Source organism: Dendrobates tinctorius, unplaced genomic scaffold (genome assembly GCF_039654945.1).
Source record: "Dendrobates tinctorius isolate UK_male_01 unplaced genomic scaffold, ASM3965494v1 ptg000025l, whole genome shotgun sequence".
In the NCBI taxonomy this organism is placed as follows: Eukaryota; Metazoa; Chordata; class Amphibia; order Anura; family Dendrobatidae; genus Dendrobates; species Dendrobates tinctorius.
The window spans coordinates 1888284-2176641 of NW_027361693.1; the positions used below are offsets into that span (position 1 = coordinate 1888284).

Consider the following 288358-nt stretch of genomic DNA (forward strand, 5'->3'; position numbering starts at 1 on the left):
TAGTCGGTCAAACCACGGCCTTATAGTGACCGGCTATTGCCGGATGTAGTCGTGTTCTACACATTGGTGTTTGCTTGTCTAGAGCCCCTGCGAGGGCAACACGTGTTACCCCTTTTTGTGTTCAAGCCATGACTGGGGAAAGTTCCCCCAGTCTTATAAAAGTTATTTTAGAAAACACCAGGCTGTCTCGCGACTCGTCACTGCATCCTGTCTACCTGCAAATACCACATCCGTCAGGGAGAAGAAATGTCAGGTCGACAAACACGAGGTCTCCTGGACATCACCAAGGAAACCTGGGAAGCCGAGGTCATGCTACACCGGATCTTCATAGAGCATGTCGCCTTGCTGCAGGAGAGGATAGCAACAGAAATGCCTATCGTGAAGGAGCATCTTCTCCAGGCACTGGAGGCACATGCAAGGTTGTATAACCGATCAGCGAGGCTGAGGCAGTTGTAGCCTAAGGATCACGTGCAAGTGCTTATCTCCACAGTGGAGAGCAGTTTCCTAGCCAAGTGGCAAGGCCCATTTGAGGTGGTGGAAAAACTGGGCAAGGTGAATTACAAAGTTCACCAGTGAGGTCGAAGGAAGCCGCACCAAGTCTATCATGTGAACTTGTTCAAGTCCTGGTAAGAACAGGATTCGCTGGATACCCCTTGATGGGAGCCAGTCCCAAAGCTACATTGCAGATGACATTTGAGAGCAGTCCAATTTCCACAGACTCACACAATGGAGAAGATAGAGAAATTTTGTTCTCTGTCATCTCCTCACCTGTACTACCATTCTCTCATCCAAGATAATAGGACCACATTAAGCGGTCACTCGAATCAAACTCAGATCAGAGATTGATCCAAGTGTCGCATACATAATCAATCCGATTCTCTTGCATTGGAGAATATACTCTCGTGTGACCCCAGCCAAAAATTGAGACTATCACTCAAATTTTTACTGTGCTTCAGTAAACTGCTATCACATTTAGGCCCTATTCTATCCTTATTTGTAGTGAGCTATGCGCTCTGACGTCCTATCTGTAGGCTGTAAACTCCTAAAATGGACATTGCTTTCAATAATATGATGAATATCACCACCCAACTCACCAGAATAAAGGATAAACATTTGATAACTCATTGGGATTGTTGAACATGTCTCATGATGAGTCAATGGGGTATGAGATCTGCAAATGCAAGTATTTGCTTTTTGTCATTTTGATTTTATGTTGAATGTTCCTCCTGCTTCACATTCTGGAAACAAACAATCCCCTGATGGCAGCCACTTCTAGGGGGATTACCAGTGAGTCATGCCATGTGATGTGATAACACTGCATAAATTCTTTGAAATTGCACATAAACACTAAAGGTCTACATGGACAAAGTGTGACATTAACTCTTTAGCCATGACCAAGAATGCAAAAACAGTTTTGCTTTTTAGGTTGCACTTCTATTGTATTTACATTGGTGGCTAAATGTAATATAATAATACAAAATGAAAAGTAAAAATACAAGTAAAGCCAGCAATCTCTTTGCTGTCAGTTATAGAAATATATTTTTATGTTATGTGAATTTCTATAACTATTATGATTAAAATAATAAAGATATCAGGGACCTTAAAACTAATGAAGCCAGTTAGGGCAGAACAACCAACACATTTGGGGGCATTTATCAAAAGTTGCGCGAAATTAAATATCAGATTGTAGCTCTTATTTTTATGCAATCCTTTGGAAAATGCTCTATGATATTCAGTTATGTTGCTTTCCTTAAAGGGAATCTGTCACCTCATTTTTGGCCTATGAGATGTGGCCACCGCCATCAGGGGATTATCTACAGCATTCTGTAATGCTGTAGATAAGCCCAGATGCATTCTGAAAAATAAGAAAAACTAGTTAGATTATACTCACCCGGGGGTCCGGTCCGATGGGTATCGCGGTCCGGTCCAGCGCCTCCCATCTTCTAGCGATGACGTCCTCCTTCTTACTTTTATATAAGGCAAAATAAGTAATCCAAAACAAAAATGTTCCTCCACCACTTGGGCTATGTTCACTTGTAGCATTTTTGAGGTGTTTTTGAACTTTACCATTGCTTTCAACCAAGGCAAATGCATTCACTGGGAAATGTCATTTTAACAGTTTACAACCTTATTTGGCCATGTGGTGTGAGACACATCATCAGACACATCCTGTTTCATTTATGAAGGATGGACTCTGAAAGTTATAAAGTCTATTTTTATAGGGCCAGCAGTCGGCCCTCACTATACTTAGAGAGCCATCAGCCAGCTATGCTTAGTTGTTCCCATTATTAAACATCGGGTCCCTTATACTGTCATTGCATATGCAGTGAGTGGCAGGGCTGCCCAAAATTTGGACGCACACAAACAACCCATTGAACAGACGTCATGGATGACCACATGCAACCAAAGTTCCAAGTAGTTATTTGGTATTCCCATACTGTTTGCTTATGCATTGAATACAAGGCCTGCCATCCACCAAAGTTACATGCACCCCATCAGCCTTTGAACAAATGTCCTGGATGGCCACAGGAAAACCCACTTCACATTACTCATTTGGTACTCCCATGCTGTTTGCTTATGCATTGAATGCAAGGCCTGCCCTGCACCAAAGCTACACGCACCCCAAAAAGCCTTTGAACACATATGTACTGGATGGCCACAGGAAAACCAAGTTCACATTATTCATTTGGTACTCCCATACTGTTTACTTATGCATTGAAGGCAAGGCCTGCCCTGCACCTAAGTTACACGCACCCCAATAAGCCTTTGAACTGAGCTACTGGATGGCCAAAGGAAAACCAAGTTCACGTTATTCATTTGGTACCCCCATGCTGTTTGCTTATGCATTAAATGCAAGGCCTGCCATGCACCAAAGTTACATGCACCCCAATAAGCCTTTGAACACATATACTGGATGGCCACAGGAAAACCAAGTTCATGTTATTCTTTTGGTGCTCCCATACTGTTTGCTTATGCATTGAAGGCAAGGCCTGCCCTACACTAAAGTTACACGCACCCAAATAAGCCTTTGAATGCACGTACTGGATGGCCACAGGAAAACCAAGTTCACATTATTCTGATTTTTTAAGGTCGCCTAAAGTTTGCCAATGAAATGAATACATGGTCTGCCCAAAATTTGCACACACTCCAATCCCCCAAGAAAGAAATGTGGAGGATGGTCTACGAAAAATGTTTTCCCAGTTTAAAGGAGCAGGTCTCCTATACTTGCAATGTCCATACACTAAGTGTATGGGCTGAAAAACATTTTCCCCTGGGGGGTACACATCAACCTACTGTGTAAATATTTTTTCTACGGCCATCATAAATACCTTTGCAAAAAATTGTTGTGGCTGTTGCATCATGGACCACGATTACCCTGGTGATCTAGTGGTGGTGTCGGAAGAGATGTGGAGGATGGCCTCCAAAAAATGTCTTCCCAGTTTAAAGGAGCGGGTCACCTATACTTGGAATGCCAATACACTAAGTGTATGGGCTGACAAACATTTCCCCTTGGGGGTACACATCAGCATACTGTGTCTAATTTTTTTTTACAGGCATCATAAACAGCGCACATCAGGAAAAAATTCCCAAGTATTAAAAAAAAAAAAAAAAAACACATTTGAAAGGTTGACTCACCAAACCCTGACTAATGCACTAGCAGAATGCAGCAGACCTCCACTGATAAAGGCTGGTGCAGTACAGGTGCAAACCACTGATGAAAACAGCCAGTAACCCAAGAGGGTCTGGCTGTCTAGTGGAAAAAAAGCACACAAATAGGGCTTGCATAGGACATCAGTCACACAGATAAGTGTGGTGCAAAGTGTCTGAACAGCCTATTAATGACGCCCATAGTATTAGCAGGCGGGCTGCTCAGCACTATAAATATGCATCACACAGAAAAAAACAAGCCAACATAATGAGGTCTAGCTGCATCCTGCAAAAATGGTAAAAAGTACAAAAAGATAAAAAAATTTGGGGTATTAGTTACTATTTTGAACAAAGCAGATTAGCTCTCAACCCAACGTCAAGGGTCCCCAAATTTTGCGAGTACCTAACACTAAATCTGAGCAGCGCACATAAGGAAAAAATTCCCAAAAATTTAAAAAAAAAAACACATTTGAAAGGTTAACTCACCAAACCCTGACTAATGCACTATCAGGATGCAGCAAACCTCAATTGATAAAGGCTGGGGCAGCACAGAGTTACTATTTTGGCCAAAGCAAATTAGCTCGCAACCCAACGTCAAGGGTCCCCAAATTTTGCTAGTGCATTAGTCAGGGTTTGGTGAGTCAACCTTTAAAATGTGAAAACAATAACGTGGTTTCTTACACAGTTATGCTGGAAAGGTGCAGGTTTTTAGCAGAAATATGGCAGACGAGTTGTTGGATGAAGTAATCAGGAAAAGGGGCATGGTTACCCCAGGAATGGTAATGTACAGGATTAATAACAGCGGGGGCTATGGGAGGCATGAGATCCAGGATCCATCCTACAATGCCTGTTCGTTTACCCACTCCCAATTACCACAATGTGTTTGATGCGCATCAGAAGATCGATGTAACAGATGAGCGTCTGAAGCTTGGCATAAAAGACGCCCGTGAGAAATAGGTTGCCAAAGACGCACATGTCAGTATAAAGGGTAAAGTGCAAGATGCTGGTGAGATGCTTAATTCTAGAAAGCAGCAGATCAGTGTTGGAGGAAAACCAAACAAACTGATGGATGCTCATGAAAAATTAAGGTTCTTCATCTTCACTCATACATATTACCAAGAATATCCAAATGTCACAGCCAAAAACTATTTTGTCCGGTGTAACGAACACTGTTAAAGGAATGGCAATAAACATAGTTAACCATGACCCTGGGAAACAACAGATTTCCTCTTGACAAGATATGCGATGATGGTATTGATGACGACTTGGAACTTTCCAAGATCCCCACCAAGAAGATAAAGATCACAGCTGCCAACAATGTGCAAAAAAGGCTGTGAAAGTCTGGAAATTAATTTTCTCTTGGGCAAACTTTAGTTCTTACTAAAGTGGTACAGAATGATGCATAAGCAAGCTCTCATGTCTACTCAGCATTAGACTTCGACACCTTTATCGCACACAAAGGCTCTAACCAACGTGTCACGGACACTTGCCAAAAAGGAGGCCAGTTCATCAGTAGGTCCCACTCCAAAATAGTCTGTCTTTAGCCCTTTAGAAGGCCAAAAAATGACCATTAATAATTGGCATCCAAGAGTCACAGAGGAAGATCTCGTGGAGCTTTTCTGTGTATGTGTTGACTGAAGCGCACCTGCTTGTTGAGTTCTGGAGTTGCCGAGGTTGTGTACAATGCAATTGGTGTCTACAAAAAATACAACAAAAGATACCTAGATGGACAACCAATGAAAAGCAATCTTCCTTTGAATAGTAGTGTGATAACATCAGACCAGCCGGTACTCCTAAGATTAAGTGACACTCCATCAAAGAAGGAAGGTTAATCTAGAAGAAGCACAACCTCCTCCTCCAATGTTGCTTAAAATCCTCCAGTTGAAGTTTATCCTGATACCATCTTAAAAGCACTCTTTAAATCCTCAGGGTCATCATCAGTCATCCAACCACCTGCATCTAAGATTAAGCTCTGATGATATCAACACAACTTGGAGACTGTAATAAGAGAGATTACCAATTCACATCTGGGCCAGAGACAACTTTTAAAAAAAACATTCATTTTTCTTTTTGGTTTTTGTTTAGCGCTGATGATCAACAGCAGCAGGTAATTGATGTTTGAAGGAGTCTGGCAATCAGACATTGGATAATTGATCCTCTTCCCAGCATTATAGTACAGTTCCCTTTCATTGTGGGGCATTTCTCACGAGGGCTCACAGTCTAGAGGGGATGGGTGATGATAGACTAGTGGAGGGTAGAGCCGGTTGTGCAGCGGTTCAGTAGACTGAGGATTACTGCAGGTTGTAGTTTTGTCGAAAGAGGTGGTTCTTCAGGCTTGTTATGAATGTTTCTGTGGTAGGCAAAAGTCTGATATGTTGGGGTAGAGAGTTACAGAGTATGGGTGAAACATGGGAGAAATCTTGCATGCGGTTGTGGGAAGAAGAGATAAGAGGGTAGTAGAGAAGGAGATTTTGAAAGGATCCAAGGTTGGGTGTAGGTAAGTACCGGGAGACCATATCACAGATGTATGCAGGAAACAGGTTGTGGATGGCTTTGTGTGTCATAGTTTTAGGGTTTAGAGAGGAGAGGCTGGGCAATAATGGGGAGACAGGTGGATTATTCGTGCAGCAAAGTTAAGGATAGATTGGAGTGGTGCAAGAGTGCTAGAGGGAAGGCCAGAGAGTAGAAGGCTGCAATAGTCGAGGCGGGAGGTGATGAGGGCGTGCACAAACGTTTTTGCAGTTTCTTGGTCAAGGAATGTACGGATCCGTAAAATATTTTTTAGTTGTCGACAGGAGGAGGCAAGGGCTTGGATATGTGGCTTGAAAGAGAGGGCAGAGTCGAGGATCACCCCGAGGCACCGAGCATGCGGGACAGATGTAAGTGAGCAGCCATTGACATTGATGGATAGGTCTGATGGAGGGGTAGAGGGAGATGGGTGGAAGATGATGAATACTGTTTTGTCCATGTTCAGCTTTAGAAAGCGAGCAGAAGGATAGAATAGTGGACAGACATTGTGGCATTTTGGTCAGGAAGTAGGTGATGTCAGGTCCAGATAGGTAGATCTGCGTGTTATCAGCGTAGAGCTGATATTGCAAACTGTGGGATTCTATGAGCTGTCCCAGGCCAAAGGTGTAGATGGAGAAGAGTAGGGGTCCTAGAACTGAATGGAAGAAATTCTCCAGCTCCACGATGTTGTGAAAAACAGATTATTCATTAATCATTTTACCAGTGTGCCGACCGGACATAGCTTAAAAAATGCTGTGCTTAGTGATGCTTGGAATCATGACTAAGGGTGCCTAGACACTAGAAACGTGTTGAGAACGTAAGTATCTGCATTTTCTATGCTGGCATTTTACTCCCACTTTGTTATCGTCTGATGTGAATAAAGAAATCTGTTTTTCACAACATCGTGGAGCTGGAGAATTTCTTCCATTCATCTTCTAAGTGCCCCGACACGGCGTCTCCGTGCTCCGATAATCAAGATGCCTTCGCTGGTGAGCGGTTTTCTTTTTGATTTATTAGTCTTAGAACTGAGCCTTTGTGAACACCGACAGACAGGGGGCGAGGTGAGGAGGTGGTGTGGGAGAGGGAGACACTGAATGACCCCGTAACACCAACACAACAGAAGTTGGAAATACAACTATTAGGTGTTTGTGAGTCTGGTTGTTTTTCTAAAGACTCTGCCGATAACTCCAAACAGTCCATTTGCACCCCCTGCCATTCCCACCTCTGCATGGCTAGCAAAAATACCAGCCTCACCACCACCAGCATGATCAGGCACATAGCAGCAAAGCACCCAACTTTTTGGCCGAACCCCAGGATCCAGGAATAATGTATGCCTGCAGGTGATACCACTGCTTCTTCTGCTGTTGTGCATGCAAGCCAATCCCCTGTCCATGATGCCTCCTGCCTTGCATCTGTCATTGCACACACATCAACAAATGTCCATGTCCTTGTCCCAGCGCAGCGTTCATTTGTCCCTACCACAATCCTTGGAGCGCAAGTGAAAATACGCAGCCAATGCTCCACAAGCCACACTACTAAATTCCTACATTTCTCCACTGCTTGTGCTCGAAATGTTGCCTTTTAGGCTCGTGGAAATGGAAATTTTCCGCAACATTATTGCAATGAGGAAGACGAGGAGGAGGAAGAACAGGAGCTAGTTTCATGCGCTACAGATGGTACTACAAGCACAACTGTCATACTGTCTGTTCAGCGTGGCTAGCCTGAGGACAGGGAGGAGGAGAAGAAGGCGTAGAAGGAGAGCATGGTCAGTCATCCTCTTGGTGAGGACACGGAAGTCTTTTCTGTTAGCAGGCTTGCACACATGGCTGAGTTTATGTTACGCTGCCTTTTGCATGACCCTCGCATTCTCCAAATTTTGGGTGACAGCCAATACTGATAGGTGACACTTCTAGACCCAAGCTACAAGGAGAACTTTATATCTCTTATTCAAGAGGCAGACAGGTGTACTGAAATGTTGTAGTACCAGAGGGCCCTTATTAAAAAATTCCCATCCAAAAACGCTGGCTGGCGGCAGAGGTCACAGTTCGTTGGACAACCAAGAAGTACAGGTGAGAGAGACACAATTCCAATCATTCAGAGGCTGTGGAACACTGGCAAAGTTCTGTGCCACGTGGACCCGTCCTGTGTGACGCGACCAGCAGGCTGGTAACAAGACGTGGCACATGATACTGTCCTGTGTGACACGGCTCGCAGGCCGGTAACTAAAACGACAAGACAAGGGGTAGGGAAACAGTTACAACGGTGGGCCCTGCGATAGGGAAAGGGGACGTGGAGACCTCCTGCACTCCCCTGAGTCAGTGTCCCTAAAGCTCCTTACGTTCCCTATGCCGGTTCCGCACCAGGCGCTGATCAGGAACCTGTCGCCCTAGCACACCCTACACCTATCCCTTGCTAGGGAGCTGGGTGGTGCAGGCACTGGCCCCACCGCTGTACTAATACACACTTCGGAAAAACACAAATGGGGAAACACAACTTAGGTTTACTCTGTTGCACTTGCTCCTGGCAACAGAGTCCACCATCAGAATGCAGCTCTCCTCCTGAATCGCTGCCACCAAGCTCTGTCAGAGCTACAAGGAAATCCCCTATGACTCCTTCCACACCAGGGCTAAGACAGTGCTGCAAGGAACGCTCTCCAGCTCCTTCCTCCACCAAGGATGGCTGAAATGAACACTATCACCCACACTGATTGCAACACCTGTGACTCTTTTATAGCAGAGCCAGCAATCACACCTGCATTATAATCATGTGCACTTAACTATAGAAACTAGAGTGAAATGACGCTCACCACCACCGGGGCAAACTTAGAACAAACGACACCACAGTGCAATAATCCTTATGGCCACCGGGGTCAAAAACCAAACTTAAGCACAGCTTTTTATCAGTCCTGATCCAGCATGGATCATGACATTCTGGGAGAGTTTTCTCAGACCCTCCTATTGCCCCTTGCCCTGAGGTGTGGGGTACTCTCATAAGAAGTGCAAAGTTTTGTAAGATGCTGAGGTAGTACTTTGCTGACCATAACAATGTCCTCCGTGATTCCTCTGTGCCTTATGATTATTTTTTATCCAAGCTGGACACGTGGCATGAACTGGCTTTCTCTACTGCGCACGTGCGCTATACTTATGGTCATGGACAGTACGGCTCCTTGCTATCTAGCAGTCACTGGGCACATGGTGCCCACTTTCTGACAGTACCGCTGTTAGCGGCAGTAGCCAACGAGAACAGTCCTTCGTGGCGCCAGTGCTCTCAGGACAGAGCACGCTGCTAAGCCTCTTATGTGCTGCTTGTCCCCGCAAAAACTCTCTGCTGTTGTCGGTGCTTTCTCTTAGCCTTGCCCCTGCCTATAGACCACCAGATCTGTCTGCTTCAGTCTGTCGTAGCGCTGGTGCTTCGGGTGCGTAGTGTGCTGCCCCCTTGCTGCTGGCACGCTGACAGCGGGGGACTCAATCCTGCTTCATACGTTTTTTCCCTTAGCTTCTGGCCTGGTTCCCTGTCTAAACACACCACCTCTTCCTTGGTCAGGGGGCCTGTCCGGTCTCCTATTCCTTACCCCGGGAAACAGCCTCGACAGTTCCAGACCCTGCGCAGCACACATATCCGCAGCCAGGTCTTCCTCTTTACATTTCTGTCGAATCAGTTCTTTCATGCAAGCATCATAGAAGGCATGTGATCCAAATTTCAAGTGCAAATTGTAGATTACATCCAGAACAATTTCACTTTGAAGGACTTTGTGGCTCATAACAATCCACAAGATGATACTAGTCTCATACTTTAAAATTTTGGTAGTAAATCATTGCCACATGTGTTGGTTGTTTTGACTTCTGTAATATCATTTGGGTGATAATAATTCATACCTATTAGCTTCATATTCATCATCTTCATCAGCCTTCGGAATATAATGTTGTAAAAGTGAAAGCAAGCTGGTGAAGTTGGTGATAAGTCATTTGTTAAAGCAATTGTAATCTTTACTATTTCTCAATTGTGTGTGCGGCTAGCCACCTCATTGACCTTATTTAGTTCCTTTGGCAAGAAAAGAACAGCTCCATCAAAAACACTTCCTTTTCCTCTTAATTCATCATGCTGGTAAAGTAGAGGTGACATTAGGGATCTAGATAACATCTGTGGACAGTAGTCAACATGGTACTGTGTCAGGACCCACTGTGGTCTAGCTATCAATTTGACATAGTTTGTGCAGAGCTGAATAGAGTTGCGAGAAAAAAACAGAATTTAATTCAATGACATGTTGGATGGATTGTCTAGTGGAAACACCCATATCATGGAAGTCACATCTACGACCACCAGGATCTCCAATTGACACATCTTTAAATCAAGCCAAAATGTCAAAATCTCGAGCTTCTTTTCTAGAAACTGCAGGGGTTCCTTTTTGACGTCCTCGCTCAACAAGTTCAGCATTAGCAGATGATGGATTGTCAGAATACGGCCCAGGAATACCAGGCTTGGGTAGTTGCGAGTCCTGGCCCCGTGCTCTTCCACGTGCTCTTGCTCTGGTTCTTCCAGTCATGATTTCATCTAGAAGCTTTCACCTTCATAATGCGATGACAGAGTACAACAACGCCCATGCGCTTACCTTCTGCTTCTCAGACTTTCTATCTGCACAGTAACTGCCTCTAGGCAGAAGATGATGATGGTGGTAGTAGCTGGTGCATTTGAGACCCAGTCAGGAAGCAGCCATAATAATTTGAAACAGAAGTAATTTTCCAGATATGCCACACTGTTCAATATGTGGTCTGTATTTTTGTTTTTTTACCGCAAAATAGTCTATATAACTGGGGTAAGACACAGCAAAAAATCGTAAAAATGTAGGCCTGAACTGCCACAATTTTCAGCCGACAGATAGATGAGGCGTCTGACAGAGATACTACACTGTTAAATATGTGGCCTGTATTTTTTTGTTTTTACCACAAAATAGTCTATAGAACTAGGCTAAGACACAGAAAAAAAAGGTGAATGGAGCCCTCAAATGCCACAATTCTTACCACACTGTTAAATATGTGGCCTGTATTTTTGTTTTTTTTACTGCAAAATAGTCTATAGAACTAGGGTAAGGCACAGCAAAAAATGGTGAATGTAGGCCTGAAATGCCACAATTTTTAGCCCACAGATAGATGAGGCATCTGACTGAGATACTACACTGTTAAAAATGTGGCTTGCATTTTTTTTGTTTTTACCACAAAATAGTCTATGGAACTAAGGTAAGACACAGCAATAAAAAGGTGAATGTATGCCTGAAATGCCACAATTTGTAGTCCACAGATAGATGAGGCGTCTGATGGAGATACCACACTGTTCAATATGTGGCCTGCATGTTTGTTTTTAAACGCAAAATAGTCTATAGAACTAGGGTAAGACACAGCAAAAAAAACATGAATGTAGGTCTGAAATGCCACAATTTGTAGCCCACAGATAGATGAGGCATCTGATGGATATACCACACTGTTCAATACATGGCCTGTATTTTTTATATATTTTACCCCAAATTTGTCTATAGAATGAGAGTACGAAACAGCAAAAAAAAGTGAATGCAGGCCTGAAATGCCACAGTTTGTGGCCCACAGATAGATCAGGCATCTGAAGGAGATACCACACTGTTCAATATGTGGCATGTATTTCTTTTATTTTTTACCCCAAAATAGTCTATAGAACTAGGGTAAGACACAGCAAAGAATGGTTAATATAGGCCAGAAATGCCACAATTTGAGGCCCACAGATAGATGAGGCGTCTGATGGAGATACCACACTGTTCAATATGTGGCCTGTATTTCTTTTATTTTTTTACCCCAAAATAGTCTATAGAACTAGGGTAAGACACAGCAAAAAAAACTTGATTGTAGGTCTGAAATGCCACAATTTGTAGCCCACAGATAGATGAGGCATCTGATGGATATACCACACTGTTCAATACATGGCCTATATTTTTTTATGTTTTACCCCAAATTTGTCTATAGAATGAGAGTAAGAAACAGCAAAAAAAAGTGAATGTAGGCCTGAAATGCCACAATTTGTGGCCCACAGATAGATCAGGCGTCTGACGGAGATACCACACTGTTCAATATGTGGCCTGTATTTCTTTTATTTTTTACCCCAAAATAGTCTATAGAGCTAGGGTAAGACACAGCAAAAAATGTGAATGTAGGCCTGAAATGCCACAATTTGTAGCCCACAGATAGATGAGGCATCTGATGGAAATACCACACTGTTCAATATATGGCCTTGATTTTTTTATTTTTTACCACAAAATTGTCTATAGAACTACAGTAAGACACAGAAAAAAAGGTGAATGTAGGCCTGAAATGCCACAATTTGTAGCCCACAGATAGATGAGGCATCTGATGGAGATACCACACTGTTCAATATGTGGTCTGTATTTTTATATTTTTTACCCCAGAATAGTGTATAGAACTAGGGTAACAGACAGCAAATACAATGGAAAGTAGGCCTGAAATGCCACAATATTTAGCCCACAGATAGATGAGGCGCCTGACTGAGATACTACACTGTTAAAAATGTGGCCTGTATTTTTTTTTTTACCACAAAATAGTCTATAGAACTAAGGTAAGACACGGCAAAAAAGGTGAAAGTAGGCCTGAAATGCCACAATTTGTGGCCCACAGATAGATCAGGCGTCTGACGGAGATACCACACTGTTCAATATGTGGCCTGTATTTCTTTTATTTTTTACCCCAAAATAGTCTATAAAACTAGGGTAAGGCACAGCAAAAAAAAGGTGAATGTAGGCCTGAAATTTCACAATTTGTAGCCCACAGATAGATCAGGCGTCTGACAGAGATACCACCCTGTTCAATATGTGGCCTGTATTTTTTATTTTTTACCCTAAAATAGTCCATAGAACTAGGGTAAGACACAGCAAAAAATGGTGAATGTAGGCCTGAAATGCCATAATTTGTAGCCCACAGATAGATCAGGCGTCTGACAGAGACACCACACTGTTCAATATGTGGCCTGTATTTTTTAATTTTTTTACCCCAAAATAGCGTATAGAAATAGGGTAAGACACAGCAAAACAGTTGAATGTAGGTCTGAAATGCCACAATTTATAGCCCACAGATAGATCAGGCATCTGATGGAGATACCACACTGTTCAATATGTTGCCTCTATTTTTTTATTTTTTACCCTAAAATAGTTTATAGAACTAGGGTAAGACACAGCAAAAAAGGTGAATGTAGACCTAAAATGCCACAATTTGTAGCCCACACATAGATCAGGCGTCTGACGGAGAGAGCCCACTTTCAAATATCTGCCATGTATTTTTTTTTATTTGGCCAGCAAAATTGTGTCATTAAGTACGGTATGACACAACGAAAATAATTCTCTGGAGGCTTGAAATGGCAAAATTTTGAGCGCAATGATATGCGATCCATGTGGCAGGCAAAACCTAGTGTAAAATATCTGCCCTGTAGCTAAATATTTTTTGGCAGCAAAATGGTGTCAAAAAATTATATGAAACACTCCAAAACTCAAAAAAAATTCTACAGTAGCACAAAAAATGGCAGATTTTTCTGCGCACTCAGATGTGATGCCTGGGGCGTGCAAACCCGTTTAAAATTGCTTGATTTTCACACTGTGCTATGAAAGATCTGGCAGTAGTCTGCAGTGTCAAGAAGCAAATGGAGTGAAAAAGGGGTACTGGATTGCTTTGGAATAAAATAATCAGGATTAAGATGCAAAAAAATTATTCCTAGCCACTGATACCCGGGGCTAGGTATAAACGGTCAATATATGTACTAGGTAGCAGCAGCAGACAGTAATGGAATGGACCTTCTTGATGTATGCAATGATATCTATATACCCACAGTGTCTGCATGTATTGCACTGATATGTATATAGCCACTTAAACTCCCTTGCCTACCTAGCACTGCAATCTATATACCCAGTAATTAGTCCATAGAAGGACTGTTAGTTTAGCTGGATTTGTGGATTCTATGATGGTATACCCACACTAACTTATAAACTTCCAAATCTGACCCTATCTCAGCAGCCTCCCTCCCTACACTGTCTGATTCTGGATGTGACTGTGACAAGCAGGGCAGTGGCAGGTCTCTTATAGACCTGATGACGCTGTGCAGCCAGCCAATCACTGTAATACCACAACAAAGTTGGCTGCGGCATTACTGTGCATGGCAGACAATCCCTGCAAGGCGGAGATCCGAGTTCCCTCCCAATAATCCCGGAAATGCTCTGCGCTCACCAAGTACCATGAGTACAGCGATGCTCGGGCGAGTAACAAGCATTACCGAGCCTGCTCACTCATCACTAATTAAGATCTTTCAGATCGAGATGCGTCACTATAAGTGCTATGTCTGCATATTTTTATTCAAGTTTTACAAACCACTGATAAGGATTATATATCCTTTCAAACTTTTCTGAATGAAATGGACTTTTTTGGGGATCTTTTGGATGCTGGACCTTGTTTTTTTGTTCTAATTTCACTGCTGCATCTTTTGAGTCTTTGCAATAGAACCAATCTCCAAGGACGGTGAGCTGATATCATTATTTTTTCTCAAAATAAAAAATGCTCTTTTTTTATTGCCTTGACCAGTTCTTTGTGACTTTTGCCATTTTTACTCCAATCCATGCTAGCTTCATAGAAAAGGGTGGAACATGGTACAGGGAAATTATTCAAACGTGTAACATGCATAAAAAATGTTATCTAGTTTTTAAGCTGCAATAACATTTCTTGTGAGACACACACTAGTTGTAAGCTATGCCTAATTCATTAAGTGCATTAGGCATACAATACTCCTGTGGAAGAGGTCATGAAGACTAGCATGTACAACACAAGTCTGAGTGAATTAGGCACTTAAAAAAGAAAGAAAACTTCAATGTAGACAATAGAAATGTTTAAACATATTCAGAATAAGGCGCAAATACTAAAACCACTAGCAAGGAGCAAATTGCTCCAAAACAGTGAAGAAACAGCAATGATGAATCAGGGACCAAATATTTAGTGAAAGTTAGTGGTGAGAGATTCAATGCTTGCTGCAAATAAGAGATGGTAATGACGACAAGTTCCTACTTACAGTACTTCCCTTAGGTATAAAGTCTAGGTTCCAACAATAAGCATTTCAGAGCTTCCAATGACCAATACCTTTATGCTGTGGTGAAGTACACTCACTGGCCACTTTATTAGGTACACCATGCTAGTAAGGGGTTGGACCCCCTTTTGCCTTCAGAACTGCCTCAATTCTTCGTGGCAGAGATTCAACAAGGTGCTGGAAGCATTCCTCAGAGATTTTGGACCATATTGACATGATGGCATCACACAGTTGGCGCAGATTTGTCGGCTGCACATCCCTGATGCGAATCTCCCGTTCCACCACATCCCAAAGATGCTCTATTGGATTGAGATCTGGTGACTGAGGAGGCCATTTGAGTACAGTAAACTCATTGTCATGTTCAAGAAACCAATCTGAGATGATTCGAGCTTTATGACATGGCGCATTATCCTGCTGAAAGTAGCCATCAGATGTTGGGTACATTGTGGTCATAAAGGGATGGACATGGTCAGCAACAATACTCAGGTAGGCTGTGGCGTTGCAACGATGCTCAATTGGTACCAAGGGGCCCAAAGAGTGCCCAGAAAAAATTCCCCACACCATGACACCACCACCACCAGCCTGAACCGTTGATACAAGGCAGGATGGATCCATGCTTTCATGTTGTTTACGCCAAATTCTGACCCTACCATCCGAATGTCGCAGCAGAAATCGAGACTCATCAGACCAGGCAACGTTTTTCCAATCTTCTACTGTCCAATTTCGATGAGCTTGTGCAAATTGTAGCCTCAGTTTCCTGTTCTTAGCTGAGAGGAGTGGTACCCAGTGTGGTCTTCTGCTGCTGTAGCCCATCTGCCTCAAAGTTCGACGCACTGTGCGTTCAGAGATGCTCTTCTGCCTACCTTGGTTGTAACGGGTGGCAATTTGAGTCTCTGTTGCCTTTCTATCAGCTCGAACCAGTCTGCCCATTCTCCTCTGACCTCTGGCATCAACATGGCATTTCCGGCCACAGAACTGCCGCTCACTGGATTTTTTTTCTTTTTCGGACCATTCTCTGTAAACCCTAGAGATGGTTGTGCGTGAAAATCCCAGTAGATCAGCAGTTTCTGAAATTCTCAGACCAGCCCTTCTGGCACCAACAATCATGCCACGTTCAAAGGCACTCAAATCACCTTTCTTCCCCATACTGATGCTCGGTTTGAACTGCAGGAGATTGTCTTGACCATGTCTACATGCCTAAATGCACTGAGTTGCCGCCATGTGATTGGCTGATTAGAAATTAAGTCTTAACACACAGTTGGACAGGTGTACCTAATAAAGTGGCCAGTGAGTGTATATAGTGTTGTAAGGTCATCCAATGAGATTTTTGTTAATTTCAGTACGCTAAGGTTTGCAGGGCAGTAATTAAGGTCACATAAATGGTGTAGCTTAGAGGCATTTTTGTTGACTTTAATATTTGAGATGTAAAGGTGGTTGTCACGAGGGTGTCATGTCCCCCCTGGAAGACCTGGAATTAGAAATGATGTAGCTTTGAGGCACTTTTGTCGCCTTTAGTGTTTGACATGTAAAGGTGGTTGTCACAAGGGTGTCATGTTCCTATGGAAGACCTGGAATGATACGGTCACATCATTTATTGAATTGCAGGTCTTCTTTAGAGATGGTGTGATTTGTGTCCCATGTTAAATGGATGTAGTTTCTTCTGATGCTGAAGATTAATAATAGTGAGGAGCGAGCATGCTCGTGATGCTCTTTACCTGGCAAGAATTGTATAAAGGTTTAAGCGGAAGCTTGAGTCCCCTCCATGCATGTTTGATGCTTTTTAGACAGCCATAAACTTGCAAGGATAGCCTGCTAGTCACTGTAATGCCATAGCCATCTTGGTTGTTGCATTACTATGATTGGGTGGCCGCATTTCGTCATCGGGTCTATTCATGACCCATGATGGTATGTTCGGCACACTGTAACCCAGAAACAGGCAGAGCAGAGAGAGGTGCTGCTGAAAGAGGGACGTGTAGGCAGGGATTAAATCACATTTATATTTCTTTTAACTAAAACAACAGCCCTTCTTAGGGCTAATGATAATCAATAGTAATAATGCTGTTAACAGCACTTAGGGAGAGATTGTGCTGAAGGGATCGTGTAGGACAGGATAGGGTGAATTGCACATCTTTTATGCTGCTGCTCATACCAGAAGCCCTTCTCAGAGCTAATAATATTATTTTTGCTCTTAATCCTGCAAATTGTTTTAAGCAGGGAAATACTATACACCATTTTTACTGCTGCAGTTGTGCGTCAAAAGCATACAGCCAGACTTGGATGGATCTCAATAGCATCGCTATATTGATACTGCAGTGTGAAGTGGGCAAAATTGTAGTATTACTGCCACTTTTATTCAGCAGACATATATTATATGCCATTTATACTGCACCAGTTCTGCACCAAAATAAAAAAGCCAGAGTTGTTTCATTAGAATTAGCATCGCTATATTGCTCAGGCACTGTGACAAGTCCATTTGAGGTGGGAAAATTTGTGTGTTCTAGTATTGCTGCCAATTTTTATCAGCAAACAAATTTTATATGTAGTGCTGAGTGAGCGTACTCATCACTACTCATTCAAGCATCAGTGTGCTCGGGATGCTGGCTACTCGATGAGTAATTTTTAATGCTCAACTCCTTGCCCCACATGTTTGGTGCTTTTTAGACAGCCAATAAACATGTGGGGATTGCCTGCCAGTCATTGTAATGCCATAACTATGTGGCCAGTCAATCACAGTAATGTGCCATTACTATGATTGGCTGGCCGCATAGATAGATAGATAGATAGATAGATAGCTATGGGATAGATAGATAGATAGATAGATAGATAGATAGATAGATAGAAGGATAGATAGATAGATAGATAGATAGATATAGATGAAGGATAGATAAATAGAAGGATAGATAGATAGATGTGGGATAGATAAATCTATCCATATACAGTTGTGGCCAAAAGTATTGACACCCCTGCAGTTCTGCCAGATAATACTCAGTTTCTTCCTGAAAATGATTGCAAACACAAATTCTTTGGTATTATTATCTTCATTTAATTTGTCTTAAATGAAAAAACACAAAAAGAATTGTCCTAAAGCCAAATTGGATATAATTCCACACCAAACATAAAAAAGAGGGTTGACAAAAGTATTGGCACTGTTCGAAAAATCATGTGATGCTTCTCTAATTTGTGTAATTAACAGCACCTGTAACTTACCTGTGGCACCTAACAGGTGTTGGCAATAACTAAATCACACTTGCAGCCAGTTGACATGGATTAAAGTTGACTCAACCTCTGTCTTGTGTCCTTGTGTGTACCACATTGAGCATGGAGAAAAGAAAGAAGACCAAAGAACTGTCTGATGACTTGAGAAACCAAATTGTGAGGAAGCATGAGCAATCTCAAGGCTACAAGTCCATCTCCAAAGACCTGAATGTTCCTGTGTCTACCATGCGCAGTGTCATCAAGAAGTTTAAAGCCCATGGCACTGTGGCTAACTTCCCTAGATGTGGACGGAAAAGAAAAACTGACAAGAGATTTCAACGTAAGATTGTGCGGATGTTGGATAAAGAACCTCGACTAACATCCAAACAAGTTCAAGCTGCCCTGCAGTCTGAGGGTACATCAGTGTCAACCCATACTATTGTGGCACCCCTGAGGCTCAGTCACCACAGATGTACTGCACCTTCTCCTAAGGTGTGGTGCCCCACCATCCAGGTAAGTTGGAGGCTCCTGACCACGCTCCAACACTCGCACCCCACACAATAGAGTAGTTCAGCAAAACCACATTGTGGCTCTTTGCCTAGAGAGAGGCAGAGCACCTTTGGTGGTTCCCTGCTTGGAACACTAAACATGCTGGGAGGTGGGTGGAGTTTAGAACACATAAAAGAGCAGAATGTTTTAGGATTAGAGGTCAGTCGTTGAGTCAGAAGGAGAGAGGAAGCCACTCGGAGAGGAGTGGGGATCCCTAGAAGAGGGATGGAGGAAGGATTGCTGCAGCTGCCTCAGTGATCTAAGCCAGCTGGCATGGGAAAGGAAAGAAGGAGAAAGACCTTGAACTGAAGCCTGAGCTTCCATAGGAGAGAAAGACAAGTACGGAACGTAGGAGTGAAAGGGAACACAGAGGACGTGGGTTAGAGGAAGAACCCTGCCTAGAAGTTCTAAGCGCAAGGCCGGGGCCCGGTCCCCGAGGTTGTATGGACACTAATGGTACTGCAGCAGACACCGGTGGAGTAGTGGGCTGTAAATGCACTACTCCCATCTAAGACTTGAGGGCACAACACCAACACGGAGAGAGAGCCGGGACTCAGGAGTAGAGAGTCCCCGAAGCAGGCTACAGCTGTCTGCCGTACAAGTAGAGTTCTTGGGAACATCTGTCAGGAGGAACTCCAGTGTAACTCAGTACTAGGAGATCTTTACACTTAAAGGTGCTATAGAGGAGACGTTCAGAAAAGGCATATAAGTTGGTGGAGCGTGGAAGGGATCATTCCATCTTGCCTGGAGGTTGACTGAGTCCCTGACCCAGAGGACACGGCACAGAAGCGGGCATTACAGACTGTGAGTAAAGCTTTGGAACTACATGCCCTGGTGTCCTCCATTCCTTCCTGCGTCCGTCCCCTGCGCCGGACACTACACCATCTAAGTGTCTCTTCACCTATCCTGCCCTGGGACAACAGCCCTGCCTGTGGAGGGCTATAACATCATTGCTGCACCACACCATCTGTCCCAGAGGATCTGTCTGCAGCGTCGGCTTAACACCTCCCTTGCCGAACACCACAGGTGGCGCCACGAACTATTCATTTAACTACATTCCATCATTCACAACATCTTCCTATTACTTGGGCGCCCAAGGCCACGGTCCGGGTCACCGCTGCTGTGACACATCCCGCTGATACCGGCCCGGCACCGAGTACTCCACAGCCCTGGGAGGGCGACCCACTATCCGTCAGCATCTGAATGAAAAGGGACTGTATGGTAGGAGACCCAGGAAGACCCCACTTCTTACCCTGAGACATAAAAAAGCCAGGCTGGAGTTTGCCAAAACTTACCTGAAAAAGCCTAAAACATTTTGGAAGAATGTTCTCTGGTCAGATGAGACAAAAGTAGAGCTTTTTGGGCAAAGGCATCAACATAGAGCTTACAGGATAAAAAAAGAGGCATTCAAAGAAAAGAACACGGGCCCTACAGTCAAACATGGCGGAGGTTCCCTGATGTTTTGGGGTTGCTTTGCTGCCTCTGGCACTGGACTGCTTGACCGTGTGCATGGCTTATGAAGTCTGAAGACTACCAACAAATTTTGCAGCATAATGCCCAGTGTGAGAAAGCTGGGTCTCCCTCAGAGGTCATGGGTCTTCCAGCAGGACAATGACCCAAAACACACTTCAAAAAGCACTAGAAAATGGTTTGAGAAAAAGCACTGGAGACTTCTAAGGTGGCCAGCAATGAGTCCAGACCTGAGTCCCATAGAACACCTGTGGAGAGATCTAAAAATGGCAGTTTGGAGAAGGCACCCTTCAAATATCAGGGACCTGGAGCAGTTTGCCAAAGAAGAATGGTCTAAAATTCCAGCAGAGCATTCTAAGAAACTCATTCATGGTTACCGGAAGCGGTTGGTCGCAGTTATTTTGGCTAAAGGTTGTACAACCAAGTATTAGGCTGAGGGTGCCAATACTTTTGTCTGGCCCATTTTTGGAGTATTGTGTGAAATGATCAATGCTTTGCTTTTTGCTTCATTCTCTTTTGTGTTTTTTCATTTAAGACAAATTAAATGAAGATAATAATACCAAAGAATTTGTGTTTTCAATCATTTTCAGGAAGAAACTGAGTATTATCTGACAGAATTGCAGGGGTGTCAATACTTTTGGCCACAACTGTATCTGTCTATATCTATCTATAGATATATAGCCATATATATTAAAAAAAAATTGCATCTACAATATTTGTAGACTGGGAAGGGAGTAATACCCATGGTCCCTTCCCAGGCCATGAATATCAGCCCGCAGCTGTCTGCATAGCCTTTACTGGCTATTAAAATAGGGGGACCCCCAAAAAAATGATGTAAAAAACAAATACATTTAGCAAAAGTGGAAACTGAGAGACTCATGGCTAAGGAAAATAAAACAAACCCCAAACTATTCTTTTAATTATATAAACAGTAAAATGATTAAAATTGTTGGTGTCGGCCCTTTAAAGAGCAATGAGGGTGAAATCATATAGAGCGATGTGGGAAAAGCAAATGTTTTAAATACTTTTTCTCAACAGTGTTCACACAGGAAAAGGATTTGCCAGGGGAAATGCAGAGTGATAATGTAAACTCTCCATTAAGTATTACCTGCCTAACTCAGGAAGAAGTGCAGAACCGCCTTAGTAAGATTAAAATTGACAAATCACCAGGCCCTGATGGCATTCACCCTCGGGCATTAAGGGAGTTAAGTAATGTGATAGACAGGCCTCTATTCCTTATATTTAAAGACTCTATAGAAACAGGGTCTGTTCCTTTTGATTGGCGGGAAGCAAATGTGGTACCAATATTCAAAAAGGGGTGTAAAAGGGAACCAGGAAACTATAGGCCGGTAAGCTTAACATCTGTTGTAGGTAAATTTTTGAAGGGTTTCTAAGGGATACCATTATGGAATATCTCAATGTTAATAAATGTTTAACTCCATATCAACATGGATTTATGAAGGATCGCTCCTGTCAAACTAACCTGATCAGCTTCTATGAGGATGTAAGCTCTCAAATGGACCAAGGAGAATCATTGGATGTCATTTATCTCGACTTCTCTAAAGCATTTGACACTGTCCCACATAGAAGATTGGTAAGTAAGATGAGAAAGCTTGGGCTAGGGGAAAATGTGTGTAGATGGGTAGGTAGCTGGCTTAGTGATAGAAAACAAAGAGTGGTTATTAATGGGGCATACTCAGATTAGGCCAGGGTTACTAGTGGGGTACCACAGGGTTCTGTATTGGGCCCCCTACTATTTAATATATTTATTAATGATCTAGTGGATGGCTTACACAGTAAAATATCAGTATTTGCAGATGATAAAAAACTATGTAAGGTAGTTAACACAAAGGAGGACAGTTTGCAACTACAGACAGATTTGCGTAAATTGGAGAATTGGGCTTAAAAATGGCAAATGAGGTTTAACACAGATAAGTGTAAGGTTATGCACATGGGAAGGAGAAACAGATGCTACAATTACTTATTAAATGGGAAACTGCTGGGGAAATCAGACATGGAAAAAGACTTAGGCATCTTAGTCAATAAGAAGCTAAATTGGAGTGCCCAGTGTCAGGCAGCTGCCACCAAAGCAAATAGGGTCATGGGATGCATTAGAAGAGGTCTGGGGACACGAGATGAAAACATAATTCTCCCTCTATACAAATCACTCGTCAGACCACACTTGGAGTATTGTGTGCAATTTTGGACGCCGGTGCTCAAGAAAGACATTACTGAACTTGAAAGGGTTCAAAGGCGGGCTACTAAAATGATAAATGGAGTTGGTTCACTACAATACCCAGAAAGGTTATCAAAATTAGGTCTATTTACTCTAGAAAAGAGAAGACTTAGGAGAGACCTAATATATACAGCATGTACAAGTATATCAGAGGGCAATACAGAGATGTCTCCAATGAACTGTTTGCACCAAGGACTGTGACAAGAACAAGGGGCATTCTCTTTGTTTTGGAGGCAAGACAATTTCTGCACCAGCATAGAAAAGGGTTCTTCATGGTAAGAGCAGTGAGGCTCTGGAATTCTCTTCCTGAGGAAGTGGTGATGGCCAACTCACTGAATGAATTTAAGAAAGGAATGGAAGCTTTTCTTGTGAGTAACAGTATAGAAGGTTACGAATAACATAATTTATGGGTAGATGGTTGACCCAGCTTAGGGGAAGGAATTTTTTTCCCTATGGAGAAAATTGGCTTCTACTTTTTTGCCTTCCCCAGGATCAACAATGCAGAAAAGCTGCACTAAAAATAGGCTGAACTAGATGGACATAAGGTCTTCCTTCAGCCTTCAAAACTATGTTACTATGTTACTATGTTACCTGAGTTCAGGATCTCACTTTACAGATGTGTGAGAATTAGGGTTAGGGCTAGCGTTAGGGTTAGGGCTAGGGTTAGGGTTACAGGACCTCTTTCCCGGTGGCGGAGGAATCCTCCGCCTGTCATTTCATCGTGAAGTCCCTGGAGAGTTGTCACATCTGCTGATGCAGCTGCTCTCCACAGGAGATCGTCATGGGACCCTTGTTATTAACTGGGCTACGGTGAAAATGTAAGTATAGGTTAGTTTGTTATTTTATTTTTATTACAGGAGATCGAGGACTTCGAGGAATTAGGTGATTGGTAAGTATGTACTCTATGCTATGTGCTGTATGTTTTATGTATGTTCTGTATGTTATATGTTGTATGTTCTGTATGTGTTTTTTTTTTACATTCCACACGTTATCCAGATGATGGGAATACTACTGTCCCATCATTAACTAATGTGTCACTCACAGTCAGTGTAGCAGGCATAGCCCGATGGTGTAGTCCCATCGGACGATGCCTGCATACAGACCCCCCCGGCAAGCCCCGAACAGCCCCCGGCAACCCCCGCACAGCCCCCAGCAACCCCGCACAGCCCCGGCAAGCCCCGCACAGCCCCGGCAACCCTGCACAGCCCCTGCACAGCCCCAGCAAACCCCGCAAAGCCCCCGGCAACTCCTGCAGACCCCCATGCACACAGACACACAAACACCATTCACGCACATAGTCACCGCCCACACACTACACATGCACACAGTCGCCACCCACACTCTGCCCACACTCTTCCCCCTCATGATATGCAGCATTTCATCCACTGCAAAACCACAGAGCTTTTTTAGACCTGCAGTTTTGCTGCGGATATGCCAGACTCAACACAAGCCAATGGGTGCAGAAACACTGCAGATCCGCACAAAGAATTGACATGCTGCAGAAATGAACCTGCAGCATTTATGCTGCAGATATTTCCACAGCATGTGCAGAGTGTTTTTCATTTTACGTAGAATATAATGGTACTGTACAACACAGGAGAGTCTGCTGCAGATCCACAGGGCCAAATCCACTGTGGAGCCGCAGTAGAATTCGCAACGTGTGCACATAAAAAACAAAAAGCAAAAAACACAAATATCCAAAAATAAAAAAGTAAAAAATAAACTGCAAATAATGCATTAAGGTAATAATAATAAGGGTATTTAGTAAACATAATTTTGATCAAAATAATGTACAAGCCATCCCGCCACGTCAAGGCAACCCTTGTGGGACAGTCCCTACTCTAGTATTTAAAACCTTTTCACTTGCCAAGTGACATGAATGTGAACAAGGATCGAGGGACTGAACCACTAGTAAAAGCATAGGCTAGACAGGATGGTTTTCCCAGCTCAGAAAGAGGGCAGTCACACCCATATATGCACAGAATGCACAATGAAATGAATAAAAAACTGGAGTCTGAACTGAGAAAGTAAGTTAATGTGTATGCACAATGTAAGTGCATATTAACACATGACCATTAACCAGAGAAAACAAAAAGCATAAAACACAAATATCCTAAAATAAAAAATAAACTGCAAATAATGCATAAAGGTAATAATAATAATAATGAGGGTATTTAGTAAACGTGTGCACATACCATAGTTACTGTGTTCTTTCATTTGTAGACCTCATTCCATTTACAATAAACAGTAGAATGATGTGCTTTACCAAAAACCTCTCTCTTAGCCTAATCTGTCCATAAGACACCTGCTGGCCTTCTATAAATTGTGAGAGCCAACTGCTGGCCCTCCAAGTTTCAAACTTTACAATATTAATATGAAAAATAAAATTTGCCCTCCCCAGATGGATAAATTATATAAAGTATATTGCTGCAGCAATTTACGGTCTTGCAATGCATACCCCGTCTTCTGGCACTCCAAAAATGCTTAGTGAGGTCTGGCTGCTGGCCCTCTAAAATTAGATTGAGGGCCGCCTGGTGGCCCTCTGACAATAGTGGGGGCCGATTGCTGGCTCTCTAACAATAGTAAGGGCTGCCTGATGGCTGGCTACAAATAGTGAGAGCTGCCTGATGGCCGTAACAAAAGAAGTTTGTGACTTTTAGAGTCCCTCCTTCATAAGTTAAAAATGATGTATCTGATCATCTCTCACCCACCAAATAGCTAGATAAGAAAATAAAATGATAAAATTACATTTCTTGGTGAATGATTTTTTCACTATTGAAAGCAATGAAAAAGTTAAAAAAAGCAGCAAAAACACCGCATATGATCAAAGCCCAAGGTGTGAAGGAGCGTTTGTTTTCTCTTATTTATTTTGCTTTATTTACAAGTTATTATCCTGAAAAGAATGTATTTTAAAAAATTTCTAGTAAAGTCCATTTTATCTTCAGTTTTCTATGTTCTATTGTCAGTCCATAAAAGTGGCATAATACTCTGACATTGTTCCCAGCTACAATCTCGGATTCAGACATGATTCCAGGGGTCTTCCTCATGCCATTTCAGTGCTATCTCCATAGATTTCAGTAAGTTATAGACCACCTTCAGACCTTCAAGGTGGCGCCGGAAAAATGATCGAGATTCTCATTGACTTCCATTATACTCATTATTCGGGTTGAGAACCCGAGCATTACGATTTGCTCTACTCGAGTAATGAGTACCCGAGCATTTTAGTGCTCACTTATCACTAGTTAAGGACCCTTTCTATGCTGGTCAGAAACATGCAGCTCCATTTTAGCTGCTTCTGATCTGGTCATTACCTCTTCTTATATAAACTGATCAGACATTTTTATCCCTGCCGATGAAAGATTCATCTTCCTGTGCTGTGGGCCAAAGCTAAGTGGTTGAAATACAGTTGCTATATAGGATTTCTGTGGTTTTCTGTAGTATGTGTGTGTTTATCTCCTGGTCACTGTTCCCATTTAGTTTATTCCTCCCTGTCCCTATCTTCCTCCTTATTGTTGGTTAGTGCCTTTGTATGATAGAGGTTTTCTGTCTTTGGGTATTTTGTTTACATTATATTTCTGTCCCATGTCTCATTGGGTGGGATATGGGACAGATCAGGGTTTAACAAGAGAATAGTAAGGTTGGAGACTCGGGCTTCTCTATCTTGAAGAGTACCCCCGGGATAGAGATAGTTAGGGTTCCAGTTCCTGGGACAGTTACCGAAGACCTTTGCAGCATCACACCATGACAGTGGTGGCTAGAGGTGAGCAAAAAAAATCAGGTGAAAGTCGAATTTGTGTTGAAATTTATGAAATTTATGAATTTTGTGAAATTTTCAAGTCTCAGCAAATTTGAATAATTTGCAATTTGATTTGGATGAGCTAACAAAAAAATGGCAAATTAATTTTTACTCATTGAAGAAGATTGTTTCTGCCACAGAAAGCTCACCTTACCACAACATGGCCGCTTTGGCTTCCCCATAATGCTCGTCCTAATGTGACCCTTAGTGGATCTGGATTCAGAAGATTACAATGCCTAATTGATAGAAGTTCTTGGAGCACATTTGACTATTACCTTGAATTGTAGTGAATTCAATGTCATGCGGTGATGAAGGGGTTAAGGATCCTTTCCTTTATGGCTGTGGACTTGTAGTTTTAGAACTCAGCTGCACCACCTTGTGACCACTCACTTCCACTATATAAATCCAATGCTAGATCCATCCCTTGCCAGTTACAGTTTTTCTATACAGACCTATTTCATTGGGCTTGTCTCTGTGGTGTTTGTTCCTGTTGCAGCAGTGAAGTTTCCTGTTGGAGAAGCTGAGGAGTGCTATTTGTTGTCCTGTCTTTCCCCACATGTTTGTGTTGTAATGTGTTTGGTGCAACAACTCCATTCCTGTCTATGAGTGTTTAGTTGCTAGATTTGTATGATATTTATAAAACACCCAGAGGCTCACTCAGGGATAGCATGTGACTGTATTTCCTGTTTTTCCTGAGTCTGTGTATGAGACAAGCAGCCTGCTGCAGATGCTGCACAGATAGAGACACACAAATGATTTATTCCTGATCTACTAAGCATATTGTTCCTGATTGTTCCTGAATAAAGAAGCTCTGTTGTCACACGCTTGGATAGTATCCTGAATAATCTACTGCCAGCAGTTTGGATTACCTTCTTCGTGTTGTCTTATTGTAGTAATGGGACCAGTGTCACGCTACAATATGCACTAGACAGGGTAAGTTCAGGGCCAGTGAGGGCTTAGACTCAGGTTTATGTTATGGAGAAGGGAGAGGGGTCACCACCTATCGCCAAGGCCTTCCTTGTAACTCTTCCCTGGAGTTTCCCTTATGTTGTCACCAGTGTGACATAACATTATCACATTGTATGGTATAGCACAGCCATTCAGGAGTGATTATCATAGCCAGTATACAAGGGAAGGCAGGGAATGGATCACCCATTTTATGGTGATTTAGGATAGTGAAAGGATGTTGAAGCTTACATCATAGCAACAGAACTAGGAAAAGAAAGATCTAAATAAAAATGTTTTTAGACAGAAATGTATTGTACAATGGTAGCACTGAAGATGAGAATAGAAGTCTGTAACGAATACAGAGATTCAATTTATAGGGAGAGATAGGAGAGGTGCCAGCAACTGACAACTTAAGCCCCCTTTACATTTAGCGATGCACCAGCGATCCCGACAGCGATACGACCCGGTCAGGATCGCTGGTGCATCGCTAAATGGTCGCTAGTGAGCTGCCAAACAGGCAGATCTCACAGCGACGTAGCGACGCAACAGCGGTCGTTACTTACCTTTCAGACGCGGCGATAATGATGTCCTCCCACCCGCGTCCACACGTCGCTCGTAGGCGCCAGCAGGAAGCCCAGCAGGAAGCCACCGACGAGAAATGGACGTGGACGATCTCTCGCGATCAGCGATAGCCAGCGGGGGAGCCGGTCGGAGGTAAGTATCACACATAGCGATATCGCTAGCAAAATCGCTGCTGCATCACAAAATCGGTGACGCTTTACCGATATTGCTAGCGATATCGCTATGTGTAAAGCCGCCTTTAGTGTGATTTATCTTTGTTACAGTATATTTGGCATTTGTCCTGCTGCATTTGAATTATATTGTCACATTTTTTTCTTTATTGAAAAAAGGAACAAAAAAGCAACACAGTGGAATAATATTTTTTTACAGAAAAAAAATCTTAAATCAGTGTAATTTATAGACTGTGTGCTTACTTGTCACAAGCGACTGCACCAAGTTTTTTGCATTTCTTGGGCTATCCTTTTTATAATGGGGGTAGTCATTGTTTGTTTTAAAATGCAAAATAAAATTTATGCAAAATCCATACATTTAAATGTGATGGTTTATTTTACAAATTGCCTATCATAAACAATTTTGTTTTTGGACATTTGTTTTACCCGTCAAATTTTCATTTCTATACTCTACTTCCCTGCAGTGCCCTGTTGCAGGTGCTGGCTTTCTGGAACTGTACCCAAGTATCATTTCTTATTACATCATTTTGAAAAAGGGGTTAAATTTTGTTAAAACAATAGGAAAATAGATGTAGATGTAGACAATTTACTGTGTATGTTTTTGCACATCTGTTTTACTAGTAAAATCTACAACAGTCCTTGCCATACATATACTTGCTGCAACATTTTTTCTTTCTGCACCTATCATTTCTTGTTACTTCCATTTTGACTTGACTAGAATAATATGAGTTGAGAAGATTGTCAAAAGATAATATTATTATTGTAGAAAATGTATGTTAAAAGAATAAAGGGCCATGCTTAATGGCAATGGATGTGGTAGAGTAAATACTTTATACCATAGCTTGCAATGTGAGAGCAGCGTGCAGCAGCAGAAGCACACCTGCCACTGGCACAAGCTGTTTGGGCAGTAGTACTACCAAATGCAGGACATACCGTAATTTGCCTTCTTTGCCTATGACAAGCATATTAGTGGGGCGGAAAAAGAGGGAATTATAGAATACATGACACATCACTCATGTGAATCAAATTAGCATGATGTCACCACGGACAGTGACACTGTCAGTTTGAATTATTGTTTTGTCCACAAAGGTCTGTCTAATCACAAATAACCAAAATGAATAACTTTTGGATCATTTGTAGTTTTCAAAAACATGAAAACTATGTCACGTCACTGTGTTAATAAATGGGCTGTTTGCTGCTACTGGGTTATTATTCATTTCTATGGCGAGGTCACTTTGACATTACTAAGGCTATGTTCATGTCAAATGGCTGGGATGTAGTCCTGGGAGACTTCATGGTGTTATACATGTCTTTTCAGAGCAATTGTAATCTTTGCAGTACTGTGATTCATGGTGAATCTGTAGTAATCGCAGGTACACAGAATGCAGTGGTGAGACGGGACGAACTTTAAGATGTAACTTTTATATATACAGTATGTAGATGCCTATAGGGGCTATCTCAAGCAACCAAACAAGCTAACAGCAGTTATCCTCGCAGGGATCAAAAAAAAAAGAATACACTGGTAACACAAACTCGACTAACCCGGCAAAGACCGGTCACTATAGAGCCGTGGTACGGCCGACTACGGTTCCTGAATGCTAACTACAACATGTCACTTATCCTCTCTGACGTCCGGCAGAGTGCTGATCGGTGATGCTTTGGCGTTTCAGCCGCTGGGCCCAGCCGACGAGGATCTGTCGGAGACTTCGGACGTTCCTACGCCAAAGCGAAGTGGGGGCACAGCAGGCCCCTGAAGATTTCCTCTGCATTGCGCCTCCCGGCGGAGGCGGTACGGCGTTGCCGGGGACCGGACAATGGAGGCACTAGCCACAAGATGGGGTTGGGCAGCTGTGGCCGTGGGTGGCAGCAAACGGGCCGCAGCCGCAGGCCAGAGCCGAGCTGCGGGGGCCGTGGGCGGCAGCGGACAGGCCGCAGCCGCGGGCTGGAGTGAGGCGGCCGTGGGCTGGAGTGAGGCGGCAGCGGGTGGCAGCGGAGAGGCAGCAGCTGCAGGCTGGAGTCGGGTGGTGGTGGCCGCGGGCAGCAGCGGACAGGCCGCAACCGCGGGCTAAAGTTGGGCGGTGGCAGCTGCTAGGAGCGCAGACGGATGGTCGGTGTTTCCCTGCTGGACGGCTCGGTGCCATCTCCCTTCTGTCCATGGTGAGTCTCCCTTCAGTTACTCCAGTCGCTGCTCTCCTCTCTTGTCTCTCGCTCTGGCTCTCGCTCTAGCTCTCTGGCGCCCCCTAGCTTCCTTGCTCCTTCTCTCCTGCTCCGTCGACTGCCCTCTGCTGGCATCCTCAGCCCCTTTTATACTAGCTCCTCCCCCAACCTTTCTAGAACTCTCTGTGGTCTGTCCCCTAATTATGTCCCCCGGAAACAGTCCCCCTAGGAACCTTGGTGACAGTCCCCTTGGTTCTTGCCCTGGCACACAGTGGGGACTCCTCCTCCTACACTCCCCCATCCTGTATGCTCGCCAGTCCTCGGGCGAGGGCTTGGGAAGGCCTGGGCCAGTTTCTTGAGACAAAAGTTTCTTCTGGCACATGAACTGATCCTGCTCGTAGCGTTCGGGGGGTTTGCCAGCTGTTGACCGCTCGGAGCGCCGTGGTTCGACTGTGGTGGAGTCCTTTGGGGTGGTGGAAGGTGGTGGGTCGACCGGGCCTGGTGGGTTGACTGAGTCCGCTGGAATATTATCTCTCGAAGTGTCCGCTTGTACTGTAGGGAGGTCTTCCTCACCATCCTCATCCCATACTGCTGGCGGAGGTTCTGAGACCTGAGGAGGGGCCTCGGGTCACGCGGGGTCGGTGGAGGTACAGGGTCATAACATATTACGGTGTACGGTACGGGTAGGATGGTCCCTGCCTTTTTCAGATTGTATTTCGTACAAGGGCCCATCAGGATTTACTCGGCACAACACCCGATAGGGATTTTCTTCCCAGCGGGGTTCCAACTTTTTCTGAGGGCCCTGATCTCGTACGAGTACCCGATCTCTGGCCTGGAGGTCAATGGATTGAGGTAGAGTCCCTCCTGGATGTTCCAGGTCCTGAAGTTTCGTGTGGACGATTCGGTGCAGGGTTTGCAGCCGATGTCGGTGGTTCTGGACCCACGAGGAGACCCCTGTCCATGGTTGTTTCTCTTCCGGATTTAACTCCACCTCCATGATTCCCTTGCCTTCTCAGCCAAATAGCAGCGAGTAAGGGGTGCAACCGGTGACTTGGTGTACCCAGTTGTTATAAACCCACACCAATTCAGGGATGTATTCAGGCCAGCGGGTCTTTCGGTCGCTGTCCAGGGTGCGTAACATTTGGATTAATGTCCAATTAAATCGTTCGCAGGCTCCGTTCCCTTGGGGGTGGTACGGAGTGATCCAGGATTTATCAATACCATATAGACGTGTAGCTCTTCCATGACTTTTCCCAGGAAGCACGCACCCTGATCTGAATGGATCCTTTGGGGGCAGCCGTATACTTGGATAAAGTTTTTACAAATCTTGTAGGCGGCTGACTCCGCAGTTTGATCTCGAGTAGGGGTTACCACGGCGAATTTGGTGAAATGGTCCACCATGATGAGACAGTGTTCATACTCCTGGTGCGTGGGGCCAATGGTCAAATAGTCTATCATCAAGAGTTCGAGGGGTGCTGACGTTACTATTGTCTGTACTGGGGCCCGTTGTGCGGGCGATTTAGTTAGCTCACACAGACGACATGCACGGCAAGCTTCTTCCATAGCAGTCTGCAAGAGAGGATGGTAGGCTAGCTGTTGCAACCACTGAAAAGTCTTTTGAGCCCCAAAATGAGCCCCTTTTTCGTGGGCCTCTCGAGCTAGTTCACTAAGTTGGGCTCCCGGTACTACTACCTGCCAAGCTATCGCTGATGTCGTCCGTGACACTGTTTTTCGGTACAATAGTCCTCTGAAAACCAATTTCTCCCATTGACGGAGCATCAACAACGTGTCCTGAGTCAAAGTCTGCCTCTGAGTGTCATTAGGTATCTTGCCGGTGGCCACCCATTGACACAGGGGCCCAATCTCTCCGTCTTCCTGTTGCTGCTGGATCCATTTGTCCCGGGATTGTTCTAACAGGCCCCTAGTGAGTCCTATGTGGGATTGTTCTCGGGTCATAGCTGCAAGTCCTGCATGGGCCAGAGCGAACGTAGTCCCTCTCCTTCTAGTTCGTCGTCTCAGTTTTGCCCCGGGGTTGTACGTCAAATCCTGGAGAGGGCGTCCGCATGCACACTCTCCGCTCCCCATTTATAGATGATCTTGCACTTGAACTTGGCCATTCGGGCCATCCATCGTTGCTCCAGGGCCCCTAATTTGGCATTATCGAGGTGGGCCAGCGGGTTGTTGTCTGTTTGTACCACCACCTCAGAGCCCACCAGGTACTCTGCGAACCGCTCCATCATGGCCCACACTACTGCGAGGAGCTTGAGCTCAAAAGAGCTGTAATTGCCGGGATTACGTTCGGAGTCGTGGAGTGATCGACTACCGTAAGCGATTACTCTTTCCCGGCTGTCTTGGACCTGTGACAACACAGCTCCTAGCCCGCGTAGACTCCCGTCGGTGTGCAGTATGAATGGCTGTGAGAAATCCGCATAGGCTAACACCAGGGCGTCAGAGAGTGCGGCTTTGAGATCTCGGAAGGCCTCCTCCTGCGGTTCTCGCCATTGAATCTTCCATCCATTTGCTCCGGCAGGGGCCCCCTTCAGCAAGTCTTGCAAGGCTCGAGCTCAACGGGCGAAGTTTTTTACGAAGCGATGGTAATATCCGGCCAACCCCAGAAAGGCTTGAACGTCTTTTACCGTCTCGGGACTAGGCCACCCTTGGATCGCGGTGACCTTCTCCATGGATGGTCTAACACCTTTGGCGGAGATGGTATGTCCCAGGTATTCGATCTGTGTACGGAACAGGTGGCATTTCTGGGGTTTCACCTTCAACCCGTACTTCTGCAGCCGCCCGATCACCTGCCCCAACCACCGCAGGTGGTCCTCAAATGTGGCGACATAGATAATGATGTCGTCCAGGTATATCAATGTGGCCTCAAAGTTAAGAACGCCAAAACACCGCTCCATCAGCCGTTGGAAGGTCCCAGGGGCGTTGGCCAGCCCAAACGGCATGCGGTTAAAATCAAACAGACCCATGGATAAGATGAACGCGGTCTTGGCGCGGTCTTCCTCTGACATTGGCACCTGCCAGTACCCGCTGGCCGGATCTAGGGTCGAGAAGTATGTTGCCTTCTGCAGGGTGGATAGGGATTCCTCTATTCGAGGCAGCGGGTACGAGTCTTTGATGGTACAGGCGTTCAATTTTTTATAATCCACACTGAACCGCAAGGTGCCATCCTTCTTGCGGACCAACACGATGGGGGCAGCCCAAGGACTCTGGCTTTCTTGGATAACTCCTTTCCGCAGCATTTGGTCCAGTAATGTTTTTACCTCTTGGTACAGTTGTGGGGGAATCTGTCAATATCATTCTCTGATAGAAGCCGTTCCTGCAGTGGGAATGCCATGCGTGATGGCCGCGGTACATCCAAAGTCATCCTCATGGTTGGCGAATACCTCCTGGTACTGGCCCAGAAGCATTTTACCTGGAGTATTTGGGCCAGGGTAAGGCCAGAAAGTTCTGCTCGCATTTTCTCCAGGATGGCTCGGCCCTTTTGTTCTGCCGAGGACCCGGTGGTCTGAAGAGATCGGATAGATACTGCCCAAGGGTTCCCTGCCTGCACTTTTAATTGGAACACAGGGGTCGGGAGCACCTCTTCCAGAGGTCTCACCAGTTTCACCATTTCGACTTGTGGTTTCAGGGCGATGTCTTGGTCTTCGAGGTTGACGCAGCGCACCAGGACGTTCCCTTGCCGCACAGTGGCCAAGGTGCCGTCCATAAGGACTCCAGGGGGTAGGCGCTCCAAGAAGCACAGCTCCACCTGTATCTCCACTCCCTCCAGGGGCGCAGGGGCCCGGATAGGCAAGGCCACTACTGTCTGCTCGGGCGGCAGCACGAGTGGAGGAGCCGCCGGCACGATCACCTTCCCCAGTACCTCGCCCTCCTGGCAGTTGTGGAGGACTCCCGCTCCCCGCACCAACTGCTGGAAGACCCGCCCTTGGGGCATGTGGGAACCCCACTGGCTTAGAGTCTCTTGCGTGGGCTCATTGAGGAGTAGGCTGCTGAACTCTCACAGTATGTTCATACCCAGGGTAACTGGATGTTTGTCGTTTGCGTCTCCCTGGGTCTGGATCACTCCTCGGCAGCCAAGTGGCTTGCCGCATAAAGAAATCTGCATCCAGACTACTCCGACGACAGGAACCGGTAACTGGTTGGCAGCTACCAACTTTATCACGGACCCCCACTGAGGTCTCACTGCTTCAGGAAAATGCTGCCAAAAATAGGTCTCTAGCATGGTCGTTACTTGCGACCCTGTATCTACTAGGCCTCATACGGCACGGCCTTTGACCTCTGCCCATATCACTGGACATTTCGAGGTCAGATCTTCGGGACTTCCACCACTCCATGTTGTGGTTTCTGGCTCCGAGCAGTGTCCCCCCAGCTCAGAGCCCTCTAGTTTAATGGCCGTCGGGGTGGGTATCTCCCACGCCGTGGGCACTCTTGGGCGAGGTGGCCAGGTTCTCCACATTCATAACATTCCTGAAGTCGCGGGGAACAACCACCCCTGGTACTGCGAGGCCACTCACTGGTGGCCTCGGCCCTTCTCTTCACCTCGGCTAGCTCGCCACTGATATTCTTCAGCTCCCGTTTCATTTTTCCACCCATTGGGGCTCTCCAATGGCATTCACGAAGAACGCTGTGCTCCGGACCATCCCCACAGGGACTGTCAGCCCCTGTTCTTGCTCCCGAATGCGTGCCTGACTCCCCACGTCAGAGAAAGCCATGCACGGGTTTACCCGGACTTGCTCCCGTAATGACTGCTTAGTCAGAGGGTCTCGGAGTCTGGTCACTAATAGGTCACGTAGGGTGATATCGATGGGTCCCTCGACTACGCCGTCTTTCCACTCGATGGCTGTGTACAATCCCTGAAGGACGTTCATATACTGGGTGACCGTCTCCCCTTCCCCCTGCATACGACTGAACAACCGGGTTCTCAGCTCCCCCACATTTGTCGGATCCCCATGAGTCTCCTCCAATATCTGTAAGACCCTAGCAAAGGTGTTGCGGTTTCCTGGGAGTCTCAACATTACCCAGGTCTCTCCGTCACAGGCCATAAGGGCCACCTTTGCCTATAAGTCGGGGGTCATCGAATGCATTCTCAATAGCCCCCAAAGATATACTGGACCACTGCCCCTCCATGGTCTGGGGCATCTCCGCTCGAGCTCAGAGACGGCATCCTGCCGACGCCAAATGTAGTTATCACAGGTACGTGGGATGCAGTGATGAGACGGGCGACGGGATGAACTTTAAGATGTAACTTTTATATATATTTAGATGCCTATAGGGGCTATCTCGAGCAACTAAATAAGCTAACAGCAGTTATTCTCTCAGGGTTCAAAAACAAGAATACACTGGTAACACAAACACGACTAACCAGGCGAAGACCGGTCACTATAGGGCCGCGGTATGGCTGACTACGGGTCCTGAATGCTTACTACAATGCGTCACTTATACTCTCTGACGTCCAGCAGAGTGCTGATCGGCGATGCTTCGGCGTTTCAGCCGCTGGGCCCAGCCAACGAGGATCTGTCAGAGACTTCGCATGTTCCTACGCCCAGGCAAAGTGGGGGCACAGCAGGCCCCTGGAGAGTTCCTCTGCATTGCGCCTCCCGGCGGAGGCGGTACGGCATTGCCCAGGGACCAGACAATGGAGGCCGCAGCCACAAGATGCGGATGGGCAGTGGCGGCCGTGGGTGGCGGCGAACGGGCCGCAGGCGCAGGCCGGAGTCGAGCTGTGGGGGCCATGGGCGGCAGCTGACAGGCCACAGCCGCGGGCTGGAGTGAGGCAGCGGCCGCCGGTGACAGCGGACAGGACGCAGCTGCGGGCTGGAGTGAGGCGGCTGCAGCCGCAGATGGCAGCGGATGGGCCGCACAACGGGCTGGAGTGAGGCAGCGGTGGCCGTGGGCGGCAGCGGATAGGCCGCAGCGATGGGCTCGAGTCAGGCGGTGACGCCCGCGAGGAGCGTGGATGGACGGTCGGTGTTTCCCTGCTGGATGACTCGGTGCCATCTCCCTTCAGTCCACGGTGAGTCTCCCTTCAGTCTCTCCAGTCGCTGCTCTCCTCTCTTGTCTCTGGCTCTCACTCTCTGGTGGCCTCTAGCTTCCTTGCTCCTTCTCTACTGCAACGTCGACTGCCCTCTGCTGGCATCCACAGCCCCTTTTATACTAGCTCCTCCCCCAACCTTTCTAAAACTCTCTGTGGTACGTCCCCTAGTTAGGTCCCCCGGAAACAGTGCCCCTTTGAACCTTGGTGACAGTCCCCTTGGTTCCGGCCCGGGCACACAGTGGGGACTCCTCCTCCTAAAAATCAATTAGCTGCTAATCAAATTTTTGGGAAATATTTAACAAACAAGGCAATTTCAAAAGATTTGATAATCTCTAGAGGTGGCTTATAGAGAAATAGTCTAATTATTAGTGTTGAGTAGAGTTGAGCGAAATGGGTCGGTCAAATTCAAAAGTCGTCGACTTTCGCAAAAGTCAGGTTTCATGAAACGAAACCCGACCATACCATGAGGTCGGCCACGAGGTCGGCGACCAGAGCGCCAAAGTCGCGTTTCAAAAGGTGCTTCCAGCGCCCTTTTTCAGCCAATGATGGAGGACGCACACTGTGGGCAACGCGATGACATAGGCAGCAGTCACCACCATCTTTGAGAAGGGCATGCAAGTGATTGGCTTGCTTTGTGTGGCATCACATTGGCTATAAAAGGGCGTGCACGCCAACCGCCATCTTACTTCTGCTGATCTCAGAATAGGGAGAGCTGCTGCTGCTGCTGATTCTGTAGGGAGAGCGTTAGGCAGGGAAGAAGATACAAAAAACTGCTTCTGTTGCTAGCGAATTTGGCTGTACAACACACCAGTTAGTGTGCAGTGCAAGGGGAGGCTATATTTTGTGCATCAGCTCTGTTGGTTATTAGGCTGCCTTATAAGGCACCCTGATAGCTGCATTTCTGTTTTCACACTGCTGTGCAAACTGCTTTTTTAAAAGCAAAAATACTTTTCATCCTCTTTTTTGCCCAGTTACCAAGCGTTCATTTTTCCACACTTTTGTGTGCAGCAGTCCTGCTTATTAGGCTGCCTGCTGCCATACTTGGGACTGAGAGCATCACTGTCAGCTTGCTAAAATCTCTAGGGAGATTCAAATTCTCCCCAGTCCTATATAGACATTTTATACACCATCCAATTTCAGCCTGTTATATTGAGGTGTAATCTACACTGGGCCTGAGATAATAGTTCAGTGTACTCAAGTCTGTAGGGAGATTCAAATTCTCCCCAGTCCTATATAGACATTTTATACACCATCCAATTTCAGCCTGTTATATTGTGGTGTAATCTACACTGGGCCTGAGATAATAGTTCAGTGTACTCAAGTCTGTAGGGAGATTCAAATTCGCCCCAGTCCTATATAGACATTTTACACACCATCCAATTTCATCCTGTTATATTGAGGTGTAATCTACACTGGGCCTGAGATAATAGTTCAGTGTACTCAAGTCTGTAGGGAGATTCAAATTCGCCCCAGTCCTATATAGACATTTTACACACCATCCAATTTCATCCTGTTATATTGAGGTGTAATCTACACTGGGCCTGAGATAATAGTTCAGTGTCCTCAAGTCTGTAGGGAGATTCACATTCTCCACAGTCCTATATAGACATTTTATACACCATCCAATTTCAGCCTGTTATATTGAAGTGTAATCTACACTGGGCCTGAGATATTAGTTCAGTGTCATCAAGTCTGTAGGGAGATTCAAATTCTCCCCAATACTATATACACCTTGTACCTTGTTTTACAGTACCATATTGCTGGTGGTATTTTGGGTACATTTTCCCAAAAATGAGGAAGTGTGTTGGAAGAGGCCGTGGAAGTGGGCGGGGGTTGCCAGCTGGTAATGATGATGTTGGTGGTGGTGGTGGATCTGCTGGTAGTGGCAAAAGCACAATAGCACCTAATGCAGGAGGTGTTGAGCCTGCGTCATTGTGTGACTCCACAAAGCCTCGAAGGCTCCCTTTTCTTGGAGTAGGTAAACCGCTTTTAAAGCCGGAGCTTCAGGAACAAGTTTTGGCTTACATTGCTGACACAGCCTCCAGCTCTATCGCCTCCTCTTCTGAACTTTCAAAAAATAAAAGCACTGAGTCTTCATTGGAGGCTCATGGTCAGGAATCACACCTTTCCTTGTGACAGGAGGCAGCAGTTGTCAACTATGGTTACAAACTACTTCTCGTCCCATATCGATGTTCTCCCTCACAGGTCATTCCCCTTTGACTAATGGGCCTCTAAACTAGACGCCTGGCCTGAATTGGCACAATATGCCTTACAGGAGCTCGCTTGCCCTGCTGCTAGTGTGCTATCGGAAAGAGTCTTCAGTGCTGCTGGCTCAATCCTGACAGAAAAAAGGACCCGTCTGTCGACCCAAAATGTTGATGATCTAACCTTCATTAAAATGAACCATGGATGGGTTTCAAAGGATTTTGTCCCACCTTCCCCTGATGAAATATAGGTTGCCAGAAAAATGGCTCGCGTTTGTCCTCCTCTTCCTCGGACTTCTCCAATTCCTTCATTTGCAGCTGCTGAATGTCCAACATCAACATATGCCATTTTTTAAACCTCCCTAACTGGGCTGCCTCCCCCCCATGGACGGGGTCACCACCTAGCACACGCAACCGTGCGAGTGCCTTTGCCCTGGACAGGTGGGTGGGCCGACTCTTGGGCGCCGGCACTGGCACAGGGTCCCTCATGGTGCAATCAAGTGTCTCTGACGGTGAGGGTGCACACCCGCCGTCAGACACACTGGCGTACTATGAGAGGCCCAGTGCCAGTACCGACGCCCATGAGTGGGCCCCCCTTGCTTGGGCAGGGCCCCAGCATTTGCAATATTTACCTCTCCCTGCTCCTCCGCTGTGTAGTCTGGGCTGTCAAATCCTTCCCTGGGACTGCCACTACAAATTTGGTGAACTGATAGATGATGGTTAAGACGTAGCTATGCCCTGTCCTGCTGGCCGGGCTCTAGCTTCAGATGATCAATAGTTTCCATTTCTTATGGACGTCAACTCACAATGAGATGCAGTGGTGGTTTATCATCAGCTTTCACAGTTTTCCTACTCACAGACGTGTGACATTCCTGCCCACATTTTTAAATGTGCCCTCTCATGCCAATCCAATATAATCACCTTCTGTCTTTTGCACTCCAAAGTTACCTGACAGATCATGATAGGCAGTGAGGACCATGTCTACATCTCTCCCTGTGATCAAAATTTGATGGAGATGAGTAATGGTGATGGGATCAACGGTACTGCGATACAGCAACCCTTTCTTCACAAAGAACTGTTTTCGCTCTCTCCACACACAAAGTAATTGAGGGTCAGCATCGTCTCTGAGAATTCTCCTGGGAGTTTTTCCCCTGATTAGTAATTCCTAAATTTCTGCAATCACTCGACTTTATGTCTGTACTTTTATCCATCTCGTTTCCTCTTGCGGAGCGTCTGGACTGTCTTACTGAGACAGAAATATATATGAAGATTTAAAAATACCCCAACAGTGTATACTGGTGTACGCTTCAAAAACATTTCCTTTTTTCTACTTTTTAGATTGTTGTCTAATCCATACTGAGGCTGTGAGTGTCTTTGTCGGACTCCGGAAATAAACACGGAGATTTTAAATGTTAAACTATGCTATATATACCTGTTATCCGGTGATACTGTACCCTTTCTCAACTTTCTGCAATCTTGTTGAATCCATACTGTGCCTGAGACCGTCTGAGTCTGCCTCCTGATTACAGATGTGTGGTGTTTGAGTGGAACTGTTGGCCAAGTTCAAATTCTAGCTGTTTTGGGCGGTGTTAGATCTGTTCGTCGAACTACAACACTTTGAATAAAATTCGGCTGTGCGAGTTTCCGTTCGAGAACGTTTTGTTAAACAAAAGCGTGTTTTTTTTCACATTAATAATGGTTTTCAATTATAATAGACAGTTTTAGGGCATAGTAGCGGTGTCTGGTAGCCAGCGGTGTAGTACACCTGTGAAGGAGCTACACCGTATGTGTTTCTAATAATTTTTTACCGCATATTGTCCTGAAAATCCTTTTGGGCCTAGTAACTGTGTCTGCTACTCAGAAGAGGAGCCCACCCGTGAACCGAGTTATGCCACCTGTTTATGAAAGAACCAGTTTTTGATTGCATTTACACCACTTAATACTTTGGGCCTAGTAACTGTGTATGCTACTCAGCAGAGTTGGCCACCCGTGAACCAAGCTATGCAGCCTGTTTTTGTAAGAACTGTGTGCTACTCAGCAGAGGAGCCCAGCTGTTAAGCAAGCTACAGCACCTGTGCTTGGGACACTTAATTTTTTCACATTCTTTCTGGAATGCCGTTTAGGCCTAATTCCGGAATTACGGTTGACCTGCACTTACTGAGAAATGCTTATTTGCGGGGAAGAATTGTAATCCCAGATCCCCATCACTAACGGGGTTCAGCGTGTTATCTGCACCTGTAAGCGATACACGCTGGTCCTTTCATTGTAGCATGTGTGCAGCCCCGGACATGTAAGGGCATGACAGACCTGTTATTGGCCGATCTCGCGTGCCAGAGCCTCGCGTGTCCCTCTAGAAAGCTGGACGCGGACAGCGGGGACATGCCTGAGTCTCGTTCATTAATGGAATTAAGCTTTCAATCTGTGCAGCTTTTTTGTGGATGGCATGGTTGAGGTTGTCCGTGTTAAGTCCAATTAAGCCGCAGGCTCCACTCCTGGTGGTGCCCTTCTGGACATTCCTTTAAGGTTCAGCTTTGCAACCATACTGCCCCCGGAAACCAAACACTTTTCCTGACAGTGACATTCTGGTCAAAGAGCGCGATGACATCATGTCTGTACGCCCTCTGCCTAAACAGTCCAAGTGCAGAGAGATGGAAGATGGGGATCAGGAGGAGTCCAGAGTACAGGGATTCCCTAGTGAGGAGACTTATTTAATTGTTTTAACTGTTGGGAGCAATTTTTGGGGAGCAAGATACTCTGGAGAATGATATCTGGAGCATTCCAAAGGTGGACATCAGTCACTGGAGCAGCATTTACAGGGCCCATTATACACTGAAGCATTAGAAATGGGACCCGTTATACAGTGGGGAAAAAAAGTATTTAGTCAGTCAGCAATAGTGCAAGTTCCACCACTTAACCCCTTACCTACAATTGACGTAATATTCCGTCCATGTGACCATGGACCTAATTACCATGGACGGAATATTACGTCACCATGATCAGCGGCGCCCACGTGGTGAGCGCCGCTGATCGCGGCCGGGTGTCAGCTAATTATCATAGCTGACACCCGGCACAATGTGTCAGGGGCGGTCACGGACCGCCCCCGACACGTTAACCCCTTGCACACCGCGATCAAACGCGATCGCGGTGTACCGGGGGTTAAAGGGAAGCATCGGCAGGGAGGGGGCTCCCTCCGTGCTTCCCTGAGCCCCCCACAGCAGCGCAATGTGCAGCGCTGCTGCGGGGGGCTCCTTTCCTCCAGGCCCCCGAATCCAAGATGGCGACGGGGGCCTTCGGGGGCCTGAGGAAGCTGGCTTCCTCAGTGCCTGCAAAGTGCAGGCATGAGGAAGTCTGCAGCAGTGCCTGTGACAGATCGCTGATATGTCACAGTGATCTGTGATGTGACAGATCAGCGATCTGTCACAGGACAGTGATGTCCCACCTGGGACAAGGTAATAAAGTAAAAAAAAAAAGAAAAAAAAGTGTTAAAAATAATTTAAAAAAAAAAATCGCTAAATAAATTAGTAAAGAAAAAAAAAAATATTCCCCAATAAATCCATTTTTTCAAAATAAAAAAAAACAAAAACAATAAAAGTACACATATTTTGTATCGCCGCGTCCGTAATGACCTGCCCTATTAAACTGTCCCATTAGTTAACCCCTTTAGTGAACCCCTTAAAAAATAAAAATAAAAAACGAAGCAAAAAATAATGATTTATCATACCACCGAACAAAAAGTGCAATAACGCGCGATCAAAAAGACACATATAAATATCCATGGTACCACTGAAAACGTCATCTTGTCCCGCAAAAAACGAGCCACCATACAGCATCATCTGCAAAAAAATAAAAAAGTTATAGCTCGCAGAATAAAGCGATACAAAAATAATTATTTTTTATATAAAATTGTTTTCATTGCAAAAAACCGACAAAACATAAAAAACGACCTAAATGAGGTATCGCTGTAACCATACTGACCCGAAGAATAAAAACGCTTTATCAATTTTACCGCACGCGGAACGGTGTAAACGCACCCCCCCAAAAGAAATTCATGAAATGCTGGTTTTTGTTCATTCTGCGTCCCAAAAATCGGAATAAAAAGCGATCAAAAAATGTCACGTGCCCGAAAATGGTACCAATAAAAATGGCAACTCGTCCCGCAAAAAATAAGACCTCACATGACTCGGTGGGTCAAAATACGGAAAAATTATAGCTCTCAATATGTGGTGATGCAAAAACTACTTTTACAATAAAAAGCGTCTTTTAGCGTGTGACAGCCGCCAAACATAAAAACCGCCATAAATAGTAAATCAAACCCCCCGTTATCACCCCCTTAGTTAGGGAAAAGTAATAAAACTAAAAGAAAATGTATTTATTTCAATTTTCCCGCTAGGGTTAGGGTAGGGTTAGGGTTAGGGTTAGGGCTAGGGCTAGGGTTAGGGTTAGGATTAGGGCTAGGGTTAGGGCTAGGGCTCAGATTAGGGTTAGGGGTGTGTTGAGGTTAGGGTTGGAGTTATAATTGGGGGGTTTCCACTGTTTGGGCACATCAGGTGCTCTCCAAAGGCAACATGGCGTCTGATCTCAATTCCAGCCAATTCTGCGTTGAAAAAGTCAAATGGTGCTCCTTCCCTTCCAAGCTCTGCCATGCGCCCAAACAGTGTTTTACCCCCACATGTAGGGTATCAGCCTACTCAGGACAAATTACAAAACAACTTTTGGGGTCCAATTTCTCCTGTTACCCTTAGAAAAATAAAAAATTGGGGGCAAAAATATAATTTTGCGGAAAAAAATGTTTTTTTTATTTTCACGCCCAGGCGTTATAAACTTCTGTGAAGCACTTGGGGGTTCAAAGTGCTCTCCACACATCTAGATAAGCTCCGTGGGGGGGTCTAGTTTCCAAAATGGGGTCACTTGTGGGGAGTTTCAATAGTTTAGGTACATCAGGGGCTCTCCAAACGCACATGACACCCGCAGACCAATCCATCAAAGTCTGCATTCCAAAACGTCACTACTTCCCTTCCGAGCCCCGACGTGTGCCCATACAGTAGTTTTCTCCCACATATGGGGTGTCAGCGTACTCAGGACAAATTGGACAACAACTTTTGGGGTCCAATTTCTCCTGTTACCCTTGGGAAAATAAAAAAATGGGGACTAAAAGATGATGTTTGTGGAAAAAATACGATTTTTTTATTTTCACGCCCGGACGTTATAAACTTCAGTGAAGCACTGGGGGGTTCAAAGTGCTCACCACACATCTAGATAAGTTCCTTGGGGGGTCTAGTTTGCAAAATGGTGTCAATTGTGGGGGGTTTCTACTGTATTGGTACATCAGGGGCTTTCCTAACGCGACATGGTGTCCGATCTCAATTCCAGCCAAAAATGTCAAATGGCGCTGCTTCCCTTCCGAGCTCTGCCATGCGCCCAAATAGTGGTTTACACCCACATGTGGGGTATCAGCGTACTCAGGATAAATTGCACAATATCTTTTATGGTCCTGTTACTTTTGGAAAAATAAGAATTGAGGGTGAAAAGATCATTTTTGTGGAAAAAATATGATTTTTTAATTGTACTGCTGTACGTTATAAACTTCAGTGAAGCACTGGGGGGTTCAAAGTGCTCACCACACATCTAGATAAGTTCCTTGGGGGGTCTAGTTTCCAAAATGGTGTCATTTGTGGGGTTTTCTAGTGTTTTGGTACATCAGGGGTTTTCCAATCGCGACATGGTGTCCGATCTCAATTCTAGCCAAAAACGTCAAATGGTGCTGCTTCCCTTCCGAGCTCTGCTATGCGCCCAAATAGTCATTTACACCCACATATGGGGTATCAGCGTACTCAGGACAAATTGCACAATAACTTTTAGGGTCCTGTTACCCTTGGAAAAATAAAAATTGGGGGTGAAAAGATCATTTTTGTGGAAAAAATATGATTTTTTAATTGTACCGCTGTACGTTATAAACTTCTGTGAAGCCCTTGTGGGTTCAAAGTTCTCACCACATATCTAGATAAGTTCCTTGGGGGGTCTAGTTTCCAAAATGGGGTCACTTGGGGGGTTTCCACTGTTTAGGTACATCAGGGGCTCTCCAAACGCGGCATGGCGTCCGATCTGAATTCCAGCCAATTTTGCATTGAAAAAGTCAAACGGCGCTCCTTCCCTACTGAGGTCTGCCATGCGCCGAAACAGTGGTTCCCCCCCCACATATCAGGTATCAGCGTACTCAGGACAAATTGCACAATAACTTTTGCAGTCCAATTTCTCCTGTTACCCTTGGTAAAATAAAGAAAATTGAACCTGAAGTATTTTTTTTGTGAAAAAAAGTTAAATGTTCATTTTTTTTTTAATATTCAAAAAATTCCTGTGACGCACCTAAAGGGTTAATAAACTTCTTGAATGTGGTTTTAAGCACCTTAAGGGGTGCATTTTTTAGAATGGTGTCACTTTTGGGTATTTTCTATCATATAGACCCCTCAAAGTGGCTTCAAATGTGAAGTGGTCCCTAAAAATAAAATGGTGTTGCAAAAATGAGAAATCGCTGGTCAATTTTTAACCCTTATAACTTCCTAACAAAAAAAAATTTTGGTTCCAAAATTGTGCTCATGTAAAGTAAACATGTGGGAAATGTTATATATTAAGTTTTTTGTGTGCCGTATCGCTGTGATTTAAGGGCATAAAAATTCAAAGTTGGAAAATTGCGAAATTTTCATAATTTTCGCCAAATTTCCCTTTTTTTCACAAATAAACGCAAGTTATTTGAATGCAATTTTACCACTAACATGAAGTACAATATGTCACGAGAAAACAATGTCAGAATCACCGGGATCCATGGAAGCGTTCCAGAGTTATGACCTCATAAAGGGACAGTGGTCAGAATTGTAAAAATTGGCCCGGTAGTTAACGTGCAAACCACCCTTGGTAGTGAAGGGGTTAAAAAGATGAGAGGCATCTGTAATTTACATCATAGGTAGACCTCAACTATGGGAGACAAACTGAGAAAAAAAAATCCAGAAAATCACATTGTCTGTTTTTTTTTTCATTTTATTTGCATATTATGGTGGAAAATAAGTATTTGGTCAGAAACAAAATTTCATCTCAATACTTTGTGATATATCCTTTGTTGGCAATGACAGAGGTCAAACGTTTTCTGTAAGTCTTCACAAGGTTGCCACACACTGTTGTTGGTATGTTGGCCCATTCCTCCATGCAGATCTCCTCTAGAGCAGTGATGTTTTTGGCTTTTCACTTGGCAACACGGACTTTCAACTCCCTCCAAAGGTTTTCTATAGCGTTGAGATCTGGAGACTGGCTAGGCCACTCCAGGACCTTGAAATGCTTCTTACGAAGCCACTCCTTCGTTGCCCTGGCGGTGTGCTTTGGATCATTGTCATGTTGAAAGACCCAGCCACGTTTCATCTTCAATGCCCTTGCTGATGGAAGGAGGTTTGCACTCAAAATCTCACGATACATGGCCCCATTCATTCTTTCATGTACCCGGATCAGTCGTCCTGGCCCCTTTGCAGAGAAACAGCCCCAAAGCATGATGTTTCCACCACCATGCTTTACAGTAGGTATGGTGTTTACTACAGGTGTCATTACTACAGGTAATGAGTGGAGGAAAGAGGAGACTCTTAAAGAAGAAGTTACAGGTCTGTGAGAGCCAGAAATCTTGATTGCTTATTTCTGACCAAATACTTATTTTCCACCATAATATGTAAATAAAATGAAAAAAAAACAGACAATGTGATTTTCTGGATTTTTTTTTCTCAGTTTGTCTCCCATAGTTGAGGTCTACCTATGATGTAAATTACAGATGCCTCTCATCTTTTTAAGTGGTGGAACTTGCACTATTGCTGACTGACTAAATACTTTTTTTCCCCACTGTATATGGAGCATTATTTGGGCCCATAAGACACTGGAGCTTCATCCATGTGAACAACATATACTGTAGCATTATGTGGAGCTCGTCATATACTGTATCGAACATTATATGGGACCAATGATTCTGTATGGAGAAATATATGGGCCTCATTACTCTGTATGGCGCACTATGTGGTGGCCATAATACTGTATGGAGGAATATACTGTCTGTTTTTGGAGCTATTGGAGAATTTAAAATGGATATCAGTCATGTGATGTAAGAATTGAAGTATTTTTCATTGTACTGTACCGCTATTTCTCTGCCGTACCAAAGGATCGTGAATTGTGTCATGTGTTAAAGGAGCCCAGTGACACTCTTTGGCCCTGGGCCCACGAAAATCTGGAGCCAGCACTACCCCCCCACAACTTTAGCCAAATAACCCCCAGTTTTCAATGACTAGCTATTATTATAAAGTAAATTAAGGTTGACAAGCTTAAGGAATAAGAATTGATGTTTTTGGCATTAAAATGGGCACTCTAGTTGTGTTTCCTGTCCTACACTCATTGCCGACTTTTCTTCCCAATTGACTTACATTGGGTTTCGTGTTTCAGTTGGCCTTCGACTTCTCACGATATCAGCCGATGTCGTTCGACCCGACTATTGCGAAAGTCGGGTTTCATGAAACCCGACTCGACCCGAAAAAAGGCAAAGTCGCTCATCTCTAATGGCTATAGCTTAGCCAGTATGCAATGGAGGTGCTGGCTTGCCCTGCTGCTAGTGTATTATCGGAACGCGTCTTTAGTGCCGCAGGTGGTGTACTAACAGACCGTCGCATGCGACTATCCTCCGATAACGTTGACCGGCTTACTTTTCTAAAAATGAACAAGGCCTGGATCTCGCCGGAATTTGACAGTCCTCTTCCAGATTAAATAATTGGTTGGCAACAGTATCCAGGTCTCCTGTTGTGTTCATGTTTCTACCACCTGAACTGTAATCCCTGGGCTCCAACACCGCCAATTGCTGCTCAGAAGTGCCGTCTGCACAGAGAAAAACACTAGCTCCTGTGTTAGTGGGGTTCAGTACCGCCAGCTGCTCCCCTGCTATGTGTCCGGCAATATCTCCTGCTCCCTCCACATTCACACTAAAACTGATTTTAAACTTGCTCCAATTAGGCCTCAGCCTACTCCATGATTGACCCTGTGCTCCAACACCGCCAGTTGTTGCTCAGAAGTGCCGCCTGCACAGAGAAAAACACTAGCTCCTGTGTTAGTGGGCTTCAGTAACGCCAGCTGCTCCCCTGCTGTGTGTCCGGCAATATCTCCTGCTCCCTCCACATTCACACTACATCTGATTTTAAACTTGCTCCAATTAGGCCTCAGCCTACTCCATGATTGACCCGGTGCTCCAACACCGCCAGTTGCTGCTCAGAAGTGCCACCTGCACAGAGAAAAACACTAGCTCCTGTGTTAGTGGGGTTCAGTAATGTCAGCTGATCCCCTGCTGTGTGTCCGGCAATTTTGCCTGCTATGTCCACATTCACACTCCTCCAGATTTTAAACTTGCTCCAATTAGGCCTCTGGCTACACTCTGCTTCTACTGTAATCCCTGGGCTCCAACACCACCAGTTGCTGCTCAGAAGTGTCTTTGGCACAGGTACTCCCTCCTGCCAAGCCTGGTTCCAGCACGCCAGCTGTTTCCAGGTAGTGTCAGCGTCACTTTGGCACCAATACGTTGTCCTGTCGTGTTGCGGTCGGGTTAGCCGACTCTATGGTGCCTGCAGTTTAGGTGCTTCCTATGTGGGCTGCGGGATCTGGCAATAAAGGCTGGTTCCCTAGTGCCAATAGGACAAGCACCCCCTGTAGGACTGTGGGTTTCGGTAACTGCGGCCGGCTCGCGGCCTTGCAACTTTGTTTTTCATGGGTACCTTCTGCTACCCATCCGGGTTCCAGTACCGTAAGCTGGTTTTCGGCAGTGCCTTTGGCTTAGGTGCCTCCTTCTCGGTATCCGAGTTCCAGCAACGTCTGCTGGTCCTTGGTAGTGCTTTCTAGCACAGGTACCTCCTGCTTAGTAACTGGGTTCCAGCACCGTCAGCTGGCCCTCGGTAGCGCCATTGGCTCTTGTAGCTTCTGCTACCCCTCCGGTTTCCCGCACCGTCAGCTGGTTCTCGGCAGTGTCTTTGGCACGGGTACTCCCTCCTGCCCAGCCTGGTTCCAGCACGCCAGCTGTTTCGGGTAGTGTCAATGTCACTTTGGCACCAATACGTTGTCCTGTCGTGTAGCAGTCGGGTTAGCTGACTCTATGGTGCCTGCAGTTTAGGGGCTTCCTATGTGGGCTTCAGGATCTGGCAATAAAGGCTGGCTCCATAGTACCAATAGGACAAGCACCCCCTGTAGGACTGTGGGTTTCGGTAACTGCGGCCGGCTCGCGGCCTTGCAACGTCGTTTTTTAGGGGTACCTTCTGCTACCCATCCGGGTTCCAGTACTGTCAGCTGGTTCTCGGCAGTGCCTTTGGCTTAGGTGCCTCCTTCTCGGTATCCGAGATCCAGCAACGTCTGCTGGTCCTTGGTAGTGCTTTCTAGCACAGGTACCTCCTGCTTAGTAACCGGGTTCCAGTACCGTCAGCTGGTCCTCGTTAGTGCCATTGGCTCTTGTTCCTTCTGCTGCCCCTCTGGGTTCCAGCACCGTCAGTTGGTTCTCGGCAGTGCCTTTGGCTTAGGTGCCTCCATCTCGGTATCCGAGTTCCAGCAACATCTGCTGGTCCTTGGTAGTGCTTTCTAGCACAGGTACCTCCTGCTTAGTAACCGGGTTCCAGTACCGTCAGCTGGTCCTCGATAGTGCCATTGGCTCTTGTTCCTTCTGCTGCCCCTCCGGGTTCCAGCACTGTCAGCTGGTCCTCAGTAGTTCCATTGGCTCTTGTTCCTTCTGCTGCCCCTCCGGGTTCCAGCACCATCAGCTGGTTCTCGGCAGTGCCTTTGGCTTAGGTGCCTCCATCTCGGTATCCGAGTTCCAGCAACGTCTGCTGGTCCTTGGTAGTGCTTTCTAGCACAGGTACCTCCTGCTTAGTAACCGGGTTCCAGTACCGTCAGCTGGTCTTCGGTAGTGCCATTGGCTCTTGTTCCTTCTGCTGCCCCTCCAGGTTCCAGCACCGTCAGCTGGTCCTCAGTAGTTCCATTGGCTCTTGTTCCTTCTGCTGCCCCTCTGGGTTCCAGCACCGTCAGCTGGTTCTCGGCAGTGCCTTTGGCTTAGGTGCCTCCATCTCAGTATCCGAGTTCCAGTAACGTCTGCTGGTCCTTGGTAGTGCTTTCTAGCACAGGTACCTCCTGCTTAGTAACCAGGTTCCAGTACCGTCAGCTGGTCCTCGGTAGTGCCATTGGCTCTTGTTCCTTCTGCTGCCCCTCCGGGTTCCAGCACCGTCTGCTGGTTCTCGGCAGTGCCTTTGGCTTAGGTGCCTCCATCTCGGTATCCGAGTTCCAGCAATGTCTGCTGGTCCTTGGTAGTGCTTTGTAGCACAGGTACCTCTTGCTTAGTAACCGGGTTCCAGTACCGTCAGCTGGTCCTCGTTAGTGCCATTGGCTCTTGTTCCTTCTGCTGCCCCTCTGGGTTCCAGCACCGTCAGTTGGTTCTCGGCAGTGCTTTTGGCTTAGGTGCCTCCTTCTCGGTATCCGAGTTCCAGCAATGTCTGCTGGTCCTTGGTAGTGCTTTCTAGCACAGGTACCTCCTGCTTAGTAACCGGGTTCCAGTACTGTCAGCTGGTCCTCGGTAGTGCCATTGGCTCTTGTTCCTTCTCCTGCCCCTCCGGGTTCCAGCACCGTCAGCTGGTCCTCGGTAGTTCCATTGGCTCTTGTTCCTTCTGCTGCCCATCCGGGTTCCAGCACCGTCAGCTGGTTCTCGGCAGTGCCTTTGGCTTAGGTGCCTCCATCTCGGTATCTGAGTTCCAGCAACGTCTGCTGGTTCTTGGTAGTGCTTTCTAGCACAGGTACCTCCTGCTTAGTAACCGGGTTCCTGTACCGTCAGCTGGTCCTCGTTAGTGCCATTGGCTCTTGTTCCTTCTGCTGCCCCTCCGGGTTCCAGCACCATCAGCTGGTCCTTGGTAGTTCCATTGGCTCTTGTTCCTTCTGCTGCCCCTCCGGCTTCCAGCACCGTCAGCTGGTTCTCGGCAGTTCCTTCTTGTACCTTCTGCTAAATTTCCACGTTCAAGCTTTTTGAAATGGTTTTTGGTAATCACTCTGCATCTCCCTGACGGCGACCCTGAAGACCACCCCAAAGAAGACCAAAAAGATGACCCTGAAAAAGATGACCAAGAGGACAAAGAACGTGAAGACAACTACCAAGATACAGAACATCAAGAGACAGAAGACCAAGAAGCAGAAGACCAAAAAGCAGAAGAACATTAAGCATAAGGCCGGGGTCACACTGGCGAGGAATACGGCCGAGTGAGAGGCGCTAAAAGCATGCATTACACACGGACCAATGATTCTCTATGGGGTCCCTCACACCAGCCGTATATTTCTCATCCGTACTCTACGCTCCGTGCCAATCGCAGCATGCTGCTATTGTCAGCGTACTACGCCAATGCAAGTCTATGGGTGCGCAAAAAATACGGATTACACACGGACCAGACGTGTGACCTGCGAGCAATACTCAGGTCTTTTGGCTGGTGACAGGAAATGGGCCAATCCATCATCAGGAAGCCTAGACATGCAAATGAGCTCAAAAAGCGCTCCAGACATCCAGGAAGTATGCCTCCACAGAGTACAGCAGCATCATGGCGTCCACTTACATAAATGTGGAGATGTTAATAGTCCTGGTGCAGGAGCATCCCGAAATCTGGGACCAACATGATGCCAATTATTCCAACCGGGCAAGAAAGGAGGCGTCATGGAGGCGCCAGATGTACCATGACTTTGGTGATCGACCACAAGAGGAGCAGCATAAAATTCGTAAGTACAAGCCAAAACATGAGTAACCTTAGCACACAACAAAAAAGGAATATAGAATAAGCACCCCCCTTCCTGTGCATGTACTTTTTTCCTCATGAGGCCGTTAGATTTGGATGTGACACGTGGATTCACACAGCCATAATTTGGGTTTAGGCTACAAGCTCCTCATCCTCCTAGACAAACCAATTATTAAGTATAGCTAAAGAGACCCTGTGTATCTGCCCAATTAGATATGCCACCATGGGTAGAAAGCACACCCCAGAAGGCCACATGCCTAGACTACTGGTAGCAAATGTGACCTATCAAATATGTGATTTTGACAATATTTCCTGTCACATTGCAGTGGAAGATGTGATGAGACGCTGGCGAAGCATCCGGGACCAATACCGCCAGGAATGCCAGCAGCGGTCCAGGAGTGGGGATGCGGGATACGTAAAAAGAAAATATATCTATAACGACTGCCTCTCCTTCCTCGCCCCAATTCTGGATCTGAGACCGTAAGTAGATACCTCACACCACATTACACAGATACTTTACAGGGCCAAAAATATTGATGTATTTTTGCCTCTGTTCTATTTCATAACAGAACTCAATCCAACCTTACGGATCGAGGAACGGGCTCAGAGACAGAGCCCATAATTGATCCTGTAGGGGATGAGGTGGCTGGCCCATCTTCTCCCCCTACAAGAAGCATGGGTGAAGATGAGTCATCACAAGTAAACCCATTGGCTGCCCAACAAACCACACCACCAGGACGGTCTGCTGCTGCCCCATCACCCATCCTGGAAGAGCCGGGCAACTTGAGCAGCAGCCCAACTGGCCAGATCAGGGGATCCCCACAGGCTGCTGTTACATCCCGGCGAGGCCGAAGAAGGTGCCAGGTCGCTGCTAAAGGGAGCAGGACCAATGTGGACACAGGGGTGCTAAATTATTTATCTAGAGTCACTACAGATGATGGGGAGGAGGCCTACTCACGTAGCCTGACCCTTTATCTCCATGTCCTTTCCCGTGAGGTCAGGCTCCGTATTAGGGGATGTTTTCAGATCCTGCTTGATGCAAGCACCCCCCCCCCCCCAATACCCCATATGAGCTTTTCGAATATCTGGAGAGGTGGCAGCTTTCCCCCCGAAATCTAATGCGCATGAGACCACCCACACAGATGCTTGCTCAAGCAGGGTCTGAACATCCACTAATACGTGGGCCTACACCTCACCCCCTTCCTCCACCTACCCAACCTTCACAACAGCAGCAACAGATTTCTGGCTCTAGCCAACCCCACCAATATGGCCACTTATTCCCACCCAGTGTTGGAGGCTGGTCCTAACCTGGTTGGGGACGACATGGCTATATTGGTGGGTATGAGACACGGGCCTACCCGCCCCAACAAGATGCCCCTCAGCAGTATTACTATGGCCACTACCCCCAACAATCACAGGAGGAAGGTCAATACCAACAGCATGGGCAACAGTATGCACCCACACAGGGCGATGTTGCTCAAAGTAGTCAGCAGCAACCACAGACTGCTCCTCCGCCTTCTCCTTCCCCAACATTCCACAATTTATAAGTGGCTTAAAATATGGAATTAGTAAACCCATACTGTACATGACTGTTCTTAATCGGTCTGATGGGAGGAGATGTCCAGTGTGTTTGAACTGGTGGTTAAAATCCCAAGGAAAAGTAAAAAAGAGGTTTTCTCCATCATCAAAATGAGCTAAAACAGATAATACTAACTTTTGTTATGACGGTTTTCAAATCATATGATTAAGACACCATGACAGGCAAGGCTACCTTATGCGTTTCTGAGACATATTACATGTCTGTAAAAAATACAATATTTCACGGGGCTATACTGGCAAAGTCAAAGGATCAAAATAGAGTACTCACTTGATAATGCATAGAAAAGGCGTGCTGTCCATATTCTCTTAGTCCAATTTAGGCCAGCTAACTATATTCCAAATTCAAGGCAAACAGCCTCAAGACCATCACGCTCTCTCTATGTATTATCAAGTCAGTCTTCTAATTTGATCCTTTGACTTTACCAGTATAGTGCGGTGAAATATTGTGTTTATTACAGACATGTAATGTGTCAGAAACACATAAGGTAGCCTTGCCTGTCATGGTGGCTTATTAATATGATTTGAAAACCTTCAGAATAAATGTTAGTATTATCTTGTGTAGCTCATTTTGATGATGGATAACTCATCTTTTTTACTTTGGATTCCAAATGTGTACAGTTGCAATGTTGTTATTGCACTATGTATGTTGTAGGATATGTTTGTAATTTTGTTTGAACAACAATGTTGAAATATTCCAAAAGCCCAATTTGGGCCATTGCCCAAGTTTTTCATAGGGAAAGAATATGTTTGCCTTACAAACTAAAAAAAAAAACACAAAAAAGCCAAAAGTAAAAATTTGGCAACTACACTTTACGTCTCTGTCTTAATTGTCCAAACCCATATCAAAATACGCTTACCAAATCAAATCAACAGTCATAGATTCAGAAGGGGTAGAAATATATATATTTTGACACACATCAAACCAACACTGCCAACATAGATCCAGCATGCTCTTGCCAAGAAGGTTCCCCCTGAGGTGCCATAAAGTAATTAGTGAAAAGATCATGCACTTTGAGGCCAGAGATCGGTCTACGTTGATGGTTGATAGGTGGGCTCACCCTACACACATTGTCCGTCCTACGCACAACACCAGTAGAGGAGGAACAATCATGTATCCTGGTGAAGTTATGAAGTACCACACAGGCTTTCACTACTTCATTAACATTTTGTTCACTCAGCTGAATGGCAGACTAGAGTACCCGCCATTTGGCACAAAGAATGCCAAAGGAACACTCCACCAGTCGCTGAGCACGTGATAGGCGCAAGTTAAATATCCTGTGCCTGTGGTGAAGGTTGCGCCGGGGATATGGCCTCATGACATTGCGTGTTAACTGAAAGGCCTCATCTTCCACAAGAACATAAGGGACAGATTCTTGAGTGGAGCCTGGTAGCTGGCGTGGTGGTGGTAGATCCAACTGGTTGGTGCGTAGCCGCCGAGCCATAATGGAAGTATTGAAGACTCTAGAGTCTCCCGTCCTTCCATAGGCCCCAATGTCAACAATTATAAACTTGTATTGAGGGTCGGCCAGACAATACAACAGAAAAGTATTGTTTATAATTGAAGAATTGGGAGCCAGAGTTCGGCGGCTTACGCACCCGGATATGTTTGCCATCAAGGGCCCCAATACAATTTGGAAACTAGCATTCTTCCTCAAAGTCCCTTGATATCCTCAACCAGTCTTCCATCCTGGCCTCGGGCATGACGACTTGATATAGTCTTGTCCATATTTCAATACATGTTGACCTGACTATGCCAGATATGGTTGATCTTCCAATCAGAAACTCATGGTGGAGGGCAGCATAAGACTGGCCCGTGGCCAAGAAGCTGAAGAACAACAGAAAAGGATGATTGTCGAATGCACATATTTACAAAACAAACAGGTCCATACATACCAAACTTGGTAAGATTTCAGAGCAAATAACACACACATCTTGCTTTGCACAATGAGTAAGTGATATTCAGTACATATTCCACACAACATTCAGGTCTGTAAGTTGAAACATATGTGGACTAAGATGAGGGCCTAAAACTTACTCCAAGAAGGCAAAAATTCAAACTTTGCCCAACACATCATGAACATAGAGAATGTGGTTGTGTAGTACATACCGTATTGTGAGTAGAAGTCGCTCCTCTGCAGATATAGCTTTGCGCATCCTTGTATCCTGAAAGGTTATCCCAGGGCGCACTGTCTCCAAGAGTCTAGCAAATGTTGCAAGGCTCATGCGACAGTATTGGTAGAATTTGACAGGATGCTCCCACAGAGAAGAATAGAGGCGGTGAAAATGACCTCTTGTGAGTCAATGCCTCAAAAGTAGATGGACCCACATGCGTCTCCTCCTCCGCGGATCCACTATCACTGGGTATGGTTGGCCAAAGCACCGTGACAAAAGCCAGTTGAAGAGAACCTGCTCAGTTGTGTTGAAAGTCAGACTGTCTGCCATGTTGCATATACCACAGCAACACACCTAGTGAAGGCAAGGTGACAAATGGACAGAATGGAGGCTGCCACCTGTTCCTGAGCCAATAAATACAGTGCAGGCTAATGATTTAAATAGTTAGTAGGCCTCAAAACCATTAAATGTCCATTTTGCAAGGCTGCGAGAAAATCTCGCCATACGGATTGCTTACGGATGCCATACGGATTACATACGGATGCTCACATGCGCAAAACACACGACCGCACCTTGCTTACGGATGACCTATGGAGCACCATTTAGGGGTCATTCATCCGTATTACGCCTGTAAACTACGGACCGTATTTTGCGCAGGTTAGTGTGACCCCGGCCTAAGACTAAAAATCAGAGCAAAGGATATTATCTAAATTATAAGCAGAAGAAGACTAAGCAGTGTATGGGGGTGAGTCCATTCCTCCTCGTGGTGCCCCTGGAAAAGGCCTGCTGCTGCAGGCCAATCTGAACGCTGACAAATCCTGTTGTAAATCTTTTGTGACAGGCAGAACGGAAGGTGTAATCTTCAAACTTTTATAGATAACAACTACAGGAATGCCTGTCACAAATAAGAAGAAGAATAGGAAGAAGATGAAGGAGTAGAATATGAAGAAGAATAATAGTTGAATAAGAAGAATATGAAGAATGTAAAAAAAAAAGAATAATAGGAAGAAGGTGAAGAAGAAGAAGATGAATAAGGTGAAGAAGAAGTTGATGAAAAAGATGCTGCTGAGGATCATGAAGGAGAAAGTGTGGGAGAGTAAAAAAGAAGGTGAAGAGCATGGAAGTAGTGAAACATACATATCTGACAAAATATAACAAAGGTTAACAAAGTCAATATCTTTGTAACTCCGAACGTCTTAAAAAAAAAAAATTAATTCCTGCTATTCCATTTGATTGGGTTAAACCTCTATGCCTTTAATGTCTCCTCCACCTCCATCAATACATTCTACATTATTCTTAGTTGTTTTTCTTCATGTAGAATTAACCTACAAGGAAAGAATGGGTTTATTTTAATTCCGATATTTCTGTCCCATTGACTTGCATTGGTTTCCTGTATAAGAATCGGCGATATCCGATACTTTTTGGGTATCAGTCCGATCCAATCCGATCCAATATTTCACGATATAGGAAGGTATCGCTCATCACTACTAATTATTAAACGCTCTTTGCAAAGTTCTGAATTTTTGCAATATACTTTATTACCGTATTATACCTCCATCGCTCACAATCACCCTGCTGAAGGGCCTGCAATTCCTGCACGGAAAGAATCTGTACTCCATAATTAGAATACTGGTCTTTCCTGTCTAAGCCTTTCTGTTCCCCACCTCTTACTCAGACAGGGGTAATCTATAGTACAGATTGATTCCACATGTAGCATGGTTTCCTGCTGAGCATCAGTTGAAAGCAGATTTTTAGGGAACGCTTGCGCAATATATTATTTGGGGAAAAAAGAAACTAAATAAGTTATGAAGTATCTTGCAAAAAAAAGTCATGACTTTGCAAAGACTGACCAATAATTATATAAAAAAAAATAGTTTGGTTACTCTTAAAAAGCAGTGTTTAGTCTAACATCCTAGTAAGTGCTCTGTTGCTGGTTTCCATGTGTCAATCCATACACATTAGATTAATGTTGGCTGTGTCATGGTCACGTGTGTCTGGACGCAGATGATACTGCAAGGCGGACCCATAACACACGTGACCCTGGATACACCGCCTCCAGTGGGGCGCATTTAAATAATAAAAACGTGCAGGTGGATACGCCGCCTCCACCTGGCGAATTTAGGTATTACACATTATACATACAATAATCAAATAATAAAGGGGGAACCTGGGAAACTTTAACAATGGTGGGCCCTGCAATAGGGAAAAGGGAATTGGAGACCTCCTGAGCTCCACTGAGCCAGTGTTCCTGCACTCCTAACGTTCCCTATGCCGGTTTCGCACCGGGCGCCGCACGCGTACCTCAACGCCCTTGCTCACCCTGAACCTAAACCCTCACTAGGGAATGGGTCGGTGCGGAGACTAATCCCACCACTGCACTAATAACACACATGAGGAAAGAGACAATACAGGGGAAACACCACTTAGCTTTGCTCTGTTGCGTGCGCTCCTAGCAACAGAGCCCTCCACCTGAGTGCATCTTCTCCTCCACCCGGATCCATCACCATAACAGGATCCTTCACCTTAGTGCAACCTTGGAGCAGAGTCCAACACCAGTTGCAGCTGCTTAGTACCAGGGTCCCAAGGAAGTGTTCAGTTTCTGCCACGAAGTCAAGCATGCTTGAGTCCAGCTCAGCGGCCAAGTCCCACATGGTGAGTGCCACTCTCCATAGTCGCCACTCCACCAGCCCATGCAGACACTTCCCGCTGACACCATCACTGCGACTCCACCACACCATGCCAGCCCTTCGTCCAGACACCATAGCTGAAACACATCCCCCCTGGCTAAGCTGCGCAGGACTCCTCACCAGCTCCATCCTTCATCCAGGCTCTCCCAAAACAGAGTGAACACAAACTCACAATATCACAGCCAGTGAGTGAACCCACTGAGCACACCTTTATAGGGTGTCACTCCTGATCCATAATTAAGTGCAAAAAACCCTAAAGTGCAATACCACTCACCACCACCGGGGACAGTCAAGACACCTTGGAACTTTCCAAAGTAAAAAAAGTTCACTTTGTGCTTTTAATACCGCCAGATCCAACACTGGATCATGACAGGCTGAATCTGATCATTTGGCAGACAGGCATGTGAAATTTCAGTGCCTGATACTTTTGTTCCTGGGGAAGATAAAGATGTGTTTTTCTTTACCTTTGCTCTTGGCTCAACAAAGTGCAACATATGTGCCAAAAGATAAAAAAAAAAGTAATAAAAGAATAAAACCACATGATTTTACAATACTGTGTAATGAGATATATGACAGAACAAGTACATAGTCTAAGAAAAACAAATCATTGGTATTTTTTTTATTTTGGAGCAGACTGAAGGATTATACTGTGCAGAACTGGATATACAGTGAGAAGAAAAGTATTTTGCTATCTGAACTTGATTCTATGGCAAGTGAAATATGTTCTACAGAATGCTGTGTGGGTGACTGGTCATATGACATTATAAATGAGATTACTTTTGTGAAAAGTAGGTGCACGGACGTAGGTGAGTAAGGGTCCCATTACACTAAACGACACACCAGCGATCCCGACAAAGATACGACCTGGTCAGGATCGCTGGTGAGTCGCTACATGATCGCTGGTGAGCTCTCAAACAGGCAGACTCACCAGCGATCAGGACCAGCGAGGACACTGGTAACCAGGGTAAATAGCAGGTAACTAAGCACGCTTGTCGCTTAGTTACCAACTGTTTACCCTGGATACCAGCGTGCTCGCGCTGGGAGCTGGTATCCAAGGTAAACAGCGGGTAACTAAGCACGTGCGGCTCTTAGTTACCCGCTGTTTACCTTGGATACCAGCTCCCAGCCCGAGCACGCTGGTATCCAGGGTACACAGCGGGTAACTAAAGGACGCGCGTGCTTAGTTTCCCGCTATTTACCTTGGATACCAGCTCCCAGCATTTGCCTACAGCACTGGGAGCTCGCTGATCGTTGGTCTCCCGCTGCCACACGCAGCGGTGCATGCTGACCAGCAGGAGACCAATGATCAAAAAATAGCCCAGGACATTCCTGCTTGATCAGTGATACCTGGCGGGGGGGCCGGTCGCTGATACGTGCTACACACAGGGAGATCGCTGGCGAGATCGCTGATGCGTCACAAAATCGGTGACGTATCAGCGATCTCGCTAGCAATCTCGCTTAGTGTGAAGTAACCCTAAGAGACTATGTACTATGTGATAATACCAATCCTACACCAATCTTTGAGACATCAACCACCACAACAAAAAATGAGATAATGGAAACGGTCTTAGGAGCGCAGGAAAGAGACTCAGACAAGAGATGGGGTTAAACCACAACGCATTTCGACGGAGGATCCATCTTCATCAGGTGGAAGTTTATTAACGACTTAGGGGATGGGGTATTTAAATGGGAGGCAGCCAATCACAACAGTCAAAACAGTCACATGTTATGATAGTCACATGTTACGACTAGAGTTGAGCGACTTTTGGTTTTTTAGGGTCGAGTTTCGTTTCGTGAAACCCGACTTTTCCAAAAGTCGGGTCGAGCAAGATCGTCCGATTATAGGGAAAAGTCGGGGTCGTCCCGAAACACGAAACCCAATGTAAGTCAATGGGGAATAAAAGTCGGCAGTGAGAGGAGGACAGGAAACACACCTACAGTGCCCATTTGAATGCCAAAAGCATCAATTCTTCTTACTTAAGCTTGTCAACCTTAATTAACTTCATAATACAAGTTACGCACTGAAAAATGGGGGTTATTTGGCTAAAGTTGTGGGGGGGGAGGGCTGGCTCCAGGTTTTCATGTGCCCTGAGCGAAAGAGCGCCCCTTTAACACATACCACAACTCATCATGCTCCGATACGGCAGAGAAATAGCGGTATAGTACAATGAAAAATACCTCACTTTTTACATCTCATGACGAGGCCCATCTATTTCTCCATACAGAATCATTGGTCCCATATAATGTTTGAAACAGTATATGATGAGCTCCACATAATGCTACAGTATATGTTGGTCCCCATGGATGAAGCTCCACTGTCTTATGGGCCCAAATAATGCTCCAAACATAATGGGCCCCATTTCTAATGCTCTAGTGTATAATGGGCCCTGTAAATGCTGCTCCAGTGTCTGATGTCCACCTTTGGAATGTTCCAGTGTATGGTGGGCCCCATCTATCATTCTCCAGAGTATAGTGCTCCCCAAAAATTGCTGTCCCAACATTGAAAACAATCAAATAAGTCTCCTCGCTAGGGAATCCCTGTACTAGTCTAGACTCCTTGTCGTCCCCATCTTCCATCTCACTGCACAGTATTTCAACTTTGCAAGTGCTGTGATCCTGGGCAAGCAGGGGAGGCCCACTCGTTGGCGACGGCACTGGCACAGGGCCCCTGATAGTACGGTGGTGTATCTGATGGTGGGTGGGCCGAACCTGCACTTTCATCTGCAGCTTCCTCTTTGTCACCGTGTAAGATGGAACTGTATATGGGAAGGGTAACCTGAATTTCATCAGGGTCAGATTCAGGCCGGGTAGCGTGCGAGGGGAATGTAGTGGTCTGGGTCAATGTACCAGCAGATTCATCGAGCAGTGGCTGGGCATCAGTGCACTTGTGTCGCCCCCAGGAGTACGGTCGCCACAGTGGCATTACCTTCTTCCTAGGGAGTGTGATGTCATGCTTGGGAGCAACGAAGGATCTCTCTAGCAGGTTAACTAATTGGGCGGCGTTATTCCCACGAGTCATGACCCTCCAAACAGCGTTCATGAAGGCAAAGTGTTTGTTTTACGTGGGCAGTATGGTTGCAAAGCTGAACCTTAAAGGAATGTCCAGAAGGGCACCACCAGGAGTGGAGCCTACGGTTAAATTCGACTCCACCTGGGAAACCTCAACCATGCCAGCTACAGAACAGATGCACACATTGCAAGCTTAATTCCGTTAACGAACCAGACTCCGTCATGCCCCGCGGTCCGAGTCCGGCTTACTAGAGGGACACGTGATGCTCTGGCACATGAGATTGGCCAATAACTGGTGTGTCATGCCCTTACATGTCCGTGGCTGCATGTGCGCTACACTGAAAAGGCCAGCGTTTGTCGCTTACAGGTGCAGATAACCCGCTGAACAACGTTAGTGATGGGGATCACTGATTACAATTATTACCCGCGAACAATGATTTCCCAGTAAGTGCAGGTCAACCGCAGTTCCGGAATTAGGCCTAACCGTCATTCCTGAAAAAATGAAAAACTTATGTGTGCAAACCACAGGTGCTGTAGCTTGCTTAACAGCTCGCCAGCCGTTCTCACGCCCAGTATGGATTACACGTGATTGCACAAAGGTGAGAAAGGGTACCGTATCCCCAGATAACATGTATGGATAGCGTACACATTCAAAATATATGTCTATACATCAGGAGGCAGGCTCAGACGGTGTTAGGCCCAGTATGGATTGCACGTGATTGCACAAAGGTTAGAAAGGGTACCGTTTCCCCGGATAACATGTATGGATAGCGTACACATTCAAAATATATGTCTATACATCAGGAGGCAGGCTCAGACGGTGTCAGGCACAGTATGGATTTGACGGCCCAGACTACACAGCGGAGGAGCAGGGAGAGGTAAAGATTGCAAATGCTGGGGCCCTGCCCAAGCAAGGGGGGCCCACTCGTGGGCGTCGGTACTGGCACTGGGCCCCTCATAGTACAGCGGTGTGTCTGACGGCGGGTGTGCACCACCACCATCAGAGACACTTGATTGCACTATGAGGGACCCTGTGCCAGTGCCCGCGCCCAAGAGTCGGCCTACCCACCTGTCCAGGGCAACGGCACTCGCACGGTGTCGTGCGGTAGGTGGTGACCCCGGCCATGGGGGGGGAGGCAGCACAGTTAGGGAGTTTTAGAAAGTGGCATATGTTGATGTTGGACATTCAGCTGATGCAAAAGGCGAAATAGGTGAAGTCCCAGGAAGAGGTGGACCAAAGCAAGCCATTTTTCTGTCACCCTATGTGTCATCAGGGGAAGGTGGGACAAAATCCTTGGAAACCCATGCATGGTTCATTTTAATGAAGGTTAGATCATCCACATTTTGGGTTGACAGACGGGTCCTTTTTTCTGTCAGGATTGATCCAGCTGCACTGAAGACTCTTTCCGATAGCACACTTGCAGCTGGGCAAGCGAGCTCCTGTAAGGCATATTGGGCCAATTCAGGCCAGGTGTCCAGTTTAGCGGCCCAATAGTCAAAGGGGAATGACCTGTGTGGGAGAACATCGATATGGGAGGAAAAGTAGTTTGTAACCATAGTTGACAACTGCTGTCTCCTGTCACTTTCCATCGATGCAGTATTACCAGTTGTGTGAGCGGTATTTGAAAAATCAGTCCACAACATTGTCATGAAACCCCTGTCTCCAACGCCACTTCTGCTGTGTGCACCACGAACACCTCTGCCAAGCTGCCCCCGGCCCGTACGGCTCGTGTGAGAACCATCACCGCTGCTGTGTGCTGGGAATGCCTCAAGCAACCGATTTACCAGAGTTGCTTGTTTATTAGCCAATATTAGGTCAAGGTTCTCCTGTGGCATGATGTTTTGTAATTTGCCTTTATAGCGTGGATCCAGGATGCTGGCCAACCAGTAGTCGTCATCGTTCATCATTTTGGCAATGCGGGGGTCCCTTTTTAGGATCTGCAAGGCATAATCTGACATGTGGGCCAATGTTCCCGGTGTCAATGATGCACTGCGAGTGCTGGGTGGAGGAGCACTTTCTGGCAAATCCACATCCCTCCAGTCACGCACAAACCCTGTACCAGACCTTGCCACGCCAACATTTTCACTTGCCCCACGAGATGCATCCTCCTCCCCTAAGTAATCATCCCCATCATCATCCTCCTCCTCCTCTTCTTCCTCCACCTCGTCCAGGAGAGGTCCCTGAGCAGACAATGGCTGAATGTCATCAAGGATTCCCTCCTCCTCTTCCTCCTCATCAACATTGGCTGCAGACGCCTGCTCCTTAAGGTGCGTCAAAGTTTGCAAGAGCAGACGCATAAGTGGGATGCTCATGCTTAGGATGGCATCGTCTGCGCTTACAAGTCATGTGCATTCCTCAAAACACTGAAGGACTTTACAGAGGTCTTTCAGCTTCGACCACTGCACACCTGTCAACTCCATGTCTGCTCTCAAAGTGCCTGGCCGTGTATCCTCCCACAAATGCATTATGGCCTGCCTCTGCTCGCACAGCCGCTCCACCATGTGCAGGGTGGAGTTCCACCTTGTTGCAATGTCGATAATGAGGCGGTGGTTGGGAAGGTGGAGCAATCGCTGCAGCTTCTGCATACGAACGGAGTGTACAGGCGACCGGCGGATGTGTGCGCACAGTCTTCGCACCTTCTGGAGCAGGGCTGTTAACTCCGGATAATTTTTGAGGAAGCACTGCACCACCAGGTTCAAGGTGTGAGCCAAGCAAGGTATGTGGCTGAGTTTTGAAAGGGCTATGGCTGCCACAAAATTACGGCCGTTATCACTAACTACCTTGCCTGCCTCAAGATGTACACTGCCCAGCCATGACTCAGTTTGTCGCTTCAAGTACTCGGCCAGCACCTCGGCGGTGTGTCTGTCGCCCAAACACATCATCTGCAACACAGCCTGCTGACGCTTTCCACTAGCTGCTCGATAGGGGGACACCTCGTGTGCAACAGTGGCAGCTGCAGATGGAGTGCTCGTACGACTGCGCTCTGTGGACGAGCTTTCGCTTCTGGAGGAGGAGGAGGAGGGTCGAACGCCTACAGCCAACTGTTTCCTATACCGTGGGCTAGGCAGCACTGTCCCACCACCGCTGTCCCCTGTGGACCCTGCATCCACCACATTAACCCAGTGCGCAGTGATGGACACGTAACGGCCCTGGCCATGCCGACTGGACCATGCATCAGTTGTGAGGTGCACCTTTCCGCTCACTGACTGCTTGAGTGCATGGACAATGCGGTCTTTCACATGATGGTGGAGGGCTGGGATGGCTTTGCGAGAGAAGAAGTGGCGACTGGGTAGGTCATAGCGTGGTACTGCATAGGCCATGAGTTCGCGGAAAGCTGTGCTTTCCACCAACCGAAAGGGCATCATCTCAAACGAGATTAGTTTGGCAATGTGGGCGTTCAAACCCAGTGTACGCGGATGAGAGACTGAGTACTTTCTTGACCTACTCATAGTGTCTGGGAGGGTGAGCTGGACTTGAGAGCTGCATATGGTGGAAGTAGCGGTGGACAGGGCGGACTGAGAGAGGGTTGATGATGGTGATGGAGTTGGTGTTCTTTCTGATGGCCTAGAATCAGTCTTTCGTTGATATAACAGTGGGATTCCCTGACTGCTGTGGCCTTGCAACGACACCTCAACATTTGCTGCTGTGCTAACCGGTGGGCTTACACTGGGGGAAACAATGTAGCGTTGCTGACTACCTTCGTTGTGATCAGTTGCACATGTGGCACTTGAGGTTTGGTGTTGTGTCCACGCTTGCAAGTGCATGCTGGTTAAATGTCTAAGCATGCAACTGGTATTCAAATTTTTCAGATTTTTCCCTCGGCTAAAGGTCTTTGCGCACTTCTTACAGATAACCTTGGCCTGATCATGAGGATTTTGTTCAAAAAAGTGCCACACTGCACTCTTCCTACTTTGGCAGACATTTTGCGGCCTAGCACGCTGTGATCTTTTGACCCTCTGGACAAGCTGTCCAGCAACTCTTTTGATGTTTGGAACCTGTCTTTGGAGTGCTCCGGGCCTGCCAGATAACAGCTGTTGCGATGTCGATGTCTGCTGTGGATGCTCCTCATCTGAGCTATTGGAAGCAGCACCCTCTTCCCCCAATGGATGCCAATCTGGGTCAACAACTGGGTCATCCATCACCTCCTCTTCTATGTCATGTGCACCTTCCTCTGTGTCACCGTGTATGGTGGTATAGTGTGCGGGAAGGGGCACCTGAGTCTCATCAGGGTCAGAATCTGGCTCTGTACACTGCGAGGACAATGTAGTGCTCTGAGTGAATGTACCAGCAGAATCATCCATCAGCGGCTGTGCATCAGTGCACTCCATGTCAGATTCATCTTGGCCTGGGTAATTCACCATTTGACTTGATAATACAGGCATGGTATGTGAAAACAGCTCCATGGAGTAATCAGTAGTATGGCCTGCGTCATCCTTCAATCTTGGTTGGGGTGAAGGACACAAGGAAAGGTGTGGTTCATGAACATGAGCCTCCAATGACGACTCAGTGCTTTTACTTTTTACAACTGAAGAAGAGGAGGCGATAGAGCTGGAGGCTGAGTCAGCAATGTAAGACAAAACTTTTTCCTGATGCTCTGGCTTTAAAAGCGGTTTGCCAACTCCTAGAAAACAGAAAACTAAGCGTTCGAGGCCTTATGTAGCCAGACGATGACGCAGGCTCAACACCTCCTGCATTCGGTCCTATTTTGCTCTTGCCACTACCATCAGATCCACCACCAACACCATCATTACCAGCTGCCAACCCCCGCCCAATTCCACGGCCTCTTCCACCAGCCTTCCTCATTTTTGGTAGAAATGTAGACAAAATCCAACAAACTATATAGTAATCTAAAACAAGGTACAAGGTGTCTATAGGACAGGGGAGATTTTGAATTTCTGCAGACACTTGTGGACACTGGACACTTTTGGATTGTGTGAGGCCCACTGATATCTGAGCGCTATGTCACAGGCTCGATGGCACAGCTGTGACCAAAGTGACTAGAGGATAAGGGAGATTTTGAATCTCTGCACACACTTTTAGACACTGGACACTTTTGGATTGTGTGAGGCCCAATGAACATCTGAGCGCTATGTGACAGGCTCGATGGCACAGCTGTGACCAAAGTGACTAGCGGATAAGGGAGATTTTGAATCTCTGCACACACTTTTAGACACTGGACACTTTTGGATTGTGTGAGGCCCAATGAATATCTGAGCGCTATGTGACAGGCTCGATGGCACAGCTGTGACCAAAGTGACTAGAGGATAAGGGAGATTTTGAATCTCTGCACACACTTTTGGACACTGGAGACTTTTGGATTGTGTGAGGCCCAATGAATATCTGAGCGCTATGTGACAGGCTCGATAGCACAGCTGTGACCAAAGTGACTAGAGGATAAGGGAGATTTTGAATCTCTGCACACACTTTTGGACACTGGACACTTTTGGATTGTGTGAGGCCCACTGATATCTGAGCGCTATGTGACAGGCTCGATGGCACAGCTGTGACCAAAGTGACTAGAGGATAAGGGAGATTTTGAATCTCTGCACACACTTTTGGACACTGGACACTTTTGGATTGTGTGAGGCCCAATGAATATCTGAGCGCTATGTGACAGGCTCGATGGCACAGCTGTGACAAAAGTGACTAGAGGATAAGGGAGATTGGATTGCTTTTAAAAAAGCAGTTTGCGGAGCAGTGGGTAAACAGCAATGCCAGCCTGTCAGGAAGCCTTAAAAGGCAGCCCAACAACCAACACCACTGATACACCAGAATATAGCCTCCCCTTGCACTGCACACACAGTGACTGGTGTGTTGTGCAGGCCAAATTGCTAGCAGCAGAAGCAGTTTTTTTTTCTTCTCAGCAGGACAAAAAAAAAAAAATTGGGATTGCTTTTAAAAAAGCAGTTTGCGGAGCAGTGGGTAAACAGCAATGCAGGAATGTCAGGAAGCCTTAGAAGGCAGCCCAACAACCAACACCACTGATACACCACTATATAGCCTCCCCTTGCACTGCACACACAGTGACTGGTGTGTTGTGCAGGCCAAATCGCTAGCAGCAGAAGCAGTTTTTTTGTCTTCTTCCCTGCCTAACGCTCTCCCTACAGAATCAGCAGCAACCTCTCCCTATACTGAGATCGGCAGAAGTAAGATGGCGGTCGGCGTGCACGCCCTTTTATACCCCCTGTGACGCCCACCAAAGCAAGCCAATCACTTGCATGCCCTTCTGAAAGATGGTGGTGACCCCTGCCTATGTCATCACGTTGCCCACAGTGTCCGTGGATCCTGATTGGCTGAAAAAGAGCGCAAAACAAACTTTTGAAACGCGACTTTGGCGCGTAAGTCGCCGACCTCGTGGCCGACCTCATCCTAGGGTCGGGTTTCGTTTCATGAAACCCGACTTTGCCAAAAGTCGGCGACTTTTGAAATTTTTCGACCCGTTTCGCTCAACTCTAGTTACGACAAGATGACATCACATATTATAAGAAAAAGAAAAAAAGAATTAAAACAACTTACATAAAACGTGAGATAAAACAGCATGAGGTAAACAAGTTTTAAATGTATAAAATGTGCAAAGAGGAGCAATAAAATAATATAGATAAAAATGAATAAAATTATTAACAGGTTAGTAGACCAGTAAAAAGACCAATAAAAAAGCGAGAACCCATATTAATAATAAAAGCACAATAAACAATAGCATCTAGGTAAAACGCACTGATGCTAAAAAGACAAATAAAGTTATCTGGTCACTTTATCTATAGTTAAATTCAGGCCTTCAGTGGCAAGTATGCCAAGCTTGAATATCCAAAAGCTTTCTCTGTTGATTAAACTGTTGAAGCGATCAGCCACTCTATCAGGTATGTGGTTAATAATCGTTAGTTTCAAAGTTTTTGGATTTTTTTGATGCACAGTTAAAAAATGTTTGGAAAGGCTGTGCAGGAGAAAGCCATTTCGGATATTCTGTCGATGCTTGTTCAATCTAGCATGCAACGTTTGTATGGTTCGACCTACTTTAGCAATCCTACTAGCACTTTCACTGAAATTTTTCTTGGTCTTCAAGACTTTATCTTGACCTCCACTGTTCCTGTTAACTGTCATTTCTTAATTGCATTTCAAACTGAGGAAAGGACAACTTGAAAACACTTTGTGATCTTCTTATAGCCTTTTCCTGCTTTGTGGACCTGCACATTTTCATTTTCAGAGTGCTAGGAAGCAGCTTAGATGAACTCATCACTGCTATTTTTTGGCACAAGGTTAGAGGCAGCTGGATTTTTAAAAAGCTGGGAATTTGCATCACCTGACCTTTCCTAAAAATTATAGTAAACGAGCCATAACAAGCTAATTAAGGTCTGAAACCTTAGTCAAAGTTATCTGAACACACAGATCTCCAAGGGTACGCAAACTTTTGCACCAGCCCATTTTCCTTTCTATAGCGTAATAAGTGACAATTTTTTTTGCCTAAAATGTGTCATCTTTAACTTTAGCCTTTTTAGAAATCATGTCATCTTCAATTTGCTTAACTGTTCACAATAACAGTAATTTTGACAAAGATTTCCCAAACTTTTACATGCCACTGTTTAAATATATATATACAGCTCTGGCAAAAATTAAGAGACCACTTCCAAATGTTCAGTTTGTCTGATTTTTCTCTTTATAAATATATTTTGGAGTAAAATGTGAATTGTTCTTTTAGTTTACAAACTTCTGGCAACATGTCTCCGAATTTCCAAGCAAAAAATTTAGGTTTTTGTTTCTGAAAAGAAGAAAAGGTCAAAATTAAAAACAAACAAACAGTGCTTTCAGACCTCAAATAATGCAAAGAAAACAAGTTTATAATCATTTAGAAACAACAATACTAATGTTTAACTCAGGAAGAGTTCAGAAATCAATAATTTGTGGAATAACCATAATTTTTAAAAACAGCTTTCATGCATCTTGGCATGCTTGCCACCAGTCTGCACAAAAATTTAAGCAGTTCTTTGTTTGATGGCTTGTGATTATCCATCATCCTCTTGATTACATTCTAGAAGTTTTTATGGGTTTCAGGTCTGGAGAATTGGTTGCCCATGACAGGGTTTGGATGTGGAGGTCTCTATATATAAATAATGTAGGTTGCCAACAGAGAGGATACTGGAAGGAGTGCATATCTCGCCCAGAAAGTTAAGCTGGGCGAGATATTAAAAGCCAGGTACAACTGGTTGGTGCAGTAGCTTAGGTGCTTTGCCATTTTATTCAAGGTAGTTCCAGGCCGGTTTTTATTGCAGTGATGAGAAGGATTTGGTAGTGGACTCATTACTCCCACTTAAGTAGACGTAGTACTGGAGGCATAGCCAGCTTAGCTGAAAGAGGTCATCTTCCTACTAACATAGAAAAGGCTGAATGAAAAGCTTCCGAGAGAAACAACCTCAGAACTAATCAAAAAATAATGATAAGAAAATCTAAAGATATTGTACCCATAAATAGAGATGGGCGGACACCTAGATGTTTGGGTCCAGTTGAACAGTTGCAAAAAGTTCAGGATCGGTTACCAGAACAGTACCTGGACACAAACCCGGACACCATTCACTTGAGATCCTCGCTAGCACCGTGAGAAAGTTGCATAGTGCAGAGGCGAGTTCACCGTAGTTGAAATTGACCGCAAAGAATTCTCCCGGTGAACTCGCCTCTGCACCATTCGACTTTCTCACGGTGCTAGCGGGGATCTCACTGAGGTTACTGCAGCTCAGCCCGGCTGGGAACACAGCCTCAGTGACATCACCACTAGTCTCTAAAGCTGCGCTCGCAGCAGCTTATTCACCAGTGGTTCTCAGCCTAGACGGTCGCATATTGGCACCGTCCAGGTTGAACTCTATTTATCCCCCAGACATGGAATACATTATGGGACAGAACGACAAAGAGGTGAGGGATATTGTTGTTTTTATTTTTGGTTTCTTACAGGAGACAAGTGCTTCGGTGGAATTAGGCGTTAGGTGAGTATAACTGTGCTTTGTATTATTAAATGAAAACAGAAAAGTGTGCTTTGTTTTATTTCTAATAAAGAACTTTATTCTGGTTGTGTCTTTAGTTACTATATAACTATAGGATTAGTAATGGATAGGTGTCTTATAGACGCCTCTCTATTACTAAGCAGTGGGCTTGATGTCACCAGACAATACAAAGGTGACATCAACCCCACAAATATGAACCCCACTTGCCACCGCTATAGGGCAAGTGGGAAGAGCCAGGCAAAGTGACAGAATTGGTGCATCTAACTAATGCGCCTTTTGTGGGCGGCCGCGGGCTGATTTTTAAAAACTTAGGGGGGTCAATATCCATGGCCCCTTACTAGCCTGAGAATACCAGCCCCCAGCTGTCTGCTTTAGCTGGTTGTCAAAGATTGGGGGACCCAATGCCTTTTTTTAATTGCATATTTAAATAATTTAAAAAACAGCGTGGGCACCCCTCTATTATTGATAACCAACTTTGCTAACGCTAAAAAATGAGGGTTGCAGCCCCTAGCTGTGCGTTTTGCCTGGCTTGTTATCAAAAATAGGGTGAACCCACGCAGATTTTTTTTTTTAATTATTTATTTGCAGTGCAGGAGTGGCTGATGAATACTACCATCATCCTCTCCTGCTCTCACTATTATTATTGGTAGCTGGTGTCAGTTGATGGGAGCGGTAGTCCCATCATCTGACACCAGTGACCAGAGGTAAACTTTATACCTCCAATCACAGCTGAGCGCTCACGCTGTCTTTTGACAGCTTGGGAACCGCGTTTCTCTGACCAGCGGAGATGGTTTCACCGTGGATCAGAAGCGTTTTTTCCCAACTGTCATGCATATGACAGCATGTCAAACAGTGTATTTTTGGACCTCCCATTCAAGTGAATGGGGTTCGGGTCCACTCTACTGGAAGACAAGCTGTATGGACGAATCATGCAATCATGCAGCCTGCCATCTAGATGTAGCAGAGCTAACTGTGAGATCACATCCTGCTGTCCTTGACCTTTCTGCAGCAAATACGCTGCAAAAGTCAACCTGCATATTTGCAGTGTTTTTTTCACCATTCATTTAAGTCAATGGGTAAAAAAAACTGAAAAAATGCTGAAAGAAATGACATGCTCTAAGTCAAAAAAAACTCTGCAAAGCACAAAATCCTGATGGGAAAAAAAAAATGTGAGTGCATGAGATTTCTCAAATCTCATAGGCTTTGCTGGTATTGTTAAAATCAGCTGAAAATTAGCATAAAAAAACAGCAAAAACGCCCAGTGTGAACATACCCTTTGCCCCACAGTGTACCTAAACCACATGTTTTGCATTTCTGAAGCGATGAGAGCCCTCCTAACTTACGGGTGTATGTCTCCAGAAGCACGGGCTGGGCATAATGTACTGGTGACTGCAACGTACTAGTCACTATAGCATACTGGTCACTGCAATGTCAGTTTGCAATTTTCACTTGGCAGCATTCATTGCTGCTTGTTTCTGGAAATAGCTCGAAGTCAAAATCAGCAGTACACCTGTAGATAAATTCCCAAAGGGGGAATTCTGCTCTTCTAGCAATTAAGGGCTCTGTATATGGAGTCCGCAAACTGTTCTGGGAAAATCTGCGCTCCAGGAAGCAAATAGCTCTCCATTCCTCCCAAGTCCATTCATATGGCTAGGTAGTACTGTACAGTCACATATGGGGTATTGCCACATTCAGTAGAAATTGTGGGACAAATTATGCTGCCATTTTTATCCACTTCTTGTGTGAAAATGTAAAATCTGTGGCTAAAACAACATTTTGTTGTTAAAAATGTAGCTATTTCTTCTTCACTGCCCAATGGTATAAAATTCTGTGACACACCCGTGGTGTCAATATGATCACTGCACCTGTAGATGAATTAATTGAAAGATGAGGTTTGTAAAATTGGGTCCCTTATGGGGGGGTTCTGCTGTTCTGGCACCTCATGGGCTCTCCCAGTGGGTCATGGCACCTGCAAACCATAAGAGTAAAAATCTGATGCTCCTTGCCTTCTGAGTTTTGGACTGTGCCTGAAAAATATTTCCCAATTACATGTAGGGTATTGGCACACTCAAGAAAAATACATTTCAGCTTGTTTTAAAAAAATTTCTTTTCACCCCTTAGAAAAATTAAAACTTGGTGCTAAAGCAACATTTTATTGGTAAAAATGTAAATTATTATTTCTTCACCGCTCAGTAGTGTAAAACTCTGTGAGGCACATATGCTGTCAATATGATCACTGCACCCCTAGATGAATTCATTAGAGAGTGTGGTTTGCAAAATGAGTTTCTGTTGTTCTGACATATCAGGGGCTCTGCCAATGTGACATGGCACCCTCAAACCATTCCTGCAAAATCTTGCACAGAGCTGGTATCTCTGCTAGCAGTGGTGTCTGAGGGTGCTGTTGCCATCAAATGTTCGACAACGGCCTTCTTGAAGGATTCCATTGTGAAATCCCTTGGTGACTGCAACAGTAGCGAAGGAAATTTGTCCTTGTACCGTGGGTCTAGAAAGGTGGCCAACCAGTATACGTTGCTATTGAAAATGTGGATTATGCGAGGGTCTTGGCACAGACAGTCAGATATTAAGTGTGCCATGTGTGCCAAGCTGCAAAGAGGCAAATGTTCTGTGACCCCTGAAGGAGGAGCAATACCCATCCTCTCCTCACACTGACTCTCCTCCTCCACCTCCTCCTCTTCAGCCCACCCATGCTGGTCAGACATGAAGCTGGGGTTTAGATTCCCCTCTGTAGCATGACGTGTCCCCTCAGTACCACTGAAAAAGAAGTCCTCTCCCTCCTTATTTTCATCATCATCTTCATCCCCCAATGTTACCTGATGATACTGGCTGGGCTGGGTAGGATCACCCATTGTGAAGTCTTGCTCCATACCCAGCTGCTGGGCATGCAAAGATTCCATTTTTTGATTCTGCAGCGATTTTTTCAGCAGACATAGCATAGCGATGGTTACGCTGATAATAGCCTGATCACCGCTCACAAGCTTGGTGCAGTACTCAAAGTTATCAAGCACCTCACAAATATCAGCAATCCACAACCACTCAACAGTTGTTGTGTGTCTTGGCTGAGTCTCAGTGTGACGGACATGTTTAAGCTGGCATTCAGAAAGTACCCTTTGCTGCTCTGTTGCGCCCCTGAGGCTAAGTCGCCACAGAGGTACTGCACCTCCTCCTGAGGTGTGGTACCCCACCATCCAGGTAAGGTGGAGACTCCTGACCACACTCCAACACCTGCACCCCACACCACAAAGTAGTGTAGCAAAGCACCTTCAGTGGCTCCCTGCTTGGAGCGTAGCAAAGCACCCATTGGTGGCTCCCTGCTTGGAACACAAAACGTGCTGGGTGGTGGGTGGAGCTTAGTTTACATTAAAGAGAGCGGGAAGAGTTTAGGAGAGGGGTCAGTCAGTTGTTCAGTAGTCAGTCAGTAAGGAGTGAGAGATGAAGATCCCCAGAGAGTGGGATAGATGGATGGAAGTGCTGCAGCAGATCCCAGTGACCTGGGTCTGCTGGCACAGGAAAGGAAGAGAGAGAGAGTGACATAGACTGAAAGCCTGATCTTCCATAGAAAGAAGGATTAGTACGGAACGTGAGGAGTAAAAGAGAACAGAGGACGTGGGTTAGAAGAGAACCCTTCCTAGAAGTTCTAAGCGCAAGGCCGGGGCCTGGTCCCCGAGGTTGTATGGATACTAATGGTCCTGCAGCAGACACTGGAGGAATAGAAGTAGTGACCGCTTTATTCTCACACAAGACTTGGGGGGCACAACAGCAACTGGATAGTGAGTCGGGACTTAGTAGCAAGGAGTCCCCGAAGCAGGCTACAGCTGTCTGCCATACAAGTAGAGTTCATAAGAACATCGGACAGGAGGAACTCCAGTGTAACTCAGTACTAGGAGTACTTCATTTAAAGGCGCTATAAGAGGAGACGTTCAGAAAGGCACATGTTGGCGGAATGTTGGAAAGGAGTATTCCATCTGGCCTGGAGGTTGACTGAGTCCCTGACCCGGAGGACACGGCACGGAGGCAGGCACCTGTTTTTACAACAGACTGTGAGTAAAGCTTTGGAACCACATGCCCTGGTGTCCTCCACTCATTCCTGCGCCACGCACCTGGCACCGCTACATCCCTGTGCCTACACTGCTCCATTCCTGCAACGCTTATCTACACTGCCCTGGAACTACAGCTTCACCTGTGGGGAGCTATAACATCTTTGCTGCGCCATACCATCAGTCCCAGAGGATCTGCATGCAGCGTCGGCTTAACATCTCCCTTGCCGAACACCACAGGTGGCGTCACGAACCATTCAACTTTATTCCATCATTCAATTCCCCTTTTTACTTGGGCACCCAGGGCCACGGACCGGGTCACCGCTGCTGTGACACCTTCCCCCTGAGTTACCGGCCCGGTACCGAGTACCCCACAGCCCTGGGAGGGCGACCCAACTTTGGCGTCACGAACAGGATGACAAGACCCGTTGCCATCGGGTTCTGTGTGCCTAAGACTCAAATCTTTTGAAAATGTGCAGAAGACCCAATTTAATAGACTGTGAAATGAATGCTAAAAATGTCCGCCGGCGCGGTGAAGAAAGGCGTGACAACGTGGGTGGTCCTAAGAAAAGACCGCGAACTGTCCTGGGCTTCCCCTGTCTGAACTCCTATGCGACAGCAACCTGGCGCACCCCCCGAGGGGTTCGAATACTGGCCTGGTATGGAGGAGTCGGAAGAAGACGCCGCCCTCAGAAGGAGGGGCGAGAGTCAGTGGCGGGAAAAGAGCCCAGGCAGGATGAAGAATGCCAGAACGCCATATTGGAAGGAGAAGGGAGGAGGCCTGCGGAGCGTGAGGAGGTTGAGCTGAATCTCCCCGGTGCAATGGCTGAAGGCTCTGACCCGGCTTCCAGGATGAACTGTCAACAGCTGGAGGAGGAGATTGCCCGGTTGACTCACGAACTGTGGCTGAAGCAGGAGGTGCTCTGGAGAAAGAAGTGACAGCCTGCCCTGGAGGGGCCTACACCCGCGGTACCCCAGTCACCGGTACCCGCCATCACTGCACCGGATCTCCCCCATGCAAACCCTTTAGAGCAGGGTTCCCCAACTCCAGTCCTCAAGGCCCACCAACAGAACATGTGTTCAGGATTTCCTTTGTATTGTACAGGTGATGCAATTATCACCTCTGGGCAATACTAAGGAAATCCTGAAAAGATGAACTGTTGGTGGGCCTTGAGGACTGGAGTTGGGGAACCCTGCTTTAGAGCCTGCGACCGCAGCAATATCACCGGCAGTGTCCCTTGTAATCTCTCTCCGTTGCCACCGCCACTGTGTGAAGCTTTGGGAGCTGAGGCGGAGGAAGAGGGGCTCCCGCCTGGACCTAATGCGGCTGCCCTGGTCCCACCGGAGACCCCCGTGGACCGGACAACCACAACTACCACCAATGCCACCAGGACCCACACCGTGCTAGCACCGGACCTGAGACCGCACCGCCAGGAGGCACCAGGTACGCATGTCGCTCCTGAGGTTGGGGAAGCCACTGGGTGCCCACCGGCTAAAGCAGCCAGACAAGTGGTGCTGGATTTGGTTTGGGAACGGGATATCAGTCCCTGGGGGGAAACACCTGAACCCCTGACAGTGGTGCCGTGGTCCACAGTGGACACGGGCCGGTCCCGGGAAGAGGAGGAGGAAACGAGAGCCTGATGCCAGAAGACCCTCCGCCACCTGGCAGCCGAGCAGCGGGAGAGAGAACAGCGGAGGTTGGCTGTGTTGGGCCCTGATCTGGACCACAAGGAGAAAGCCCATGCTGGTCACTATGTGTCCCGGGACTTGGAAGGATGTGGCCAGGTCCTTAATGTGAACCACGAGCGGGGGTTCGGCTTCATCGCAGACCCTACACGGATCTCCGACCTGTTCTTTAGCCCGAGAGATGTTGAGTCTCATCTCCGGAAAGGACACCCTGCTCGAGACCTACAACAGGGGGAATATGTGACCTTCACATGGCATGAAGGGCTCCGTGGTTGGTACGCTTTAAACGTACGCCGGATACTAGAGGATTTCCTCGCCACCTTTAAGAAGGAAAAGGCCTGCACTTTCCCGGTACCTCCCACTGTGATCACCAAAACTGTGTTGGTACCTATGCCCGTAAGCCAAGCTACGTCTGTACCAATCCAGCATCCCTTGGTACAAATCACTACCCCAGCTGTACCTCAGGCAGCATCTTCAAGCACTGCCATCACATCTAGTGGACACCCAGAGCATCTCCCCTGGAAGCAGCCCAAGCAACCAGCTTCCAGAATCCCAGGAGGGGATAACTAGCCATAATGTTGATTTAAACTAACTTTTGTTACCCAGGAGGGTATTTGCACCTTTGTGTTTGTTTTTCTATTTTGGTTATCATGTTTTTTGCTTTTCTTGTTTTTCCCATTTGATCCAGTTGTTGCCCAGTTTGATTGGCAGCCTTTAAACTTGAACTGTGGAGATCATGGACGCTGAGTGATCCAGAACTGCTAATGTACATAGTTTTCACCTCTTTAGGTGCTTTCTCTTGGTTTTACATAGGAACCTGCCCTTGGAACAAGGACTACCTCATTATAGGGACATTTCCAGACATGATGGCCGGTTCAGTGTCTACTCTTTGCACTTATTAATAATGCTTAGTATTTTTGAACCAGAAACTAGAAAGTGATAGTGTGTAGTGAAAGTATTAATGACAGATCTCATAGGATTTAATTGAGAAAGAAATATAGTGAATGTTTTACAATGTTTGAATAAAGATGTGAGAATTGAATAAAAATATGCAGATGACAAACCAGGCAATAGCGGTTGTCACTCCTAAGACAAAAGGAAAAGAAGACAGTAGAAAATGTGAAAGGTAACAGAAAAGAAATGTGTTGCTAGAAAATGTGTTGCTCATGCTGATAGTGGATTTGCTTCCATAGCACTTTAAATTAGGTAGCATAACTTTAAATATAGATAGACAGTTAAATTGTTTGTAACGTTCAAGAAACGGTGCCTCCCACATTGGGAAGTTTAGTATAAGACATGTTCATTATGCAATATAAAAATTTGTTTGTTCCTGTATTGTCAACTTTGCTTTCCTTGCAGCCCGCAGATGTGCTGTGTTTAACGAGGGGGGTATGTGGCGCCCCTGAGGCTCAGTCGCCACAGAGGTACTGCACCTCCTCCTGAGGTGTGGTACCCCACAATCCAGGTAAGGTGGAGACTCCTGACCACACTCCAACACCTGCACCCCACACCACAAAGTAGTGTAGCAAAGCACCTTCAGCGGCTCCCTGCTTGGAGTGTAGCAAAGCACCCATTGGTGGCTCCCTGCTTGGGACACGAAACATGCTGGGTGGTGGATGGAGCTTAGTTTACATTAAAGAGAGCGGGAAGAGTTTAGGAGAAGGGTCAGTCAGTTGTTTAGTAGTCAGTCAGTAAGGAGTGAGAGAAGTCGATCCCCAGAGAGAGGGATAGATGGATGGAAGTGCTGCAGTAGATCCTAGTGACCTGGGTCTGCTGGCACACGAATGGAAGAGAGAGCGACATAGACTGAAAGCTTGATCTTCCATAGAAAGAAAGATTAGTACGGAACATGAGGAGTAAAAGAAAACAGCGGACGTGGGTTAGAAGAGAACCCTTCCTAGAAGTTCTAAGCGCAAGGCCGGGGCCTGGTCCCCGAGGTTGTATGGATACTAATGGTCCTGCAGCAGACACCGGAGGAATAGAAGTAGTGACCGCTTTACTCCCACACAAGACTTGGGGACACAACAGCAACTAGATAGTGAGCTGGGACTTAGTAGCAAGGAGTCCCCGAAGCAGGCTACAGCTGTCTGCCGTACAAGTAGAGTTCATAAGAACATCGGACAGGAGGAACTCCAGTGTAACTCAGTACTAGTAGTACTTCATTTAAAGGCGCTATAAGAGGAGACGTTCAGAAAGGCACATGTTGGCGGAGTGTTGGAAAGGAGTATTCCATCTGGCCTGGAGGTTGACTGAGTCCCTGACCCGGAGGACACGGCACGGAGGCAGGCACCTGTTTGTACAACAGACTGAGTAAAGCTTTGGAACTACAGCCCTGGTGTCATCCACTCATTCCTGCGCCATGCACCTGGCACCGCTACATCCCTGTGCCTACACTGCACCATTCCTGTAATGCTTATCTACACTGCCCTGGAACTACAGCTTCACCTGTGAGGAACTATAAGCACCATACCATCAGTACCAGAGGATCTGCATGCAGCGTCGGCTTAACATCTCCCTTGCAGAACACCACAGGTGGTGTCACGAAACATTCAACTTTATTCCATCATTCAATTCCCCTTTTTACTTGGGCACCCAGGGCCACGAACCGGGTCACCGCTGCTGTGACACCTTCCCCCCTCAGTTACTGGCCCGGTACCGAGTACCCCACAGCCCTGGGAGGGCGACCCAGCTCACTTACCCTTGCCAACATATGATATGTTGAGTTCCACCGTGTTGGCATTTCGCAAATGAGTCTGTGGTTTAGCAAATTAACTTGCTTTTGAAGCGCTGAAAGACCGGCAACAGCAGTTGAGGAGTGGTGGAAATGGCCGCAAATACGGTGCACCTTCTCAAGTAGGTACAGTAAGTCAGGGTATGTTTTTATAAATTTCTGCACCACTAGGTTCAGCATGTGAGCCATGCATGGCACGTGTACCAGCTTCCCAAGCTTTAAAGCCACCACCAGGTTACGCCCATTGCCACAGACAACCAGACCAGGTTGGCGTTGCAGTGGGGAGAGCCACTGATTGGTCTGTTGTTCTATTCCTTGCCACAGCTCTGCTGCAGTGTGTGGTGTTTCACCTAAGCAGATCAGCTTCAGCAGAGCGTTTTGCCGTTTGGCCGATGCGCTGTTGCACAGCTCCCAACTTTGGAGTGATGTGGAGGGTAATTCAGCATAGGATGATGAGGCAGAGGAGGAGGAAGACGGGAGACTGGACGTATATGATAAGGCGGAAACCCTGATGGAGGTTGGGCCCGCTATCCGTGGCGTGGGTAGGAAATGTGTTGATGGCCCAGTTTGAGACTTTGTCCCACCCAGAGATGTATCGTCCCTGGCCACAAGTACTTGTCCACATGTCTGTTGTAATATGGACCTTCCCGGTTACGGCGTCGGTGAAAGCACGCTTTAGATTGTTTAAAGACGTGCTGGTGTAACGCGAGGACGGCACACCGGGAAAAATAGAGCCGGCTGGGAACCGAGTATCGTGGGGCAGCCACAGCCAAAAGATCACAGAAAGACTGTGTCCCCACAAGCCTAAAGGGCAGCATCCCCACAGCTAGCAACTTGGCAATGTGCGCATTCAGTATTTGTGGTTGTTGGTGCGTGGCTTGGTATTTACGCGTCCTTTCATACATCTGGGGCACGGACAATTGGACGCTTTCCTGGGACAATCAAGTGGATGAGCTTGTTGTGACCTGTGTCTGTGCAACTGCAGCTTGTGAGCAAGAGGTATGATGATCACCTGCTTCCTGCCCAGCACATTCACATTCTAAAGGAGGTATCACAGGTGACATGGCATTGGTTTGACCCGCAGTCGCAGACACTGATTTGGTACCCTGTTGTTCAGCCCACCAACTAGGGTGCTTGGCTGCCATGTGTTTCCGCATACTGGTGGTGCTTTGGTTGCCTTTGCCCTGGCCTCTGCTCAGCTTCCTATGGCAGATGCTACAGATGACATTTGGTTCAGAAGGACTATCGGAAAAAAATTTCCAGACAGCGGCTGAACGAACCCTTGCCTTGACTTGGGGCACAGAGGGATTGCTCTTTGCAACAGTTGACACACTTCACACTCTGCTCAAACCAGTAGCCCTTGGTGCCTTTGTTGGTGCTACGTATCCACCTTCATCCTCTGTGCTGCTGTGCTGGCTATGCATGCCAACGGTCCAGGTCAGATCGGTGGTCTCATCATCGACCACCTCGTCGTCCATGTCATCCTCCTTCCGTGTTGATATTGGTGACTGGACAGATGGCAACTGTGTGTGTCATCACCATCAGCTTCCACCTCTTCACCCGGTATATCACGTGGATGAAAGTGGCTTTCTTCTGGCCGTGGGGTTTTAAATATTTGGCCATTTTCAACAGACGATACCCCCTCACGTTCCTCTTCAATGTCGTGCGGTGAGAGGCCAGAGGTAATGCAAGGAAATGGATCAAACAGATCCTCGGAGTGACCAAGGTTGGGGTCAAATGTTTCCTGTGACTCCTCACCGGGTGATGAACTAGGAACAGGTTGAGAATAGGATGACCCTGAGTTATCAGTATTGACAGTAGACTGTTTTGTCATGGACGATTGGGTGCTGCTAGAACATTTCATTGAGGCCTTATCAGCCATCCAAGACAGTATCTGCTCTTGTTCTTCTGGCTTCCAGGCCCGTTTATGTTCCAGACCGGGAAATTTCGCCAGGAACCTAGATGCATCAACCTTCTTCGATCTCCCAGACTCTTTGCCTTGTTGGGCACCAACGACCCCACGTCCACGTTCCTGTCCCTTCACAACAGCTTTTTTAGGAATTTTGGATTTTTCTGCCATAGTTGCAGATGTTCAGATGCAGATATTGGGGAACAAGGAGCAGTTAGTACTTTGTGGAAGGTAGTCTAGTACTGCTTTGCATTTTACAAACCGCACCGCAGCAGCAGAAAAAAATTCCCCTGAGGTTTAAGGCGAGATTACGCACACCAGTAATCACACAAGACAGCGGTGCTGCCACTAAAAAATTGCCCTGAGGTTTAAGGCAAGAATACGCAGCCCAGACGCCACACAAGACAGCGGTGCTGGCTGCGTGTCAGTTGTGCAGTACCGTGCGTGCTATTCGCTGTGAACACAGCACCGAACAGCACAAAAAAACTGCCCTGAGGTTTAAGGCAAGAATATCCACCCCAGACACCACACAAGACAGCGGTGCTGGCTGCGTGTCAGTTGTGCAGTACCGTGTGTGCGTACTATTCGCTGTGATTCTGTGAGCAAAGCACCACAACAGCACAAAACTGCCCTGCAGGGGTAAATGTGACCCCAAAAAAAGCTGGGAAAATGGTCACTACTCAGTCCCTAGAGCAGTACAATAAACCCAGTCAAAAAGGAGTGCAAAAAATGGAAAGGGAGAGTTAAAAAGCTTCTTTATTATCCACAACGCGTTTCAACAGAATAATCCGTCTTCATCAGGTGGCAGCTTTTTAACTCTCCATTTCCATTTTTTCGCTCCTTTTTGACCGGGTTTATTGTACTGCTCTAATCTTTTTCCTCTCCTGAGGTGCCCGGCTGGAGCTGCAGTTTACCCTAATCCATACACTGATGGCGCTCCTTTCTGACTGTCCTTACATCACCCTGACTACTCAATCCCTGACCTTATACTTTCAGCTCTGAAAAGAGCTTTTGGGTTTCAGAGAGGATTTCTGGATGATTTGCACCAAAAAACACAACTCTCCCTAGCAGCTGCTCACACTCTCCCTACACTAGCAGTATTCTGCATGCAATGTGCAGAATACGGCGGTGGCAGGGCTTAGTGCCAGGCTATGATGACTCATAGGACGCTGGGCGGCCAGCCAATCATAGTAATGCCGCCCACAACCAAGAAGGGTGCAGCATTACTGTGATTGGCAACTGTTGGGCGGGAGAACCGAATAGTGCGAGGCGAGTAGTGAAATACTCGCGATGTACCGAGCACCGCATTACTCACCAAGTACTGAATACCCACGATTATGCTCGCTCATCCCTAATGAAAACCCATGTCCACTATGCGTGCACTGGTGCCTCCAGCTTCCCTGCGTAGACGCACATGCCGTGCGTCTTTCCAGGCTGCAGCATGTCTATTTATCTTGCGGAGACACTCAGTCTCCACAAGATAAATATCACCAGTGTAATGTATAGGACGCAGTGATTCTGCACGGTTCAATGAACACATGCAGAATCACCTGCATTCAAAAGCTGGCAGCGCTTTGGATGGAGCGGACATGTGCTGTGACCAAAGCGCTATCGATTACTGACCGTGGGAACATACCCTTAGTTTTTCTTTAAGTACCTTCTTACTCTGCACTTATTACCTGTATTTATTGCACCTGTTTGAGTGTGTGCCTTTTATACAGGCAACAAGTTCAATCACACGCCAACCTCTCCACAATGGTCAAAAAGCTGTCTATGGACACCAGGGACAAAATTGTAGACCTGCACAAGACTGGGGTGGGCTACCATACAATAGGCACACAGCTTGGTGAGAAGGCAACAACTGTTGGCGCAATTATTAGAAAATGACTTCCTCTGTCTGGAGCTCCATGCAAAATCTCTCCTCGTGGGGTAAAGTTGATTCTGAGAAAGGTCAGGAATCAGACCAAAACTACACGGAAGGACCTGGTCAATTACCTGAAGAGAGCTGGGACCACAGTCTATAACATTACCGTTAGTATTTTAAATTATGCATGACACACATGATTCTCCTGCTCACACCAGCACATGTCCAGGCCCATTTAAAGTTCACCAATGACCATATGGATGATCCAGGCGAGACATAGAAGAAAGTAATGTGCTCAGATGAGGTCAAAATAGAACTTTTTGGTATCAACTCCACTTGTGTTGGGAGAAAGAAGAATGATTAGTTCAACCTCAAGAACACCATCCCAGCCGTGAAGCATGGTGGGAAAACATCATACTTTGGAGATACTATTCTGCAATGAGGACAGGGCGACTATACAGTATTGAAGAGAAGATGGATGGGGTCATTTATTGTGAGATTTTGGCCAACAACCTCCTTTTCTCATATAGAACATTGAAGATGGGTCGTGGATGAGTCTTCCAGCATGACAATGAACTGAAACACACAGCCAGAGCAAATGAGAATCATTTGAAGGTACTGGAGTGGTCTAGCCAGTCTTCAGACCTGAACCCAATAGAAAGTCATTGGAGGGAGATAAACCTCAATGTTCATAGAATCATAGAATGGTAGAGTTGGAAGGGACCTCTTGGGTTCAATTGGTCCAACCCCCTGCTCAAAGCAAGATTCACTAAATCCAGTCTCAAAACCTGAAAGATCTGGAGAACATTTGTATGGAGGAGTGGGTTAAAATCCATACTTCAGTGTGTGAAAATTTGATCAAGAACTACAGGAAATGTCTTACCTCTGTAATTGCAAAGTTTTCTGTACCAAATATTAAGTTCTATTTTTCTATTGTATTAAATATTCTTTTCATGCAATAAAATGGAAATTAATTATGTAAAAATCATGCAATGTGATTTTCTGGATTTTTTTTGAAGATTCTGTTTCTCACAGTTGAAGTGTGCCTCCTAGAGATAAACGGATAAACGAGCATTGAAATGCTTGGATGCTTGTTACCCAAATTGAGCAATTTCTAATGCTCAGGTGCTCGCTTCAAGTAACCAGTAAAATTGAAGTCATTGGGAAAACCAAGCTTTTTTTCTTGCAGACCCTACAAGGAGGTTTGGTGGGCAGTGAAAATGTTGAAATGGTTGGAAAAAGTGCTGACTGGAAGAAGAACAACATTGGGAAGAACCCTGGAAGCATCTCTGACTCCCAGATCACTGCTGAGAACAATGATGATATCACACTTTTACTCCAATTTAAGGATTGACAATAAAACAATCAAAATCAAAAAGTTATTTTAGTTTACGTAGAATGACTTGCATATAAGGCAACATTTCAAAAGCATTTTTTGAATTGTAATTTAAGGGAACCAAAATTGATTTTTATTAAAAAATTTGAAATTTCAGTGTAATTTATGAAGAAAGCAAGAAGTGCCAAAAATTTGGCACACTGATGCACCCTGTATTAGACATAAAGGACGGCCTTATACACATTCTGTTAAAATTGTAATGTAGAGGTACTCCTAGACTCAAAAAGGCTATGCAGTAAGTGCAAATTATAAAAACAGAAAAAACAGCTCACCTGGATGGCTTGTGGAGTATGGAAGCAAGGAAATGTGTGGTCACACGTGGACAATCAAGGAAAAAAATAAAAAGAGGGGATCCAGCTTTTAAAAATTTCTGAAATTTATTATATAGAAAACTCAGTGCCTAGATTACACGGTGTAATCTGAGTCCATCGTGTTTCAAAAGTATTCTGGCTTTGAGAAAGCCAGTGAGCATTTGAAACGCGCTGCACTCAGATCACACAAAGTGCAAATCCTGCTCCAAATTACAAGCAGGGTCATCCATACACTCTTTAACATCCATCATTCATTGACCCCAGAAAGGAAACCATGGTAACAGGAGAAAATGGACACCAAAATTGTTGTGCAATTTTCCCTAAGTACGCCAATACCCCATATGTTGTCAGATATTACTGTTTGTGAGCATGGTAGGGCTTGAAAAGGAAGGAGTAGTGTTTGGAACACAGACTTTCATTAAGTGATCTGCAGGCGTCATGTCATGTTTGGAGAGCCCCTGATGTGTCTAGAGAGTGGAAACTTTTACTAGTGACCCTATATTGGAATTGATCGTGTTTTTCTGGTATGTGAATTTTTTTATGTAGTGGCATACCCGATTTGTGTAGGGTGCATGAGATTGGCATATGTGAGTAGTGTGGACTGCCTCAGGCTGGCAAACAAATTGTGTAGAGTGCATCAGGTTGGCATACGTGATAGTGTAACGTGCATCAGGTTGGCATATGAGTTGTGTACAGTGCATCAGGTTGGTATATGTGAGTTGTGCAAATCAAGTAAATTTATTGGTACATGGATGAGTGTTAAACTCTGGAACCACTGAGAATAACATTAACATCTGCAAGAAGTTTGTATGAGCTCCCTATTTTTTACAGGATGAGAAGGGTGAAGTGGTCAAAAATGATGTTGAAAAGGCTGAACTTTTAAATTCCTATTTTGTATCTGTGTTCTCTAAGAAAGCAAATGTAACATCAACTGATTTTCACAGTGCCATTGAAGGAATAAAAGAATCTACACTATATATAAGGGCTGCATAGAAATATATGTAGCCGCACGCATCGGTCCAAGTGACGGCGGCAGTGCCAGGTTTTCATGCGAGAGACTCGCACGAGAATCGCGTGAGTCTCTCGCAAGTGAGTATGACCACTAAACAGACAGATGGTGAGGGAACACTTAGCTATCATATAAATCTCCTGGTTCAGATTAATTACATACTAGGGTACTGAGAGTTATCAGAGGAAATTGCAGAACCACTAGCCAGGATTTTTGAAAAATCCTGGAAAATACGAGAAGTCCCAGAAGATTGGAAGAGGGATCATCATTGTTCTCATTTGCACATTGAAACACAAGAAGCAATGGCATTAAACTGAAAAGGAGAAGATACAGATTAGATATCAGAAAAAACATTTGACAGTGAGGATGATCAAGGAGTGGGATAGGCTGCCACGAGAGGTGGAGAGTTCTCTTTCAACAGAAGACTTCAAACAGAGGCTGGATAGACATTTGTCTGAGATGGTTTAGTGAATCCTGCATTGAGCAGGGGGTTTGGACTCGATGACTCTTGAGGTCCCTTCCAACTCTACCATTCTATGAAACAGTCTTTCATATACAAACCAGGTTTGTCAGGGCAGGTGTCACGCTGATAAATGCTGTCCTTTCGTATCATCCCTTATGTAACACACTTTGCACCTTTTTTGCGAACTTCCTCTCTTTGCAGCTTGAGGGACCTTACTGGGGAAATTTTGCCCTTGTACAAGATGGGCACCTTCAGTTCAGGGAGAACTGGGGCTCGCTCCTTCCTGACTGCCAAATATTATGACCTTGATCACTTCTTCCAGGAATTGAAGGAAAGTTCTGGAATGGCCTGCACATCTTGATTGCATGAAAGAGTTATACATTGCCATCTATATGATGTGCATGGGCAGCTTCTTGTACCACACCATGGCTTTTCTCATTGCACTCTACTGTAGGAGGACATTATCAGAGAGATCAACTGCCTTGATGTTTTTGTTGTATCCCAGTACACAGTTTGGTTTGTGGACCTGTATAGAGGTACCTCGTACAGTGGTGGGGGTGTTGCCATCACCATGTATGGTGGTCAAGAAAAGGACATCCATGTACTTGACCACCAGCGTGTTGTTGATACATTGGGCTTTGTTCTCACCCTTTCTGAGCAGCTGCCCAATTTGCGTGCTAGGGAGGGGGGTCTCTGGTTTTTGCTGACAGTACCGCATGCTGCTGTATCTTGCGCAGCTATTGACTTGAAGAGTGGGATGCTGGTATAAAAGTTATCTATATAGAGGTGATAACTAGTGATGAGTGAACGTGCTTGGATAAGGAGTTATTCGAGCATGCGTATGGGCTGAGAGTCTTCGGCGTGCTTATTTATCGAGCACACTGGTCACTCGGTTAGCACACGAACATGTCGGATGACGTCACCTAAACTGTGCTTGTTCGCTCATCGCTAATGATAACCTTGATTCAGCAGTGGGAGCACCAAATCCTACACAATTTTTCCACTAACCCCTAGGACAGGTGGGAAATCAGGAGGTTGAATCTGGGTATCTTTTCCCTTCATAAACCCTAAACTTGGGGTGTACACTGAGGTACTCTCGCACAGTTTATAAAGCTTAATTCTGTACCTGGTAATCTTACTGGGCAGTTATTGCTAGAATTTGAAATGTATTAGGGATTTATCTATGCAGATGTCCCTTTGGGGAACATACACATCCGCAAACTTGTTGCTGAAGTGGTCAATGACTGTCCGAACTTTGAACTTTGGTCAAAGTTAGCTTCTCGGGGAGGACCTGGTGCATTATCATTGTAATGCAAAAATTTGTGGATGGGCTCAAAACATTTCCGAAGCATAGCCATGTGGAACATTAAAGTGTTATACAAAACGTCAACACTCTAGTATTGCCAAACTTCTGGCGTCCGCACTAACCCCATGTGATTAACAAGGCCCCAAAACTTCATATTTTCTACAGCGTCTACAAGGTTCCAGTTGGCAAATGAATTGAGATTTTGGGATAAAAATTGCTGGGCATACAAATTTATCTGGGACATCATGAGATTTACAAAACCTTAGAGAAAAAGACTTTGAAAAGTCATTTTCTGCGAGGCTGGTAGTGTCAAAATTAATTCCTGATCGCGCCACAAAATCACTATTCTGTGGCTCATAATTTTTGGGAGGGGAGGTCCGTAGATTGTCCCTAAAGACAGGTGTTAGTTAATTTTCAGTCCTGGGGCGTCTGCTGGTAATTCGGTATCATTTCAGGAAGAGAAGAGGTCGGAAAAATAATGGAAGGTGGGAACCTCTCCCTTACTATGAGTGTTGGAGGCAAAGAAAGCGTATGCCTCCTCCACTGAATACCGATTTTGGCATGAGTGGGAAGACATTTTTTCATTTATGCAGTGTTTGTAAGTGTATCAAATTTTATTCAGCTGTGTGCATGTGCTTGGTTTAATTTTTTTTTTTTTTTTTACTTAGAACAAACAAAACATCTAGAAATAAAAAAATTAAAAAAAATTGTAAAAAAAAAAAAAAAAAAAAAAAAACTTACTAAATGGTTGTCAGTAAACAAATTCTGAGCTCTCGCAACCATCTTGACACTAACCCTGACTATATTCAGTAAAAAATACTGTAGTCGTCGCCGATTACTGTTATATTTTTACTGTCTTCAATCTAGTCCCATTAACTAATCTAAATTTTTTTTATTCCTTTTTCACAGCAAAAAAAAAAACAAGGCAACAACCAAAGGCCGATCACTGATGTGCATCAGCTATCAGTGCTCGATGGCTGTAGGATGCACGCACAGTGGTAGTGCAAAGGTGGGTCGAGGAACAAAGTAGACAGGGGAAAAAAAGGCATAAAAACAATGATTTGCCTCAGTGATTGGTGGCTGTAGGACGAGAAAGAAAGAAAACTGTCAAAAATCGAGCTGAAGTATTGATCAGTGCTTGGACAGCAGAAGGGATGTGGAGGAGGGGATTAGTTACAATCATATCAAGGATCAGGAACGGATCAGGGTAGGATTGGAATGTCTTCTTTCTTCAGCAGTAGCAGCAACACCAGCAATGATGGCAAAGGCTTAAATAAGTCTGTGGAACCACAAAGCCCAGCACAGTGCGACAGAACTCTCAGTGACTGCTCTCCTCATATCTGGAGGCCAGAATGAGGAACTGGTTGCACAGTTCAGATTGCCTCTCTGTACTCCGATTGGTGTGATCGGACAATGACTTAGATCTCACCACTCAGAGCTAGCCCTGATGATGCTGTGGTTGCTAGGCTCCAGCCTATGATCAGTCATCTTACATCACTGATCGTAGGCTGGACATCAGTGTTTCAGGCAACTTTATACCCTGAAACAATAAAAACAATGTTTTGCTGTTCAGAATTGAACAGCCAAACACAGCAATCGATGTTGCAGAGGGCGTCGACACCCTCCATGACTATGAGTCCCGATACTCAGCTGTGAGAAACAACGGGTACCTCCATGTGATCACTATGCGCTTAGTCACGTTGATCGCATGAATGACATGATGTGTAAGCAAACCTCAAATGTCAAGAAGGGGTTAAAAAGGTCTATATTGCCTTTTAGGATTGCTAGACCCAATAGATGGCACTAGAGTTCTAGTACTCTTTTTATTAATCAAATATTTGTCATGCAAGTATAAGTATGCAACTACAGACGAAGCACTTAGTAATGTATTAATAAACTTTAAAGCATATAAATACCATTTTTTGATCAGTATGTTTATGCCAAAAACAGGAGTGTCTCCAAAACACAGAACAGGTGTCAATCTTCCAATGATAGTTTTTCCTCTAAAAAAAAAAAAGTTCCACTTCTGGTTTTGGTATACAAACACTCATGCAAAATGCTGTTCAAATATAGACTTGTGGTTAAGCTCTCACCTGTATGTCGTAGAAAACTACAGCTAGTTGGCAGATTCCATGTGCTCCTCGGCCATGCAACACACCTACACGCCACTTCTGCAACGCATGATTCCCTCACAAAAAGGAAGATATTACTTCTAATATTTTAATACTCTCCTTGTTTTGGCTTTGAAAGCTGCATTCAAAACCATTATCAAAGCCTCAATGTGTACTAGCACCTAACCAAGGCTTGTATCTTTGTCAGATAAACATTACATTGCCCAAGTAACCCAGAAAGTTTCTAGTCACAAGCAAGAGGCAAAAATGATATGAAAATGTTGACTTGACATGACTTATTACTATACCACAATAAAGATAATAAAACTTATATAAAACTAGAAAACTCATTTAATAGCAACCTATCAGCACAGTTTTACATGTAGATGTAGTGGTATGGGTGTGTTAGTACTTTTCTTTATTTTTTTTTTATAGGGACAACTTCTTGTAGAGATTCAGTATGCAGTCCAAGTGCAGTGAGATGCCCCCAGTGCATTTCAACACTGGTTTTAATACGGATTCTACATTTGATTTGTCATGACTTGCACATCAGATTTTCCGAAAAGTGTTTCATTTTTGTAGAGGACAAGCATCCGTGTAAAATCATGCTGACAGGTTCCCTTTATGTCAACATGGAGATATCACAATTAATTTTTATGCGGCCGACACTGCACACATAATAGTCATAGTTTTAAAGCAGTTGTCCAAGATTAATTTTTTTTTATCTTTAGCTATGGGCGTAAAAACTAACAGACAGCTAGACAACTACCTTCCTGTTCTACCCAGCTCCTGCCAGTGATTCAGTGCTCCACGTCAACAGAGCAGCTTGTCCCCTTTGGTGCTGCTCTGTCAAGGGGTCATGACTGCCAATGTCATGCTGATTGACAGCCAGCCGCTCACAGTTTGACAGACGGCTTTCTGCTGCCCATGAGCATGACATCGGCAGTCACTCCCGATCAGCAGAGTGGAGTGGAAGAGAAGTCGGTGTTCTGTCAATGTGACGTCATCAGAAGCCTCTGAATTGCAGGCAGGAGTGGTCTGTGACTGCTGTGTGCTGACAGACTTCGGTGCCAGGCACAACAGGCAGATAATTGGCAAGTACCTGCCTGTTAGTCCTTAGGCCCATAGTTCCGGATAACCCCTTTAAATAAGAAGACATCCATTTAATAGAACCTGACCATTTTACTAATCAAACTCAAAAGGTATGGCTGGAGAGCTGTTAGAACAACAATAAAAATGATACCTGCCAATTAGTAATTTAATGTGCAGTCCATGAAAAATTGACCTTTGAGGACACAAGCAAATTAGTCTGAAAGTGCATTGGGAGAGAACGTACTGCAAGTGTAACAGCACCACTCCTCATACTCCCCATTTCTATCACTCACTACCAACTCATATTCGAGCTAGACAAATGCATGAAAAAGTGGAAAACGAAGTGTCAATCATGGAAAATACTGTGGCAAGTTGCGTGGACGATACACTCTGGTTGCATCAAAACGACCATAATGCATTTCCAGGCTAATTGTCATATGCATTTCATCATATTCATTGCTATGAATGCAAGTGACAATTAAACTATGAAACAATATTTATTAGAACTCCTAATGTAATTTATCATGACGCATCTAAACCTTTTCTGAATTCTGTTATCATATCTGCTCTAGACTATTATTATTATTTATTGTTATAGCGCCATTTATTCCATGGCGCTTTACATGTAAGGAGTATACATAAAAACAAGTACAATAATCTTAAACAATACAAATCATAACTGGTACAGGAGGAGAGAGGACCCTGCCCGCGAGGGCTCACAATCTTCAAGGGATGGGTGATAATACAGTAGGTGAGGGTAGAGCTGGTCGTGCAGCGGTTTGGTCGATCGGTGGTTACTGCAGGTTGTAGGCTTGTCGGAAGAGGTGGGTCTTCAGGCTCTTTTTGAAGGTTTCGATGGTAGGTGAGAGCCTGATATGTTGTAGTAGAGAGTTCCAGAGTAGGGGTGATGCGCAAGAGAAATCTTGTATGCGATTGTGGGAAGAGGAGATAAGAGGGGAGTAGAGAAGGAGATCTTGTGGGGATCGGAGGTTGCGTGCGGGAAAGTACCGGGAGACGAGGTCACAGATGTATGGAGGAGACAGGTTGTGGATGGCTTTGTATGTCATGGTTAGGGTTTTGTAATGGAGTCTCTGGGCAATTGGGAGCCAGTGAAGGGATTGACAGAGGGGAGAAGCTGGGGAATAGCGGGGGGACAGGTGGATTAGTCGGGCAGCAGAGTTTAGAATAGATTGGAGGGGTGCGAGAGTGTTTGAGGGGAGGCCACAGAGCATGAGGTTGCAGTAGTCAAGGCGAGAGATGATGAGGGCATGGACTAGGGTTTTTGCAGATTATTGGGTGAGGAATGAACGGATTCGTGAAATATTTTTGAGTTGAAGTCGGCAGGAAGTGGAAAGGGCTTGGATATGTGGTTTGAAGGAGAGATCAGCGTCAAGGATTACTCCGAGGCAGCGAGCTTGTGGGACTGGGGAGAGTGGGCAGTCATTTACTGTAATTGATAAGTTCGTAGGGGGGGTCCCTTGAGATGGGGGAAAGATGATGAATTCTGTTTTGTGCATGTTGAGTTTCAGAAATCTAGCGGAGAAGAAGGATGAAATAGTGGACAGACATTGAGGGATTCTGTTTAGTAGGGAGGTGATATCTGGTCCAGAGATGTAGATCTGTGTCATCAGCGTAAAGATGATACTGAAAGCCATGAGATTCGATGAGCTGTCCCAGGCCAAAGGTGTAAATAGAGAACAGCAGGGGCCCAAGGACTAAACCTTGTGGGACTCCGACAGATAGGGGGTGAGGTGAGGAGGTGGTGTGTGAGTGGGAGACACTGAATGTCCGGTCTGTTAGGTATGATGAGATCCAGGATAGGGCCAAGTCTGTGATGCCGAGGGATGAGAGGGTCTGTAATAATAGGGAATGGTCCACTGTGTCAAAGGCAGCTGACAGGTCCAGGAGGAGGAGGACAGAGTAGTGTCGCTTGCTCTTGGCGGTTAAGAGGTCATTGGTGACCTTAGTAAGGGCAGTTTCAGTGGAGTGGTGTGACCGGAAGCCAGATTGTAAGCGGTCGAAGAGGGAGCAAGAAGAGAGATGGGAGGACAGTTCAATGTAGACGTGTTGTTCCAGTAGCTTGGAGGCGTAGGGGAGAAGCGACTTCAACTCAAAAATATTTCACGCATCCGTTCATTCCTCACCCAAGAATCTGCAAAAACCCTAGTCCATGCCCTCATCATCTCTCGCCTTGACTACTGCAACCTCATGCTCTGTGGCCTCCCCTCAAACACTCTCGCACCCCTCCAATCTATTCTAAACTCTGCTGCCCGACTAATCCACCTGTCCCCCCGCTATTCCCCAGCTTCTCCCCTCTGTCAATCCCTTCACTGGCTCCCAATTGCCCAGAGACTCCATTACAAAACCCTAACCATGACATACAAAGCCATCCACAACCTGTCTCCTCCATACATCTGTGACCTCGTCTCCCGGTACTTTCCTGCACGCAACCTCCGATCCTCACAAGATCTCCTTCTCTACTCCCCTCTTATCTCCTCTTCCCACAATCGCATACAAGATTTCTCTCGCGCATCACCCCTACTCTGGAACTCTCTACCACAACATATCAGACTCTCACCTACCATCGAAACCTTCAAAAAGAGCCTGAAGACCCACCTCTTCCGACAAGCCTATAACCTGCAGTAACCACCGATCGACCAAACCGCTGCACGACCAGCTCTACCCTCGCCTACTGTATTATCACCCATCCCTTGAAGACTGTGAGCCCTCGCGGGCAGGGTCCTCTCTCCTCCTGTAACAGTTATGACTTGTATTGTTTAAGATTATTGTACTTGTTTTTATGTATACCCCTCCTCACATGTAAAGCGCCATGGAATAAATGGCGCTATAACAATAAATAATAATAATAATAATAATAATAATATAGGGCGATAGCTAGATACAGAGGATGGGTCAAGAGAGGGCTTTTTGAGGATAGGTGTGATGGAGGCATGTTTAAAGCTTGAGGGGAAAACACCAGTTGTTAGTGATAGGTTTAAGAGATGGGTTAGGGTTGGGATGAAGACTGTGGTGAGGTTTGGTATGAAGTGGGATGGGATTGGGTCGAGTGCACAGGTGGTGAGATGTGATCTTGAGAGTAGAGTGGAGAGTCGATCTTCTGTAATGGTGGAGAAGTTGGTTTTGAAGGTGGAGGGCTGGGAAAGGAGGAAGGGCTCTGGGGGTTGTTGACCAAAACTGTCCCTGATGTTATCAATTTTCTGCTTGAAAAATGAGGCAAAATCTTCAGCTGAGATGAGTGGGGAGGGAGGAGGTGCTGGGGGGCAGAGGAGAGAATTGAAGGTGCTGAATAACTGTTTAGGGTTGTGAGACAGGGAGGATATGAGAGATGAGAAGTAGGTTTGTTTAGCTGTGGCGAGTGTGGTCTTGAAAGTAGTGAGGGACTGTTTGAATGCGATGAAGTGCTCGTTGGAGTGGGATCTTTTCCATCTGCGCTCAGCAGCCCTGGAAGCTCGCCTCAGCTCTTTGGTCAGGCTGGTGTGCCAGGGCTGTCTGTTGATTTTGTGAGTTTTGGTATGTGTAAGTGGGGCAGCAGATTCCAGAGCTACAGCTATTGTGGTGTTATATAGAGCAGCAGCGTCATCTGCATTGTGTAAGGAACTTATATCTGTGAGAGGGAGGAGGGATTCAGAGAATGAGTGTAGGTCAAGGTGTTTAAGATTCCTGCGAGGGTGTGAAAGTTTGTGGGGTGGGGATTGTAGACATGGAGTGAAGAGGGAAGAGAATGTGAGCAGGTTGTGGTCAGAGAGAGGAAGAGGTGAGTTAGAGGTTAGATAGGGAGCAGAGGCGGGTGAAGATGAGGTCCAGTGTGTGACCATCTTTATGGGTGGATGTAGAAGACCATTGAGTGAGGCCGAAGGAGGAAGTGAGAGATAGAAGTTTAGTGGCAGCTGAGAGGGAAGTGTCAATGGGGATGTTGAAGTCACCCATGATGACAGTAGGGATGTCCGTGGAAAGGAAATGAAGTAACCAGGTGGTGAAGTGGTCAAAGAAGGTGGTGGCTGGCCCTGGGGGGCGGTAGGTGACAGCCAGTTGGAGGGGGAGTAGATGCGCACAGAGTGCACCTCAAAGGAAGGGAGGGTAACAGAGGGTGGCAGTGGGATTGGGGTGAAGGAGCAGGTATCTGACAGGAGAAAACCAACTCCTCCACCATGTTTGCTGCTGGGGCGGGGGGTGTGAGAAAGGTGGAAGCCGCCATATGAAAGTGCAGCAGGAGAGGCTGTGTCAGAAGGGGTGAGCCAGGTTTCGGTGATGGCGAGGAAGGAAAGTTTGGTAGTGACAAAAAGATCATGGATGTAGGAAAGCTTGTTGCAGACAGAGCGAGCGTTCCACAGAGCTCCTGTTAGTGGGACTGGGGAAGCGGGGGCTGGGTGAATGGGTATAAGGTTGGAGAGGTTACGGAAGGTTGTGATAGAGCGTGGATGGGAGGTAGAAATGACTGTGGGAATGTGGTGAGGAGGACCAGGATTTGGAGAGATATCACCAGCAGTGAGAAGGAGCAGAGAAAGTGTTAGCAGGTGGGAGCAGGAGAGGGCATGAGGGGGCTGTCTGTGTTTGGAGACAGAGGATTGTATGTTAAGGAACAGTTTGGAGGCGGAGGTGAGGTGGATGGGGAGGATTGAAGAGGAGATGAACAGTTCCTTACTAGGAGTAGGGATTAGGGGAATTAGCAGAAAGTGAAGGATTATTGGGGTGATAATGAAAACAAACAGAAACATTGTTTACAGTGGCTGTACAGTTACCTTCAGATCCCTTCTGGTTCAATTCTGGTTTTAATTCTTAAATTAATCTTCACACTTCTAGAACACACTTATAGGAAATCACACTGCAGACTGAAGTCTTTATGCAGACTTGTGCTCTGCAATATATGTACAACTAAGTGCAGTCAGGTGTGAAGCAGAGAGGAGTGGTCTCTGCTCATCTTGGCCAGACAATTAAGAGTGGACCAGATGTATATGATCAAGCCAGAGTAAACAAGGTCATAAATAACACTGGGGTAAGCTGGGGTTAGCTGAAAGGCATACCATGCGAATGCTAGGTGCAGAGGCAAGTCTATGTGCAAATCTGGGTGATGCACTGTGTGCCCTTCATAGACAGACAGCAGGAGAGCTGGGTGGATGGACATACCTGTCGGAAGAATAGAGATGCTTGTTAGAGTGCGATGGTGGCAGGTAGCAGGGCACAGTCTGTATACATCCTTCTGGTTTTAATTCTTAAATTAATCTTCACACTTCTAGACTACTGTAAAGAACCCTTTCCTATATGAATGTCAGAATTACTATTCCACGATGCCACAAATACCCTCTGGTCCTTTGTACAGTGCATAAAATTAATCATGTCTCCATTCTTTTTATTGGCCACACACATTTAATTTATACAAATAAAAATGATTACCTCTAAAGGAACATTCACAGATGGCAGATTTAGTGCAGAAATTACTTTTGCTAAAAGTCAGTTCCATTTTTATGACTGGGGTTACTTTACTGCCAAACCATCAGTTCCCACGGATAGTAAACGCTGCAGGTTGGACGCTGCGTACATACGCAGCGGCCAGATCTGCAGCATAGTGGACGGGATTTCAAATCCCATTCCCACTATGCGTGCACTAGCACCCGCAGGTTCCCTGCGGAAACAGCACATGCGGCGCGTCTTTCTAGAACGCAGCATGTCTATTTATTTTGCTGAGACGCGACTCTCCACATGATAAATATAATCAATGCAATGTATAGAATGCGGTGATTCTGCACAGTTCAATGAACACATGCGGAATCACCTGTGTTCAAAAGCCAGCAACGCTTTGGATGGAGTGGACATGTGCTGCGTCCAAAACTCTGCCGGTTACTGACCGTGTGGATATAGCATTAGGTGTTTACATTCAGATGAATGGGAAATTTGCAAAAATTTCTGCAACAAAATCAGCTGTGTGGGATTTCACACTATGCAGTCTTTTATCCCAAGCTTAACAAGCTTGTTTTTTTCTAACTCATTATTGTAACCCTAGACCTTCCATTTTACATATTATTCTAGCCTTCCTAACATTTTTACAAGGACAAAATTCAAAAGGAAAGTACAACTTAAAAGACAATGTGTCATGAAAAAATTACCTATTGTTGAAATCAGGTTTTCATAGTAAAAAGGTATAGAAAGTGCAAATTAAACCTTGTAATTTTTCACACTGACCACCTGGCCTTGCACTAAATTAAAAGAGGAACTTTCATGTGAAAAACCGCTAATAACCTGCAAATATGGGGTTAATCTGCATGTTAATAGCATTCTGAATCTGTACACCACTGGCATTTAGAGCCCCGCTGCTCAGAGAAAATTAACTTTCTACCCTTCAGCAGCATTCGGATTCCAATCACTGAGGTGGTGCCGGTGCAGGTTGAGTCAACACACTGTGTATAGTGAGTGGCAGCTATAACCACGCCCGCAGCACTTACTGACAGCCCCAATGCTTAGCAGCTCTCAGTCAGTGCCAGAGGCCACCACTCACTGTACACAGAGCAGTGACTGAAACAATGCCAGCACCACCCTCGTGACTGAACATCAAGCGCTGCTCAGGGAGAATAAAAATAATTTCCCACCCAGCAGGGGACTCAAAGTACAGGCAACAGGCAAATTCAGAACCATATCTGCAGGTTAATAGCTTTTTTCATATGACCAGTTTCCTTTAAAGATAACCTTCAACCACTTTTACCATGTTAATTAAGCCACATCATGGAACAGTGGCTGAAGAGCTTTGTAATCACACACATTTCTGCAATGAAGCAAGCGACAGCAAAATACCTGTCATTTCATGTCTCACACAGGAGAAACCTGCTCTAAGCTCGTGCTCTTTTTACCCCTGCATTTTACGGTCTACGATTGGTCAACCTCATGCAGAGGAACCAGTTGTCCTCAGAAGATTCAGTGATAGCAGACTGTCAAATCACTCACATATATGAGAACCTGTTAAAAGCTGTTGTTCTGTATTATCTTACCTGTTGTTGCTTGCTTATGATTGGTCAACCTCAAGCAGGGAAAGCACTATGTGCCCCAAGAGAAAAATCTGGTATTACCACCATGGTCTTAAAGGGGTTGTTCACTATTTAGATGACTAGGTCTCAATCAACATGTTTGCATCAGTAAAATAACACAACATACTCCTCTTCGGTGGCATTCTGGAGGTGTCGGCACTCGCTCTACATGGGCTCATGTGAAATTGTTATGTCACGTAAGCCCTAAGCCCAATCAATGCTTCACTCTCCTGGACTTCGGACATTTTAGACATCAAGGGGAAGCTAGTGGCCTGCTACGGCTTTGATTACCCATTGATGTCCGAAGCTAGTGCTGATTGGGCTCATGTGACAATGTGTCCCAAGCCCTGGGAATGCAAGTGCCAACACCACTCAAATAGTGGCAGCACCAGAGGTGAGTATCCATGTTATTCAACTGATCCAAACATGCTGATTGAGATGGGGCTGTCAGAGTAGTGAACAACCACTAGAACATAAATTTTAGCATTAACTTTGCAAGTTAATATATCTACAGCATAGATGAGAAATCTAACATATAAAGCTCAAGTGTGTGTGTATGTATGTATGTATGTATGTATGTATGTATGTATGTATGTATGTCTGGGATTGGCATCCGCACCGTCGCAGCTACAGCCACAAAATTTGGCACAGTCACACGTCTGGACCCCGAGAGTGTCCTAGGCTATGCTGTGAGGTGAAATTTTAACCCCGCGCGTTCCAATTCACCAAACAATTTTGCCCCTATCTACATAATGGAGAAAAAGTGTGTATCAAGCCCCGCCCCTCATGTCGTCATAATGGTTGCCATGGTGATGCTGATGTCATCATAGGTTGCAAGCCCCGCCGCTCATTATGATGTCATAATGGTTGACTATGGGATGGAGGATGGGTGATGGGTATATGGACACTGGACTATGGGATGGAGGATATGTATGACATTTATATGGGCACGGAACTATGGGATGGCGGATATGTATGATGGGTTTATGGGCACGGGACTATGGGATGGAGGATATGTATGATGGGTATATGGGCATGGGACTATGAGATGAAGGATGTGTGATGGGTATATGGGCACTCGACTATGGGATGGCAAATATGTATGATGGGTATATGGGCATGGGACTATGGGATGGAGGATGTGTGATGGGTATATGGGCACTTGACTATGGGATCGTGGATATGTATGATGGGTATATGGGCACGGGACTATGGGATGGAGGATAATTATAACTTGCTATAACTAACCACAGTTAGTTACTATGCCCTGGCAGCACCGGGCTCTTCAGCTAGTTAAAAAATAAAAACAAAAACTTGCATTCACTTCTGCAGCCAATATTCCATAATTCCATAATAGAACTAGTTTGAAATGCTCAAAACTTGTGAAAGGTCATCTTTAAAGGTGCAGTTTTGTACAGAAGCAGTCACATTGTCATCACATAAGGATTACATTGAAATATAGCACTTTTATTTACATTAGATAACACAAGATCTACAATTTGCAATAGGTGATGTCACAAAAGATAGTGCCTAAGTTAGTCTATTGATGGTAATGTCCTTCTGTCCAACAGGAAGTAGGAGTCTGTACCAGTATGTAAAAAAAAAAAAATTGTATATATTTGTACATGCACACACACGCATATATAAATATAATATGAAAAAGTACCACATTGTCAAGAATTAAAAATAAAATACATTTAACATACTCTTTCTTTAAAGAATAGGTCTTTTTCTGATGACAATTTCACTTTAAATTTTAAGGGGCATTCTCATGTCCAAGATCCTATCCCAATATGTTGTAGGAATAATAATAATATTAGCAAATGCCTCCAATTTGAAATGTAGTATAGTTCTTCTGATTTTCTATGTCGCTTACCCCATGTGTGGGATACTGGTACTACTACTACGGAAATACCTCTTGAAATATATTAAAAAAGCACCTAAATGAATATGTGAAAAAATAAAAATTCGTTTTGATGAAGTAGATTGTAGATGATTTTGTTTGGTATACTTATTATAGGTGTCACAATCTTTTGGTGTCTACAACATAGACAGATATTAATCGAGACGTATTTTCATGCTGGTAGTCCGTTAATTCAATTGCTCATTGCTGGTTGGAGAGCTTAGACTTTAAGAGTGTTCGCCAACTGTAACAATACAATACTGCACGCATAGCCTACAATATCTTCAATGCCTCCTTACTGTTAATGTATTTGTGACTTCATTAAGAATGTAAAAGAGAATCAATGACATTTAAATAAAATGATGAAAAAAACAACTCAACTGCTAAGCATTTGTTTCTTAATTATTTTACTTTTATTACTGTTGCACCATTTATACAATTACATATATTTTCAATGCATCCATTTTACATCTTCCGTTATTTTTATGTTTTTTTTTTTTTTTTTTTATTATTTTGCACTTTTTTTACATTTTTATTAGTAGCTTGCTTTCCAATGAGTGTTGTGTTGGTGTCTGTGACATAGAATGGAAGAAAAACTGGAACTGCAAATCAACGCAGACTTTTTTTTTTTTAATTATTATTCCACTGACCAATAAACAGAACTACAGGTGCACCCAACCACAGACATGCATTAATTCATCATGAAAAATCTAGGTAGACTAAGTAGAATGAGGATGTTATTACTTCCAAAATATCTGGAGAGGAATAAGAGACAGCTAAAGTAGGTTCTGTTGGAAAAGTTTGGCCGTTGCTTACTGCTTTAAAAAAAATTGACTGCAAATGAAAGCTAAGTCCTAAAAAGATTTGATTGCCTTGGCACAAGCCCTACGGGCAAATTCAAAAACGATTCTCCTGCAATCTTATTGCAGAAGGCAAAACAAAAAAGGTATAACTGTTTGTGGACTTTCCATATTGTAGCTGCTGCTCAGATGTAAAAAATAAAGCAAAATGATCACAAACATCTATATCTAAATCTTTCTTAATTTACTTATTAATTGAAATAGTTGGTGGAATGTGCATTTGTACATTTTCTCCCCCACAAAAATACTATTTGGACTTTTATATCATTTTGGGCATTACACGTACATATTTCAAATCTAAACCAAGTTTGTTAGTATAGCTGAAAAAAATATAATCAAAAACAAAGAAAACATCATCGCAGGTTGTTTTAAGTGGTTCTTTCAAACAGGCTGTCCATCTTACTCTTGAACTGCTACGGTTTGATCAGAATTAGCTGCTGGGGTTTCAGTAGCTTTAACTTCATCAGCTGGTCCTGCAGGCTCAGAGGCCTTAGTAGAAGAACTAGGTGCTTCAGGTTCTGGAGACTTCGCGGAAGATGGAGCAGCCTCACTGTTAGGTTTTGAGTCTGAAGCTGGAGCGGTCTCAGTTTTGGCCTCTGGTGCGGAGGGAGCCTCAGTCTTTTTGGCTTCCCCATCCTCTTTGCTCTTGTCATCTATTTTACTTGGTGCTGGTACTTCTGTAGGCTGGGAAGTTTTTGCTTCAGTGGTAGGTTCAGAGGCTTTTGTGCCTTCACTATTGGCAGCTACAGCAGGAGAAGCAACAGTTGGTTCCTCTTGCTTGGCTACAGGAGGTTCAGCATTCTGAGCTTCCACCTTGACTTCAGACGAAGCCTCTTTCTTCTCAGATTCAGATTTTTGTACTGCATCCTTACTTGTTGCATCCTTATCTGCTTCTTTGTCCTCAGTTTTGTTCTCAGCAGCCTGTGGCTCCTTGTCATTTTTCTCTTCTTTATTTTCTTTTGCTTCAGCATTTTCTATAGGTTGAACCTCCTCATTAGTTTTAGTTGCCCCTTCTTCCTCTGTGTTTGCCCCATCTGCCTTTTTGTCCTTATCTTTTGATTTGTCATCATTTACATTGTATCCCTTCTTCTTCTTGCTCAACTTTCCTCCCATAATTAAAGCCCTGAAATCAAAGACGAGAAGGAAAGGTTACTGATGTACCAATGAGAGGCTTTATATTATAGAATTCAAGTAAAAACACACATAGCATATACATTCTTTGTATCTTAGTTAAATATATGTTCACATTAACATTATTTAGTTTGCACTATGCTATGTGATATATATTGATCTAAATGACCAAGTGCCCTAAAATCACAGAAAAGAATGCTTGGTATGTGCAAAAAGAACTAGATATCTGATATAGTATCTACAAAAGTTACTTATTAGCCAGTGGGTAACTCACTTTTTAGATTTATCTATTGACAACAGAAACGTGGATCCTATAATGTTGGGTTTGCATTTGATAAAAGTGACATACATAAAGTTGACTTTTTCCTTGATATTAAGCAGCACATTTTACCCAGAAAAAAAGGCTATAGAGTCTAAGTAAAGACATCCTAATTTCTGCAATATAAAGGTATAGCAAACTGGCTGATTTTAGCTTCCACACAGCATCTCTCCCAATATAATTATAGTATAGATTAATGCACCCAGGAGCCAATTAAATGTTGTGCAAGGTTTGCTTTACATCAAAAACTAAAAACTGCAAACGAAAACGTATCATAGATATAAAGAAAAACATCAAAAATCATCTAACTAAATATGTAAAAGTGTCCTCATTCTGCCACACAAAAACACTAAAGCAATCTACTACAAAATCCAGGGCTGACTAACTGTCACATTAAATAAGCAACTAAACACAATTTTTTAATGTCAACTGACAGGTAGGTTCAAGCATTATAAACCAGATTTCACTACCACTTTAAGGGTTACTCTTGCGTAATAGTACAATCCAGTAAATTGAAGTAACACGTTCTGCAGTATTTAATCAATGATTCATTTTCTGAGGTTAACATAGACTAGACTACACATATATTGATGTATGGTAAAATCAGGTACTACAGACAGAGCCATGTTTCAATATGCTTTAAGATAGAAATCTTAGTTCTGGTATTTCAAACCAATGCCATTGAGACTGACTCTTGGAGTCAGGCTCGGACTGGCACATGAGGAACAGGTGAATTCCCCAGTGGGCCACTGTGCAGTATTAAGCCACTTACCCTCCAGCCTGAGCAATAGTTGGCACAGTAGATTTGATTCACTATGTACAGACAAAAGCAGCATCTAATCAGTCAGTCTGCATACAACCCAGTTTATTATTATGCAGTAGATTGGAAATGTAATATTTATATCATGTACCTGAACAGTGGCCCCCAGAATCAATGTAACTGGTTGGCCCTTGGCCTTTCAGTCAGACATTGCTTTCATTTCCAAACACTACCCCAAGCAGTTTGTTATCCTACATAACCCCTAAGAAACACTGAATGAAATTCTCATATATATTTCACAAATATAGATTGTAATATTGTTCTGAAGAAAAAATATTTTTAGATGCTTCTCAATACAATACATGACCATATAAATCAAGTTAGCAAACTGAGCCATAACACAAACATGTTTTGCTTCTGAATAACATCAGTATTATAAGATCCTTATCGGATGAAAATATAAAATGACAAAAAACATAAGATAGATGAAATTCAAGCAATAAAAATGCACGTGGAACTAAGCTGACATAACATTAGTACAATTGCATTTATGACATCATCTAGTATACTAACGTATAAGTACTATAAAAGTTACTACTTTAAAATACTACCTTTATATAAAAATAAAAAAAGATGCAAAAAATAAATAAATCCACAAATTAAAAAAACAAAAAAGGACAATGAACTGCAACACTGGCTTGTATTCATGTTAATGGAATAATTCTTTAAAAGATTAACAGGAACACAATTATTAATCAGAAACAAGTACAAGTTACACAAATACAACTATTCGTCAATAAGAAGGTATCAAAAATCATACAACACTGCTGATGGCTCACCAAATGTCATTTAAAGAAGCCCTTCCATTAAAGTTTTTTTATTCACTGAGGCTAGTTTCACACTAGCGCATTTCCCATGCAGCGCATGGTGCCGCTAAGCCCCGCCCCCTGCCCGCCCCATCCGGTCATCGTCGCCTACCATCGCACACGGCCGCATGCGATCTGCGCACCCTATCTTTAGCATAGGGTGCGCAGACCATGCGCTGGCCGTGCGCTAGTAGGATTTTAGCGTGTGCTGCACACTTTTGAAGGTGCGCCGAGCGCGCCAAAATGCAACATGGTGCATTCGGCACACCTTGAAATGTGCGCAGCACATGCTAAAATCCTACTAACGCGCAGCCAGCACACCCTATGCTAAAGATAGGGAGCGCAGATCGCATGCGGCCGTGTGCGATAGTAGGCGGCGATGACCGGATGGGGCGGGCAGGGAGCCGGCAGGGGGCGGGGCTTAGCGGCGCCGTGCGCTGCATGGAAAATACGCTAGTGTGAAACTAGCCTGAGCGTGTGTATATGTGCATGTACTGAATTGTGTATGTGCTAATATTCTCACCTACTGCTGCTCTCTCTGGGATCCAGTGCTATTATGCTCCCCTTTTCACCGATGTCCTCATCCTGCAGACTCTCCAGGTCACATTGCACTGTGTGTGACCCAGAAGGGGGTATTCCAATGCAAGTCTATGGAGCATCAGAATGAGGCTTCAAAGGCTTTTCAGTGTTGAGCAGTGACATCACTGAGAAGCGGAGCAGAATGGCGTTGGATTCTGGAGAAGGTGGCGGTAGGTTAATGTATTAAACATACATACACACCACACTACACTACGTACACATACTATACCCAGATTTAGTGAAAAAACACCACAACAATATAAATAAATAAAACAACTAACTGAAGATGGTGATAGATTGTAATTGAACAACATCCAAAGAACGGATAGGCCTCACTTGCCTCAGTTAAGGTCAGTGTTCATGACTACACCATAAGAAAGACTGGACAAAAATGGCCTGCATGGCAGAGTTCCAAGAAGAAAACCACTGGTGAGCAATAACAAAAGTTCATCTCAGTGTTGCCAGAAAAACATCTTGATACCCAAGCCATTTGGGAGAATACTCTGTGGACTGATGAGATAAAAGTTGAACTTTTTGGAAGGTGTGTGTCCCATTACAACTGGCATAGAAGTAACACAGCATTTCAGAAAAGGATCATCATACTAACAGTAAAATATGGTGGTTATAGTATGATGGTCTGGGGCTGTTTTGCTGCTTCAGGACTTGGAAAACCTGCTATGGTAAATGGAAACATGAATTCCGCTGTCTACCAAAAAGTCCTGAAGGAGAATGTCCGGACATCTGTTTGTGACCTCAAGCTGAAGCACACTTGGGTTATGCAGCAGTACAATGATCCAATACAAACCAGAAAAAATAAAATTAAGACTTTGTAGTGGCCTAGTCAAAGTCCTGACCTTAATTCAACAGATATTGTGGCATGACCTTGAAAAGGCGGTTCATGCTCGGAAACCCTCTAATGTGGCTGAATTACAACAATTCTGAAAGGGTGTTGTAAAAGACTCATTGCCAGTTATTCCAAATGCTTGATTGCAGTTGTTGCTGCTAAGGGTGGCCCAACCAGTTATTAGGTTTAAGGCGTAATCACTTTTGCACAGGACCCTGTAGGTTTGGATTTTTTTCCCTTAATAAAGATCTTTATTTAAAAACTGCAACTCGAGTTTACTTGTGTTATCTTGGTCTAATATTTAAATGTGATTGGTGATCTGAAACATTTAAGTGTGATAAACATGCAAACAAATAGAAAATCAGGAAGGAGGCACAACTGTATATACTAGTGGGGCAAATAAGTATTTGATACACTGTCAATTTTACACTTTTTCCCACCTACAAAGAATGGAGAGGTCTGTAATTTTTATCATAGGTACACTTCAACTCATGAGACAGAATCTAAAAATAAACACAGAAAATCATATTTTATGATTTTCAAATAATTAAACAACATTTTATTGCATGAAATAAGTATTTGATCACCTACCAATCAGCAATAATTCTGACTCTCACAACCCTGTTAGTTTTTCTTAACGAAGCCTTCCTACTCTGCCCTCATTACCTGTATTAATTGCCCCTGTTTGAACTTGTTACCTGTATAAAAGACACCTGTCCACAAACTCAGTCAATTACTCTCCAACCTCTCCACCATGGCCAGGAGCAAAGAGCTGTGTAAGGACACCAGGGACAAAATTGCAGAACTTTACAATGGTGGGATGGGGTACAGGACAATAGGCAAGCAGTCTGGTGAAAAAAAACAGCAACTGCTGGCACAATAGTTAGAAAATGGAAGAAACCCAAGAGGACTGTCAAGCTTCCTCAGTCTGGGACTCGATGCAAGATTTTCTCTCGTTGGATAAGGATAATTCTGAGAAAGATCAGGAATCAGCAAAGAATGACACGAGATGACCTGGTCAATCACCTAAAAAGAGCTGGGACCACGGTCTCAAACATTACCGTTAGTAACATACTACATCGTCATGGATTAAAAAACTGCAGAGCATGCAAAGTCACCCTGCTCATGCCTTTTCCCAATGTCAGGCCTGTTTGAGGTTTGCCAATGACCCTTCGGATGATCCAGAGGAGGCATAGGAGAAGGTCATGTGGCCAGCTGAGATCAAAATATAATTTTTTGGTATTAATGCCATTTGCTGTGTTTGGAGGAAGAACAAGGATACCATCCCAACTGTGAAGCATGGTGGGGGAATCATCATACTTTGAGGGTTCTTTTCTGCAAAGGCGACAGGTCGACTGCACTGTATCGAAAGAAGGATGGATGGGATCATGTATTGCGGGATTTTGGTTAACAACCTCCTTCTCTCAGTAAGAGCATTGAAGATGGGTCATGCCTGGATTTTCCAGCATTAGATTGACCCAAAATGCACACCCAGGGCAACAGAGGAGTGGCTCCATAAGAAGCATTTCAAGGTCCTGGAGTGGTCCAGACATAAACCCAATCGAAAATCTTTGGCTGGATCTGAAACTCAATGTTGCCCAGTGACGGCCCCAAATCCTGAAATATCTGGAATAGATCTGTATGGAGGAGTTAGCTAAAATCCCTGCTGCAGTGTATCCAAACTTATTCAAGAACTACAGGAAATGTGTGACATCTGAAAAGGTAAACAAAGGTCTATGCACCAAATATTAAGTTCTGTTTTCCTTTTGTATTAGGTACTTAATGCAATAAAATGCAAAGTAATTATGTAAAAATCATACAAGGAGATTGGAATTTTTAGCGTAGGTACACTTCAACTGTGAGAGACAGAATCTAAAAATATAAAATAGACCTCTACATTCTTTGTAGGTGGGAAAACTTGCAAAGTCATCAGTGTAATGTAATATATATATATATATATATTACATTACACACACACACATATATATATATACACACACACACACATACAGACACACGCACATATATAATACATATATTTCTTTAACACTGCTCCCGGCACCACTGCATGTTGTCCCCTTCCCTCTGTCATATTTGGATATGCACGTTATAGTATATTATTCTGCTTGTATTTCATCCTATTGAGTGATGATATACTGTAGATGGCATATATATATTTCCAGAGGTTCCTTTTATATGTAAATTATTTTCTTGTCTTCTTCCCGTCACATGATCCTTTAAACAATTGTATTTAGTTAGAATTTTAACTTCATGTTTCAAGATAAACAGTGGGTGTGAAAAAACCTTCTACGTTGTGTTTTTGCTTGTGCTAAATATAGTAGTATATAATTCCATTTTATTTCTCACTTTATACACTTCACAGACTATAAATTAACTGGCTAAAGAGTAATCAATTAAGCTACATGGCATTTTTACTTTCTGTTCCCAAGAAAATGAAAACTGCACATAGTGCCCCCAAGTGACTGGCTAAAAAAAAAAATATTCTCCCTCAAAACCTAAAATTCTGCAGTGAAAGAACACATTTTAAAGTTAGCATTTGCTTAGTTTAAGCTTTTAAAATGCTATGGGCAGATTCATCTAGCAGATTTTTCCAGAATTATAGCATAAAACGTCTTGAAAGGTTACTAATATTTGATGCATGAATTAATATTAAAGAAATTCCTCGGTTTCCGTGCCAGTGTGTAGGTTTAACATTTTTCTTTATTTTGTTTTATAATGGATCTGTGGCCTCTTTCACACATCAGGTTTTCGCAGTCAGGCGCGATCCAGCGCTTTTGACAGAAACCGGATCCGGCGAAATGCAATGCCGGATCCGGTTTCCCCCCCATTGACTTGCATTAGAGCCGGATGGCCATGCGTTTCATCCGATTTTCGCCGGATCCGGCAATGTGACGCGATCCGGTGTCTGGAAAAAACGGCTACTGTAATGTTTTTTGTCTCCGGCGGAAAAGCCGGACACGCCGGGATCCGGCGTGTCCGGCTTTTCCATACAATGAAAGCCTATGAGCGCCGCAATGCGCCTGATCTGCCGACAGCCGGATCCGGTGGCCGGATCCGGTTTTTTTGGTCTGAGCATGCTCAGTAGCTCTGCCCACAAGACATATATAAAAGCAAGACAGTGGGACCCTCAGCCACACCCAACATGCCACCCAAGCCAAGAACCAGGAGAAGGCAGCAGACATCTGCAGCACCATCAGCACCACCACCACCCCAAATGGAGCAGCAAAGGGAACATGCTGAGGAACGGGAGGGGAGTCCAGCAGCAGATGAGAGACGGTAATTATCAAATCCCCCATTCCTCCAAACTAGGGCTATTGAATATCAAGATATTCATTGGCCCTTTGTTTCTCTTTATTCAACAGCCGCCCAATAGATGCAGCAGCAGCAGCAATGGCAGCAGCTGGAACACCACCCACATGCATGGAGTGTGGCCACCAGGAAGACAGCACATCATCTTCTGGGAGCCCTCCCTCGCATCGTCAGCGTTTGACGGTAAGTTTTTATTTCCAAAATCCATCATCTCTGTAATATATGTCTATTCATTGCCTTTTATTTCAAAACAGGATTCACAAGATGAAGAGGAGCTCCCAGAAGAAGAAGGAAGGGGTGGACAGACACTTGGAGTGGGCTCACAATTGGTAAGTTTTTTGCATCAAACGCAGAAACACAACATCACACTACACACAACACATAGAAAACAATGTTCTGCAGACCACACACAGCAAACAAATGCCTACATCCAAAGACGTAACATTTTTTGTTTTCTTCTCTAGTCTTCCCAATCTGGTGCTTGGCCAAGAGGTCCTCGCAGTGCCTTCCGGGGTCGTCGGCGACAGCAACGCGGCGGTCACCAGCGTGTAAGTATAAATATTTTTGCTTTGTTTTTTTGCACTTTTTATTTCATTTCTTTTGTGGAGGCTAATTATGTTATTTTTGTCTTTTTCTGTAACAGCCTTCACAGCGTGCTCCCGACTCTGACGGTGAGGATGGAGGACTCGATGTGGACCACCTCATCGATCTAGTCAGAGAAAGGGAGCCGCTCTGGAATATGGCTGACCGCCGCCATGCTAACCTTATCGTTATCCGACGACTCTGGGAGGAAATCTGTTCGCTCCTTGTGGACCGCTGGGAGGACCTCGAAGCTCGGGCCCAGATTAAAGAGCGCAAGTATATACAGTACCGGTTGCTTGATTTAAACCAGTGTTTCCCAAACTCCAGTCCTCGTGGTCCCCACGGATCATGTGTTCAGGATTTCTATTTACTTTGGAAATCCTGAAAACATGACCCCTGGGGACCATGAGGACTGGAGTTTGGGAAACACTGATGTTGTATACTAACCACTTTGTCCTTTCTCGTTTCAGGGGAGAGAATTGTGAAGCGGTGGCGGTCTGTGAGGGATCGTTTCAAGAAGGAGTTCAATAAAGAGATGCGGGCCCCGAGTGGATCTGGAGGACGCAGGAGCAAGTACAAGTACGCACGAGCCCTGTCGTTCCTCCGGGAAACAATGCTCACCAGAAGGTAAATATTACACACCACATGTGACAAAAAAATGTTTAGATGTAACTTTTTTTTTTCAGCCAGGGCCATACCATGTCACTATTTTAATTGTTTTTTTTCTCTTTATTCCACAGCACGGTGAGCAGCACTCGGGAGCCTGCACAATTGGACCCTTCTGAGGCGATCCCTGAGGAGACCGGCACCGAGGGAGACTTCGACCGCCCCAGTACATCTGCACCTTCCCAGCCTTCCCACACATTCGACCCATCTGTCCCATCCACCAGCACAGGAGCATCGTGGCCGCCTACATTACATGAAGCTGCTGGTGAGGAGATCGCTTTCCCATTACCCCACCCTTCTGCCCCTGCCACCCCTAGTACACCTGCGGGTACTGGGCGGCAGCGGCAGAGGGGTCAGGAAAAGAGTTATGCGCCAGAGTTCTTGCATCTGAATGCATCTTTCCAGAACTGTCTCAAAGTCTTGTCAGAGCAAATCTCCGCAGGCTTTCAGCAGATCAACTCCAGCATTCTGGAGGTGAAGACACTTCTGCAAACCATGCATTCAGAAGCAAGATCTTCGCCAAACCACACCTTTTTCAGGTCTGTTGTGGAGCGCATGGCAACACTATCTCCTACCCAGCAGATGCATGTAATGCATTCGTGCCACAGTGCTCTACAGCAGGTTACATCCCAACCTCCACCTCCCACCACTGTAGTTCCTCCACCTGCACCCCCTCCAGCCACTTTCCATCCTCCCCCTCCTATTACATCTGCACCCCCTCCAGCCACTTTCCATCCTCCCCCTCCTATTACATACCAGCAACCTCACCAGTACCAGCAACCTCCCCAGTACCAGCAACCTCCCCAGTACCAGACATCTCCCCACTTCCAGCAACCTGCCCCATACCAAACTCCTTCCCCGCACCAAACTCCTTCCCCATACAACTTTCCATCAACATCATCTGCTCCTACAGTCCCTGCCCAACCCTCCACTCCACCGCCCACCACCTTTTCTGCCTCCCACATGTCCACCCATTCTGTAGCTTTTTCCACACCATCACCTCTAACTGTTCCTTCCCCACCACGATCCGAGTCCTCTCTCCACACTCCCATTGTCGAAGTGTCCCACAGCCCCTCCAGCAGTATTTCCACCCCACACTACACCGAGTTATAATGTTTTTTTTGTAATAAAAATGCCCATTTGGTTGGTTTCAAACCTTTATTAAAAAAGTTTTTTTAACTTTAAAAACAGTTTACACAAAAAAAAAATATTTTAAATAAAAAAAGTTAAATTATTGTTTACACTGGTTGTCTGTCATTTCTTTCTGCGGCGAAATATGTTTAAAAAAAAAAAGGTTAAATACAGGGTATTTAAAAGGTAAAAAGGTATTCAAAACCAGGTATATAACTGTGGGTAAATTTTAGCTTTTTGCCACAGTTGTGTTCCTGGTTGTGTTTGAAGCAAAGTATTTCACCTGAAAAGTTGTGTTTATTGTTGGTGATTTCCTAACAATGTACACAACTTTTGTTAAAAGGTGAAATACTTTGCATAAAACACAACCAGGTACACACCTGTGGCCTAAAGCTAAAAATAGAGACCATGAAAAGATAGCCAACTTTGGTTGGCAAAGGTATATACTGTTGGTACAGAAGGTACACAAGTTTGGTTAGGGCACAAATCTTTCACACTCTGTCATCCTGCCAGTGTACTCTGCCTTGAGGTGACAAAGTATAGTGCAAAATTGTCCCTCATTACTGAAACCGTCACAGAACTTCTAGTGGTAATGTCATGGTAATCTTGCAAGGTGGTTTCTTCAGAGGTGTCCTCAATGGAAATGGGTTCCTTGCAGATAACAAAATTGTGGAGTACCACGCAAGCTTTGATCACCTCGTCCACAGTTTCTGTCTTGAGGTTGATCGCAGTCAATAGGACCCGCCATTTGGCTGTCAGAATACCAAAGGTACATTCAACCATTCTTCTTGCTCTTGTGAGGCGGTAGTTAAAAATGTGTTTTGGTCTTGTCAATCCTCTGCTAGAGTACGGTTTCAAAAGGTGTTCTGACAGCTGGAAGGCTTCATCCCCTACACAGACAAATGGCATAGGTGGACCAGATGTTTGCGGCAGCGGTCTAGGTGGTGGGAACTGGAAGGTGTTTCCATACAGTTTACGCCCCATGGCAGACAGTTTGAAAACTTGAGAGTCATTGGAGCGGCCATAGGCCCCAATATCAACCGCAATAAATTTGTATTCCGCGTCAGCGATGGCCATGAGGACAATTGAAAAATATTTCTTGTAATTGAAATATTCCGATCCCGATCCAGCTGGCTTTACAATGCGGATATGTTTCCCGTCCACAGCGCCCAAGCAGTTGGGAAACTGACATATCTGTTGAAACTTGTCAGCAATTTCAATCCACCTCTCTGTTGTGGGCTCTGGTAAAAACTCTTCAGCTAAGGAGTCCCACAGTGCACGGCATGTGTACTTCACAATTCCAGATATGGTGGAAATCCCGAGTCTGTACTGGAAATGCAGTGACGAAAGGGATTCTCCAGTTGCAAGAAATCTGTGGGGAATTAAAAAACAAATTAGTTTTAAATCACAGCATTACATACCAAAACTGAGCTATAACACTTGGAGATACAAACTACCACCAACAAGATTGCAGTGAAAGTGTGCTCTGATGCGATCACATCCAATAAATGTGGCTTACCTTAAAGTCACCATCAGACGCTCTGCGGGTGAAAGAGAGAAGCGGCAATAGGTGTCCGCTTTTCTTATGAGGTGTGCAATGCGCTCCACCAAGTAATCAAAATTCTCCATTTTCATCCGAACATATCCAAAAAATTTATCCGGGTTTCGTCGAAGGTCCATGCAGAGTGTAAAATAGACCCCACGCATCATTCTCTTGGCTGTGATGGGGTGGATCCACAAACGTCGTCTACGATGCCTGATGCGCTGCTGTCTCGCTCTCTCCTTCTCCAGAACAATCACCCTCAAACGATTCACCTCCGCTATAAAATCCGCCAAATTCTTCAAAATATTTCCAATGACAACATCCATCTTCGCCAGTAACTTGCTCTTCTCTCCAACCTGCACTTTCTCCTCTACAACCTGTCAAAGGGCTGTAGGAACATGCTATATATAGTTTTCCAGTAGCCAATCCCATTCGGAAGGCCACAAGGGTCAAATTTTAAAAACCGGATCCGGCGTAATCCGTCGAAAAATGGATAAAAAAACGGATGAACCGGATGAGACGGATCCGGTTTTGTCTGTCAAGAACAAGACGGATCCGGCAGAAAACCGGATCCGGCACATCAGGTTTTACAAAACATTTGCCGGATCCGGCATTCCGACACGACGCCGGATCGCGCCTGACGCCGAAAACCTGATGTGTGAAAGTAGCCTAAGCAAATATGAATACAATCACCAGGACCACGAGGCAACTGCTAACCAGTCACCTGCTACAGCTGTGCCCCAGAAGGGGATAATTTATCTAAAATTGTGTACATCGTTACGGTACTGTCACACTTAGCGATGCACCAGCGATCCCGACCAGCGATATGACGCGGTCAGGATCGCTGGTGTATCGCTAAGTGGTCGCTAGTGAGCTGCCACACAGGCAGATCTCACCAGCGACATCGCAGGGGCCGGGGGTCGCTACTTACCTGTCAGACAAGGCATTCCTGACGTCCTCCCACCCGACTCCACTCGTCGCTCGTCTCTCCACAGGAAGCGCCGCAGGAAGCTGACGACGAGAAACAGTCCAGCCTGTTCTCGCATGATCAGCGATAACCAGCGGGGGAGCGGGTCGTAGGTAAGTATCACACATCGCGATATCGCTAGCAATATCGCTATAACGTCACAAGTTATAGCGATATTGCTAGCGATATCGCTTAGTGTGACAATACCTTTAGACTAGGGTCACACCATCATATATTCACATCCAAGAGGTTCACACTCTGATCACACTCATTGACCTGCATGACCAAGTGCGATCCGAATATCGGATACAAATTATGCATGCTAAGATATTTTCCCTTGGACAGACTAAGGAAGAGAAAATAATTGGACATGTGCATGGCCCCATGGTCAACATGCAATCCAATGTTTTGTTGGACTGCACTCTTATCAAAAATAACGTTGTCTTAAGTGCTCAGTCACACATCAGATTTTCTTGTACGAGTGATGTGTTTTTCATGGATAGCACTCGTACCTATGATAATCTATGTGGCTGGTCACATGTTCATTTCTTAATCGGACCGAGTGGACCGTGGAAAATATCGTAGACATGTCCGAATTTTACTCAAGTGTCAGATCAAAATTGGCACTGCAAGTCTATGGGTCTGTGAAGAAAAAAAAACACGGACCGCACTTGGAGGTCATCCAATTTTCATGAATTGTAGGAAAGAAGATAGTGGTGAAACCACCATGGTTACTTACCGGTAGCCGGTTTTTCCGGAACCCATGACAGCACCACCTGAGAGAGGGATCCGCCCCGCCAGGACAGTTACCTACTGAGACATAAGGGGCGGCACCTCTCCCCCGCTTCAGTTGGGTTACAGAGCATTGAGAGGACTTCCCGGTTAGTTACATGTTTAATCCAACACCACAACACTCAAAACACCCTACTAATTGTGCACACCCATACAGTGAAAAAGGGGGGGAATGTACGGGTGCTGTCATGGGTTTTGGAAAAACCGGCTACCGGTAAGTAACCATGGTGGTTTTCCCTTCACCCATGACAGCACCACCTGAGAGATTTTTGGAGACTTCGAAACACCTTAGGGAGGGACCACCGCTTGCAGCACCCTTCTACCAAAGGTTAAGTCAGCAGAGGAGGATAGATTTAATCTATAGTGCTTAAAGAAGGTTGAAGGTGAGGCCCAGGTAGCGGCCTTACAAATCTGTTCGATTGATACCTCTGCCTTTTCAGCCCAGGAGGTCGCCACGGCTCTGGTGGAATGAGCCTTGATGCCGTCAGGAATCGGGATACCACTAGCTGAATAGGCTACACTAATGGCTTCCCTAATCCATCTAGCAATAGTCCCTTTTGAAACCCCATAGCCTTTCCTGGCACCCTGAAAAGCTACGAATAAGGACTGTGACCTCCTCCACTGGCTAGTGGCAGATATATATTCTACGAGAGCCCTTTTAACATCCAGACTATGGAATTTTTCCTCCCCCAGATTTTTTGGATTTTCGCAAAAGGATGGAAGGACAATTTCCTGACCCCGATGGAAATCTGATACTACCTTGGGCAGATAACTGGGGTCTGTTCTTAATACTACCCTATCCTGAAAGACTTGCGTATAAGGAGGATTTACTGAGAGAGCCTGTAAGTCGCTTATCCTGCGGGCTGATGTGAGGGCTACTAACAGGATTGTTTTTAGGGTCAAGAACTTTAGGGGTAGCTGATGTAATGGCTCATACGGATCTTTTATAAGGGCTTCTAACACCAGGTTTAAATCCCAGGGGGCTATTCTGGGTATTGGAATAGGCTTAGCTCTATGGCAGGATTTAATAAATCTGGCTATCCACCTATCTGATGCCAGTTTGCAATTGTAGAGCGCCCCTAGTGCCGACACCTGAACCTTAAGTGTGTTTACTGCTAACCTCATCTGCAACCCAGATTGTAAGAACTCTAGGATGGCACTAATCGGGGGTTCTTTTCCTAACGGCTTACCCAAGAACTGTAGGAACTTATCCCATGTTCTGCCGTAGATGTTAGTAGTCACCGGTTTCCTGCTTTTTAGCAGAGTGGCCACCAGCCCAGGGGAGAACCCCCTATCCATTAAAAGCGACCTTTCAAATTCCACGCCATCAGATGGAATCCTTTGACCTGAGCGTGCAATATTGGACCCTGAGCTAGTAGGTCCGGGATTTCTGGCAGAACCCATGGATCGGAGAGGGACATCTTCCGTAGCAGAGCGAACCAGGGCCTTTTTGGCCAGAATGGAGCTATTAGAATCACCCTGGCTTGATCGTTTCTGATTTTTCTTACCACAGTTGGGATCAGAGCTACTGGGGGGAACGCGTAAGCCAGTCTGAAGTTCCACTGGATGTGCAACGAGTCCACTGCCCATGGATTTTCCCTCGGGTTTAGAGAGCAGAACCTTTCTGTTTGCCTGTTGTGCTTGTTTGCAAAGAGGTCTATCACCGGTTCCCCCCAAAGCTGAATTATCTTTTGAAAAATGGACCGGTTTAGCGCCCATTCTCCTTGCCTCAGGGTATTGCGACTCAGGAAATCTGCCTCTATGTTTTCTGCCCCTTTTATGTGTAGGGCTGTCACGGAGTGTAGGTGTTCCTCTGCACTGCTCAGAATGTCTGTTGCTGCTTCCATTAAGGAGTGTGATTTTGTCCCACCTTGGTGGTTGATGTATGCCACTGCTACCTTGTTGTCTGACATGATGCGTACGCCTCGACCCTGGAGTAGCGGAATGAAGTGGCTTAGGGCCTTGCCCACTGCCCACAGTTCTCTCAGGTTGGAGGATGCCTTCCTTTCTTGAGGTGTCCAGGAACCCTGACCTATGAGGCCCCTTAGGTGTGCCCCCCACCCCGAGGAGCTTGCATCTGTTAAAATTATATCTGTCGCCTGTCTGTCCAATGGTATTCCTAAGGTCAGATTTGTCCCGTTCAACCACCAGTTGAGAGAGTCTCTGTAAGGGAAGCTGGAGCTTTCCTCAAAAACCAAACGCCCTCTTAGCGATCTTTGTGCTCTTTGTATCTCCCCCTGGAGTTGCCGGGTGTGAAACTGAGCCCACCTGACCGCCGGAATACAGGATGTTAGGGTACCTAGTAGGGACATTGCTTTTCTTAATGTCATACATGGTTGGTTTCGGCCCGCCAAGGCCAGATTTTGTACCTTCTCTATCTTGGACTCTGGGAGCAGACACTCTTGCCTTTCTGAGTCCAGTATAAATCCTAGGAAGGTCTGTTTCTTTAGGGGTTGTAATTTTGATTTTTTGAAATTGACTATCCACCCTAACTCTTGCAAGGTGTTGATCACCTGAGTCAACTGTGCTGTACAGTGGTCCTCTGAACTGCCCACTATAAGAAAATCGTCCAGGTATGGTATTATGACCGTATCGTGAATCCGGAGAAAGGCCGTCACTTCCGCTATGACCTTGGTGAAGACCCTCGGGGCTATGGATATGCCAAACGGAAGAGCCCTGAACTGAAAGTGCCTTAGTGTGCCCTGAATATAAAGCGCTACCCTCAGGTATTTCTGGTAATCTGGATGGATAGGGATGTGATAATACGCATCCTTTAAATCGACTACGGCCATGAAGCAATCTTGATGTAGCAGCTTCACTGCCGTAGTCACTGATTCCATCTTGAAGGTCGGGTTCCTTATCCAAAGATTGAGGCGTCTGAGATTTATGATTGTCCTGAACGACTGATCCGGTTTTTTTATTAGAAAAAGGGGTGAATAAAACCCCTTTCCTTCCTGTAAGCGTGGCACCTCGGACAGTACCCGCTTGTCTATCAGGCTCAGGATTTCTGTTTCTAAGGCCAGTTGTTCTTCGGTCATCTTCCTGATAGGTGTGATGACGACCACGGGTTTTGGCTGACGAATAAAGGAGATTTTCAGGCCTTCTTTTAGGATGCTCAGAATCCAGGTATTGGAGGAGATCTTTTCCCAGGCCTGGAAAAAGAGTGCCAATCTCCCTCCTACTGGAATACCGGCGTCATTGTGGTGACTTTTTTGAGGTGGAGGTGCCTCCACCAAACATAAACCCTGATTCTTTCTTTCTTTTATCCTCCCATCTTCTCCTGTCAGCGGGAGGACGCCCTCTATTGAATCTCCCCCTCCGAAAGGGCTGTCTCCTCTGATCCATAGGGAATCTGGGGAAGCCTCTTTTCTTATCGCCTGCTTTCTCCAGAATATCGTCCAAGTTCTTGCCAAACAGGAATCGACCATCGCAGGGGAGAGAGCACAATTTGGCCTTGGACTGAAGGTCACCCGGACAGCCCTTAAGCCATAACGCGCGTCTAGCAGCATTTGATAGTGACGCTGCTCTGGCTGTCAATCGCATAGAGTCCGCCGAGGTATCTGCCAAAAAAGCCGCTGCCCCGTGCAAGAGATACATGTCTGATAAGATCTTCTCTCTTGGGACCCTTGACGCCAGCTTCTCTTCTAACTGCTGCAGCCAGATCATGAGGGAGCGTGCCGTGCAGGTGCCCGCTATCGCCGGCTTTAGACCTCCTGCTGTCGCTTCCCATGCGTGCCTCAAATATGAGTCCGCTTTTTTGCCCAGCAGGTCTCTAAGAACCCCTGCATCTTCCAAGGGCAGGGCCGACCTTTTGGAAGATCTGGACACCGCTGCATCTATTTTTGGGACTTTGTCCCATACCTCCGTATCCTTGTATTCAAAGGGGTATCGTCTCTTAGAGGCGGATGGAAGGGCCCCCGATTTTTCAGGCTTTTTCCACTCCTTCTCAATAAGCCCCTGGATTTTCGCCTTTACTGGAAAGGTTCGTTTTTTCCTCTCCTGAAGCCCCCCAAACATGACGTCCTCTAGGGTTTTAGCCGCCCTTTCTTCCTGTAGGCCCATTGTGGTTCTAATGGCCTTTAGGAGGGCATCTGTATCTTCTACAGGGAAACATGGCTTACCCCCTGTGTCACTATCTGAGGAGTCTGAGGAGGATGATTTTTCCGCCTGAGATGATACTGACGCGGAATCTGAGGGGGAACTAGGGAAATCCTTCCTGCTTTTTTTCCCTTTTTTCAATAAGGACTTAATTGAGCCTTCCATTTCTGACCTGAGGGCAGATATTAGATTGGCTGCGAAACTAGGCGCTTCCTCCGCCATAGTCCGCTGAATGCACGAAGCACAGAGATCTTTTTGCCAGTCTCTTGCTAGGGGAGATTTACATATAGCACAACCCCTATTATTCTTCTTGCTTCCCGCTTTTCTGGGCCTTTCCTACAGGGTGAAGCATACAATAGAAAACCCCTATTAATATACTGTTAACATTCACGAAGATCACTCACCACCCGTAATCAAGGGTACCGGACTTGGAGGCTGCATCGGAGCACCTGACCCGCGCTCTTTGGACCTTGAGGAGTGCCCCGACCTGCGGCTGGGGCAACTGCTGCTTGAATGGCTTCCATGCTTCCTGCCAGAGGGCTGTGAGGGAGGCAGGGACGCTGAACGTTCCTGCTCGGACTCCATTTTGCACCGCCGATCTACAGCTGTCTTCCTCCTTTTAAACTGCATGCCTCCGCCTGGTGAGCGTCTTCCTCCCCTCCCCCCTGCGACCGCCGGCTCAGCGCTTCAGAAGCCGGCCGGCGTCGCACCCGGCGCCATTACACCGTCGCCTTCTGCTGACGTCAGCCGGCGCACCCAGCATTCCAAGCGCCGCTGACGTCAGCGGCCGGAAGACGCCAGCGTCTCCCCTACCACGGGGATCGAGATGCGGCATGCGCGAGGGGAGGGCGGCGCGGTGGGGGCTTCCCGGAGCCACCGGGATCCCATCCACGCCCGCACGAACCCGGAGCCCCAGGGACCCCGGGGACTGCGCTTCCAGGACCCGACGGCCGGCGCTACAGGTAAGCTACCTGTTCTTCCTGCGCCGGGACGGGCCTGGGTCTTTTATCTTTTTCTTCGCCCATGACAGGCACCGCCACAGTGGGATTCCTTCCAGGACAGGAACCCAACTGAAGTGGGGGAGAGGTGCCGCCCCTTATGTCTCAGTAGGTTCCTGTCCTGGCGGGGCGGATCCCTCTCTCAGGTGGTGCTGTCATGGGTGAAGGGAAAACATGTTTGTTTTCTCAGTATATACGAGTAAACATTGATGACACTCAGACCATACTCTGATATATATATACACACACATTATATATATATATATATATATATATATATATATATACACACACACACACACACACACACACACAGTATATGAAACACATGTACGACAAAGGCTCTTATAGTGCAGCACAAGTATTAATACTACATTTGTGATTACTCAGCAGCTCATACAACATTCAATTTTACAAAAAAAAGTATATAAACTTGTCCTAACTATTTGTCAGCATTTCCATTGTTGCAAAGCGTTTTATTATGACTAATACAATGTGTGATGGGAGTAAATTATTTAAATTAGAGAATAATGTGACTATGGCAGTACTACCCCTTTATACTGATGAGAAAAATTGCTTAGTGCTAAGCCTTCCTTTTCAGAGAGCAGAATTAGGTGCAGATAATGAAATTAAAGGACAGATTGAATCATAGTATTGATGGAAACACATTGATTTACTAGTGCCTGATCTATCCATGTGATTGCTAATGACCATCATTGCATGATAATGATCATCTACCTTTGAATTGACTAGTCTGTATGATGTAAAACAATATAAAAAGCCTGTACTCAAGTTTTAAGTAGTGACTTCAGTAATAGTCACCACACAGAAACATGTGACTCATGTGACGGATTAGGCCGGAGCAAAGCCTTGGCTACTAGTAAGACACAATCAGCATTTGTACAGGCAGCTAGCTACAAGGCAGCGAAGCTGGGATTGTAGGAAGGATTATAATCCTCTATGACACATGATTGAATAATCTCCTCTGGTAGCACAGGGATTAAAATTAAAAACAAGAATAGTTTTGTTTTAGCTTTGAATTGTTGCTAGAGTTTGTCAGGACCGGTTTAGCAGTTTACAATAAATATAGAAGAAACAGAATAGATAAAAATACAAGACATTGATGCAATTTGCAATCATTAGTTCTAGGTTCATAAATTACTTCTTTCTAGTTACGGTAGATAAGATAACAATATTCAACAAGGTCTAGTTTCAACTTTTTTATATTTTCAAAAGGCCATTTCTGGTGCAGGAAATTAGTTTTCAAATAAGAAAATTAAATTCATAATTCTATAAATGTTCAGAACTTTTATCTATTAGCCATCATAGAGGGGAGCCTGTTATGATTGGGTCACCGAGGAGGAAAACAAGACCAAGCTAAGCCACAGAAAACCAGAGGTTGGTAACTAAGCAGATTGCAGACCCCTGATCCTATCCACACAACTAGCAGTAGCCGTGGAGCGTACCTACGATGATTCTAGATGCCTCGACACAGCTGGAAAACTAAATATATGCCTAAAGCAAGAAAGGGGAAATCTAAACTGCCCCAGAGCAGACCCCAAAGGAATAGATAGCCCCCAAACATATTGTCGGTGAGACAAGATGAAAACACAAACGCAGGCAGGAAAATAGACTGAGCAAACGATGGGGCCCAAACTATCTAGACAGGACAGGAAAGCAAAGACTGTCTGCAATCACGCAGAAAACACTGCAAAAAATGCCCAACACGTCTGATAGAAAAAACACTGAAGTCACTAGACTTCGCCCACTATATCAGCACTCTGGTATATTCTGAAAGCAGAGCAAACAGAGGCCAATCTAATAAGGGACAAAAACAAACTGGCACAAACAGTAACATAAGGATGAAAATTCAGCACAGTCCCAGCCAGGAGTGGCTGACCACACAAAACTGAAATAGACAAAACCAAACCAAATGTGAACAATAGCAAAAGAACACTTAGTTTGCAGCTCAGTCCCTGCATGCTCAAGCTAAGACCTCAGGAGGCAGGAAAAAATCACCAGCAGGGATAGAATGAGTCGGCTGTCTTAAATCCAGCCAGAAACTCCCAATGTCCGATTGTCCTCCTCATTATCAGGTGGCAGGCCTCTGTTAATTGGATCAGCTCCATTACCTCCTGTAACCACTAGAGGGAGCTCAGAAATAGAACTCACGACCCCTCTGTCAATATAACCATCTCCATTACCTTCACCAGTAACCAGAGGTAGGCCAGAAAGTGAATTCACAACAGGAGCCTATCAATATTCATTAATAAAAATCAAATTAATGCCATTTAATTATCCATTTTCATAAATTTACAAGAATTAACAGAATGCAACAAGTACCCCACTTATATATGACAAAAAAATCATGACGATTACTTGATTTTTTCAAGGATTTTATCTTTTGAAATGCACTGCAACTGCTGACCTATTCAACTAATATAGAGCAATCAGCATAAGTAGTAAGATTTTAATCAATCTCTCACTTAACGCAAGAACAATTTCCAAAACTTGGAGGTTTCCTATAACATTTTTTTCAACCCAAAACATGAAGGTAAAGTTAATATTAAATACAAAATCAGTTTTACTCAAATTACTTGATGCAAAAATGAATGCAAACTCACTTAAAAATAACTAAAGCCAGAATTTTGCATGACCACCACAATTTTTTTTTAAAGGATCAAGTATTATTGGCTTGGAATGAAGAAGTTGATGACAGATTGTAACATCTTTTTCCATTCTTAAAAACAACCTCTTTTAGAGCCAGGATACTGGATGAAGAGTAATGCTCAACATGTCTGCAGTTATATTATTTATTAACCCTTCCTTCATGTTGTCACAATTATCACAGCCCAGGAAGGTCATGCAGAACCATCTGCTGTGATCTTTGTGCTGAATAGATCTCTGCTGCCCCCTATCATCCAGACAATTACACGGTTGTCCGATGATCAACAGAGAAGGCCGCATTCTGTTTGCACTATTAGCCTGGTTATCAGGAAACTAACAGTGAGCGTATGGCATATACACATCAGATTACACATCAGATTACAATGCATGGAATGTGTATACACCACGCATGATCACTGCTCATGACAATCCCAGACTACTCGCTGTCAATGTACGTACATACACACACACACAGGCTGACTGGCGGCCCGATTTAGGATAGCGTATGGCTTCTAGGCGTGGTTTACAGAATAAAAGGAACAACACTTACATTTTATATTTAATCCAAATGCTAGACTGCGTTTATAAAAAATATACAAAAGATTTTACAAAGGGGTCAAACAATACAGCATGTACAGTTACAGAAAATTAAAGGGATTAACAAGAGAACTTTCTACACCTATCACAGAGACTATTCAGTTTAGCTGAAAAAGAGCACTTCACTGGGGTCATTCAGTGCTATATCTCCTCTGCAGACGAATGCTGAAGTTTGATCATTGCCATATTTTTTATTGGGATTTTACAGTTACCCAAAACCAACCATTACATGGCTCCTGTCAGCGATTTGCCCATTATTGATTTGTGGCCTATAGGCAGGGGTTACAGTTATGAGAAAATATGCATCTTCTTCCCTAGTTTGTCCTGGCACTGAAAATCTGTGCTTCTTCAGTTTATATAAACTCCAATATTGCATATTTTCTTTCGGTTGTATCAAATCTAGGCTAGCCATTGTAAATATAACCCTTACAGGAAACCACAGTGTCACTTGAATTCAAAATGCATTTTCTAGACACAAAGACCCTTCCACTTGGCTATTTATGAGCAAACACAGGTGCCCTATTGTTGTCCATCTCTTTGAAAATAATTCTCTCCTGTCTAATCTGAATCTCAATTACCTGTCCAAACTAGAACTCTTGTCTACACACCAAAAGGCTTGCTCATGGTCTTTGTCCTAAAAGGAGTTCTTGCATGTTAATTAAGCTAGTTCACTGTTTGGCCACAATGAATTTCCTACTTGTATTAGTCTATTGTCTAAAGGGCATGTCACACTAAGATATCGCTAGCAATATCGCTATAACTTGTGATGTTATAGCGATATTGCTAGCGATATCGCTGTGTGTGATACTTACCTACGACCCACTCCCCCTGCTGGTTATCGCTGATCACGCGAGAACGTTCAGGACCGTTTCTCGTCGTCAGCTTCCTGCGGCGCTTCCTGCTGTGACGTCGAGCGACGCGTGGAGCCAGGCGGGAGGATGCAGGATCGCCTGGTGTGACAGGTAAGTAGCGACCCCCGTCCCCAGCGATGTCGCTAGTGAGATCTGCCTATGTGGCAGCTCACTAGCGACCACTTAGCGATGTACCAGCGATCCTGACAGCGTCATATCGCTGGTCGGGATCGCTGGTACATCGCTAAGTGTGACAGTACCCCAAGTCTAGGAAACTGTCAGGCTGTGTGCACACGATGCAGATTTGCAGTGGATCCGCAGTGGATTTTACTGCGCAGAAACGTTGCATATCCGCATTGTGATGTACAGTAGCCTTAAAATCAATGAAAAAAAAAAAAAAACGCTGTGCAGACGCTGCGGATTTTTCTGCGCGGTTTTCCTGCTGTACAAAATCCGCAGCATGTTACTTTTGTGCGGTTTTCCATCTCCCCTGTCACCAAATCCGCAGGGGGGAAAACCGCAGTGGAAAGCCACACAAAAACCGCAGGAAAAATGGAAGAAATCCGCAGGAAAAATGCAGATCATTTGACCTGCGGATTTCTTCCATTCTGTGCGGGAAAAATCCGCAGGGCTAAAGAGTCCGTCTGCACTCAGCCTAAGGTCTCGTTTCCTCAGTGGAACCCTGTGTCATAAGAAAAAGGAGGGGAGGGGTGAGTGACTTCAGACTTTTTTTAAAAAAAATTTAATGTAATGGGTTAAAAAAAATGTTTTAGGAAACAGTCTTCTTAAAATTTTGGAAGTTATTATATTGATTAAAAATCCTACTTTTCAAAAGGGGTGCACTCATTTATGCTGCACACTGTATGTGCCACAGCATTTATTACACTGAGGAGGCCTAGTGAGAACATAAAACATGAGATTTCAGCTGCCTACTCTTTTGTGAAAAGCGTATGTGCATGCATCAACACATAGTTGGCACTTTAAATTTCCAAATCATTCTAAAAATGTCAATAGAAATTGAAAAACGAAAGTTTTTTTTAAAAAATTTGACTGTGTTCTCTGGGCTTCCCAAAGTAACAGACTAATCACTGCCTTTGATTTTCATCAATGCCTCAAATATTTTATTAATAATTTGGAATTTAGTTCAAAACACTGGTTTTATAGAGGAGTGTTGTAGGATGAGGACTGTTAAAACAAACATTTTTGCATTTCGCTTACTTAAAATTTACAGTTATTCTTAAAATATTAACACTTCTCTTTTGTTTAAAGTTCATTGCCTATTCAGATGACCACTGCTATCTAGTTTGTAAGCATTACATTAAGGCCATGTGCACACGTTGCAGACCTGCAGCGGTTTTACTGCGCGGAATTGCACCAAATCCACAAATGATTCCTCAAGCAATGTTAATCAATGGGAATCCAGAATTGGTGTGCACATGCTGCGGAAAATTGTATACTGATTCTCAGCGTTTTAATTTTCACAGCATGTCAATTCTTTTTGTGGATCTGCAGAATTTCTGCACCCATTGACTTACATTGAGTCAGTCAAATCCGCAGCCAAACCACAGGTGTAAAAAGGTTTGCGGATTTGCATGCCAAAAATGCTGCAGAAAGGAAGGAGGAAGAGTGTGTGTGAGCAGAGAGTCTGCCTGCGGGCAGTGAGTCTGCATAGCCAGGCGTTGTCTGATGGGACTACTGTCCCATCCGGCTATATCTGCTGTCACATATAACAGTGACAGCATGAGCTGATGATTGGACAGTAGTTCCATCATCTGGTGACTGTGTTCAATTGTAAGACAAACAAAAACAAAATTCAGACTCAAACACCTAATCCCCGATGCCTGTGTCTCCTGCAACAAAAATAAAATTAACCACCATATACTCCCTGTCCGCCGTTGTTCAGGTAATCCAGATTGTTCTACACGTGAGATCATCATGGGACAGTCACATCAGGAGATGTGCCTGCTCTACCCGGCCTCCGGTGATGCACTACAGGATGAGTCTCACATGTCAATACCCAGCACTGCCGCTGGTACTCTGACTAGAGCGTTCAACTGCATGTTTTTCTATGCAGCTGAGCGTCAATATTGGCACACTATTAGGCCCGATGTTGGAAAGGGGTTAACCTGTAGATATGAAGCAGCCGACATGATCTTTATTCTCCCCGCCAGCATTTGGTATTCAGTCAAGGAGGCGGGGTCCGTGCTGGTTCAGTCACGCTCTGAGTATTCAGAGCACCTGCTGTAATCGGGCCCTGGTCTTTGACTGAGGCCGGGGTCAGACTTGCGAGAAACTCAGACGTCAATATTCGGCACTGCCGCCGGCACTCGGATTGGAGCATTCAACTGCATGTATTTCTATGTCTACAGGTTAACCCCTTTCCGACATCAGGAGTAATAGTATGCCGATGTTGGACTCCTTCCCTTTGATGTGGGCTCCGGCGCTGAGCCCACATCTTTCCCAGCACATATCAGCTGTTTTGAACAGCTGACAAGTGCCCGCAATCGCCACGGGTGGAATCGTGATCCACTCATGGCTACTAGCTAGTTTAATGCCACTGTCAAATGCTGACAGCGGCATTTAACTCGTGCTTCTGGCCAACGGGTCACTGGTTCATTGGCATGACAGGCAGAGGTCTCCTGGAGACCTCTACGGTTGTCAGTGTCTGCTTGCTGTGAGCAACCACTCGGTGGTCGGTGCTCATAGCAAGTGAATAATTCTGCTATATAGAGGTGAATTGATCATTGCCACTATGTAGCAGAGCCGATCTGGTTGTGGCAGCTTCTAGTCTCCCATGGAGACTACTGAAGCATGCCAAAAAAAGTGTTTTTAAAAATATATATATAAAAAGTTCAAATCACCTCCTTTTCGCCCCATTCAAAATAAAATTAAAAAAACAAAGAGCACACATATTTGGTATCGCTATGTTTAGAATCACCTGATCTATCAATACAAAAAGGAATAACCTGATCGCTAAACAGCGTAGCGAGAAAAAAAGTCAAAAACGCCAGAATTATGTTTTTTTGGTCGCCGTGACATTGCATTAAAATGCAATAACAGGCGATCAAAAGATTGTATCTGTACCAAAATGGTGTAATTAAAAACATCAGGTTGGCATGCAAAAAATAAGCCCTCACCCAGCCCGAAATAATGAAAAATGGAGACGCTACGGGCATCATAAAATTGTGCATTTTTTTTTATCAGTTTGTAATTTGTTTTCACCACTTGCATAAAAAAAGAACGTAGACATGTTTGGTGTCTATGAACTTAAAATGACCTGGAGAATCATAATGGCGGGTCAGTTTTAGCATTTAGTGAACCTAGCAAAAAAGCCAAACAAAAACAAGTGTGGGATTGCACTTTTTTTTGCAATTTCACCACACTTCGTTTTACTATGTCATGTACAGAAAATGGCAAAAAAATTCCAACAGTGTCGTTCAAAAGTACAGCTCCTCCCGGAAAAACAAGCCCTTACACAGCCATATTGACTGAAAAATAAAAAAAGTTATGGCTCGGCAAAGAAGAGTTGCAAAAAACAAAAACGCAAAACCGAAAATATCTCCGGGGGTTAAGGGGTAAACAGAATTATTTCTTTTGACCAGTTCCCCTTAACCCCTTAGCAACCACCAATAAGCATTAAAGCAACGGCTGTTAAGGAATCTTATTCTATCATTGCCCTTCTAAAACCATTCTATCTTCCTAATTTTTTGGTTATGTTTCCAGTTATTTATTAACTCTTTTGTGTGACATAACTCTCTGATTTAAGAATGTAAAAACTAAAATTATGTAAATTGAAACATTTTCTAAATTTTTGCCAAATTTCCATTTTTTATTCACAAATAAATGCAAGTCATACAGAACAAATTTTTACCACTATCATGAAGTACAATATGTCATGAAAAAACAGTCTCAGAATCACTGTGATATGTTGAAAGTTATTAATACATAAAGTGACACTGTTCAGAATTGTAAAATTTGGCCTGGTCATTAAGGTCAAAATTGGTTTGGTCACTAAGGCGTTAAGGTAAAGTGGAGGTTTTTGAGTGGATATGCTAGTTGTTTGTTTTGTTACCCTTTACTTTCTCTGCAAAGAAAAGACTTTCTAACTCCCCAACACAGTTCTACAGCTTCATACCAACCTTTTGCATTTTCTTGCCCTTGAATACTATCCATATATAACAATATAAATCATTGTTTTACTACACACAAGGCAAGATACAGGAGAGGGGGGCGGGACGCTAAACTGGATATAAATCCCCTAAGGTAAAGGTCTTGAAACAGGGAACATCAATCTTGACAATTCAGTGCAAAAGAACCCACACAGTGGGGACTCACTGTGCTATGTATTCACCTGTTTATTTACTAGGAAAATTCTGTCAAGTAATGGAATGGCCAACTAAGTCTGGGATTAAATGCTCCAGTTCTGCAAAGAACTAACTTGTGATCTGATTATTACAAGGAATCTGTATAAATGTTCAATGAACATTTACGTCAGTGATCTAAAACCTGTGGCTCTCAAGTTTTTGAAAAAACTAGAACACCCAATAAACACTCACTGTGGTTAAAATACAACAATTCTGCAAAGATGAGTGGGCCAATATTCCTCCAGAACATTGTAAAAGACTCATTACCAGTTATCGCAAACACTTGATTGCAGTTGCTGCTAAGGGTGGCCCAACCAGTTAAAAGGTTTAGGGCAGAGTCACACTGCCGTATTTTTCGTCCCAGAATCAGACTGTAAAACTGGTACTGGCTGTCGGCTCTCCTGATCTGAGCTTAACAGTTGCATAGTAATTCATCATGTTGTCATGCTCAGGTCAGGAGAGGTGCCAGCCAGTCCATTCAGTGCAATGCGATTATCGCAGGAGAAATACATCAGTGTGATCTGCCCTTAGGGGGCGATTCATACTGACCCAAAGACCTCACCCGACCCGAGATCACAAAAAATGGAGACGCTACGGGTCTCGGAAAATGGCGCATTTATTTTTTCTTAGCAAACTTTGGAATTTTTTTTCACCACTTAGATAAAAGACAACCTAAACATGTCTGGTGTCTATGAACTTGTAGTGACCTAGAGAATCATAATGGCAGGTCAGTTATAGCATTTAGTGAACCTAGCAAAAAAGTCAAACAAAAAACAAGTGTGGGATTGCAATTTTTTTTGCAATTTCACCGCACTTGGAGTTTTTTTTTTTTCCTGGTTTTGAGTACAATACATGGTGAACCTAATAGTGTCGTTCAAAAGTACAACTCGTTCCGCAAAAAATAAGCCCTCACATGGCCATATTGACAGAAAAATAAAAAAAGTTATGGTTCTGGAATGAAGGGGAGCGAAAAATGAAAAATCGAAAAAAGCTCTGGGAGTTAAGGGGTTAATAATAAAGGCCTTGATTTAAAAACTACATTTTGTGTTTACTTGTGTTATCTTTGTCTAATATTTACATTTGTTTGGTGATCGGAAACAGTTATGGCTAGTTTCACATTTGCGTGTCAGGGCGCAGCGACGGCCTGCGCACGGCCGCCGCTAAACCCCGCCCCTGCCTCCTGTAGCTCCGCCTACCGGTGCATGATGCTGCATGCATCCCCTATCTTTATCACTGGAGACGCAGGCCGTGCGCAGTATGCGTTTGGAGGCACATGTGTCCTTTTGACGGTGCGCCGACCAGCGCCAAACGCAACCTGTTGCAATTTGGTTGCGCTCGAGTGGCGCTACTAATGCAAGTTCCCTACACAGAGTCTTATACCAACAGAGTCTTATATTACCAACCGCCATCATCTTTTATCTGCACTGCGTTAGTCAGTCTCCAACAGTTTGTGACCTGCCAGAACACTCAAGTGTCTGCTGGAGGAAGCCAGGGGTAACTTTTCAATGTAACTCTATAATAGCCAGAATTAGGGACAGGAGCAGTGTCGGGAAGAGCTGAAGACGGCGGGTTGCAAGTATAAAATTAGATGCAGGGACTTTACGTTAGTAGCACCACTCCAGCACTGAAATAAGAAAAAAAAAAACACTATAGTGGTGCTTTAAAGGATTATTCTCAAGAAAGGAAGTTTTCTCCTATCCATGGGAAAATTGGCTGATCATTGGGTTCCCCCTGTGATCCGGGGTCTATAGCTCAACCCTGAATGGATTGAAGGTGTGCCTTCTGGGCCTCTGTTCAATTCATTTTTTTATACAACACTTGGCTATTTCTGTGAGCCCCTTAAACAATGAATGGAGATCGAGCATCCGCATATCCACCCCATTTAAGACAGGACTGCAGAGCCCTATCTTAGTGTTCCAGGGTCCAAATTTTGGAATTCTTGAAGATAATAGAAGTTATAACCTCATTGATCAGCAGGTTAATCCTTATCCATAGTTTGTCTTTTTGGGAATAACCCTTTAACTGATTCCCGACCACACACTGTAGATAAAAACTGCACCAGCAAGCGCCGACCGTAGAGAAACTCACAGCATTCAGGATCACCAGAGTCCTGCAAGCACTACGATTCCAGTGCAGAGCAGTATCTGACAGGCGACATCATCAGGATCTGATTGGATCAGTTCCCAATGATGTTAACCCTTTGCTATCTTCTAGATACCCCGATCACGGCATTTAGAAGATCATGAGCGGGAGAGTTCTCTTTTACTCACCTCTTGGATCCCCCTATGATGAGAAGTGATCATCACAGGTGAGCAGAGGGTTGTCATGGCAGAAAGAGTTCACATGAAGATCTCAGGGTCTGCCAGCTACCTTGACCTGTTAGACAGCCTGCAGAGGAGTTCAACAGGCGATCTGCCACTGTAAAACTGACAGATATCAGGCACTGCAATACACATGTATATGCGTATTGCAGTGCATGAGACCAGTGATCAGAAAAATAAAAATTAAAGTGCCATACAGGGAAGGGACTAAGATAAAATATAGTAAAAAAAAAATATGTTTTCAAAACACAAAGAAAAAAAAGTATGAAAGCAGTAGATAAAACTCAAAAAGTAAAATGGAAATAAAAATGGTACCAATGAAAAAGTCATTTTGTCCAGCAAAAAAACAAGCCGCCATACAGCTCCATCAGTGGAAAACTAAAGGCTATAACTCTCAGAATAAAGAAGTGCAAAAGCAATTCATTTGTCCATAAAATAGTTTTTATTGTGTAAAAGCACCAAAACACGAAAAAAACTATATAAATGTGGTATCACTAATCATTCTGACCCAAAGAAAAAGCTGCCTTATCAATTTTACCACACGCAGGATGGCAATAAAAAAAAAAATACAAACACACACACAACACAAACCCTGAATTGCTAGCTTTTGTTTATTCTGCCTCCCAAAAATCAATATAGAAAGTATCTATGCTGCCTCATTATAGTGAATGGATCCATCGGAGATTTCATCTGAATCATGATATGTAGAGATTTACTGTAGATACAAACCCAGATGTAAGTGTGGTGCCCCTGAGGAATCAGTTGCCACAGAGGTACTGCACCTCCTCCTGAGGTGTGATACCCCACCATCCAGGTGAGTTGGAGGCTCCCAACCACGCTCCAACAATCGCTTCATACACAACATGGTAGTTCAGCAAAGCCACATTGCGGCTCCCTGCTTGGAGTGTAGCAGAGCACCTTTGGTGGCTCCCTGCTTGGAACACGAAACATGCTGGGAGGCGGGTGGAGTTTAGAATACATAAAGAGTGGGAAGGTTTAGGTTTTCAGTCAGTCAGTGGGAGAGGATCCCTGAAAGAGGGATGGAGGAGTGCTGCAGCTGCCTCAGTGATCTGAGCCAGCTGGCACAGGAAAGGAAAGAAGGAGAAAGACATTGGACTGAAACCTGATCTTCTAAGAGAGAGAGAGGGATTAGTATGGAATGAAGGAGTAAAAGGGAACAGAGAGGACGCGGGTTAGAGGAGAACCCTGCCTAGAAGTTCTAAGCGCAAGGCCGGGGCCCGGTCTCCGAGGTTGTATGGATACTGGAGGTCCTGCAGCAGACACCGGTGGAGTAGTGGGCTGTAAATGCACTACTCCCATCTAAGACTTGGGGGCACAACAGCAACGTGAAGAGTGAGCCGGGACTCAGGAGAGAGGAGTCCCCGAAGCAGGCTACAGCTGTCTGCCGTACAAGTAGAGTTCTTGGGAACATCTGTCAGGAGGCACTCCAGTGGAACTCCGTACTGGGAGTACTTCACACTTAAAGGCGCTATAAGAGGAGACATTCAGAAAGGCACATGTTGGTGGAGTGTTGGCATTCCGTCTGATTTGGAGGTTGACTGAGTCCCTGACCCGGAGGACACAGCACGGAGGCAGGCATCTGTGTGTGCTACAGACTGTGAGTAAAGCTTTGGAACTGCACACCCTTGTGTCCTCCAATTATTCCTGCACCAAAACACTCTGTACCACTACATCTGGGTATCAGCTTCTACACCTCCTGCACCTCTCCTCTGCCCCTACATCTACACTGCCTTGGGGCTACAGCTCCACCTGTGGGGAGCTTCACCATCTTGGCTGCAACACACCACCAGCCCCAGAGGATCTGCATGCAGCGTCGGCCCAATATCCCACTTGCCGAACACCACAGGTGGCGTCACAAACTATTCCATCAACTACAAACCACCATTCAAAACCCCTGATTACTTGGGTGCCCAGGGCCATGGACCAGATCACCGCTGCTGTGACACATCCCCTGACACCAGCCCGGTACCGAGTACCCCACGGCCCTGGGAGGGCGACCCATAAGTTCTCAGCGTAGAGCACCGGATAAATGATCTCAAACGTTATGTAAAATGTTTCCAATAAAAGCTTGAACTCAATCCACAAAAAAGCCACCACTCAGGTCTGTCATCTGTTCACAGAAACATAGGGGGATTCCACATTACTGGTATTACAAAGGCTCTGGAAAAGCAAAATGGCTCCTCACCCCCCAAAAGAAATCCAACTAATTCTACACTCCCAAATCAAAATGCTACCTCCCTTCTTAGGCCCACAGTGTGCATAAACCACATGTTTAGTATTTATGTAGCTATGAGAGCCCGTCTAATTTCATGGGGCATGTCTTCAGAAGCACGAGCTCGGTATAACGTACTGGCCAGTGCAACGTACTGATCACTACAATCGTAGTTTACAGTTTTCACTTTGCAACATCCACTCTGCATGTTTCAGGAAAACAGACATGGAGTCAGAATCTTCGCTTCATCTGTAGATAAATTCCCAATGTGATTACTTGAGGGGGGATTCTGCTCTTCTTGCACTTAGGGGTTCTGTATATGGAGTCCACAAACTATTCTATAATAATTTGTTCTACAAGTCAAATAGCACTCCTTCCCTTCTGAGTTTCGCAGTGTGGCTAAGGCCTCTTTCACACTTCCGTTTTTTACAATCAGTCACAATCTGCCAGGTTTTGAAAAAAAAACGGATCCTCAAATTTTTTTTGAGGATCCGTTTTTTTCCCATTGACTTGCATTAATGGCGGATTGAGACGGATTGCTGTCCGTTGCATCCGTTTTTTGTGAGGATCCGCCAAAAGTTGCTGTCCGTCACCATCCTCAAAAATTTCAAAACGGAGCTTGTAACGTTTTTTCCTCTGGCGGATCCTGCAAACACTGATTTAACCCGAATTTCTTTCTGGGTGCCGGACAAAAAAAAAAATTCTCTCTCTCTCTCTCTCTCTCTCTCTCTCTCTCTCTCTCTCTCTCTCTCTCTCTCTCTCTCTCTCTCTCTCTCTCTCTCTCTCTCTCTCTCTCTCTCTCTCTCTCTCTCCAGCGATTCCTTTAAATTTCTTCATTTTCAGGATCCGTCTGAAAACGGATCCTGTGCCATCCGTTCACATCAGTTGAGAACGGATCCGCTTGTCCGCCTTTTTGGCGGATTATAACTGATGCAAAAAACTGAAGTGTGAAAGAGGCCTAAGCATTACTGTACTTCTATATATGGGGCATTGCCACATTCAGCAGAAATTGTAGGACACATTTTGGCACTATTTTTACCAATTTCACTGTGTGAAAATGTAAAATCTGGGAATAAAACTATTTTTTGTGGTAAAAATGTAATTATTTTCTCTTCCCTGCCCTATGGCATAAAATTATGCGACACCCATGTGGTGGCAATATGATCACTGCACCCCCTAGATGAATTCAATGAGCAGTGTAGTTTGTAAAATGGGGTCACTTATTGGGTTTCTGCTGTTCTGGAACTCCAGGAGCTCTGCCAATGTGACAAGACACCCGCAAACCATTACAGCAGAATCTGCACTGTAATATAGCGCTCCTTTCCTTCTGAGCTTTGCACTGTGCCACAAAAGTAGTTTTTGGCCACTTATGGGATGTATTCAGGAGAAATGGTGTAACAGTGTAACAAATTTTACTGTTCATTTTTCCTTATTACCTCTTTTGAAAATTGCAAACTTTGAGTCAAAGCAACATTTTAGTGGAAAACATAGTAAGATTTTATTTGATCAATTCATTGAGAAGTGTAGTTTGTAAAATAGGGTCACTTATGTGTGGGGGGCTTTCTGCTGTTCTAGCACCTCAAGGGCTCTACCAAGGCAACATGGCACCCTCAAACCAGTCCAGCAAAATCTGAACTCCAATATGCGCTTCAATTAAAAGTAGTTTTAGACCACTTCTGGGGGTATTTATGTACTCAGGAGAAATTGAGCAACAAATTTTGGGATCTAGTTTCCTCTACTTACCTTGTGAAATTAAAAAGGGGCTAAAACAGCTTTTGTATGGAAAAAATGTGATTTCTTATTTTCACTGCTCAACATTATAAAATTCTGTGAAGCCCCTGAGGGTTGAAGATGGCCACCACACATCTAGATAAATTCCTTGAAGGGTCTGGTATCCAAAATGGGGTCATATGTGGGGGGGTTTCCACTTTTTAGGCACCTCAGGGGCTCTCAAAATGAGTCATGGTGTTCGCTATTGACTCCAGCCAATTTTGTATTCAAATGGCACTCCTTCCCTTCCAAGCCCTGCCATGTGCTCAAACGGTAATTTTCCACCTGATATGGGTTTTGGGATACTGTCACGCAGTGTAGGAAAGACTAAGTGCAACACAAAGGGATAAGGGAAAGGCAACATAACACTAAGGAAGGGGGGAGTGGAGACCCCTAGGCAGATCTAATGTCACTCTTTCTGCCCCAAGTGTCCCTATATTGGTTCAGGACCTATCGCCAAGCAGGATACCTAACCCCTGTCTGACCCTGGTGATAAGCCCTGCATAGTGAATGACAGGATGACCACTAGTCAATCCCCAATAACACCAACAGGAAGATAGTCGACGGCTATAGCTCCAAGCCTCAAAAGGAAAATGGAAATATCACCGGCAACTCCCATTAGCAAGCTGGAAGTTATAAACACCAGGTCCAGGTGTGTCAACTAGAGCCAGAGGAAGGACCAAGACGTCTGCAAAGCAAACCTCTGAGACCTTCTGCAGTCAGATGCAGAGTGACAGTCTGCAGCATCTGACACCTGTGACAGATACTCAGGAGAAATCACACATTTTATGGTGCATTTTCTCCTGTTACCCTTGTGAAAATGAAAAATTTGGGGCTAAAGTAACATTTCTGTTGGAAAAAGTTAAATTTTCATTTTTTCCCTTCAAATTCCATTATTAATTCCTGTGAAGCACCTGAAGGATTAATAAACTTTTTGAATGTAGTTTTGAGCACCTTGAGGGTGCAGTTTTTAGAATGATGTCAATTTGGGGTATTTTTTTGTCATATAGACCCCTCAAAGTCACTTCAAATGTGATGTGGTCTGTAAAAAAAAAAAAAAAAAAATTGTTTTATAAAATTTTATGGAAAAATGAGAAATTGCTGATTAATTTTTAACCCAACATCGTAATAAAAAATGTACGTTTCAAAAATTGTGCTGATGTAAAGTAGACATGTGGTAAATGTTATTTAACTATTTTTTGTAACATAACTTTTATGCCCTTAAACCAGAGAGTTAAGTTTGAAAAGTGCAAACTTTTCAAACTTTTCACCAAATTGTATTTTCAAAAATAAACGCAGGTTATATTGAACAAATTTTACCACTGTCATGAAGTATAATATGTCACAAAAAAATAAATCTCAATCACTGGGATACGTTGAAGCGTTCCTGAGTTATGACCTCAAAGTGACACTGGTCAGAATTGAAAAAAATTGACCTGGTTGTGAAGGTGAAAATAAGCAGATGGAAAAATAATAAAGCTCTTAAGAATGAGCAGAACACTTGGGTACCAGTACTGGGGTGCATTACAAGCAATCTGGAACATATTGTGAGGCCCATATGCAATAGCACGGCCATATTGCTTAAGTACTAATGTAATAATGATACAGATTTTCAAATCCTTGAAAATTAGCACCTGATCAAGATCCACTGGGCAAGGAAATTAAATATTAATCATACAGATGTAACTCATATCTTAGAAGACCCATTTTGAGCCAACACAGAATTGCAAATATTTTCATAGTGGCTTAATAGTCTTTGTATTATAACCAATACTTCTACAGTCTACCACTGAGCTCCTATTCACTTTCAGTTCAAGCCAAATGAATCTATGGAAGTTTCCGGAGCAATATTTTACTTAGGACGGATTGCTGCATCTTAAGGAAACATTTCTGTACCCTGCGTACAAAGCAATCCTACAATGCAAGACATTGACAGGTCTCCTTAACCCCTTTCAGACATATAACGTACTATCCCGTCCATGGGACCCGGGCCCCTATGCCCATGGATGGGATAGTAAGTCATAGCGATCAGCGGCGCTCACGGGGGGCTGATCGCGGCCGGGTGTCAGCCGATTATCACAGCTGACACCCGGCACTATGTGTCAAGGGCAGTCACAGACCGCCCCCGACACGTTAACCCCTAGCACACTGCGATCAAATACGATTGCAGTGTACCGGGGGTTTAGTCTAGTTTCACACTAGCGTTTATTCCACGCAGCGCACGGCGCCGCTAAGCCCCACCCCCTGCCGGCTCCCTGCCCACCTCATCCAGTCATCGCCACCTACTATCTGCGCACCCTATCTTTAGCATAGGGTGCGCAGATCGTTCGCTAGTAGGATTTTGGCGTGCGCTGCGCACTTTTGAAGGTGCGCCGAACGCAGCATGTTGCTTCTCGGCGCACCTTCAAAAGTGTGCAGCGCACGCCAAAATCCTACTAGCGCACGGCCAGCGCACGATCTGCGCACCCTATGCTAAAGATAGGGTGCGCAGATCGCAAGCGTCCATGTGCGATAGTAGGCGGCAATGACCAGATGGGGCGGGCAGGGAGCCGGGCTTAGCGGCGCCGTGCGCTGCATGGAATAAACGCTAGTGTGAAACTAGCCTTAGGGAAGCATCGGCAGGGAGGGTGCTCCCTCCTTGCTTCCCCGAGACCCCCGCAGCAGCGTAATGTGCAACGCTGCTGCGGGGGGCCTCCTTCCCTGCAGGTCCCCAGATCCAATATGGCTGCGGGGACCTTCGGGGGCCTGCAGGGAGGCGGCATCCTCAGTGCCTGCAGAGCGCAGGCATGAGGAAGCCTGTGCAGCGCCTGTGTGAGATCGCTGATGTCACAGCGATCTGTGATGTGTGAGATCGCTGATCTGACACATGACAGTGATGTCCCCCCTGGGACAGTGTAATAAAGTAAAAAAAAAAAATATTGCCTAATAAATTCATTTTTTGGAAATAAAAAAAAAGAAACAATAAAAAGTACACATATTTAGTATCGCCGCGTCCGTAACTTCCTGCCCTGTAAAACTGTCGCATTAGTTAACCCCTTTAGTGAACCCCTTAAAAAAAACAACAAAGCAAAAAATAATGCTTTATTATCATACCGCCGAACAAAAAGTGGTGCAATAACGCGCGATCAAAAAGACGGATATAAATAACCATGGTACCGCCGAAAACGTCATCTTGTCCCGCAAAAAACGAGCTGCCACACAGCATCATCAGCGAAATAAAAAAAAATTATAGCTCACAGAATAAAGCGATGCAAAAATAATTTTTTATATAAAATTGTTTTCATTGCATAAAAGCGCCAAAACATAAAAAAACGACATAAATGAGGGATCGCTGTAATCGCACTGACCTGAAGAATAAAACTGCTTTATCAATTTTACTGCACGCGGAACGGTGTAAACACACCCCCCAAAAGAAATTATTGAAATGCTGGTTTTTGTTCATTCTGCATCCCAAAAATCGGAATAAAAAGCGATCAAAAAAGTCACGTGCCCGAAAATGGTACCAATAAAAACATCAACCCATCCCGCAAAATATAAGACCTCACATGACTCGGTGGGTCAAAATATGGAAAAATTATAGCTCTCAAAATGTGGTGATGCAAAAACTATTTTTACCATAAAAAGCGTCTTTGAGGCTGTGTGCCCATGATGCGATTTTTAAGCGTTTTTGCTGCTATTTTCAGTACGAAAATGCAAAAACGTTTAAAAAACTCATACAGAACGCACCCCATGCATTCCTATGGCATTCTGCACATGCTGTGCTAATGCTGCGCTTTTTTCCGCGACGGAATCGCATCGCGGAAAAAAAAAAAAAAAAAAAAAAAAAAAAAAAAAAAATCGCAGCATGCTCATTCTTTTTGCGGAATTGCAAAAGATTGCCGCAATTCCGCACCCATAGGAGTGCATGAGAACCACTTACTTCCCACATGTGGCTATGCCCACCATGCGCAAAGTTAAGCGTCTCATGTGCGGATGGTACCCACGGTGTGGAGGAGAGGAGACTGTCCTCAAGGCCCTGGGTACCATACCCCTGTAAAAAAAAAAAAAAAAAAAAAAAAAAAAAGAATTAAAATCGGGGTATATTTACCTTCCGGCATCACGCGCAGCCTTCCCGGGCCTCAGCGTTCCCAGTAATGCCTTGCGGCAACGACCTGTGATGACGTAGTCTCGCGTTACTCTAGTGGTCTCGTGAGATCACTATAGCAACGCGAGACCAATGTCATCACAGGTCTCGCAAGGCATCGCTGGTAACGGGAGCGTCGCTGAGACTGCGCAGGACATCGGAAGGTAAATATACCCCGATTTTTTATTTTTTTATCATTTTTAACATTCTTTTACTATTGAGGCCGCATAGGCAGCCTCAATAGTAAAAAGCTGGTCACACTTGTCAAACACTATGTTTGACGAGTATGACCAACCTGTCAATCACTTTTCAAGTGATGCTACAGATCGCTTGGAAGGTGCTTGAATTTCACACGTGAAAATCGCTGCAAAATGGCGAACATAATCGCGGTAAAATCGTGCGATTTCTGGAAAGGAGTCCGGTTTTTAGTGTCCGGTTTAAAACGCTAGGTGGGCACATAGCCTTAGCATGTGACAGCTGCCAAACATAAAAACCCGCTATAAATAGTAAATCAAACCCCCCTTTATCACCCCCTTAGTTAGAGAAAAATAATAAAATTAAAAAAAAAAGTATATATTTCCATTTTCCCATTAGGGTTAGGGCTGAGATTAGGGTTAGGGTTGGAGTTAGAATTGGGGGGTTTCCACTGTTTGGGCACATCAGGTGCTCTCCAAATGCAACATGGTGTCTGATCTCAATTCCAGCCAATTCTGTGCTGAAAAAGTCAATTGGTGCTCCTTCCCTTCCAAGCTCTGCCATGTGCCCAAACAGTGTTTTACCCCCACATATTGGGTATCAGCCTACTCAGGACAAATTGAAAAACAACTTTTGGGGTCCAATTTCTCCTGTTACCCTTAGTAAAATAAAAAATTGGAGGCAAAAATATATTTGTGGAAAAAAAATATGATTTTTTTTATTTTCAAAGTGTTCAGCACATTTCTAGATAAGTTCCTTAAGGGGTCTAGTTTCCAAAATGGGGTCACTTGTGGGGGGTTTCCACTGTTTAGGTACATCATGGGCTCTCCAAAGGCAACATGACACCCGCAGACCATGCCATCAAAGTCTGCATTCCAAAAGTCACTACTTCCCTTCCGAGCCCTGACGTGTGCCCATACAGTATTTTTCTCCCACATATGGGGTATCAGCATACTCAGGACAAATTGGACAACAACTTTTGGGGTCTAATTTCTCCTGTTACCCTTGGGAAAATAAAAAAATTGGGGACTAAAAGATCATGTTTGCTGAAAAAATATGATTTTTCTATTCTCATGCCCGGGCGTTATAAACGTCTGTGAAGCACTGGGGGGTTCAAAGTGCTCACCACACATCTAGATAAGTTCCTTGGGGGGGTCTAGTTTCCAAAATGGTGTCATTTGTAGGGGGTTTCCACTGTTTAGGCACATCAGGGGATTTCCAAATGCGGCATGGCGTCCAATCCCAATTCCAGCCAAAAAAGTCAAACGGCGCTGCTTCCCTTCCGAGCTCAGCCATGTGCCCAAATAGTGGTTTACCCCCACAAGTGGGGTATCAGCGTACTCAGGACAAATTACACAATAACTTTTAGGGTCCTATTACCCTTGGGAAAATAAAAATTGGGGGTGAAAAGATAATTTTTGTGGAAAAAGTGATTTTTTAATTTTACGGCTGTACGTTATAAACTTTTGTGAAGCCCTTGTGGCTTCAAAGTTCTCGCCACACATCTAGATAAGCTCCTTGGTGGGTGTCGTTTCCAAAATGGGGTCACTTGTGGGGGGGTTCCACTGTTTAGGCACATTATGGGCTCTCCAAACGTGACATGGTGTCCAATCTGAATTCCAGCCAATTTTGCAATGAAAAAGTCAAACAGCGCTCCTTCCCTTCTGAGCTCTGCCATGCGCCCAAACAGTGGTTCCCCCCACATATCGGGTATCAGCGTACTGAGGACAAATTGCACAATAACTTTTGCAGTCCAATTTCTCCTGTTACCCTTGGTAAAATAAAAAAAATTAGACCTGAATTAATTTTTTTTGTGAAAAAAAGTTAAATGTTCATTTTTTTTTAAATATTCAGGATTGAGAGTCCTCAGTAGTTGATACCTTTTAATGGCTAACTGAAAAGATGGTAACACATTGCAAGCTTTCGAGACTACTCGGGTCTCTTCATCAGGCTAGACTAACTGATGAAGAGACCTGAGTAGTCTCGAAAGCTTGAAATGTGTTACCATCTTTTCAGTTAGTCATTAAAAGGTATCAACTACTGAGGACTCTCAATCCTGAATATTTTTCTATCTACTGGCTAACACTGTACAAAGATATACATCTTTCCTGTATCAAAATGGAGCATTTTTTTTATTTTTAAACATTCAAAAAATTCCTTTGAAGCACCTGAAGGGTTAATAAACTTTTGGAATGTGGTTTTGAGCACCTTGAGGGGTGCAGTTTTTAGAATGTTGTCTCTTTTGGGTATTTTCTATCATATAGACCCCTCAAAGTGACTTCAAATGTGATGTGGTCCATAAAAATAAAATGGTGTTGCAAAAATGAGAAATCGCTGGTGAACTTTTAACCCTTATAACTTACTAACAAAAAAAAAAATTTTGGTTCCAAAACTGTGCTGATGTAAAGCAAACATTTGTGAAATGTTATTTATTAAGTTTTTTGTGTGCCATATCTCTGTGATTTAAGGGCATAAAAATTCAAAGTTGGAAAATTGCGAAGTTTTCAAAATTTTCGCCAAATTTCCATTTGTTTCACAAATTTTACCACTAACATGAAGTACAATATGTCACAAGAAAACAGTGTCAGAATCAGTGGGATCCATGGAAGCGTTTCAGAGTTATTACTTCATAAAGGGACAGTGGGCAGAATTGTAAAAATTGGCCCGGTCATGAACGTGCAAACCACCCTTGGGGGTAAAGGGGTTAAAAAGTCTGTAGTTGCTAGTTTCTTCAGTCAGTTTCCACATTTCATGTGAAATAGCCTCAGAGATTTTCGACTAATTTCACTGCTACCTTATGATATGAATCACAGGCTTACCAACCGGCTTCCAAATTAAATACACAAATACATGTGTGTTGATCAGTAAACAAAGCTTTGGCAAGGGAAAAACCTGACTAAACTTGATAGTCCATGTATTTTTTTAATACAATACTTGTTTTTCCCATTACACAATTATAAAGTAAATAACTTTTCCTATCTGTCCAGCGTTGGGTGTGCATCTCACAAATGATATTGCATCGTTGACCTCTTATGTACGGTGTAGAGCTTTGAGAGTATAGCATTAGCAAATACAACTATCCATACAATTCTCAGCATTGTGTATCATTCAGATTACCCTTTGTGTAAGGATTTGCATGACTTGGTTTGTTGTATACGCGATACAAGAACGAGTAGCGTTCATGGAGATGGTGGAGATGTTTGCAGCATTATTGACTTGTAAATATTTTCATCGACTTTCTAGTGCCCAATATGAAAAAGGCTGCTGTTCAACTAAGCACAGGTAGCAAATTCAGCAAGCGTGCACATTGTTCCACTGTCGGCTTCCCCTACCTATGCAAAGCACCAGCCATGCAGAACGATGTCACATTTAACACCATGCTGAAGGTAACAGTCAGTATTAAATGCTGTAAAGTGCAGTAAAAACAATTTTTTCCCCCTTCTTTATATAACTACCTGAATCTTAATATACTTGGACAACGTCTCGATCTTTAAGCTCAGGACTATATGGGATTTGTCATGATGAAGTATGCCGGCATTGCCGAACCTAGAAGCAATGTGTAATACTCATATGTACATTTGGCAGGTGTAATAAGATCCCCAGGCCGACTTTAATGGTTTCTCAATATTTCCAGCTCCATTATGAAATCTAGTGGTAATTTTATTTTTATTTTTTTTTTTGGAGGTGGGTATCCAATAATGTAATTGTTCTTGAGCCCAATATAACAGGCATTTAACGCACCAATCTTCAGCTTCTAACTCTTTGAAGTAGCCCAACAAGCCCGTGTGGAAGAACTGGCATGCCAAGAATTGTGTACCCAATTCAAACTTTAATTTAGTGGCAACACTGGTTTTCTTTCTAAAAAAACAAACAAACAAAGAAAAAAACACCAACAACAACTTCCCAGCACCTCTTGTCCAAACCATCAAATTCTTTTTCTCCAAATCAATTTAGACCTACCACATTGGTTCTAATGTTACATTGCTTTTTACATAAAACTGTAAGCTATGATTTGTTATCTTTTGGTTTGACCAGATTTGCCCCATAAAGAGCGCTATGATCCACATTGTTACATATTTCGCACTGGATGATCTTTTCCCCTAGGTGAGATAGAGGGAAAAAAAATTCTATTTTTAAATCTTTATTTTATTTTTATTGTTACAAGCTGTAGGCTGTGTGCGATAACTAACATTTGGCAAAAATTAATAAAAAGATAATTCAAAAGAAAAAAAATATACAAAAATTCAGATTATGTGACTATATAGTGCCCTAATTAATCCATTATTCTGAACCCTACTAGACATTAAACTAATTAATGTAATTTAATATTGAAGTCTGTTCTAGTGTAAATTTTTTTTCAGTGGTTGTCTTATAATTCTGAAGGGTCCACGTTGATATTTAATACAACACAGGCGGAGATCTTTCGCCTCCCTCTACGTGTCAGTATTGTAATGACGGTGGATGGCTAGCATGCGTATTAGTTCATTAGCTAAGCCACCCGTGCCCCCCAATACTATGCATCAGCTGTGCTGAAGGGAATGGATGACACTACTAACAAGCCAATAAAGATAGCCCCCTTATCGTGTCACCAGTATACAGAAAGGAAGGCAATATACAACTGTGCCAGAACAAAAAGCACAAGTGGAGCTTCTTAAACCATGGAACTGGCATTGACATCAGAACATTGCTACAGATTTCATAATTATGTTACCAAGTTTTATTAATTCTATTTGGAAAACATGCCAACAGCAACAACCACTACTTTAACCTCTTCACAACATCCACTGTACATGTACGGCACATTTGTGGGAAGCGGGTGTATGGAGCAAGCCTGCCCCATACCCAGGACGTGATGGCTGCATATTACAGCCAGTACCTACCGCTAACAGTAGTGGGTGGAGCAGTAATAATCTTTATTTTTATACAGCGCTAACATATTCCATATTTACAGTTTGCACATATTTTCATCACAATCTAAATTCCCTATCAGTATGTCTTTGGAGTGTGGGAGGAAACCCACGCAAACACGGGGAGAACATACAAACTGCAAGGCCGCAGCGCTAACCACTGAGCCACCGTACTGCCCAGCAGTACTCCGCACACGATTGTTGTTAAATGCCACTGTCAATCTCTGACACACTCCGTCATGCGACATTTTCTCCAGGTTGTCATTACAGCCGGGAGTGAGCTGATGACCTCTCTGTGGCCGGACTTCAATGGAGACGGCAATTTCTGCTACATGTCTTTAGATAGCACAAGCGATCAAGCAAGCACACTCCTCAAGTCCCTTATGGGGGCTAACAAAAAAAAAAACTAGTTTTTTTTTTTACATTTTTTTTAAAAGTTCAAATTCACCCCACTTTTCTCCCATTGAAAATAAAGATATTAAAAAATACACAGGTGGCATCATAGAGTTCAGAAAAATTCCAATCAAAATATAATAATAATAAGTCACTCGATCAGTAAACATTAAATGGAAAAAATTCAAGAAATGACAGTTTGTTTTTTTTCTTCTCCACAATTCCACAAAAAAGCTGCAACATTATAAAAAAAAAACAAAAAACAACATCTATCCCAAAATGGAATAAAAACCGTAGTCTCGACCCACAAAAAATAAGCCATTACACAGCTCCTTCAGATAAAAAAAAAAAATGTTGCGGGTCTTTGAAAATAGTAACACTACGCAAAAAACTTTTTTTTTGGTAAACTTGATTTTTGCCACTAGAATAATAAAAAAATGGACATTTTGGGTATCACCGTAATGATATTCATGAAGAGAATCCTATTGCGTGGTTATTTTTAACAAAAAATGTACACAATAAAAACAATTTCCCCCCAAAAAAATGTCAAAATTACATTTTTTTGTTAGTTTTCTTTTCCACAATTTCACAGCAGAAGTACAACTCATTCAGAAAAAAAAAGCCCTCATGTCAATGTGGACAAAAATATAAAAACGCTATGGCTCTTGGAAGATGGGGAGAAAAAAAATGAAACGGAAATTGGCCACTTTATGAAGGAGTTAATATTTGGTGGGGATTTTAGAAAAAGATGTTAAGCAAGCCTCCATGCCCTATAATTCCCCCCCTTTATGCATGTGGCTAGAATGGAGTTTCCTCCCTCCACTAACCTACCTACTATGCCTAACATTGCCATTTCTGTGTGTGGTTCTACCATTACTCATCAGCAATATGCCCGCTGCTTTGGGTTCATACTTGATCCAGATCTTTCCTTCACTCCCGTAATCCGATCACTCGCTCATTCAGGCCATCTACACCTCAAAAACATTGCTAGAATTTGACCTTTTATTACCCTTCACTCTTACTGTTGTTCCTATTCATTCTCGTATTGACTATTACAACGCTACTAAAATCGGTATCCCTCTTTCTAAATGCTCCCCTCTCCAATCCGTCCTGAATGCAGCAGCCAGAATCATATTACTCACCAACGACTACATCAATGCCTCTACCCTGTGTCAGTCATTACACTGGTTGCCCATACACTATAGAGTTCAATAGAAATTCATCACTCTCACCCACAAAGCGACCATGCTTCAGCACCACCCAACATCTCCTCTCTCCTCAGTCTACCACCCTTCCAGTGCCCTTCCTTCTGCTAATGACCCAAGATTAACTTCCTCAATAATCCGAAGCTTCCATTCCATTCCCCAAGACTTCTTACAATTCTTTGGAATGCACTTCCTAGGACACTTCGATTAATTCTGAAGACCTATAGTTTTAAGCATTCCCTAAGAAGCATTTCTCCAGGCTGGCCTATCGCCTCAACTTACTTATCCAACTACCCCTGTTTTGCCCATACAAAATTTTCTTCAAAATCAGGACCCTTGTATCATCTGTTCACATACCCTACATGCCCTTAATAGCCCTCTGTGTCCGTACACATAATGAATGGTGACTGGTTCATGCAGCATTACGTGAACACCCTATTATACTAATGACTGGATTGTACAATACAAGCATTTGTTACCATCTATCTTTTGTGTCGCTCATAGATTGTAAGCTTGAGAGCAGGGCCCTCACTTTTCTTGGTATCTGTTGATATATGTGATTATTGTTATTCTGTCTTTTATGGTCTGTACAAGTTCTCTCTAAAATGTAAAGTGCTGCAGAATATGTTGAAGCTATAGAAATAAAATGATTATTATTGGAGATGCTGATAAATGGTTCTCTGGTACTGCTATTCTTTAAAGACTTTCTTTTTAGCTTATGCAGCAGGACAATGATCCAAAGCACCCCAGCAAGTCCACCCTTGGATGACTTAAAAAAACAAAATTTAAACTTTTGAGTGGCCTAGTCAAAGTCCTGAACTAAATCCGATTGAGATCCTGTGGCAAGACCTTAGAAAGGTGGTTCATGCTTGGAAATCCTCCAATGTGGCTGAATAACAACAATTCTGTAAAGATTAGTGGGCCAAAATTCCTCCAGAGAATTGTAAAATTCTCATAGCTTATCGCAAATGCTTGATTGCAGTTGTTGCTGCTATGGGTGGCCTAACCAGTAATAAGTTTTATTGGTACGTGTGTACAGTATATGTGTAGATATACCATTGCTCTGTCCATCAATTCATTTTTTGGGTATTTGTGCTCTGACTGTGCACACATTTGCTAAGTGTATATACACACACACACACGTATTTTCAGGTTCATGTATAATACTGTAATTGTAAAGAATATGAGAATCAATCTAGCTCTTTAAAGGGGTTATTTACCAAATAATCAAGTTATCCCCAATCCATCAGATTCTGGACAGATTGCTTATAACTGGGGATTCGACCACTGGGCCCCCCCAAGAGATTCGGAGAACCGTTTCATCCTGAATGGAGCAGAGTTGTGAATGCTTATCCTCTGCTCTCTCCATTACCTATAGAGCTGCTGAGTGCGTCGCTCGGCTATTTCCATCAGTTCCATAGACAATGCATAAAGTACATGCCAGACATATAATTTAATATGTTATATACATGGTTGGCTCCAGCAGTTATCAGGCAACCACAAGTATGCACTTTGTACACTTGCTGTCATGTGCTTACTAGAGTGTCAGCCACGTCTTGTGTTCTGATAAATGACATAGCTGACACCTGAATTGTCACTTGACTGCAAGCATGACTGCGCTGGAACCAGCAGAACTAATATATTATATATCCAGAGATTGGAGGCAGGTTTGATTCCTTAGTGAGAACCTCTCTCAAGCCTTGAGAAAGGCTCCCACTGAGGAACCGAAGAGTCGCCATGTTGGGCCATTAGATGATTTTTTTTTTCACTTGAATGGTGTGCTGCCTCCAATCTCTGGACTTATACTGAAGGTTTGGTAAATACCTGGGGGGCTCTGCACACAAATAGCTCTTATCTGTTCTTATATCATAATATAATAACCTCACCACTGGTCTCTGAGGCTGCGCTCGCAGCAGTTCATTCACTAGTGGTTTTCAGCCTGGACGGTCATATCTTGGCATCATCCAGGTTGGAAACTGTTTCTCCCCCAGACATGGATTATGGCATGGGACAGAAAGACGGACAGGTATGGTATATTTTTGTTATTATTATTTTTGGTTAATTACAGGTGATCGAGAGTTTCGCTGAATTTAGGCTTTTAAATAAAAATGAAATACTGTATTTTATGTCCTGTCTAATAAAGGATTTTATTCTGGCTGTGTCTTTATTTACCATACAACTATAGGATTAGTAAAGGATAGGAGTCTTACAGACATCAACCCCACAAATATGAACCCCACTTGCCACCGCTACAGGGCAAGTGGGAAGAGCCTGGCAGAGCGCCAGAATTGGTGCATCTAATAGATGTGCCTTTTCGTGGCAGCTGCAGGCTGCTGTTTTTAGGCTGGGGGGCTATATCCATGGCCCCTTACCAGCCTGAGAATAGATTTTCTTATTTTCATGGCTCAACGTTATAAACTTATGTTACGCACCTGGCGGTTTAACATTGAGCCATGAAAATAAGAAAATCAATTCTTTCCCTTAACATGTTTAGTTCCACATTTTGCATTTTCACAAGGCTAACAGGATAAAATGGACTGTAGAATTTGTTGTGCAATTTCTCCTGAGTATGCAGATACCCCATATATACCCCATTTTTGTATTTGGGTGCACAGCAGGCCTGAGAATGGATGGAGTGATGTATTGGAACACAGATTTTGATGTAATGCTCTGCTGGTGTCCTGTCACATTTGGCGAGCCCCTGATGTGCATAAACAGTTGAAACCCCCACAAGTGACAACATTTTGGAAACTAGACCCTTCAAAAGAAACTTATCTAGATGTATGGGGAGCATCTTAAACCCACAGGTGCTTCACAGAAGTTTATAACGTTGAGCCATGAAAATAAGAAAATCAATTTTTTTTCCCAGAAAACTGTTCTTTTAGCCCTAATTTTTTTCACAAGTTTAGTAGGTAAAAATTGACTCCAAAATGTGTTGTTCAACCTCTCATGAGTACACCAATACCCTATATGTGCTCTAACACTACTTTTCAGGCACAGTGCAAAGCTCATAAGGGAAGAAGCGCCATATTGGAGTTCAGATTTTTATGGACTGGTTTGAGGGTGCCATGTCACATTGGTAGAGCCCCTGAGGTGCCAGAATAGCAGAAACCACTCTAAAGGCCCCGTCTCACTAAGCGATCTCGGTAGCGAGATCGCTGCCGAGTCACAACTTTTGTGACGTAACAGCGATCTCACCAGCGAGATTGCTGTGTGTGTGACAGCGATCAGCGAGCGGCCCCCTTGTCGGTATCGCTGGAAGAAACCTCTGGACATTTCTTTGGTCGCTGGTCTCCCGCTGGCCAGCACGCATCGCTGTGTGTGACAGCGGGAGACCAGCGATCAGGTGTAAAAAATAAAAAAAAATAAAAAATATAGTTATTCTCACCTTCCGACGTCCCGTTCAGCCATCCGGCCTCTCTCCATGCTCCGGTCCCAGTGATCCTTTGCACGAATGACCGCGAGACTTTGTTATCCCGCGAGACCGTGACATCTCGCGGTCATTCGTGCAAAGGATCACTGGGACCGGAGCGTGGAGAGAGGCAGGATGGCTGAATGGGACGTCGGAAGGTGAGAATAACTATATTTTTTATTTTGATTCTATTTTTTACAGCGATGGCCAGCGATGCCGGGCGCTCGGCATCGCTGTGCTGATCGCTGGTGAAGCTGTCTGTGTGACAGCTCACCAGCGATCACATAGCGACTTACTAGCGATCCTGACACCTTCATATCGGTGTCGGGATCGCTGGTAAGTCGTTTAGTGTGACGGGGCCTTTAGAGACCCCATTTTACAAACTACACCTCTCAATTAATGAGAGAGCATATAAAGAGATGAGCAAGATGAACAATGAAAGTTAAATTATTTCTAATAAAGTATTGTAAAGACAAACAATATATTAAAAAAGTGCCAATATAGTGCAAGGTGATGAGCCAAAGAAAGCAAGTGGCACCACCAGATGGCAGGCAAGAGCAAGATGTAATGCTAATAACAATGTAGTCAAAAATTGAAAATTCACAAACAAGTACCATATTTTGATAGCTTTAATTTTTCCATATTTCAGCTGACAGTCATGTGAGGGCTTGTTTTTTGTGGGATGACTTGATGTTTTTATTGGTACCATTTTTGGGCACATGACTTTTTTTATTGCTTTCTCTTCCAATTTATGAAAGGCAAGATGACCAAAAAAATATAATAAGCACCTCAGGAATGGTTTCATTTTTTTTGGTGTGTGTGTGTGTGGGGGGGGTTATGCCGTTTGGCATATGGTAAAATTGATAAGGCAGCTTCATTCTTTTGGTCAGTACACTTACAGTCATACCACATTTACCGTATAAAAGTAAAAATATTTTTGTAACACATTTTGCATCCTGAGAGCTACAACTTATTTTTCTGCTGAAGGGGTTGTATGGCAGGTTACTTTTTGCTGAGCAAGATGACATTTCATAGATACCATTTTTGTTTACATTTGTCTTTTTGATAGTATTTTATTTCCACTTTTTGTTTGGCAGAATTATAATAAAGTAAATAAGGCAAAAAGCTATGCATTAATGGTGTTCACTAGTGTTGAGCATTCCGATACTGCAAATATCGGGTATCGGCCGATATTCGCTGTATTGGAATTCCGATACCGAGTACCGATATTTTTTCAATATCGGATACTGGAATTGGAAGTTCCCATAATGCAATGAGGCACTGTTGTGGCTGTGATTGGCTGCTGAAATGATGCCATCATGATGCGCGGTCAGTGCGGGCCTGCCGGGGGTCTGTACGGGCCTGCCAGGGGTCTGTGCCAGCAGTCTGTACAGGCCTGCCGGGGGTCTGTGTGTGTGCAGGCATCGTCCGATGGGACTACAAGTCCCATCGGGCGATGCCTGCTACAATGGCAGTGATTGACACATTAGCCAATGATGGGACAGTAGTAGTCCCATCATCCGGCAAATGTGTTGAATGTAAAAAAAAAAAAAAAAAAAAAAATAAATCATACATACAACATACATACTTCATATATACTACAGTCATGGCCAAAAGTTTAGAGAATGACACAAATATTAATTTTTACAAAGTCTACTGCTTCATTTTTTCTAATGGCAATTTGCATATACTCCAGAATGTTATAAAGAGTGATCAGCTTAACAGCAATTACTTGCAAAGTCAATATTTGCCTAGAAAATGAACTTTATCCCCCAAAACACATTTCAACATTATTGCAGCCCTGCCTTAAAAGGACCAGCTAACATCGTTTCAGTGATTGCTCCATTAACATAGATGTGGGTGTTGATGAGGACAGGGCTGGAGATCAATCTGTCATGATTAAGTAAGAATGACACCACTGGACACTTTAAAAGGAGGCTGGTGCTTGGCATCATTGTTTCTCTTCTGTTAACCATGGTTATCTCTAAAGAAACACGTGCAGTCATCATTGCACTGCACAAAAATGGCCTAACAGGGAAGAGTATCGCAGCTAGAAAGATTGCACCTCAGGCAACAATCTATCGCATCATCAAGAACTTCAAGGAGAGAGGTTCCCTTGTTGCCAAAAAGGCTCCAGGGCGCCCAAGAAAGACCAGCAAGCGCCAGGACCGTCTCTTAAAAGTGTTTCAGCTGCGTGATCGGGCTACCAGCAGTGCAGAGCTTGCTCAGGAATGGCAGCAGGCAGGTGTGAGTGCATCTGCACGCACTGTGAGGTGGAGACTCTTGGAGCAAGGCCTGGTCTCAAGGAGGGCAGCAAAGAAGCCACTTCTCTCCAGAAAAAACATCATGGACAGACTGATATTCTGCAAGAGGTACAGGGAGTGGACTGCTGAGGACTGGGGTAAAGTCATTTTCTCTGATGAATCCCCTTTTCGATTGTTTGGGACATCTGGAAAACGGCTTATTCGGAGAAGACCAGGTGAGCGCTACCACCAGTCTTGTCTCATGCCAACTGTCAAGCATCCTGAAACCATTCATGTGTGGGGTTGCTTCTCAGCCAAGGGAATGGGCTCTCTCTCAGTCTTGCCTAAAAACACAGCCATGAATAAAGAATGGTACCAGAATGTCCTCCTAGAGCAACTTCTCCCAACCGTCCAAGAGCAGTTTGGCGATCAACAATGCCTTTTTCAACATGATGGAGCACCTTGCCATAAAGCAAAGGTGATAACTAAATGGCTCAGGGAACAAAACAGAGAGATTTTGGGACCATGGCCTGGAAACTCCCCATATCTTAATCCCATTGAGAACTTGTGGTCAATCATCAAGAGACGGGTGGACAAAAAAAAACCTTCAAATTCAGACAAAATAAAAGAATTGATTTTGCAAGAATGGACTGCAATCAGTCAGGATTTGATCCAGAAGTTGATTGAGAGCATGCCAGGGAGAATTGCTGAGGTCCTGAAGAAGGGTCAACACTGCAAATATTGACTTGCTGCATTAACTCATTCTAACTGTCAATATTACCTTTCGTTACTCATAATATGATTGCAATTATATTTCTGTATGTGATAAAAACATCTGACAAACACACAAAAACCAGAGGGCAGCAGATCATGTGAAAATATAATATTTGTGTCATTCTCTAAACTTTTGGCCATGACTGTACATTCATACAACATACATACTACATTCATACAGCATACATACTACATTTATACTACATTCATACAGCTTACATACAACATATATACTACATTCATACAGCATACATACTACATTCATACTACATACATACAGCATACATAAAACATGCTACAGATATACTACATACATACTACATTCATACAGCATACATACAACATACATAAAACATGGTATAGATATACTACATACATACTACATACAACATACATAAAACATGCTACAGATATACTACATACTACATTCATACAATACATACAGTGGGGCAAAAAAGTATTTAGTCAGTCAGCAATAGTGCAAGTTCCACCACTTAAAAAGATGAGAGGCGTCTGTAATTTGCATCATAGGTAGACCTCAACTATGGGAGACAAACTGAGAAAAAAAATTATCCAGAAAATCACATTGTGTTTTTTTTTCATTTTATTTGCATATTATGGTGGAAAATAAGTATTTGGTCAGAAACAAGCAATCAAGATTTCTGGCTCTCACAGACCTGTAACTTCTTCTTTAAGAGTCTCCTCTTTCCTCCACTCATTACCTGTAGTAATGGCACCTGTTTAAACTTGTTATCAGTATAAAAAGACACCTGTGCACACCCTCAAACAGTCTGACTCCAAACTCCACTATGGTGAAGACCAAAGAGCTGTCAAAGGACACCAGAAACAAAATTGTAGCCCTGCACCAGGCTGGGAAGACTGAATCTGCAATAGCCAACCAGCTTGGAGTGAAGAAATCAACTGTGGGAGCAATAATTAGAAAATGGAAGACATACAAGACCACTGATAATCTCCCTCGATCTGGTGCTCCACGCAAAATCCCACCCCGTGGGGTCAGAATGATCACAAGAACGGTGAGCAAAAATCCCAAAACCACGAGGGGGGACCTAGTGAATGAACTGCAGAGAGCTGGGACCAATGTAACAAGGCCTACCATAAGTAACACACTACGCCACCATGGACTCAGATCCTGCAGTGCCAGACGTGTCCCACTGCTTAAGCCTGTACATGTCCGGGCCCGTCTGAAGTTTGCTAGAGAGCATTTGGATGATCCAGAGGAGTTTTGGGAGAATGTCCTATGGTCTGATGAAACCAAACTGGAACTGTTTGGTAGAAACACAACTTGTCGTGTTTGGAGGAAAAAGAATACTGAGTTGCATCCATCAAACACCATACCTACTGTAAAGCATGGTGGTGGAAACATCATGCTTTGGGGCTGTTTCTCTGCAAAGGGGCCAGGACGACTGATCCGGGTACATGAAAGAATGAATGGGGCCATGTATCGTGAGATTTTGAGTGCAAACCTCCTTCCATCAGCAAGGGCATTGAATATGAAACATGGCTGGGTCTTTCAACATGACAATGATCCAAAGCACACCGCCAGGGCAACGAAGGAGTGGCTTCGTAAGAAGCATTTCAAGGTCCTGGAGTGGCCTAGCCAGTCTCCAGATCTCAACCCTATAGAAAACCTTTGGAGGGAGTTGAAAGTCCGTGTTGCCAAGCGAAAAGCCAAAAACATCACTGCTCTAGAGGAGATCTGCATGGAGGAATGGGCCAACATACCAACAACAGTGTGTGGCAACCTTGTGAAGACTTACAGAAAATGTTTGACCTCTGTCATTGCCAACAAAGGATATATCACAAAGTATTGAGATGAAATTTTGTTTCTGACCAAATACTTATTTTCCACCATAATATGCAAATAAAATGAAAAAAAAAAAAAAAAAAAAACAGACAATGTGATTTTCTGGATTTTTTTTTCTCAGTTTGTCTCCCATAGTTGAGGTCTACCTATGATGTAAATTAGACGCCTTTCATCTTTTTAAGTGGTGGAACTTGCACTATTGCTGACCGACTAAATACTTTTTTGCCCCACTGTACATATTGACATACAGTACATATAACAGAGTACATACTCACCATCACTTGTCACTTTGATCCTCGAAGCCAGTGTCATCTGTGAAAAAAATATGAAAAAACAAACCACCAAATACTCCCTGTTCCACAGAAATCCACAAGTGTCCCACGCCGATCTTCCGTGGAGAACAGCAGCATCAGCTGATGCGACCGTTCTCTTGGGGCTCCAGGAATCCAATGACGGGAGGTAGGTATCCTTCCGCACTGTATTCCTCCGCCACTGTAAAAAAAAAAAAAAAAAAATAGTCCCTAGTCTCACTTTTGGCATTGCTTCTGGATATCGGATGGTATCACTCAACACTAGTGTTCACTCAAGGGGCTAACTAGCGAGACTGTTTTATAGGTCCGGTCGTTCTGGATGTGGCAATACCAAATAAATAGGTTTTGGGAGGTTATTTTGTATTTTATTGGATTAATATTTTTTATATTTTTAACGCATTTTTTTCTTTACACTTCTTACAGGATGGAACATCAACTTCACACTGACAGATCACTGATGTAATACTCTGCTTCTGCATTAGTTCAGTGTCTGACAAGCAGAGAGGAAGCATGTCAGCTTGTGTTCTGAGCATTAGCTGACAGGCCACCATCCCCTGGGTGACCCCACCCCCATCTTTCGACCCAGTGTCAGCATGGAGACCATCAGCATAGCACGATCTCCACGCATTGTGCCAATGGGAGCACTGAGGGAGCTCCCTCCGCGATGTCGCGGTCACCATAGACAGCGGCATCACAGGGGCTAAATGCCAGAGATCGAAGCTAGCACCGATCGTGGGGTTGCTGCAGGCTGTCAACTTTCATATAGAGCTGACACCTGCATTTAATTGCAGCGGCACTCAGCATGAGCCTGCGAGATCATGGCGCCGTACATATATGTCACATTTCAGAAAGGGGTTGAAGAAATACTCCAAATACCACAACATTCATTTTTTTTCTGTTCTTTGGTTGCTAGGCAGTATCTAAATAAGACTGATCACAGTAACCTAGCAACAAGCACAGTAGAATGTAGAAGGAACAGCAACGTTCCTTAATTTCTATTGAACTTGTGTTGGCAACGCTACAAGTCGATTATAGTGTATGAAGTCAGGAATATAAAGAGAAAGTATAGGGAAGCAGAAGACCATTAAAAAAGTAAATATAAAACACAATATACTTTAATCAAACGTGCCATTTATACAAGAGTCTGATAAGGAAACTTTTTAGTGTTATATTGTCAGCAGACTGATAAAGAAAATTAGTTGTTTTTTTTTCTAGCAAGAGAAACGCAATCTGTGGCTGGATGTGAACTTATAGAAGTATAGGTCTTCATCAATGAATGTTCTTCAGTAAGCCGACATATTCAAAGGAGAGTGTAAAACATGTTCTAGTGTAAATCATTACTAACACAATGGAGCGATTCATATAGTCTCAAAGCTTTGGCAATCAGACATTCCTGGCCAGTCTTTTAGTGCACAAGCAAATTTAATTAGTACTTTAGACACATGAAAAGGACATAGCACAAATAGCAGTGTCCTGAATTTGGCAAATTCAGAGGACTACAAAGGAAGCGCAGCGGAGAAATTCAAAACACAAGTTCAATGTCCAAAATGTCATTATATGTGAAAATAACACAGCGTGGCTGAGCTGAGCAGACACCGCCAAAGTCACATGATAAAATATGTCCTTTTTGAAATCGCAATATATTTGTATAGAAAAAGCAAAAAAAAAAAAAAAAAAAAAATCAAAATCCTGCTCAGGAACTGACTGTGGAAAAGCTGCAGATTTGTGATACATTTCACCCATTGCATTACAAAGCATGAAATCCACTGTGAATTATGTAGTATAAGCCTGTGAATTAACACTGCAGATTTTTTATGGAGTAATTGGATGAAATTTTGTAAATTCCCATCCACAATGTTGCGTATACACCCATGTGCACATTCCCTAAAGGCGAATATTGCTCCTTGTGGAGAGTGACAAGCTAAAGAAAGGAGGCTTAAAGGCCATGCAATGCCTGAGGAACATTGCACAGCCTATAAGTCCTCTTACACTGGCATGTCACTCTCCAGAGGGAGAAACATCACCCCTTACACCTCTAAATAAGGCCAAATCAGATCTCACGTTTTGCAGTGAGGAGAGGCAAGACCCTAAGAACAAGTCTGTAAATTGAAATTCTGGTTTGGCTTTTATCCCAAGTTGTGTGGGAAGGCTTATTAAATAGTCTTTAAATAGCGACTTTAAAGGGAACCTGTCTCCCCCCAGGTGTTTATAAGTAAAAGAGCCACCTTGTGCAGCACTAATGCGGCTTTCCGTCAAGGTGGCTCTTTTATTTAGCATCCCTTCCACCACAGAAATAATAGTTTATAAAATTGGTCAGACATACCAGAATTTTGACCGGGGGGCAGCTCTTTCCCCCTCTGACATCGACGCCAAGGGAATGGGCTCTCTCTCAGTCTTGCCTAAAAACACAGCCATGAATGAACCGCTGTGATTGGATGCGGTGATTCTGCACGGTTCAATGAACACATGCGGAATCACTGGCGCTCAAAAGCCGGCAGAGTTTTCGACGGAGCGGACATGTGCTGTGTCCAAAGCACTGCCGGTTTCTGCCCTATAGAGGAGATCTCTCCTGACCAGTCTGTTTTCATTTTTTACTTTCCATGACATAATAATCAAACACTTTTCTTTAAAGTCAAAAGTCGGTACAACTATGTTGCAATTATTCCAACTGGAAATGTAAGAACAAATGCTGGCTGTATCAGACCATGTATGCTGCTGTAAAAGTTGTAGCCATTGCTAATTTATTCAAATAGGAGGATTAGCTTTTACAGGAGATTTATGCTGATTAAACAATTTGCAGCATAAATCAGACACTATAGCCAAATATATTTTGCTTTGAAATTCTTCTGCATCTCAGAGAAAACATACTTTGAAATGCTGGCTGGAGACTATGGCCCAGATTAATCAAGCATGGTGTTGTTCATGCTGGTCTTGAATCAGGAATGTCCGACTCCTGCGTGCCTCCTCATCATTAGGAGACATGCCTCTTAATGAATCAGGAGCGTCGGTGTGCACCTTACCACAAATCTTAAGGCCCTTTTACATTTAGCGATGCACCAGCGATCCGACCGGCGATCCGACCCGGTCAGGATCGCTGGTGCATCGCTAAATGATCGCTAGTGAGCTTTCACATAGAAAGACCTCACAGCGATGCAGCAGCGACGCAGCGCACGATACTCACCTTTCACACACAGCGATCCTGGCGTCCTCCCGCCCGCCTCCATGCGTCGCTCGTCGTCACAGCAGGAAGCCCAGAAGAAAGCAGACGACGAGAAATGGAGCCGCCCAATCTCACGCGATCAGCGATGGACAGCGGGGGAGCCGGTCGGAGATAAGTATCACACATAGTGATATCGCTAGCAATATCGCTATAACGTCACAAAACCAGTTACGTTTTAGCGATATCGCTATGTGTAAAACCCCCTTTACTCCTGACAGAGAGTGGAGTAAGATTTGTGGCATAGGGAACGCTAACACTCATCATAAAATTGACCCACCCCAGCTCCGCCCACTTTGATGGAGTTGCCAAGAATGGCATGAGAACACCATAAATCACACAATTTTATTGCAGTCTAGCATTGTGCCACAATTTTGTGACTCTTCAAATCTTTTTAAGCAAAAATTCTGGCATAAAAACTTAGATGAATCAGGTCCTGTGTGTCCTGGATGACAAAACTGAGGCAGGCAACTTTTTCCTGACCCACTCCCCTTGACTGACAGGTTCTTCCAAAAAACATAGCTAGAGACCTGTTCACCTAGGGGTAAAATATACATTGCTACAATAACATAACCCGAATCAGATTCATGACACCTGTGGTTTGGGCAGCCTGTATCTTCTGTTAGGTCCACTATAACAGAGGAACAGCACAACTTTAAGAATAAGCTTTATAATGCTGTAGGGTTGGTATTTTACAAGAAATGACATTTACCAACATTGGGACAAAATAATAGAGTGTAGGTTCTCTTTAAATTACCCCAGTGTCTCTCCAGGGTTGAAAATTATATTTAACCCCTTCAATGACCCAGCCTATTTTGACCTTAATGACCTGGCCATTTTTTGCAATTCTGACCAGTGTCCCTTTATGAGGTAATAACTCAGGAACGCTTCAACGAATCCTAGCGATTCTGAGATTGTTTTATCGTGATATATTGGGCTTCATGTTAGTGGTAAACTTAGGTTGATAATTTTTGCGTTTATTTGTGAAAATATCAGAAATTTGGCAAAAATTTCGCAATTTTCAAATTAAGAATTTTTATTCTGTTAAACCAGAGAGTTATGTGACACAAAGTGGTACTAAACATTTCCCACATGTCTACTTTACATGAGCACAATTTTGGAAACAAATTTTTTTTTGTTAGGAAGTTATAAGGGTTAAAATTTGACCAGCGATTGGTCATTTTTACAAAATTTACAAAACCATTTTTTTTTTTTTAGGGACCACCTCACATTTGAAGTCACTTTGAGGGGTCTATATGGCAGAAAATACCCAAAAGTGACACCATTCTAAAAACTGCACCCCTCAAGCTACTCAAAACTACATTCAAGAAGATTGTTAACCCTTCAGATGTTTCACAGGAACTAAAGCAACGTGGAAAGAAAAAATGGACATTTTAATTTTTGCAACAAAAATTTTCTTTTAGCATCAATTTTTTCATTTTCACATGGGCAACAGGATAATATGGATCCTAAAATTTGTTGGGCAATTTCTCCTGAGTACACCGATACCTCATGTGTGGTCATAAACCACTGTTTGTGTGCACGGCAGGGTCCGGAAGGGAAGGAGCTATTTGACTTTTTGAATGGAAAACATGCTGGAATATTTAGTGGTTGCCATGTCACGTTTGGAGAGGCCCTGTGTGCCTAAACATTGGAGCCCCCCCACAAGTGACCCCATTTTGGAAACTAGACCCCCCAAGCAACATATCTACATGCATAATGATCACTTTGAACCCCCAAGGTGCTTCACAAATTGATCGGTAAAAAAAAAAAAAAAAAGTACTTTTTTTTCCCCACAACGATTTTCTTTTAGCCTCAGTTTTTTCATTTTCACAATGGCAACAGGATTAAATGGCTGCTAAAATTTGTTGGGCAATTTCTCCTGAGTACAACGATACCTCATATGTGGTCATAAACCACTGTTTGGGCACACGGCAGGGTCCGGAAGGGAAGGAGTGCTATTTGACTTTTTGAATGGAAAATTAGCTCCAATCGTTATCGGACAACATGTCGCATTTGGAGAGCCCCTGTGTGCCTAAACAGTGAAATCTCCCCACAAGTAACACCATTTTGGAAACTATACCCATTATGGAACTTATCTAGATAGGTGTAGTGTAGTGAGCACTTTGAACCCCCAGGTGCTTCACAGAAGTTTATAAAACAGCAGTGAAAATAAAAAAAAAATCATTTTTTTCCTCAAAAATGATTTTTTTAGCACACTATTTTTTATTTTCACAAGGGTAACAGGAGAAATTGGACCAGAAAAGTTGATGTGCAATTTGTTCTGAGTACACCGATACACCATGTGTGGGGAGGAACCAATGTTTGGGCGCACGGCAGGGCTCAGAAGGGAAGGAGCGCCATTTGACTTTTTGAAATGAAAATTAGCTCTAATCGTTAGCGGACACAATGTCGTGTTTGGAGAGCCTCTGTGTGCCTAAACATTGGAGCACCCCCACAAATGACCCCATTTTGGAAACTAGACCCCTAAGGAACTTATCTAGATGCACAGTGAGCACTCTGAACGCCCAAGTGCTTCACAAAAGATTACATTTTTTTTTCCTCAAAAAATGATTTTTTAGCTCACAAATTTTTATTTTCACAAGGATAACAAGAGAAATTGGACCCCAAAAGTTGTTGTACAGTTTGTCCTGAGTACGCCTATACCCCATATGTGGGGGGAACCATTGTTTGGGCGCACATAAGGGCTGAGAATGGAAGTAGTGACATTTTGAAATGCAGACTTTGATGGAAAGGTCTGCAGTCGTCATGTTACATTTGCAGAGCCCCTGATGTACCTAAACTGTGGAACCCCCCACAAGTGACCCCATTTTGGAAACTAGACCCCCCAAGGAACTTATCTAGATGTCTGGTGAGCACTTTGAACCCCCAAGTGCTTCACATAAGTTTATAACGCAGAGACGTGAAAATAAGAAAATCATTTTTTTTCCACAAAAATAATTTAGTCCCCAATTTTTTATTTTCCCAAGGGTAATAGGAGAAATTAGACCACCAAATTGTTGTGCAATTTTTCCTGAGTACGCTGATACCCCATATGTTGGGGTAAACCACTGTTTGGGCACACGTCAGGGCTTGGAAGGGAGGGAGCACCGTTTGAATTTTTGAATGCAAAATTGGCTGGAATCAATGGTTGAACCATGTCGCGTTTGGAGACCCCCTGATGTGCCTAAACAGTGGAATCTCCTCAATTCTAACTCCAACCCTAACCCCAACAAACCCCTAACCACAGCCCTAACCCCAACCCTAACCCAAACACACCCCTAACCCTAATTCCAACCCTAATTCCAACTGGGTCGCCCTCCCAGGGCTGTGGGGTACTCGGTACCAGGCCGGTGTCAGTGGAAAAGGTGTCACAGCGTTGGTGACCCAGTCCGTGGCCCTGGGAGCCCAAATCAATGGTGGTTTGTGATATAGTTTATGTGATAGCTCGTGACGCCACCTATGGTGTTTGGCAAGCAAGATGTTAAGCCAACGCTGCATGCAGATCCTCTGGGGCTGATGGTGTGTTGCAGCATAGATGGTGTAGCTCCCCACAGGTGAAGCTGTAACCTATGCTACTGCAGCATCGGCCATGGCTGGATTTTCATTGATGAAATATTACTATCACTCTGATTGACTTTTAACAGCCAATCAGAGCGATCGTAGCCACGTGGGGGCGAAGCCACGCCCCCTGTGGTGAAGAGCAAAAGCCCCCTGTATCTGCAGGTTGGGTGACCTTTCAGTGACCCCGGTCACCCAACCCGCAGGGGGGCTTTAAAGTCATGACGCTACATAGGCGTCATGGGTCATTTTGGCATGACTTTTCATGACGCCTATGTGGCATCAAAGGTCGTGAAGGGGTTAATGCATCCAACAGCTCTGGCCAATTCTAGGCCCACAACTGCATTGCAGGGTCTACTAGGAACCGTGGTGACAGATTAAATCAAAAAAGATAGACAACACAGACAACACAGCACTAAGCCAATTGTCGGACAAAAGATGAGAGATTTTTTTCCTTAGTCTATGTGGAGGATTATGGCGATTAGCGACATGAAAATAAACTTTGGGTATAAGCATAATACAGCAGATGTAATAATGCTGGCTAATATTTAGACACTGTAAACTGAATATCTGCCAAATATGTCACAGATACACAGGCAGGATTACAAATTTGGCACATCTTTACCGTCAGGTAGTAATATTAATAAGAAGAGAAAATAAAAAACATTACATTGGTCAGTTGGGTGTTCTGACCAAATTGTAATGTAATCATGATCTCCATGGTAATATTAAAGCAATATTACAAAAAAACGAGGTATGCAAAAAAATAAGAAAAGAAAGAAGTTTGCAATAAATGTATAAAAGGCTCCACTGCAATAATAAATTAGGCCCCAAAGTGTCTAAACATGTAATAAATGTAGTGCATAATTTTGTGTTGCAAGTTGAGCAGAAATAAGGTTCATTTAGTTAAGCAAGTCTCCGGTGACCCCAAGTTACTTCTCACTGATAAGCAGTGAGTCAGGGGAAGTCAAAGAGTCAGAGGTCAAAATCCAGGAGGGTAAGCTATAAACAGAGGGGGAGAGACAAAGGCCTTGTCAGGTCACAATTCCAAGAATGTAGCCTTTCAAGACAAAAGGGCTAGGCAATCAGATGGTCAAAGGAAAATCCAAAGTTGGCCAAAAGATCAGAACTAGGAGCACAGAGCAAAACATACACCATCTGAGCTAAACAACTGGCAATATCCTAATCATTGCCCGCCATCTAAATATCCCGTTAATCACCCAAAACTGGAGACACATGGCGGAAACCCCACAGGCCCAGCCAGATTGGACAGAAGAGCTGTCATTCCCAATACTGACTGCTCAACATGCCCCTGCCTCAGATTGGGAGGCTGAGCTGTCACTCACCATCCTGACAGCTAAGCACGCCCCTGATCCTAGAAGGCATCTGAGCTGTCACTCACCACGTCCTTAGGACACTGAATGTTGGAATCCTGACATCTCCCCAAACATACTTACAACATAAAATCATTGTTACAGTGTTTATATTAAAATAATGTATTCCACATAAGACGATATACTCCTAAAGTATATCAAGCTTGTCCGCAGATTGATTGTATCTTCTATGTTGCTCTCTTCATTGAGCTTTGTGTATATTGGTATCATAAATAAGGAATTGCAAAACAGAAATCACAAGAGCATTGCTATTCTCCATGGATGCGTGTGTTATATGGTGACTTGTTTTATTACATTTGGGGATAAATAGCAGAACAAGCACTAACATAATAAACTAGAAACATACTGACTTTGTTCTGCAAGGTTCTCCGTAAAATTTTTCTTGTTACTGCACTTTTGCTGAGCCGATGATCAATGCTAGACTGAATGACAAGCATAGCAATCTAGTTGCAGACATTGCATTTGGTTGAAATAATTGGTTGACCAAAATCTATTTCTACTGACTGACTTAACACACTAGCTTGTTATGCAAGGTATGCTGTACTGAAGAAGAGACTGAAACAAAGGATTGGACGGACAAATCCAACTAGGTCTTTTTATCCTAATATCTAATATAGTCCAGTCAAAATACGAAAAAAAAAATCCTTTACCCTGAACAAATTCCAAGAAAGCGTTTTATTGTTTTTTTTTGGTAGTATTACATGTAGGGAAAAACATACTAAAAGTTTACCAAGATAGGGTTACCACAAAGGGTCCAAATGTGATGTCAGAATATGGCCGCCAAAGCTGTAAAATGTTAAATGCGACTCGCCTTTCAGTGTCTATCATATTTCTTTTACAATTGCTACTATTATTATATTATTTCACAATTTATTTATCTTCTTTTACAGAGCTGAGAATGATGGAAAGTCAAGAAACTTGCCCCTTATGCAGCCATGAAGTAGAAGATGACGGAGAAAGAGTGGTGATTGGTATGAAAGGAGCTGAAGGGATCAAAAAAGCCAGTATTGAGAGGGGCGTTAGCACTGTGGTAGCTGCTGGAGCAGTGGTGCACAAGAGTCTCTTTAGCTTTGCTAAAACGGATGGATTTGTAAGGTCCATCTTGTCACATTGCAAACAGCGTAATGATGACTGGGCAATCACCATTCAAGGGAGAATCGCGTACTTTGGGAAGGACTTACATGCTGCAGACTGTCTGTATCATCGTTCATGTGACATTAACTTTCGGACAAATTACGGCCTTCCTATGCGTCATGGTGGTGGATCTACTACAAAAGAAACCACGGAAGGTAGGGAGGCCGATGAACATGGACCAAGAGCAAGCATTCTTGAGAATGTGTGCATTTCTGGAGGACAAAGATGAAGAGCAACTGACTGTCACAGATCTTGCAAAGAAAATGACGGAGTATCTTGTAGAAGGAGACAGTGCTGCCTATAGTAATAAATGGCTGAGGTATAGGCTGGAGGAGAGGTATGGCAATTCGCTATTCATAGCAGAGTGTGAAGGGTTGCCTAACATTGTAACGTTCCGTGAAAAGACCAGAATAATCCTGAGGGACTATTTCCGTAGTCAGGAAACGGATGAAGAAGCCCAGAAGAGAGCCATCATAGAGACTGCGGCCAAACTAATCAAGAGCGATATCAAGTCTAAGATCCCATCTTCAACCGATGAATATCCGAAGACTTCTTCGCTTGAATGTCAGTCTGCCTTAGATTATCTCCGCCTGAGTTTGCTTTGCTTGCTTGAAACCCTTCATGACCTCGCCTGTCCATGTAGTAAGTATAAAACTTTGAATAAAAATTGTTATATGAAAATATATAGTATACAAAATGCAAACTCTTCTGCAACCTAAAGCTTTGAAATAGGGAAATATTTGTTACTTTTAGTGCAATGGCTGTCATCGTCTTATGACGTCATAGTTAGGATCTTTGTGGTGATCAATTTTTGGAAATCTTTTAATATGTTGTTCCCCACATATAATAGTAATAAAAAAAATCATAAAACGCTTTCTTGGAATTTGTTCCGGGTCAAACCGTATTTTGACTGGACTAATAGTGACATTTGAGCTGTACCTGACAAAATCAGAGCAAAATTGTTATGCCTAAAACACAAACTTATCAACAGATACTGGTTTTTGATTACAAACACAGCAATAACAAAGACTCTGGATAAGCACTACTGCTTCGGACAAAAGTTCAGCTGCACCTGAACTTCCAGGGGTCCGCTCATCCCTACTCTTGACGCGACATAACAGTCAAAAAAAAGGTATGGTGGACACATATGTAAATTTCTTTAATGCGGTTAACTACACAGCGAGTGATGATATAGCCGCAACACCCGTCACTATTAAAGTGATTGTTCTGACTTTGAGTGACTGACTTTATTCTTGCAGACTTTATTCTTAAGTCAGTCATAGTGGCATGCGGAACACGTGCTTTCACAATTCCACAGTATTTCTGGTGCAAGTGGGTGGTCATGTAATCATATGTAAGCAATTTGCATACTTGCAGTTACTTGGCAACTAGGCTCATTTGGCTTCTTTCACTTCTATTGCGGGAAGCTGAACGCATCTAGTCATCACGCAACCCCAAATATACATATCGGAACACCGGGAAATCATTAGTGCGCGCGCACCATACACTGTCATTATTTGGCATTGTGCAGTCATATAAAGGGCCTGCAGACATTTGTCCCAAGTCTGGACAACTCTTTTAAAAGATATAATTAACTACAGCAATAACGCTTATAATGGTCAGGGCATAAGAAACAACCCAAAATCTAACATTTTACATCATTTACCCCTTAAAGATCCAATAATTTTGAATTTCAGGTCTTTCCCTCACCTTGTTTTAAGAGCCATAAAACTTACATTTTTCATAAACATATGAAGACTTGGTTTTTAGCAGGGCAAATTGCAGTTTTGAATTACCCTATTCATTTTACTATACAATGTACTGTAAAACAGGGATAAAAATCCTAGATTGGTGAAATTGGTGCACAAAATTCGCATTTCCACCATTGGTTTTGGGTTTTGTATTAGCAAATGATTATTGTAATATCAAACTGGTCCAGTGTCTTCATTTTAGTGGTTTACAAAAAGACAAAAACAAAAAAAAACAAAAAACAATTTTTGTTTGTGTTGCCATTTTTTGAGACCGTTAACTTTATTTTTCCGACAATGGTGCTGCTGTATGAGGCTTTGCTTTTTTATGCTTGCTCTGGCTAAGTGAGCACTGTTACTCAAAGTCAGGAAACTGCTCAGTAAGTAGAGAGAGGTGTAACGTGGCACTAATCTTTCGGCCACACCAAGGGTGCACATGTGCATAGGTTATAGAAGTAAAATGTATACTGCTAATATGATTATTTTGGGGGCCAAGTCCCACCCATTATAGTTTAGTTAACTTTGCTTTTTTGGGGGGGGGGGTGGCAGACTCCCTTTAAACCTTTTCTAATAAAGACAACTTGGACACAACTTGTTATACATATAGGAAAACATTTGTTTAGTACTTGTTAAAACTGCACAGTACAACCTTAGCATATTAGTATGTTTTGTAATTAGAAAATGCTTTTTATTTAGCCACATTTTCTTATGTCCAGTTTTGGCATCTTAGAATACAAAAAGGTGTGAACTTTTTTTCAGTCCATAAACATAAGCGCTTTAGTGACAAATTTACTGATAATCTAACTGCAACTGTTAATTTGAATGTTTTAAAATATTTCCAGAATCCGTCCTTTCCTCAACCCTCAATCTACTAAAATGCTTGTGCATGCCCTCATCATCTCCCGCCTCGACTACTGCAACATCCTTTTCTGTGGTCTCCCTACTAACACCCTCGCACCTCTTCAGTCCATCCTTAACTCTGCTGCCCGACTAATTCATCTTTCTCCTCGCTACTCCTCTACAAATCTCTTCACTGGCTCCCATTCCCTCAGCGTATCCAGTTCAAATTACTAATACTGACCTACAAGGCCATCTATAACCTGTCTCCCCCATATGTCTCTGAACTAATCTCCCAATATCTTCCCTCACGTAATCTCCGGTCATCCCAAGACCTCCTTCTCTCCTCCACACTTATTCGCTCCTCACCCAACTGCCTCGAAGACTTCTCCCGAATAAACCCCATCCTCTGGAATTCTTTGCCCCAACATGTCAGACTATCAACCACATTTGGATCCTTCAGACGAAACCTGAAAACCCACCTCTTCAAGAAAACCTACAGCCTGCAATTACCCAGCTACCTCCTCACCACTACCGGAGATATCACCTCAACCAGCACAGGAACTGCTGCAACCCACCAACCTACTATCTCCTTCCCCACCATCCTGTAGCATGTAAGCCCAAAAGGGCAGGGTCTTTCCCCTCTGTATCAGTCTGTCATTGTAAGTTTATTTACTGTAAGTGATATCTCTAATGTGTATGTAACCCCTTCTCATGTACAGCACCATGGAATCAATGAAATAATAATAATAATAATAATAATAATAATAATAAATAATAAACCAAATATCAATAAACACAAAGATAAAAGAAAAGAACAGGCAAATGCCAGCTTTGTGAGACCATTAAAAAGAAAGTGCAACAACCGAATCAAAAGAGCTGAATTCTAAATCAACATATTACAAGTAACTTGAACATACAAGGATAAAGAAAACAAGGCAAACAATAAAACTTATGTGAGAACTGGGAGGAAACACAGAAGAGAACCTGAAATTAAATAACAGGCGCAAGGGACAAGTGTGGGAAATGCAAGAGAACATGACTAGTGGGAGTTGCAGGAGATAACTTTATATCTGTAGCGAAGAATGACAAGTATAAAAATCTTTGTACTGTAAATCTCTAGAGGTTCAGAAGATCTTATGGTCAATAAAATATTATTTATTGCTCCATAAAAGCAATATGATAAAGGCTGAATGTTAACCCCCAACGCCCAGAGTGCCTCAGGCCCAAAATGACCACATTGTGTGCATGTGATGGTTTTAAAAAGTCTTAACTTAATTATTTGCTGACTTGTCAAAAAAGTATTTTCATGCTTTTCTTCGTTACACATAGGGCAGTTTATAATGCCCAATTCCTTTTTATTAGTTTTATTAGCAGAAAGTTATATTAAAAGCCCACAAAAATTACATACTGTGTGCACAAATATTAGGCAATTTGTATTTTGGAGGATTAATTTTATTATTTACTCTGTACTTGTGTGTCCCTTGTCTTGCACATGTTTATTGTACTTGTCTATATTTCCCCTTTTGACATGTAACGCGCCATGGAGTAAATGGTGCTATATAAATGAATAATAATAATAATAATAATAATAATAATAATTATTATTATTATTATTAATGAACAACTACGGTGCTGTCAATCCAAAAAGATAGACGTAAAACCTGAACATTTAAGGAAGCATGAAAAATGTAAACATGTAAACATTTTCATTTCTCAATTGTTCATTTTCATGTCTGAGAATAATATCCAAACAACTTACAATGTACAAAAATACATTTGACAGTTAAAAAAAAAAAAACTATGTAATGTATAATACATATCAGTATCCAATATAGTTGCCCTACTTTTCATCAACAGCTATAAAAAGTTCCATCCATCGAGTCTGTCAGTTTCTTCATTGGTTGACAATCAACTTTTTGGCAACATTGGCCTTAGCCCACCAGACACTGTTCAGGGAGTCACTGTAAGTCTCCAGTATACGAAGGACCCACAAGTAGGGATGAGCGGACCCGTGGCTGTCCAAGGAGTTACTGTAAGTCTCCGGTATACGAAGGACCCACAAGTAGGGATGAGTGGACCTGTGGAAATTTGTTTTCTGGTACCCAACCCAAACTTTAGTACAAAATTCAGTTCGGGTGCAAAAACGGTACCCAAGCCCTATTAAAAAGGATGGAGAAGCAAACTGATTCTGGAGAAAAAAAATCTCGCTCTCGCTTTCTCTGCAGCAGACCGCCTCTGGAACGCCAAACACTGCAATGGACTTCCGGGAGAAGTCATGGTTCAGCGTTTAGCACTGGACAGTAACTATCTGGCACCAACCCAAAACTTAACTACAGGTTTGCTCATCCTACAAGTTCTCAATACGATATTCAGTGGTAATCGGGTTTGAGCCTCCCTTTCCTTGGCAATGTCTTGGAGCACTTAACACCTAGTACTTTTGGGTACGCCAGCGAGATTGCAGTTTTGGAACATGATATAATTGGAAGATACGGGTTCCTGGTCGATTCACGTATGATTCGTCTCAAATCTTTGGCAGTTATTGGGAGTCTTTTTTTCCCTCAACACACTTTTTTTGCGACCCTGTTGACTATCTGCAACAAAATTTTTGATGGTTCTGTGATTACACACCAATATCTTAGTAATTCGAAGAATGTTGCATCCATCTGTAAGACTTTTAATGGAGTCTGAAAAGTAAAAAAATTGCTACATATCTTTTTTTTTGGCCCATTTCTTCTGAGGAAAATACACAATCTGCCTAATAATTCTGCACACCATGATAAATGTCTGGGAGAAAATTATTAGATCATTTGAATTTCTTCTCCTGTTCCTTTTGTTCCTCAGGCATCTACTCCACTTTCCAACAAGAGAACAAATGAACATTAGCCAGGCAATAATGTGTACGGGGGATCAGTGAAAAATATCTGCTTGGCTGACCATTATCAAAAATGTATGCACAACTTTAGTCTGGGTTCCCTATGTTGCTTTGACATGTAGTATATACAGTGTAGAGTAAAATAATTAGATACAGGGCTGGTTATAAATGGCATCTGCTTGCTCCCTTTTGATTTCACGTGTGGTCCTAAGCAGGTTAATGTAGCATTCCTTGTCCCAGATATTTTTGTAATGAGAGTAAAAAACCGAGCAGTTTCATAACAAACTTAATACCTATTCCTAATCCTTCTCCTGTGATGTAATCCTCTCAGTTTACAAACCAGTTTAGATGGGTTTATTGTCTCCGTATTAAAAACCATTATGCGGGATTGAAAAAAAGCATTACTTCCGAAAACAGTACTGGTCAGTTCAATGGAGCAAAGCTGCCATAATAGGCACTACTTAGACTGGTGTAGTACATTTTTGAGATAAATGCAACTAGATTGGTGTAATTCTATGCAACTAAAGTCCTTATTCAGGGAGATCTGGGAGAATTACTCAAAGCCACTTTGGTTCCACAGAATCATAACCAACTAGGGCACTGTATTGTTCAGGCTCAGTAGAATTATGGGATATTTGGTTGTCACACACAGACTGTCAAAGATTTGAAAGTTAGAATTTTTTTCATTTCATTTGGAAAAAATTAACTCATTCACAAATTAATGGCAGCCACACCACAAAAAAAGTTGGCACAGGGCCATTTCAACCATTATATAGCATCTACTCTTCTTTTGACATCAGTTTGTAAAGGAGTGGGACGTGAGGGAACTAATTGCTGCAGTTTTGGGAGAGGAATGTTGTCGGGTTTTATCTAATGTACGATTTTAGCTCCTAGTCCTGGGTCTTTTCCTGATTTTTCATTGCATAATACGTCCACTGGTTTCTATTGGTGAAAGGTCTGGCCTGCATGCAGGACAGTTCATCACCTGAAAACATTTATTTGCAAAATCATGCTGTTGTGGTGGATCCAGTAAGAGGTCTTGCATTGTATTCCTGAAATATGATGGACTTTCCTTATATAGCTGTTGTCTGTATGGGAGAATGTTTTTCTAAAATCTCTACATAATGCTGAGCATTGATAGAGTCTTTCACAAGGTGTAAGCTGTCCATGCCATGAGAACTAATGCAACCCAATACTATCAAAGATGCAGGCTTTTGACCAGTGTACTGATAACCAGCTGAATGAGCCCTCTCCTCTTGAGCTCACATGACACGGCGTTGGTGGTTTCTGTATAGAATTTCAGATTTTGATTCATGTGACCACCGAACAGTTTTCCATTTTATCTCAGTATAGTTTAAATACTGCTTGGCCCAGAGAAGACTACAGGATTTATGGATTGCGTTGATTAATAGCCTTTTGTTTGTTTGCAAGAACTTTAACTTACAGATGAGGATTGCATGGAAATTTCCATTGCCAATGATTTCTGGTAGTATTCTTTAGTTCATTCAATGATTTGAATGTTCGAATCATGCCTGTATTAATGTAGTGCTGCTTGAGGGCCTGTAGATCACAAGCATCCAATATTGACTCCTGTGCACATGGATTTCTTCAGAATCCTTTGATAAAATTATGTACTGCAGCATGTGAGATATTAAAAGACTGTGTCTAAAAATTGTAGGAAAAAAAAAAAGTGTAAAATTGCCATCATTTACAGATTGGTGAACCTCTGACCATCTTTGCTTCTGAAAGGCTCTGCCTCTCTAATATGATCATACACGATCATTTGGCAGAGTTGAAAATTGACCCTCCAGCTGTCTTTCATTAGTACCACTTACTTTTCCATCCTTTAGTTAACACTGTTCTGATATTTGTTGCTGCCATCAAGTTTAAACTTCTGATGTGTGTTCTACAATCTGTTGTGAATAAAAAATGGCTATAAAAGATTTCCAAATCAATGCTTTCCCATTTTAAATTTTACACAATGTTTTTTTAAAAAATGCGGGTACATTGCATACTGAAAATGTGATATATAAATGTTTAGCTCTATTTTGTTGTGGTCTTAATTTTTTAGGTGTAAACATAGCATCATGGGAAGGAATGGGAAGATATACCAGATATAAAGCTAATATTAGGTTTGTAGCGGAAACACAGATAAAACACTGTTCGCCAACTGTTCAAAATTTGACAGCAGAGCTTTTATACAGAGAGATCCTGCCTGATTTAAACAACCGTATTGATAGTATTGATTGAGCAACCTTGAGGCGACATTGAATAAACCAGTTCTCCCTCCAGGACACATGGGAGATACAAATGCCTGGGATAATAAACTAGGGTGAGATAGTTGTTGTACTGAAAAATATATTTCAGCTGTGCTAAACCTGCAATAAATGCAAACTATTTTTTTTTTTTTATAAATTCAGGAACCATTTCAAATATATTTAATGACTTTAATATAAAGCAAATGGGGAGCAGATCCTCCAGATCCATATTACAGAGGCAAAGCTACTCCGTGTGACTCCTCTGAAATCCTGGCCAAGATCCTGCTCAGCTCTATATTTTAGAATAGTTTCTTTTCTATGCCTCCTAATCACGTACAAAGCATAGCATGTGTGTGGAAATTCCCAAAATGTAGATCGCAAGAGCAAAACTATAGGAAGACATTAACGTGTCATGATAATTACACAAAACTTATGACATTCCATAGTGGCACTTGACAAGGCAAAACCAAGGTGCTGAGATTCCAACTGAAAGCTGAACTAATGGGCATATGTTTCACCTTTCATTTGGCAGAACCTCCAGCGTTATTTTGCTTGGGGTACTTAACCTTGCCTCTCCCAGGATTAGCCAAACACATTAGATTACAATGGGCAGAACACCAATATCAGCGACATGAGCTAGCTAATGTGTATGAAGACCTCCTGACTCTACCCCTGAAGGTATATCTGTACAAGAGATAAATATACAGTTGTGTTCTAGGGGAACCATACACATTAGATTACCCCAACAGATGATGTCAGATAAGATAAGAGCTGTACAGTTTAAGTTTCTCTGCAGGACAGCTCTGAGATGGTGAATCAACTTGTAAATAGTGAAGTCAACAGAAAGATGCTTGTTTGATAGCCAGCTTTAGTGGTATATGAGCCATAAGGGCCCTTTTTACACATAGCGATATCGCTAGCAATATCGCTAAAGCGTCACCGATTTTGTGACGCAGCAGCGATATCGCTACATGTGATACTCACCTCTGACCGGCTCCCCCGCTGGCTACTGCTGATCGCGCAAGATCGGCCTGGTCCATTTCTCGTCGGCTTCCTGCTGGCGCAGACGAGCGACTCCATGGATGCGGGCGGAAGACGGTTACCCTCGCTGCGTCTGACAGGTGAGTACGACCGCTGCTGCATCGCTAGTGAGATCTGCCTGTTTGGCAGCTCACTAGCGACCATTTAGCGATGCACCATAGATCATGACTGGGTCATATCGTGGTCGGGATCGCTGGTGCATCGCTAAATTTAACGGGACCTATAGACTTTAAAGCCACTGAAAGTTAATTGAGTTAAGTTAATTGATCACTGGATTAAGCTTCGAGTTCTGTTCATATACAGATGGTGGTTCTGTTGCTGCACACATGTACTACTGAGGGTGGTTATGATCATGTACTCACTGTGATTCTGATCCTATACACATGTAATAAACTTTTGAGGTTTCATAAGGATTTGAAAAAAGTTTCTGTTCAAAAACATTCAGGCTGAGTTTTTGTAGTAGAAACTCTCCAAGTCCTTTTTAAAAACCCAAAGCTTCTAAAAATTTGGTTCTGGTTATGTATTCATGAACTGACTGTAGTTTTGCTGATTTAGTCAGACAAATACACCTTTAATTTTTTTTTTTTTGAAGCCCTTGGGATCGGTTCCGTAGGACAATGTGGTCCCTTAAGCAAAAAATTTTGTGTCCCCCTACTTTAATTGATAAAATCTCTGCCAAGCAAAGTATTCTTGTATATGGGGGAATCAGGAGAGTCAGCTGTGGTCATCTGCTTTCCAATGTTTTTAGGGACCTATAAGCAATCACCATAGAGATGAGATATTTGAAAAATCACATTTTTACAGTGTTGCTAAATTCAAAACATGTGCACGTAAAATATCATGAATAGAAAAAGGATCCAACATATACAGCTCTGGCAAAAATTAAGAGACCACCAGATCAAAACCCTGTGATGGCCAGCCCATTCTCCAGACTTGAACCCCATTGAAAACCTCTGGAATGCAATCAAGAGGATGATGGATAGTCACAATCCATCAAAGAACTGCTTAATTTTTTACGCCAGAAGCAGTGTGAAAGACTGGTGCTAAGCATGCCAAGACGCATGAAAGCTGTGATTAAAAATCATGGGTATTCCACAAAATATTGATTTCTGAACTCTTCATGAGTTAAAACATTAGCATTGTTGTTTCTAAATGATTATGAACTTGTTTTCTTTGTATTAAGGTCTGAAAGCACTAGGTTTTTTAATTTTGACCATTTCTCCTTTTCAGAAAAAAAAAAAATATAATATTGCTTGGAAATTCAGAGACATGTCATAAGTTTTACTCAAAAATATACCTATAAAACAGAAAAAAAAAAATCAGACAAACTGAACATTTGAAAGTGGTCTCTTAATTTTTCCCAGAGCTGTACATCTACACCAGACATCTGAAAGCTCCAGCAGTGTTGTGAAATTATCATTTTTTAGAACCTTGTGTGGAGTTTCAGCTCTTCACCATTCACTTTAAAAAGGAACCAGTCATGTGATTCATGCTGCCCAAATTGCAGGCAGCATGAACTAAAGCTTAGCTGCATGTGCGCACAAGGGAGAAATCGGTCAATCACCGATATAAGGGTGAATCCACGAGGGCAAGCTCAGGGCAGCATCGGAGTAGTCTGGTCTTTGGCTGTAGTTCTCGAATGGATCTTTAAAATTCATCCAATTTCAAATGCCAAAGCGCTTCAGTGAAAAAATTTATCCGGCTGCCACTGTGCAGCTAGGCTATAATTCATGTTACCCACAGTTTCATCAGAATGAACCAGAAGACAGGTTCCCATTAATTTAGCCAAGCTGCAATGCAAGGCACTACCCATGGACAGGTGTGAGACAGTTTCTCGAATCAAGCATCTATACTTTTCTAATTTTGAACAACCCATTGAAGCTAGAAGATAATGTTCCATTTGGGAACACCAACATGCAAGCTGTGAATACAGTTCTGCACAGGGTGCAAACTCAGACCCAGCACCAGATAGGCAGAGAGAATAAATTGCAGTTACTCAATTCTTTTTGTAGATTACATCTACTGTACATGTGAACTCTAAAACACTGTTCAAAGGTGAGTCTATTCTTTCAGTAAGCTGATGAAATATTCTGTTTAGATCAAAAGATCCATATTTCATTGAGCAGCCTTAGGGCTTGAGCGAGACTGAAGATTAAAGGGCATGTCACACTAAGAGATATCGCTAGCAATATCGCTATAACTAGTGACGTTATAGCGATATTGCTAGCGATATCTCTGTGTCTGATACTTACCTACGACCGGCTCCCCCGCTGGTTATCTCTGATCGCGCGAGAACGTTCAGGACTGTTTCTCGTTGTCAGCTTCCTGTGGCGCTTCCTGCTGTGAGGACGAGCGACGCGTGGAGCCGGGCGGGAGGACGCAGGATCGCCTGGTGTGACAGGTAAGTAGCGACCCCCGTCCCCAGCGATGTCGCTAGTGAGATCTGCCTGTGTGGCAGCTCACTAGCGACCACTTAGCGATGTACCAGCGATCCTGACCGCGTCATATCGCTGGCCGGGATCGCTGGTACATCGCTAAGTGTGACAGTACCTTTAGGCTATATTGGAAGCGTGAATAACAAGTTTCTTCAATAATTTAATTAGGATACATTTATTCCAACACTCAAAAAAAACTGTAGATGCTTACACACTGTTAGCATGCTTTACAGTATACTATAGTACTTTAGTGCAATATAAACTAGGGGTTATAATTCATGGTATCTACAGAGGAAACAATAAAAAGGTACAACCTATTTAATTACAGTGTAAAAATTTTCAGCATCTTTCCCTGGGAACCTATTGAATGTTAATGATCTGGCGAGGGTGTTAGATACAGATTTATGATGCGATTTTCGTTCAATATACTCGTACAACATTGACAGATGAAACATTCTAAATTACAGAGAATGATAGTTGCTCCCCAAACACAAAACTCAAGCAGATCAACACCTGATTGGCAAACTCAGAGCACTCAGACCATGGCACTTTCCAGAAAGCATTTACAACTCATTAAATTACTTGAACTGTGTCTGAAAATCTATGCGCTCAACCCATTTGGCAGCCGGTGAAATTAAATATGCCAAACCAGTGGCAAGCAATCATCGCCTCAATGCATTTCTACAATGCATTATCATCAGTAGTTTTTGGCATTGTTACATTTGCAAAGGCTAAATTTAACTGTTTGTACACCTCAAACTTCAACTGAAAGGCTACGTGCATCAATTTGTACAAAAATCAGGAATACTGGCGATATGGAGGTAAAGGTTTCACTGCAGATCTATACATGGGTTTCACGGGTGAGCAATTCACTTGCTACAAGTTTTAAGAGTTATTGCCAACACTGAAAATTTTCACCCCGAGGAACATGAACATATCATTAGCTGCAAATTTCTAACACGGATTACACAAGAACCACAAAACGGATTTCTTCACACCAAGTATCATTTTAAATCAGTTTAACACTGCCAACCTGAGTGTTACTTAGCAAAAATCGTGCTGACAGGTTCACTTAAATTAATAGGGGTTTAATAAAAGTTGAACACTGCTGTCATGAAACAGCTGTCATGTGATTAGTGACCATGGGCTCCTTCCCTGTCCCTAACACTAGGGGGCGCTAGGGCGCTTGCCCTATTCCCCGGGATACTTCTGAAGGTGAACATGTTGGGACCTCCACCCTTGCCTTATCTCCTAAGTTAGCCCTCCGTCTGTTCTCTTCCCCCACCCAGGGAAGAAGGGTTGCTATTGTGCACCATAGTACACCAACCCAACAAATAAGGCAACACAAACAAGGGTAAACAGAGAACTCCAAGCACACAAAATATTCACTTACATATAACAGAGTAATGTACCAAAATAGTAATAAACCAAAATAGAGAAGGATAGGGAATTATCACACGTACAAACCAAGCAACAGTCACTAATAACTCCTCCAACTCTCCTCATAAGAAATCCTCTCCCTCCGTTAGCCATGCAGCAATTGCTAGCTCGGACAAGGATTTGTAACAGAGCCCAGATTATAAGGGGGAAAGGAGTGGTTAATTGAGCTCAGCTGTGAGCACAGTGATTTCCAACATGGCCGATTAACCCCTGTTCTGCCAAAAGAAATAAACACATTTAGAATGAAGGAAAAGTGCTTCTGCTCAGCGCCAGAATAGGAGCAATCAGACGCTGCAGTCCTCTGGTTCCATACTGCCGCGGTAACCCCGTGACAACGGCAATCTGAATGGTCACCATTATAGGAAACAATGTTACAAAATGGAAAAAATATTATTTGTTTTTATAGCACTATTTATGCCATGGCACTTAACATGTGAAATGTAGGATAATCTCAGTTTACTAATGCTACAGTCAGTGTCTCAGTTATAAGCAATTACATAGAATGCTACACTTTTTATCAATGTGATATACTGAATGGAAAGGTCTACAAACTACATAATTGTTAACATCTATTCACATGCCTCTTGATGTAAAAGATTGCATTTTATTGCTTGCACAGAACCATATATAGTTAATCTATATAATGAATTTACACGGATGCCTCCAATTTCACTGTAGGTCAAATAAGGCCATTGTTTGTGAAATCAGCCAGTATGAATGTGGCTTTAGGGTTGCAAAGAGCTTGATGCAAATCAGTGCATATGGTTGTTACAGTCAATACTTCAGAGAGCAAATTTGCAAAAAGCAGGAGTGCTGCAATCAAATTACATCTGTACTTATTATACAGTCTTCCTTTTAAACATTTATTCATACTCTAGTAACAAAACTGCAACATGTGGATTCACCCATATACACAGCTATAGCAGGTTTACAAAAATATATATAAAATTTTTTCCAGCGCCAGGGATAGAGATATATAAAGGGTACTTTGAGGGTGCTGAACTCAAAAATCCTATTACTTTTGCTGAATTGGTTCTAGTTTTTGAGATAATCCATCCATGAAAATAATGCATTCCCCCAATGTAACTTGTGCGTGATAAATGCATTAGCTTTTGGTCTTTTTTTTTACTCTTTAATAGTGTCTCAGATAATGCAATATCCCATATAATTAGTTTGCATTTCAATTTGTAGGCTTACAATGCTATAAAAGAGACTTTTTGAAGCCAGAATTCTACTGTTATTCATCTCAGACACTAGAGCCAATCTGGCAAAAAAGTTCTCAGCACCATAAACTTATATAAAACTGTTCAGACACCATTGGCACCAAAATCACTGTATACCAGCATATTTTTTTTTTTTATTACAGTGAGAAATAAGAAAGTTAAAGGGGCTGTCAAGCTTGAAAGAAAAGTTAGTGTTGAAAATGGAAACAGATTAAACTTACTAATTTACTTTAATTATGAAAGATGCGCAATGTTGAGATACAAGTGCCGTTCCTGTGAGCTCCGCTTCCAACTTCCCGATGTCAGTGATGTGGTTGAAAGGGGGTTGACTCTCTGGATCAGTTCAATAAACAAACCAGCCTTCTTTTGTGTCACCGATTACATAGACTGGTGGCAATAGATCATCGGGGCACTTTTTATTTTTTTTAAATTAAAGTAACCCTTGACAAAAACATTATAAAGCAAATTGTTTTCTAGCTGGACAAACCATTTAGCAGCCCTTTGTAAACCTTACTAAAGGGCCACAATCACTAATCTAATTCTCATGAAATTTTATCTCAAGGCGTGTTCAAGCAAGCAGCATGTTAACACATTCTCTCTCCAGGTAGGTTTGATAGCATTCTGTAATACAAATGTTCAAGCAGGCAGTGACATGGTAAAATCACATTTGCAAATAGTTCTCCTGGCATATTCAAAATGACACGGGGCAATGCAAACAGTGCCTGCCTCCCTCCAGCCCCCACTGGCAAGAATAAAGCGGAATTTCACAGCACTAACAGGATCTGAAACATATCAACCTTTCAAATATCTTTTCTGTGAATTTCCACAAATGCTGCCAGGGCAAAAGTACAAAACAATTACCTCCTGTACTGGTCGAAGTATTTTTTCACACAGAAAGATGGGTGGTGATATTTTGTTCTGAATTTATTTCCAAAATATATGCCCCTCAATTGTCCACATGTAGAAATGCCAGGGATATAGAAATGTATTACCGTACCAAATTACTAGAAATCCATATTCTGGAGGGGCAAATAATTAAAATGGAGTATTCCCATCTAAGGCTAGTTTCACATTAGTGTTTCCTGGAGCTGAGGAGGGATGCGCAAGGCTGCCATAAAGCTCCGCCCGTGGCCGCCCCTCCTCCGGTCAGCTCCGCCTATGGGCGCATGATGCTGCATGCGACCTGTGTATCCTATCTTTAGCATTGGGTACGCAGGCCGTGTGCAGGTATGCGTTTGCCGGCGCATGTGTCCTTTTGACGGTGCACCGACCTGCGCCAAACGCACCGTGTTGAATTTTGGTGCGATCGGCGCACCACCAAAAGGATGCCTGCACCGCCAAATGCATACCTGCGCACGGTCTGCGTACCCAATGCTAATGATAGGGTACACTGGAGGTGCGGTAATGGGCAGAGCTTCACGGCGGCCATGCGCATCCCTCCGCAGCTCCAGGAAATGCTAGTGTGAAACTATCCTTAGACATTTCTAGGTCATCCACAGGATATACCACAGGCAATTCTGAGACTTCCATCTATCCATTGATTGGAGATGAGCAGATCATCGAAAATGCCTGTTTGCATGGTTTTTCCCTGTGAATTTCATGGACAAGTTATCCTCTGCTGTAATGTCCCTTATTATTCTCTCTCAAGACCATAATAAAAGTAATACGTTAAAATAAAAATAATATACTCACTGCTCACCTCCAGTCCTCGATGCATCTTCTGATTCCCCATCACTTGCTTTAGAATCTCCAGTGTTCTGTTCTTGCATTGATACAGAATTCTGGGTATCATATTGCCCGGCAGAGTTAAGCACAGGCGGTCAACAGTGAATATCATGACATTATGCCATTGCCATTCTGCATGCCCGTGTAGAACCCTCCCAGGTGCCAGGAAACCTGTAAGTTTGAAGCAGTGCGATAGGACTAAACAATCCAACACAAGTGGCAGGAGAGAAGAAGATGCAGCAAGGACCGGAGGTGTGGCGGTATGATGAGCATAACATTTTTTTTAGTTGGCACATTATGGTTAAGAAAAATGTCAGCCACTGGATGTCATCTTGTTGAATCCATGCAGAAACAAATTACAGAAAAATTTGTCAAATGCAGATTTTTGTAAATCTACTCAAATTTATTCACTCATCTCTTATCTATACATCTGATGTCTATAAAAAAAATAAATACAGAGATAGGAAAAAATATAGAACAATTTTTAGTAATCTTGGGCAACCTCTCCAAGTTTGCAATATTTGGATAACCTTGTCTAACCATTGGAGGAATGCAAATACTATGGTAAATTGCAGAAATTATACAGTGTCCACTGAAATTGACAAATGTTGGATGTTTGAGCTAGGACAAAGGCCCATTGAGCAAATTGCTCATCTACGAAACAACAACCATAAGGAGTAAATGTTATTATGAGAATACTATAGTCCCCTGAGCACAATAAATAGTTATTTAACATTTCGGTGTACGGCCTATAAACCAAGGGTTCTTCAGGAAAGCACTAAATCCAGTAAGTGAATGAAATCTGCTTTGCCGTTCCAGTAGACCCTTTAGTGCATAACTAAAGTACACGGTAGAAGTTAATAAAATATATACAATATATATTTTATACACACACACACACACACACACACACACACCATATTTTTTAAACTGTAAAGGCGCACCAAGCGATAAAACGCACCCCAAATCTTGGAGAGAAAGGAAAAAAAGAGGAATTTTTTGTTTGTTTTTTTAAGATGGGGGTCTGTCTTCTAGTCCAAATTTAAGGTATCTTACCTGGATGGCGGCGGCAGTGGAGCGGAGTAACAAGAAACATGATCCCTTCCTCTAATAATTGTCGGCTGCAGAAGTAAGGCAAAGCTGCGGACCTTGGGTGGGAGAAGTGGATGCCTCTCAGCAATGCTATGCTGCGTGCTCGGTGTTGGCTGTGAGGTAGAACAAATGCTACAGGCTCTGTGTCTGCGATAAGGCAGAGCGCATTGCTTTTCCAGTGGCCATTTTCCCAAAGCTGTTGGCTGCCAGAGGCGGCACCTGCACAGACTGGGATCTCGTCCCAGTCTAGATCTCAATCTGTGCAAGCGCTGCCTCTGGCGGCCATCTTCCTAGAGCCATGGGCTTCAGAGAAATGGCCGTCGGGGTCAGCGCTGCTTGCATAGATTGAGATCTTGTCACGGCTGAGATTCCAATCTACTCAGACAGTGCTTCCAGTGGCCCACGGCTTTGGGAAAATGTCCACCACGAAAGCAATGAACTCTGCTCTGCCTCATCGTAGGCACACTGCCTGCAGTATCGCACCTCCTCTGCCACCGCCGGCTTCTTTAGAAAGGGACGCTGCCTCCTATGATCCTGCTCCACCACCGCCTCAACTCCCCGGTAAACTACATTTGGACTATAAGACGCACCCCACATTTTCCCCCAAAATTTGGAGGGAAAAACATGCGTCTTATAGTCCGAAAAATACGGTATATCCTCCTACAGTTAAAACTATTCGAGAGAAGTTTGCTATTAAGGATGGAGTGTTTCAAACAAATCTCCAGGGAGAAGAGCCTGTGGTGGGTTTACTGATTACTGTGCACTTCCATGTACATGGAATATAATGAAAAAGATTTAAGGATATTCCTAAAACAGATTGTGGTGGAATAGTGGAATTCCCCAGTTACAAGAATGATCTAGGGTTATTTGTACAGATTTACTAATCCTGTTAATTCTTAGACAGTATAAATATATTGAACAGTTTAAAAAGGCTCCAAGTTTATCAGTCTGACACAAGCTATGCCAATAATTTGAGCTAAAAATGTTGGAACCATTTGTACCTCAACTTAGCAGGTCTCAGAGTTAACTGGCCTTCACCAATTAAACGATACACAGGAATCTGGAATTACAACAGGGAATCCTAGGTGACACCCATGAAAATGTTGCTGGTCGGTGGAGCAAGCTGGAAAAGGAAAGTCAGCTATCCGAGTCAAAACTAAAAAGAACAAACACCACAAAAATCGGGAAACAGATAATGTCAGGAAGATGGAATCAGTCAGAATTGTCAGGCAAGCAGAGGGTAAGTCAGTCGAGAGACAGCAATAGTACATATTCAGCGAAAGTTGGTTGAGATACAATATACACTCACTGGCCACTTTATTAGGTACACCATGCTAGTAACGGGTTGGACCCCCTTTTGCCTTCAGAACTGCCTCAATTCTTCGTGGCAGAGATTCAACAAGGTGCTGGAAGCATTCCTCAGAGATTTTGGACCATATTGACATGATGGCATCACACAGTTGGCGCAGATTTGTCGGCTGCACATCCCTGATGCGAATCTCCCGTTCCACCACATCCCAAAGATGCTCTATTGGATTGAGATCTGGTGACTGAGGAGGCCATTTGAGTACAGTGAACTCATTGTCATGTTCAAGAAACCAATCTGAGATGATTCGAGCTTTATGACATGGCGCATTATCCTGCTGAAAGTAGCCATCAGATGCCTGTTCTTAGCTGAGAGGAGTGGTACCCAGTGTGGTCTTCTGCTGCTGTAGCCCATCTGCCTCAAAGTTCGACGCACTGTGCGTTCAGAGATGCTCTTCTGCCTACCTTGGTTGTAACGGGTGGCAATTTGAGTCACTGTTGCCTTTCTATCAGCTCGAACCAGTATGCCCATTCTCCTCTGACCTCTGGCATCAACAAGGCATTTCCGGCCACAGAACTGCCGCTCACTGGATTTTTTTTCTTTTTCGGGCCATTCTCTGTAAACCCTAGAGATGGTTGTGCGTGAAAATCCCAGTAGATCAGCAGTTTCTGAAATACTCAGACCAGCCCTTCTGGCACCAACAATCATGCCACGTTCAAAGGCACTCAAATCACCTTTCTTCCCCATACTGATGCTCGGTTTGAACTGCAGGAGATTGTCTTGACCATGTCTACATGCCTAAATGCACTGAGTTGCCGCCATGTGATTGGCTGATTAGAAATTAAGTCTTAACACACAGTTGGACATGTGTACCTAATAAAGTGGCCAGTGAGTGTATATTCTGCTAGAGATTTCCAGCTTTTCTGATTCCTTAGTTTGCTAAAAGCTCCAGTAAATCCTTGTTGGGTCTGGAATTTTATGGAATAGTAGGCAGGTTCAGTCCCTTTCCTGGCCTGGTTATCTCTGTAATGCCTGCTATAATATATATATATATATATATATATATATATATATATATATATATATATATATATATATATATATATATATATATATATATCATAAAAAAAAAAAAAAGTATACATTAGATTTCCTGCTTCATAAAAATGTAAAACATAGAAAAAGCTAAGAATTTTGAACTTGCAGTATGAGACTTATAAAGCAGTTATATGTATTCTTGGATTTATTTATATTTTCATTTTCTGAAATGATTTTTCTTGGGAAGAATTATTTACATCACAAAAAAACTGGCATTTTAACAGGGGTGTGTAGACTTTTTATATCCACTCTTCTATTCTTGCAGTGTAACATACAAATATTTTGTTTCTGTTACACATGGTTGGCAGTATGACACCTGTATATTATACTGATGTATAGCTCATGCTCAGACGAGCAGGGGATTACTTGTGTTTTGTACCGGGATATAAAAGGCCTTAGATTTATTTTTTGCAGCAACATTAAAAAGAACAGGAGTAGTCCCATTTGATGAGAAATTCTGTGCCTCGGACTTCATGGATACCATTTTGCTTATGGATAGATAATTTTTCTCCAAATATAAACATTATACCACCGAAACAGCACTGAAAACAAACCTACTGACAATCATCTGATTCCCACTTATACATCATGAATATCTTCCTCTTAGCACTGCCGTTATATCTGCTATCACAATCAAAGATTGATAAAAAGGCAGATATCTCTATACATTGGTGCTATAATACAACATTTTTTGTTTTTAGGTAGGAGGACAGTATACAGTGCAGATTTGATGTAAGATGTCTAAATTTTATTTATTTATTTTTTTTTTTATCTAGAGATACCCGTTTAGCAGTAATATTTAAGCAATGTCAACTTCCTTTAGGCACGATATGTCAAAATGCTGCTGACATCTACATCATGTGAATATCATTGCTTCATATTCGTTTGACACATGATATTACGCTAATGATTACCATAAAGGTCTGTTTCACATATTTCAAAAATAGGATCTATGCAATATGAGGTTTAAGGAGGCAACGTTCATGGAATAAAACCGGTCTTAATTCTTCATTAAAGAAAAATAAAATGAAAAAAAAAAAAATCAGACCCTACTTAGAACACTCTCATTGAACTGGATTCAATAAGCATATAGGAAGCAGCACCAGTGTACTTTAGATTCAATCCCTATGACATATGACTCTCCTAGAACTCAATGAACTTCTCCACACTATTCTTGTCTACAGCTTAAGTGACTACTGGAAAGCTTATTTCCAAATGCTGATATCAGAAGTTCAGGCAAGATAGCAGCCCCATATCCGGTCAGTGAAACATAAAATAAATCTACCAATCAGAACATAAAAAATAAATGTATTTGTATCCAATTATCGACCCGGACCCGTTGAAGCGCTTGCTGCACGAAAAGGCAGTCGTCCATCTTCCTTTCCCCGCATACCGGTATACAACTGCTGTTCCTATGGACCTGGTTTTAACCTTATAATGGATTAATAAAGGGATTCGTTTTGTACTGCATCTGGTTGAGTGCCGCTTCTCTCTTTATGCTTTATAGGCTATTTATCCTTTTTTGATGCTGAGCACCGTATACTCATTGCTTTATACAGCATGCTGTCGGTTCATACACAGAATCTGTCCTCCCATACAAGTTTATGCATTCCCCTGGTGTCATTCACTGTCTCTCTTTGGAAGATCAACTAATTATCAATTTAGTTGACTATGACAAAGATGTGTTATATTATATATATAGAAAATGGTCACAGAAATAATTTGAATCAGACAAAAGTAATAATAAATAAAATATCTATGAAAATGAACAAGTGAAAGTCAGATTTTGTTTTTCAACCATGCTTCCACAGAATTTTTAAAAATATAAAAAAAACTCATGAAATAGGCCTGGACAGAAAGGATGGTACCCTTAGACTTCTTTTACACTTACCATTTTTTTTGCAGCCCATTATTGAGGGCCTTTTTTGCAAGTCGTATCGCTGCAATTTTCATGGCTGGCCGCAATAACAAATCGCAAAAAACTTGCGGATCGCTGTTTTTCAGGTTTCCAATACTATGGAAAAAGTATTGGAAAAATAAACAGCGTTCCGCAAAACCGGAAGTCACGGTGCACCTCAAAAACAAACTTCCATTGTTTTTGCGGCCCCATTGATTTTCAATGGGGGCTGTGTCCGTAAGCCGTGAAAAAGATTGAGCAAATATGGCAAATATGGCCCTCACGGCCATATGGCACACGGCGCTCCGACTAATTTTTGCGGGCCAATTTTGCAGCCCCATAGAAATCTATTGGGGCCGCAAAAACCCATAAGTGTAAAGGAAGCCTTAACTTAATATTTTGTTGCACAACCTTTTGAGGCAATCACTGCAATCAAACAATTTCTGTAGCTGTCAAAGAGAGTTCTGCACCGCCCAACAGGTGTTTTTGGCCCACTCCTCAAGAGCAAACTGCTCCAGTTGTCTCGTGTTTGAAGGTTGCCTTTTCCAGACAGCATGTTTCAGCTCTTTCCAAAGATACTCAATAGGATTTAGGTCAGGGCTCATAGAAGGCCACTTCAGAATAGTCCAATGTTTTCCTCTTAGCCATTCTTGGGTATTTTTAGCTTTGTGTTTTGGGCCATTATCCTGCTACAAGACCCATGACCTGCAACTAAGACCAAGCTTTCCGACACTTGGCAGCACATTTCTCTCTAGAATCCCTTGATAGTCTTGAGATTTCATTGTACCCTGCACAGATTCTAGACACCCTGTGCCAGAAGCAGCCATAGAACATAATAGAGCCTCCTCTATGTTTCACAGTAGGGACAGTGTTTTTTTTCTTGATATGCTTCATTTTTCCATCTGTAAACATAGAGCTGATGTGCCTTCCCAAAAAGTTCCATTTTTGTCTCATCTGTCCATAGGACATTCTCCCAGAAGCTTTGTGGCTTGTCAACACGTAGTTTGGCAGATTCCAGTCTGGCTTTCTTATGATATTTTTTCAACAATGATGTCCTCCTTGGTCGTCTTCCATGAAGTCAACTTTGGCTCATACAGCGACAGATGGTGCGATCTGACACTGATGTTCCTTGAGCTTGAAGTTCACTTTTAATCTGTTTAGAAGTTTTTCTGGGCTCTTTTGTTACCATTCGTATTATCTGTCTCTTTGATTTGTCATCAATTTTCCTCCTGTGGTCACATCCAGGGAGGTTGGCTACAGACCCATGGAGCTTAAATTTCTGAATATGTGCAACTGTAGTCACAAGAACATCAAGCTGCTTGGAGATGGTCTTATAGACAAACATGTTAATGGTAAAAGTTATAATTTTCTTTCTAATCTCCTGAGACAACCCTTTCCTTTGCATCCTCTGGTCCATGTTGAGTGTGATACACACCATGTCACCAAACAGCACAGTGAGTATCTGTAGCCCTCTATACAGGCCCTCTTACTGATTCCAAGATTGTAGACACCTGTGATGCTAATTAGTGGACACACCTTAATTTAACATGTCCCTCTTGTCACATTATTTTCAGGGGACCATGATTTCTGTCCAGGCCTATTTCAGGAGTTTTATTTTTCTTTTTAAATTGTGTGGAAGCATGGTTGAAAAGCAATGTCTGACTTTCATTTGTTCATTTTCATAGATTTTGTATTTACTTTTCTCAGATTCAAGTTATTTCTCTGACCATTGTGGGTTTTTCTGTTATTAAACGATGGGTACCAACAATTTTGATCACGTGTGTACATGCACACACTTATATTAAGAAATGTCATAGTTACTCAACTATCATTTAAAGATATGACCTGTGTTTTTTTTATACAGACAAATAATTCCTTATACAGAAGTGGCAGAATTTACTCCAATAATCAGGCCAATCATCTGTCCCAATCTGAAGAAAAATACATCTGCTTAATAGAGAAATTCTTAGAAACTTCTTAAAGTTACATGGCCCCAATATAATTCATGATTTTGGGCTTTGCTAATGAGAAGCCCAAAACCTTGAATTATCTTTTCCTTCAAGTATCCTGATTGAGTTCATCCTCCAAGCTACGTGGCGGCAGCAGCAACCAATTTCCTTACAACAACACAAGACTATATTGTGACGCTTGAATGTAGATTGGATCTTCTTAGTAGAGATGAGCAGATTGCTAAGCACAATCCCAGTCCATGGTCCAGGTCAGTGCTCTCTGGTTGTGGACAGTAACGGTGTGAATTTCCATATCCTCCAGGTTCCCAGGCTTAGCTTAGGATTACTGAGACGTTACTTGTGCGTCCAATGCGGCACAGACGACGTCATACCAGGTTGGCGAATCCAATTCTATGCCAAGGAACCTGGAATCTCAGGAAGCTAGTGCAGCTCTTGTTCACAGCCAGATATCAGGGATCTGGAACATAGACCAAGGATTGCAACAACATCCTCTCATCTCTACTTCTTATTATATAATTATTGCACCTCCAACATCAGAGTTCATAGTATGTCTCTTCCTACCAAGTGATACCTATACTATGCTTCAGTGAGTATTTTTACTAGACTTACAACACTGCATAGTTGCAATATTTAATTACTATACTGTGGCTAAGCTGTAAGAGCAATGCTTCATTGTAAATACTATCTACGTATTCCTCAGGAATACTAACTGAAACTAGATTTTGTGGAATAGGTTTCTGAACAAGACTCATTTAATGTTGCCATTTAGCCAGCAGCATTATTTTTAGTTGGATTGTACAAAGAATATAGATCAGACCTTTGCTTTGTTTACTTGCAGATAATGGCACACATGGGACATTCCTATAACCGCTATTTGGAATTCAATATCCCTTGTGCATTTAAATAATTGTATAGTAAATAATAAAAAGGTCACAGTACTGTCTGTATATGGCAAGAAGGGAACTTCAAAAGGGCAGCCTAATACAGTTGTGCTTAAAAGTTTACATACCCCAACAGAATTTTTGCTTTCTCGGCCTTGTTTCATAGAATATGAATGATAACATCAAAACTTTTCTCCACTCATGGTTAGTGGTTAGGTGAAGCCATGACCCTGATCAAAAGTTAACATACACTGGTGATTTTGGCCTGATAACATGCACAGAAGTTGACACAAATGGGTTTGAATGGCTACTAAAGGTAACCTCCTCACCTGTGTCCCGTTTGTTTGTAATCAGTTTGTGTGTGCATAAAAGTCGAGTTTCTGGGATACAGACAGACACTTCATCTTTCATTCAGCCACTGATGTTTCTGGATTGTGAGTCATGGGGAAAGTAAAAGAATTGTCAACAGATCTACATGAAAAGGTAGTTGAACTGGTTGAAACAGGAAAGGGATACAAAAAGATATCCAAGGAATTGATAACGCCATTGAAATTGTGATTAACAAATGGAAAATCAGGTGCTCTGTAAAAACAAAACCACCGTCAGGTAGACCAACAAACATTTTGTCCACAACTGCCAGGAAAATTGTTTGTGATGCAAAGAAAAACCCACAAACAACATCAGCTGAATTACTGCACTATCTGAAAACTAGCGGTGTGACTGTTTCAAGATGCACAATAACGAGGCATTTGAAGAAAAATGGGCTGCATGGGCGAGTCGCCAGAAGAAAGCCATTATTGCGCAAATGCCACAAAGTATCTTACCTACAATACGCAAAACAGCACAGAGACAAGCCTCAAAACTTCTGGAACAAGGTAATTTGGAGTGATGAGACCAAAATTGAACTTTTAGGACACCATAAAACATTACATTTGGAGAAAGGTCAACAAGGCCTATGATAAAAGAATCACCATTTCTACTGTAAAGCACGGAGGTGGATCACTGATGTTTTGGGGATGTTTGAGCAACAAAGACACAGATAACTTGGTCAAAGTTGAAGGAAAGATGAATGCAGGCAAATTTGCAATCATCATCAGCCCAGAAGCTGCACATGGAACGTACTTGGACGTTCCAAATTGACAACGATCCAAGTCGACCTGTCATTGGCTACAGCAGAACAAAGTGAAGGTTTTGGAGTGGTCATCTCAGTATCCTGACCTCAATATCATTGAGCCACTCTGGGGAGATATCAAGTGCACAGTTCATGCTAGACAGCCCAGGAATTACAAGGAACTGAAGGCTTTTTGCCAAAAAGAGTGGGCAGCTTTACCATCTGAGAAAATAAAGAACCTGTTATGAATGGGTCACCAAGGAGGATAGCAGGACCAGGCTAAGCCACCAGAAAACCAGAGAGGTTGGTAACTAAGCGGATTGCAGACCCCTGATCCTATCCACACCACTAGCAGTAGCCGTGGAGCGTACCTACGATGCCCTAGACACCTCGGCACAGCCGGAGAGCTAACTCAGCCTAAAGCAAGAAAGATGAAATCTAAACTGCCCCGGAGCAGACCCCAAAGGAATAGACAGCCCCCAAACATATATTGTCGGTGAGACAAGATGAAAACACAAACGCAGGCAGAAAAATAGACTGAGCAAATTATGGGGCCCAGACTGACTAGACAGGACAGGAAAGGAAAGACACTGTCTTCAATCACGCAAAAAACCCTTAAAAATCCAACACGTCTGATGCTCAAAAAAAACACTGAAGTCACATGACTTCGCCCCCACTATATCAGCACTCTGGTATATACTGAAAGCAAAGCAAAAAAAGAGACCAATATAACAGGGGACAGAACAAACTGACACAAGCAGTAACATATGGGTGGTGATCCAGCACAGCCCCAGCAGGAGCAAGCTGACCCACACAAAGCAGAGATAGACAAAACCAGATCAAATGCAAAAAGATTAGCAAATGAACCACTTAGCTGAACCATGCAGGAACAGAGCAGGTGACATCAGACCTCAGAAAGCACAGGAAGAAAATCAGCAGGGATTGAAGGAAGTCAGCTGTCTGAAATACTCCAGTCAGAAAACCCAGATCTCCAATCGCCATTATCAGGTTGCAAGCCTCTGTCAGTCTGACCAGCTCCACTACCTCCAGTAACCAGAGGGAGCCCAGAAAGAGAACTTGCAAAACCTGTCAATCTGACCAGCTTCACTACCTTCTGTAACCACCACAGGGAGCCCAGAAAGAGAACTTGCAACACCTCTGTCAATCTGACCAGCTCCACTACCTTCAGTAACTACCAGAGGGAGCCCAGAAAGAGAATTCAAAACAGAACCTAATCCACAACTACCTCAAAAGACTTCAAGCTGTCATTGATGTTAGAGGGAGCAATACACGGTATTAAGAAATGTTGTATGTGAACTTGTGATCAGGGTAATTTGGATGTTTTGGGTTGTCATTATGATTTAAAAAGAGAAAACACAGTAGTTTGACAATAAATGGCTTCACGCAACCACTAACCATGAGTGGAGAAAACATTTTGGTGTTATCATTCATATTCTCTGAAAAAAGGTCAAGAAAACAAAAATTCTGCCGCGGTATGTAAACTGAGTAGAACTGTATACTTACAATTCCATATCCTTTACGACATAAAATACAATGTGTGTTGAAATGTTAAGTGTAACTGTCCTTTTTATTTCCTAAGTCCATGGTACACATAAAAACACATTTTGTAATATATTTTAGCAGAGAAATGTGCTTCTTTCTCGTACTGGACTGATGAGTCATTCTCAATTCATGGGTAAAATCTGTATTCAGTGAAAACAGACTCTTTGGAGATGACAGGTGTGACTAGCAAGATTCTATGGAGAGGGTAGGAGTGCGAGCAGTGGCGGAGGGAGGAGCTTTACCTCCAGCTCCTACTCCCCCTATGAAGAATCACTTCAGTGGGAACTATGATCTCTCTCAGTAATCGGAGAACTGGGAATTGACACATTTGAGAAGGATTAGTCCAGGAGGAGAAAGAAGCAGATTTTTCAAAAAAGTTATATTAAAAAAAGTTTATTATTTTCATATGTATTCATTTATGAAATAAAAATTAAAAGTTACACTTTAAATAATGATATATTTAAAAATTATATTATTTGTTTTTTTAAGCTATGTCAACTTGGTTGTATGATGTCGTTATTTACTGCAGTACAGTGTTTTTCTGGGTTCAGACAGATGTATTTCAAAGTCCATTTATAGACTGCAAATCCCGGAACGATTGGGAGTCTCCTGTCCAGAATATACAGCCGCAGTCAGTGCACACATGGATCAACAAATGTAGTGGTTTGTACTCGGCCTAAATCGAAAAGTGCTCATACACCTTCAATAGTTGCCATCAGAATGCTCATGCAGCCAACAACTGTTATTCATGGAGAGCGTAAGGTAGCGTTTGTTATTCATGTTGGGGACACTCGCTGGGCAGTCGATTAACCAGGTCCGGCACGGGTTTTTCACATATATCAGTCCATGCGGTTTATTAATTAGCATAAACCATATACGGCAACAGTCTTCTATCCAACAACAGAATGTTCATGATAGAGTTCCGCTCTCTTAGCCCTGTGGTCTCCAGCAACCAGGCTCTATAGCCTCACAGTTATTTCCCCCTGTCCAGGGTTACCTCTTAGTTGCTTCTCACTCCAGATGTCCATTCCCTCCTGGGAACTGTCACACACGCAGGCCATTATACACAGGCTTCCCCGGGTCAGCGGCCTCCGCACGTGCTCTTCAGCAAGGCAGCACCTCTTCCAGCATGTCTGCCTTCCAGGACCTTCCACACAGACCAATCAAATTCAGGCACTCCCTCATGTGACCTACCCTGGTCACCTTATATGGTCAGTAGCCATGCCCACCGGTGAGATGCGGATCACATGGCTATGACCTCATCGCAGGTCCTATTTAAGACACCCAGCCATGCACACACATTTACAGGCTTACTATGGGCGTTTAGACACATGCCCCTGGGTGGGTTTGTAGGTGACTGGTCCCACCCATCTCACCAAGTCACCTGGAAGCTTTCCCTGAAACACTGCAGCAAATTCTCAGCAGTACCTCTGCTGATCAACACATGTTCCAGCTTCCATTCCACGGCCACCCACCCTGGGATACATAACGGTCATTTACTATCCTGACGTTCATCCTATCTCCATTAGCACAATGGATATGCCTGTGTGCATGACCCATACAGCGCCCCCTAGCTGTCACAACACCACAAGAGTTAGAGAGAAAGCTATATATACACACACACATATATTTTATCATTTTATGTATTGTATATACACACACACACACATACAGTCATATGTAAAAGTTTGGGCACCCCTATTAATGTTAACCTTTTTTCTTTATAACAATTTTGGTTTTTGCAACAGCTATTTCAGTTTCATATATCTAATAACTGATGGACTCAGTTATATTTCTGGATTCAAATGAGGTTTATTGTACTAACAGAAAATGTGCAATCTGCATTTAAACAAAATTTGACCGGTGCAAAAGTATGGGCACCCTTATCATTTTCTTGATTTGAACACTCCTAACTACTTTTTACTGACTTCCTGAAGCACTAAATTGGTTTTGTAACCTCATTGAGCTTTGAACTTCATAGCCAGGTATATCAAATCATGAGAAAAGGTATTTAAAGTGGCCACTTGCAAGTAGTTCTCCTATTTGATTCTCCTATAAAGAGTGGCATCATGGGCTCCTCAAATCAACTCTCAAATGATCTGAAAACAAAGATTATTCAACATAGCTTTTCAGGGAAAGGATACAAAAAGTTGTCTCAGTGATTTAACCTGTCAGTTTCCACTGTGAGGAACATAGTTAGGAAATGGAAGAACACAGGTACAGTTCTTGTTAAGCCCAGAAGTGGCAGGCCAAGAAAAATATCAGAAAGGCAGAGAAGAAGAATGGTGAGAACAGTCAAGGACAATCCACAGACCACCTCCAAAGACCTGCAGCATCATCTTGCTGCAGATGGTGTCACTGTGCATCGGTCAACAATACAGCGCATGCATAACGCCTTTTTGTATGACCAAACAACTCAATCTTTGTTTCATCAGTCCACAGGACCTTCTTCCAAAATGTAACTGGCTTGTCCAAATGTGCTTTTGTATACCTCAGGCGACTCTGTTTGTGGCGTGCTTGCAGAAACGGCTTATTTCGCATCACTCTCCCATACAGCTTCTCCTTGTGCAAAGTGCGCTGTATTGTTGACCGATGCACAGTGACACCATCTGCAGCAAGATGATGCTGCAGGTCTTTGGAGGTGGTCTGTGGATTGTCCTTGACTATTCTCACCATTCTTCTTCTCTGCCTTTCTGATATTTTTCTTGGCCTGCCACTTCTGGGCTTAACAAGAACTGTACCTGTGTTCTTCCATTTCCTTATTATGTTCCTCACAGTGGAAACTGACAGGTTAAATCTCTGAGACAACTTTTTGTATCCTTCCCCTGAAAAGCTATGTTGAATAATCTTTGTTTTCAGATCATTTGAGAGTTGTTTTGAGGAGCCCATGATGCCACTCTTCATAGGAGAATCTAATAGGAGAACTACTTGCAAGTGGCCACTTTAAATACCTTTGCTCATGATTTGATACACCTGTCTATGAAGTTCAAAGCTCAATGAGGTTACAAAACCAATTTAGTGCTTCAGGAAGTCAGTAAAAAGTAGTTAGGAGTGTTCAAATCAAGAAAATGATAAGGGTGCCCATACTTTTGCACCGGTCAAATTTTGTTTAAATGCAGATTGCACATTTTCTGTTAGTACAATAAACCTCATTTGAATCCAGAAATATAACTGAGTCCATCAGTTATTAGATATATGAAACTGAAATAGCTGTTGCAAAAACCAAAATTGTTATAAAGAAAAAAGGTTAACATTAATAGGGGTGCCCAAACGTTTACATATGACTGTACATGCTTGGTTTGGCTAAGTGTGCAGGTGTTCTCAATTGAGGATTATTAGCTGTTTGACACTACTGGTGACGGTGCAACTCATAAAAACAATATTATTGGGTCCATTAAAAGTTGTCATACTCCATATGGTTTCTGGCCTCCCCGAGCTCGCCTGCCCTCCTCCCCTTTCCTCCACATCTGCCAAACAAATGTTGACCAAAGACCCAACATAACATACAGGACCAAGGATGGTTACTCCCTGGTAAAATCAAGATGATAAAACAATTCATAGCCACACATCAGCTTCTAATTTATAATCTGAGCCATAATCTCAATACTCAGCATTATTTGCTGTATACTGTAGATCACTTCCATCAATAAAATATTATTTCTGCCACTAATAACTAAAAAGATGTTTAAAATGAGCAATATAATATAATCAATTTGTTTTATACAGTCAAGAATTTTATCTAAAAAGTTCGTTATTGTAAATAAGGGAAAGTGAGATCATAAAACAAAGTATTGTAAGCAAATCCTCGGTTACCACAAGCAAACTTATGATAACTACCTGCTGGCACTACCACCCCATTCCCATCAAATATAGACCTATGATAACCAAATAGTGCTACGCCTACAAGATAAGGCGGTGTTTGCACTGCAACTTAAGCGATATATCCACTGTTCAATATTAGAATATCTTGCTACCCACATGAACAGGACACCAGAACAAATCGCATAGGCAGAACTTGTGCTATAGTGCCATGATCAACTGAACGAAAGCCCTCCATACAAAGCCATAATAGAAAATTAAGCATCACCTCTGAAGATATTCTAGGGATGCTGTTGGTGTGCCATCTCACAGCTGCTCCCCTTCGACTTTCATGGAAAGTTATTATTTAGCTGGAACAGAACTTGTCTTAAAAGGGATCCTGTCAGCAATTTTGGCCAATATAAGATATGGCCACTGCCTTTCAGGGCTTATATACAGCATTCAATAATGTTGTAGATAAGCCCCCGATCCGACCTGCAAGATAAGAAAATAAGTTTTATTATTCTCACCCGGGGAGGGGGCGGTCCGGTCCTATGGGTGTTGCAGGTCTGGGACCGGCGCCTCCCATCTTCTTGCAATGCCGCCATCCTGTTGCTTCATGGCTCCACGGCATCATGCTCATGTGCTGGTGTACTTATCTGCCCTGTTGAGGGCAGACCAAAGTACTGCAGTGTTCAGGTGCTGGGAAAGGTCAGGGAGACCAAGCGCCTGCGCACTGCAGTACTTTACTCTGCAATCAACAGGGAAGATAAGTATGCCTGTGCACGAGCGCAATGTCGGGAAGCAATAAAGCAAGCAGGTAGGCGGCATCGGACTCGGACCTGCGACACCTATCGGACCAAACCGAACCGGACCACCCCCTGGGTGAGTATAATACATTATTTTTCTTATCGTGCACATTGGATCGGGAGCTTATCTACAGCATTATAGAATGCTATAGTTAATCCCTGAAAGACAGTAGCCGTATCTTATAACAGCCAAAACTGCTGACAGGTGCACTTTAATGTATGTAAGAGAAAGCTAGATTAGGAGTTCCATTGGGCTATTGATCTTTTGATAAAATATAGGCAATCAATAATAAACCTATTAGTTATCATCGCAAAGTGGATTTATCCCAGAACCAGAATGGTCCTGCATTTTTCAACCCTTTCTAACATTACATAATTTATGACATTTCAGACATTACAGAATATACATTACCATAAATACACATACTGTACTTATCTACCATCACTATTATTTCTACTAATACTGACTAGAGCCCATGCTCTACATGCTCATAATAGAAATTAGACCCCATCTACTCTAAATATTCCTTGATTAATTCTATTGATATTTTTGCTTTTGGTAGGTAAAAAAATCTTATTGTGAAGTCCTGATACTTCTGCTCCTGGTTACTGACTGCATCAACAACAAATACAATCAATTAAAGAGTCTATATAATCTAGATAGTAGTCATCCAGCTGCTATTCCTACCAACTTCTTCAGAGAAGATAACATGCTGCCGCCGAAGAGTCCTTCTTACATCTGTTGTTCTGTCTCAGACATAATTCATGATCCTTGACTGTCTATTTGTATATACACATACATACATACATACATACATACATACATACACAATGATTTGGTGTGAATATCCAGAATATTCAGTTTCAGCCACAGATTTAATGTTTTCTGAATCTTTGGCTCCATCTACTGACCAAAGTCATAACTGCAGTGTTATTGTGTGTCTTAGTTTCACTTTCTAATCTTCTCTTTCCCTCTAATCCACAATGTATTCTGGGTAAGTTTGCAAAGCATTATGGTTCAGTCCAGCCCCATTTTTCCCTCTAGTTCGCCATTTTCTCTCAAGCCTGCTTCCTGTGAACATCTCATTCCTTTACTCCCCTTGTGTCAGCATCTGTGGTAGGTAATCACGCTTCCCACATCTAATTCCTATCTTAGATCACCCTGCTTAGTTAGCTATCCCCTGGTTAGCTATTATGCATGTTATGTATTCCTATGAACCCAGTACTGATTCTGTGTATATGTTTTGTATTGTAGTTTCACCGCACCAATATACCCTACGTTCAATGAAATACAGAGTCAACTACAGTCTCCCTTATTGGACCCCCGGTATAGCGGTTTAGCTGCCTGTATAAGCTAAATGAATCCCAGTTCATTAGTGAGGACAGAACATCTGTCATCATGGGAGAGTGGGTACAACATCATACACAGTTTGTGAACTTTCCTCTAATTTGGAGAAGAAATTTTATGTTTAAAACCCAAAAATCACTTTTACACAAATTTTTTCCACAATGTGACCAAGTATTGTCAAGTTCAGTCTCACGTCAGCTGGCTTTAGAGACAATGAAATATTATAGTTATACGACAAAACAAATTTTGATCAGATAAGGGATTGAAACTAAACTTGTGCAATGAAGGTAGAAGAATTTAGGACAAATTACAATTGCAGAAATCATAATTACAAGGTTTACAAACTAAATATGTTGGACAATATAATCAGGTCTTCATATCATTATCATAGCTTGGGCTGCCACTTTAGTATTGTTTGGGAAGGAGCCAATGGATTGCAAGGCTGAAGTGATTGCCTTTTTCCGTTTTATTTCTGGGAATCCCATGACCTTTCGTTCAGGACATAAAAACAACAACATTGTCCCACGTGGAAGTGAATTATAAATTAATTGATTTTCAAACTACATTTAAAAAATCTGATTTTGCTGAAAAGGTACCTCCAATATGTTCAAGCACTATTTTGTATTTACTCTGATTCTGTACCTTGTAGGACTGATGTAATGCAGCAGTCCTTAGCAAGACATAACAGTGATCTTTATAAATATAAAAAAACAACTTACCAGTACGATATCAGAATACTGATATACTGTGAGACACAGCAGGCCTCCAATGATAAAAGGCTGAGACAGCACAGCTTCAAAGTACTGATGAGCAACCATTCACACACCTACCATCCATTAGGAGGTTTTTTTATTATACATTGCTCATATAGTGCGATTATATTCCACAGCGTTTTACAGACATCACTGTCCTCATTGGGCTCACAATCTAGATTCCCCATCAGTATCAGTGTGGGAGGGAACTTGAGAACCCAGAGGAAGCTCACACAGACACGAGGAGAACATACAAACTCCTTGCAGATATTGCCCTTGGTGGGATTTGAACCCCAGCACTGCACAGCAACGGTGCTAACCACTGAGCAACTGGATGGTTTATTATAAATGCACATGGATAAGACTTTCATAAGGTGCCAGTCACATAGATATGTCTAACACTACTCTACCATGTTGGTATGGGTATTCTTAGTACAGAGAATTCAACAATACTAAAAGAACCATTTAGGCTATGTGCACACGTTGCGGATTCTGCTGCGTTTCCGCAGCGGTTTTGGCCCTGCGGAAACGCAGCAGTTTCGCTGACATGGTACAGTACAATGAAAGCCTATGGGTTTTCAAAAACGCTGTGCTCATGCTGCGTTTTTTTCCGCGCGGTTTACAAACCGCAGCATGTCAATTGTTTCGGCGGTTTCACACCTTTAACATAGTAGAGGTGTGAAACCGCAGGGCGAAACACAGGAAAACCGCAGTTCACTTTACCTGCGTTTCCACGCGGAAAAACCCGCAGCGGAATCCGCAACGTGTGCACATAGCCTAAGTCTGCACTATACCAAGAAATGCTTATGTACTCAGCACAATTAAAACCCAATTTCACAACTAGTCTTTTACCATTCTTGAATTTCCAACTCTATGCACGCTAACATTTTACTACGAGTCTTCTTTATAGCCTCTTGTTCAAGGATGCATGCTCCCAACTTGGCCTGGTATCGAGCGTGATCATCCATTATGGATTCTGACTATGTATGGAGCCTCCCTGCTTTGTTCCTTACCAGGCTCAAATTTAATTATGGTCCATAATTACAAAAGTTAGGTCTGTCGGTAGATTATACCGTATTTTTTTGTCAGAGACGAGAGGAGATTTCATTTGATTGGCAAATGGAAACCGAAAGACATCATTTGGAGAAAAAGGGATGTCATAAAAGGAACTGGTTATAATCAAGTTACAGGACATGTTCTATCCATAATTCACATGATACTTTGTCACTAAATTGAAGCCTTTCCATCGGTCTTGATATTACTCTTTATTTAGAGCCCAAAATAGTGTTTAATAGAACTTCCCATCCCATAGCTCTGTCTAGACTAGCGTTCCCATTCCTCAGTCAAGTACCCTCTACTCAAACAAAGGACATCAGAGTATCATCAATGTTATGATCAGCATTTAAAACATAGTATAAGCATCTTGTAAATACTCCCAAGACAGAAATGATGCTGCTCTCTGGGTAAATGTACCTCATTTTGAGAACTTATGGTCCATAGGCCCTCCTTATGAATATAAGTGAAAATATAACAGAAGTTGATTATTCCACGAAACTACAAATAAAATTGACATGATAGTGCAACATGTATGAATTCCATGATAAGGCTGGGGACAACGAAAGTGACAACTGTTGCGAGTTCATTTTTCCCTTCACCGTTGAGGTCTGATGAACTCCCTCCTCTGGTGAAGGAAGGTAGTGAGGCTGATTACCAAACACCTGGGCAGCTAGATGATGACTGGGTGGCTGGAATTGAGGACTGTATATAAGGCAGCCGACGTCCGTCTGCCTTGCTGGTGATCCTGCTGGATTCTTGGAGACCAGTCTGATTCCTGCGTCTCAAAGCTAAGTTTTTCTGCTCTGCTTTGTACACTTCAGTTTTGTTTTTGTTTTGCCTTGTTTTTTGGGAGTTCTGCCATCCCCGGCCGGGGGTGAGATGAATTCCATTTTTTTCTCAGATCTGTTGATCTTTTGCTCTGTCTTCAGAATATACCTGAGTGCTAATATAGTCTTTTGACGCCTAGCGACTTCAGGGCCTGTTTTTCCTATCAGTCGGTTGGCACATTTTGGATAGGGTTTTTGCGGATGGCAGACAGCGGCTTTCCTACCCTGTCCTATTTAGTTAGCTTGGGCCCCATCGTTTGCTCAACCTATCTTTCTATCTGTGTTAGTGTTTTCATCTTGCTTCACCGTCATTATATGTTGGGGGCTGCCTATTGCTTTGGGGTCTGCTCTGGGGCAGTTTAGATTTCCCTTTCTGTCTTTAGGCTATGTAGTTCTCCGGCTGTGATTGAGGGGTCTAGGGCACCGTAGGAACCCCCCACGGCTACTGCTAGCTGTTGTAGATAGGTTCAGGGGTCTGCAATCCGATAGCTGCCAACCTCTGGTTTTTCAGGACTTAGCTAGTATTTTGTTTTTTCCTCCTTCGGTGACTCATCATAACAGAAAACCTTATTTCCAGTCTGTAAAAGTAATGGTGGCCATTTGTCCCCAGTATCCCTACACAAGGCAGTAAATGGAAATATTTATGGTTGGCGGTCAGAGCCATTTCGAAAAAAAAAAAAAAAAAAAAAAAGACCATGGGGGCCATTGGAAGCAAATTCCTGTTACAAACCAAAAGCAATCAAGCTCATTTTAGATTAAATTTACATTTATTAGACTTGGCTGAAATCTGGAGAATTCCAATGTCTCCAGAATGCCGGATGATGTTTAATCACATTGCAATGGTGCTTTATAATTGGGAAAGAATGTAGAGTCATTGAAAATGACATGTTCCACAAATGACTATTTAGCATTCCTGTGGTGAATTGAGGATGTGCACAGTTTTCAAGAAATCTAGAGTTCGCTTATCTTTTGCCTTGTTATTTGACAATGTTTGCCTCTGAGAAATGTGTGACCTCTACTATATTGTAAAATATTGAAATTTAAGAACATAATTCCTTTTAGACAAAAAAAAATGTGGGAAGAATTCCAAACAAATATCTAAAATAGCAAACAATTGCATTCCTGGCCTGGCTTTATTTAGTCTAAAGTCAGCTCTCAGCTTCAGCAAATAGAAAAATGCAGGAAACTAGAAGTAGCGTTTCTACTATTGAAAGTCTCCCCGGGATTTGAGAATTTGCTTCAAATTTAAATCTAATGCTTTTTTTTAGTATTTAATACATAGGGGACCAAATTCATACACCTCTGCATAACATTTTTCTGCTGGTGTAGATATGAAGAAACCTTCCATTGAGTGACAATTGTTCAATAATTCAAACGGAATGCAGAGGCGACACTGCCACTGGGGACCTCAAGTTGAGGGGGGCACAAATGGCAAATCCAGTATTATAAATGATGCTGTGGGGCTTTGTGCAAGACTAGGTTCACACTTGTTTCTGGGGCCTTCATTTTTCTGTTCAATTATAGTTAAATAATAAAAAAAAAAATCTGCAAGAAATGGGATCTGTCCTGTAACGGAACTGTAAATTCACCAAACATACCTCACTGAATATAATGGGGTGTATATACACTCACTGGCCACTTTATTAGGTACACCTGTCCAACTGTGTGTTAAGACTTAATTTCTAATCAGCCAATCACATGGCGGCAACTCAGCGCATTTAGGCATGTAGACATGGTCAAGACAATCTCCTGCAGTTCAAACCGAGCATCAGTATGGGGAAGAAAGGTGATTTGAGTGCCTTTGAACGTGGCATGATTGTTGGTGCCAGAAGGGCTGGTCTGAGTATTTCAGAAACTGCTGATCTACTGGGATTTTCACGCACAACCATCTCTAGGGTTTACAGAGAATGGTCCGAAAAAGAAAAAAAATCCAGTGAGCGGCAGTTCTGTGGGCGGAAATGCCTTGTTGATGCCAGAGGTCAGAGGAGAATGGGCATACTGGTTCGAGCTGATAGAAAGGCAACAGTGACTCAAATTGCCACCAGTTACAACCAAGGTAGGCAGAAGAGCATCTCTGAACGCACAGTGCTTCGAACTTTGAGGCAGATGGGCTACAGCAGCAGAAGACCACACTGGGTACCACTCCTCTCAGCTAAGAACAGGAAACTGAGGCTACAATTTGCACAAGCTCATCGAAATTGGACAGTAGAAGATTGGAAAAACGTTGCCTGGTCTGATGAGTCTCGATTTCTGCTGCGACATTCGGATGGTAGGGTCAGAATTTGGCGTAAACAACATGAAAGCATGGATCCATCCAGCCTTGTATCAACGGTTCAGGCTGGTGGTGGTGGTGTCATGGTGTGGGGAATTTTTTCTTGGCACTCTTTGGGCCCCTTGGTACCAATTGAGCATCGTTGCAACGCCACAGCCTACCTGAGTATTGTTGCTGACCATGTCCATCCCTTTATGACCACAATGTACCCAACATCTGATGGCTACTTTCAGCAGGATAATGCGCCATGTCATAAAGCTCGAATCATCTCAGATTGGTTTCTTGAACATGACAATGAGTTCACTGTACTCAAATGGCCTCCTCAGTCACCAGATCTCAATCCAATAGAGCATCTTTGGGATGTGGTGGAACGGGAGATTCGCATCAGGGATGTGCAGCCGACAAATCTGCGCCAACTGTGTGATGCCATCATGTCAATATGGTCCAAAATCTCTGAGGAATGCTTCCAGCACCTTGTTGAATCTCTGCCACGAAGAATTGAGGCAGTTCTGAAGGCAAAAGGGGGTCCAACCCGTTACTAGCATGGTGTACCTAATAAAGTGGCCAGTGAGTGTAGAAGACAGGGAGCTACGACGAATGGCTTAGTATACTGTTACACCCCATCAATATCTTGATTGACAGTGCTCAAGCGAGCTCAGACTGAACACAACCAGGCTCTGATAGTATTATTGCCAGGTCTCATGGCTGGCTACCATCTTCAACAGATCACCAAACAGTAGTTGCAGGCATGAAACAGCAATGACAGCCAACAATGTCACTATGTGAGCATGACTGCAGTGTTTATGGAGGTGCAGAGATGCTCATTGAGTAGACCACTGAATGTGTGCAAATTGGCACTTCCACATGGACCCTGTAGCAGTGGTCACATAGACTCACTGCCGACTGTCATCACTGCTGCTCCTTAATGTATTGCAGACAGGAGTCAGCCAGGAGAACCAGCAATGACTATGTGAGCGTGCCTACAGAATTCAGTTAAGATATGGCAATGCTAAATATTCAAATTGAGGAATGTAATAGTGCAATAGTGAAATACATTATTTTTTTATGACAATTAAACCAAAGCAATACTACAGGTATATTTGAATAGGCGCAAACCTATATCTATATATAAAAATGAGAGAGAGAGAGAGAGAGAGAGAGAGAGAGAGAGAGAGAGAGAGAGAGTGTGTGTGTGTGTGTGTGTGTGTGTGTATCACCAACCAATCGCGAAGCATCTTTCATTTCACCAGAGCTGTTCAAAAGAAGCTGAGCTGTGATTGGTTGCTATGACCAACAGATTTCCCACTTGACAACACCTCAGCAGACACTGACATAGTGGGAGAAATCTAGCATCCCTGGGAACATAAGCTGCCAGCCATTGTCTGCCCCCCCTGAAAGGAGCAAAGAGCATGACAGAAATTAATCCCCCCCTCCCATGCCTATATAACCATCACACATCCTCCATCCCATAGGCACATCTTCCCTCTTAAAGGGATCATTGGTATGGGAGACAGTAAATCCATCCAGCGCTTTGGTTTTGACCCTAGGCCTCTCTTAAAAGGGATCCCCGGTAAGGAAGTTAGTACCGTTCCACTCAGTTCTGTGGTTCTGACCCCAGGGTCTCTTAAAGGGATCATTGGTATGGAATTTAGGGCAAATCCACTCTGCACTTTGGTACTGAACCCAGGCCCTTCTTAAAGGGATCTCCGGTATGGAAGTCAGGGCAAATCCATCCAGCGCTTTATTACTGACCCCAGACCTCTCTTAAAGGGATCCCCAGTATGGAAGTCAAGGCAATTGCCTTCAAATGTTCTGGTACTGACTCCAGGTTCTCGTAAAGGGATCTTCTGTATGGAAGTTAGAGCAAATCCCTCGGTTCTCTGATTCTGGCCCCAGGGTTCTATCAAAGTGATCACTGGTATGTAAGTCAGGGCAAATACACTCAGCACTCTAGTTCTGATCCCAGGCTCTCTTAAAGGGATCCCCGGTATGGAAGTTAGGGCAAATTCACTCAGCACTCTGGTTCTGACCCGAGTCCCCTCTTAAAGGGATCCTCGGTATGGAAGTGATGGAAAATCCACTCTGCACTTTGGTACTGACCCCAGGCCTCTCTTAAAGGGATCTCCGGTTATGGAAGATAGGGTAAATCCCTCAGCGCTATGATTCTCACCCCAGGCTTCTATTAAAGGGATCATTGGTATGGAAGTCAGGGCAAATCCACTTATCGCTCTGGTTCTGATGCCAGGTCTCTCTTAAAGGGATCCCCAGTATGGAAGTTAGGACCGTTCCACTCAGCGCTCTGGTTCCTACTCCAGGCTGATGGGATATTAGTGGTAGTTGTCTGCTGGCTCTGACTGGTGAGATGATGTGGGATATTAGGAGTAGTAGTCGTCCAGTGGCTCTGGCTGACGGGATGATGTGGGATATTATAGTGAATGTGGCTATGCGGATTGGGCGGGGTTCTACATACATATATATATTTTCATTATAATTTGTTATAACTAACCGTAGTTAGTTACTATGCCCGGGCAGCGCTGGGCTCTTCAGCTAGTGCCTTAATAAAGTTGTTTTGTGAGCTTATTTTTCACAATTAAATCAGTCTGTTATTTCAGAAGTCTTAAAGAGGCTGTTCTCTACTAGGACAACTCCTTCTCATTCCTCATGTCTAGCCCAGCTAAAAGAAAAATAGCTAAACTCGCCTCCTGTGCCGGCGCCGTTCCAGTGGTGTCAGCACTCACATTCCCGGGACTCACGTGAGGTTGTTACGTCACGCAAGCGCTGTGCCCAATCAGCATCGGATTCACTGTCCCCACCTTCGGACATATTAAACATCAACAGGAAGTCATGGCTGAGGCTGCTTTTTGGACTTCCTATTTATTGATATTCAGCCGAAGACGGGAAAGGCAAAACCAGCATTGATTGGGAGCGGGAACATGAGCGCCAACACTGCTGGAACAGCACCAGCACAGGAGGGTAGTATAGGTATTTTTATTTTAACATGCAAAACATGAGGAATGAGAAGGCATGCTCTTAGTAGTGGTAAACTTTTACCAATAAGTGGTGGTTGACGGTCTACATAGACAAACCAAAGTAAACGATACATAGATTGCCCAGTGCATATAGGTTGCCATGGGCTTGTTTACAAAGGATGATGTGATGCCAAGAATAATGATCTTTAAAAATGTGCAAAAGATCATCCCACCAGATCAGCAAGTGTTTTGCCTGTTTACACACCAAGATTTTCGTGAAACAAGCATTTTGAACAACACTGGTTCATGATTATCTTGAAGTGTAAGTGCCCCTTTAGTTACTGGGAGACTGATTGTGTTGTGTTGAAGCTGGTTTGGAAGAAGGGGCTTTGACATTTATTGGCCCATAAAGATTTATACTTTGAAATCGGATGGTTCCACATTATGTAAGAAGTACGCAGTACCTTGTCATTTTTGCCATGAAAGACAATTACAAGAGGAAATTAGACAGACATTTTCCAGACAAGGATCACCAACCATTCTTAAACCACACCAAAACTGATACCCATCACAGGATTAATAAAAATATCCCCTTATACAAATGTCAATATCTGTAAACGTTATAGTTCTGAGTTACAAATGTACAGAACTGGATTGGTATGTAAAACTCAGCAGGTCAGTCCATAATTGATCAATTACGACGGCTATTATTTGCAGTGCTAGTCTTATTTGTTACGTATTTTTCTATGCTTTTTTATTGCTATGGCAACCGCTCTTTCTACACAGGTTCTTACAGTGCTATATATGTATGTGGGTCATAAAGAAAAGCAAGCGTTGCAAAGTTGATGGCTCGTAATATTTAATACAGCTCTAAACTGCCATTTGATGCTTGGTGAAGACGTGCATACCGCCAAGCATTTTCATCTAAGCTCTACTGAAGCACCATCAGCCATTTTGTCTATAAATAAATCATTCACACGGACATTTGTGTCTCTTTTGCATGTTAATGTCAGCACATGATGTTTTATTTAGGATACACTACATGACAGCCGGATTTCTGAAGGCTACGTTTGACATTCTTGCATAAATACAGATGTAGGCCAGTCCAAAGTGTGATGATCTGATGACGTTAAAGGAAAAAAAATGTTGGTAAAATCAAACGCCCAAATCTAAAATTAAAGAATAGCTAAGCGGTTTTTAAATATTTAATATGCAAAATAAGATGCATATAGATCTCTTTTTGCCCTAAGGCAAATTGTATTTACACCAGTTTTTGCTAAACTCTATACATTATCATGCTATAATTAATTATGTACAGAGACGCCATTGAGCATTTTTCAAAGAATATTTGATAATGAGGCTTAGATTTTTTTTCTATTCTATTGGTCACTACCTGGACCATCCCGCTTCTCCCCCATTTGTTTTATGGCCAGTCCCTTATGCAATACAACTATAAAGATTAGATAGAGATATATACTCATGGTTAGTTGTTGGGTGAAGCCATTTATTGTCAAACCACTGTGTTTTCTCCTTTTAAATCATAATGACAACCCAAAACATCCAAATGACCCTGATCAAAGTTCACATATCCCATTTCTTAATACTTGGTATTGCCCCTCTAACATCAATGACAGCTTGAAGTCTTTTGTGGTAGTTGTAGATTAGGTTCTTTATTTATGGTAAAGCTGCCCACTCTTCTTGGCAAAAAGCCTCCAGTTCCCTTAAATTCCTGTGCTGTCTAGCATGAACTGCACGCTTGAAATCTCCCCAGAGTAGCTCAATGATATTGAGTTTAGGAGACCAAGATGGCCACTCCAGAACCTTCACTTTGTTCTGCTGTAGCCAATGAAGGGTTGACTTGGCCTTCTGTTTTGTCATGTTGAAACGTCCAAGTACGTCCCAAACGCAGCTTCCGGGCTGAGGATTACAAATTTGCCTACAGTATTTGCTGATAACGTGCTGCATTCATCCTTCCTTCAACTTTGACCAAGTTTCCTGTGCCTTTGTAGCTTACACATCCCCAAAACATTAGCAATCCACCTTCGTGCTTTACAGTAGGAATAGTGATCCTTTCATCATAGACCTTGTTGACCTCTCTCAAATGTAATGTCAAATTACCTTGTTCCAGAAGTTTTGAGGCTTGTCTCTGTGCTTTTTTGCCTATTGTACGCAAGATACTTTGTGGCATTTGCGAAGTAATGACTTTCTTCTGGCGACTTGACCTTGCAGCCCATTTTTCTTCAAGTGCCTCCTTATTGTGCATCTTGAAACAGCCACACCACTAGTTTTCAGAGAGTCCAGTATTTCAGCTGATGTTATTTGTGGGTTTTTATTTGCACACAAACAGTTTTCATGGCAGCTGTAGATTAAATTTTTGTTGGTCTTCCTGACCGTGGTTGTTTTTACAGAGCCTCTAATTTTCCATTTGTTATTCACAGCTGACTGGCATTATCAAATCCTTGGATATCATTTTGTATCCCTTTCCTGTTTTATACAGTTCAACTACCTTTTCCCGTGGATCAGTTGACAGTTCTTTTGCCTTCCCCATGACTCACAAATCGAGAAGTGTCAGTGGCTGGATGAAAGATGCAAAAGTCTGTCTGGATCCCAGAAACACATTCAGCTTTAATGCACACATACTGATTACAAGCAAACAGGTGTTACCTTAAGTAACCATTCAAACCCATTTGTGTTAATTTCTGTGCATGTTATCAGGCCAAAATCACCAGGGTATGTGAACTTTTGATCAGGGTCATTTGGATGTTTGGGTTGTCATTATGATTTAAAAAGAGAAAACACTGTAGTTTGACAATAAGTGGCTATATTCCCATGATTTGTGTTTAATGAGATTTTAATGTTGACGATTTTCTGCAACTATCAGCCAAATTAGATTACTTGCATTTTTTTTTATTGCATTGAGGTTGTCTCATTTTTCTTTTAACTTGCGTTTATCTAGTTTTCAACACCTGTAGTTTTTGTTTCATTCTGGTATTTTATGTTTTAAATTAAGATAAATTGTTCTTGATACTTCCTGTTATTTAGATTTGACAAAACTATATTGATTATATAGTCATGTGTGTATTACATAAGTCTTTCCACAACAAAGACATTAACAAATGTGTTACTTGTGTATTTTCCAAATCTAATATACTGTAACTATGAGGAAAATTCACACATAAAACTCAGCGGACGCCACTCCTGGCTTTTAGTACAGAAGCTCAGCCACTGGCAGTGCTGAACTCCTGCACTGACCGGGCGTAAGGTACTGATATTTCACCAATTTGCTTGCCAGACATAAATTACCCAGGTGTGGTTGTAGTAGTGTTTGGATGGCTGTGCCAGTATTCGTGATTGCTGTTAGTGATTCCCACAATCTTGTACAAAAAGCAAAATGTAGTAGCAAGCTGCAAATAGAGGTGTGGCATAAATGGCTGCCAAATTAGACTAGTTAAACAGGTGTGCAAAAACAGACAGTTAAAGTCTACCATTTTTTAAACATACATACACATTATATATATATATATATATATATATATATATATATATATATTTTTATCATACAACATCTGCAAGGAGTTTGTATGTTCTCCCCGTGTTTGCGTGGGTTTCCTCCGGGTACTCTGGTTTCCTCCCACATTCCGAAGACAAACTGATAGGGATAATAGATTGTGAGCCTCATTGGGGACAGTGCCAATAATGTTTGCAAAGTGCTGTGGAATTAATGGCGCTATATGAATGAGTAAATTAAATACCGTTCAAAAGTTTGGGGTTACCCAGACAATTGTGTTCATGAAAACTCATACTTTTCTTAATCAAATTAGCTGCCAAATCAATTTAAAATCTAGTCCACACATTTACAAGGTTCGAAAAAAATATATTTGAAATAATTTTCTTCTTCAAACTTTGCTCCCTTTGCAGCAATTACAGCATTACAGACCTTTGGCATTCTAGCAGCTAATTTGTTGAGGTAATCTGGAGAAATTTCACCCCATGCTTCCAGAAGCTCCTCCCACAAGTTGGTTTGGCTTGATGGGCACTCTTTGCGTGCCATACGGCCAAGCTGCTCCCACAACAGCTCAATGGGGTTGAGATCTGGTGACTGCGCTGGCCACTCCATTACAGATAGAATACCAGCTGCCTGCTTCTTCCCTAAATGGTTCTTGCATAATTTGGATGTGTGCTTTGGGTCATTGTCCTGTTGTAGGATGAAATTGGCTTCAATCAAGCGCTGTCCACAGCGTATGGCATGGCGTTGCAAAATGGAGTGATAGCATTCCTTATTCAAAATCCCTTTTACCTTGTACAAATCTCCCACTTTACCAGCACCAAAGCATCCCCAGACCATGACATTACCTCCACCATGCTTGACAGATGGTGTCAGACACTCTTCCAGCATCTTTTCAGTTGTTCTGCATCTCACAAATGTTCTTCTGTGTGATCCAAACACCTCAAACTTGGATTCGTCTGTCCATAACACTTTTTTCCAATCTTCCTCTGTCCAATGTCTGTGTTCTTTTGCCCATATTAATCTTTTCCTTTTATTAGCCAGTCTCAGATATGGCTTTTTCTTTGCCACTCTGCCCTGAAGGCCAGCATCCCGGAGTCGTGTCTTCACTGTAGACATTGACACATTCAAAATTCAACTCTTTTTCCAATAATGACCCAAAATGCTAGATGTGGTAAGTAAACATCCAAAAAGACCTGCATCAAGGATTTGTATTAGTATGGCGAGTGCAAATATAAATTTTGACTAGTAAAATGTGCAAAAAAAAGTGGTTTGCAATACGTACATTTTGTGAAACAGACAGTTCCAATTAAATTCAGGAATTTTCTTAAAAAAAAAAAAAAAAAAAAAAAAATAATTGTTCCCACCTTCACAAACAAAAAAAAAAAAAAAAAAAAAAACTGCATTGGCATTGCAAAAACTCAGTACGCTGCCTTCCTGCTGCTTTCCATTGCAGAATCAAGAAAAAAAAGTGTAGTTATAATTTAAATGCAACAGGACAGATGCAAGCTAAATCATTTCACTGATCACTCTGTTGCTGCTGGTATCTCTCCTCTTCCCCTATCAATGGAGTCTCTGCATTAGGCCGGCGTCACACTAAACGTATGGAAAAATCTGACAATACAAAGGTAACATCAACTCCCCAGCTATCACTCCACTTACCACCACTACATGGCAAGTGGGAAGAGTGAGGCTAAGTGGCAAAATTGGCACATCTTGGGGCGGCTGAGTGCTGATGTTTTTAGCCTGGGTGGGGGCAGTATCCATGGCCCTTTCCTAGACTATTAATATCAGCCTGCAGCTGTCTGCATAGCCTTTGCTGGTTATTATTCATAGGGGGACCCCACGTCATTTTTTTGGGGGGATCCCCCAATTTTAATAGCCAGTAAAGGCCAATTATACAGCTGTGAGCTGATATTAATAGCCTGGGAAGCTCCATGGGTATTACCCCCTTCCCAGGCTATAAACATTGGCCCCCAGCCGTCAGCTTTCCCTCTACTGGTTATGAAAACTGCACGGGCATCCACGCCGCTTTTTCAAAAAAATCTTTTAGTAAATACATGTCCAGTAATTTGCGCACAACACTGTACTAATTGTATTTGTCACAGACAACTATATCTATTGTATTTGTATTTACTCTTTGCAATCCATCTCTTCTATCCTGTCACTGACATATATTTATATCAATATATTCTGTGTATATATTCTATTCTAACCTGTCAGTGAGTTTTTACTGTATGCGGCACATGAATTGTCGGCTTTACAAAGGACACCGGTGCGTAAAAAATAAAAATTGGACAGCACTCGCATGGTCCGAGTGCTGTGTGAATTTTTTCTCGCAACCATAGGCTTGCATTGGCGAGTCTCATGCTGCGATTTTACATGCAGGCTGAATATACCCGAGAAAATAAAAGGTTATGTGAGCTGCCCCATAGATTCATACTGGGCCGAGTGCTATGCGATGTTTTCTTGCATAGAACTCATCCGTATTCTATAATAGTGTGACTCCGGCCACAATGGTAGACTATTGCATTTATCTTCTTCACTAATGCAGTTGTGCAACAAATTACTGTCTGGAGTATTTGTCCAATATTTTAGGTCTCTCTCTCTCCTAATGACCTTTTCTGAGCTGTTGGCTCGGACTTACTCTTACGGTTCTAAATCACCCTAAAATGGCTGCTGTATTTCTGGTCTAGGCTTTTATACAAGCTACTTGCTGCTGGCCCAATTCTAAAGCATCGGGTACTCTAGAATAACGCCAGCGGCAGATTAAAATAAAAAATGTGATATACTTACCGTCCGACGGCCCCCGGAATCTGTCCCTCCTCTCCATGCTGCCGGCATCTTCCGTTCCCAGTACTGCTTTGCGCCAAAGACCACTGCTGACGTCCTCTCGCGAGAGCGCGACGTCATCAGCGGTATTTCGGCAGCGTGGAGAGGAGGGACAGATTCCGGGGGCCGTCGGAAGGTGAGATCACTATTTTTTATGTCAATTCTATTTTTTACACGTCTATGATACCGAGGGTCCGAAGGAGTCTCTTCTCCTCCGGACCCTGGGTACAAGCTAGTGCCGGGCATCTCCGGCTGCGTCGCCGCTGACGCCCGTGCGCCCGGAGATGACCCGCGGCAACCGTTGGGAGATCAGCGGCTAGTGCCGCTGATCTCCCGACGGCACGGTAGCGGTGGCGTGCGTCCTGCTAATTGCGGACTGCGCCTGTTGCTGATTGGTCGTGGCCGCCAGGCCACGACCAATCAGCGCAGCAGGATTTCGGTTACAGACAGACATGATAAGGTAATATATATTAGCCCTGTATGATTGGCTGGGCTTTACCATTTGATGTGAAAGAAGCAAGCATTATAGGGAAGCCTGCGTAGTTGGACACGAGGTCATGTAAACTTCTGATGCAATCTTCTACAATGTGTAAAAAGTCAGGAGACATTTTTGGGCGATTTGAGTAAATTAAATTGCAACTACTACAAATTTGACGGAATTTCATAAGAAAAAAAAAAAAAAGCAAAATAAAACACTTGTATTTGAGGAGTATCAAAATCACCTGACTCATCCCTACCAGATGTCAGCTCTCACAGATCCCTACCTTACTTTCAAAATGACCGATCTCACAAGTTATCACTTTTAATTCAAGTATCCCTGTGATGCCATCTCTATAGCACTTATGGATTGGTAATCGCATTAAGGAGACAGCAGGTTTTACTCCAAGAAGGTGTTAGGAGTGCATCTTATCCTCCTCCCTGCACTCCCCTACACAATGTGAGCATAATCTCAGTGCCCTATAGTAATGATTGACAGCAGTCCCAAACTGATCCGCTACCCCTCAGGCAGAAAGAGTAGGGAAAAGTAATTACGGTTTTCAAATACACACACTTAAAAGGGGTTATTTGGGGAAAAAAAAAAAATACTCAAGCACCTACCTGCCTGTTGTGCCAATGCCAGGTCTCCACCGGCACAGACTTCAACTGATGTCACGGTCAAGAGAGCAACAGTTTGTCTTCCTGTTGACAGGGGTGGGACTACTTGTGTCATGCTGATTGACAGTTGGCTCTCCGCTGCCTAGTTGGGGGAAGCCGGCTGTCAATCAGCATGTCAGCAGGAAGAGAATTTGCTGCTCTAGTCACAGGGAGCAGCTAAATCTCTGGCAGGAGCAGTCAATGACTATTGCCAGGTACACAAACAGGTAGTTGCCTCTGTTAAAAAAAATAAATAAATCATGTAGTTTATAAAGTCCCAGATATCCTCTTTAAAGGCTCAATTTGTCATTTGCAAGGTTTTAAAGCACTTTTCTTTTTTTGTCTTGTAGTATTCAATTATGTCTTTTGTGCCAAATTTATCAAAATGGCACAAATTGTTCATGAATTTTGTGCAAAGCTAAAAATTGTCTTTTATTTTTGTCATTAATCAGTTTCATAGTTATCTAAAATATGTGCAAATACTTAAGACATATACAAAATACTTCAAAGGGGGACTGGAGTACATTTGTAGAAGAATAAAATGTTTTTAACTCTTTGAAATCTGGCGCAAACATCTGGGAACCCTAAAATCCACTAACAGAGGCAAATAAACTTCAAATAAGGTTCAAATTTGAAAGATGAATTCAGTGCAAACAAAAAAACTGACCCAAAACACTAAAAGCAGAAGCTAAAGGAACAATGAATCGAGTTCAGGTATACATCTCATGGCTCATTAAAAATGGTATTATCTTCAAGCGGTAAATCCTGCTATCAAATGCCCTTTAAAGCTGTTGCCAATTGGTAGCTACTTTGATAACAATGTGGTAGCGCCATAGTTAAAAGCACAAGATCTTGTGTTTTGACAGTAAGGGCTGCTGCTTAGCATGTCAGGATGGATCCTACAACCTGGAAGTTTGGACCGGACTTTTGCTACAAAGATAGGTCTTTAGATTCAGGGACAATTTTGCTAATTTTGTATTAGACATATATAAATAAGGGTTTAGTGTGTGTACCTACATCATACTGTCTGCACCAACCGAAGACTGGAGGAATGCATCACTACTCAGTGCTGAAGTGGGATGAAGTAAGTATTAGTTCATCCCATATTTTTTATTTTAGTTAATTACAAAAAAAGTTTAACAAGCACCAGAGTATTTTCTTATTACTATAAAGGTGAGACAATAAGGGTCATTATTAAAAGGAAGCACATAGAGTGATAACATTAAAAAATGAGGCAACACAATGAAGGGTCATCAATGAAAGAAGACACTCGGGACCATTTTCATAAGGAAGTACAATGTAAGTCAATATTAGGAGGATGCACAATGGAGCTCATTATTATAAGGAGGCACACTGGGGGAGGAACTATTAATATTGTGAAGCACAGAGGGCGCCATTATTAAAAGGAGTTACAGTGGGCATTATTATTTAAAGGAGGTACAGGTAGGGCATTAATTTTATAAGAGGGTACAGGGAGCATTATTATAAGGAGGCACCAGGAGAAATTATTATTGCAAAGACCCACAGGGGGCATTATTATTACTTAAAGAATGCACAAGTGACAGGAGACACAGGGGGCTTTATTATAGTAAGGAGACATAATGGGGCAGGAGTCCCAAGGGAACATTGTCATTATAAGAGAAGGAACGGGGGGCACCATTACTATGTGGTGGTATGAGAGGTCAGTTCTACTACTGAACAGGGCACAGAGGGGGCATTATTACAGACAGGAGCACTAGTTCTAGAATTATATATGTTATGTAGCATTGCAAGGAGGGTGCTGGAAAAGCAATAAGCAATAAATGTTTGTGTGCTATATTCTGCAGAAATGAGGCGTGGGTGAAAAAAAAAAAAAAAAAAAAAAGTTGTCAGAGTTCAGGCTTTCCTGGAAAAAAAAAAAAAGTGACCGACTACAATCAGCGAGAACATCACTGGTGAATCATTTAATATCTACCATTTTATGGTGCCAATATCAATAATATGGGAGTAATATCAGGTATACTACAGTAGTTTTGGTTAACGACCCATATGGCAGTATTTTCACTACCGTATATGCTGGCAATGCGTGTTATGATCTGGCATTTTTTATAGTGTAATATGGATGGCAATATTGGTCTTGGTACAGTCATGTTAGATCAGAATGATGACATTCCATCACTATTTGATACAACCTTATAAAGCTATACTTTTGGTCTCGCAGTAAATCTTGATTTTCTCCAAAGTCATGCAGAGTCATATTTATAATACTGTGTGTTGTCAACTGCCAGTGCTGAATACTAATCCTATTCTTGCCGTGGGCAATAAGTACTCTTTACAAAGTGACTTGAAACAAACAAAGAAACAAAAACTGAAGAAAAACAAAGGGTTATTCCCACAATCACATGATTTTTCATAAAGCACAGTAAATGCATAATTATTAATATAAAGACTGAGGCTGGTTTCACATTTGCGTTTTTTTTGCGCTGGAAAAAAAACGCATACCTGCGCATGCGTTTTTTCCCCTATATTTAACATGGGTGCGCATACCTGCGCGCTGGTAAGCGCACGTATGCGATTTTCATGCGCTGCGTTTTTTTGGGGTGTGCGTTTGTATTTTCCAGACGCAGCATGTTGCATTTTTTGGCCCTGCAAAAAAGCGCATGCGCACGTATGCGCACGTTTTGCGCTAAAATTGGCCATTATAGCCTATGGATGCGCATATGTGCGCACTGGCATGCTCATGTATGCGTTTTTTTGCACATGCGTTTTTTTTTTTACCATTAGTTTAGACAATGGAATTTAGGGGTTTGGGTAAAGTTAGGGTTAGTTAAGGGGGTTTAGGGTTAGGGTTAGGGTCAGGGTTAGGGTTAGGGTTAAGTATGGTTTGGTTAAGGGTTAGGGTTAGGGTCAGGGTTAGGGTTAAGTATGGTTTGGTTAAGTGTCAGGGTCAGGGTCAAGTATGGTTTGGTTAAGGGTTAGGGTTAAGTATGGTTTGGTTAAGGGTTAGGGTCAGGGTCAGGGTTAGGGTTAGGGTTAGGTATGGTTTGGGTCAGGGTTAGGGTCAGGGTTAGGGTTAAGTATGGTTTGGTTAAGGGTTAGGGTCAGGGTTAAGTATGGTTTGGTTAAGGGTTAGGGTCAGGGTTAGGGTCAGGGTCAGGGTTAAGTATGGTTTGGTTAAGGGTTAGGGTCAGGGTTAGGGTTAAGTATGGTTTGGTTAAGGGTTAGGGTCAGGGTTAGGGTTAGGGTCAGGGTTTAGGGTTTGGGTTAGGGTTAAGTATGGTTTGGTTAAGGGTTAGGGTCAGGGTTAGGGTTAAGGGTTAGGGTCAGGGTTAGGGTTAGTAAAGTCATGGTTTGGGTTAGTGTGAGGGGCCACCTAATGCTGGAAAAAAACGCAAACGCGGTAAAAACGCACTAAAAACGCATAAAAACACTGCGTTTTTTTCATGCATGCTCATAAAAATGCTTGAAAAAAACGCAGCAGTTGTATGCTTTTGTATGCGTTTTTTCAATGCGTTTTTTTTGCGGGAAAAACGCGCTGCAAAAAAAAGCAAGTGTGAAACTAGCCTAAGACCAACAAAGTTTCTTTATGGTGTCTTTTTTCATCATTATCTGCCCCTCTGAGCATTTAGCATCACATAGCTGAATGGGCAGTTCTATTTCGAAGCAGCACTTGATTCTCATCAGTGATTCAGACTATTTTCCCCCTCTCCTATGTGTTCCTTGCTAACACTACCTACCTGAGTTATCATCAAGCTAAACTAAGCGTAGAATTGACAGTATTCTTTTGTAAATTCTCAGATACAGTACAATACCCCATCTAGCCACTTTTATCTTCTTCAATCTACATCAGTATAGCTGCAGTGTGTTTTTCCATTATTAGCTGGTTGTGAGGTTTCTTGCAGCGATCCCGGCAGGGGGGGCCGCTCGCTGATCGCTGTCACACACAACGATCTCGCTGGTGAGAACGCTGTTGTGTCACAAAACTTGTGACTCAGCAGCGATCTCGCTAGCGAGATCGCTATGTGTGACGGGGCCCTTAACTATAAGTACACCACTTCTTGTATGAGCTCTGCACAGTAGGAAGTGCGCACTCTTTTCCCTTACAGCTGAAGCTGTGTTCCAGACATGTCCAACTCACAGTCATGCTGTCAGGAAACTAACTAAAAATGCATTGCGCATGATTGACCATGAGCTGTAACTACTACAGGATGGTTACAATGGCAACTGGAGGGTAAATAAAAAAACGAAGAAAAGTCAAGTGCGAAACGTGCGCTGGGGTGCCTGCAGCCTTCCGGTATAGATACCGATCTTTATTAACACATGTCATGACTTGTAGTCACTGATTTCTTGATCTAGTTTACTAGTGCTTGTTCTGATATGAGCATTTTGCAAGGGATTAACCCCTCAATTGACCTAACACTAGCTCCCTTTGAGATTTTCTCTTTGTTGCACATGCACCTTATTAAATAATGGGAACCTAGTGTTACAATCACTAGTTGTTTTTCTGTTTATGCCTGTGAATGTATAATTAGGAAGCATTGTTGCATCTTATATTTATAATCAGTATTCCGCCTACTATTTGGCCTTTTTAATATTTATGTCATTCTGTGCAATGAATATATTTCCTTACTCTATATCCTGATTTTTTTGCGGCTCTTTGTGTTTGTTGTCCCTTTTTATATATACCCTTTTTTGCACTGTTGCATAATATTGAATTAAAAGCTTTCGATAAATTTTATGGTATAAAGCTTACACATTTTCTTTGGATTGTCTTGTCATTATTGGAAGTACCAGCTAATAGGCAAAACGTATCATCTGATTTATTGGAGGGTAAATAGAGCCTGAAAGGTTACCCTTACAAGATTGATATGAGTAAAACAAGGAAGATTAAAAAAAAAAAAAAATCAGTTATATTGACACAAATGAATGAATGTGTGTACATTATTATAAGACCACATTATGATTTTGCATATAACTCTTTATTGTTGACCGGACTTTAGATTTAACAACACCAACGGCATACATTGCTAAATACATTTGACAATCCACTTAAAAATGGCTGTACTGTCCAGATGATATGCTATACAGGCATTGTACTCATTGTAAAAATGCCGCTCAGTAACAGCAATCTAACAATTGCTTAAAGTTACCAGTTAAAGAATAAAAATAAAGTAGCAGCTGTGAAAAGAGCTAGATATGTTAAAGATTTTATCTTCCCTGTGAAGCTTTTTAAATCACAGGCACTTGACTTTATTATGAGAATTTTAGATCCAGAAGATTATTTATGGCTACTGTGGCTCATCTAGGCGTTTACACCACAAGAAGAGCTGCAAGTTAGACTGCTGACATACATAAAACAAAGTGTGTACTCAATTTTCGTAAATGTACCAATCTGTTTGCATACCAATATGTATTTAGAACTTGACAGACATATTTTGCATACATGCATGCAAATCCTGAACATCCTGAGAAATGTTATGTTTGATATGTCACGTTCCCTACACATTTTTACTGATAAATGAGAATGGAATAATGTCTTTGTTTGCTAAGGAAGTGCTAGTGGAATGACATTTGAAGAAAACACAAATTTCCACTAACTGGGTCTGATTGAAAACTGCCAGACCAGTTGCTAAGATACAGCCTAAACTTATTAAAGGGCATCTGTCACTATTTTTTTTCTGCTGCATATGAGGACAGCACGATGTAGGGGCACAAATCCTGATTCCAGCGATGCATCACTTAAGACCCCGTCTCACATAGCGAGATCGCTAGCGAGATCGCTGAAGCGTCACCGATTTTGTGACGCAACAGCGACCTAGCCAGCGATCTCACTACATGTGACACGCAGCGGCGACCGCCCCCCCCTGCTGGATATAATAATAATAATCTTTATTTTTATATAGCGCTAACATATTCCGCAGCGCTTTACAGTTTGCACACATTATCATCACTGGGGCTCACAATCTAAATTCCCTAGCAGTATGTCTTTGGAATGTGGGAGGAAACCAGAGTACCCGGAGGAAACCCACGCAAACACGGGGAGAACATACAATCTCCTTGCATATGTTGTCCTTGGTGGGATTCGAACCCAGGACTCCAGCGCTGCAAGGCTGCAGCGCTAACCACTGAGCCACCGTGCTGCCCTATCGCTGATCGTGCTCGAATGTCCTGGGCCATGTTTTCATCATCGGTGTTCGACCCCGATGAGCGACCTCGTTGGCGATGCAGAACTCAGGGACGCAGGTGGGAATTGTCAGAATAGCTGCTGTGTGGCAAGGTACCCACGACCGCCGAGGTCGTTAGATGGATCACCAGATCGTTGCTGCGTTGCTAAAGAGATCTGCCTGTTTGGCAGCTTACTAGCAACCATTTAGCGACGTACCAGCGATCCTTACCAGGTTGTATCGTTGTCGGGATCACTGGTGCGTCGCTAAGTGAAACGGGACTCTTACTGTGGCTTGTGGCAGATGTGATTAAATCACTTTTATCTGCTGCAGATCTAACAGTTCTCTGAATGCTGAGCTCTGTGAAACTCTACAAATATCAGCATTTGATAGGTTTCAGTGTACACTGTACTCTAGTAATAATATCTTGCTAAATGATAATTATTGATTTAATTGAAACTATAGCAAGCAGCCCAGTAAGGAATAAATCACTGGAATAAGGGTCTCTGTCCCTACATTATGCTGCTCTTCAAGATTAAAAGGGTCATTCCCACAACGGCACTATTTTTCACAAAGCACAGTAAATGTATACTTCATGTTAATAAACAAATGCTTTCTTGTTAGCATGTGTCTTATCTCTGTGCTTGTATTCTTGCACTGCTAAAAAAAAAAAACCCATTTCTCAGCAGAACACTCTCCAGGCTCCTGCCTCTCTCCTCCTGTGTGAGTTGCTGTCTCAGAGCTGTGCAAGTGGTCAGCTGAGCTCAAGCTTCCAGCACAGCTCTGCTTTGCTGTGCTCAGCCTCTACCATAGATATTTGTCACATCAAGTTAACATTTGTTTAGGAGTACACCTTTTGCTTCTGTATACCTTTGTCAGATCTATTTTATTTTCTGCCAATGCCACTCTGTTGGTACAAATGGCAAAGGATCATCTTCTGCCATATACATCAACAGGTCAGCATTTGCAGCTTTACATCATTCATCTGTCAGCAACATGTATGAAAGATCAGCAGTGCAGCCACAAAGGATATTTCAAGCTCCATTATGGAGACACAGTAGAACAAAGTGCAGAACAGTTGAGCTCTGCTGGAATATAGCTAACAGATCACTAATGTGAAAATGCACATATGCATTTATATTGATGTATATGGCAGAAGATAAAATTGCTCCGGCAAACTAGTGCACAGACACACAGTGTACTCGATGTTTAAAATACACTGTGATTGGTAGAGCATAGCAGAGCTATGCTGTAAGGCAGGTGAGAAAGACTGCACGGTGAATGCTTGACCGGGCGCACTGAAACTACAGCAGGATGGATCCAATGACAACTGGAGGGTAAACCAGACATGTACTGCCTAGAAGACTAATATCAACTATTGTTCCATGTTCACATAAGTTTGTTCAACAATTCTAAAGAGGTTATTAAATGACTGTTGATCGGAACACGTAGCAGTTCAGTCATTTAATGGCAACAGTAGGCCAGTGTAAATGCAGTCTTACCACAATGTTCTATAGGGGGTCTACCTGGTTCAAGTGTTTTAGGACACACAACTGAATTACATAATAGGAGCACAAAAGAGAAGCAAAATGTGTTACAAAAGAATTAAAAAGTCGCAATAAATCTCCAAAAATGATACAAATATAAAATATCCAAATCAATTTTCAGTAGAGATTGTCATATGCTAGAGAAGACAGACAACAAAGAACTCCACAATACATAAAATAAAAAAAGGACGTTAATGGTAATTAGCAGTCTGACAGTCTGCATGGTGGTGTGATAAAAGCTCACATGCTACCAGCTGTTGCATCAACAAAACCACATGCTCAGCATCCTGTCCAGGATTCTGCCTTTCCAAGAGGCCAAAACCCTAGGTTAGGCAAGACCCTGATCATATGGTTTTGTTCTCCAAATTTGGATTATATTGTTATGTTGATTATCCAATACTCTTTTGCAAGCATGCTAATTAAGATTTAACATAAAAATTCAGTGAATTGTTTTTACTCGCATTTTGGCTATTCTGATTTATAAAGATTTGTGCCATTTGAAGAGAAACATGGACATTGATAACAATGGCCAAGTGTAAATCCATAATCCACCAACATCTATCATAATGGATACTGCCTGCCTAGAAGAACCACCTGGTCAAAGTATCGATTCCACAGCTAAATGAGTTTCTCTTTTAGAACGCCATTCAGATTGGGATATTGAAGGGGCCTTCATGTTCCTTTTTTTATGACATACCCTATGTTAAGATCACAATTAGATATTTCATCAAAATAAGAGTGAATTTCCTTATTTTATTTTTTGTGTAGGCGACGGTACTTAATAGTTTACCAAAGACAATATTCAAAAGGAATCTTTACAACTCAAGTACAAGGGTTAAGTCCATGGACATTAGCATTTTATATGCCTGTAAAATTTTTTTCAGTTCAACATTCAAAAGAATGCTTCATTAGAAAAATAACCTTTGGTTTAAAACATAAGAATTTGTTCTAAATTTCCGTTTCACTATGGTTTTCACTTTGGCCACTGAGCCGTATAACAAACTGACATTTTTCAGCAGTCATCTCTTTATCACTGAAGGCTGAATTAAAAAGAATGGTAACATGTATACATATGCTTCCCAACAATGAAATTGCCACCAAGAAGGAAAAGTAATGCAATAATGAAAGTAAAAAAAAAATAAATAAATAAATCTCAAAACAAAAAAACCCTCAAGTTTATTAGGTATGGAGCAAGAGCACCATGCACAGAAATACATGCATGTATATGCCTTGGCATACTATTAATAAGGTTGTTAATGACTGAATGAGGAATATTCTGCTACTTTGAATGCAGTTGGACATGCATATCATCAAGATCTGCTGCTGGCAGCTTCCTTTGCAACGGTCAACTAATAACCTCCCACTCAATGGGAGGCAACTCAGAAGATGCTGCAGGGCATTTTATAATATCTAGGTCATGCAGGCTGTTCAGATTTGCATGCGTTCTGGCGGGCAAAGCATTGTCATGTTGAAAAACAAATCCTGGAACACTTGGAAAGGAATGACAGTTTCCCAGGTTCCACGATCAATTCTAATTTGCAAGTGAAATTAAATATCATATACCAAGCATAAGACATCAAAAAGTGTCTACATGAACCAATATTTGTTTGCACGACATCGGGCTACCAGATAGACGTCAAGCTATGGGTGTTTCATTGACCTGGCACCACTGCTCTCAAAAGGTTATCATTGTTGAAAAATAGCAATGCAGGCTGGAATGGAGGCCTGCTCTCTTTATTGACAAGTTACGCTTTTGTCTTGGATACAAGTGTAGCCAGTGATTGGCCTGTAGACCATGTGGGATATACCATGAAGAGGCCTTCATGAGGCAACGTCAAAACTGGGGTTATTGTGTAGGGTGGCAAATTGTATGGTCCTCTAGTCTTCATTCTAGATGCAGCTTGGCGTTGCATTGATTTGATTTTGCTAAATAGGCTTTTTTTTTTTTTTTTTTAACACGATAATGCCAGGCCGCATGTTGCTCCTACTACAGTGAGCAATCTACATGGCCTTAATGCATTGCCTGCAGCGTCTCCAGACTTGTTTCCCATCAAGCACAATTGAGACATCATTGGTTGGCCATTATTAATCTCATTAATAGCATGCCACAGGGTGCATCTGGGTGTACTCTTGTGCATGGTGTACACGCTAAATACTGAATAAATCAAAGTCGTAATTCATCATCTGCTTTTTTTTTTTTTGTATAATTTCTTTTCTTTGCCTTGTGGTCTTAGTTGCCTTTTTTGTACCAAATTTTTCAAATTGGCGTATGCAATTCATGAATTTGGCACACAGTCAAAAGTAGTCTTTTCCGGTCTTGAATTGTTAAAATTTAGGCCAAAAAGTCTCACATTTTGCAAAATTGTGCCACAATACACCAGTGGAGGAGCTGGAGTTGTGCCAAACCTTGCAGCTTTTTAAAAAGTTGCAATTGATGAATCAAAGAAAGACATCTGGAATCGCTATCATCTGCCCAACAAAGCAGAACACCCCCCTACATAAAATAGACTTCAAAGCAGATGCAAATAGAATAGTAAATTGAAGGGGGGAAAAAAAAAGAAAAAAGAAAAAAAAAAAAAAGCACAAAGGCAACGATAAATCGGGCCAGAAATCATTTCAAAATTTTGCTGCCAGATTTTCATCGTTAATCAATCTTGTTGTTTCCTTAATGCCACAACTTTTCAATCTTAAAGGGAATCTGTCACCTGGTTTTGGCAGGCTATTTAAATGAGATCTGTCCAGTCCGATGGGCAGTGTTTCGGATCTTTGCCGCCTCCCCATCCTTGGCCGCCGTCCGCAGTTTTTTCATGAATAGGAGTAGGTGTCCGCCATCTTTTGCGCATGTGTGGCACCCCCAGGAGTATGGCTGCCACAGTGGCTTTGCCTTCATTCAGGGAGGGTAATGACAGGCTTGGAAGCAGTGAAGGGTCTCTCTCGCAGTTAACCTATACAAGCAACACAGTTCCACTCCAGGCCAACAGGGGGGACTCTGAACCCGAATTGAAGGGAGGAGTGCTCTCTGAGGGCCAAGGAGAAGGAGTAGTCAGTTAGTGTGAGGAGGGTGAAGTGTGCGGAGATTGAGCGGACAGGAAAGGCTCATCTCCAGTGAGAGCGCATGAACTGGAGCCTGGTCTCCACGGTTGTACGGATACTAATGGTTCTGCAACAGACACCAGAGGAGTAGGAGGCTGTAAATGCCCTACCTGCATCTAAGGAGGCACAATAGCATGGAGTGAGTCAAGAGAGGAATAGCGGCTACAGCTGTCTGCCATACGAGGAGTCCTAGTAGAAGAGAATTAGGAGGAACTTCAGTGTAACTCAGTACTAGGAGTACTTCACTCAAGTAAGCGCTAGGGAAGGAGACTGCACAGCCCATCTGCTGAGAGAGAATCCTGAGCTGCTTCCAGGCTAGCCTGCTCCGGTACCATCTGTAATAAGGACCCTGGACTGCATTTATCAAGTAAAGGTACAGAAATTGCACCCTGCTGTGTCCTTGTCTGCGTCCTACCCTTCCGGCACTGCTACATCCCTGTGCCAACCACATCTACACTGCCCTGGGACTACAGCTTCACCTGTGGGGAGCTTTTACATCTTTGCTGCACCATACCATCAGTCCCAGTGGATCTGCATGCAGCGTCGGCTTAACATCTCACTTGCCGAATACCACAGGTGGTGTCACAAACTATTCATTTAATCAACTACATTCCACCATTTCAATTCTCCATTACTTGGGTGCCCAGAGCCACGGACCGGGTCACCGCTGCTGTGACACATCCCGCTGACACCGGCCCAGTACCGAGTACCCCACAGCCCTGGGAGGGCGACCCACATGCGCTAAGCATTCTTGGCTCGCGCACGCAAAGTATGCTTTGCCCAACTGCGGGCAAAGCCGAAAAACCTTACTGCGCATGCATCGGTTAACTAAGCCCCGGAAGTATTTTGCTGTGTTCCGGGGCCCTATATGCTGCCTGGGGCCCCCATGTGCTGTCTCTGCCCCCTGTGTGCTGCCCGGGGCCCCATTTTTGATGGTTCTCAAAAGCATGAAAAATCTGATCTACAGCAGCTGGGGTATATTCTGACCCGGAGGGGTATAATCCGGCCTAGGCCAATTTATACCCCGGGGTATAGTTTGGCCTAGGCCAGAATATACTCGGGGTAAATCTGGCCTAGGCCACTTTAACCCCTGGTATATTCTGGGTGGGGGGGTTAATCTGGCCTGTTACACCGGGTATTAAGATGCGAGACTTGGCCGTATTCCTCGCATGTGTGATACCGTCCTAAGTGTTGCAATTTCACTGTAGAGGAGTGTAGGACAGATTACATAGGTCCCTCTTTCCCAAGATATGGCTGCAGTTTAACTCCTTCCTCTTGCGGATTCAATTAGTAAAAAATCCATGTGACATATCCTTTTAGGCCGGGATCACACATGCGAGAAACACAGCCGAGTCTCGCATCTTAATACCCGACACTGCCACTAGCACTCGGGAGTGGAGCATGCAGCGCCATGTATTGCTGTGCGGTCGCACGCTCCAATCCGAGTGCCGGCGGCAGTGCCGGGTATTAACATGCGAGACTCGGCTGTGTTTCTCGCATGTGTGATCCCGGCATTAAGATGTTAACCAGCACCTCGCACCACTTATTTTCTTTTATACGTGGGTGGGAGGGGTTTATTAGAATATGATCAGCACAATACCTAGACAGCAGTCCCAAACATGTCACATAGTTGGCACCTCTCATTCTGGACTGTAGGAGTATGGGGCACTGGATAAACCCTTTAAGCCCCTTGAACTGATGCAAGTTATATGAGCCTGGTTTTTGCTGTTATCCCTGATCAGCTGAAGCCAATGACTTTAGTATTAATGGTGTATTCCTAACAGATGCCATTTCTCACATTGATTATTGCCATTTACTGCTTCCTCCGCTCATATTCAGCTAAACCTCCTTACAGTGAAGAATATGAGGATATACAGGGCAGGCGTACATTCATCGTTACCTCTCCTGGTGGATCTCAGATATAATGAAACACTGTAATTTTATTCTACATTCAAGCATCAATGTAAGAAACAAGCAATTTCTGATATAGTCATAGCTGCATGCATTGCAACAATAGTTGACAAATTGTTCTCTCTCATCTATAGCCGCACATAGAGAAACATAAGCGTCAATCAGGCGCAGATGATGTCCGCACAATGGTGGCTTTTAATTGCTGCAGATGTGCCCCAATCATGGTACAAGGCAGGCTATAAATAGGAGCACAGGTGGATTTGCACAGGACTGCAAGCACGCACAACTGCTCGATGCTGTCATTCCTATACTCCATTTAAAAAATGTGAGCATGAGGTCCATTTACATAAAAAAAGATTTTTTTTTTTGTTTTTTTTTTTTTAAAAAAAACAAAACAAGTGTAAACCTATGTAAATGTCACAGCCCCCACAACACTACAATTCTTACTTTGACCCATGTGCCCACTGGGTCATGACATCCGCCAGCCACAAATGATTTATTGTGTGAAATTAAATATAAACCAGCCTGGAAAACAGGGCCACCGGAACGCCGCCACATGATGTCAGCTTACAATTCTGACCAGAAACATCAGATTTTTACAGAAAAGCTTAACATTAACTGTCCAGCTATAGACACTGGTTTTTCATAAACAATCTAATAAGAATTGCTGGCCGTGACATAGAATAGCATGGTGTGAATGCTGCCAAGTTCATTTTCACCTTGCTGTCAGCACAGTGCCAATTTGGCCTTGAGCGAAGTGAGACAAAATGGTTACTATGGATACACTAGCCTGGTAGCTATGGCCGTGCGAGTATTCATTCGGCCATATTACGTCTCAGTGTGAATACTGTATATTAATCAAACTAAACAGAGCTGAATACGATTACGAGAAAGCAAGAATATTGCCACCCATTCCAAAAAAAGGACAGCACACATCCAAAATTTGCAATGGAAATGAGATCAGAAACATTTAGGGTCATCAGTAGGGATGAGGGAATCGATTCACAGGATTCCGGTCCAGCATCCCGGTCAGTGGTATCTGGAGGCTAGACGGGAGGGCCCCCGAATGTCTTCCCAAAGCATCATTTGATTGGTCATCTTTATGATGAGATTCACAGATGACGTTGCACCAGCCTTGTCTAATCAAAAACTGGGTAGGGGTTTCCGGAAGGTAAAAAAATTTGCGGGCCGATTGTCTAGACTCTAGGAACCACTCAACTATATCCTGGACTGAGGTCCCACGAATCAATCTGCTCATCACTAGTTGTCAGGTAGCAACCAGTTATTCGCCGGATTTCTCAGATCTTAAAGGGGAACTGTCCCAAGATTCATGCTGCCTGAGCAACAGGCAGATATATCAGATCCTTGCTGCACAATTGCAGTCAAGTATGGATAGCTATTGCCATAGGGACAGATCTGACTAGTCTTATGCAGTCCCCAATCGACTTGTCCCACCCACTTACACAACTGACAGATCTCTCCCTATGCTATATTGTGACTACACATGTCTCTCCTTAGGAGCCCAACTATAAACACACTGCCAAGATTTAGGAGCCCACAATTAGTTATGCAGCAATTTCTATCCCCGCCAACTTAGCTTGATTGACAAGCTTTGCACTGTGCGCTTCCTGCCATCTTGCACATGATCGGTACAAACTACAGTCTCCATGACAATTCCAGCAGGTCCTTCAGTGTTTCTAACACCATTTGCTGCAAGTTCCAAATTCAACAAAGGCAACGCTGCGCATATTCACATTATATATAAGGAAGAACATGGAAGACTTGCCCAGACTTCAGATAGATCTTTATGTCACTCTCAGTGCTAGGGGCGGGAGGGAGGAAAAGAAACCTAATGAGGAGGCACAAGCCTACTGAACCACCCCCATTACCGGGATTTACAAATCTCCAAGGAAAAGAAAACATGAATTAAAAAAAAGAATGAAACATTCCATCTAGTGTTGTGAGGGGCGTTTAATTAACCTGACACGGTGATGACCTTAGACTGGCCAGGTTTTTCCACCAAAAAAATTTATAACAGTGTCAAAAAAGAAGGCGTGAAGAGACCTGGGAACAAAACTTACATGTGCATTTTTTCTGCTGACATTTTTTGTAAAAAATAAAAATATAAAAAAATTTCACTGTAGGTGGGAACACCTTTTAAGTTCGCAAGAACAGTGGCTCAGTGGTTAGTGCTTTGTAACTCTGGAGTCCAGGGTTCAAATCCCACCATGAACAATCATCTACAAGGAGTTTGTATGCTCTCCCCATGTTTGTGTGGGTTTCCTCCCAAAATCTAAAGATATACTAATAGGGAATGTAGATTGTGAGCCCCAATGGGGAGTGATAATGTCTGTAGGGCGAGGTGGAATTAGTGGCGCTATATAAGCATAATACAATACTGATATAATACAAGTAGCTTACTGCCTCCTACTTGCTCACATGACTGCCAAGATGGCTCACCCCCCATCATTGGCGCGGATCTGCCCACCCAATATAGTCACTGATAGGGACGTACGAGTATACATGACCACTTTCACACAATCCATTCTGATGAATAAGCCTGGTCACCCGACCATTCACCCCATCCACATGTGATATATGGCAGAGGTGAAAATATCCAGTCGTCGCCATTCTGAAGCATTGTCTGCACACATCTCCCTGCACGTTACACCAAGAACCCAATAGAATGCATTCCCCGTATCCACACACATTAGCATGCAATGCCAATAATATATTAGTACTGCTGGATATGGGGGTGTAGGGGGGAGCACGAGATTGGAACTCCACAGGTGCTTCATGACAAAAGTGAGGCAATATCTGCCATTGGTGCCATCTTGGTGGCATTGAATAAATCTAGGCATTGGCATAGCCTCAGCCCAGACAGAGCAGATCACTTGGTAATGCCAGCTCTAGAGAAGCTTGCTTGCTTTGCATGTAGCATTTCTGACAGTAGGGATCGGGCTTTTCTTGCTAAGAGGGATGCAGGGTACCAAGGAGAGCAGCTCTCCACGCCCCACACCTCTGCGCATGCGTGAGGCAAAGACAAAGGAATTGGTAATTACTGTAAAGTCTCAATCATTTGCACTGCAGTATTCCTCTTCTATCAAGAGCCCGGCGTGGATGGATCAGCTCATCTGTGCCCAGACCTGTCATGCCATCAGTATCCATAGGATGTAGCCTGTATATACAGTATGTCATATACCTATGTACTGCGCCCCGTCAGCCTCGCCATGGCTGCAGCAGCCGATCGCCGGCACAGCTGTCACCCAGCTGTTGCACACGCCTCATGCCAAGCTGCCGGCAGGGTCCTCGTCCTTCTGGATGGCACATCAGCCATCATTAGTGCCAGATCTGGGGGGGTGCTCACTAGCATGACAGGGGGACATTTAACCCCTTCCACCCGAGCGCTGTCAAGCAACCCCAGAAACGCCCAGTATGTATGGATGTCACAGCTCGAGACAAAGAACACATGAAGAGAGCAGGATTTAGGTCAGTCATCCCCCTGTGCCCCCAATGCAGGCATGTCAGAGGACTCTGTGCCAGCCAGCACGTGTGGGGGGTCCCAACGTGTCCCAGCTTTCTTACCAGTGCATGGTATATGGATTATTAATAGCCGATCTGTAGAGAGGAGCTGCTTGGACCTGTGGGTCTGCACTCCAGGGAGCTGCAGCTTACCTTGTGGTATAGTCTGTGCCTGTCCTGGGGGTTAGTGTGCCCTGCTGTCACAGAGGGTCCTGCCCTGGGTGCCTGTGTCTCCCTTGCTCGGTGGCTGGCACTGTAGTGATTAGCAGGCGTTGGAGCAATGTCTGTGCTGCTGCTGCTGCCTCTGCATTTCTCCCTCTCCCTCCTCCCCTTCTGCTTCTCCTCCCCCATCTCCCCCTTTCCATCTTCTCTCCCACTCCCTCCCTTTCCCCAGTCCACAATCCACTGTGAGGCTTTTTTTTTTTTTTTAATAAATATTAAAGTGCGTGCTGATCATTCTTGCACTCATATTTAGGAGAGCACCCTACCCTGAGCTGTAGATGGGGATGCACGGTGTGGATGGCAGTCTTCCTCCTACACCCCTGGATGTGATGCTGCTCCCCAGAGTAGCTGACCCACAGTCTGTGCTTCTGTCCTCCTCTCACTGATGGCAAGGGAATGAATTCCTGCACAGACCTCACCTACTGGGTAATTAATGGCCAGGTGATCAGCGTCCACAATGGAGATCGCACTACTCGGACTATACTCTTAAGTGGAAAGAATCTTTGAAATTGGCTGTGATTCCTTTAACAGGACACAAACAGGTCTACAGCTTAATTTTTCATGAATTTAACCCACCTTTTATTAATAGGAGTGACCGAAGGAATTAAATGTTACACGTATTTTGTATTTGAACACTGTAAATCGGATTATTTTTCAGAAGTCTACGTACAAGTAACTTTTCATTTGTATTTTTCTTCAAATAATATATTTTTTAAAAAGGAATTGAAAATGGTTGGTCAATTGTGATGGTCGTCCCTTTGGCTCCCCCTGCAGGGCATGTCGTGCATTAGTCAGTGAAATCTCTGGCTCAGCGATCGCCCGGACTGTGGGTCGTCTACGGATTTAGAAGATTGGCTGCTTTGATTAAAGTTTGGTGACTTTTGAGAAAATCGTCAGCGGTGAGGAGCACGATTATCCAGTTTTTGTACATTTACACATGGCAGATGCGATACAGACGACGTTTCTGCATCTACAGGATATGCTTCATTAATCTGAATGGGATGGTTTTTGCTGTTTCTGCACAGATTTTTGCAAATCGAGCTAAAATGTTGGACACAGTTGCAGGTATTTTTGGGGGCTCGCTCCGAAGAGTGTATTATCCGGACGTCTGCTGTCCAAGTAGAGGTCCACACTGACCATTGGAATTCAAGAACGCGGTTCAGGTGTCCGTTTTTTCACACCGATTGTCCATGTGAAATAAGATCGGAGCATGCACTATTCTCTTCCAAATTTATAATTGGATTCGCAAAAAAATAAATCAGGTCCCATACGGATTATCTGAATTTTCCAGATAAATTGCAATTCTTAACACGGGAAACTTTATTTGATCATGTTAATTTTAAAACGTACGGGTGTTACACAGATGGCGCATGGTCATAAATATAAATATGCTGCGCAGTTGCAGTCAGGTATGGATGAAAAATCGTTTGTTTTCTGGATGGAAACTGAAAGATTCTTTAAACGCTCGTCTGGACCTGGCCTTAGGGTATGAGGTCTTTTTTGGTATTTTTTCCAAAATCCTGCTCCAAAAAGTACTACAAAAAATGTCATTTTATAAAAGATTTGTTTAAAAAAACTTTTGGTTTTTAAATACTTTAAAAAAACTCAGTATGCACATACCCTTAGGATATGTGTCCATGACCGGCTTTTTTTTAATTTCTGCAGATGTTGAAGCCAGGAATGCATCATAAGGCCGGGGTCACACATGCGAGAAACTCACGCATCTCAATCGCCGGCACTCGGGACTGGAGCGCTCAGCCGCATAGAAATACATGCAGCTGCATATTCCGGTCCCGAGTACCGGGTATTGAGATGCGAGACTTGCGTGAGTTTCTCACATGTGTGACCGCGGCCTAATGGAGGACTCTTTTAAAGAAAAGACAGAAGCAATTTTTTTTTTTCATCCATTCTTTGTTTTGGCCTCACTCCCACTACCGTTTAAAAGAAAACGCTCTAAGGCTATGTGCACACGGTGCGGATCCTCCCGCGGATTTTACTAAATCCGCAGGTCAAATCACCTGCATTTTTCTTCCTTTTTTTGCGGTTTTACTGCCGTTTTTGTGCGGTTTTGTAGAATGGAGCAGGTGGAAAACTGCAGCAAAACCGCACAAAAGAAGTCACATGCTGCTTTTTTTTTCCGCACAAAAACCACGTGGAAAAATCCGCAGCATGTGGCACAGCGTTTTTTTTTTAACATAGGCTACAATGGTACTGTACATCACCTGCAGATCCGCAGCGGCAAATCCGCCGCAGAGCCACAGTAGAAACCGCACCGTGTGCACATAGCCTAATATTGATTCAGAAAAGTAGGACGAGTGTCATGTGTGTACAATACTATTTTTCTCACACAGCATCAGTATGATACGCGTTTTTTTTCCCACGGCAACTATTATTCTGCAATCATTTACGGGACCATTTACTGTGTCCTGTGCTACAAAATGGTAGTTTATCCATAAGAATTGGACAGCATACGCATGGTCCGTGTGCCTTCAGTTTCTCTTTCTCACACTCATTGACTTTCATTGGCAAGTCTCGTCCGATATATGCAGCCACTCACAGCATGCTGCGATTTTATTTTTTTTCTATTTATTCTTCTCAGTCCAATTTCAGCTGAGGAAAAAACTCACAGATGAGCACTGACTCGTTGAATAACATTGGTGCGAGTGCAATGCAATTTTTTTTTTCTGCTCTCATTACACTCACCGAGTTTATACGTAATTGGGAACAAGGTCTTAGGGTAGTTTCACACTTGCGTTTAAGGCTGCAGCGACGGCCTGCGCATGGCCGCCGCTAAGCCCCGCCCCCTGCCGCGCCTCCTCCGGTAGCTCCGCCTACGGGTGCATGATGCTGCATGCGTCCTGTGTCCCCTATCTTTAGCACTGGGGACGCAGGCGTGCGCAGGTATGCTTTTGGCGGCACGTGTCCTTTTGACGCTGCGCCGACCAGCGCCAACGCAACCTGTTGCAATTTGGTGCGGTCGGCGCAGCGTCAAAAGGACGCATGCACCGCCAAACGCATACCTGCGCACGGCCTGCGTCTCCAGTGCTAAAGATAGGGGACGCATGCAGCGTCATGCGCCCGTAGGCGGAGCTACCGGAGGAGGCACGGCAGGGGCGGGGCTTAGCGGAGGCCTTAAACACAAATGTGAAACTACCCTTAGATTAAAAAAAAAAAAATAAAAAACTGCTTCTGAAAACTTGAATGTGTGAATAGACCCTTATTGATAATCTGACTGAAGTGACATCTTTTTATGCTGGTATGCCATATCCGTGTTTCACAGTCAATGATGTGATGCTTGGACTGGCCATAGGCTTGTTGACTAGAATTTGGCAGTCTCATAAATGTTTGTGTCAATTGATCGGCAGCCTTTCTGTGCATTTTTTTTTTTTACAGTAGCAGGTATTAATCATGTACAGAGCCATTTACAGTTTCCCATGTTACAGAATTGCAATGTATCCATAACAATCCATTACTATACTGTGGCATCTTTTTTTTTTTTTTCGCGCACCCATAAACTTGAATGGGCGAGTCTCATTTAATTTCTGAGTCAAATCACAGCATGCTGCAATTTTTTTTTTTCCGCAGACAGATACTTGCAGTGAAAAAAATCATCCATCTGCACTGGACAATTGAATAACATTAGTCCGTATGCTAGCTAATAAAAAATCAGATCGCACTCGTCTGATTTATACTCTCGGGTGCACGAACCCTTAGTGTGATGATTAGGCAGTTTTTAAGCCGAAGTTAGAAGTGAATTGAAAAAGAATCGCAAAAATAACAATGATACCTATACTTGTTATTGCCACTGGACAAAACATAAAAAGTGCACCAATAACTGTATGAATGAAGGCTAGATTCACGCATCTATGGGAGTGTTAGGCTGTGTGCACACGATGCAGATTTGCAGCGGATTTTACCCTGCAGAAACGTTGCATATCCGCATTGTGATGTACAGTAGCCTTAAAATCAATGAAAAAAAAAAACCGCTGTGCAGACGCTGTGGATTTTTCCGTGCGGTTTTCCTGCGGTTCAAAATCCGCAGCATGTTACTTCTTTTGTGCGGTTATCGATCTCCCATGTCTCCAAATCCGCAGGGGGAAAACCGCAGTGGAAAACCGCAAGAAAACCGCATGGAAAATGGAAGAAATCCGCAGGAAAAATGCAGGTCATTTGATCTGCGGATTTCTTCCTTTCTGCGCGGAAAAATCCGCAGGGCCAAAAAGTCCGTCTGCACTCAGCCTTAGGCTATGTGCACACGGTGCGGATTCTGCTGTGGAATTTTCCGCGCACATTTTGCTAAATCTGTAGGAAAAATGACCTGCGTTTTACCTGCAGATTTATCGCAGATTTAGTGCGGATTTCCCCTGCAGTTTCCACCTGCAGATTTCTATAATGGAGCAGGTGGAAAACTGCAGCAAAACCGCACAAAAGAAGCGACATGCTGCTTCTTTTATTCTGCACCAAATCTGCGCAGAAAAATCTGCAGCATGTGCACAGCCTTTTTTGTTTTACATAGCCTTAAATGGTACTGTACATCACGTGCAGTTCTGCAGGGCCAAATCTGCTGCAGAACTGCACAGAATCTGCACCGTGTGCACAGGACCTTACCATTCGAAATAAACTGATTTTTTTTTTTCGCAGGTGTCATCATAGTTTCATTAGTTTTTCTCTCATCCCTTTTTTTTTCCACTGAAGAAGGTAGAGTGTGTGAACGTTTTATTTCCATTGACTATTTTTTTTTTTTTTACTATGAGTCTATGAACTAACAAGCACCCATGCGCTACAATGAGGTTTACCTTTTTTGGTGGGACCCTAACCTAATATTGTTCTAACAAGCCTCACTTGGGCTAAGTATCTTCACTTTTAGGCCAGGATCACACATGTGAGAAACTCGGACGAGTCTTGCATCTTAATACCCGGCACTCGGGAGTGGAGCATGCGGCTGCATAGAAATACATGCAGCCGCACGTTCCGCTCCTGAGTGCCGGCGGTAGTGCCTGGTATTAAGTTGCGAGACTCGTCCGAGTTTCTCGCATGTGTAATCCCAGCCTTATAAACATACTAGCTGGAGAGCCCGGCGTTGCCCGGGCATAGAAACTAACTGTCGTTAGCTATAACAAATTATAATGAATATTTTGCACATAAAAACATTTCACATCATATATTCAACACTACAGATTTGCAACACAAATTAACTAAATGATTACCCAAGTATTGATACACCTCATGCTTCTGCTTTTTAAACATCCTCCTCCTGCACCTCACACTCCTTTTTAGTATCAGTCACAGGGGATATATAGTATAGTAGTATAAGCCCCAGGGGATATATACCATCCTGCTCTCTCCCTCCGCAGCCCCACTCTCCACTCGCCGTCCCGTTCTCTCCCACTGCAGCCCCGCTCTCCACTCGCCATCCCGCACTCTCTGTCAGCAGCACTGCTCTCCATCCACCATCTTGCTCTCTTCCTCCGCAGCCCCTGTCTCCACTGGCCATCCCACTCTCTCGCTTAAGAGCCCTACTTTTGCTTCGCAGCCCCGCTGTCTCCCTCTGCAGCCCAAGTCTCCATCCACCGTCACAAGCTCTCCTTCCGCAGCCCCACTCTCCAATCACCATTCTGCATTCTCCCTCAGCAGCCTCGCTTTCCACTGGCCATCCTGCTCTCTCCCTCCACAGCCCCACTCTCCACTCCACGTACCGCTCTCTCCCCCTGCAGCCCCTGCCTCCACTGGCCGTCCCGCTCTCTCCCCCCACAGCCCTGATCTCCTCACACTGTCCCGCTCTATCCCTCCACAGCCTTGCCCTCCATCCATGTTCCGCTCCCTCGCACCTCCACTCTCCACCTGCATCCAGCACTTTCCCTTTTCAACCCCGCTCTCCCCCCACCAGTGGGCGTGGCTATGTGGAGTGGGCATGGCTTGATACACATAATCAGCTTTAGGCCCCTTTCACACATCCGTATCCCCGGTACGTGTGGAGACAATTTTCACAAGTACCGGAGACATATACTCACGTAGACCCATTCAAATGTATGGGTCTGTGCACAAGTCAGTGTGTTTCCACGGATCATGTGTCCATGGGCAAAACCAACTGACATGTCTGTTTTTTGCCATCAGCACGGACAGCAAAACGTCCCGCACACATGCACACGGACAGCACACATTGATGTCCTCCATGTGACAAGCATCGGCACGGGGAAGAAGCGCTACAGTAAGCGCTGTTCCCCGGTAGCAGATGCTGAAGCCGGCTGTCATCATTCTCCCCTGCTCTGCCAGCGAGCAGAGGAGAATGATGAGCGCTATATTAAAGTCCGAACGACAGCAGGTGGTGGCTTTTGGGTCTCAGACCCCCATCATCTGACACCTGCTGCCCTAATAAAAGTGACAGTAGGTACGGACGATCGGGGTATTCCATATCCCCCACCTGCTGTCGTTCGGACTTTAATAGAGCGCTCATCATTCTCCTCTACTCGCTGGCAGAGCAGGGGAAAATGATGACAGCCGGCTTCAGCACCTGCCACCGGGGAACAGCGCCAACTGTAGCGCTTCTTGCCCGGCGGCTGTCCATGTGGTACTGATGTTGCACACGGTGGCCACACGTAGTACACACACAGATTTCTCTGGTACCAGTTTTTCCAGTACCAATGTAGGGAAGGTGACCTGACGGACGGACGGACTTGTCAGAATAGAGAAAGGAAGGTTTGCACAGTTTAGACTGGTGTCAGTTACTACAGTGGGGAAACAGGTGAGAAAGTGTAGTGGACGTGCAGTACCTTGGGTTGACCATTAGAGGGCAGGGAGGAGTGTGAGCAAAGGACTTGACATCAGCTTAGGGCTTAGGAAACCGTTGGTCATGGGGGGCGGAGTTACAGGGAATCGGGAATGATATAAATTTGACAGGAGGGTTCCAGAAAGTTCCAGTCCCCAGGGGGTGCTCCAGTGACAAGAGGACTACGACAGTTTGTGCACTGTGAGGAAAACCAAACCAGGGGGACTGAGGAGAGAAAGTCAGGGGGGTGGTCCTGACAAAAGAGTACCACAGTATAGACGAGGCACTGAGGTAAAGCATACCGTACTGAGGGAGAGACGACTGATCAGTAAAAGTACTGTTGGTTTACGGGCCTAAGGCTGCCACAGTGACACATCTGACAGGAGCGTCGAAGAGTGAAGAGGGGACGGTGCGTATATGTACGTCCCCGGTGTAAAGTATGGTGTGCGGGAAGCGGCCCTGGAAACGGAGGGCCGAGAAGGGAAGTGAAGTGAATTGAAGTGCGGTGTACTTCGGAGGCCGTCAGGCGGACAGCAAGAGAATAAACTTGAACCTGTTGTACTCAAAACCTGCCTCATCTTGTGTCTGTACGTTACTGCGCGGTATATTGAGGGACCACCCCCCCAGCCCGGCCTGCGATCCTACACCAGAAATAAACAGACGTGTGAAAGAGGCCTTATATATATAGTTTCTATGTAACAGTAATGCAGCCCAAATTTCATATATGCAATATTTCCATACATCTTAGTGCTAACAGAGGCTGCTGTATTCTTTTGTTTGTATAGCAATGGTTAGACCTCACCAGACATCATTTTTCATGTACTCAAATAGTACTAGTGTCATCAGTGTTTTGCATCCATGTGTCATGCATGGATAAATAAATTACTAAACTCCTTCCCTCCTTTGCATTGTTAAACAAAGATTGGATGCCATCTGTGTGCTGTCCGTGTTTTTATGGACCCATAGACTTGTCTTGTTACATTTCATCCACACTGCCAGAAAACAAGCTGACGTGAACTATCTCATAGACGTACGTGTTCTATCTGAAAAACAAGGATAGACTGAGTACATGCAACATGGATGTCTGAATGAGGCCTTATCAGTCTTCACTGAGTCAGTGTTCTTTCCATTATGCACACTGGGAAAAAAAAACAGCTGTCTGAATCCAAACGTAGGCCTCGTTCACAAGTTCATGTTTAAACATGGTACCAGTGTCACCAGTATTTTGGATCAATGTGTCATCCGTGTGCCCGTTTTTCCCATCAGTGTCATCAATATTTATCACAGATGGATACATAAATTGGAAAGCTTCTCCTATCCTTTCCAATGTTAAATATGGACAGGGTATGAATGTCATCCATGTGCTGTATGTGTTTTTCATGGAACCATAAACTTGTATTGGCCCGTGTCATCCATGATACTGGAAAAACACAGACATGTGACTTGCACCATAAATTATAGTGGGTAGTTACAGTATATCCTTAAAATGGATACACCAGACATGTAAATGAGGTCTTAATGGGGTTTTCCACCACAGAGCTATACTGCTTGCTAAATCCTTATAGTGTATAATGTACACACTGCTATCAGTTGGGTTTGTTAGTTGGTTCAAGCGGCCATCACGTGTCAACTAGATTATAATCTGCTTTTCTCAGTAAAACATTGATGACCATTTTCAACCGTCATTATGTGACTGCAAGTACACGAATAGCATACTGCGTGGACTGATCAGAAGCTAGTCACATGCTCAAATCACAGTCACGTGATGACCATTCGAACAGGCCAGCACAGCTGAATCCTAACAGTGTGTATAGTATACACTGCTTGTTTTCCCTGGGGTTTCCCCTTTATGATTTATTTGTGCAGATGGCATATTATCACTCTGTATAGATTTATGAGTTTTTGCGGCCATAATCCAGTATCCAGAAAAATCTCTCAGCTTGTATTGTGTATCTCGATGCCTTTAATATAGAGGTATGGAGAGGTTTCCCCTTATTTTGCTGGTACAAATGTACCATACTGCGGCACAGAAAAGTCAATGTAGTCACGCTTCTTACTATCTGGACATTCTCTTGATCTCTTACTACACTTCCTGTCTTATGTTATGAAACACAATGTTTTGGAAAGCTCACAGTTGGTGAAATCAACTTTGTAGCTGCAAAAGTTCAGTTAGGAGGTAGCATGTATTCAGAAATTCTTGGTTTATTACAGTTTTCACTGTAAGCAAGGTAAAATTATTTTATTAATGTAATGACACATATTGTTCCCTGTAAATTGTGCACCCCTGTAATGTTAAACACCACACTCTGCAGACACGTACAGACAGTTGTGTGAAACTGTTTGCCCCCTTCCTGATTTCCTCTTCTTTTGCATATTTGTCACACTTAAAAGTTTTAGATCACCAAACAAATTAAAATATTAGGCAAAGATAACGCAAGTAAACACAAAATGCAGTTTTTATATGATGGCCTTTATTATTAAGGGAAAAAGAAATCCAATCCTAAGGGAGTGATAGCACCCTCCCTTAAAACATAAATTAACTGTGGTTTATCACATCATTGGGAAGCTGAGTTCAAATTCTCTAGTGACACCCAGGCCTGATTACTGCCTCGCCTATTCTCAATCAAGAAAGCACTTAAATAAGACCTACCTGATGAAGTGAAGTAGACCAAAAAGTATTCAAAAGCTGGATATCATCCCGCCATACAAATAAATTCTGGAACAAATGAGAAACAAAGTAATTGAGAGCTATAAGTCTGCAAAAGTTTATAAAGCCATTTCTAATGCTTTGGGACTCAAGCGAACCACAGTGAGAGCCATTATCCACAAATGGCGAAAACATGGAACAGTGGTGAACCTTCGCAGTTGTGGCCAACAGACCAAAATTACCCCAAGAGAGCAACGCCGACTCATCCAAGAGGTCACAAAAGAACCAACAACAATGTTCAAAGAACTGCAGGCCTCACTTGCCTCAGTTAAGGTCAGTGTTCATGACTCCACCATAAGAAAGAGACTGGGCAAAAATGGACTACATGGCAGAGTTCCAAGAGTAAAACCACTGCTGAGCAATAAGAAAATAAAGGCTCATCTCAGTTTTGCCAGAAAACATCTTTATGATCCTCAAGACATTTGCGGGAATACTCTGTGGACAGAAGAGACAAAAGTTGAACTTTTTGGAAGATGCCTCTCCCATTACATCTGGCGTAGCAAGTAGCACAGCATTTCAGAAAAGGAACATCATACCAACAGTAAATATGGTGGTGGTAGTGTGATGGTCTGGGGCTGTTTTGCTGCTTCAGGATCTGGAAGACTTGCTATGGTAAATGGAGCCATGAATTCTGCTGTCTACCAAAAAATCCTGAAGGAGAATGTCCAGTCAATGTCATATGTTTGTGACCTCAAGCTGAAGCACACTTGGGTTATGCAGCAGGAGAATGATCCAAAACACACCAGGAAGTCCACCTCTGAATGACTTAAGGAAAACAAAATTAAGACTTTGGAGTGGCCTAGTCAAAGTCCTGAACTTAATCTGACTGACATGCAGTGGTATGACCTTTTGTTAGGCGTCGGGTTCCTGTCGCTACAGCAGGAATCCTGAGCCTTGCCTTCGGCAGTCTCCCATTCCTCTCCGGCCGCAGAGGAGGCTGCTCAGACTAGCAGTGTGGGTTTGGTTGCTGCTGCCACCTATGGTCCAGCTATAGCAACGCATGCTGGTCAGCAGCGAGCTACTCCAGGGACTAAGTCCTCCTTTCGGTCCACTGAGCATGCCTGTGGGACGATCTCTCATTGGAGGTTGGAGGTCACATGCTCAGGTCATTCTCGAGCCCGGATTGGACCATCAGAAAGGTCCCGGAAGGATGCTGCTATAAAAGGTTCGCATGGCTGTTCGGCCATGCGCTAGTATTGACTCTAATTGTATTTTGTGTGAGTGATGATGGATGCATGAAACTGGTGACTGACTCATTAAGACTCGCCTCCCTTGGATATGCATGTTATAGGGCTATAGAGTTAGAGTCAGCGCCTGTCAGTGGCTTCGTCTGCGCCACGGTGCTTCCGCATCTCAGCACCTCACTCAGCGCCATTTGGTGTTGTCCAGCTCTGGGCACCTTCAGTATTGCATTTAGCGGCTGCATCCGCCAGTGCGACGCCATGCGCAAGTCTAGCACTTTCCTCCCTTGTCCAGGTGGTTAGTGGCGTCCGCCAGAGCGGTGCGCTTCACACATAGTGCACTTTATTTATTAATTTAGGTTCTTCCTGGCACTACAGTTGCGGTGCCGAGCACTAGTGTGACTAGAGGGACTCTAACCCAATGTCTCAGGGGTAGAGTTCTGTGTCTATACACCAGTGCTCACATTGCCAAGCTCTGTGAGCAATGAGCATAAACAGGCTGTGGCATTTGTGTTTGGTGGTCGGGCGGCTCTGTGAGGTAACAGAGTCTGCTTCTGTACACATTAGGTGGAGTAAACCCCTTGTGTTCCTCTATTGTACCGCCATATAACGTCCGCCATTACCGAGAAGCAGTTACCATCTCTGCACGGTGGACCCCAGGATGCGAACGCACCTTACAGCTTCTTTATAATTTGGTGCATTCTGCCAGCCTGTAACATTATATTAGCGCCAGGGTCTGGCTAGTAATTGTGGATGAACAGCGACTCCTCCGGAACATCCAGCAGCTGCAGGGCATGTTGGCGGCTCTTGAGCGCTCAACCTCAGCTGTGGATATTTTCGCGGTCGCTGTTCAGGCAGCCACGGAGGCCGTTTCCCGTGTGTCCACAGCCATTCCTGCCTCAACTTTATCCCACCACCCACTGCCCGAGAAGTTCTCAGGCAATAGTACTTCTTATAGGGGGTTCATCAGCCAATGTACCATACAGCTAGAGCTGCTGGCTGCACGATTCCCCTCCGAGCGGGCTAAAGTGGGATTTGTTATTTCCCTCCTGTCGGGCAGGGCTCTGAAGTGGGCCACACCGCTATGGGAGCGTGGTGATCATGTGGTCAGAGTGCATCGCAGTTCTTGGGCACTCTGAAGCAGGTCTTCTTGGGACCGCGAGTCACCCATGATACCGTGCTCCAGCTGCTGGCATTATCGCAGGGCTCGTCTCTGGTCAGCCATTATACCATCCAGTTCCGGATGCTGGCTTCTGAACAGGAGTGGTCAGATAAGACCCTCATTCCGGTGTTCTGGAGAGGTCTGACTGGCCATGTAAAAGATGCTCTTGCCACCAGGGAGATTCCCGCCACACTGGAGGAGCTTATCACCCTCTCCACCCGCATAGACCTTTGTTTTTTGGAGCGAAGGTTAGAGCGGTCCCAGTGTAGGCAGAGGTTCAGGTTGGCACCCAGTTTTGTTAAACCTCTGGAACCTCCCGATCGGCATTCGAGCTCCAAGAGGCCATAGGAGATCCAGGTCCCGGTTCGCGCGAGTACCCGTAGTCTGTCACAGTTGCCAGCAGTCTGGTCACTCAGCCAACAGGTGCCCACAGCGTCCAGGAAAACGCTCACGTCTAGTGGCCGTAGGAGGCGGCTCACTAGAATCTGTGGCATTTTCCACCAAGCTGTCCTTTAAGGGGACACTTGAGTTTATTTCTTCCACTCTGGAGGTGGAAGTTTGCGTGGATTCCGGAGCGCAGGGCAATTTTATGTCATCTGCCTTCGCTCAACGGTACACAATACCACTGGTTATGATATCTAAGCCAGTCAGAGTAGTGAACGGTGCAACTCTGTCCTCACAGATTACCCCCCAGACCACCCCATTGATACTGTTGGCGTCTCCATCTCATGAGGAGACGATATCCCTCCTCGTCATGCCCGAGGGTATGGGCCAGGTCCTTCTAGGGGTCCCCTGGTTGTGGTATCATTCTCCCCATATAGAGTGGTCCTCAGGGAAAATTCTTGATTGGAGTAAATCATGTGAGGGTAGATGTCTGAGGGAGTGTGTTCAGGTTGCCTCCACCGATGTCCCCGCAGATCTTTCCTCACTCCCCAAACACTATCATCAGTATGCAGACTTGTTCTCCAAAAAGGCGGTGGAAATCCTTCCACTGCATCGCCCCTATGACTGTCCTATTGACCTCTTACCGGATGCTGAGCCTCCCTGGGGTCGAGTTTACCCTTTATCTCTCCCGAAGACAGAGGCCATGTCTCATTACATCAGGGAGAATCTGGCAAGAGGATTCATAAGGAAGTCAATGTCACCAGCGGGGGGATTCTTCTTCGTCCAGAAGAAGAATGGAGAACTGTGTCCCTGCATCGATCACAGGGGTCTTAACACTATTACCATTAAGAACAAGTATCCTCTGCCCCTGATATCGGAACTGTTCGATAGATTACGAGGAGCAAGAGATTTCACCAAATTAGATATGCGGGGGGCCTATAAACTGATACGCATCCGTGAGAGGGATGAATGGAAGACAGCGCTTAACACCAGGCATGGCCATTATGAGTATCTGGTCGTGCCCTTTGGTCTTTCTAATGCACCGGCGATCTTACAGGACTCTGTCAATGATATCTTTCGGGATATGCTCTCCACCTCGGTGGTTGTCTATCTGGATGACATCGTCATCTTCTCTCCAGATATGGACTCCCACCGGAGGAGAGAGGTTGGCAAAGTCTTCGCCCGCTTGCGATCTAACTCCCTCTATGCAAAGTTGGAGAAGTGCCTGTTTGAGCAGGAGTCCTTGCCTTTCCTGGGCTATATTATCTCTGTCCAGGGTTTGGCTATGGATCCTGCCAAACTGCAGGCGGTAATGGACTGGCAGGAACCCCACTCCCTCAAAGCGGTGCAGCGCTTTCTGGGGTTCGTGAACTACTACCGCCAGTTCATTCCCCACTTCTCCACCTTGGTAGCTTCCTTGGTTGCCCTCACCAAGAAGGGAGCAAACCCCAAGTTATGGTCGGAACAGGTCACCAAGGCCTTTTCCTCCATCAAGGCCCACTTTGCTAGCGCTCCCATTCTACATTGTCCCGATGTAGATAGGCCATTCATCTTGGAGGTGGATGCCTCTTCCATCGGTGCTGGAGCGGTCCTTTTTCAGAAGGATGCCCAGGGTCGGAAGCACCCTTGCTTCTTCTATTCCAAGACCTTTTCACCGGCGGATAGAAACTATTCCATCGGGGACAGGAAGTTGCTAGCAATGAAATTGACCTTCTTGGAGTGGAGACACCTCCTGGAAGGGGCTCAGTTCCCATTCCAGGTGTTCACTGACCATAAGAACTTGGTCTACCTACAGACAGCCCAGCGGCTGAATTCTCACCAGGCCAGATGGTCCCTTTTCTTCTCTCGGCTCCACTTCACCTTTCATTTCCTTTCCGGTGAGAAGAATGTCCGGGCCGATGCTCTCTCTCGCTCCGTGATGTCAGTGGAGGAGGAGGATGAGGAGCCTCGGCTAATTGTCCCTTCTGAGAGTATGAGGACTGTGGCTCCAGTCGCCCTTGAGCCGGTGCCTCCGGGCAAGACATTTGTATCTGCCCGTTTGCGACCGGAGGTCCTCTCTTGGGCTCACGCATCCAGGGTGGGTGGACACTTTGGGACGAAGCGGACCTCTGAGCTATTGGAGAGGACATATTGGTGGCCGCATATGGCCCGTGATGTTGGAGACTACATTCGGGCATGCGTCTCCTGCGCCCAGAACAGTCCGTCTCGGCAAAGACCCGCTGGGTTACTTTACCCCCTGCCGGTGGCAGACAGGCCCTGGGAAATGGTCGGCATGGACTTCGAGGTGGGCCTACCCAAGTCCAGTGGCAGCACGGTTATCTGGGTCGTCACCGACCATTTCTCCAAAAGGGTGCGCCTGGTGCCTCTCTCTCGGCTAACTTCTGCACGGGGCCTGGCAGCACTGTTCATCAAACACGTCTTCCGCCTACACGGTATGCCAGAGACAAGATAGTCAGTGACTGGGGTCCCCAGTTTGCGTCTCGGTTTTGGAGAGAGCTTTGTAATCTGCTCAGTATTGAGGTAAATATCTCTCCATGGCCTATCATCCTGAGACGAACGGTTTGGTAGAGAGAGCCAACCAGACCCTGGTCACATTCCTACAACATTTTGTCTCAGCCAGGCAGGATGACTGGGCATCCTTGCTACCATGGGCAGAGATTGCCTTGAACAACGCTGTGGCCAATTCTACTGGTCAGACCCCATTCCTCCTTAATTACGACCAGCATCCGCGCGTCCCTGTCCCTATGCCCGTGTCATCGACCAATTCCAGGGTGGCAGACTGGGCACGTGACATTTGGGATTGCACTCAGGATGCCATCCAGGCCTCCAAGGAGAGAATGAGGGTCTCTGCCGACACGCACTGGCGCCCCCCTTTGCTCCTGGTGACTTAGTGTGGCTCTCCGCCTATAACATCAGGCTGCGGGTCAAGTCCACTAAATTCGCACCTCACTACATTGGCCCCTTCAAGGTCCTTGAGCAGATCAACCCTGTGGTCTACTGTCTGGCCCTTCCACCTTCCTTGGCTATCACTGACACTTTCCATGTGTCCCTCCTTAAACCTGTTCACATGTCCCGGTTCTCTGAGTCATCTGCTGGGACATCAGACCTGTCCTCGGACGAGTTTGAGGTTAATGCCATCGTGGGATGCAGGGTGGTGCGTGGTAAAAAGTTTTATTTGGTGGACTGGAAGGGTCATGGTCCAGAGGCTCGGACCTGGGAGCCAGTGGAGAACATCCCCGCTCCACTTATTGTTGCAGCATTTGAGCGTAGTGAGGCTCAGAGAGGAGGGGGCTCTAGGAGGGGGGTAATGTTAGGCGTTGGGTTCATGTCGCTGCACAGCAGGAATCCCGAGTCTTGCCTTCGGTGGTCTCCCATTCCTCTGCAGCTGCAGAGGAGGCTGCTCAGCAGACTCGTCGATCCAGGGCTCTGCTCAGACTAGCACTGTGGGTTTGTCACGCTCGCGCCTTGGCTGGATGGCGCGAGCCGGGGGGGGTTGTGGCCCCACTGTGCCACAAACCAGACTACCCTGGAAGGGGCGTGACTACGACAGATACCTCAGTCTTTGCTGGAGCCTCTGATGGTGAGGTCAGGCTTGTGCTGCAGATAGCTGTGGGGTGCCACTCCAGGGGGGTGTCTGGCTGTGGCTGCTGATCCCACTCGGGGACAAGTCACTTGGACAGGTGTGGCTGACAGGCAGGCTGAGACACAGGGCAAGCAGATATGGCTGAGACACAGGGCAAGCAGGTACGGCTTGGTACACAGGCAGGCACGGCTGGGAGACACAGGGCAGGCGGGCATGGCTTGGAGACACAAGACAGGCAGGCATGGCTTGGAGACACAGGGCAGGCTGGCGTGGTATAAGAAGGAACAGGCAGACACCTGTTCACACAGCATATGCAGGTAATGGTATAGGCAGGAAGGACTGTAGTGTGTTGGAACAGTTTAGGAACTGAGCTGCAGGAGTGCGGCATAGGCGGAGCTTGCAAGAGTGCGGCATAGGCGGAGCTTGCAAGAGTGTGGCGTAGGCGGAGCTTGCAAGAGTGCGGCGTAGGCGGAGCTTGCAAGAGTGCAGCGTAGGCAGAGCTTGCAAGAGTGCGGAGTAGGTGGAGCATGCAAGAGTGCAAAGTAGGCGGAGCTTGCAAGAGTGCAAAGTTCAGATAGAGAGGACACAGCAGGGAAAGGAACCACAGACAAGAAGACTGACAGACAGAGGTAAGACGGAGTTCAGACAGAGAAACAGTACAAGACATGGTACAGGGACCGAAGGATACAGTGATCAGGATATTCTGCCTCCTGGAGGACTAGCAGAGAAATACCAGGCAAGTACTGAGACAAGGCTAGGACAAGACAGGGACCAGGATATAAGCCTCCTGGCGGGCACTCAGAGTGTACAAGAAAAGCTAGGAGTAAAGCCTCTCAAGGAAGGCAAGACAAAGGACAGGGCCTGGCTTCCTCAGTAGCATGGAGCTAACTGAGTAGAGACATTGCACAGGCAAGGGTTAATGGGTGTGGTGACCCTATATAGTAAAGGGATCCAGGTGATAGGTCGGGGACAGCTTAGACCGGTGCACCCTGACTGCATAAGAAGCAGAGAGTTCAGGCGCCGCCCCCCTATACACACAGTCAGGGAACATGAAGAGAGAAAGCAGGAAAACAAGAGGCATAGCACATGGAGCTGGCAGCAGATAGAAATCACCGCATGACCTGGAGCAGTGAGTAAGTTGGTGTGCGGGGATGGGAGGCAATGCAGTGATGCCAGCAGGGTTGTTACAGTACCCCCCCTTTACGGCCCCTCTTGCTCAAGCCTGCCAGAATGACTTGTAGAAGGAGGATAGGGGCGCACACAGAGCCATCACAACATTCCTCCGGTAGGATGAGGCAGGTGTGATATCAGGGATTTCAGGTTGCCAAGTCTCTTTGTGCCCAGTGAGGTCAGCTCCCAACACTGAAGGTATGAGGACCTGAACCTCCTCTTGGTTAGCAGAAAGCAGGGATTTGGAAGCTTCTGTTGCGACCCCTACATCAGCCGGCCCCCTGGGAACTGAAGACACCATCGCAGAGTCCAATTTCATCCCATTATGCCAAGTAAATTGGACCTCCTCCTTAGTATCTTCACTAGCCGGCCAACTAGAAGTTGAGGGTACCCACACTGGATCCATCCTTCGCCTGTTATCAGAAGAAAACTGGACCTGTTCCTTCGGGTTGGTAAAGAATGGAGATAGAATCGTAGAGTTGGAAGGGAACTCCTGGGCCATCTGGTCCAACCCCCTGCTCAAAGCAGGATTCGCTAAATCATCGCAGACAGATGTCTGTCCAGCCTCTGTTTGAAGACTTCCATTGAAGGAGAACTCACCACTTCTTGTGGCAGCCTGTTCCACTTATTGATCACTCTAACTGTCAAAAAGTTTTTTCTAATATCTAATCTGTGTCTCCTCCCATTCAGTTTCATCCCATTGCTTCTAGTCTTTCCTTGTGCAAATGAGAATAAAGATAATCCTTCTTCTACAATGTAACAGCCCTTGAGATATTTGTAGACCGCTATTAAGTCTCCTCTCAGTCTTCTCTTTTGCAAGCTAAACATTCCCAAATCATGCAACCATTCCATACAAGAGCTTCTGCTCCAACTTCTTCATCCACCTGCCACATGGAATCTGAAGGCATCCTCACATGATCCATCTTCTGCCCATGGCCTAGAGAAAAATTTTCAAGTGACAGGGATGCTTCTGGGTACTGGTCACAGGAGGTGTGTGGAGAGGGCACAACTGCTCCTTTTTCTTCAGTGACGTCAGCACGCCATGACTCGATAGCCAGCAGATCACGTGGAGAAGGTGACAACACTGTAGCCTAACTTTGCAACATTGGAACTAGATACCTCTGGTGACTATGTAGCTCCAAGTGCAGCACCACGCTGGGTCTTCGGACAGGAACGGGCAGTAGAGTATCCAGTTCAGAGGGACCGATGGGCAAACTGGTCAGCCAGCGGAATATAATCTTCTCCAAATATAACGCTCCGCTTTGTAGCTGTAGTTGTCCCTTCGACACAGGACTGTTCATAAGTAGGGCACGGCCATCATCAAACACCCTCACTGGATTCTGGAGCTGAGGAACAGGAACCACACACAGACTCCGTCTGGCTTGCAGTTTTAACACATCTGCAGGGCCGAAGCTCCCACAAGGCACTGGAACAGTCATAGACTTTAGTGGAAAGGAAGTACTCTTGCCTAGGGCAGCCTCTCCTACTGGCTCAAGGTTCTGGAGCTTTAGATCCTCTGGACAGAGGCCGTCCGGGTGTTCCTCACGACCGCAGTAATACAGTTTACCCTTCTTATGACTGTTTTTTTTTAGGCTGCTGCTTTGCCAGCCCACTCTTCTTGGGTTCAACTCGAGTAGCTGCCTTAACAGGTGGAGGAACTGGAGGATTTTGGACGGTCGCGGTCTGACGTGGCAGTTTCCTCACTGGTTTCGCCCGTCTGGAGCGCCTCTCTGATCTGGAAAGGGAAGACTTGGTAGGAGTAGCCTTACTAGATACGTCAAAGGCTTTACGGAAGGCCACTAGGAAGGCCTCTAGGTCCGTGACTGCAGAATCACCTGCTTCCCAGAGGGGACAGATCCACATCAAAGCTTCTCCTGCTAAGAAGGACATTATATATCCCACTTTGACCCAATCAGACGAGGAAACAGGCTAGATTCCACTCAATGTACCGCAGGCACTGCTCTAGGAACCCTTGGCACTCCTTAGGATTTCCTTGGAACCTTGGAGGATCTGCAGGGTCTAGATTATCATAAGCCAGGAGCTGATAGTAGAGGGCATTGGAGACAATGATGGGTTCAGAAGTCTCAACAATTAGAACCACGCAGGGTGCAACAAATCCTTCCAGATGCTCATACTGGCAGAGAGCAAGTTCATCATGCTCTGCGAGCGGAAGGACATGGGAATCAACGGGGACCATGGCCTGTGCAAACTGTCACGCTCGCGCCTTGGCTGAATGGCGTGAGCCGGGGGGGTTGTGGCCCCACTGTGCCACAAACCAGACTACCCTGGAAGGGGCATGACTACGACAGCTACCTCAGTCTTCGCTGGAGCCTCTGATGGTGAGGTCAGGCTTGTGCGGCAGATAGCTGTCGGGTGCCACTCCAGGGGGGTGTCTGGCTGTGGCTGCTGATCCCACTCGGGGACAAGTCACTTGGACAGGTGTGACTAACAGGCAGGCTGAGACACAGGGCAAGCAGACATGGCTGAGACACAGGGCAAGCAGTCACGGCTGAGGCACAGGGCAAGCAGGCACGGCTTGGTACACTGGCAGGCAGGCATGGCTTTTAGACACAGGACAGGCGGGCACGGCTTGGAGATACAGGACAGGCGGGCACGGCTTGGAGACACAGGACAGGCGGGCACGGCTTGGAGACACAGGACAGGCGGGCACGGCTTGGAGACACAGGACAGGCGGGCACGGCTTGGAGACCCAGGACAGGCGGGCACGGCTTGGAGACCCAGGACAGGCGGGCACGGCTTGGAGACCCAGGACAGGCGGGAACGGCTTGGAGACACAGGACAGGCGGGCATGTCTTGAAGACACAGGACAGGCAGGCACAGCTTGGAGACACAGGGCAGGCTGGCGTTGTATGAGAAGGAACAGGCAGACACCTGTTCACACAGCAGATGCAGGTAACGGTATTGGCAGGAAGGAGTGGAGTGTGCTGGAACAGGTTAGGAACTGAGCCGCAGGAGTGCGGCATAGGCAGAGCTTGCAAGAGTGCAGTGTAGGCCGAGCTTGCAAGAGTGCAGCGTAGGCGGAGCTTGCAAGAGTGCAGGGTAGGCGGAGCTTGCAAGAGTGCAAAGCACAGACAGGGAGGACACAAGGAAAGACACAGCAGGGAAAGGAACCACGGACAAGGAGACTGACAGACAGAGGTAAGACAGAGTTCAGACAGAGAAACAGTACAAGACAAGGTACAGGGACTGAAGGATACAGGGATCAGGATATTCTGCCTCCTGGAGGACTAGCAGAGAAATACCAGGCAAGTACTGAGACAAGGCTAGGACAAGACAGGGACCAGGATATAAGCCTCCTGGTGGGCACTCAGAGTGTACAAGAAAAGCTAGGAGTAAAGCCTCTCAAGGAAGGCAAGACAAAGGACAGGGCCTGGCTCCCTTAGTAGCAAGGAGCTAACTGAGTAGAGACATTGCACAGGCAAGGGTTAGTGGGTGTGGTGACCCTATATAGTAAAGGGATCCAGGTGATTGGTCAGGGACAGCTTAGACCGGTGCACCCTGACTGCATAAGAAGCAGAGAGTTTAGGTGCCGCCCCCCTATACACACAGTCAGGGAACATGAGGAGAGAAAGCAGGAAAACAAGAGGCATAGCACTTGGAGCTGCCAGCAGATAGAAATCACCGCATGACCTGGAGCAGTGAGTAAGTTGGTGTGCGGGGATGGGAGGCCATACAGTGATGCCAGCAGGGTTGTTACAGGGTTTGGTTGCTGCTGCCACCTATGGTCCAGCTATAGCAATGCATGCTGGTGAGCAGCGAGCTACTCCAGGGACTAAGTCCTCCTTTCGGTCCACTGATCATGCCCGTGGGACGATCTCTCATTGGATTTTGGAGGTCACATGCTCAGGTCCTTCTCCACCTCGGATTGGACCATCAGGAAGGTCCCGGAAGGACGCTGCTATAAAAGGTTCGCAAGGCCACTCGTCCATGCGCTAATATAGACTCTAATTCAGCGTCGGACTGGAACACCTTGGGCCCACCAGAGAAAATCATTCTTGGGGCCCACTATGTAGCTACATAGAGATAAATACAAGACCACCAATTGTGCGGTAAAACACGCTAATATCCGGGTATAATATAAGGTAGTACAAATCTTAATTATGTAGCAGGAGTTGGAGTAGCCTCCTCATAGAATATAATGTAGCCCCCTCATAGAATATAATGCAGCCATCTCATAAAATATAATGCTGCCCCCCTCATTGGGTATAATGCTGCCCGCCTCATAGGGTATAATGCACCCCCTCATAGGGTATAATGCTGCCTCCTCATAGGGTATAATGCTGCTCCCCCTCATAGGGTATAATGCTGCTCCCCCTCTTAGGGTATAATGCCCCCCTCATAGGGTATAATGCACCCCCTCATAGAATATAATGCTGCCCCCCTATAATATAGGGTAGTACAAATCTTAATTATGCAGCAGGAGTTGGGGTAGCCTCCCTCATAGGCTATAAAGCAGCCCCCTCATATAGTATAATGCAGCCTCCTCATAGAATATAATGTAGCCCCCTCATATAATATAATGCAGCCATTTCATAAAATATAATGCTGCCTCCTCCTCATAGGGTATAATGCTGCCTCCTCATAGGGTATAATGCACCCCCTCATAGGGTATAATGCTGCCTCCTCATAGGGTATAATGCTGCCTCATCATAGGGTATAATGCTGCTCCCCCTCATAGGGTATAATGCTGCTTCCCCTCATAGGGTATAATGCACCCCCTCATTGAATATAATGCTGCCCCCCTATAATATAGGGTAGTACAAATCTTATTTATGCAGCAGGAGTTGGGGTAACCTCCCTCATAGACTACAGTGGGGAAAAAAAGTATTTAGTCAGTCAGCAATAGTGCAAGTTCCACCACTTAAAAAGATGAGAGGCGTCTGTAATTTACATCATAGGGTAGACCTCAACTATGGGAGACAAACTGAGAAAAAAAAATCCAGAAAATCACATTGTCTGGTTTTTTTTCATTTTATTTGCATATTATGGTGGAAAATAAGTATTTGGTCAGAAACAAAATTTCATCTCAATACTTTGTGATATATCCTTTGTTGGCAATGACAGAGGTCAAACGTTTTCTGTAAGTCTTCACAAGGTTGCCACACACTGTTGTTGGTATGTTGGCCCATTCCTCCATGCAGATCTCCTCTAGAGCTGTGATGTTTTTGGCTTTTCGCTTGGCAACACGGACTTTCAACTCCCTCCAAAGGTTTTCAATAGGGTTGAGATCTGGAGACTGGCTAGGCCACTCCAGGACCTTGAAATGCTTCTTACGAAGCCACTCCTTCGTTGCCCTGGCGGTGTGCTTTGGATCATTGTCATGTTGAAAGACCCAGCCACGTTTCATCTTCAATGCCCTTGCTGATGGAAGGAGGTTTGCACTCAAAATCTCACGATACATGGCCCCATTCATTCTTTCATGTACCCGGATCAGTCGTCCTGGCCCCTTTGCAGAGAAACAGCCCCAAAGCATGATGTTTCCACCACCATGCTTTACAGTAGGTATGGTGTTTGATGGATGCAACTCAGTATTCTTTTTCCTCCAAACACGACAAGTTGTGTTTCTACCAAACAGTTCCAGTTTGGTTTCATCAGACCATAGGACATTCTCCCAAAACTCCTCTGGATCATCCAAATGCTCTCTAGCAAACTTCGGACGGGCCCAGACATGTACAGGCTTAAGCAGTGGGACACGTCTGGCACTGCAGGATCTGAGTCCATGGTGGCGTAGTGTGTTACTTATGGTAGGCCTTGTTACATTGGTCCCAGCTCTCTGCAGTTCATTCACTAGGTCCCCCCGCGTGGTTCTGGGATTTTTGCGCACCGTTCTTGTGATCATTCTGACCCCACGGGATGGGATTTTGCGTGGAGCACCAGATCGAGGGAGATTATCAGTGGTCTTGTATGTCTTCCATTTTCTAATTATTGCTCCCACAGTTGATTTCTTCACTCCAAGCTGGTTGGCTATTGCTGATTCAGTCTTCCCAGCATGGTGCAGGGCTACAATTTTGTTTCTGGTGTCCTTTGACAGCTCTTTGGTCTTCACCATAGTGGAGTTTGGAGTCAGACTGTTTGAGGGTGTGCACAGGTGTCTTTTTATACTGATAACAAGTTTAAACAGGTGCCATTACTACAGGTAATGAGTGGAGGAAAGAGGAGACTCTTAAAGAAGAAGTTACAGGTCTGTGAGAGCCAGAAATCTTGATTGCTTGTTTCTGACCAAATACTTATTTTCCACCATAATATGCAAATAAAATGAAAATAAAACAGACAATGTGATTTTCTGGATTTTTTTTTCTCAGTTTGTCTCCCATAGTTGAGGTCTACCTATGATGTAAATTACAGACGCCTCTCATCTTTTTAAGTGGTGGAACTTGCACTATTGCTGACTGACTAAATACTTTTTGCCCCACTGTATAAAGCAGCCCCCTCATATAGTATAATGCAGCCTCCTCATAGAATATAATGCAGCCATTTCATAAAATATAATGCTGCCTCCTCATAGGGTATAATACTGCTCCCCCTCATAGGGTATAATGCACCCCCTCATAGAATATAATGCTGCCCCCCCTCATAGGGTATAATGCTATAGATATAGACAGATATAGAGATAGATAGATATGGGATAAATAGATAGATCTATAGATAGATAGATATATAGATAGATAATAGATAAATAGATATAGAGATAGAAAGATAGATATAGAGATACTGTAGATAGATACTGTAGATATGGAATAAATAGATCTATGGATAGATTGATAGATAATGGATAAATAGATATAGGGATAGATAGATATGGGATAAATAGATAGATCTATGGATAGATAGATATAGATAGCTATAGATAGAGATACTGTAGATAGAGATAGAGAAAGATAGGATAGATAGATATATATAGACTATCTATCTATCTATCTATCTATCTATCTATCTCTATATCTAAAACAGAGATAGATAAATAGAAAAAACAGACAGCAGCGCACAAACTTGAGCAGATTTTTGGTGCAATACTTCCTGAATAATGCGGCTGTCCAACGCAAAATATAAATGGAAAAAAATCAGGCAGCACTCCAGTTCAAGGAAAAATTGAGGACTTTAATCCAGCACCAAGTGGTGCAACGTTTCGACCTGACAGCACGGTCTTTGTCGCAATGATCTATTACATTGCCTGTGTAAACTGACTATTAAATAAAATCGCTGATCAGCAACTTCTTTGTCCTTGAGTGACACTGGTTGACTCATGTAAATGAACCTTAAGGACACGTTCACGCGTTCAGTACTTGGTCAGTATTTTACATCAGGATCTGAAAGCCAAAACGAGGAGTAGGTGAGAAATCCAGAAGTGGTGACGTGTTTCTATTACACTTTCCTCTGATTGTTCCACTCCTGGTTTTGGCTACAGATACTGATCACATCTAATTGGACTGATAAGTTAGCATAAGACATTGTGTTCTTCTTCTTGTTTTTTTTAGCCTTGATTAGTGTTTCCCATCTAACTTCCCATCTAGTTTCCCAATAACTTGGTTTCTTCTCTCCAATGATCTCCAAATCATGAGAAATTTTGTGGACCCTTATTTTATGCAAATATGTTGTTTCTTTAAGTTATCACAGGATATAAGGGAGATAATATCAATTTATATAGAGGACAGGGAGCATAGTTAATCTACACTAGTAGTGTAACACTACTTCATGCAGGGTGGCGTGATCAGGCCAGGAATATGTTTGGAGGGTGGGAGGTTTAATCATTTTTCGCCTTGAGTTACAGTGTAGCTTTTGTCATGGTGAAGTGTGCTACACTTGGGAATCAATCATAGAAGGTCACAAGCTCCTTTGTTCTCCCATGTAATCCTTTATTCATGTTGGCCGACCAGTGTCCTCACTTCTTATGATATTAGCAAATAGAAATCAATGTGCTCTTGAAACCATGAAATTGATCAGATAAGGTCATTTTAAAGCAGAATCTGTCTCATCAAATATGTTCCGCATTCCTTGAAATAAGCATTAGGCTTCAAGTAAATTCAAGTTTTTACTGATTTTCTTTAATTTTCTCTGTATTGTGTTTATATTGATTTAAAGAGATATTCATATCTGATAAATTTTCTGGCATAAAGGTAATAAAAAAGGCCAAAAATGAATAATATCTGCAGGTCTCAGAGGTTAAATCTGCATTTAAGGTACTTCTTGTGGATAAGCCATAAATGTAGGTCACTGCTTTTATTTGCATTTTCCTCCATCTCTAGTCAAAAATAGGGATAACTGACCATACAGTCATAACCTCAGTTGTTAATGCCCTGGAAGATAAGAGACAGCCTATTAATTCCATATCCAATGCATAGTGACATACTTAGCAATCGAAATAGGGATATGCAGAATCTGGCACCGTATATTCAGTTTCTGCATTATCGCTGTATTTAGGACTTGCCAAGTATGGAACGAGCTTGCATGATTGACTCTTGTATTGAGTTTACTCCGACAACTAACCAGAAGCATCTAAAACACCACTGGGAAGAATATTGTACAGAACATTCAGTTACAAATGGAGTGATAAGCAAGTCATAGTGTAACTCCAGGCAAAAACTGAAAAGTCAGCTTTTACTCTGATTTACGGCACTGTATACACTTACAGGATTTTACTAATATCCTCTGTGGAGAATGAATAGGCGAACTAATGTATTTTGTGCCTGCATTATGCTAGCAAAAAATGTATTACTTTTAGCTTATATTTCTTTGAGTTCCCGTGATGAATATTTAGTAAGTTTTTGACATTGCCGATTTTCTGCATCAATTAGTTAAATTTTTGTCTCCTTTTGATATGTCATATATTAAATAAAACGGCTTTGCTTTGGATACTTCTTGTCACTTATAGCATAACCATCATTTTATTTTTTATTTCATGAATCAATAATACAGGTAAAAATAAGCAACTTTGTAATATATCTTATCAGAGAAATTTTCTTTTTCTGTCAAAATTGATCAGCATTATCTATGTCAGTAATGGGAATGTTTGCCTTCACTGAATACAGATTTTATCTCAGAATCAGTAGTGAAGCTACTGGAAGGGCAGAGGTCGCGGTCACCCTAGGGCCCACGCTCTGAAGTGACCACCCGCAGCTAATCTATTCTTAACACCCATACAACTCGATCTCCGTGCACAGCCAGCTGGCCAATATGGGGCCTGATGCCAGCGCTGGGCCCCCCGTCCGTCATCGCAAGTTCAACTGATACAGTTGAAAGCAATAATGAGAGATGGAGCATCACACTCCCCCTCCCATAATTTCCTCTCTGCCTCTCACATCACTGACACAGACACTGACCCCGGATGCGACAACGTCATTGCTTGGCACTTGTTATCCTGAGATGTGTGGGCACTCAGATCAGAGGTGAAACGAGGATTTTATTGTATTTTTTATGGGGAGTGCATTATACTGTATGGATGCCTATGGGGAGTGCATTTGTTATGATCCCAGTGCAGGTTTTGACATGCACGTCAGGGGTTAATGTCTTGAGCTCAGTGCAGGCTTGACCTGCACGCCGGGGGGGTTAATTATTGTAGCCGCTCTTTGGCTCAAGGATAGCTTCTTATAGCCTTGGGAGACTCCAATCCCTGTCAGATATACTTTTGCCTTTGGCCGAGTGTGGTGATCCCTGTGTGCCTGTGCCTTCTGATTGTCTTCTAGCTTGCTCATATGGTTCTGACCCAGTTCTGTCCCCTGTTGTGAGCTTGTCTCTTGATTCTGTACTGTTTATCTGCTTCTCTGGTTTCTGACTCATTGCCTATGTCCTGACTAGTCTCTGATTGCCCCTCTTGTACTGTGCTGCTATCTCCGTGTATGACTCATTGCTTACGTTCTGACTACTCTCTGCTTGTCCCTCTGGTACCGTGCTGCCCTCTCTGTGTATGACCCCCCCTTTGTCTGATTTGAGGATCCCTGTAGTAGAATCCTGCACTTATCTCCAGCAGCAGGACGCTAAGCCCCGCCCCTTGCAGTTACATGATCGTAGGTCCTTCACTGCTTTCTACCTTCAGTGGCACAGGTCCTGTGAGCCTGGAGCACGCATCGTCACCACTGCTGCCCCGCTCCACAGGTATTTTTGGGCACAGGTTTGTACTCAGGACATGCGCACTGGCTCAGTGAGCAAGCGCAGTGCGGTGTTCCTGACAGCATTATACTATAGAGTGATATGGAGGCGCTTTATACTATTTACAGTATATAGAGTCTGCATATGGAGAGTGTAATGTGCAATATAGAGGCCTATAGGGATTGCATTATACTATAGAGGCCTATGGGGTGCTTTATACTATGTAGAGCAGGTATCCCCAACCTGTAGCTTGGGAGCCATATGTGGCTCATGGTCCCATGAATTGTGGCTCGCGACTGTCTGCCACCTTGGTGCATTAGCTCCAGATCTAATAAACGGGTATGAAGAGCACATTTCAAAATGGTGAATTTTGTGAGTAGACCTGTATAGAAGAACAGATCTGGATGCACATATACTGGTCTTAGGGCTTTAGACATGTATTAGGTATGGTACAGGTGACACGGTGGCTCAGTGGCTAGCGCTGCAGCCTTGCAGTGCTGGGGTCCTGGGTTCTGGGGTCCTGGGCATGCTCCTCGGCTTTGTCATTTTCCCTAATAAAGGAATTACTTTTTCTACCTTTGGATCTACTGGTCGTATATCTATGTGGTTTCCACAATCCCTGTTTTATGTGTTGCAGCGACTGATCCACTAATTGTCCAGGAATAACAGCACTAATTGTATTTATCACTACTTACAGGATGCTGTTTAATACCATTGCTTTTATGTTATATTGTTACTTTCTAGGGGGCAAAATGTGGGCACTGTTTTCAAGGGCACTTGCACCCGGCATTACTATATTCTAGAGGGTTGTTTTACCATCTAGAGGGCACACAGAACCACAAAGCACGTGCAGTAATAGGGACACATACAGTAACAGCATCTCAGCATTGGGGTAGCAGCAGGATAATGAGTTTGTGCAGGTTGGGAATTGATGGGGTTGGTATAAGAAATGTGAGAAGTGAGTTGTTGTTGTTGTTGTAATCTCTGCAGCCGAGTCGTGGCTGGAGAAGTTGTCGTGTCGGTCTTGGTCAGATGGAAAAGATGGTAAAAGTGAACAATTCCATCAGAAAAAACAAAAGCTGTAAGTCACCATCTGTAACAGACGTGTAGTCTATTACATGTTCTGCATGACTGGTGTCTACCACTATTTGGTCACCATATGGCGGTAATATCAATACTGGTCTTTGTATAAAGATTATCTTCATTAACAGCCTCTGCTGAGGTTCTCTTATACCCACTATTCTCCTCAGAATTGAGAATTTTGATAGTGACTCAATTTTGACAGAGACAAAAGCAAATCTCTCTGATCAGATATATTACAAAGTTGCTTAATTTTACATGTACTATTGATTTATGAAATAAAAATTAAAACAAAGGTTATCTGGTACTTTTATGTTTATGGTATATTGTTTGGATAGGTCATCGATATGTGATCGGTGGGAATGCAACACCTGGCACCCCATCCAATCAGCTGTTCCTGGTGTCAGATGTACTGAGTTGCCGACCTGCAGCGCATGACTCCATCAACTGCATAGTGGCCGCAGCTGGGTACTGCTCAACCTCCCTTTATTTGAATCAATACCGGGGGAAAGCGAAGGACCCGGCCACGCCATAATGCAGTTCACAAAGCTGTGCAATGCAGCTTGGTAACTCGGCACATTCGCCCACTCCTGACACTATGAACAGCTGATGCAGGGTCTTGCATCACCTCCGATGAAATATTGATGAACTATCCTAAGAATTAGTCATCAATATAAAATTTTCGAACAACCTCTTTAATTTTGATAAAACTTGATTTGATAAAGTAATTTGTTTTTAATGTTTCTGCTGTGGAAATGCAAAAAAAAAGCATAAGAATTTTTTTACCCTTGGATTTCATAATTTCATTCAAATCCATGATGAAAATGCGCAAATAAAATGCAAATTTAGCGCAAGGAAAAATTGACATATTGTGGATTTCAAAACAGCACCATAAGTCAGTTTACACTGCGTTTTAAAAACAAAAATACACATTGGGCATGAGATTTCTATAAATCCCATTCACTTTTCTGAAAATTTTTTTTGTTCCAGGGCGACAGCACAGAATGACTGTTCAATCCAATTGCAGGCACTCGGTGCGAAGTTGGTGTGGCCAAACAGTTCAGTGCACCTTACTACTACTTGTTTTCCCTCTATCTTCAATCCAGCCCCCTTTTTTTCGATTGACAGCAATGGCTTTATAGAGCCTGAGAAGGTGGAGATAGAGGAAAACAAGTAGGAGGGAAGGTGCACTGAACTGTTTGGCCACACTAAGGGTGCACCAAGTGGCTTGAGCAGATGTTATGTGCTGACAGATTATTTTTCAGCACAAATACGCAGAATCAAAAATTAAGCAAATACTCATCGTGGGAACTTTACTTAGAAGTATGTATGCTATTTTAATAATAGAGAACGGGCTGCTCACTGCTTTCACGATCTGGTGCTCAGAGGAAAATAAAGCAACTTTTAGAAAAAACCTCGGCACACAGTATAATATGAATCTATTATTTATTCATCCAAAGAGGGCATAATATGATATTGTGAGACCAGTGTTATTCAGACAAAACATCAACGTTTCGGCTATTAGGCCTTTTTCAAGATATTATCTGCATAGAAAAAATGGTCCTCCAAAGCTGCCATTTGGAATACTTATATACTTAATTCATGTGGAACACACGTGAAATGCCTTCACCAAGAGTGACCGTCCGGGGGCCACAGGCAAACGCCAATGAGAGTCGCGGTGCAGAATTCTGCAGTGCGCAGGCGCCAAACCTCTCCCGATGCCTGCGCACTGCAGGACTCTGCTCTGCCCTCAACAGCCATTACAGGACGGGAGAAGAGGATGACATCGCATGAAGAAGGGGGCACCGGACGGGATGGCGACACCCATCGGACCGGTCCGCCCACCTCCGTGAGTATAATATAATGTGTTTTTCTTCTCTTTCAGGTTACATCGGAGGCTTATCTACAGCATTACAGAATGCTGTAGATAAGCCCCCGATGTCTATGCCGGCAGCCAATAGGGCAAAAAAAAGCGTGACAGGTTCCCTTTAAAAACTTAATAGATATAGAATTTGATGGTTCACCATGGGCAGCACTTTTAATAATCCCTTCATCTAGTTTTGATAATCCTCTATCCACTTATGGATGGTAATTGGTATTTCTATATTTTACGGCCACATAAAGCTTAACGGTGTTTCATAAGTGGTTTGAAATTGTTAATGTCCTGGATAAACCTGTTTGGAAGGAGCGCAAAGAGAGGGGATAATAGATTTAAAATCTTTTATTATTGTAGTCCACAACGCGTTTCGACAGAATCATCTGTCTTCCTCAGGTAGCAGTACACAGATTACATAGGGGGAAGTGTTGTGAACTAATTTTCTGCTTTACCTCTGGCTTCTGGTGAGGGTGGTGGAGTTGGATGTGTTGACAGAGGAGTCATGAGTTCTCCATCCGGGCTCCCTCTAGTGGTAACAGTAGGTAATGAAGCTGATCTAAATGGCAGAGACCTGCCACTTGAGGATGAGGACTGTGAGTGGACATCAGGAGTCTCTGACTGGATTTAAGACAGCCGACTCCCTAATTTTGTGCTGGTGATTTTTTCCTGCCCTGAGGTTCTGGTTTCCAGTTCTGTTTCTGCCTTCTCAAGCTAAGTGTGCTCTCCTATTTTTTCACATGAGATTTGGTCTGTTTACTCAGTTTTTGTGGTCAGCCAACCCCTGCTGGGGCTGTGCTGAATTTCCATTCTCATGTCTGTTTATGCCAATTTGCTTTTTGTCCCTGATCAGATTGGTCTCTTTTTGCTCTGTCTTCAGAATATGCCAGAGTGCTGATATAGGGAATTGAAGTCTAGTGACTTCAGGGTTTTTGTTATCAGAAAGTGTTGGACATTTTTTGGCAGGGTTTTGTGCGTGATTGCAGACAGCATCTTTCCTTTCCTGTCCTTTCTAGTTAGTTTGGGCCCCATCGTTTACGCAGCCTATTTTTCTATCTGCGTTTGTGTTTTCATCTTGTCTCACCGACAATACATGTTTTGGGGCTGTCTATTGCTTTGGGGTCTGCTCTGGGGCAGTTTAGATTTCCCCTTTTCTTGCTTTAGGTTTATTTAGTTCTCCGGCTGTGATGTGGCGTCTAGGATCATCGTAGGTACGCTCCACGGCTACTGCTAGTTGTGTGGATAGGATCAGGGGTCTGCAATCTGCTTAGTTACCAACCTCTCTGGTTTTCTGTGGCTTACCTTACCGCAGATTCTAGCAGATTTTTTGGGGACTCAAAAGCAGGGAAAAAAAGTGTCAGAATTTTTTTATTTTATTTGCATTTTTTCCTCTTTTTCTCTGGGGCCGTAGGAGGATTTTTTCCTTAATGGAGATTAAGCAATTATCTGATCGTGTGGAGCAGCTCGCTGCTGAAGTGCGTGGAATTTCCGCCTATCTCGCTCAATCACATGCTGTTGAACCCAAAATCCCTACTCCTGATGTGTTTTCTGGGGATTGGTCTAAATTTTTGAATTTTAAGAGTAATTGTAAATTATTTCTTGCCTTAATGCCTAACTCATGGGGGAGCTCTGCGCAGCAGGTTAAAATTGTCATCTCCTTGCTGAGCGGCGATCCCCAGGATTGGGCGTTTTCTTTGACACCTTAAAATCTTATTCTGACTAATGTGGATGCATTTTTTCAGGCCTTGGGGTTGTTGTATGATGAACCTAATGCTATTGATCAAGCTGAGAAAGCCCTATTGGCATTGAACCAGGGTCAGGATTCTGCAGAGTTATGCTGTCAAAAATTCCGAAAGTGAGCGGTCCTTACTACATGGAATGATGGTGCCTTGGCAGCTCTCTTTCGCAAGGGTTTATCAGAAACTGTAAAAGATATTATGGAGAGATTTCCTGTTCCCTCTGGTCTTGACGATTCTATGTCATTAGCCATTCAAGTTGATCGGCGTTTACGTGAACGTAAAACTACACGAGAGGTGTTGCCACCTTTTGAACAAATTTCTGAACCTATGCACTGTGATAGAGTTTTGTCTAGGGTGCAACGTCAGGAGTATAGAAGGCGTAATAAGCTGTGTTTTTTCTGTGGAGATGCCTCTCATATTATTTCTGACTGCCCTAAATGAGAGAAACGTTTTGCACACACATTTGCTGTGAGTGGCGTACAACCTAAGTTTCTTTTGGCAATTACTCTGATCTGCTCCTTATCCACATTTTCCGCCAAGGCTTTTGTGGATTCAGGAGCAGCTTTGAATCTGATGGATTTGGATTTTCCTAAACGTTGTGGTTTTCCCATGATACCTCTGCGGACTCCTATTCCTTTGAGGGGTATTGATGCTACTCCTTTGGCAGAGAATAAACCTCAGTTTTGGACGCAGGTGATAATGTGGGTCGCCCCAGACCACCAAGAAAATTGTAGATTTTTGGTACTGCATAATTTGCATGATAATATTGTTCTGGGTTTTCCCTGGTTGCAAATCCATAATCCAATTTTGGATTGGAAATCTGTGTCTGTGGTGAGTTGGGGCTGTCGGTGTGCTCTTGGTGACACTCCTGTTTTCTCCACCTCTCCCCAGTCTCATGATGTTCCTGACTATTTGGCTGATTTTTATGATGTATTTAGTGAGAGTAAGTCTGCATCCCTGCCTCCTCATAGGAGTTATGACTGTGCAATTTAGTTGAGGCCTGGGTGTAAATTTCCCAAGGGTCAGCTTTTCAACTTATCTGTACCTGAACACGAGGCTATGCGATCTTATATTAAGGAGTCGTTGGAGAAGGGTCATATTAGACCATCCTCTTCACCCTTAGGTGCTGGGTTTTTTTTCGTGGAGAAGAAAGATCGTTCATTAAGGCCTTGTATTGACTATCGTTCCCTTAACAAGATTATGGTTAAATATCAGTATCCGTTACCCCTGATTTCTGATTTATTCTCCAGAGTTAAAGGTGCCTGCTGGTTTACTAAGCTTGACCTCAGGGGGGCGTATTATCTTATTCGCATCAAGCATGGGGATGAATGGAAGACGGCGTTTAATACTCCGGAGGGACATTTTGAGTACCTGGTGATGCCTTTCGGTCTCACTAATGCCCCTTCTGTCTTCCAATCCTTCATGAATGATATTTTCCGGGACTTTGGGGATAAGTTTTTGATCATCTGTTTGGATGATATTCTGATCTTTTCCAGTGATTGGGATTCTCATGTGGAACATGTTCGGACTGTGTTCCAGATTTTGAGGGAGAATTCCCTGTATGTTAAGGGATCGAAATGCCTTTTTGGTGTACAGAGGATTTCATTTTTGGGATTTATTTTGTCTCCGTCAACTATTGAAATGGACCCGGCCAAGGTACAGGCCATTTATGATTGGGTTCAGCCCACTTCTTTGAAGGCTCTCCAGAAGTTTTTGGGTTTTGCTAATTTTTATAGTAAATTTATAGCTAATTTTTCTGGTATTGCCAAACCTCTGACTGATCTGACCAAGAAGGGCGCTGATGTGCTGATTTGGTCTCCAGAGGTTGTTTTGGCATTTCAGGAGCTGAAGCGGAGGTTCACTTCTGCTCCGGTTTTACAGCAACCTGATGTCTCACTTCCATTTCAGGTAGAGGTAGATGCTTCGGAGATTGGTGCAGGAGCTGTTTTGTCCCAAAAAGATCCGGTGACTTCTAAAATGAATCCCTGTGCCTTCTTTTCCCGAAAGTTCTCCCCAGACTTATCAAAACACGTTATGGATCTTAAACGTAACTGGAAGAGCCAATCGAAAAGAAACCCGGTTAAGAATCTCCAAAATCCTATAAGGTCCAATAAATCTTGGCTTGAACTTTGGAGACGAAACCTTCATAGAGATATTTTTTGATGACAACCAAACCATATCACCCACTTTAAACCGGGGACCAATGGTCCTATGCCGGTTGGAAAACCGCTGGGCCTTTTCTTGAGAGAGGGGCAACTTATCCACCACTTGGTCCCAAATTTGCTGCATTCTCTCTACCACAGTGTCAACACCTGGGCAGGCTGAAGATTCCACTTGCCCTGAAGAAAATCGAGGATGAAACCCAAAGTTACAGAAAAAGGGCGACATCAATGTGGCAGAACTAGCTCTATTATTTAGGGCGAATTCGGCCAAGGGCAAAAATGAGACCCAATCATCCTGATCAGCAGATATAAAACATCTCAAATAAGACTCCAAAGTCTGGTTTGTTCTCTGTCTGCCCATTGGTCTGTGGGTGAAATGCAGATGAGAAGGATAACTGAATTCCCAGCTTGAAACAAAAAGCTTTCCAAAATCTGGAGACAAACTGAACTCCTCTGTCAGATACAATGTTCTCAGGAATCCCGTGCAAGCGAACCACCTGTTGCAAAAACAAGGGCACCAACTCTGAGGAAGATGGCAGCTTTGGGAGTGGTACAAGATGGACCATCTTAGAAAATCTATCACAAATAACCCAGATAACAGTCATTCTCTGAGAGACAGGAAGATCAGAAATAAAATCCATTGAGATATGGGTCCATGGCCTCTTGGGCACCGGCAAGGGCATCCACAACCCACTAGAACGAGAACAGGGTTTAGACCGGGAGCAAGTCCCACAGGACTGCACAAAACTCCTGACATCACGAGACAAGGCGGGCCACCAAAAAGACCGACTCACCAAATCTCTAGTACCAAAAATACCTGGATGACCAGCCAATGCAGAGCAATGAACTTCAGACATCACTCTCTTCCTCCACTGGTCAGGAACATACAATTTTCCAATGGGACAACGCTCAGGTTTGTCCTCCTTAAACTCTTCCAGAGCATGTCTCAAATCGGGCGAGATGGCAGAAAGAACTACCCCCTCACCTAAGATGGTAGCAGGCTTGGTCACAACAGGAGAATCAGCAAAGAAACTCCTAGAGAGGGCGACTGCCTTGACATTCTTAGTGCCTGTCTAGGATTCAAGCGTTTGGCCAACTCCAGGTAAATCAAATTCTTGTGGTCAATAACGACCACGACCACGACTTGATGTTTAGCTCCCTCCAACCAATGTCTCCACTCCTCAAATGCCCATTTCATGGCCAACAGTTCCCGATTCCCCACATCATAGTTACGTTCAGATGGGGAGAACTTTCGGGAAAAGAAAGCACAGGGATTCATCTTAGATGTTGCCGGATCTTTTTGGGACAAAACAGCTCCTGCACCAATCTCAGAAGCGTCCACTTCTACCTGAAACGGGAGTGAGACATCAGGTTGCCGCAAAACCGGAGCAGAAGTGAACCTTCGCTTCAGCTCCTGAAAGGAAGAAACAGCCTCCGGAGACCAATTCAGCACATCAGCACCCTTCTTAGTCAAATCAGTCAATGGTTTGGCAATACCAGAAAAATTAGCGATAAAAATTAGCAAAACTCAAAAACTTCTGGAGGGCCTTCAAAGAAGTGGGCTGAACCCAATCATAAATGGCCTGTACCTTGGCCAGGTCCATTTCAATAGTTGATGGAGACAAAATAAATCCCAAAAATGAAATCCTCTGTACACCAAAAAGTCATTTCGATCCCTTGACATACAGGGAATTCTCCCTCAAAATCCGGAACACAGTCCGAACATGTTCCACATGAGAGTCCTAATCCTTGGAAAAGATCAAAATATCATCCAGATAGATGATCAAAAATTTATCCACAAAGTCTCGGAAAATATCATTCATGAAGCACTGAAAGACAGAAGGGGCATTAGTGAGCCCAAAAGGCATCACCAGGTACTCAAAATGTCCCTCCGGAGTATTTAACGCCGTCTTCCATTCATCCCCATGCTTAATGCGAATAAGATTATACGCCCCCCTGAGGTCAAGCTTGGTAAAACAGCAAGCACCTTTAACTCTAGAGAATAGATCAGAAATCAGGGGTAGCGGATACTGATATTTAACAGTAATTTTGTTGAGGGAACGATAGTCAATACAAGGCCTTAATGAACCATCTTTCTTGGCCACGAAAAAAAAAACAGCACCTAAGGGTGAAGAGGATGGTCTAATATGACCCTTCTCCAACGACTCCTTAATATAGGATCGCATGGCCTCGTGCTCGGGTACATATAAATTGAAAAGTCGACCCTTGGGAAATTTACATCCAGGGCTCAGCTCAATTGCACAGTCATAACTCCTATGAGGAGGCAAAGACGCAGACTCATTCTCACTAAATACATCACAAAAATCAGCCAAATAGTCAGGAACATCATGCGACTGGGGAGAGGTGGAGAAAACAGGAGCGTCACTAAGGGCACACCGACAACCCCAACTCACCACAGACACAGATTTCCAATCCAAAACTGGATTATGGATTTGTAACCAGGGAAACCCCAAAACAATGGTATCATGCAGATTATGCAACACCAAGAATCTGCAATTTTCTTGATGATCTGGGGCGACCCGCATCACCACCTGGGTCAAAAACTGAGGTTTATTCTTCGCCAAAGGAGTAGCATCAATACCCCTCAAACGGATAGGCGTCCGCAGAGGTGTCATAGGAAATCCACAATGTTTAGCAAAACCCAAGTCCATCAGGTTCAGAGCTGCTCCAAAATTCACGAAAGCCTTAGAGGAAAATGTGGACAGGGAGCAGATCAGAGTAATTGCCAGAAGAAACTTAGGTTGAACACCGCCCACAGCAAATGTGTGTGCAAAACGCTTCTCTCGTTTAGGGCAGACAGAAATAATATGCGAGGCATCTCCACAGAAAAAACACAGCTTATTACGCCTTCTGAACTCCTGACATTGCGCCCTAGACAAAACTCTATCACATTGCATAGGTTCAGACATTTGTTCAACAGGTGGCAACACCTCAAGTGCAGTGTTGCGTTTGCGCAAACGCCGATCAACCTGAATGGCTAATGACATAGAATCGTCAAGACCAGAGGGAACAGGAAATCCCACCATAGTATCTTTTACGGTTTCTGACAAACCTTTCTGAAAGAGAGCTGCCAAGGCACCATCATTCCAAGTAGTAAGGACCGCCCACTTTCGGAATTTTTGACAGTACAACTCTGCAGAATCCTGACCCTGGCTCAATGCCAACAGGGCTTTTTCAGCCTGATCAATAGCATTAGGTTCATCATACAACAGCCCTAAGGCTTGAAAAAATGCATTCACATTAGCTAGAATAGGATCATCAGGTTTCAAAGAAAACGCCCAATCCTGAGGATCGCCGCGCAGCAAAGAGATGACAATTTTAACCTGCTGCGTGGAGCTCCCTGATGAGTTAGGCTTCAAGGCAAAAAATAATTTACAATTATTCTTAAAGTTCAAAAATTTAGACCGATCCCCAAAAAACACATCAGGAGTAGGGATCTTTGGTTCAGTAACATGTGAATGAGCAAGATAGGCGGAAATTCCCCGCACTTCAGCAGCGAGCTGCTCCACACGATCAGACAGTTGCTTCATCTCCATTGAGAAGAAGAAAAAAAAAATTCCCCCTACGGCCTCAAAGACATAGAGGAAAAAATATACACAAAAATAAAAAAAAAAATAAAAATTCTGACACTTTTTTTCCTTTTTTTTTTTTTTTTTACAATTCTTTCCTGCTATTGAGTACCCTAGAATCTGCGGTATGGCTGGTGATTCTGTTATGAATGAGTCACCGAAGGAGGAACAAACAAAAATACAAGCTAAGTCCAGAAAACCGGAGAGGTTGGTAGCTATCGGATTGCAGACCCCTGATCCTATTCACACAACTAACAGTAGCCGTGGGGGGTTCCTACGGTGCCCTAGACCCCTCGTTCACAGCCGGAGAACTAAATAAGCCTAAAGAAAGAAAGGGGAAATCTAAACTGCCCCAGAGCAGACCCCAAAGCAACAGACAGCCCCCAACATGTATTGTCAGTGAAAAGCAGATGAAAACACAAACACAGACAGACAGGTTGAGCAAACGATGGGGCCCAACTAACTAAATAGGAAAGGACAGAAAAGATGCTGGCAGCAATCCGCAAAAATACTGCCAAAATAATGTCCAACACGTCTGATAGAAAAAAGGCCCTGAAGTCACTAGACTTCAAAAACACTATATCAGCACTCAGGTATATTCTGAAGGCTGAGCAAAAGATCAACTTGACCAGAGACAAAAATGGAGCTCAGCCTGTACCAACAAGGGCAGGCAGAACACAAACACTAAGTAAACAGACAATATCTCATGGAAAAATAAGAGAGCAAATACTTAGCTTTCAGAAGACAGGTACTGAACTGGTTTGCAAGAGCTCAGAGCAGAAAGGATCACCAGCACCCCAGTAGGGTGTCGGCTGCCTTATATCCACTCAGTGATTCCAGGTGTCCAATCAGGCTCCACCTGTTCAGATGACAGGTTCTTCCCAACCCAATCAATTTCACTACCTCTCTTCACCAGCAGAGGGAGTTCATCAGACATCAATGGTGAAGGGGAAAATGAACTCACAACAGGAAGGGTTATGGCCAGGAGGACAATTCTTGGGTCCCTGCCTCTGACATTCATGCCGACAGATTGGTTCGTGCTTTTCACCGGACCCATCCTGATCGGCCCGGTGGCGTGATTGAGGGTTTGGTGACCCCTCCTCAAGGGGGGGTACTGTTGTGAACTCATTTTCTGGTTTACCTCTGGCTTCTGGTGAGGGTGGTGGAGCTGGATGTGTTGACAGAGGAGTCGTGAGTTCTCCATCCGGGCTCCCTCTAGTGGTAACAGTGGGTAATGAAGCTGATCTAAATGGCAGAGACCTGCCACCTGAGGAGGACTGTGAGTGGACATCAGGAGTCTCTGACTGGATTTAAGACAGCCGACTCCCTAATTTTGTGCTGGTGAATTTTTCCTGCCCTGAGGTTCTGGTTTCCAGTTCTGTTCCTGCCTTCTCAAGCTAAGTGTGCTCTCCTATTTTTTCACATGAGATTTGGTCTGTTTACTCAGTTTTTGTGGTCAGCCAACCCCTGCTGGGGCTGTGCTGAATTTCCATTCTTTTGTCTCTGTTTATGCCAGTTTGCTTTTTGTCCCTGATCAGATTGGTCTCTTTTTGCTCTGTCTTCAGAATATACCAGAGTGCTGATATAGGGAATTGAAGTCTAGTGACTTCAGGGTTTTTGTTATCAGAAAGTGTTGGACATTTTTTGGCAGGGTTTTGTGCGTGATTGCAGACAGCATCTTTCCTTTCCTGTTCTTTCTAGTTAGTGTGGGCCCCATCGCTTTCTCAGCCTATTTTTCTATCTGTGTTTGTGTTTTCATCTTGTCTCACCGACAATACATGTTTGGGGGCTGTCTATTGCTTTGGGGTCTGCTCTGGGGCAGTTTAGATTTCCCCTTTTCTTGCTTTAGGTTTATTTAGTTCTCCAGCTGTGACGTGGTGTCTAGGATCATCGTAGATACGCTCCACGGCTACTGCTAGTTGTGTGGATAAGATCAGGGGTCTGCAATCCGCTTAGTTACCAACCTCTATGGTTTTCTGTGGTTTAGCTTGTTTTTGTGACTCATTCATAACAGGGAAGGTATTTAAAGGGTTAGTAGCCAATGGGAGATGACTAGGTGATTAGTGCGTCATGACAGTTAAAAACATGGGGAAATAAGATTAATACATAGATATATAAAATGTAAAGATAAAAATGATTACATAACAAGTAAAAGAGGAACAATCAAAGACAAAATAATTAAAATAATAAAACACTTCATAAAAGGTGCAAGAACAAATAGATGTCACTAAGGTATCTCAATTACGAGATTTAACCCCTCTGGTGCCAGTGTGCCTAATTTGAAAATCCAAAAACTTTCCTTCCTAATTAAATTATCATTGAGATTGGTCACGTCATCCTTTATATGTTCAATGACTGTGAGTTTCAGCGAACTCAGATTTTTATTTTGTGCAAGCAGAAAATGTTTAGATAGGCTATGCAACGTAAATCCGTTTTTGATGTTTTGACGGTGTTTATTAAGTCTATTGTGCATAGACTGAATCGTCCTGCCCACATATTGTAACCCACAGTCGCATTCAATCGAATAAATTACATAGCTTGATAGACAGGTGACGTGACAATTAATTTTAAAAGTTGCATCGGTGGTGCGAGATTTAAAATGTTGCACCCCATTCAAAATGGATGTGCAGCAGAGGCATTTCGGGGTTCTACATGCAAAACAATCTGGGTTGTGCGAACCTCGGGCGATAGGTAGAGGTGAAGGTCTGGTATTACTCGGGGCCACAAAGTTACGAAAGGTCCGGTTTTTTCTAAAGATTGTTCTTGGTTGTGCTGGTATGTTGGCTGACAGAACAGGATCACCCCTCAAAATAAACCAGAACTTTTTTTTTAAGTTACGTATGGATGCATGAGACTGATTATAATACCTCTTTTACTTGTTATGTAATTATTTTTATCTTTACATTTTATATATCTATGTATTAATCTTATTTCCCCATGTTTTTAACTGTCATGACGCACTAATCACCTGTCATCACCCAACGGCTACTACCCCTTTAAATACCTTCCCCCTATGTAATCTGTGTACTGCCACCTGAGGAAGACAGATGATTGTCGAAACGCGTTGTGGACTACAATAATAAAAGAAGATTTTAAATCTATTACCCCCTCTCTTTGCGCTCCTTCCGACTGTGATTATCCAGCACCGTAACCTACTTCCTCTCTTGAGGCACCCGGCTGGAGCTGCATTGATCTCCCTAAATAACGTACGGCTGGCGATCCCCTACGACCCTCATCACTATTACCTGTATTGAAATTGTTAATGACATCTTTATCACAAATTGTCGCCCATGCTTTCTGGGGTGTATCTACAAACATTGATTGGGGCTCTAGTGTCTGATTACTGTGTTTTATATATCTTTGAAAATAAATGTTTATAAGTTGTTTGTTTGCTATTACATTTTAATATTTAATTTACTTAGAATGAAAATTTAGGGTGAAGCGATCACAGTAAAGACTTGCCCTAGCCATACTTAACAATGCTTGTATCACACAACTAAGGTCAAACTGTCCTTGTAATTCAATGTACTGTACTATGTAAATAGAAACAGGGTACACAATGCCAGAAGCTCCACTTTATTCTGCTTCTTTCAGAAAAGTAATATTTTGTCCAGTTCAACTTTTTTTTCCCACGAGTCCAGGACACTGTACCAAGGAGCAATCACATAATCTGGTAAAAGGAGAATGAGGGTAAATCATAGATATTGAGGACATATGAACACATATTGAAGGTGGCCAGAAATCACGTAGCAAGACTCTAATAATATTCCAGTTATCGAAAGTTCCACTTACCTAGATTAGCCTACATGAAGCACATAGGCGTTCCTCTTCACCCAGAGTCACTCTTCTTTAGGAAGGTAGGACTAGCATATTCCATGACCAATATAATCATTACGAAATGCGCTGACTGAGTTTCACAACCCAGATACTTGATGCCCAGTGCTGCAAACGTGCAAGAGGGGACTTTACCTTAGATGAACAAATACACCACTCCCAAAAAATTAAGGATATTTGGCTTTTGGATGAAATTTTGGGATGATCCTAAAATGCACTCTAACTTTTTCAGCTGAACTTAATTTGACTGTCTCTAAATTTTTGAATGCACCTGTCCAGCTGTTCAATATTTCAGTACTTTTCACACGACTTGATGTTCTCTAACAAGAAGCTTAATGGCAAAATTCACAATAGGTGTTTGACCCATGAATCGCCCAATAAATCTCAGGGTTCAATTAGAATTGGTATTTAAACAGTCGTCCACATCATGCTGTTCAAAAGCTTATACGTCACCGATCACCTCTCTGGATGCCCCACTGCTTCCAATTTGGTCCTCAGAGACTCTTCTTTTTGCCTCATCAAAGCTCAGGTGTCTTCCCTTTAGAATGGGACTTCAGACCAGGTGTCAGAGGTGTTACACCCGCAGGTGGTGCACATGATTCATGAACCCACTGTGCCATGGGGCTGGGCATACGTAGGAGGAGCGTAGATAAATGGCCACCAGGTGTTCACTGGAGCTCTTGATGGTGGAGTCAGACTTGGTTGCAGGTACCACTCCTAGGCAGTCCACAGTACTGCAGCTGCTATGCAAACACGGAAAGGACTATGCCTCCATTCAGACTAAGTGGTTCTGGATCCACTGCAGAACAGTTACTGATATGGGGACTCAGTGCTGATTCTGAGACTGGCTGAAGCAGTCTGGGAATTCGGGGTACTTGGATAGGCACACGTTTAGACACACGGATCTAGGATACTGATTCAGGGTCCGACCGCACACAAACTCTTATCCGAAGCTAATCGCTCATCCCTAGCTGGAAGCCATCTTGCAATTGTACTCTGTTACCAAATGCCTCCCAGCCATTGGATGGGGGGTTTTTATTCTGTGCCTGCCACCCCTTGTAAGATCAGGGGAACGCAGGTGCACACTAGGTGTGCCACTGAAGACACAAACAAGAAGGAGACAGGGAGCACACTAGGGATCATTCTGCATGGCCGGGGGGCTGGAAGGGGGAAGGGGAATCATGTTTGGGCGCCGGCATTAGCATTAAAGTCCCCCTCTTACTTTGCATTTTCTTCAAGCCTGCGAGGACTCTCTGCAGACAAGTTAGGGGCCAACGCTTCTTCAAAGACTCCCACGACATCACTTCAGTGCCACAACTTCTCCTGTCAACTAGAAGGAAAGTGACACCTCTCACCATCTTCACAACTAGGATACCTCTCTCCATCAAGCCATCCTCAGCATAGGATGAAGTGGGAATAGTACCAGTAACTTGGCATTTGATAGTCTCTTTCCATTCGTTGAGATCAGCTGCCACCCTGGAGGATTCAAAGACCAACTGGAGTTCCTACGCCTGGTTGGTGGATTGCAGAGACATGGAAGATGCCACTTCCTTGACATTCTCTTCAACAGACCACCTAGAAACTGAAGATACCTCCTCTGGGTCCATCTTCAGCCTGGTTTCCAAGATGACATTTCCTCGAGGTGGGGATGTTTCTGGGAGTATATCATTGGAGCAATCGTTGGGACTGTGTGGGGACATTGCCTACACTTTCCTTCCTTCGGAGATGCCAGCACACAGCGAGTTGGATGACTAGCAGACCTGGTGGAGAAGATTTAAACACAAAGTGTCGCAATCTAATATATAAAGCTCAAAGTGTGTATGTATGTAAGTGTGTGTGTGTGTGTATGTCCGGGATGGGTAATAATAATAATAATAATAATAATCTTTATTTATATAGCGCCAACATATTCCGCAGCGCTTTACAGTTTAACAGTTTCAAAACACAAGTCATAAGTAACAACGCTAACAATACAATAATTAAAGCAAAATAAGACGAAATAAGACGACCCTGCTCGTGAGAGCTTACAATCTACAATGAGGTGGGGGAGATACAGAGTACAGGTGTGTATTTACAATGGTGTATTTACAATGAAGGTCCAGCCATCTTGCGGGAGTGAAGGATGGATGGAGATAGTGAATGGGCTACACACGCACACTTACTTTGATGACTTGATTGAATGACTTTGATTAGTGAATGTGATAGGCCGCCCTGAACAGGTGTGTTTTGAGGGAGCGCCTAAAACTATGCAAATTGTGGATAGTCCTGATTTCTTGGGGTAGAGCATTCCAGAGGATAGGAGCAGCACGGGAGAAGTCTTGGAGTCGGGAGTGGGAGGTACGGATTAGTGCAGAGGTTAGTCGAAAGTCGTTTGCAGAGCGCAGCGATCGGCTAGGCCGATAGACAGAAATAGAAATGAGAGAAGAGATGTAAGGGGGTGCCGCACTGTGGAGAGCTTTGTGGGTGAGAACAAGTACTTTGAATTGGATCCTATAATGAATGGGCAGCCAATGTAAGGACTGGCGAAGAGCGGACGCGTCCGAGTACCGATTACCCAGATATATAGGTATCCGCACCGTCGCAGCTACAGCCACAAAATTTGGCACAGTCACATGTTTGGACCCCGAGAGCGTCCTAAGCTATGTTGTGAGGCAAAATTTTAACCCCGCGCGTTCCAATTCACCAAACAATTTTGCCCCTATCTACATACTGGGGAAAAAGTGTGTGCGCGTCAAGCCCCGTCCCTCATTATGATGTCATAATGCCCCTATTTGCATACTGGGGAAGCAGTGTGTGCGTATCAAGCCCCGCCCCTCATTATGATGTCACAATGGTTGCCATGGCGACGCTGATTCATCATAGGTTGCAAGCACCACCGCCGCTCATTATTATGTCATAATGGTTGACTGTGGAATGGAGGATGTGTGATGGGTATATGGGCACTGGACTATGGGATGGAGGATATGTATATGGGCACGGGACTATGGGATGGAGGATATGTATATGGGCACGGGACTATGGGATGGAGGATGTGTAATGGGTATATGGGCACTGGACTATGGGATGGAGGATATGTATGATGGGTATATGGGCACTCGACTATGGGATGGCGAATATGTATAATGGGTATATGGGCATGGGACTATGGGATGGAGAATATGTATGATGGGTATATGGGCACTCGAATATGGGATGGATGATATGTATGATGGGTATATGGGCACGGGACTATGGGATGGAGGATATGTATGATGGGTGTATGGGCATGGGACTATGGGATGGAGGATGTGTGATGGGTATATGGGCATGGGACTAAGGGACGGAGGATGTGTGATAGGTATATGGGCACGGGACTATGGGATGGAGGATAATTATAATTTGTTATAACTATCCACAGTTAGTTACTATGCCCGGGCAGCGCCGGGCTCTTGACATATAAAGGACAAAAAGCGCAAAACTATATGAAAACACTGAGAGGAGGAAGTGAATGGACCACAATCTAAGAGTATAAGCCCTTCAAAATTGAATCTTTATTAAGTCAATGGCTAAAATATAATGGAAATCAAAAAACTACTGGACACCATACAAAACAGAAACAGACTGTTGCCGATAAAATACAAAGTGTATAGCTATACAATAAGCAAATAAATAAGTGTGTTGCAGTATAGCCCCAAGTAAATATATTGGTACCAAACATCAAAAAAGTGCAGAGTGCATAAATATACTTAAAATTAAAACTGTAGTAACAGAGGGATAAATGTCTATCCATATTCTGTTGCACTAAACTGCCAAAATCCAAAAAAAGTGACTTCTATGTGAGATTAAATTAAGTATACATATGTGTCATTAGCAGTGCAAGGGAAGGCACAGACTGTTAGCAGCATGGGAATAAAGTGTGATGTGATAGCCAGCAAAGACATGGGTTAATACCCATGAATGAAAATGGCTTAAAGCATCCTCTCAGTGTTTTAATATAGTTTTGAGGTTTTTGTCCTTTATATGTGAATTGGGACTCTTTGTGTTTAAATTGCTTATTTCCTGTTTTTTAACAGATTTTGCCCCCCATTGATCACTAATCACTATGGATTATAAAGCCAGGGAAAAGACTTGGCTAAATAGAGTTGGTGAATGGTGATATTTTTAAATCTAAAATTACTGGCGCTAACAAGGATAACCCTAATAATAATTTTAAAGACAAATGATGAAAGAGAAATCTAAAGAATTGATGGACCATTTCTTCCAGGACATGGACAAGAACCTGGGGAAATGGGAGAGGGAGACCTGCTCTCTGAAAACTAAAAAGTACCAACATGATCTCAATGACTATGAAACTAAGAGAATCTTTAAGTGGCAAAATAAAAAGGATAGGAGTAGACCACCAACAAGAAGGTCTTCCAACACATCTTTTACCTCATACTCTAGCCAAACTTCCACACAAGATATGGATACAGCTAGACTTTCCAGCATGAGGAAAAGGAATGGCAGAAGAAGAAACTATCAGAACCCCTCCAGGAACCAGTATGGACAAAGAACAGATCAGCCCAAGATAATAAACTTATCTAATCACATTCTAACGACCTTGCATTAAAATATCTTACAACAAGGTCTAACCTTCCTTCCTGCCAAACCCCTAGACTCTTTCACGGCTGTAAAGGACGTCCATCTATTTGCATGGAAATTGATTCTAAAAAGATATCATGAAAAGTCCCTCTCCAACTGTCCGCTGGATACCATTGAGAAACAACATTCTCTGGTTAAATCATGGGTGGACATAACGCCCATTCAACCAGTGCACTGCATCAGGGCCCAGAGCCTCCAGGGGGCCCTTCAAGGCAACTAATGATGAGGGCAATCTGGCCGTTTTCTCAGGACAAGACCCAAGGCTCCGGGGGGCCCCTGGCCAGATTGCCCTCATATGTAGCGGCGGGCAGGGAGTGATCCAAGCAGCTCCGCTGCCTGCAAGAGGGAATAGCAGGAGTGGAGCTGCAAGGACCAGTCCTGCTTCCTGCCCGCCGCCCGTGCTTCCTGTCTGACACAGAGAAGAGCGCCATTGAATGACATCATCATTCAGCGGCCGCTGCTGTGTCAGCACGAGGAAGAGCGGGCGATGCTGTGGACAGGTGAGAGGAGAGAGGAGGTGTGTGTATATGTATGTGTGTATGTCTGTGAGTGTATGTATGTGTGTATGTCTGTGTGAGTCTGTGTGTGTGTGTGTAGGTTAGCCTGGCCCTGGAGGAGATGGGGACATGAGGAGAAGACCGTGATTGGGAGAGAAGGCAATGATGCCTGGGGTGAGGGGAGAAGGCCATGAAGGGGTAATGGGAGAAGGCCATGATGGGGGTGATGGAGAGAAGGCATCGATGGGATCATGGGAGTGATGGGGAGAAGGCAATGATGGGAGTGATGGAGAGAAGGCAGTGATGGAGTGATGGAGAAGGCAATGATGGGAATGATGGGGAGAAGGGAGTGATGGGGAGAAGGGAGTGATGGGAGTGATGAGGTGATGGAGCAGGCAATGATGGGAGTGATGGAGCAGGCAATGATGGGAGTGATGGGGTTATGGAGCAGGCAAGGATCGGGGTGATGGAGCAGGCAATGATGGGAGTGATTGGGAGAAGGCAATGATGGGAGTGATGGGGAGAAGGCAGTGATGGGGTGATGGAGAAGGCAATGATGGGATGATGGAGCAGACAATGATGGGAGTGATGGGGTGATGGAGCAGGCAATGACGGGAGTGATGGGGAGAAGGCAGTGATGGGGTGATGGAGAAGGCAATGATGGGAGTGATGGGGAGAAGACAATGATGGGAGTGATGGGGTGATGGAGCAGGCAAGGATGGGGGTGATGGAGCAGGCAATGATGGGAGTGATGAGGAGAAGGCAATGATGGGAGTGATGGGGTGATGGAGCAGGCAATGATGGGAGTGATGGGGAGAAGGCAGTGATGGGGTGAAGGAGAAGGCAATGATGGGAGTAATGGGGTGATGGAGCAGGCAATGATGGGAGTGATGGGGTGATGGAGCAGGCAATGATGGGAGTGATGGGGAGAAGGCAGTGATGGAGTGAAGGAGAAGGCAATGATGGGGTGATGGAGCAGGCACTGATGGGAGTGATGGGGTGATGAAGCAGGCAATGATGGGAGTGATCGGGAGAAGGCAGTGATGGGGTGAAGGAGAAGGCAATGATGGGAGTGATGGGGAGAAGGCAAAGATGGGGGTGATGGGGAGAAGGCAATGATGGGGTGGTGGGGGAAAAAGAAATGATTATGGGGTGGTGGGGGAGAATGCGATGAGGGTGGTGGAAAGGGCAATAAATGGGGTGGTGGAGGAGGAGGAAATGATGGAGGTGGTGGAATGGGCAATGGTTGGAGTGGTGGGGGAGAAAGCAAAGATAGTGGTGGGGGAGAAGAAAATGATGGAGGTGGTGAAGAGGGCAATGATGGGGTGGGGGAGAGGACAATAATGGGATGCGAGGGGAGGAGGACAATGAGGGGTGTGGGGGATTGGGATGGGAGGAAGGGGGACTTATAATGGCCTTAGGAACAGGGGGAGGTAGAGGAAGACATTATTATCGCTTATTATGTCTAACACAGTCCTTTAGTATATAGTGTACTCACTATGTCTAACACAGTCTCTTAGTATATAGTGTACTCACTAATTCTGTATATCACCATCCTTAGTTACATAGTTTCCTCTTTTATTATGTATAACACCATCCCTTATTGCGTACCATCATCTCTAGTTATATATGGTGCCATCCCTTATTATAAAGCTTCCTCTGCTGTTATGTATAGTGCTGTCTCTTACAGTGCCCTCTTTTATTACATAGTCCCCTTTCTTTTTAGATATAAAATGACTGCTGATCGAGGAGCCGGTGACCAAACTACCAGTCCATCAGCTCCTCCATTAGAAAGGAAGCTTTCCCATGCTTCATCAGCCATCATTGCATTATACAGCTAACAAGACAGGAAGGTATGTAATAAAAAACAGGGCTCTATATAATTCAACATGTAAGGGACGGTACTGTACATAACAAGAGAGGGCACTGTGTAAGGGACAGCAATATACATAATAAAGTAGACTGTAATATATATACATGTATGTGTGTGTGTGGCTATATAATATCAATATATATATATATATATACAGTTAGGTCCATATATCTTTGGACAGAGACAACATCTTTCTAATTTTGGTTCTAGACATTACAACAATGAATTTTAAACAAAACAATTCAGATGCAGTAGAAGTTCAGACTTTCAGCTTTCATTTGAGGGTATCCACATTCAAATTGGATGAAGGGTTTAGGAGTTTCAGCTCCATAACATGTGCCACCCTGTTTTTAAAGGGACCAAAAGTAATTGGACAGATTAAATAATTGTAACTAAAATGTTCATTTCTAGTACTTGGTTGAAAACCCTTTGTTGGCAATGACTGCCTGAAGTCTTGAACTCATGGACATCACCAGACGTTGTGTTTCCTCCTTTTTGATGTTCTGCCAGGCCTTCACTGTGGTGGTTTTCAGTTGCTGTTTGTTTGTGGGCCTTTCTGTCTGAAGTTTAGTCTTTAACAAGTGAAATGCATGCTCAATTGGGTTGAGATCAGATGATTGACTTGGCCATGCAAGAATATTCCACTTCTTTGCTTTAATAAACTCCTGGGTTGCTTTGGCTTTATGTTTTGGGTCACTGTCCATCTTTAGTATGAAACGACGACCAATCAATTTGGCTGCATTTGGCTGGATCTGAGCACACAGTATGGCTCTGAATACCTCAGAATTCATTCGGCTGCTTCTGTCCTGTGTCACATCATCAATAAACACTAGTGACCCAGTGCCACTGGCAGTCATACATGCCGAAGCCATCACACTGCCTCCACCGTGTTTTACAGATGATGTGGTATGCTTTGGATCATGAGATGTACCACGCCTTCGCCATACTTTTCTCTTTCCATCATTTTGGTAGAGGTTGATCTTGGTTTCATCTGTCCAAAGAATGTTCTTCCAGAACTGTGCTGGCTTTTTTAGATGTTTTTTAGCAAAGTCCAGTCTAGCCTTTTGATTCTTGATGCTTATGAGTGGCTTGCACCGTGCAGTGAACCCTCTGTATTAACTTTCATGCAGTCTTCTCTTTATGGTAGATTTGGATATTGATACGCCTACCTCCTGGAGAGTGTTGTTCACTTGGTTGGCTGTTGTGAAGGGGTTTCTTTTATTCTGCGATTATCCACCACTGTTGTCATCCGTGGGCGCCCAGGTCTTTTTGCATTGATGAGTTCACCAGTGCTTTCTTTCTTTCTCAGGATGTACCAAACTGTAGATTTTGCCACTCCTAATGTTGTAGCAATTTCTCGGATGGGTTTTTTCAGCTTAAAGATGGCTTGTTTCACCTGCATGGAGAGCTCATTTGACCGCATGTTTCCTTCACAGCAAAACCTTCCAAATGCAAGCACCACACCTCAAATCAACTCTAGGCCTTTTATCTGCTTAATTGAGAATGACATAACGAAGGGATTGCCCACACCTGTCCATGAAATAGCCTTGGAGTCAATTGTCCAATTACTTTTGATCCCTTTAAAAGCAGGGTGGCACATGTTAAGGAGCTGAAACTCCTAAACCCTTCATCCAATTTGAATGTGGATACCATCAAATGAAAGCTGAAAGTCTGAACTTCAACTGCATCTGAACTGTTTTGTTTAAAATTCATTGTGGTAATGTCTAGAACCAAAATTAGAAAAATGTTGTCTCTGTCCAAATATATATGGACCTAACTGCATCTATATATATAAACGCCTTATCGTGTCAGTCTGTAACCGAAATCGTAGGCCGCTGATAGGTTGCGGCCGCCAGGCCCCCCCAGGCCGCCACCAATCAGCGACAGGCGCAGCTGTTTGTAACGGTAAGCTGCGCCTGCCGCTGATTGGTGGCGGCCGCCAGGCTGCCACCAATCAGTGGCAGGCGCAGGCCTTAAACTGTAAAAAAGACAATTAAAATAAAAAAAAGTTATTCCCACCTTCCGATGGCCTCCTGTCTTCTTTCCATGCACCCGGCCTCGCGTTCCCAGTAATGCTTTGCGGCTTAGACCGCTGATGACGTCACTCTCGCGAGAGCGAGAAAGAAGACCGACGTCATCAGCGGTCTAAGCCGCAAAGCATTACTGGGAACGCGATGCAGGGCATGTTGGAGAGAGAGGGAAAATAATCTGAGGGCCGCCGGAAGGTGAGTATGTTTTTGTTTTTGTTACCCATGGCCACCTTCCGACGGCCTCCGATGTCCTTTCCACGCTCCCGGCCTCGCGTTCCCAGTAATGCTTTGCGGCTTATACCGCTGATAACATTGCGCTCTCACGAGAGTGACGTCATCGCGGGTCTAAGCCGCAAAGCATTACTGGGAACGCGAGGCCGGGCGCGTGGAAAGAAGACAGGAGGCCGTCGGAAGGTGAGAATAACTTTTTAATTTTTTAATATTTTTGTACAAGGTCGCGGCAGTGATTGGTCATAGCTACAGGGCCGCGTTGCTGATTGGTCGCGGCTACACGGAAAGGGAGATGAGGGGACCATGCATACCAGGAAAGGGGGGTGAGGGAACCATGCATACCAGGATTGGGGGTGAGGAGACCATGCATACCAGGATTGGGGGGTGAGGGGACCATGCATACCAGGATAGGGGGTGAGGGGATCATGCATACCAGGATTAGGGAGTGAGAAGACCATGCATACCAGGAAAGGGGGGTGAGGGGACCATGCATATCAGGATTGGGGGTGAGGGGACCATGCATACCAGGATTCGGGGGTGAGAGGACCATGCATACCAGGACTAGGGGGTGAGGGGACCATGCATACCCCAAAAGGGGGGTAAGAGGACCATGCATACCAGGATTGGGGTGTGAGAGGACAATGCATACCAAGAAAGGGGGTGAGGGGACCATACATACCAGGATAGGGGGGTGAGGGGACCATGCATACCAGGATTGGGGGGTGAGAGGACCATGCATACCAGGACTGGGGGGTGAGGGGACCATGCATACCTGTTATGATTGAGTCACCGAGGAGGAAAAAACAAAACACAAGCTCAGCCCAGAAAATCAGAGAGGTTGGAAACTAGCAGATTGCAGACCCCTAATCCTATCACACAACTAGCAGTAGCCGTGGAGTGTTCCTACGCTGATCCTAGACACCTCGTCACAGCCGGAGATCTACATAAGCCTAAAGAGAGAAAAGGGAAAAACTGACTGCCCCAGAGCAGACCCCAAAGCAATAGGCAGCCCCCAACATATAATGACAGTGAAGCAAGATGAAAACACTAACACAGATAGAAAGATAGGTTGAGCAAACAATGGGGCCCAAGCTAACTAAAAAGGACAGGACAGAAAAGCTGCTGTCTGCAATCCGAGAAAACCCTGCTAAAAAATATTACCAACACAACTGATAAGCAAAAGGACCCTGAAGTCACTAGACTTCAAACCCTATATCAGCACTTAGAATATTCTGGAAGCAGAGCAAAAGAGAACACTGATCAAGGAAAAAGAATCCAGCACACCCCCGGCCGGGGATGGCTGAACTCCAAAACACAAAGTAAACAAAACCACAACTAATAAGTTCAATAGCAGAGCAAAAACTTATCTTTGGGAAGCAGGAATCAGACTGGTCTCCAAGAATCCAGCAGAGAAATCACCAGCGAATCAGAAGGGCGTCGGCTGCCTTATAGCTAGTCTGAAGTTCCTGTTACCCAGTCACCATCTACCTGATCAGGTGTTTGGTTTCTTTCATCTAAATCAGCCTCACTACCTTCCTTCACCAGAAGAGGGAGATCCTCGGACACAAAAGATGAATGAACAGATGAGCTCACAACAGTACCTCCCCCTTGAGGAGGGGTCACCGAACCCTCATCCAAGCCACCAGGCCGATCAGGATGAGCTCGATGAAAAGCACGCACCAATCTTTTGGCATGAATATCCGAGGCAGAGACCCAGGAATTATCCTCCTGACCATAACCCTTCCACTTAACCAAATACTGGAGTCTCTGTCTAGCCAGATGGGAATCCAGTATCTTCTCTACCTCATATTCCATGTTACCTTCAACCAACACAGGGTCAGGAGGTGCCGCCATAGGAACCACTGGTTCAACAAACCTCTTCAACAAGGACTTATGAAACACATTATGAATCTTAAATGTGACAGGAAGAGCCAACCGAAAAGAGACCGGATTAATAATCTCCAAAATCTTGTAAGGTCCAATAAATCTAGGTTTAAACTTTGGAGAAGCCACTTTCATAGAGATATTCTTTGATGACAACCAGACCATATCACCCACCTTAAACCGGGGACCAATGGTCCTATGCCGGTTAGAAAACCACTGGGCCTTTTCCTGGGAAAGAGACAACTTATCCACCACTTGGTCCCAAATCTGCTGCATTCTTTCCACCACAGTGTCAACCCCTGGACAGGCAGAGGACTCCACCTGCCCTGAAGAAAATCGAGGATGAAACCCAAAGTTACAGAAAAAGGATGACATCAAAGTGGCAGAACTAGCTCTATTATTTAAAGCAAATTCGGCCAAGGGTAAAAATGAGACCCAATCATCCTGATCAGCAGATAGAAAACATCTCAAATAAGCCTCCAAAGTCTGGTTTGTTCTCTCCGTCTGCCCACTGGTCTGAGGGTGAAATGCAGAGGAGAAGGACAACTGAATTCCCAAGTTGGAACAAAAGGTCCTTCAGAATCTAGAGACAAACTGAACTCCTCTGTCCGATACAATGTTCTCCGGAATCCCGTGCAAGCGAACCACCTGTTGCAAAACAAGGGCACCAACTCTGAGGAAGATGGCAACTTAGGGAGTGGTACAAGATGGACCATCTTAGAGAATCTATCACAAATCACCCAGATAACAGCCATCCTCTGAGAGATAGGCAGATCAGAAATAAAATCCATTGAAATATCGGTCCATGGCCTCATGAGCACCGGCAAAGGCATCAACAACCCACTATAACGAGAACAAGGCTTAGATCGGGAGCAAGTCCCACAGGACTGCACAAAATTTCTGACATCACGAGACAAGGTAGGCCACCAAAAAGACCGACTCACCAAATCTCTAGTACCAAAAATACCTGGATGACGAGCCAATGCGGAGCAATGAACCTCAGACATCACTTTCCTCCTCCACTGGTCAGGAACATATAACCTACCACTGGGACAACGCTCAGGCTTATCCTCCTGAAACTTCTCCAGAGCACATCTCAAATCAGGCGAGATGGCAGAAAGAACCACCCCCTCACCTAAGATGGTAGCAGGCTTGGTCACAATAGGAGAATCAGCCAAAAAACTCCTAGAGAGGGCATTAGCCTTAACGTTCTTAGTGCCCGGGAGAAATTAGACCACAAAATCAACACATGTGAAAAACAAGGCCCACCTGACCTGTCTCGGATTCAAGCATTTAGCTGACTCAAGGTAGATCAAATTCTTGTGGTCAGTGAGGACCACAACTTGATGTCTAGCTCCCTCCAACCAATGTCTCCACTCCTCAAATGCCCACTTCATGGCCAACAGTTCTCGATTCCCCACATCATAGTTGCGTTCCGAAGGAGAGAACTTTCGGGAAAAGAAGGGACAGGGGTTCATTTTAGATGTTACAGGATCTTTTTGGGACAAAACACCTCCTGCACCAGTCTCTGAAGCATCCACCTCCACCTGAAATGGAAGTGAGACATCGGGTTGTCGCAAAACCGGAGAAGAAGTGAACCTCTGCTTCAGCTCCTAAAAAGAAGAAACAGCCTCTGGAGACCAATTCAGCAAATCAGCGCCCTTCTTAGTCAAATCAGTCAATGGTTTGGCAATAACAGAAAAATTGGCTAGAAACTTACGATAAAAATTAGCAAAACCCAAAAACTTCTGGAGAGCCTTCAAAGAAGTGGGCTGCACCCAATCATAAATGGCCTGTACCTTGGCCGGGTCCCTTTCTGTTATGATTGAGTCACCGTAGGAGGCAAAAACAGAACTGCTAGCTAAGTCCAGAAAACCAGAGAGGTTGGCAGCTATCGGATTGCAGACCCCTGATCCTATCACAACAACTAACAGTAGCCGTGGGGGGTTCCTACGATGCCCTAGACCCCTCGATCACAGCCGGAGAATTAAATAGGCCTAAAGAAAGAAAGGGAAAATCTAAACTGCCCCAGAACAGACCCCAAAGCAATAGGCAGCCCCCAACATATAATGACGGTGAAGCAAGATGAAAACACTAACACAGACAGAAAGATAGACTGAGCAAAGACGGGGCCCAAACTACCTAGATAGGAAAGGACTGGAAGGCTGCTGTCTGCAATCCGTGAAAAACCCTATGAAAATAAGAGCCAACAGACTGACAGTGAAAAAGGCCCTGAAGACGCTAGGCTTCAAAAAAGCTATGTCAGTACTCAGGAATATTCTGAAGACAGAGCAACCGGCAAAAGAAGATTCAGCTCATCCCAGCAGGGAATGGCAGAATCCAGAAAAGCAAGGAAAACAAAAACAAAACATAAATGCAAACAGGCAAAGCAGAAAACTTAGCTTTAGGGAAGCAGGAATCAGACTGGTGTCCTAGAAGTCCACAGAGAAATCACCCGCAGGGCAGAAGGGCGTCGGCAGCCTTATATCCAGTCAGTGACTCCACTCAGCCAGTCATCCTCATTAGACTCAGGTGCCTGATAATCAGGCTCATTACCTTCCTTTACCAGAATAGGGAGTTCACCAGACCTCAGTGACGAAGGGGAAAATGAACTCACAACACATTTCAATAGTTGACGGAGACAAAATAAATCCCAAAAATGAAATCCTCTGTACACCAAAAAGGCATTTCGATCCCTTAACATACAGGGAGTTTTTCCTCAAAATCCGGAACACAGTCCGAACATGTTCCACATGAGAGTCCCAATCCCTGGAAAAGATCAAAATATCATCCAAATAGATGATCAGAAACTTATCCACAAAGTCCCGGAAAATATCGTTCATGAAGCACTGGAAGACAGAAGGGGCGTTAGTGAGCCCAAAAGGCATCACCAGGTACTCAAAATGTCCCTCCGGAGTATTAAACGCTGTCTTCCATTCATCCCCATGCTTAATGCGAATAAGATTATACGCCCCCCTGAGGTCAAGCTTGGTAAACCAGCAAGCACCTTCAACTCTAGAAAATAGGTCAGAAATCAGGGGTAACGGATACTGATATTTAACAGTAATTTTGTTAAGGGAGCGATAGTCAATACAGGGCCTTAATGAACTTTCCTTCTTGGCCACAAAAAAAAACCCCCACACCCAAGGGTGAAGAGGATGGTCTAATATGACCCTTCTCCAATGACTCCTTAATATAAGAACGCATAGCCTCATGTTCGGGTACAGATAAATTAAAAAGTCGACCCTTGAGAAATTTACACCCCGGATTCAGCTCAATTGCACAGTCATAACTCCTATGAGGAGGCAAAAACGCAGACTTAGGCTGGTTTCACATTAGCGCATTTTCAGCGCGCGCACGGCCGGGGGTAGCTCCGCCCCCGAGCCGGCTCTCTGCCCGGCGTGCCCGCCCCTTCCTTGTAGCGCCGCCTCCTAGCGGACAGCGGCGCCTGCGATCGGCGCACCCTATCTTTAGCATAGGGTGCGCCGATCGTGCGCAGGCCGTGCGCTAGTTGCGCTTTGACCTGCGCTGCGCACTTTTGACGGTGCGCCGTGCGCGCCAAAATCCAACTTTTCGGATTTTGGCGCGCACGGCGCACCGTCATAAGTGCGCAGCGCAGGTCAAAGCGCAACTAGCGCACGACCTGCGCACGATCGGCGCACCCTATGCTAAAGATAGGGTGCGCCGATCGCAGGCGCCGCCGTCCGCTAGGAGGCGACGCTACAGGCAAGGGGCGGGCACGCCGGGCAGAGAGCCGGATCGGGGGCGGAGCTACCCCCGGCCGTGCGTGCGCATAAAATGCGCTAATGTGAAACCAGCCTTACTCTCACTAAACACATCATAAAAATCAGCAAAATAGTCAGGAACCTCATGCGACTGGTGAGAGGTGGAGAAAACAGGAGTGTCACTAAGAGCACACCAACAACCCCAACTCACCACAGACAGAGATTTCCAATCCAAAACTGGATTATGGATTTGCAACCAGGGGAACCCCAGCACGATGGTATCATGCAAATTATGCAACACCAAAAATCTGCAATTTTCTTGATGGTCTGGGGCGACCCGCTTTACCACCTGGGTCCAAAACTGAGGTTTATTCTTCGCCAAAGGAGTAGCCTCAATACCCCTCAAAGGAATAGGCATCCGCAGGGGTGTCATAGGGAAACCACAATGTTTAGCAAAATCTAAATCCATTAGGTTCAAGGCTGCTCCTGAATCCACAAAGACTTTAGCAGAAAATGTGTGACAGGGAGCAGATCAGAGTAATTGCCAGAAGAAACTTAGGTTGTACACCACCTACAGCAAATGTGTGTGCAAAACGTTTCTCTCGTTTAGGGCAGACAGAAATAATATGAGAGGCATCTCCATAGAAAAAACACAGCTAAGGCTGGTTTCACATTTGCGTTTTTTTGCGCTGGAAAAAAACGCATACGTGCGCATGCGTTTTTTCCCCTATATTTAACATGGGTGCGCATACCTGCGCGCTGGCATGCGCACGTATGCGATTTTCATGCGCTGCGTTTTTTTGGGGTGTGCGTTTGTATTTTACAGACGCAGCATGTTGCATTTTTTGGCCCTGCAAAAAAGCGCATGCGCACGTATGCGCACGTTTTGCGCTAAAAATGGCCATTATAGCCTATGGATGCGCATACGTGCGCACTGGCATGCGCATGTATGCGTTTTTTTAGCGCTGCGTTTTTTTGGTGGTGTCCACTTGTTGTACTAGTTATAATCTTCTAAAGTCAAAAAAAAAAAGTCTATATAAAGGAGGTGCCTGCCAAAACTCTGCCACTACTACACTGACAGATTGGAGAGCAGACAGTCAACAAGGAACCCATCTTCTATCAGCGAAGAATGTGAGTATATTACATTATATGCCTGTCCTTTTAAATTATGTATGTACTAATGATTTTTATTATTTTTACATGCAGTATGTCTTCAGAATCCGAGTATTCCCCATCGCGGCAGGAATTGGCGCAAGCAGACCGTGAGGTGATTATTTTCGTGCATCTGGTAAGTATATCTGCTGCTTCTCCAAATCTCTTACGTTTTTTTCAACTTTTTTAAGACATCGTCATCATCATCTTCTTCTGCGGACGGGACTAGTGAGGGCGAAGAGCAGGAGCAGCGAAGCCAAGTCCCGGTGGTGATACGGAATGTATGTATCAAATGATTTGTAATGTTCTTTATTTTTTATCTTCTATTTTTACTCTTTTTTATGTTTCTTTTTTTGTAACTTTTTATTCAATTTAAATTTGATTATTCTAATGAATGTGTTTTGTCTAGGTTCCACAACGGGATGAAGACGTGTACCTGGATAATGAGCAGCTCATCAGCCTGGTCCAGGAGCGTTCGCCGTTGTGGGACAGCCGTGACCGGCTGCACAAGGACATTGTGGTGACCCGGCGGCTATGGAATGAGGTGGCCGCAGCGTTGATGGATGGCTGGGACAGCGCCACAGCATCCTCCAAAAAGGCGTTTAGTGAGTATTTCCCTGCTCTGTATTGTGCCGCAGTGACTGTTGTCCTTGACGGCACTGTTGGGTTTCGTGCTAGGCATATTCTAGCAGGAAACCCAACAGTGTCATTGGGGTCTACAGTGACTGCTTTGAGTATTGTATTGCTACATTGTGCCGCAGTGACTGTTGTCCTTGACGGCACTGTTGGGTTTCGTGCTAGGTGTATTCTAGCAGGAAACCCAACAGTGTCATCGGGGTCTACAGTGACTGCTTTGAGTATTGTATTGCTACATTGTGCCGCAGTGACTGTTGTCCTTGACGGCACTGTTGGGTTTCGTGCTAGGTGTATTCTAGCAGGAAACCCAACAGTGTCATCGGGGTCTACAGTGACTGCTTTGAGTATTGTATTGCTACATTGTGCCGCAGTGACTGTTGTCCTTGACGGCACTGTTGGGTTTCGTGCTAGGTGTATTCTAGCAGGAAACCCAACAGTGTCATCGGGGTCTACAGTGACTGCTTTGAGTATTGTATTGCTACATTGTGCCGCAGTGACTGTTGTCCTTGACGGCACTGTTGGGTTTCGTGCTAGGTGTATTCTAGCAGGAAACCCAACAGTGTCATCGGGGTCTACAGTGACTGCTTTGAGTATTGTATTGCTATATTGTGCCGCAGTGACTGTTGTCCTTGACGGCACTGTTTTTTTTTTAACAACAGTGGACAAAGTCCGAACACGTTGGCGTTCGATCAAGGACCGCTTCAACAGTGATGTTCGTGCTGAGGGCCAGGTTCGCAGTGGATCTGCGTCAAGGACCAGAACTAGATACCGTCACTATCACGCGTTGCAGTTCCTAAGACCGGTCCTTGCCACGAGATCGTAAGTATTATAAATTTTGGGTTTTTATTTTTATTAATCTGTGTTTTTCTAATCCACAGCTGATGCTTCTTGTAAAGGCATGGTAGTAATGATTTTCCTTTCTTCCACAGCACCTGGAGCAGCACCCTGCAACCTGGCCCTGGAGCGGTCCTTCCTCGGACGTCCTCTGACCCGTCCCAGCCATCCGACAGCCAGGAAGCACCTTGCAGGTCAGCCACACACACAGCTGGTGACCAGGAAGCTGGGCCATCAGGTGTTCCCCTGTCCCAGGTCTCTGCCACTGGTTATGCGGGCACTACCCGCCAGCGGCAGAGGGCCTTGGACAGGAATGTCTTGCCCGAGTTTATGCATTTGAGCGAGGCCTTTAATTCCAGGCTCAAGTCACTGTCCGACAGAGTTGAAAGCGGTTTTGCACTCATGGAACGTGGTTTTAACCACTTTGAACACCGCTTCAATTCTGTAGAACAGCGCCTTGACCGTCTGGAGGCCGACCTCAACAGACCAGCACCCCATTTTTTTAGTAAGATTGAAAAGGGCATGGCGGAACACCTTAGTCCTGAGCAACAGCTGAATGTGCTGCAGGCCTGCAACAATGCTTTCTTGCAGGCTATGCAGCATAATCGGTACGGTCAGCAGTCAGTGGTGTCATTTCCACCTGTGCCACCATTGACTCGCTTCACCTCACTACCGACTTGTGCTGCATACCACTGCATGGACACCTCTATTCAAAGCCAGGACACCCACCGTTACACCACCACAAGTCTGAGTGCAGCTGGTCACTTCACCGACACCACCATGGCAAGCGCTGCTCCTGTCTGGAGCACCACCGCCACTCCCATGCATGCGTGGAGCTCAGCCACCACTAGGCAAACATGGAACAGCCCTGCCGCTACAACAACATGTAGTAGCCCTGCCACCACCACTCTGCAAACCTGGACCATCACTGCCGCCAACAGTCCTCCTGCAAGGACGAGCACTGCCAACGAAGAGCAGCAGCAGCAGCCACCTCAGCAGCAGCAGCCACCTCAGCAGCAACCACCTCAGCAGCAGCAGCCACCTCAGCAGCAGCAGCCACCTCAGCAGCAGCAACCACCTCAGCAGCAGCAGCAGCCACCTCAGCAGCAGCAGCCACCTCAGCAGCAGCCGCCACCTCAGCAGCAGCAGCAGCCACCTCAGCAGCAGCAGCCACACCAGCAGACGGGGGACCTACACTCAATATTTGCCCCTAGTTCAAGGCGAAATCTATCAAGGCGGGCATTGGGCCAAAGTCGGTCCAGGCACACAAGCCTACGGCGACATGCCATTACAACTAATGTACCTGAACAGATTTCCTCTCCTCCAAGTGTTCCTAGTTTAATTCCCTTAACTGGACTACCTTCCCCCACAAGTTTTGTTGCCCCTTCCCCTCAAACACCGTCTTCAACTTCAAGTGTTGCATATTCCCTGCACACCCCCAAATTGAAACCATCTGCCCCCAAACGCCGGAAAAAATAATTTTTTGGTTTATTTTTGTGATTAAAAATAAATTTACATTTGTGGTTCACCATTACAAAGTTTCATTAATGTTGTTTGCGCCGCTCACACACACTGATGGGTAAATACATGTTAAAAACCAACCCAAGGCCTAGTATAGTCATATGTGAAATAACACGGACTAGTATAGTCATACCAAGGCCAAGTGTAATAACTCGAGTTTTACCAACTTGGATCTGGTTTCATGAAAAACAAACTGTTGAAACTTGTCTAAAAAATAAGTTTCTTTCTAGTTTCACCAGTTTGTTTTTTGTGAAACAAGATGCTAGTTGTTAAAAATCGAGTTATTACAGTAGGCCTTGGTATGACTATACTAGGCCGTGGTATTTCACATATTACTATACTACTAGCCCCAAGGCCTACTATACTCATATTTGAAATACCACGGCCTAGTGTAGTCATTACAAGGCCTAGTGTAATAACTCTAGTTTTACCAACTAGAATCTGGTTTCATGAAAAACAAACTGTTGAAACTTGTCAAGTTTCACCAGTTTGTTTTTCGTGAAACAAGATCCTAGTTGGCAAAAATCGAGTAGGCCTTGGTATGACTATACTAGGCCGTGGTATTTCACATATGACTATACTAGTAGGCCCAAGGCCTACTATACTCATATTTGAAATACCACGGCCTACTGTAGTCATTCCAAGGCCTAGTGTAATAACTCTAGTTTTACCAACTAGAATCTGGTTTCATGAAAAACAAACTGTTGAAACTTGTCTAAAAAATAAGTTTCTTTCTAGTTTCACCAGTTTGTTTTTTGTGAAACAAGATGCTAGTTGTTAAAAATCGAGTTATTACAGTAGGCCTTGGTATGACTATACTAGGCCGTGGTATTTCACATATTACTATACTACTAGCCCCAAGGCCTACTATACTCATATTTGAAATACCACGGCCTAGTGTAGTCATTACAAGGCCTAGTGTAATAACTCTAGTTTTACCAACTAGAATCTGGTTTCATGAAAAACAAACTGTTGAAACTTGTCTAAAAAATAAGTTTCTTTATAGTTTCACCAGTTTGTTTTTTGTGAAACAAGATGCTAGTTGTTAAAAATCGAGTTATTACAGTAGGCCTTGGTATGACTATACTAGGCCGTGGTATTTCACATATTACTATACTACTAGCCCCAAGGCCTACTATACTCATATTTGAAATACCACGGCCTAGTGTAGTCATTACAAGGCCTAGTGTAATAACTCGAGTTTTACCAACTAGAATCTGGTTTCATGAAAAACAAACTGTTGAAACTTGTCTAAAAAATAAGTTTCTTTCTAGTTTCACCAGTTTGTTTTTTGTGAAACAAGATGCTAGTTGTTAAAAATCGAGTTATTACAGTAGGCCTTGGTATGACTATACTAGGCCGTGGTATTTCACATATTACTATACTACTAGCCCCAAGGCCTACTATACTCATATTTGAAATACCACGGCCTAGTGTAGTCATTACAAGGCCTAGTGTAATAACTCTAGTTTTACCAACTAGAATCTGGTTTCATGAAAAACAAACTGTTGAAACTTGTCAAGTTTCACCAGTTTGTTTTTCGTGAAACAAGATCCTAGTTGGCAAAAATCGAGTAGGCCTTGGTATGACTATACTAGGCCGTGGTATTTCACATATGACTATACTAGTAGGCCCAAGGCCTACTATACTCATATTTGAAATACCACGGCCTAGTATAGTCATTCCAAGGCCTAGTGTAATAACTTGTAAGTTGGAATGGAGCAGATTACATTCATCCACTCAATGCTGACTTGTATTCCCCATGGACTTTCATTGGGGTTGGGTTTTGAGGGTTGTGTTTTGAGAAAATCATACTTTTTTTCAACTAGTTGCACAATTTTCTCTTGAAAAAAATTGGTTTCCTGATTCATGGCCTGCAGCTTTGCTCGTTCCAATATATTTCACGCAGACTAGCAATGCTGCATTTTAACTCATATGTGTATTTACCTGCCCAGGTGTGTGAACATCAAAAAATTAAGTTATACATGGGAAGTTTTTTATTTAATTGGAGTTTAAAAAATATTGCACTCAGTAATGGTATCAAATAAGGTTTTTTATTACCATAAACAAACAAAAACATTACACCATTTCATCTTGCCAGTGCACCCGTCCTACATCAGAAATAAAGTAGGCCGCAAATT

General features: G+C 43.9%; 1 protein-coding gene and 1 long non-coding RNA gene across 4 annotated transcripts; one reads left to right on the forward strand and one right to left on the reverse strand.

The window, feature by feature from the left end:
- Positions 1-99153: 99153 nt before the first annotated feature.
- Positions 99154-226282, reverse strand: BASP1 (brain abundant membrane attached signal protein 1). 3 transcript variants are annotated; one of them, XM_073569432.1, is made up of 2 exons: positions 226146-226282; positions 99154-100659 (listed from the first exon to the last, which is right to left on the reverse strand). In XM_073569432.1, exon 2 carries the CDS (start codon positions 100647-100649, stop codon positions 99936-99938), a length of 714 nt encoding a protein of 237 aa, XP_073425533.1. In that variant the 5' UTR covers positions 100650-100659; positions 226146-226282; the 3' UTR covers positions 99154-99935. The 3 variants fall into 3 exon arrangements, with proteins under 3 accessions (XP_073425533.1, XP_073425532.1, XP_073425531.1); XM_073569431.1 differs by lacking the exon at positions 226146-226282 and adding an exon at positions 225811-225966; XM_073569430.1 differs by lacking the exon at positions 226146-226282 and adding an exon at positions 225721-225745.
- Positions 226283-226307: 25 nt separating this feature from the next.
- LOC141084611 (uncharacterized) lies at positions 226308-227153 on the forward strand. Its single transcript, XR_012231054.1, has 2 exons — positions 226308-226551; positions 226654-227153. It is a non-coding gene; the product is annotated as an uncharacterized lncRNA (long non-coding RNA).
- The last annotated feature ends 61205 nt before the right edge of the window (positions 227154-288358 follow it).